This window comes from Odocoileus virginianus, chromosome 13 (genome assembly GCF_023699985.2).
Source record: "Odocoileus virginianus isolate 20LAN1187 ecotype Illinois chromosome 13, Ovbor_1.2, whole genome shotgun sequence".
NCBI classification, from domain to species: domain Eukaryota; kingdom Metazoa; phylum Chordata; class Mammalia; order Artiodactyla; family Cervidae; genus Odocoileus; species Odocoileus virginianus.
In genome coordinates this window covers 1,222,946-1,437,610 of record NC_069686.1, presented here as the reverse complement: position 1 = coordinate 1,437,610, position 214,665 = coordinate 1,222,946, and the positions used below count along the sequence as shown (strand labels likewise).

Below are 214,665 nucleotides of genomic sequence, written 5' to 3'. Positions count from 1 at the left end.
TATGTATGACAATAATAAACATAATTAACAATAAAGTGGCATGTACTGTGTGCTAGGCACTGTTGCAGATTTATTTAATCCTCATAACAACCCCATGAGGTAGCTACTGTCTTCATTTTATATATGAGACAACTGGGCAAGAGAGTCTGGGTGATTTGCAGATTACACAGCCAGTAAATGCAGAACTAGGATTAGAAGTCAGGCCATCAGCTCTGGAGTCTGTTCTCTTAACTGGCAGAAAACAGCTCATATTTTCCCTAGGATACATTGTTGACCCAAAAAGAGGAAAAAAGAAAAATTAAGACCTAAAGGCTTTAATAATAATTAGTCATCCTGATTGCATATGACAGGCCGGGAATTATTTTCTCTTATACACTGGGATCTATTCTGAACATAAAATCGTTCACATCTGGTATTTTCTTGCAACTTGAATTACATTATCCCAATGCTGTCCTGTGTTGTCAAGAGTTATCCCTGCTATGTTTGGTTGTATCAATAGATACCTTATTTGGGCACTCCTTATCTGGGTACTCTTGGCTGCTGAGTCTGAATGCTGCATTAGGTGAAAGGGCAGAACTTAAGGACATTTGGAAGGAATCTGGGGCTTCCCTGGTGGCTCAGTGGCTCCTCATCTCAATGCAAGAGATGCAGGTCCGATCCCTGGGTTGCGAAGATGCCCTGGAGAAGAAAATGGCTACCCACTCCAGTATTGTCTGAAAAACCCCGTGGAGAGAGGACCCTGGTAGGCTCCAGTCCACAGGGTTGCAGAGTTGGACATGACTTAAGAGACTGAACAAAAACAGTAAGAATATGGGTAGTAGAAAGAATGGCACTTAGACCAGTCCTACATATTTGGCAAGTGAAGGTATAGTTCTTCCATGTTCTTTATTACACTGGAGAAGTTATTAGGGGAAAGAGACTTATGCTCTCTGGGGCTTGTCTGGGCTTTTATGCAGATCACATCATATGGTTTGAATGCCACACTCATGGGCGTTCTCAAGAAAACATGGCCTAACCACTGTAACTGCAACATGAATTGAGAGTTTGGAATTATAAGTATGTTCACGTTCTCTGCTATTGCTTAGCTTGCCACTTGGAAACTTTTTATGTCATACTAAATTGGATTTTCACATATCACGTATTTATTGGGTTCTTTCTTTTTAGGCAGTTTACTAGTTGTTAGGGATAAAAGATAAAATATCCATTTTCTATTTTCAAGGAATGGAGTCTAATAATGTGTGTGCATGCTCAGTTGTGTCCGACTCAGTTGTGGACTGTAGCCTGCGAGGCTCCTCTATCCATGGAATTTTCCAGGTGAGAATACTGGAATGGGTTGCCATGTTGTACTCTAGCACATCTTCTGACCCAGGAATTGAACTGGCATCTCCTGCATTGGCAGGCAGATTCTTGACCACTGAGCTACCAGGGAAGCCCCATGAGTCTGATAATAGGCAATTACAATTCAGCATTATGGAAAATGTGCATTAAGAGAGGAGAGTCACTTGGGGAAGGGGACAGCTTGCCACAGATTTATCCACAGTTTAGCAGGGCCATAGTGTGCTTACTGGGTTTCAACATCTGATTCTTTTTTAGGGTTGAAATCAGTTTATCAGGCCTAGAAGTAAGTGGACTCTGGAGTGCTGAGTCACACAATTTGCTAATAAACTTTATGTAAAAACCGTAATACTAACGTGTTAAGAGAAATGATGAAGGGTCTAGGATAGTTGAGCCTGCTGATCCTTACCTTTTCTGTGATCAAATTACAATGAAAGCCAGATCCAAATTATAACCATATTGTTCGGCATGATGGAGTGGAAGCAACAGAAGTGAGTTTCGTGCTTTTAATGGCTAATAGTTCAGGCTTGTTGCACCCCTTTCCACTTGAGTCACATACCTGTCTTATGTTCTTCATAGGTTGAATTGTGCTAAAAAAAAAGTCATTCGCCTTTCTCTTTTTTTAAGTTTCTTTGCTAACAAATATCTTTTTTGATGTGGAACATTCCTTGATCACAGCTTCCCTGGTGGCTCAGACAGGAGACAGTAAGAGACACAGGTTCCATCTCTGGGTTTGGAAGATTCCCTGGAGAAGGGCATGGTTACCCACTCCAGTATTCTTGCCTGGAAAAACCCATGGACAGAGGAGCCTGGTGGGCTGCAGTTTATGAGGTCTGTAGCAGAGTCAGACACAACTGAGCAACTAACACTTTCACTTTACATTCTTTAATTAATGGCAATACCATCCATCAGGCAGGTCTCATCTTTGGAACGTATTTTATTTCATTTGCTGAACCATGATGCTTGTATCACAAATTTACTGTTTAAAAAATCATGTTAAAATGTTAGAAAAATCACCATTTTAACCATTGTTAGGTGTACAGTTCAGTGGCATGAAATACATTCACATTGTTGTGCAACTGTCGCTACCATCCATCTCCAAAACTCTTCCATGTTCCCCAGCTGAAACTACTCATTAAACACTAATCCCTCATTTCCCTTTCTTCCCATCCCCTGGCAACCACCATTCTGTCTGTCTTTAGGACTTTGACTACTCTAGGTACCTCATGTAAGTGGGATCACACAGTACTTGTCCTTTTGTAACTGGCATATTCTACTTAGCATTAATGTCAAGGTTCATCCAGTGTTGTAGCATGTCAGAATTTCCTTTTAAAGCTCAATATTTTACTATGTATATAAACCATATTTTGTTTACGCATTCATCTGTCAAGGGACAGACACTTCAGTTACCTACACCTTGTGACTACTGTGAATAGTGCTCCTATAAACATGAGTTGTACAAGTATCTTTTCACTTCTCTGCTTTCATTTCTTTAGAGTATATACCCTGAAGTGGAATTGCTGGATCAAATGGAAATTGTTGAACTTTTTGAGAAACCAACATACTCAGATGATCTTATTTTTCAAGTGTTTGGAGTCTGTTTTTTGGCAGTAGATGGAGAGGGTGAATCTCTTTGTTGCTCCCCTAAACTCCCTGGGACCATTAAGTGCCATGATAGAAGCACAGGTTTGCTAACTCAAAGGAGGGACACATTTCAAAGCAGGATCCCTGTGTCAGGTTTTCATGTAGTAGTTGGTATACTTGTATTTTCCTGGGCAATAGCCAATGAATCATCTGGCTCTTCTGTTCTCATTTAGAAAACTATAAAATGAACAAAATGATGCATGCTCATCTTCTTTATAATATGGTCAAAATAACACATATTTTGCAAAATCTGTAACTTTTAAAAAAAGTGTCAAAAAATCTGTAACTACCTGATGTGAAGTACCAACTCACTGGAAAAGACCCTGATGCTGGGAAAGATTGAGGGCAAGAGAAGGGAGTGGCAGAGGATGAGATAGTTGGATGTCATCACCAACTCAATGGACATGAGTGTGAGCAAACTCTGGAGATAGTGAAGGACAGGGAAGCCTGGAGTGCTGCAGTTCATGCGGTCACAAAGAGTTGGACAAGACCAAGTGACTGAACAACAACGTAACTGTAAATTCAGAAAATTTATATATTGTCATATTTTAAAGAGTTCATTCTAAGCATTAATGTTGTTCTTTCAATTCTTGAACTTGAGAATTATTTTTATTCATGTAATTATGCAGTTAAAGGTCACAGTAATAAAACTAGCTTACATGCTAACTTGAGATTACATAGATCTTTAGAGCTACAGGTTGAGTCACTTTCATAAGCATTAGTTGTTTTATTAAAGGCTTGAATGAGTCAAAAAATAGAATATACTATTCTGAACATAAAATAAAATCCAAATATATTATTCACTATTTCAAATTATGAAATATTTTAATTATGAAAGTGTAAAAAATAATATAATCAACTTCTGTGAACAGAACACCCAATTTAAGAGCTAAAGTGTCACCCTTCAGTTGAGTTGTGTACTGTATACTCAAATATTCAGTATTCTAAGTTTGATGTTTATAATTCTTAGGTATTCATTCACTTGTAGCTAAACAAAAACTTCATCAAATTATTTTTGGCTGTCCTGGTCTCTGTTGCTGCACAGGCTTTTTTTCTAGCTGTGGTGCACAGACTCCTCATTGTGATGGCTTCTCTTGTTGTGGAGCAAAACTTTAGTTGCTGTGTCGCATATAGGATCTTACCAGACCAAGGATCGAACCTGTGTCTTCTGCATCGGCAGGCGGATTCTTTACCAGTGAGTCACCAGGGGAGCCCTAAACAAAAACTTTTAAACTCCCTGTAACAAACTATCTGCTGAATCATTTTTAACTGGAACTAAAATTATGGAGTAAAATAAAAATCTGAGACATATCACTACTTTTTGACACCAACAACAATGAAGGTGTTTATCTTTGCTCTTCTCTTACATACCTTACTTCTCGGCCCAGTGCTATTCCAAAATTACTTTTTTTTTAAACCTAGACCTGTCTTCCCAGTACTGAACTTGTTTACACTTCCAACATCAATATGTAATATCCATGTAACTGTTTTGGGAATTACACTTTTCTGTCCTGTTAAACTGCATTGGTCTATACTGGGTTGCTGCATTTGTCTTTTGCATGAGGGTATTTTGGAGTCATATTTACTAGTGATACATATTAGTATAGGGCTTCCCTGGTGGTTCAGTGGTAAAGACCTTCCTGCCAATGCAGGAGATGCAGGTTTGATCCCTGAGTCAGGAAGAGTCCCTGGAGGAGGAAATGGGAACCCACTCCAGTATTCTTGCTTGGGAAATTCCATGGACAGAGGGGCCTGTCAGGCTATAGTCCACGGGGCTGCAAAAAGTAGGACATGACTGAGTGTGCACACACATACACACACACACAGATTAATATAGGAGACATAAGAGAAATATATTGCATAAGATTCAGTATTAGCTAGACAAGATGAATCAACAGGTTAAAATCCAACAACATGGGGATCTATAGGAATATAGATAATAAATCCATTGAGTAAGTAAATGAAGGGAAAACCATCACCAAACAGCATTGTATGTTGGGACTGGAGATTTTAGTGACCATAAAGTGAATCAGTGATATGTGGCTCTCAGAACAGCTAAAATAATACGCTTCTTTAAAAATAAAAAGTATCCAGAACAAGAGAAGTAGTACTGTTGGAGTGATATCACATCTGTAGTTACCTTAGTGCGATATATAATAAATTGCAACTTAGAGCAGAATTATCAGGACAGTGGGAAATTTGAAACAGTATTATAATAGAAAATGGTGAGAGCTCTGGTAGTATTTATTCAGTGCTGTTGATAACAGCTTAAAAGTTAAATAGCTGAAAAGTTATGTAAAACAAGCATTAAATTTTGGCTAAATGTAAAACAGGTTATAAATTCCATTACAAAAATGCAAACCTTGTATTTTTCTAAGGACTGAACAGAGGCATAGTGGTCAATGAAAATTGAAGGTAAAGGGTGGGGTTGAATTACATAGCCTCTTATGGCAGAAAGTGAAGAGGAACTAAAAAGCCTCTTGATGAAAGTGGAAGAGAAGTGTGAAAAAGTTGGCTTAAAGCTCAACATCCAGAAAACTAAGATCATGGCATCTGGTCCCATCATTCCATGGGAAATAGATGGGGAAACAGTGTCAGACTTAATTTTTTGGGGCTCCAAAATCACTGCAGATGGTGATTGCAGCCATGAAATTAAAAGACGCTTACTCCTTGGAAGGAAAGTTTTGACCAACCTAGATAGCAAATTGAAAAGCAGAAACATCACTTTGCCAACAAAGGTCCGTCTAGTCAAGGCTATAGTTTTTCCAGTGGTCATGTATGGATGTGAGAGTTGGAACGTGAAGAAAGCTGAGCGCCGAAGAATTGATGCTTTTGAACTGTGGTGTTGGAGAAGACTCGAGAGTCCCCTGGACTGCAAGGAGATCCAACCAGTCCATCCTGAAGCAAATCAGTCCTGAATATTCATTGGAAGGACTGATGCTGAAGCTGAAACTCCAATATTTTGGCCACCTCATGCGAAGAATTGACTTATTGGAAAAGACCCTGTTGCTGGGAGGGATTGGGGGCAGGAGGAGAAGGGGACGACAGATGATGAGATGGTTGGATGATATCACTGACTCGATGGACATGAGTTTGAGTAAACTCCATGAGTCAGTGATGGACAGGGAGGCCTGGAGTGCTGTGATTCATGGGGTCGCAAAGAGTCGGACACGACTGAGCAACTGAACTGAACTGAAGGTCTTTTCCAACTCTTGGCATCATAGTTTTGTAAGGCTAATTCACACAGATATTAGTTAAGGAGACAGCTATGCCCCTCAAGACTTTTCTAGTTTAACAGACAATAGTGACATAAACCTAACAAATACCATTCTATGCTTAGAAACAAAAGTAAAAGGTGGGGCAAGTGAAAAGAATACAGGAGTTAACTTTGGAAGTTCCACTGGGAACTCCCATTGGCCAAAGCTGGAGGACAATTTGAGCAACAAATTAATAGTGTTATAATGGATTATAAACAAAGAATAAAACATCCATGAGCTCATAATATAAATGACTGAATAAATAAATGGGAGAGAAGGGGAAAATCCTCCTTACAAAAGAATTCCAGTAAATACATGTAGAAGGAATGACTGAAATAAAAAACTACCATTGGAACTCCAAAGTAATAACTGATGCAGTAAAGAGTCACCAATGCATGCTAAAATTAGTAGCATTTCTGAACTCAGACCTATTTAGAAATTGGTATTATGTGTCCTGACTTGAAATTAGGAGCAATTATAGCATAGCAATTGATTTTATTCCAAATAATAGTCATTATAGATTTTTAAAAAGTCTTATTTTACACTAAACTATACAAATTTGTGAAATTAGGAACAGTTTTCATATTTACCATTCAACCACTCACCTGTTAAGGCTAAAAAATTATGAGTTATTTTAGTTCCCTTCCCCCTACTTACTTTCAATGTATCAGTGTTTTGTGAATTGTACTTGCTGAGTGTATCCTGTATTTTACCATTTCTCACCACTGCATCAGCTAATTCCCTAGTCTGAGCTACCTCTTGCCTGTAGTAGCTTCCCAGCTGTCCTTCCTGCTTCCCATTCCCTTACATTTTATTGCCAATATTAGCCAGTGACCTTCACACACACACACACACACACCCCGACCACCACAAACCCCCAGGTCCCTTTCCTCTCCTTGCAAAGCTCTCTCACGGCTTTGTGAGGCCTTGGCCGACCCCGACCTACTTTGAGCTCATCTGCTCCCGTTCTTGTCCTTGCTGCTTATCACTCCTTTCCAGGCACAGTGACTCCTTCAAACATACCACCTCCTTCCTGCCCCAGAGCCTTAGTACCTGTCATCACCAGTACTGGAAGGCCTCTTTCCCCAGATCTTTGTATTGCCTGCTCATTTATATCAGGAAAGTCTCTGTCTAAATGTCACATTAGTTAGGGTCTTTAGGGAAGACTTTTCTGAGGCAGGCTTCCCTGCCTTTTACTGGTTTATTCCACGCCCCTCCCCCCACAGCATTTATCACTATGTAAAATAATATGTATTTGTTTACTCATCTGTTCTCCAACTTGAATGTAAGCACATAGGGGAAAGGACCTGGTTTGTCTTGCTATAAACTGTATCCACAATACCTAAAATAATTCCTACAATGGAGTGGGCCTTCAAATATCTATTTAATAAGTATCTTTTAACACACTGAAGGGCTAAAGGAGAGGAAACAACAGAAGGCCTATATTAGAGGCAGATTTCTGTCTCTGAAGTCTGTGGAAAAAAGTTTAAGCCTTTTGAGATAAACTTTAAAATGAAGAAAAATGAAAGAATACTTTTTAGCTGCCTTAATTTTACAAGGGCTTCCCTGGTGGCTCAGATGGTAAAAAATCTGCCTGCAATGTGGGACACCCAGGTTTGATCCCTGGGTTGAGAAGATCCCCTGGAGAAGGGAATGGCTACCCACTCCAGTATTCTTGCCTGGAGAATTCCATGGAAAGAGGAACCTGATGGGCTATAGTCCACAGGGTTGCAAAAAGTCAGAGACCACTGAGCCACTAACACTTTCACTTTCAGTTTTACAAATTCAGTTGCTTAAAACTCAAAAAACTTAAGCATAACCTAGTGACTGAATTTAGAAAGCTTTTGCAATAACCTTACACCAAAGAAAAATTTTATTAAAGTATAGATTACTGGTTATTTAAAAATACAAACATACAAAGGCATTATCATACAACTGATTTCTAAACTCAACACTTTTAAAATACAAAACAAAGATCATTACCCCTAAGAGTCAGTTTGAAACAAACTGACTTTTAAGTTGGTTTTATAATTCTTTTCACTCAATCTTGCTTACAAATGTTACTAGGTTTTTCAGTTTCATTCCATATCAGAACGTTTTTTTGACATGTTTACTTCTCAAAGTAGTATATAGTTATTTCTTGGAATTAATATTAGCAACTATAGAAAGCTTCTCTATGTGACAAAAATTCAATATGGTTGCTGCTTTGGAAATAGTTATTTCCAAATAACTATTTTGAGTTATCTACACTAAGACTCACATATTGAAAGGTAAAATACGAATGGGTAAATGATGGGGATTGAGAGCACAAGGACTAAGAAAAGATGATGTTATCTTTTACTGCAGACCTGCTACAAGAAAACTCCATTATTTACTTTGATACTATTACTAGAGAAGCAGTTTCTGCCAGATCACAGGTTGGCTAGGTAGTTGTCCATTTTAATTTTCTTTACTAAAGAATGGCAGACAGCAACAATTAAATTGCTCCACCAAATAAGCAGAGACTTTTAAGTTACCATATACTTTAATTATGAAAAATAAATTATTTTAATTGGTTTAGCAGCCTTGTATCTGGAAAGGCAGCAAAACCCACTCTGTTCCAAAATTAGAAGGCCAGCTCAGAGGCTGCTTCTAAGGTGCCTGACTATCTTCTATCATCAATCAGTCATGAAAGTGGACTTTCATGAACTCAGTAATAAATGTAAAAATAAACTCATTTATCAAACAATGTTGAGCCTGCAAAAGCAAAAAAGTTCATAAGGTAGGAAATGGTTTGTTTAACACAAAGGATATATATCCTCTTATATAACACAAGAGGAATATGTATGGTAGTAAAAACAATTTATAATAAACTTGTAAAGAGATGATTCTGGTTTACATGTAAGTCGGCTTAAACTGACCATGACTGAATGATTGAAAATTTTCTTCTCTGAACATAATGCCCATTCATTATAAGCTAAGCCAGACTTAGTTTCTTATAAATCTCTATTTCCTTGGATTTATCGACTACACCCTTACTTTACAGCCACTTAACTTATAAGCTGGGCCTGCCCAGCCTGCCCATAAAGCCTCTCTTCAGAAAGATACAAGATGCATTAAACAGAGGCATCTTCCTGTAAGAATCTGTACTTCAAAACAGCCTAGGAAGAACTAGCAACTGGCTTTCCAATGTAGCTACCTCTCATTTCACATTATGCAGTTTACTAACCACTCCTTCCTTACAGAAAACTCAGTAGCTGTAAAACTTTTTGTTCCATTTCAAAACATTTCAATACTTATTAATTCCAAAGATCCGAACACCATGTAGCTGTGGCATTTTGGGAATTAGCACACTCAGGAGAGAAGCTGTGTTTAGGATGAAGTGAGTTGTATCATACTTCGTATAGAAACTTGCCAGAAAATATCTGTAGAAACAAAAGTTAAAAAAAAATATATATATATATATAAATATCTAAAAGTGAAAGTGCTTAGAAATCTTTAAATATTTAAAGGTGGGGAAAAGGCCACTGAAACATAAATATCTAAAAGTAGAGCCATTTTTTTTGAGCACTAGAACAAGAGCAAACATTTTAGTTTGGGGGCCTAAATAAATTTTAATTTGAGACTGAAATATTGGTTGAATAGAGGCATATATACACATTTTGCATTTTTGCAATTGTGTAAAATGTATTTAATGGAAGACAATTACTACTTAGCATCCTTTAAAGCAGAAGGCTTTCAAACTAGGGTTCTTATGCTTCTTGAAACTTCAGGTATAGTTTTGTATTAATGTGTATATATCTAAAGAGAAGATCCAGATTCAAAGCATCCATCATATTCTCAAATGGTTTATTGTGACCCACCAAAAGGTTAAAAGCCACTGCTGTAAAGCTGTGAAAAACAAGGTGTTAGAGCTTTAGTATAATTTGTAATAGCATCTTTGAAAGCAAACAAATACTTGATTGCCCTTTTGATGTTCTTTTTTCCATACTGTAGTTGAACAGGTATATAACCAGTATAATTGGCAGCTTGAAAGACATTACTGTAAGATTCCAGCTATTTTTCTATAACCAAACATCTGTGTGTATATATTCAGGATATCCAATATCTGAGAATTTGTTTTAAGAAGCCTAAGCCACCTTTAAGACCATAAACCATCAATTCAGAATGAAGACACATCAAGAAGCCACCAAGAGTATCCTAATATAAACAGGATGTAAAGACTGTAAAGAATAAAGCATTGTACTGTGCTTTATACAGAAGGCTGACTAGTTATACTCAAGATTTTTAACTATACAGAAGCTAGGCACATATAAGCCCCACATTATTCAAGGGTCAACTGTATTATAATGCAATCTTCAACATGTTATAGATGAGGATACTGAGACTTTCAAGAATATGGCTGAAAGTCAGATAGCTAGAGGGCAGTAGAGCTAAAATACAAATTTAGGGCTCTCTGAATAGCCATTATTCTTGTTACTGCATTAATCTTTGTGAGATCATATATATTTTTCTTTTGATATTATGTCAGGCTAAAATAATTAAAAACTTAAAAAATTTCCTCTTATGTGGAACAAAATCTACATAAGGAAAAAGAAATCTACTACTTTATGATTACTTCATTCTTTTCATTTGAAAATGCCTTCCCTATCTTAAACTTCAATGTAACACCTAACCTACCTTCAGTTTCATTTTAAGGGATTCTAATGCCTCGACTCAATAGACACGAGTTTGAGCAAACTCTGGTGAGGGACAGGGAAGCCTGATATGCTGCAGTCACGGGGTTACGAAGAGTTGGACGCAATTTGGCAACTGACCAACAACACCTCTAAGAAGTCTTTCCAGTTACTGCAGACCACACTGATTCTATAATGGATATGTAATTATATATATATTCTTTATGATTGGGATTGGGCTATATGTGAAATATCTATTGTATGCAAGCAGCTGAGTGTAGAATTCAAAGCAGTCTATGCACTTGTAAATTCTTTGCAGAAATAAACAAAATAATAGAGAAATAATATAAAGTGGCATAAATAAGGGCTATATAACTACTACTATGGAAGTTCAAAGCAGAGTATTTCACTGAAGGTTGGTTGCTAAGGAAAAGACCTCACTGAGATGGTCACAATTTAAATCTTGAAAGAAAAACAAGACATATATTAAGAAAGGAGAAAGCATTTCAGGTGGAAAAAATGACTTGAACTAAGGCATAGAAATAGGATTATACATTAACATATTTAACAAATGCTGCTTAGAAGAGTGTGGCTAGGTCGGAGTTGGGTTAAGGTAAAATATTCACATAAAGGAAAAATAAATTAGGAACCATTTTGTGGAGGATCCTGAATATCAGAAATTAGGAGGAAATCAGATACCAGATATAAGGTTAGATGCTTTACAGATAGATATGATCTCACATATTTTTTACATCATCAGATTGAGTTAGGTACCATTGGCTACAATTTTATTTATGAGCAAACCAAGCAGGCTGATTGACAGCTACATGATTCAACCCAGGTCTGTCCTACAATGAAAGCCTAACTTCTGTTTTCTCTAAACCATACTGTCTCTCCCAAGGAGTTTGAGCATTCAAATGTGGCAGGTAGTCAATGAAATTCATCTGAAATCATCCAAATCTTTGTTGAGAGAGATTAATCTGATAGTGGACAAAAGAACAAGATTATGTGTTTAGTTTTCTTGCAAGCAGCTTAAGAAAATGAACTAGAATATATTTGACTTGTACATTCTAGAATGTCTTGGCATTATGAGGAACATGTAATGTTGTCTCCATATATGTTTAAATGAAGTGAAAACTGGTTTTATAAGTTTGTTAAAAATTTTGCCTGTATTTTATATTCTCTATGAAGTAACAATTTATTGATAGATGTTTTCAACAAAATAATCTGTTTCTATTTCAAATTTAATAAAAGAATGGCTTTATCTTATCCAGACCTCCTCATAACTGAAAATTTCCCCCACTTACAGAATTATTGGAGAAATTGTGAAAAACTTCCGTGAAGATGTAAACTGTACTCCATAGTCCAGTTGTTCCCAATGAGTTAGGAGCCTTGCTTTACCCTGGTCGGGAGTTTCAAAAGGTGTTCCTTTTACTGCATGCAAAAATACATACATCCCCTGAAAAACAAGCAAGGGGGTATAAAGTTAATATCAAATACAAAATGAGTATTTGTCACTAAGCATTTAATATAGTTCCAGACTGTCAGACTGCATAATAAACTTAACAGCTCAAGTTTTAAGATTTCATATTATTGTGAAAGACTATGGCCAGTTTCTTCATAGTAAAACTAAGCTTCTGTGTGCTTATATGGAAATATTATTTGGTGAAAACTACTATAAAGTCAACCAAAAGTAACCTGTTTTCATCTCTTATTAAACTGAAAATAAATGAAAAGTACCATTAGGGTAACCTTGCATCTTTACATTTAGATTTTCTAATACCTTTCCTATTAGGAAATAGGATTACCTTATCTCCAATGTGTAGGAAAGTTTAGAGTGTTATCTTAGTAAGTCTGATGATACTTATATAATGATAAAAACATATAAATTGACAAATATAATAATAAACTATCAGGGAAAATTGTTTTGAAAATATTTAACATTAGTCTTTGTCTCAATAGTTATTTTTCAAGATGGTTTAAACAAAGATGGTTTGATATACTAGGTATAATGTTCAACATAATCTGCTTTTAAAATCACCACTGTAACTCAATAGTGTGTTTTAGAAGGTAGTTTTTAAAAATCAAAGTAAAAAAAATGACTAAAAGCCATTCTGGCCAGTGATATGTTTAAGTATCTAATTTTGTGGTTAATTAGGAAAAAAAAACAATGTATACTAGATTTGGTTTCCTGGAGATATCCACTTAGATTTATAGGTAACAGGATTACCATCTAAGGCACTGGTAACAGAATAAAGCACATATATTATTGTGGAACAGTTTTACCCAATAAAGTCATGATGTGATATCATTTTTTTTTTAACTTCAACTTTTAATAAATATATGGAAAAAATAGAAAACTTAAGTGATTTGAAATTTTACATTATTATTAATAGGTTAAGACAGCCCTTCTTTAAAGCTTAATCTACCTACTTCCTACTTATTCCATTAGGCAGTTTAAAAGTTGTTTACCTGCAATAACACAGAAGCATGGATTCATGTTCAATTGGATGTAAATCTACAAATATTTAATAAGTGGCTAATATGTATAGAACACAGGACCTGTATACATATATGAAACTGAACAAGACATATGCAACCCCTTAAAGTTCAATCTTCTGAGATGGTAAGGAAAAAAAAAGATATGCATAAACAACTACAATGTAGGACAGAAATTTCTGTCAAAGGTATAATGAAATACAGGAAACGCAAAGCAAAAGCCTTGACGGTACCTTGTCAACTACCTTATTCTTGAAGGTTCAGCTCAGTGATAATTCCTTAGTGAAGCCCTTCACATTAGCATTAATTAACCTCTTCCCTATGTGCATATATAGAATTTTATAAAATAGTTTTATTATAGCACAATACATTGTATTGAAGTTATTTATATAATGTTTGTTTTCCCATTAGCCTGAATACCTCAGGAACAGGGACTCATACAAAGCGACTATTAGATATTAAGCCAAGATGACATTAAACCAAGGAATGTTTATTCTGTAAGCACAAGGAAATCATTTTCACATTGGTTTTAAAACAGAGTATGAAACAGAAATTCTATGCTTTCAAATTCTCAGTGGAATATGACCCCCAAAAGTTAAGAATTTCTGCTTTAGACCGTATATGTATTAGAAGTTATTGAAAAGAAAAAATAATTCTGTCATTATGTCCTTCAAACCACACGTACTCACCAGGGTCTAGAAGATAATATTCAAACAGTTTATGTATTCTTTTTAATGAAAAAAAATCTTATCTAGCCATTTATCTTCTACTCCATTATTTTTGCTAAATTTTTCTATAAAATTTTAGTGATGATTTATACCCACATTAAAATAATTAGGGAAATAAGTATGTAGCTCATGATTAGCCCTTAACAAATATTTACTGACTCAAAGTGAAGAGAGTTTTCTTTCATTTTAAAAGCCAGGATAAGAACTTTGTTAAGTATTAAAACTTCTATGAGTGAACTGTAGCTCTAAGTAAAAACAACTGCTGTAGGTTTCTAGTATATAGTTTATAAACAGAGGCCATGTTTTTTCTAACCATGGATAACAATTAGGTCTATTTTTCCATATTAAAAAGCGTGCAGTACATATTTCACACTTTAATTGGTTTAATGTAGGTTAACATCAAAAGAAATTTACATTTGGCATCATGTAATCGCTACATTTATGGCTGGTTAGTCAGGTTTTTAGTATGGAGGACTAAAAGTCACAAGTTTACTTCCCAACATGTTCTCAAGTACTCGTCCTTTGTCCATGGCCATATACTGTGTCTCAATCTCAGTCAACCAACTTGAAAACATGAAGTGAGCAGATGACTTCTAAAGTTCATTTAATACATGTGCCACTGGAGAAGGGAAAATTATGTGAGAACAGACATAATTTATTCAGCAACATTTAAGTAGGTCTTTAAAGATATAGAAGTTAAAAAATAGAAAAGAGATAAATTCCTAATTATAAAAGTATGATAAACACATGAAAAAAGAATGCAGCATGGGAATTTTGTAGCTTCCAAGATTCCTAGATATCATAAAGGTGATACTTGAGAAGTTTGCCTGGACAAGCAGGAATCAACCAGGCAGAGCAGGAAGGAGGGAGGGGTATTAAAATAGTGGAAGAAGAGCCTAACTCAAAGCAGACAGGTGAGAGATGATTTTCATTATTGTGAGATCATAGTTGTGTTTGGAGATGTGTTAAGATTGGGTCTCTTTCTTGCCTCTGTACTATTTTCAACTAGTTTTGTATGTCACAAAAAGAACTTGGCATTTTACTATGAATGCAACAGAATCATTCAGAGACTTAACAGTATGTCTTGAACAAACATGAATTTTAAAAATATCACTCTGATAAACCTGAATGAAGGAAAGTAGAGCAAAGGAGCATCAAGGGAACCAAGTAGGAGTAACCTACCTGAGGGGAAAAAAGGGCATGAATTACAGCAGAGTCAGTAAGGACCAGGCTGAAGACAGCGAAACAGGACGGGCTTTGACCAAAAGGCTGTGAACTATAGAGAGATCAAAGTTACCCTGAGATGAGTGTGACCGTATGTACTAGTTTGCATGGGTAGTCCTGATTCATACTTACATATATTGTTGTTATATAAGTTGTTACACTTATAACAACTTAAGGTTGTTATTACTAGAGCTCTCTTTTACTCTCAAAACTGTCTTGGTTTGGATGATACATTATATTAATCATTTTACCTTTGACATTCAGCTATGTGACTTGGCTTGCTGTACAGATAGTGGTGCCTTTAGATTAGATTAGGAACAAAGTCCAGGAACAGACTGTGGTGGGTGGCAAAGAATATATCAGGAGTGAGTGTAATTTATACTTTGGCTTTAAGGTGCAAGGTGATCTGGCAGTATTAACATGGTCATCATCATTTAACATGTAGAAACTAAAAATACAGATAGATGAAGTAACCTAGGTAGAATATATATCATAAGAAGGGATGAAGAAAATCTTGGTAACAGCAATACTCGAAAGGAAAAGAGAAGCAAGAGGAAGTAGTGAAGGAGGGATCCAAAATACATCCAGGAAAAAGCAGTCCCATGGAAGCCAAAGGAAAATAATTCCAATAAAAGGGGTATGACTAGCATCAAATATTTCAGAGATCACTATTTAAAAATAGTGTTAAACATTCCTTTCAACATCTATCATATAAGATAAACTAACTGGACATTCATTTGTTTCTACCACATCATCTTTGTCCTTCTCCAGTCAACTTCAAGGCTTCTCAGGTGGCTCAGTGGTAAAGAATCTGCCTGCCAATGCAGGAGATGCAGTTTCAATCCCTGCGTCAGGAAGATCCCCTTGATTAGGAAATGGCAACCCACTCCAGTGTTCTTGCCTGGAAAACCCCATGGACAGAGGAGCCTGGTGGGCTACAGACCACCAAGTCACAAGAGCTGGACATGAATAAGCACGAACAGCCAACTTCATATACTTTTCAGAAGATTTAAAATAAATCATACTAATTAAAAAAAATCTATTTCTCCTACATTTTTCTGTTTTAAAGTTCTAAGTTTCTCATTTTGGGTATATTTAAAACAAATACAGAGTTAATCTGGATTCAATTAAAAGTCTCAAATAACTCGATTTCTCCCCTTGCATTCTACTTTAATAGTTTGTTAAAGACAAGAAAAGTCACTATCAGGTTTTTTGTTTTTAAATAGGCAATTTCCAGAGCTGCCTAATATTGTCAGTATTCGGTATAACCTCTGGTACTTTGTAGAGCTATCATATAATACAAAAGAGCAATAGTTAACAGGAAGAAGCTAAGGCACCATAAGTTTTTGAATCATTTCAGACAGATTAAACTCAAAATTTCTATACTGAAACAGAAAAGTATATTTATACAATTTAGAAAGTCTTAACAAGGATTTAAACCGCAGATGTTCATTAGATTCTAGTTAACCAAAAAACATACTTACTTCTGATGCATTCTGGTTAATCAATATATTATAGTAGTCTGAGTTAAAGCATCTTGTAATTTTTGCTAAAATGACCTTTTTTTTTTTTTTTCAGATTCTATAAAACCAACAGGAGGAAAAAAAAAAAAAGGTCTTACTTATAAAAAGGGCCCAATGTTTAAATATAAAGTGATAGAAAAATATCTTATTCCAGATAAGAATTCTTCAAAACTGTCATAGATACAAAAAAATCACTGAACTGTACGCTTTAAATGGGTGCATTTTATATTAACTCATTGTTTAAAAACTGAGTCATGTGTTTTTCTTTTAATATAAAACTTTAAGCTTCTTAAAAAGTTGTTTAAGTACACATAACATAAATGTACCATCTTAACCACTTTTAAGTGTACAGTTCTACAGTATTAAGTACATTCACAATGTTATACAACCATTACAACCATCCATCTCCAGAACTTTTCATCTTACAAACCATTACCCGTTGAACAATAATTTCCCATTTTTTCCTTGCCCAGTCTCTGAAAAATCATTAAACCTTAAGGTTTTAAGTGTTTAGTATAAGGTGAAATTCTTACCAGATTATGTATAACATTTGTTAAGGTCCAAGCAACAGGAACACTGAAGAAGGGAATACTGAGTAAAACAATGTGAAGCAAGCCAACTCCCAATGCATATGTCAGCCACATACCACGGCTGTTCATTACACGGGTATTCGGATTCACCTCACTGTGGGCAACGCCAACATTCATGTTTGCGCTGCAGAAAAGCAATGAAATGAATCAACACTGATGTAACTGGAGACCCAAATAATCCTAATTTTGTCTTGACATGACAAAATAAGTGTGTTACTGGGATTACTTTTTTTCCCCTCATCGTTCTGAAATAGAACAGACCCTCCAAAATATGCTATTTCCACATGCCCAGGAGGTCAACAGTTCTTCACATCCGACTCTAAGGTAAGACACACAAGACTTATTTTTATGCTTCTTGTTGAAAATAAACAGTTAAAATTCCTTTCCTAAAGCTTGTCTTCAAGCATGTTGGTTTTACTAAATGAAACCATGGGCAGGAAAACTCAAACTGAAAGAGAAAACCTACATTTTCTTTTATCATGAGAGCAAAGTGAAAACTCAGGAAGTAAGTTTACCAACAGAATAATATTAAAAAAAAAAAAAAAAAAACAAAAAAACAAAGTTAACCTAAACCAGTCTGTTCTGAGTAGCCAGACTCTTTCCTACACCTAACAATGTATCCATATAGCGGTCAGAGTTCAAATCATTCCTTTAGGAACATTGAAAATCAGAGAAACATAACGAGGTGGAAATTTCACATGGTCAAAGGATAAGGTTTCTCTCTCAATCTTGTTATACAATTAGGTTAAAACAAGGAGTCTTCTGCACATTGTAATTCTGGTCACCGTCCCTAAAATACTGGTTTTTTTCTCTTTCCTTCCTCCCCTCCCCCCTTTCTTTCTTTCTGAGATTGAGGGATGGGGGGGGCGGGGGCAGTGCTACAATGTATTGGGAACAGCTCTGAGTTAAACATATACAAACCCTTTTCATTACAGAGTTAGCACTGAGAGAGGAAATTTCTCCTAACTCCATCCAACAAGTATTTCCAGAGTACAATGGCCCTCTCCCTACAAAAATCTATAGGCTTACGGTGATGAAAGTTGGTTACACTAAAAACATCTAGTCAGTCACAAATTTAAACGTGTAAATATGTCTTCCAGTCTAAATATCCACCGTACATAATATATAATTTTTATATGCTATAAACTGTACTTAGAACATGCCACCACACAAGGTGCTTTCCCCACTTGCGACAGGATTTCTTTTTAAATGCTCGAAAGACTTTAAAATCTACATCTGAGGCGGAAGGCAAAGACTGATCCTACCCCAGGACAGAAAACCTTTCCAGGAGTCCGCCGCGCCACTTCAGGACTGGCAAACAATGACTTCACAGAGCAAAGAACCCTCTTGGCGCTGCCCCCGCGGATGCAGGGAACCCAGCGACCGCCCGCTACACAGCCAAGGGCAGCCTTCCCCAGCGGTCGGAGCTCCCGGGTAGTGGGAGTTCAGCAAAAGCCGCTGTGCTATCGACAAACCGTCCCGACTCCCCACCCCTTTCTTCTCGGAGTTGCACATCCCGTCAGAGCCGGGACGCGACGATGAGGATCTGGGGAGCAAGTCGTGGGGGCCACTTGGCTCGCATCGCCACACAGGGCGCCGCGGATGGAGCCAAAGTCCACCTTTCCCCACAAGCCGAGGGCCTGCCAGCAGCTCCCCACGGCACCAGGGAGCAGCACAGCCCCTGCGGCCGTTCGTGGCCACTCACCCGCCGCCCCACTCCCGGCAGCCGGACAGAAGCAGTACCAGCGCCGCGGAGGCGAAGGCGGCGTCTCCTCAGGCCGGATGCGAGTAGTCAGCCTCAGCGCCGCGCAGCGCGGCGCGGCTGGCGGAAGCTCTCCTTGCGGAAAGCGCTGCCCGGGGATTGGCTGAGGGCGGCGCCAATCCCACGTTCGCCGGACTGGGCGGGACTGAGGGCGGAGCGCTCCGTGTCCGCCCCGCTCCGCGCTCGCTGTGGGTGAGTCGGGAATCAACGAGGCCGGGCCCGGGCTCCCGTCGGGACGCTGGCCGGTCCGCTAGTGGATTGTAATTGCCCACCTCGCGCGAGCAAGCAGGTAGTGTCGTGTGGCCAACGGGCATTCATTGTTATATTGTCGTAGGCTCGGGAGCGTCCTCCTCTGACCTCGTCCTAGTCTGGGCGCGAGTACCGGGGGCCGCCAGGGGCGCCCCTCCCCCTCTCCACTCGCGGAGCGGGAAGCAGACGCCGCGGGGCTAGCGGGCGCGCACACGTGGGTTGCGGCCTCCCACCAGCTGCGGGCGTCCATAGTGCCTGAACTTTCTTGACTAAACGTTGTCCCAACCCATTCCTCAGATCCTTGGTGCAGGTCTTAAAGTTCGCCAGGCAGAATTTTACCTCCTGACAGCCATAATTCAGTCCGTCTTGAGTGGGAGGGTAGGCTTTATAATATTGTATGTTGTAGCATCATGCAAGTGGAGCAAGCAAACTTTTCGGTTGACCGTGATTTTTACTTATGTCATTCTGGGTCTCTCTACACGCTGAACACGGGTACTTGTTTGCTGAGGAAATGTGGGCTCCAAGAATTTATTTATTTATTTTGCCGCTCCCCGTGGGTTGCAGGGAGGCTTGTGGAGACCTTGGTTCCCAACTAAGGATTGAACCCGGGCCTTGGTAGCGAAGTGAAATATTAACCACTGAACCGCCTGGGAATTCCCTTGAGAATTGATCTTATTCAAGATAAGGGAGGGGAAAAATCAGATTATTTGTAGTTATCTTTGAAGTTGAATTTCATTACCTTCGCAATACCCAGAGTTTATTTGTAATGCTGAAATAACTTTCAGTGGGCATTTCAAAATTGGTGTAAGAGAATGCTGACTATATATATGCGTGATTGCTCATTTGTCAAGTCATGTCCAACCCTTTGTGACCCCATGGACTGTAACCTCCCAGGCTCCTCTGTCTGTGGCGTTTTCCAGGCAATACTGGAGGGTTGCCGTTTCCTTTTCCAGAGCATCTTCCCTAGCCAGGAATTGAACCCTCATCTCCTGTGTCTCCTGATTTGGGCGGCAGATTCTTTACCACTGAGCTACCTGGGAAACCCTACATATATATATATATATATAGCATTTCTATTGGCCCTATGAAACCAGTTGTTTTTTTTCATATAATTATTTCATTGTATTCTCCCTAAAGTTTATCTATGACTTCTCTGATCTTTGCTTCTTTTTTAGATACACTGTTATCCTTAATTGATTTCCCTGATTATCAGCCCTCTTTTGGTAATGTTTGATTTACCCCTCAGCAAATATGGAAGACTGATTCCTGACATTCTTAGACATTCTGTGCTGCGTTTCCTAAGCCTGATATCCCTTTTCAAAGATGCCATTTGGTACACATTCAGTAGAGTGCTTGTTCCAAAAGTTATGCTAGGGATATAAGATTAATATACAATCTCTGTTCTCAAAGAGCTTTCAGTCAGGAAGGGACAGAAATACAGTACTTAGAATAATCTGTGATGAGTTTGGGGTTAGAAGTAAGGGAAAAGTGCTCTGGGAGTACAGAGGAAGGAGAGTATAATTTGTTGGGGCAAGGGTTGGAGCTGATAAGAAAGGCTTCCTGGAGGAGGTCCTACTTGAACTAAATCTAGAAGTATGGTTAGAAGTCATTAGTAGAGAAAGGGAACCTTATGTTCCGAGGAAGGAATCAGGACTGCTACATTAAGAGAGACAAATCGTATAATATGACTGGTCTAGTGTGTTATTTGGAGAAGAGTGGGATGAGATTAGAGAGATAGAGGTCCAGTTGTTAAGGAGTTTGGATTTAACCTAATAGTTGGAAATTTTATACAATTTTAAGTAGGATAGCAACGTGATTAAATGTAAACTATATAAAGAACAGTGTAGGTGGTTGAGATCCCAGGAAAATATCAAGTATCTGGTTATTGCAGTGGTTCAGGGGAAAATTGTTAGGGGCTGAGCAGAGGGAGTGCCATAGCTTCAGAGAGGAAAGAACTAGTTTGAGAGATACTTAAATAGTAGGATAGATAGGACTGGGTGGCAAGATGTAGAGAGGAGAATTTCAAGGATGACTCAAGATTTCTAATTTTGCATTGTGAGAATGGATGAACATAGCCTTTGGAGTCAAGCATGCCAAGGTATGCAGGTGTGCCTCTTTCACTTAATAGTTGTGTGATCTTGGAACAAGTTATCAAGCTTTTAAATCTTGTTTGTGATAGAGGAATGACAGTACACATAAGCTTGTGAGAATTAATTTTATATGTATTAATATATAAAGTAACTTATGTAAGCTATTTTTATTATCAAATTAATTCAAGAAGAAAGTTAATTAGAGAAAGATCCGAGATCCACTTGGGTCATGTTAAGTTTAGGGTGCCTCCCTGTCATCTAAATGATGATATTTAGAAAGTAGTTGGAAATTAGGCCCTAGATTCTAGAAAAAAAAGCCTGGTTAGGAAGTACAAGTGATGTGTAGGGGATGATATGGAGGCCAATTAGAATACATAAAGGAAGGGAGGTCACTCTTCCTAATGTTTACCTTTGCATGAGGTAAGTGCTGATAAAATTATTTTTTGTGACCTCCTTTATTAATATGTGAAGTACTCTGATTACTCTTGTGTTGCATCCAGAAATATATAATTCCCTGCATTCAGACATTGTTGAGGTCAGGACACAGGTGTGTTAGGTGAGCCAAGTTCTTTCAGAATGTAGGGTGAACAAAGGGTCATTCCTGGCTCAGTGATCATAAAGGACCAGGTTATAAATGATACTGAAATTGGGTCTAGAATGATAGTTTTGCATTAGGAGAGTGTGGAGGTGCAGATAGGGTGGGATTGCTGGCAAAGCAAGATTAACATTTTTGAGTCCTCTCAGTAAGAACAAAGCTAAGTGGGAGGTTTGAAGGGAGAATAAGAGAAGTTGTCTTTTATAAATACCTACTTTGAGGCATCAGTGATGCTGATTGTAAAAAATGCTTTGTCTTAACTTGAGAGAGATCACTGTAGGGATGTAGATTTAGATGTGATTCTATAGCTGAAGCTTTGGGTTTTAAGGTATATAAGAAGAGTGGAGGGGTTATGGAATGCCCATTTTCTGGGAGGAGACTGAAGAAAATATGAAGAGCTTCAAGAGGTATAGGTGGATGTATAATTCTTGAGAATTAAACAGTATCATCAATGTCACATGCTTCAGGGATGTCAAGGAACATGAGTTCTGAGAAAAGGGTTTGATGACCTAAGAGCTCATTGGTGAACTTGAGAACAGAATCCCAACAGTGGTTGTATACGCTGTTTTGCAAGGGTTTTAGAAGTAAGTCGGTGATAGAGAATTGGTGACAGTGAATATAGGTTACTTATTTAAGTTTGGCTTCATAAAGGAAGAAGATAATCATAGAGGTAACAGGGTTGAGGGAAGAATTTTTGTTGTTGTTGTTTTTTGTTTTTGCTTTCAAGGACAGGATGACTAGAGGCGGGGTGGGACTGAAGAAACTAGGTAAAATTGTTAGCTTAGAAGAAAGAGACATTAGCCTGAGACTGAGGGAGGAAGGGTGTGTAAACATTTTAAGAAGCCAAAGAACACAGTGTGGTGAGAAGTTAAAGTGTGTGAAAATAGAGATCATGCTGTGGTCTTCCTTGACCTCAGTAGATAGAAGAGGAGGAAGGTTGGAGTGAAATTAGGGACTTGGGAGCAGGAAATAGATTTTGGAAGAGAAGTTATAGAGAATGCGACGAAGATGATGAGATGAATAAAAAGATTGTGCAGAAAGGGAAGGTTGAGGTGAGGCTAAGTTAATACCCCAAAACTTGATTAATGTTTTTCTTACATCCTTGAGACTCTCAAAATGAGGAAGCAGACTTCTTAAACCCAAGCCTAATCTGATTTCAAGCTATGGGTTAGCTCCTGTTGGGGGTAGTTAGAAGTCTGCTCTGTGTGAGGTAGGGGGGTGGGGGTGGGGGACTCATTTACTAGTTTGGAGGAATTCAATTTAGTTCAAAGATTCTGGGATCTTTTAGCATGTATATGCTAAGCACTGTAATAAGTTGTATGAAAGTGAAAGTCGCACAGTCGTGTCCTGCTTTTGTGATCCCATGGACTGTAGCCTGCCAACACTTAGTCCATGAAATTCTTCAGGCAACAGTACTGGAATCGGTTGCCATTTCCTTCTCTAGGGGATCTTCCTGACCCAAGGATCGAACTGGGGTCTCCTGCATTGCAGGCAGATTTTTTACCAACTGAGCCACTAGGGAAGCCCAATAAGTTGTATACGTCATTTTATTTACTTTGCGGAGGAGAAGGGGATGACAGAGGACGAGATGGTTGGATGGCATCACCAACTCAATGGACACGAGTTTGAGTAAACTGGGAGTTGGTGATGGACAGGGAGGCCTGGCTCGATGCAGACCATGGGGTTGCAAAGAGTCGGACATGACAGCGACTGAACTGAACTGAACTGACTTCTCACCATAGCCATATGATATCATTTTTATCTCTAGTTTGTAGATTAGGTGATTAAATTTTAGAGTTTAATTTTCTCAACATTTATATAATTATTAGTGTAAAGACTAAGCTAGAACCAAAGCAGTGTGATTTCAGAGCTTGCTCTTGTAACCACTACTGTCTCCAGCACTGTGCAATCGAACAATAGTATCAGCCATATGTGGGCTTCCTGGTAGCTCAACTGGTAAAGAATTAGCCTGCAATGCAGGAGACCCCGGTTTGATTCCTGAGTCAGGAAGATCCCCTGAAGAAGAGACAGGCCACCCATTCCAGTATTCATGGGCTTCCCTGGTGACTCAGATGGTAAGGAGTCCATCTGCAATGTAGGAGACCTGGGTTTGATCCCTCGGTTGGGAAGATCCCCTGGAGGGGAGGGCATGGCAGTCCACTCCAGTATTCTTGCCTGGAGAATCACCATGGTCAGAGGGGCCTGGTGGGCTATAGCCCGTGGGGTTGCATGTATGTATGCACACACACTTAAATTTTATGGTAGTCACGTTAAAAGGGGAAAAAATTAAGGGAAATTAATATTTTATATAATCCAATATATTCAGAATATCATTTAGTTTTAATCAATGTAAAAAATTAATTAAATTTGTTTATGTATTTTACACCAAGTTTAACATCCAGAGTGCATGAGCACATCGCAATTGGAGTAGCCCTGTTTCACGTGTGAGCCGTCACAAGTGGCTGGTGACGACCGTGTGTGTGCTAGTTGCTGACAGTGCCATGGAGTTATGTACCTTTAGACCCGAGGCCAGTCTGAAGCCCAGGGACAGGACAGATGGTGCCTTTTGTTGTGACGGCATTAATTTGTGTGACTGTTGTGGCCCTGGAGCAGCTGACTGTGTCCTGTTCCCTGACTGACTGGGGAGGCCTCCTGGCCAGTGAGAGCCACGAAGAAACACCAAAAGGTGGCTGTTGACAGCTTGTCTCCTAAGACTGGGCTACCCCCAAATTACATATGTAGTGTAATTAGGAGTTAATTGTTAGAAAAGGATTTTCATTGTTTCTGTACATAATGATCATGGTAATGAAAATACTGTATATTTTATATGCCTTTATCATTTACATAACATTTTGTGTGTATTTTCTTGTTTGATTCTCACAACAGACTAGTGAGATATTATCCTCATTTGTAAAAGTAATAAGTTGATTTTACAAAGGGATTTAAGTAATGGCACTCCAGTGGCAGAAAATGAAGAGGAACTAAAGAGCCTCTTGATGAGGGTGAAATAGGGGAATGAAAAAGCTGGGTTAAAACTCAACATTCAAAAAACTAAGACCATGGCATCCGGTCCCATCACTTCATGGCAAATAGAAGGGGAAAATGTGGAAGCAGTGACAGATTTTCTTTTCTTGGGCTCCAAAATCACTGCAGATGGTGACTGCAGCCATGAAATTAAAAGATGCTTGCTTCTTGGAAGGGAAACAATGACAAAACTAGACAGCATATTAAAAATCAGATACATCACTTTGCCAACAAAGGTCCATGTAGTCAAAGCTATGGTTTTTCCAGAAGTCATGTACAGATGTGAGGTTTGGACCGTAAAGAAAGCTGAGCACTGAAGAATTGATGCTTTTGAGCTGTGGTGTTGGAGAAGACTCTTGAGAGTCCCTTGGACTGCAAGGAGATCAAACCAGTCAATCCTAAAGGAAATCAACTCTTTAGAATATTCATTGGAAGGACTGTTGCTGAAGCTCCAATACTTTGGACAGCTGATGCGAAGAGCCTACTCATTGAAAAGACTCTGATGCTGATCAAGATTGAGGGCAAGAGACAAAGAGAGTGGCAGAGAATGAGGTGGTTAGGTGGCATCACTGCCTCAATGGATATGAGTTCCAGCAAACTCTGGGGGATATGGACAGGGAAGCCTGGAGCAGTGCAGTCCATGAAGTCACAGAGAGTTGGAAATGTCTTAGCGACTGAACAACAGCATACAAGTGATAAGTTGATTTTACAGAGGGATTTCAGTAAGCTTCAGTTTATGTGACTAAACATGAACACCCAAACCTGTTTTTTTAGACTCTGGTCTGGCATATTTCTCCATTGTGCTAATCAGCTTTGCCTTGTGCAGAGCAGAATGTAGTTATGAATTGTGAACAGTCAACACCATTCAGAAGTCAGTGTGTTGACTACTTCCCAGAAATGTATCGCTCAACATTCTGTGTAACCTTTGTGGCTGTATTCCATTTCTTGCTCAATTACTTATTCTTAAATTTTATGTCACTCTGCTTGTTTACATCTAAGTTGCCTGAGAAAGAATCCTAAACAGAAACCTTTTTATTTTGTTTGTCTTTGGTATCATTGTTTTGTTTGGACCTAGATTCCATAGGATCATACCATCATGTGTGCATGTAACAAGTCATGGTAAATTAAGGACGTACTTAGGGTTCTTGTATGGGAAAAGAACAGTTTTATTATTCTCATACCCCCCAGTTATAGCCCCCATTTTATTGTCAGATAAAATCATAACTCTTGAGGAACTTGTGTGTTGTCAAGCTACTGCTGCTGCTGCTGCTGCTGCTAAGTCGCTTCAGTCGTGTCCGACTCTGTGCGACCCCATAGACGGCAGCCCACCAGGCTCCTCCATCCCTGGGATTCTCCAGGCAAGAACACTGGAGTGGGTTGCCATTTCCTCCTCCAGTGCAGGAAAGTGAAAAGTGACAGTGAAGTGGCTCAGTCGTGTCTGACTCGTAGCGACCCCATGGACTGCAGCCTACCAGGCTCCTCCCTCCATGGGATTTTCCAGGCAAGAGGACTGGAGTGGGGTGCCATTGCCTTCTCCAGTTGTCAAGCTAGTATTCTTTAATTTATTGAGATCTTTCTGAAGTTAGGCATTAAAGTAGATGCAAACCCCACTCCTTGCAGATTTTGTATACATGACTTCTGTATGAGGTTTTTTGTTTCTTTGCAAAAGTTTCAAGATGGAGGGTTTCATGGCTTAAAACAATTACTGGTAGAGAGATTTGGATGTACAAGTTGGATCGTCATGTAAAGGACCTTGAATGCCAGAACATGGATTTGAGCTTTATCTTATTTTGGCTTTGGGGAGCCACATGATTAGAAAGATGTTTTAGGCTCAGTGTACAGGAATGGCACCCCACTCCAGTGTTCTTGCCTGGAAAATCCCATGGAGGGAGGAGCCTGGTGGGCTGCCGTCTATGGGGTTGCACAGAGTCGGACACGACTGAAGCGACTTAGCAGCAGCAGCGGCAGTAGCAGTGTACAGGATGGTAATCTGATGTGATATGTTGGAGATGTGACTAGTTTAGATTAAGGGTAATTCTGGAGTCTAGATTTCCTAACTCTAAAAGAGCTCGGTAATTAAAAGAAATAATTGTAATTCATTGAAATGTATCGATGATTAATGATGTTCAAGATCTACCTCCATTAAGGCACATGACTGACATTATCTGCTTATCAGTTGGCAGCACCATCTGGTCATTCCTAGCCAGGCAGGTCATATATTACACTTATTACACGATTGTTCTTACCATTCTTCAGTTAGTAACATAGTGTGACTTACCAAATACTTTCTCTGTGCCTTAGTCTTATAATATGCAGATGATAATGGCATTTATTTTAAAGGATATTCATAAGAAATAAGCAATTTAATACTGTATATGCTTAACATTAGAGCCTGACATACAATAAGACTCATAACCAAACTGCTATCAGTTCTGTTAGGAATGTTTAACAGTTTTTATTTTTACATCTTATGCTTTATTTTCTAGCTATTGTGCTGAAAGCTAGAATGAAACAGTTGCCTGCAGCAACAGTTCGCCTACTTTCAAGCTCTCAAATAATCACTTCAGTGGTCAGTGTTGTAAAAGAGCTCATTGAAAACTCCTTGGATGCTGGTGCCACAAGCATAGATGTTAAACTGGTGAGTGTTCTTGAGATGCTACCAACTACCTTTAAAGCAAAAAAAGAGTTGAACAGATGTTTTCTCCTTATAACTATTACCTTTCTTTTCTTTATATACCAGTAAATTATTTTTAGAACATTGAATCCTTTGTCTTATTTAAGTGTAAATCCTTAAAAATGCATTTTAGTTTAAATCAATATACAGTAACACTAAAGAAAGTCGTAAAGGAAAGCTTTTTCTTGAGGACTCTTTCACATAAAAAATGAACTTAATTTGTCCATATTTTCTGCTATTACTTACCCTTGGTTATATGTGCTTATTTGTTTTATATATTCTCTTTTTTTTCTACTTAATCTTCTTTCAGAACTGTGTCCTTTGCTGCTTCATAGTTTTCACAGTTTTAAATTTAAGTGCTACATATTAAATCATTTGAGTTAATATGACTTATGAAACTTGCTATGATTTATTGCAATGAGTCTGAACCCCTACCACCTCTATTATAAATTACTAACTCATGGAGGTAAGGTCTATATTTTTTTCTGTTTTCTATACCTGTTCAGTATATGGCATTTAAATGGTAAATAAATTTGTTTGAGTGAATGTAAGAATGCATTTTTTTGTAATCTCCTGGTCATCAGATATTCATATCATTTCTGGTATTATGGCATTAGCAGAATACTGATATGAATATCTTTGTAGGAAAGAGACCTTCCCTTTTCATATACATGTTCATATATATATGTTATCCCTTTTTATCCTTATAAAAACTATAAATTAACTACCACTACTCATTTTACAAATAATTAAGGTTCTAAGAACTTTCTCAAAGTCATGTAAGTATGGTAGTAAGTAGTGGAGCTGAGATTATATTCCAGATCTTTATGACTCTAAAACCTTTCAAGATTTTTCGTCAATAATAGTGGCTCTCACCACACTTGGGTACATCAGTAATTTTAGTGAGTTTGTTAAAACAGTTATTGGGCCCCAGAATTTCATATTCTAGGTAGGGCCCCAAATTTGTGTTTCTAAGAAGTTTCTGGTTGATGGTGAGAACCACTGTTCTATCCTGTGTTAGACTTGTACTTTGATTTTAAATGATACAGTAAAAGCTTTATAAATATGAAAAAAATTAAAATGAAAGACATTTCCTTTTTCTTAAACATTTTATATAGTTCAGTCTGATAAGAATACAGTTGATAATACTTAAATAGGATTAGATAATTATAACTGACAAATTTAACATAAGAATCTTAAGCAGGCAAACATAAATCTTATTCTGAAAAGTCTTGGAAGAAGAATATAGTTTTTAAAAATAGTTTTACAGAGCCAACAGAAGTTCTCTTTAAAAAGTAAATTAAAGTACACATTTTTATCTGGTTATATATTTACGTCTCTTGACTTTTATCAGTTTCTGGTTTGTAGAATTTTAAAACAACTCTGTTGCTCTATATAATAAGATCTGTTTTATATAGTTTCATATATTAATAACTGTCCTGGGTAGGAATGTTTTCATAATTAGTAAATTAAATGTGTTGACATTATTTCAGACATTTAAACAGATGATTGTATTGTTTTACTCAGGTGCCTTGAGTTTTTACTTGTATTGGCATTTCTATAGTTAATTATTTTTCTATAAAACAAAGTAGACAAGCTGTCTCCAGGATCATAATTTTAGATTAAGGGAGAGATAAGAAACTAAATCTTAGGTGACTCTCCCCAGCACCTTGTATTTCTACTAAAAAGGCATGACACAGTATCATATAATTTTAGGTTACTAAAAAGGTACTGTATTATTTTTAAATAACAATCATTATAATTGTAGGAAGATTTTTTCCCCTTTATAACTTGCATTTATGGCCATACACATAAAACTCTGTGAAGTAAAGCTTATGATAGAAGTTTGCTACCAAATTTAAAATGTGTACTCATAGAAAGTGTGATGACCATAGGAATTTATGCTTTGTATTTGCAATGTATGCATATTTTTAGTATTAAATTGCCCACATTAAGCCATGATTTGTTTTTCCTCCTCCATTTTCAAATTAAAAACTCACTGAAATTGCTAATTAGGTGTATTTTCTCAGCAGTGTGTTAGGTGACTATTTGCAGAAAGAAATTAAGAAAGTTGTAACAGATTTTTATTTATTTATGACTACAATAAGTAGTTCAAGTGAGAAAGTATTAAAAATCAGATTGAATATTGATAATTGCTCAGCTCTTGGTGGGTAGAACCGGGTGTTGTTTTTGATGGTGATGGTATTCTGTTTTATTTGGGAGATTATATATACACAAAGCACCCTTCAGCCTTGTCATGGCGAAGGGGCTTGTGTAACTCAGTGAGGCTGTGAGCCATGCTGTGCAGGAACGCCCAGAACAGATGGATGACAGGCAGAGTACTTCATGCAAAATGCTGAGCTGGATGACTCACAAGCGGGAATCAAGACTTCGGGGAGAAATCAACAACCTCAGATATGTAGATGATACCACTCTAATGCAGAAAGTGAAGAGAAATAGAAGGGCCTCTTGATGAGGGTGAAAGAGCTGGCTTAAAATTCAATATTCAAAAAACTAAGATCTTGGCATCCTGTCCCATCACTTCATGGCAAATAGAAAGGGGAAAAAGTAGAAGCAGTGACAGATTTTCTTTTCTTGGGCTCCAAAATCACTGCGGATGGTAACTGCAGCCATGAAATTAAAAGACACTTGCTCCTTGGAAGAAATGCTGTGACACACCTAGACAACATATTAAAAAGCAGAGACATCACTTTGCCAACAAATGTCCCTATAGTCAAGGCTTTGGTTTTTCCAGTGATCATGTTTGGATGTGAGAGTTGGACCATAAAGAAGGCTGAGTGCTGAATCATTGATGATTTTGAACTGTGGTGTTGGAGAAGACTCTCGAGAGTCCCTGAGACTGCAAGGAAATCAAACCAGTCAATCCTGAAGGAAATCATCCCTGAATATTCATCGGAAGGACTGATGCTGAAGCTCTAGTACTTTGATTACCTGATGGGAAGAACCGTGTCATTGGAAAAGGTCCTGATGCTGGGAAAGACTGAGGGCAGGAGGAGAAGGGGGCAGCAGAGGATGAGATGGTTGGATGGCATCACCAGTTCAGTGGATGTGAATTTGAGCAAACTCCAGGAGATAGAGGACGACAGAGGAGCCTGGTGTGCTGCAGGCCATGGGGTTGCAAAGAGTTAGATACAACTTAGTGATTCAACCACTGCAACAGTATATACAAAGGTCTATATAACTTTGAAGAATATTTCTGGGGAAGTTTAAATCTAAGTACCTATTACATGGAAACAATTCAAGGGAACCTTGAAGATCATACTGATATTATTTTACACTGAGTCTGAGTCCAAGGAAAACAAGGAACTTGCCCACTGTACCATAGCTAGGAATTGGTGGAGTTAAGAATTTAAACTCTTAACTTCTTTAATGTTAAGTTTACATGCTGTGCTGTGCTTAGTTGCTCTGTCGTGTCCAACTCTTTGCAGCCTCATGGGCTGTAGCCCACCAGGCTCCTCTGACCATGGCAATTCTCCTGGAGTGGGTTGCCATGCCCGCCTCCAGGGGATTGTCCCAACCCAGGGATCGACCCCAGGTCTCCCGCATTGCAGTTGGATTCTTTACTGTCTGAGCCACCAGGAAAGCACAGGAATGATGGAGCGAGTAGCCTATCCCTTCTCTGGGGCATCTTCCCGACCCAGGAGTCGAACCACGGTCTCCTGCATTGCAGGCCGATTCTTTACCAGGTGAGCTACAGGGAAGTCCTAAGTTTCCATAAGAGATAGATAAATGACAAAGCTGTTTCATTTGTGTTACCTTCTGTCTCTAAATGTGATAATAGTTTAATGTCTTTGTATACTAAAAGTATTGTTTAACTTTTCATAGGAAAACTATGGATTTGATAAAATTGAGGTGAGAGACAATGGTGAGGGCATCAAGGCCATCGATGCACCTGTAATGGCAGTGAAGTACTACACCTCAAAAATAAGTAGTCACGAAGATCTTGAAAATTTGACAACGTATGGTTTTCGTGGAGAAGCCTTGGGGTCAATTTGTTGTATCGCCGAGGTAAGGTAATTTGTATTGATCATTTTAGCAGTTTCATAATAACATGGTATTAAAATTAAGAGAAAACTCACCCAGAATTTGGCTTTTTTTTTTTAAACTGTGTAAAATACGTGTAACATTTACCATTTTATTGTGTAAAACAGACATGAAATTTACCAGTTTAGTCATTTTTAAGTTTACAATTCTGTGACATTAAATGCATTGGCTTCGTTGTGTAGGTATCACCACTGTCCATAGCCAGGACTTTTTCATCATCCCAGACTAAAGTTGTACCTATTAAACAATCAACCCTTATTCTCCTTTCCTCCATCCACTGGTCACCAATAGTGTACTTTCTGTCTCTATGAGTGACTATTTAGGTGTGTCTTATACTTGGAATCATATAATATTTATCTTTTGTGTCTGGTTTATTTCACTTAACATAATGTCTTTAGGGTTCATACATGTTATAACGTGTATTAGAATTTCATTCTTCTTAAGGGTGAATGATACTCCATTATATGTATAAACCATATTTTATTTATTCATTCATCTGTCAAGAGACATTTGGGTTGTTTCCACTGTTTGACTCTTGTGAAGATTGGTGTACAAATGTCTGAGTCCTTGCTTTCACTTTTTTGGGTATATACCTGGAAGTGGAATCGCTGGTTCAAATGGTTCAGTAATCCCCCTTATCCATGGTTTTGCTTTCTGTGGTTTCAGTTACCACAGTCAACCACTGTTAGAAAATATTAAGTGGAAAAATTCCAGAAATAATTCATGAGTTATGTGCCATTCTGAGTAGCATGATGAAATATTGTGTAGTTCTGCTCTGTTATTCCCAGGATGTGAATTGTCTGTCTTACTTATCCACATTGCATACACTGCCAGCCTTTTAGTCACTTTCTGGCTGGTTGAGTTACCAGATCTGTCAAGGTATCATAGTGTTTGTTTTCAGAGGAGCCCTTATTTTACTTAATAATGGCCCCAAAGTACAAGAGTAATGATGCCAGCAATTCAGATAGTCTCTTACTGTGCCTAATTTATAAATTAAACTTTATCTTAGATATGTGTATTTAGAAAAAAACATAAGTGTATAGAGGGTTTTATACTATCTGCAGTTTCAGGCATCCCCTGGGGATTTTGAAACATGTCTCCTGAGGATAAGGGGGACTACTGTAATTAATTTTTTGAGGGATGGCAAAGAGTGTTTTTCAGTGGTAATATAAGAGGGAAAAAATGGTTTAGTCATCTAATGGCTTGGAAAAGTATTAAAATTAAACAGGTAACTATAAGCATTTCTCAGAGCCTTTACTGTACTAAAGTGCATTATGAATCTCCGAGGTTGGTGGTTTCCAATAGGGACATTTCCTGCTCACTTGGCTATGAAACCCTTTTACTGAGATACCTATCACTGATAATCCTGCTCTGCTGTGGAACACACTCTGGAAATACTACGGTGGTCAACACAGATAATTAGACTGTGCTCTAGAGATATGTAAAGAAGGTAATGGCACCCCACTCTGGTAACTCTTGCCTGGAAATCCCGTGGACGGAGGAGCCTGGTGGGCTGCAGTCCGTGGGGTCCCTAAGGGTTGGACACGACTTCACTTTCACTTCTCACTTTCCTGCACTGGAGAAGGAAATGGCAACCCACTCCAGTGTTCTTGCCTGGAGAATCTCAGGGACAGAGGAGCCTGGTGGGCTGCCGTCTATGGGGTCACACAGAGTCTGACACGACTGAAGCAACGCAGCAGCAGCAACAGCAGCTAGATATGTAGAGAAAGAAATGGCAACCCACTCCAGTATCCTTGCCTGGAGAGTCCCATGGACAGAGGAGCCTGGTGGGCTACAGTCCATGGGGTCACGAGGAGTCAGACACAACTGAGCAAACACTCAGTCACTAGAGATATGCAATGACTTGGGCTAAACCCTAGTTAGAATTTTCCTCTCCTGACTGCTAGATGTTTTCAGTGTCTATAAACCCTTCATTCAGTTGATGTCTGACCCACTGCGTTGCCTAGTATGAATTCTATGTCACTGCCTCTCCCCTAGATCACGCAGCTGGTTTTTGGCAAAGCCCGTCTAGAACCATGATCTCTTCATTTGCATGTATATCAGTTACGTTTGATCACTAGTTCCTTTGTGCTGTACTGTTCTCTTCTGTGTTAGGGTCTGTTTTACAATGTGATTGTGTGCCAGGAGAGTGACACAGTAATTGTGAGGGTCTCTAGCTACCTCCGTTTGCCTGGTGGCTGTGTATCCTTTCATTTGTGCTTACTGCTGTTTGGGTGAGAATGCTCAGGTGCAGAAAATGATGGGACTTATTGTCTCAGAAAAGTGGCAAAGATATGAGATATTGTTGCTGTTTCATTATCTATTTAGTAATCTAGTCTCCCCAACAGTGATCGCTTCTCCAGGCTTCTTGGTCTTCCCTCAGCTCTTCCCTTAGAGTGTCTGTGTAAAGTACGTTTTCTCCATTTTTGGAGGAAAGGTCCCATCTAGGTATTCACTTCCTCTTTGACTTCAGGGCTCTGTAAGCTGATGCCTAAGAAAGAAAGAAAAATTGTGGGTTGTGGAGGAGGGAAAGTTTAAAGGATGAAGTTATGCTATTCTAGCTCGGAGGACCTTGCTTGTTAGAATCCAGATGTTCAGACATCAGTAAAGGAGAAGAGACTTTGTCATTCCTTAAGTGTATACTGTGTAAAAATCTCTGTCCAACATCTCGCACACCCTGTGCTTTCTCCATCTTTCTCAGCACTTGCTTTATTTAGGGTTCACTGAGTCTCCAAAATTTACTGGCCGTTGCCCAATTTTATCCCCGTAGACTATTTTGGAACCTATAGTCCTGGAATCTTGTAGAAAGAGTCTGTTTTTGTTTTGTTTTGTTTTGTTTTAAGTTGGGATGTGATTTGTATCAGAGAGTCTTTGAAGCTCCCAGTACTAAATACTGTTGTTTGAGTTCTCAGGGCTGTTTTAAAAACTGTATTATTTGTTTGAGAGTAAAGTATTTGACTTTTTAACTGTTGTCCAAATTTGGCAAATAGTTGTTAAGCTTTATTTTGACAGGTATTGTTAAATAATATATTGTTCAGCCTTTCTGTATTTTCTATAAGATGTGTATATTAGTCTTTCAGAACCGAAGTTGGTCATTATCAACTTTGTCTGCTAGGTGGCAGTACTATACCTAGTCTTTTAAAATACATTGTACGTAACTCATAATTTATCCAAATCTTCACTGTAGTTATGATTTTAGATGGCAGTTTGGCAGGTCTTTATCCAGTGGTACTCTGCATTGTTTTTTCATTTGATTACTTAAGCCCACTTAATATCCAAATTTATTGTTTGATCTCTTGGTTCATTTTTGAGGTATTTGAATGTCTTGCGTATAAATACTTAAAATAATTTTGTTCATCAAAATTACAAAAGGAGTAAAAGAATTGTCATTATCACAATGATAGAAAACTGTAAGCTTTAAAAAATTATGTTCAATTTACATATCTCAGAGTCCAAAGTTTATCTTATTTTATGGAATATTGTAAGTCTTGTAAGTCTTTGGGGAAATCACACATAGATATGTGTGTGTGTGTGTAAATTTTTATGTGTGTATACTTCAGATCAAGATTTAGACCACTGTCAGCACTCCTGAAGGCCTCTCGCATTCCCGCTTCCAGCTAGTATGCCTCAGAAGGTAGTGGCTCTCCTGATCTGTGTCACAGAGATTAGTCACACCTGTGCTTGATCTGAACGGACTCTTACAGTATATACCCTCTCAAATCATCCCACCCTCACCCTCTCCCACAGAGTCCAAAAGACTGTTCTTTACATCTGTGTCTCTTCTGTCTCACATATAGGGTCATCGTTACCATCTTTCTAAATTCCACATATATGTGTTAGTATACTGTATTGGTGTTTTTCTTTCTGACTAAACTTCACTCTGTATAATAGGCTCTAGTTTCATCCACCTCATTAGAACTGATTCAAATGCATTCTTTTTAATAATGCCAGGTTTTCTTAACCCAACTTCAAAACAGTCTAATAATAAGTCAGCTAAAGTTTCTTTATCTACTGTATGTGAGTGGTTTATTTCAGAGGAACTGGGCACAGTGAAGTAAATGGAATATGAAAATTGTGATCTCTTTAGAGACATAATGTATCCATGGCAAAGCCAAAAATTCATTTATAATTTCACACCTCTCAGTACTGCGTTTTCCACAGTAGCTCATGCTACTTTCTTACTAGCATGATTAGAAAGGTATTAATAAGTTTAAAAGTGTCTCATATTAAAATAATGAATGTACTCAGGTCCATAGTGCTCAATAGAGATTTTATCAAGGAGTAGTCAAGTTGAAATGTATATTGGAGGCTTCTGATTCGTATTTCAGAAACACAGAAAGTAATAGATAGTTCTTAAGGTCAATTATATTTTAAAATTAAAACTTATTATTCAGGAAGACAAATTAATGAGTGCTTTTTTGGGGAAAAATATTACTTTTTAAACAATATTCTTCACCATTCAGAAAGAATTGAAGTTGCAAGTATAGAAGTTACATGTTTATTTTAAAGGCTCCAATTTATTTTGAAAATTTTTGGATAGAGATTGTGATTGCATAATAAAAATTAGTGATTTGATTATTTTATTGGCCAAACAAACTGATGTAGATAAATTTAAAGTCATACAGATGTAAATCATCTCTGACTAGGTAAATTGATAATAAATAATTGAGATATAGTTTTGTCACACAGCCATCGCTCAAAACTCCCAACTGTTGAAATTATCTTGTTAGATTATTTTAAAGTTGGTCATAATTTTAGTTATAAAAAGAAAAATTAAGTAGACTTTCAGCAAAATTGGCTGTCGAAATTTAAAAGACATCTAATTCTGTTTTTTTTAGTTTATGCGTTTTAAAAGAATGAGCAGTTTTCCTAATTTATCAGTTATAAAATGACTTCCAGTCAGTCCAAAAGAGTAAAAAATAAATTTTTATAACAGAGTGATAGTTAAAACTGGAATTACCTGTTTCCATAATCTGATGAATGTGTCAGTGACTGAAACAAAGTGATTCATATGTTTTTTTTTTAATTATATCATTAAGCATACCATCTCTTGAAATGTATTATTGTTGTGGAACAGTAATTTTAGGATATTCGTCAGTCTTCAGTGTTACATTCCTGGTACTTATTACTAAACATACTGACTAGAATGAGCTAGAGATAGTGAAAATCCTATTTTGACATGTCCATAAAAATTTTTAAGAGGACTCTGTATATATTCTTTCTACTACATAATAAAATACACAATAAAATCCTTCTCAGCTGATATTTTATATATATATTATGTTAAAACTATTTTTTTCTCCAAAGAAATGTATAAGAAATTCTTTAAGTGTTTTGAACTAGATTTTAAATGGAAGCTAAGTCACATCTTAATATAGGATATTTTTAATTTGTTTTGTTTTCTGCAAATTAGAACAGACTCTGGACAGGGACTCAGAAACCTAATGATCATTTCCAAGAGTGTGAATAAGAGTTGGCCCAAAGCATAAAACTTTTCTGAGTCTTTTTTTTTTTTAATCTGTAAAGTGGAGATTATGATTTGAGGATCAAATGAAATAATATATATTAAAGTATCTTGAATATGGTCATGTGCCATACAGATGAAATTACTTTTACTTTGGACTTGAATGTGAAAAGTAGTATGTATCTGTATCACACAGGTGATAGAATCGTCAGGCTTGCTCATTCTCTTGTTTGTAATCAGTATTTCAACTTCACTTTCAAAGTTTATGCGAACCCCTCACATTTTGGGAAGTCCTTTATAAAATTTAACAGCCATGCCTAGGTAAATTCCTTCTAATTCTCACCACTGGTGTTTATTCTATAGCTTAAATGTATTTTTTTCCTCTTGTTTTTCCCTTGGAAGAATTAGAAGAGTTGATGACCATCCTCTTGCATAACGCTCATGTTTATTGATTCATTCATCCCAAATTTTTAAAGTGGTTATAATGTGCTGAGTGTTAGGTTGGTCTGTCAAACTCATTATACATTTTGTGATGAGATGATAAGGGATATATAAGTTTGGTTTTGTTTTATGTGCATTCAACCTCTATGGCTTAAATGGGGCAGAAGCAGCAGCTAAGTCATTCTGTTTTGAGGCCAGAAGTTGGGATGCCCGTGTTTGTGGCCCAGCAGAGATGTAGAAGAGTAGAGGGCAGTCTCTAGCTTCAACCTGCTGCCTCCTGCTCCCTGTGACACAGTGCGGGATGCTCCTGTGTCCCCGAGAGCCGTTGTGGTGAGGCTTTAACTAGAATAGGCACAGGATTTTTGAAGCAGTTGGTATATCATGTTTCCTAAATGCAACTTTCCCACTGATAATAAAACTTTGAAAGGAGAAAAGCCAGGGCCAGGATCTCCCTGTTGCTGGTGTCTCACAGTGGAGTATCTGGGGGAAGGCTTTGAAGTCATAACGTACAGCTGTAGGCAGACAGGCAGGGGTACTCACACTGAGGAAGACAAAGACATGTCAGTGATCCGTATGTAGTTCATATTTCAACTGAATCATGAGGACCATTTACCTTAGTTCTCAGATTTATGTTTTTGTGCCAAAGTGTTTGTCTAAAAGTCAGCAGAAACAAAACAAAATCAAAAAACCTCCACAGAACTTTAATTATCATTTAAGAAAAAAAAAATTAAGAAATTTTGTCAGGAGAGGATTTTTTTTTTTTCATGAATTCAAAGATCTATCCTAAGCTTTTAATTTACTTACTTTCTGAAACATTGAGAAAAATAGTACTTATCTAAAGCTTCAATGCTTTTATGCAATTTTAACTTTGTAATCATATTATAATTTCTTGAAACTCATTAACTAGACCAGAGACAGTTTTTAACAGTGATAATTAATATAATCTCTAAGGACTTCTAAAACTTCTTTTAAAATAAGCTTCTCATTTTAAAATTCTTTAAGATAAATTTATTTCTTCTCTTGAGAACACTGCTGGAGTCATTTACTGCCACAGTTCCTCAGTGTCTCTAGTCAGAAGCACCAGAAATAATTTGTAATATTAGAGATGCTTCTGATGGTGGAGTTATTACCAATTCAAATGTGTTAGCTGCTGCACAGCTAACAGCAGCTAACACATTCTGAACCTGTGCCTGGTCCAAAAAAAGGTTTCCTGTCCAGGACACAGGGTCATATGATGAAATGAACTCTTGAAATACAATTCCTTCCTCTGAGGAACACACTGTGTTTTATGAATTTGTGAAACTTTGCTTGTGCATGTTATCCTTCACTGTCTTTTACAGTGAATTACAAAGGATTTCCTCTCTAAATATATTTTCATATAAACAATTTAGTTTTTAAAATTTTAACACTGGAAGATGATATTATGTTCTTTTTTTTTTTAACTTTAATATAAATGTTGCATTATGACCACTAAGGTTCTGTTTTGCTTTTTAGCACTTCAGTTTATTCATCTAGGCTCGAGTGTGTTTACTATTCCCTATTGGTTTAAGGCTAAATCTGTAAAACGCTTTGAAGTAGTTAGAGCAAAAAGCCATGTAACCTTATGAAGTATTAGCATCATCTTCATCTTATCATCACCCTTCTCTTAAGATGATAGTGTAATCATTTATTCAGGACCATCTAGCTAGCCACTGGCAGAGTTAGTACTAGAACTCAGAGTCCCAGGGCTGCCTCTGCTTAGTGACGCCAGCTTACGTCAGGTGGTTAGCTCTTTCGAGAATAGAAATAGAATTCAATTGACCTTGGCATTTTGGAGCAGTGTTTGGTTAAATGTAGAATTATTTTTAGAGGGACAATCATAAAGTGATTAAATTAGAAATAGGAAGGAAAATCTCTAGCAATTTCTGTCCTCTTTTTAACAAACTTTACTAGAGGGAATCACTATTGGACACAATAGAGTTGGGATGTAGCTGGGAAGATTGAGATTGGTTATCAGGAAAAATTTTAAAATACAACTTTTGAACCATGAAGGGTATTACTGGAAATAGAAGAATCACTTAAGAGTATACAGAGGCTCACAGCTTTGCTTCAGGTACAACTTTTATTTGGTAGCAAGATTATTGTCGTTTATCTTATTTATCTGTTTTTAACTGTTGACTGCACCAGGTCCTCCTTGCTGGGAGCGGGCTTTCTCTGGTTGTGACGAGTGGGTCTCCTCTCCGCTGCAGTGCTCAATCTTCTCTTTGTGGTGGCGTCCGTTGTCGCAGAGCACCAGCTCTGGGGTGCACGGGCTTCAGGAGTGCGGCTCGTGGGCTTGAGAGCTCAGGCTCAGGAGTTGTGGTTCACGGTCTTAGTTGCCCCACAGCATGTGGAATCTTCCTGGACCAGGGATCAATCCCCATATCCCCTGCATTGGCAGGTGAATTCCTAACCACTCGACCCCCGGGGAAGTCCTCAAGCACAACTTGTGAGCTAGAGAAGGGGTGTGTGTGTGTGTGTGTGTGTGTGGTGACTGGTATTGCTTTCATGGTACCCACTGTTCCACAGAGCCATCTGGCCTACCATAAATCAGGGCATGGTTAGGACTTGGTGACAGAATCATCAAATGTAGACCCAACTGGACCTAGATGAATTCCAGTAGTGGTGCTGAATCTTTGTGGCTTCTTTCTAAATTATATAGATGTGTTTAAGATAGTCAGCTCTGCTTAGTCCAAGGATGACTGAGAAAGATTGTGCCCAATTTTGGGTTGTCATTGCTCACTTGAAATGTGAGAAGGCTTTTTTTGAATCCACCCTGCTTTTTTGCCAGCATTCCCACTCACCAACTATGGTATTTTCTCATAATGGAATGTTTTACCATTGGTATAGCATGTGCTCTTATAGTAATCTCACAAAGTTGGTAAGTAGAAAGCTGAGGGTGAGGATGGCTCAAAAGAGTTCACACATTCTTAAATTTATGTTTCTATGACTAACATTTTAGGAAATATTTTCATGCTGAATGGAATCCCTTTTTATATGTTTTAATTCTAGTTTTTTAAATAATAAAACATTTCCATTTAAACAGTGAGTTTAAAGCTTGGGTTTAAGAAATATTGCTGATAAGTCAACATATATGTTTGATTTATTGATTTTTATTCTTTTGAACCATTCACTTGAAATACAGAAGTGCAGTTTTATACTCAATATAAAGAAAGGAGTGAATGATCACTTTACAAAAGAATTTTTCACTTTGCCAACAACTTTGTGGGAATTGTCTGTTGAAAAGCAAACTTCCCTAATGCAATTGAAGCATCTGGTTTTACAGATGTTAAGTTGTTTGATACATACAGTACAAATAGCCATTCAAGTATACTGATGTGTGTGTGTGTTTTAAGGTAATATATTTGAAATAAAAATCAGTAATTTGCAACATGAAAAATGTAAGCTAGCGTATTGTTTATTAGTGTATCACTAAGGAATACTTCAAAGAGAAGTGGTTGTAAGAACTTATTAAATCAAACTTTTTTCAGTCGAGAGGATATACATTTATTATTTTAAACCTCATTTTATAATGAGCCCACTGCAGTATATAAAATCATAATTTTAATTGAGTTTTTCTTATTCTAGGTTTCAATTACAACAAAGACAGCTGCTGATAACTTTAGCACCCAGTATGTGTTAGATGGTGGTGGTCACATAATTTCTCAGAAACCTTCACATCTTGGTCAAGGTAAGACAAGCTTTGTAGCATTCTTTACCTTTTTCTCTCTCTCTCTCTCTTTTTTTTTTTAAAGTTGTTTTCTCTTTAAATTCAAAGGTATTGCTTTGGGCTTGATTATGATAAAGTCTGGTTAACTTCCAGTTGAACATTTAGCCTTACTCTAGCAGCTGGCTTTTTAAAATACATAGAGTTGTTCTCAAGAGGAACTGTGTGAAAGACTTTGAGCAGCAACATGAATTAGTTATTCTACAAAAGTTGTAAGAGCAGTTGTTTTACTTGGTCATTAGTGTCTTCTTTATATGAAAGATAATATTTTTTTTGAAATGACTAAAACATTATTGATTTAGTAATGCATGGCAGTAAACATTATTGATTTAGTAATGTATGGCAATTAACCATACTAATCAAGCTATTATTAAATAAATAATTTAAAATATATTTATTTATGGAAAACTTCAAATATACGTACAAATAGAATAAATACCCGTCTCTCGGTTTCAGTAATTATCAACTCATTGCTAATGTTTCACATATTATTTGAAGCAAATAAATACATTATACTTGCTATTTGTAATTTAGTCATTAGTATTTTATACATTTACACAATGTTAGTACATTTTAATTGACATCTTTTTAAGTTCCTCTCCTACTTATTTTGGGCTTCCCTGGTGGTTCACCAGTAAAGAATCCACTTGCCAATGCAGAAGACATGGTTTGATCCCTGGGTTGGGAAGTTCCCCTGGAGGAGGAAATGGCAACCCACTCCAGTGCCTGGGAAATCCCATGGACAGAGGAGCCTGGCAGTCTACAGTCCATGGGTTTGCAAAAGAGTAAGACATGACTTAGGGACTGAACAACTACTTATTTACTTCTAGAGAAAAATATCTCTTCAGGTGTGAGTTTCACATATCTACTTTAATCTTTTGCTATTAAGTTCTGGTAATGGGATGTATAAAGTTGAGAGAATATTAAAGATATGGCCTGTTTAGAGTCATGCGCAAAAGAATTATGAGATCTGAAAAAGGACTTGTGTTGTTGAGTATTTTGTTGTTAGTTGTCCTTGCGATTTGTGTTGTAAATTCATTTTTAATTTTTTGGTCCCACATTGTAATTTATCGAAGCACTATATTTTTTTCTGTGGTTTCTTCCCTCCAATTTTAATGTTAAATTATTGGATTTTTTTCAAATGATTTCTTTATTCATTGAATTTATTTTCTTATATCATAATACTGATACCACATTTTCTCATTCTCTTATAAATCTTCATTTATACTTTTGCTCATTATAAATTAATATTTTTTCATCTACATAAAGGAAAGAGTTAATAGGAGCCCTTAAGAAAACACACTTTTCCCTCTGATTTATTTGGTAAATAAAAATGAGCTCAAGTCTAATAGCAATTTAATTTGAGGTATTATATTGTGCATGCTTTAATTAGAAGTAATAGATTGTGATTCTTTTCTTTTTTATGTACTGAAAATAAAGACAAAGTGAAGGCATTTTTTAATATGGTCCCTATCCAGAAACGCTCTTACCCCAGTTCTTAGGAGTTCAAATGGTTTCCTAAGAAACCATTAGGAGATATTTGAGTGGCTCTCCTGTGGAGTACTTTGAAGTAATCTAGTCACCTTATAAAACTTAAATGTATTTATTTTTATCTTAGTAGTAGCCAGTCTAATGTGGATGACCAGTGCCTCTGCATCACTCATACTTCTCATGCTTTTCTATATTCATTTCCATGGGAACTGTGAAATAACAGTACTTAAATATGGAATCCTTCTGATCTCTGCCCATTTGCTGATTCATTTTTTTTCTTGCTGACCTAAGCCTTCTCTACTTTTAGTGAGACCATGTAGGCATATTAAGAAATTTGTATGATCAGTAAATGAACCTTATTTTCTTAGCATATTCCTGTTAAAAGAAACTACTTACTTAGAAGGTCAGTAATTGTGAAAGTAGTTACTGTCTTTCATAACTCACTTCCCCCCACCAATTGCCTAGATAAACAACAAAAAATCAAACCCGTAGTTTCTTGTTGCTCCAGGTGGGCGTATTATAGAGATCCGCAAGTGCTTTCAAAAGCCTCTTACACTTATATTGCCTTAGTGCTGATAGTTTCTGAGCGATTGAATCACAGACTCACATTTCACCACCAGCTGTCATTCAGCTTCCATTTAAATATTTTCTGTGTAAGATAAAACTAAGTACAACCATCCTAATTAATATCTGTGCATTTAGGGTTCTTGCAGATTAATATCTGCTGTGGTGTGAATGTCCTTGCTTAGCAGTTACTCCTCATATCATCTGATAGGATGGTGATACCTGTAGATAACCTAACTGTAGACGGAGGGACAGCTAACAGCAACATCTTTCTTAGGCATTTTAAAATGCATTACCCCTTTAAAACATATTTTAAAATGTTTAAGTATTGTTTACTAGAGGTCCCAGTTCTGATTTTTCCAGATATAGGTATTTAATTTATGGATTAATTTAATCATTTGTTTGTTTAATGGAATATCATTTTAAATTACCTTTACCTTCCGTTCACTTCTAAGACATTTTACAAATTAACAAGAAATGTAAAAATAAGTTTCTAGCTTTTAAATTATTTTACCAAGAACTCTGACTAAATGACTTGTTTTGATATCTTTTTTTTCTGTCATTGATTCTATTTCCTTTACCCTAGATAATCGGCATTAAGCTTTCTAAATTGATTTACCCTCCTAGACAAATTGTTTTAACACCTCTTAGTAATTCTGCCTTAGGAATTTCTCAGATATCAGAAGTAATATATTTAAAGTACTCTGATCAGGGTGTATCTTTTCCCTACCCTGTTATTAGAGTAGAGCATCATGTTCGTTGTAAATACTTGGTATGTGTGATTGTGTATGTATTGAAAAGTTTTTTTTCTTCTTGAGAATAGAACTTTATTCATTGAATAAGTTAAGAAAATGTTGATATATTCAAGCAACCATACCTCTTTACATTAGGAATATAAATAGCTGCCTTATGGCATAACATAGGGTCATGTAAAAATATAACAGGGAGCACATTACAGGACTGCAGTTTAATTCTGGTGTTTATAGAATGTGCTAAAGTTAGAGAGCTGAGCAGTTCTCTTGTAAAATATGATAGTATACTAGGGCCTCCTCCCTATTGGCCAGTATTGCTTGGTATTTTTTTAAGGATATACATTTCATTTGGAATCAGCAAAGTTTTCCATCATTAAGTTTTATTCAAACATATGTATATAATTCTTGGCTTATTGGTTCAATTTGTTCAGAGAAGATGTTTTTAGCTGGTGAAGCAATAAATTATCAGTTCATGTATGGATTAGGTACAGTGTGGTCTTCAATGCGTAACATATATTTAAAAGCCAACATACATCTTGTTCCTTTCATAAACACATATTTGCTGTACTGATTTCTGCCTACCTTCCTTACCACTATCTGTCCACAGCTGCAGTATATGTCATTATATTTGTCCAGGCTAGTGGAGAACACAGGTGAGTGAAAGGAATTCACAGACTAGTGGAGAATACAGATGAGTGAAGAGGTAATGACAGCTATCTAGAGGACAGTAAGCAAATTTTTCAGAAAACATAATATTTCAGTTTGAAGATGGTCAGTAAAAGAGGAGGGAGTATAACCTTTCAATAAGAGAAGAATGGATATAGAAGACTTCAGGAGACGACTGCTCTCTGTGTGATGACAGGGGAAAACACATGATTTTAAAGTTGTATTTTTTAAAATTCATTGGAAAACTGTCACAAAGAAGTTAAATGAACCAATTTCAAGACACACCTTTGTGCCTTCCTAGATGCACCTAGGCACAAAGAGGTTGGTGGCTGCTGGTGTCCCTGAGAGTGTTAACTGAGCCTGGAGGCATAGGCAGGTGGTGGAGAGCCTGCTAGATGGGATAGTTTATGGCCCTCAGAAAAACCAGCTGAACTTTATTAGTTACACACAAGCTGACATGACAGGTTGGAGGATAGGGTTGATCCTCAGATACTAGTTCACCTGAGAAGCCAAATCGTGTTAGGACTCTTGCTGAGTAAGCAGTGATGAAGAAAGTTAGGACTGAGCTAGAGAGAGAAGTATCTTAAAGTTGATTACAGTGTTTAAATCCCAAAGCCCTGCCATAGGAAGAGACCTGATTCCATCTTCAAGACATTTGAAACCAGAAGTGAAATGGAACTGAAGTGAAGTCACTCAGTCATGTTGTGAGTCCATGGACTGTAGCCCACCAGGCTTCTCCATCCATGGGCTTTTCCAGGCAAGAATACTGGAGTGGGTTGCCATTTCCTTCTCCAGGGGATCTTCCCCATCCAGGGATCGAACCCAGGTCTCCTGCACTGAAGGCAGATGCTTTACCCTCTGAGCCACCAGGGAACTGAAACTAAAGGGCTGCTCAGCTCCAACCCAGATGAACTCCTTTTGAAGAGATCTACTCTTCACTCTAACTGTTAGAGAAAATGAATTACCTTCACTGGGGGAAGTATCTATTTCAGTACCTATTGTTCCTTTATGCATCATGTCTCATAAAAATAAAAATACTGAGAGACATGAAAAAAGGAAAATGGGATTCATAGTCAAGAGAAAAAGTAGTTGATATAAACAAACTTGTATATGTTTGAATTAGGAAACAAGAACTTTCATGTTAAAGGATTTAGAGAAAAAGATAGTCAAAATTGATAAGGTGGAAAATTTCAGCAGAGAAATGGAATTCTAAGGAAGAACCTAATGAAAATTCTAGAACTAAAAAAAAAGTATCATTAAAAATAATACAAGAAGTAAAGCTGAAAAGCCAGTAAGCTAGATTAAACTGGTATACAAAGAATGACAGAGTTCTGTCATAGCAGAGTTCTGTGAAAATGTTTGGAGATGATGGATGCAGGAGATGAAGTTAGAAAATGGTAGCTTGGATATTAGGTTATGAAGGGCCTGTTATGTTATGGTGAGGAGTTTGTACCCCTTCTTGCAACCAATGATGGGCCACTGAAACTTTTTAGGTAGAAGATGGATATCATGCTGTTTACAAAATAAACCAGGAAGACATTATAACTCCTACCATAATTTATGTCTCACTGTAAGAGATGTTATCTTGAACTAAGGTTTGAGGAGAAGGAAAGGACATGACATAAATTTGAGAGATCTTTTGGGCATAGAATGGCTAGGCCTAGGTGACTTAGATAATATTGATAGTAAGAGATAGAGGAAAGAGTCAGTTCAATATAGAGTACCTGTTTTTGGAAACTGATGTCAATGTTATATGGGAAAGGGAGGATAGATGTAGTATCAGACTCCAGGAGAAAGATCTGGGTGTGGTGATTGGAAGTATCTTTGTAGTAATTTTGTATCCAAGTAATAATTTTGAATAAGGACCTATATATAAGTTGAATACTATAGGTCTCAGATATGTATATCTTAATTATAAGATGCACATTTTGACATCTCAGAAAACAGGTTGTGGCTTATTATTAATGGCCTCCCCAATTACTTTGTCAACAAAGGTCCATCTAGTCAAGGCTATGGTTTTTCCAGTGGTCATGTATGGATGTGTGAGTTGGACTGTGAAGAAAACTGAGTGCCGAAGAATTGATGCTTTTGAACTGTGGTGTTGGAGAAGACACTTGAGAGTCCCTTGGACTGCAAGGAGATCCAACCAGTCCATCCTAAAGGAGATCAGTCCTGGGTGTTCATCGGAAGGACTGATGTTGAATCTAAAACTCCAGTACTTTGGCCACCTGATGCGAAGAGCTGATTCATTGGAAAAGACCCTGATGCTGGGAAAGATTGAGGGCAGGAGGAGAAGGGGATGACAGAGGATGAGATGGTTGGATGGCACCACTGACTCAATGGACATGTGTTTGGGTGGACTCTGGGAGTTAGTGATGGCCAGGGAGGCCTGGCGTGCTGCGGTTCATGGGGTCGAAAAGAGTCAGACGACTGAGCGACTGAACTGAACTGAAATCCCTTTTGGATAAGCAGTTGTGTGTATTGATTGCAGGGATAAGCAACAATTTTACATTTTCCTCCAAAACAAGTGTTTTATGAGACCTAAAAAGGGAAAATAGCCACAAGTGAAAAAAGCTATGTTAAATAGAAAGGGATTGCCATCATAGGCCAAGCACTGAAATTCAAGACACCCAAGGAAATTGCCTTATACATGAGGCTCTTTAAAAGAAATTTCAAAAAAAAAAAAAAAAATTTCAGAGCAATGAAAGGCTGGTGTGACTTGTTCTGTGTTGCCTGGGATGGTTATTTGGGCATTGTAGCATAGTTTAATTCGCATATTGTTTCTTTACATTTTAGAGGTTCATAAAAGTGTATTTCTTACAGCTTTGCTGAAAAGAATTATCGGCATATGAGTGGCATTTAAAGCTGTGGGAGTGGAGGAAATATCTAGGGAGAACACAGAGTGAGACGAGAAGGCATAAGAGGTCTTGGAATATGGTGTGAGGTGAATTTTGGTGTGGGTGTGACCTCTCTTTAGCAATGGAGACAGTGCATACCTGTTCTAATTGCTGGGTGTGTGCACTCCTTGTTCTCTGTCAACTTTACCTCAGAATTTAGCAGTGGTATTTTTACTTCCCTAAGGCAGAGAATAGCAGCACCACAGTGTTACTAGTGAGGAATACTCTGGTGTTCCTGGGCTTCTGTTCTGTGTGTGAAAGTGACTTGCATTTAGGCCAAGAAAATACCCTGGAGGGAGGCCAAAAAAGAAAACCCCACTTTAAATTGCTTGTACAGTCATCCCTCAGTATTCACAGAGGATTGGTTACAGGGCACCCTACAGATACCAGAATTCTCAGGTGCTCAAGGCCCTTATGTAAAATGGTGTGGTAGTTGGCATATAACCTACACGCATCCTCCCATACATTTTAAATCATCTCTAAATTATTTATAATACCTAATACAATGTAAAAGCTATATAAATAGTTGCCATTGGTTGCAGCAAATTCAAGTTTCACTTTTTGGAACTTTATGGAATTTTTTTCCCCCAACTATTTCAGCTCGGTAGTTGCTTGAATCTACAGATGTGGAACCCACTGATAAGGGAGACTGACTGTGATATGCTAATGGTGCACCTGATCAAGAGAAAAGAAGCAGAAAAACATCAAGTGCGAGCCAAGTAGAAATACAGCTTTCCTCTGGTCCTATTCCACAAAGATCTTTTTCCCAACCTTGTTTTATTTGTGTGTTTTTTTCTTTTAGTAAATTCCCTTTCAAAAACTGTAAAAATACCATGTGTAATTCTTTAACTGCAGAAACAATTTAAACAAATACAAAGTTTATTCTTATTACCTTGTTTATTTTCTTTCTTCAGTGCATTCATTCATTCATGCATTCTTTTGTTGTTCATTCAGAAATTTTAAATAAAATGCCTACAGGTTATTAGTCAGTGTTTGAATTGCTAGAGAAATAATGACAAACGTGTCAGACCCTAACCCTAACTTGTTCTCATGCTACTTGTATTCTAAAAGAAGAGGCAGACACATGTTTTTTCAAATATTGATAATCTCTAGGAAGAGATAAAACATGATTTAACTTTGGGAGCAGCAACCTTTGATAGGGCATTTAGGAATGGATTCTCTTAAGGGGTGTTACTTAGATTGAGATCTGAAGCTTGATAAAGGAGTTAGCAGTGCAAAGGGAAGGGGAAAGAACACATGTCCAAAAGCCGGGAGGTGGAAAGAAGTCTGATGTGCTGGAGTACTGGAAGGAAGGACATTTGGAGGAAAGGAGATAGCCATAGTGAAAGTTAAATAGGATCATGTAAGCTTTTATCTTTTTTATTCCTAACCCTTTTCTCCAGCTTTTACCCAGTATCACCAAGAATTTTTTCTTTTAAAACATTGAGTTCCAAGCTATGTTAGGATTTCCCCTACGTTGTATCACTTACATTTTAAGAATGTTTATTAGTGTTTATTTAACAGTTATATTTCAAATGCCAGCCACATTGCCATCTTCTGTTTATATTTAGGTCTGAAGATTTTTTGCTCAATTATTTTCTTCTCTTACCATGAATTCTTTGGTTTTGATGTAGTTGTCATTTGGTTAGTGTTCCTCCTCCACTGTTTTCATCAAATATACTTGGGTAATATACTTTCAAATCTCTGCAGGTATAGAACAGTCTATGTTTTGCCCGTATGCATATCATATTTATCTTGCCTGGGTATAAATTTCTTAATTACCCCTCAGTAGTTTGAGATTGTCTGTCTTCTAGTATTATAGATAGCAAGTTTAATGTTAGTCTTTCCGAATAAAGAACTTGTTCTTTCTGAAGTTTTTGTGAAGTTTTTCATTCTCCTTAAAATTTAGGACCTCCAGTGGAATGTGGTGTCTTTTAGTTTTTTTTAATTCCTATTTGTAATGGCTATAAGCTCTTGAAATCTGCACTCAAACCTTTAACTCAAGAAAAATTTTCTTCTATTATTTATTTAAATACATCTGCATTTGTTTCTTTTTTTTTTCCCTGGAATTCCTGATTTTAAGCTAGGCTTTCTAAGTCTTATATTTCCTTCATGATTGCCATTTGTGTTCTTGCCGTTTGTGATGAATGCACATCAAGAGTAGGTCACAGTAGGTCAGTTGCTACACCTTTGCAGCAACTTCAGGTGTTTTGATTCTGATTCACAGTAAGAAATAACATTTTACATAGCAACCTAGGTTATACAAATCCAATCAGAACAAAAAATATACTTATTATATGTGATGCACTTTGTTATCATTTAGTCTGTTTGTATTTTAGTATTTTTTTTCTAATGCTTGTTGCGGTATACTGAATCACTGATTATCAGCCAACGATGGCCCCCCCTTGCCACCCAGGAACATACGACAGTGTCTGGAGGCATTTTTTATCGTCACAACTGGGTTGGCTGCTGGCTGCATCTAGTAGGGAGAGCCAGGGATCCAGGTGCACATCTTGAAATGCACTGGCAGCCCCCACGATAAACATCGGTCGTGCCACGTTTGAGAAGCCGTATCTACATTGATTCTTTGGCTTTTCAGTGCTTTGTGTCTCAGCCCTGCTGTACATTCATTAGAATGACATGAGATTGATTTATTAAGTCTGGATTAGCTGGTAACTGGCCATTGTAGAAGTTGCTTAGTGTTTGAAAAATACTGACTTAAGGTATATGGCCTTGAAAAAGCATCCAGTACTAATTTCATGGGTTTTTTCCTGACAGAAGCTAATTATTAACCTGATATTTAAGCAGTATAATTTTTATACCTCTATTTTAGTTTTTCCTTTTTTTATTGAAATATTGTTGATTTATAAATTAGTTTCAGATGTACAGTGTAGTGATTAAATAATTTTATAGATTATACTTCATTGAGTTATTGTAAAAAATACTGGTTACATTCCCTGTGCTGTACAATATATTCTTGTAGTTTATTTTATACAGAGCAGCTTGTAGCTCATTCCTCTACTCCTGTCTTGCCCCTAGCCCAGTTAGTAATCAATATTTTGTTCTCTACATCTGTGAATCTTTTTTTATCGTATTCATCCATTTGTTGTGTTTTAGACTCAACACATAAGTGAAATCATACAATATTTGTCTTTCTCTGATTTATTTCACTAAACATAGTACCCTCTAGGTCCACACATGTTGTTGGAAATGGCAGAATTTCATTCTTTTTTGTGGCTGAGTAGTATTCTGTTGTATATATACACTGCATCTTTTTTATGGGCTTCCCTTGTGGCTCAGCTGGTAAAGAATCTGCCTGCAATGTGGGAGACCTGGGTTCAATCCCTGGGTTGTGAAGATCCCCTGGAGAAGGGAAATGGCTACCCACTCCAGTATTCTGGCCTAGAGAATTCCATGGACTTTATAGTCCATGGGGTCTCAAAGAGTTGGACACGATTAAGCGACTTTCACTTCACTTCACTTCACGTCTTTTCCATACATACACATGTGGTTGGATGCTTAGGTTGCTTCCATATTTTGTCAGTTGTAAATAACACTGCTGTGATTATTGGAGTGCATGTATCTTTTAGACTTAGTGTTATTTTTTTCCTTCATGTATATACTCAAGAGTGAAATTGCAGGATCATAATGTACTTTTAGGTTTTTGAGGAATGTCTATACTATTTTCCATAGTATATTGTCACAGTATATTTCCATAGTCAGTTGGCTGCACCAGTTGACATTTCTGCCAACAGTATGTTACGTTTCATGTCTCTTCACATCCTTGCCGGTTTGTTACTTGCACTCATATGATAGCCATTCTTAAGTTGATAACTTGTGTTTTGATTTGCATTGCTCTTAATGATTAAGCGCAGTTGAGCATCTTTTCACATGCCTCATAGCCATCTATATATTTTCTTTGGAAAAATGTCTGTTTGGTCTTTGGCTCACTTTTTAACCAGGTGAGTTGTTTTTGATATTCAGTTGTATGAGCTGTTTCTGTATTTTTGATGTTAACCCCTTATTGGTCGTCTTATTTCAAATATTTTCTCCTATTTTTCTCCCATTTTGTTCTATTAATGATTTCCTTTGCCATGCAAAATATTTTAAGTTTATTTAGGTCTCATTTATTTTTGCTTTTATTACCTTTGCCTTAGGAGATAGTCCAAAAAAAATATTGCTATGATTTATCTTACAGTGTTGTGCCCATAATTTCTAGATGTTTTATGGTTTCCAGGCTTATATTTAGATCTTTAATCCATTTCGAGGTTATTTTTGTAAATGGTGTGAGAAAATACTCTTAATTTCATTCTTTTACATGTAGCTGTTCGTTTTCAAAGTACCACTTACTGAAGAGACTGTCCGTTTCTCCATTGTATATTCTTGCCTTCTTTGTCATTAATTGGCCATAACTATCTGAATTTATTTCTAGGCTCTATTCTATTTAACTGATCTATGTGCCTGTTTTTTTGTGCCAGTACTGTACGTACAGTGTGCTTCCCTGATGTCTCAGAGGTAAAGAATCCGCCTGCCAATGCAGGAGATGTGGTTTCAGTCCCTGGGTCAGGAAGATCCCCTGGAGAAGGAAATGGCAACCCACTGCAGTGTTATTGCCTGGGAAATCCCATGGACTGAGGAGCCTGGTGGGCTACAGTCTTACAGGGTTGCAAAAGACTCAGACATGACTTAGTGACTAAACAACAACAATTATACATACTGTTTGGTGTCAGTACCATACATACTGTTACTGAAGATTTGTAGTATAGTCTGAAGTCAGAGAGTATGATACCTCCAGCTTTGTTCTTTTTTCTCAAGATTGCTTTGATCCTTTAGGAGCTTTCGTGGTTTCATATAAATTCTAGGATTATTTGTAGTAGTTCTTTGAAAAATGTCATGGGGTATTTTGACAGAAATGGCATTAAGTGTGTAGATTGCTTTGGGTAGGATGTACATTTTAACAATACTATTTTTTCAACCCATGGATACAATATATCTTTCCATTTCTTTGTACCTTTAATTTCTTTCACTGTTTTATATTAATAGTTTTCAGAATATAGATCTTTCACCTCCTTGGTTAAGTTTATTCCTAGGTATTTTTAAAAATTTAATTTTATTGGAGGATAGTTGCTTTACAGTGTCATGTTGGTTTCTGTCATGCACCAACATGAATCAGCCATGGGTATACATATGTCCCTTACCTCCTGAACTTCCCTCCTACCTGTTACCCTATCTTATCTGTCTAGGTTGTTACAGAGCCCCAGTTGAGCTCCCTGTGTTATATAGCAACTTCCCATTAGCTATCTGTTTTACATATGGTAGTATGTATATTTCAAGGCTACTCTCTCAATTTACCCGACATTTTCCTTCCTCCATTGTGTCCAGAAATCTGTTTCTATGTCTCAGTCTCTATTCCTGCCCTGCACATAGGCTCATCAGTACCATTTTTATAGTTTCCATATATGTGTGTTAATATGCAGTATTTGTTTTTCTCGTTCTGATTTATTTCACTCTGTATAACCTGCTGTAGGTTCATCTGCCTCACTAGAACTGACTCAAATTCGTTCCTTTTTAAGGCTGAATAATATATTCCAGTGTGTATATGCACCACAGCTTATTTATCCATTCATCAAGAGATTTATAGGTTGCTTCTGTGTCCTGGCTATTGTAAATAGTGCTGCAGTATACATTGGGGTACGTGTATCTTTTTCAGTTATGGTTTTCTAAGGGTAAATATGCCCAGTAGTGGGATTGCTGGTCATATGGTAGTTCTATTCCTTATGCCTAGGTATTTTTTTTTTAACCTTTAAATATATGTGTTTTATTGAAGTAGAGTTGACTTAAATGTTTCAGGTGCCCAGCAAGGTGATTTGATTATACAAAAAAGCAACATTATTTTTGAAATTATTTTCTATCATAGGTTATTATAAGATATTGACTATAGTTCCTATGGTATACAGTAAACCTTTGTTATTTGTTGCATATCTACCTATTAATTAGAAATCTAGCATTCTATTCACACTAAGTCAAACAAGTGGAATCAAATGTCATTTTTCTTTTAGTAAGGCAAAAATTTGTCAAGTTTTCTAAAATATATATTATGCATATTTGTATTTATACAAAAGCTTTTCTACTACACTTGATAAGTGCTTGAGAAAGAATAAAAAAAGAGAGAAATTGGAGAAATTTTTCCAATTGGAGAAACTGGAGAACATAAACTAAGTGAAATGGGAGCACTGAATATGAAATAGAAAAAGTGAAAAAACTAGATAAAAGACTATCATAGAATCCAGTTGTTTTTAAGCATGACTGCTCATTAGAAATGTATCTGAAACTCTGGAGAAAATAGCAATACCTGAGCATTTGTATTTTTCAAAAAATTTCAAGATAATTCTGATATGCATCTGGATTTTAAAAAGTGATTGCAGGTTTTTCTATTAGATTCTAGTTTTGGTGATATAGAGTTCTATTATTTTTCTGTTGACCAATCATGATACAATGGTATTAAGTGAATAACAGTTACATAATCACAGTAGTAAAAGATGTTTATCAGCTTTCACAATCAATATCCAGAGAAAAAATAAAAGATAATTGCAATTGCATGCCTTAATGGGAACATGATAAACTTAACAATATAAAATAATTAATTACATACAATTTGGAGGAGTTAAGTAAAGTGATGTGAAAAGTGGAAATCCATACATGCACATGTTTTCATCTACCCAGCCGGTCTATGTCTTTTGGTTTCTGTATATAGTCTATTTCCGTTTAAGGTAATGATTGATATCTATGGTCCTGTTACCCTTTTCTTAATTGTTTTAGGTGTATTTTCTGTAGGGTCTTTCCTTCTCTTGTGCTTCCTGCCTAAAGAAGTTCCTTTAGCATTTGTTGTAGAGCTTGTTTGGTAGTGCTGAATTCTCTTGACTTTTGCTTGTCTGGAAAGCTTTTGATTTTTCCGTCAAATCTGAAGGAGAGTCTTGCTGGTAGAGTATTCTTGGTTATAGGTTCTTCCCTTTCATCACTTTAAATATATCATGCCATTCCCTTCTGGCTTGTAGTTTCTGTTGAGAAATCAACTGATGGCCTGATGGGAGTTCCCTTGTATGTTATTTGTCATTTTTCCCTTGTCACTTTTAATGTTTTATATCTGTCTAATTTCTATCAGTTTGATACTATGTGTCTTGGTGTGTTCCTCCTTTGGTTTATCCTTCCTGGGACTCTGTGTTTCCTGGACTTGGTTGACTAAGTTTTCAGCTATTATCTCTTCAGATGTTTTCTTAGGTCCTTTCTCTCTCTTCTCCTTCTGAGACCCATATAATGTGAATGTTGGTGCATTTTATGTTGTCCCAGAGGTCTCTTAGGCTGTCTTCATTTCTTTTCATTCTTTTTTCTATATTCTGTTCTGTGGCAGTGATTTCCACCATTCTGTCCCCCAGGTCTTTTATGCATTCTTCTGCCTCCATTATTCTGCTATTGATTTCTTTTAGTGTATTATTCATCTCTGTTCTTTAGTTCTTCTAGGTGTTTGGTAACATTTATTGCAACTTCTCAATCTTTGCCTCCATTTTTTTCTTGAGATCTTGGGTCATCTTCACTGTCATTATTCTGAATTCTTTTTCTGGAAGATTGCCTATCTCCACTTCATCTAGTTGTTTTTCTGGGGTTTTATCTTGTCCCTTATCTGTGACATAACTTCCTGCTTTTTCATCGTGATTAACTTTCTGTAATAATGGTTTTTGTGTTAGCCTCTGTGACACTGTGCTTCTTCTTGCTGCTTCTGTCTGCCCTCTGATGGCTAAGGCTAAGAGGCTTTTGTAAGCTTCTTGATGGGAAGCTGGTGATGGGAAAAATTGGGTCTTGCTCTGGTGGGCAGGGCCTTGATCAGTAGAGCTTTAATCCAATTATCTGCAGATGGGTGAAGTTGCACTCCCTCCCTGGCACTTGTTTGGCCTAGTCAACCTAGCCCTGGAGTCTGCAAGCTCTATGGTAGGGTTAATGGCAAACTCCAAAAGGGTTTGTAGCAAGGGGGACTTTCTCGTGCCCCTGTCCCTGTGGTAAGCCCCTGCTGACCCATGCCTCCATAGGAGGCCTCCAACGCCATCAGGTTGTTTTGGTTCAGTTTCCTGTGGGGTTGGTGCTCCTGTCCTCTGGGTATGGTGCATGCAGAATTTTGTTTGTGTCCTCCAAGACTGGAGTCTGTTTCCCCCAGTCCTCTGGAAGTCCTATAATCAAATCCCTTGGCTCTTAAGGTCAGATTCCCTGGGAATTCCCAGTCCCTTTGTCAGATCCCCAGGCTGGGAAGTCTGATGTGGGATCCAGAATGTTCACAACAGTGTGAGCATTTCTTCACTATTATTGTTTTCCAGTCTGTGAGTCACCCACCTGGCTGGTATGGGATTTGATTTTATTGTGATTGCACCCCTCCTACCATCTAGCTGCAGCTTCTTTGTCTTTGGACTTAGGCTGTCTTTTTTTGGTGGGTTCCAGCATCCTCCTGTTGATGGTTGTTCAATAGCTAGTTGAAATTTTGGTGCTCTCACAGGAGGAGATGAGTGCATGTTCTGCTCTGCCATCTTGAATCAGAAGCCAGTCCTTGGTGTTTCTGATGCAATTTTAAATAGGACTGTTTTCTTATTTTCTTTTTTTGATAGTTAATTATTAGTTATTATTATTAGTTGTTTCATTATTACCAACAGATTTCTATATCTTAATCTTGTATCCTTCAAGTTTAATATATTCATCTATTACTCCTGGTTATTTCTTGGTGAAGACGTTAGGGTTTTCTATGTACAATATCAGGTCATCTTATTGTTGTTTGATTGCTGTGGTTAGCACTTCCAATACTATGTTAAATAAAAATGGCAAGATTTGGAATCCTTGTGTAATTCCTTTGAGCATGCTATTAGCTGTGGATTTGTCATCAGTGGTCTTTATTATCTTAATATAAATCCCCTCTATACCAGCTTTCATGAGAGTTTTTATCATGAATGTTGTTCAGTTTTGTCAAAATGCTTTTTCTGTCTGTTGTCATGTGATTTTTATCCTTTTGTTAATGTGGTATATCACATAGATTGATTTACAGGTGTCGAACCATCCTTGCATCCCTGGAATAAATCCCACTTCATCACGGTGTATTATCCTTCTTCATATACTGTTGAATTTGGTTTGCTAGTGTTTTGTTGAGTATTTTTATATCTATATTCATCAGAGATATTAGCTTATAATTTTATTTTTATAGTATCTGGCTAACAGAGGCCTTGTAGAATGAATTTGGGAGTGTTCCCTCTTCTTCAGTATTTTGGAATAGTTTGAGAGGATAGGTATTATTTCTTCTTTATATGTTTGGTAGAATTCGCCTGTGAGGTTCTTTGGTCCTGGAAGTTTTGGGGAGTTTTTTTTTTTATTATAAATTCAGTTTCATTACTAGTGATCAGCCTGTTTAGATTGTCTGTTTTTTCCTGGTTCAGTTTTTGGGAGATTATATGTTTCTAGAAATTTATCCTTGTAGGATGTCTGATTTGTTGGTATATAACTGTTTACAATATTTTCTTATGTGTGGCTTTTTTTTTTTTTTGGTATCTCTATTTTCTTATGTGTGTGTATGTTTTCTCTCTTATTGTTTCTCTTCTTTCATTTTCTAGTTTTATTTATTTGAAATCTCTTTATATTGATGAACCTGGCTGAAGGCTTATCAATTTTGCTATGTTTTTAAGAAAACAATTTTCTGTTTCATTGATCTTTTTATTGTTTTCTTGGGATTCTTTATTTCCTCTCTGAGTGTTGTTATTGCATTCTTTCTGCTGATTTGGGTTTTGCTTGTTCTTCTTTTTTCTAATTCCTTTAGATGGTAGTTTGGATTGTTCATTGGAGATTTTTTTATATCTTGAGATAGGCCTGTATTAGTGTAAACTGCTTTTGCTGTATTGGGTAGATTTGGAGAATTGTTTTTTTATTTTCATTTGCCTCAAGGTGTTTTCTGATTTCTTTTTTAATTTCTTCATTGATCTGTTGGGTTTTTAGTAACATGTGGTTTAGTCTTCATGTGGTTTGCATTTTCCCCATTTTCTTTCTATAATGGATTTCTAGTTTCATACTGTTGTTGTCAGGAAAAATGTTTGATATAATTTCTGTTATCTTAAATTTTTTTCTTATTTCTTTCTCTTAAATCTTTGAGTCATATCAGCTTGCAGTTTTTAAAAAGCTTATCAATATTGGTGAATTTTTGTATAACCATTTTAATATTCAAGATGGGAGAAAAAAGCAACATTTTCAGCATATTATACTTTGTTTCAAAAAAGATAAAACATAACTGAAACACAAAAAAAGATCTGTGCAGTGTATGGGAAAGGTGTTGTGACTGATTAAACATGTCAAAAGTGGTTTGTAAAGTTTTGTGCTGGAGATTTCTCACTTAACAATGTTCCACAGTTGGGTAGGCCAGTTGAGATTGGCAACAATCAAATTGAGACATTAACTGAGAACAGTCGATGTTATTCAATGCAGGAGATAGCCATCATACAAAGAATATCCAAATCAACATTGAATATCATTTGCACCAGCTTGTTATTTTGATGTTTGCATTCCAAAGCAAAAATAAAAAACCTTCTTGACCATATTTCCACATATGAAAATGTTCCGTTTTAAAAACGATTTGTAACAGATGATAAAAAGTGGATGTTGTACAGTAATGTGGAACAGAAGAGACCGTGGGGCAAGTGAAATAAACCACCACCAACCACACCAAAGGCCAGTCTTCAGCCAAAGAATATTTTGTGTATATGGTGTTCAGAATCAGTCAACAGAGAATACATAGTCTTCCATCAGAATAACACAGTTCAGTTCAGTTCAGTTGCTCAGTTGTGTCCGACTCTTTGCTACCCCATGAATTGCAGCACTCCAGGCCTCCCTGTCCATCACCAACTCCTGGAGTGTACTCAAACTCATGTCCATTGAGTCGGTGATGCCATCCAGCCATCTCATCCTCTGTTGTCCCCTTCTCTTCCTGCCTCCAACCCCTCCCAGCATCAGGGTCTTTTCCAGTGAGTCAGCTCTTCACATGAGGTGGCCAAAATGTTGGAGTTTCAGGTTCAGCATCAGTCCTTCCAATGAACACCCAGGACTGATCTCCTTTAGGATGGACTGCTTGGATCTCCTTGCAGTCCAAGGGACTCTCAAGAGTCTTCTCCAACACCACAGTTCAAATGCATCAATTTTTCGGCACTCAGCTTTCTTCACAGTCCAACTCTCACATCCATACATGACTGCTGGAAAAACCATAGCCTTGACCAGATGGACCTTTGTTGGCAAAGTAATGTCTCTGCTTTTCAATATGCTATCTAGGTTGGTCATAACTTTCCTACCAAGGAATAAGCATCTTTTAATTTCATGGCTGCATTCACCATCTGCAGTGATTTTGGAGCCCAAAGAAATAAGTCTGACACTGTTTCCACTGTTTCCCCATCTGTTTCCCATGAGGTGATGGGACCAGATGCCATGATCTTAGTTTTCTGAATGTTAAGCTTTAGGCCAACTTTTTCACTCTCCTCTTTCACTTTCATCAAGAGGCTTTTTAGTTCTTCACTTTCTGCCATAAGGGTGGTGTCATCTGCATATCTGAGGTTATTGATATTTCTCCCAGCAATCTTGATTACAGCTTGTGCTTCCTCCAGCCCAGCGTTTCTCATGATGTACTCTGCATATAAGTTAAATAAGCAGGGTGACAATATACAGCCTTGACATACTCCTTTTCCTATTTGGAACCAGTCTGTTCCATGTCCAGTTCTAACTGTTGCTTCCTGACCTCCATATAGGTTTCTCAAGAGGCAGGACAGGTGGTCTGGTATTCTCATCTCTTTCAGAATTTTCCACAGTTTATTGTGATCCACACAGTCAAAGGCTTTGGCACAGTCAATAAAGCAGAAATAGATGTTTTTCTGGAACTTTCTTGCTTTTTTGATGATCCAGCGGATGTTGGCAATTTGATCTCTTGTTCCTCTGCCTTTTCTAAAACCAGCTTGAACTTTTGGAAGTTCACAGTTCACATATTACTGAAGCCTGGCTTGGAGAATTTTGAGCATTACTTTACTAGTGTGTGAGATGAGTGCAATTTGTGGTACTTTGAGCATTCTTTGGCATTGAATAACCAAGAATAACACAAGATCATGTTTATTTGGTCACCAGGCAAAACTGTTACAGCTTGGCTGGGGAGTTCTGATTCATCTGCCATGTTTAGCAGACACTGCACCTTCAGGTTTCCATTTGTTTTGGTCTTTACAAATTCTCTTATGGAAAAAGTTTCAGTTCACTGGTAGACTGTAAAAGGCACTTGGAACAGTTCTTTGTTCAAAAGATAAGAAGTTTAAGAAAGATGAAATTATGAAGTTGCCTGAAAAATGGCAGAAGGTAGTGGAACAAAACAGTGAATACATTGTTCATTTCTTGGTGAAAATGAAAAATGTGTCTTTTTTTTTTTTTTAACTTAAGAAGAAGGAACTTTTTGGCCAACCCAACTATTTCCTTATTGATTTATTTTCTAGATGATTTGTGTAAGTGGGTTCTTAAAGTCCCCTACAATTATATCATTGTCAATCTGTCCATTTATATATGTTGTGTTTGTGCTTAGTTGGTCAGTCATGTTTGACTCTTTGTAACCACATGGACTGTAGCCTGCCAGGCTCTTCTTCTGTTCATGGGACTTTTAAACAGGAATATTGGAGTGGGTTGCCATTTCCCCCTCCAATTATACATGTTAATGTTTATGTATTTAGGTGTTCCTATATTAGGGGCATATATGTTAATGAGTGTTAAACCCTGTTTTTATATTGATTCCTTTATTATTTGTCTCTTGTTATAGATTTTGTGTTAAAATGTTTTTTGATATGAGTATTATTCCCCCAGCTTTCTTGTCATTATTTGCTTGAAATATCTTTCTCCATACCCTCACTTTAAGCTTATGTGGGTCTTTAGCTCTGAAATGAGTCTCTTTTAAGCAGCATGTTGTTAGATCCTGTTTTTTATTTCAGTCAGCCACCCTATATATTTTTTCTTTTTTTTTTTTTGCTGCACCTAATAACTTGTGGGATCTGTTGTCCAGCCAGGGACTGAACCTGGGCTGTGGCAGTGGAATACTGGAATCCTAACAACTAGGCCACCAGGAAACTTCTAGTGCAGTTTTCAATTTGGTAACCACCATGGGGTTTATATATGTTGACTGGTAGCTATATCTACTAGTTTTAAACTGGTAATCATTTAGGTTCAAACACATTGTAAATGATCTACATTTTTTTACTCCTTTCTCCCACATTTTCTGTTTTTTTATGTCATATTTTACATCTTCATTTTTATCCCATATCCTGTATGTAGTTATAGTTGATTTAAAATTTTTTTGTCTTTCTCAGCATCAGAGTCTTTTCCAGTGAGTTGGCTCTTTGCATCAGTAGGCCAAAGTATTAGAGCTTGATTTTCAGGATCAGTTCCTTCTAATGAATATTCAGGATTGCCTTCCTTTAGGATTGACTAATTTGTTCTCCTTGCTGTCCAAGGGACTCTCAAGAGTCTTCTCCAGCACTACAGTTTGAAAGCATTACTTCTTCAGATCTCAGCATTCTTTTGGTCCAACTCTCACATCCATACATGACAACTAGGAAACCATAGCTTTGATTATGTGGCCCTTTGTCAGCAAAGTGATATCTTTGCTTTTTATTATGCTGCCTAGGTTTGTCATGGCTTTTCTTCCAAGGAGTAAGCATCTTAATTTCATGGCTGCCATCACCTGTCACAGTGATTTAGAAGCCCAGGAAAATAAAAGCCTGTCACTCTATTTTTTTCCCCATTTGCTTGCCATGAGGTGATGGGACTGGATGCCATGATTTTTGCTTTTTGAATGTTGAGTCTTATGCCAGCTTTTTCACTCTCCTTTTTCACCATCATCAGGAGGTTCTTTAGTTCTTCTTCGCTATGTGCCCTTAGGGTGGTATCATCTGCATCCAGGGGATCTTCTCAACCCAGGGATCAAACCCAGGACTCCCGCATTGCAGGTGGATTCTTTACGAGCTGAGCTACAAGGGAAGGACCATGTGCTTATCTGAACTTGTTGATAATTCTCCCGGCAGTGTTGATTCCAGCTTGTGGTTCCTCCAGCCCGGCGTTTCTCACGACGTGCTCTGCATAGAAGTTAAAGAAGCAGGGTGACAATATACAGCCTTGACGTACTCCTTTCTCAATTTGAATCAGTTCGTTTCCCCATGTCTGGTTCTAATTCTTGCTTCTTGACTTACATACAGATTTCTCAGGCGGCAGGTAAGGTGGTCTGGTATTCTCATCTCTTGAAGAATTTTCTACGGTTTGTTGTGATCCACACAGTCAAAGGGTTTAGCATAGTCAATGAAGCAGAAGTAGATGTTTTTCTGGAATTGCTTTGCTTTTTCTGTGATCCACAGGATGTTGGCAATTTGATCTCTAGTACCTCTGCCTTTCCTAAATCCATCTTGAACATCTGGAAGTTCTCAGTTCACATACTGTTGAAGCCTAGTTTGGAGGATTTTGAGCGTTACCTTGCTAGCGTGTGAAATGAGTGCAGTTGTGTTGCTGAGCTTTCCAAATTTGCTGGCATATTGAGTGTAGCACTTTCACAGAAGCATCTTTTAGGATTTGAAAAAGCTCAGCTGTAATTCCATCACCTCCACTAGCTTTGTTCCTAGTAATGCTTCCTAAGGCCCACTTGACTTTGCACTCCAGGATGTCTGACTCTAGCTGAGTGATCACACCATCATGCTTATCTGGGTCTTTAAGAGCTTTTTTTGTACAGTGCTTCTGTGTATTTTTGCCACCTCTTCTTAATATCTTTTGCTTCTGTTAGGTCCATACCGTTTCTGTCCTTTATTGTGCCCATCTTTGCATGAAATGTTTCCTAGGTATCTCTAATTTTCTTGAAGAGATCTCTGCCCATTCTGTTCTTTTCCTCTATTTCTTTGCATTGTTCACTTAAGGCTTTTTTTATGTCTCATTTTGGAACTCTGCATTCAGATAGGTATATCTTTCCTTTTCTCTCTTGCCTTTTGCTTCTCTTCTTTTCTTGGTTGTTTGTAAGGCCTCCTGAGAGTATGATTTTGCCCTTTTGCATCTCTCTTTCTTTGGTATGGTTTTGATAACTGCCTCCTGTACAATATTACAAACCTCTGTTTATAGTTTTTCAGGGACTGTCTATCAGTTGTAATCCCTTCGATCTCTTTGTCAATTCTAAGTCATACCTGAATGGCCTAGTGATTTTGCCTCCTTTCTTCAATTTAAGTCTGAATTTTGCAATAAGGAGTTCTTGATCTGAGCCATAGTCAGCTCCCAGTCTTGTTTTTGCTGACTGTATAGAGCTTCTCCTCCTTTGGCTGCAAAGAATATAATCAACCTAATTTTGATATTGACCATCTGGTGGTTGTCCATGTGTAGAGTCATCTCTTAGGTTGTTGGAAGAGGGTGTTTGCTGGGACCAGTGCATTCTTCTGTCTAAACTCTGTTAACCTTTGCTTCATTTTGTACTCTAAGGCCAAACTTGCCTGTTACTCCAGGTTTCTCTTTAATTCCTCCTTTTTGCATTCCACTCCCTTAATATGAAAAGGGCATCTTTTTTTGTGTGACATCTTTGTTTGGTGTTAGTTATAGAAGGTCTTGTAGGTCTTCATAGAACCATTCAACTTCAGCTTCTTCAGCATTAGTGTTTGGGGCATAGACTTGGATTACTGTGATGTTGAATGGTTTGCCTTGGAAATGAACAGAGATCATTCTCATTTTTGAGGTTGCATGCAAGTGCTGCATTTCAGACTCTTTTGTTGACTGAGGGCTACTCCCATTTCTTCTGAAAGATTTTGCCCACAGTAGTAGATATAACGGTCTTCTAATTAAATTCCCCCATTCCACACTGTAATATTGTAAAGTAATTAGCCTCCAACTAATAAAAATAAATGGAAAAAAAAATTCCCCCATTCCGGTCCATTTTAGTTCACTGATTCCTAAAGTGTCAATGTTCAGTCTTGCCGTCTCCTGTTTGACCACTTCCAGTTTGCCTTGATTCACGGACCCGCTTCCTATGCAGTGTTGTTTTTTACCGCATCGGACTTTGCTTCCATCACCAGTCGCATCCACAACTGGGTGTTGTTTTTACTTTGGCTCAGTCTCTTCATTCTTTCTGTAGTTATTTCTTCATTCTTCTCCAATAACATATTGGGCACCTGCTCACCTGGGGCGTTATCTTTCAGTGTCCTATCTTTTTGCCTTTTCATATTGTTTATGGGGTTCTCAAGACAAGAACTTTGAGGCAGTTTGCCATTGCCTTCTCCTGTGGACCATGTTTTGTGGGAATGCTCCACATAACTTGTCCGTCTTCGGTGCCTATACAGCATGGCTCATAGTTTCTTTAGGCTACACAAAGTTGTGATCCATGTGATCAACTTGGTTAGTTTGCTGTGATTGTGGTTTTCATTCTGTCTACCCTCTTGCATGAGCTTCCTGATGGGAGGAACTGGCCATGGGGAAAACTGGGTCTTGCTCTGGTGGGTAGGACAGTGTTCAGTAAATCTTAAATCCAATTTTCTGCTGATGGGTGGGGTGGTGTTCCCTCCCTGGAGTTTGGCCTGAGGCCAAACCGTTACAAGGGTAATGGTGACCTTCTCCAAAAGGACTTTTGCCTGCGCACTGTGCCTCCCATGACTGCTGTTGTCAGTGTCCCTGATCCTGTGGCAGGCCACTGCTGACCTATGCCTCCCCCAGAGATAATTGTTCTCCAGTTTGTGGATCGGGCTTCCCTGTGGCTCAGGTGGTGTCTGTCTACAGTGCCGGACATCTGAGTTCCATCCCTGGGTAGGGAAGAGCCCCTGGAGCAGGAAATGGCAATCCACTTAAGTGTTCTTGCCTGGAAAAGCCCATGGGCGGAGAAGCCTGCTGGGCTTCTGTCCACAGGGTTGCAGAGAGTTGAACATGACTGAGCAACTTCACTTTCACTTTCACTTTTGTGATTGTCCACCTATTCTATGGTGGGGCTGATGGTGACCTCCTCCAGGAGGACTTACCCCACACATGTCACCTCCCAGGACTGCTGCTGCCAGAGCCCCTGTCCCTGCGGCATACCACTGTTGACTCATGCCTGTGCAGGAGACCCTCATGCACTCACAAGTAGGTCTGTCTCAGTCTTGGGGTTGCTGCTCCTTTCCCTGGGTCCTGGTGCACACGAGGTTTTGTTCGTGCCCTCCAAGAGTCTCTGGCAGCTATGGGGTTTGATTTTAAATGCAGCTGCCTCCCTCACTGTCTCGTTTGCTTCTCCTTTGCTCTCGGATGTAGGGTATCTTTTTTTGGTGGGTTCCAACATTATCCCGTTGATGATTGTTCAGCAGGTAATTGCAATTTTGGTGTTCTTGCAGATGAGTGCACGTCATGTAAGTGGTTGGTCTATAGCCTTTACTATGTATTTGTTTTTGTGGATTTTTTTTTGTTTTGGTTTTGGAGTTTCTTTTCTTTTCTTTTCTTTTTTTTTTTTTGTTAACTGCACCATACAGCTTGTGGGATCTTAGTTCCCCAGCCAGGGATTGAATCCGGGCCCTCGGTGGTGAAAGTGCCAAGTCCTAACCACTAGACTGCCAGGGAATCCCCTATATTTATATAGTAGGATTTTACATTTCCTATAGATTTTTATTTTTCTCGTTGTAACCTTTCCTTTTTCTTAGAAACTGTCTTTTAGCATATCTTTTAGGGTCGTTTTTTTTAGGAGTTTATGATGAACTCTTTCAGCTTTTGCTTGTCTGAGAAGTTCTTTATCTCTCCTTCAATTTTAAATGATAATCTTCCTGAGTAATATATCTAGGTGGTAGGTTTTTTCCTTTCAACACTTAAATATATCATGCCAATCCCTGATTGTTTACAAAGTTTCTACAGAAGAAAAATCTAGTGAGCCTTATGAGGGTTCACTTGCTGCCTTTAGAATTCTCCCTTTATCTTTAACCTTTCCCATTTTAATTATGATATGTCCTGATGTACCTCTGTTTGGGTTCATTTTGTTTGGAACCCTCTATGCTTTCTGTCCTTGGATATCTCTTCTTCAGGTTTGGGAAAATTTCAGCTGTAACTTCTTCAAATATATTTTTGACCCCTTTCTCTCTCCTCCTTCTTGGACCCTGTAAGCAAATGTTAATATGTTTGGTGTTGTCCTAGAGGTCCCTTAAACTCGTCCCATTTTTTAAAATCTGTTTTTCTTTTTGTTCTTCTGATTGGGTGATTTCTATTATTTTGTCTTCCATACCACTTAAAATGTGTTCTTCTGTATCACCAAGTCTGTTATTTCTTTCTGCTGTATTTTTCACTTGTTATTGTATTCAGTTCTGATTTTTTTTTTTTAAGTTCCTTGTTAAAGTTCTCACTGTGTTCATCTGTTCTTTTCCCAAGTCCGATTAGCATTCTAATTAGTAATGCCTTGAATTCTTTATTTAGTAAATTATTTACCTGTGTCATTAGTTGTTTTTTTCCATGGGTTTTGTCTTGTTCTTTCATGTGAAGCAAATTCTTCTGTCTTGTTATTTTGCTTAATTTTCTCTGTCTCTATGAAACTTGGTGAAACAGGTACCTATTGCAGTCTTGTAGGGGTGTCTGTGTTGGGGCATCCCTAGTCAGTACCAGGTGCCTTTGGTAGAAGAGCTGGATTTCATATGAACACGATTACATCTTCCTCCATGGAGTGCTGGCAGCTTTCACCTTACTTGGGTCTAGGGATAGAGACAGATGGGCTAGAACCAGAGTCATATGTGAGCTGGGGCTTCTCCTCTGCCCAGTACCCAGTACCACCCGATTGTGGATGAGATCAGGTTCCATGTTGCTGGAACACAAGGCCTGAGCTGGCTCTGTTTTCTCTGAGTATGTGTGCTCCCCGTCCCAGTATTGGCACACTTGCCCTCGAGGGGGGCTGAAGCAAGAGGGGCACGTGTGGGCACTTGTCATGGCTCGGGGTGCATGCCCTGGTGGTTCTGGCACCATTTTAGAGGACCAGACTGCTGTGAGCACCCACCGTGGTTGCTTTCCCTGTTCAGGGGCTGCATCGGGCCTGAGCCGGCTCCAGCCCCTACAGCTACGCTCTCCACAGCCAGGGCAGCCCTTGCCCTAGTGTGGAGCTCTGCTGTGGAGCAGGCGGGGCCAGGGCAGGTGCTCTGTGTGGCTGGGCGCGCACCACGCATGCCCCATTACCAGTCAGAGCTCCGGCCTGTCCCAGTCCACCGCCTTTGCAAGCGCCAGCAACGATTGCCCCTGACCTGTTTGGACGCTGCCCCAGATCCAAGCCACCCCGGTCCCCTGCAACTGTGCACGTCCGTTGGCTAAGGCAGCCCTTGTTATAGTGTGGAGCTCTGCCACAGGATGAGCCCAAGCCAGAGTGGCCGCTCAGCTCGTCCAAGGTGTGTGCTGGGGTGATCGTGGGAAACGGGCCAGAGACCTGCTTCCTCTGTCCTATTTCAGGAGTAAGCAAGCACATGCTCACTCTTCATGAGCGGAGTCTAGGTTTCTTAGACGCCTGTCAGTCCCACTGGTTTTCAGACCACCTAGAGGGACACCTCCCGGTGTTGGACACCAGGGATAGGGAGCCCAGTAAATGGTTCAAACCGATGATTCCCTAGGAAGGCCCAGAGCCTGTGTACTCTTTCCTCTTCTGTGCCCGCTCTCAGAAGGCGAGGGCAGCTGCACAGACTTACTTCCCTTCTCGTGCTGTTCAGTTTCATGTGCATCTTTCTCACACCTTTGGTTGTGTAAGACTCTTAATGCCAGTTTCCAGTTTGTTTTCAAACTGGAATTTTGAAATTCCACACACAATTGAGAATTGCTCCACATGTAGATGTATTTTTGATGTGTTAGTAGAGGGAGGTGAGCTCTGTATCCTCCCACTCTGCCATCGTGACCCCACCCCTTAAGTTTTTGATTAAGTAAGTTCACAATTTTAAAAAAAAGCTTTCATTTAATTATTCTAGTTTTGCATATTTCAGAAGATGAGATAAACCAGGGAATTAAATATTATTTCAGATAAGAATTTTTTAATTTGAAGTATAGTTGATTTATATTGTATTAGTTTCTGGTGTATAGCAAAGTGATCAAGTCATATACATATATATTCTTTTTCATATCTTTTCCATTATAGGTTATTATAAATAAGATACTGAATATATAGTTCCTTGTGTTGTACAGTAGGACCTTGTTGTTTACCTGTATTATATATAGTAGTTTGTATCTGCTCATCCCAAATTCCTAATTTTCTCTCCATCTTGCCATTTTCCTTTTGATTACCATAAATTTGTTTTCTGTGTCCATGAGTCTATTTCTGTTTTGTTAATAAGTTCATTTGTGTCATTTTTTAAATTCCACATATGAGTAATATCACATTATCTTTCTCTGACTTATTTCACTTGGTAGGATAATCTCTAGGTCTATCCATGTTATTGCAAGTGGCATTATTTTATATTTTCTGGCTCAGTCCAGTGTGTGTGTGTGTGTGTGTGTGTACTACATCTTCTTTTTATTTTGTTTTTTTAAGTTGTATTGATGTATAAGTGTTTCACAGTGTTTTTTTTTTTCTGCTGTGTGACAAAGTGAGTCAGCTATGTGCATGCATACCCCCTCCATCTCGGACTTCCCTTATCACCCGCTTTCTATCTGCTCATGTGTCAGTGGACATTTAGGTAGCTTCCATGTCTTGACTTTTGTGAATAGTGCTGCTTTGAACATTGGGGTACATGTATCTTTTTGAATTAGAGTTTTCTCTGAATATATGCCCAGAAGCAGAGTAGCTAGATCATACAGTAGCTTTTGTTAAGAAACCTCCATATTGTTTTCCATAGTGGCTGTACCAATTACCATTCCCACGAACAGTGTAAGAGGATTGTCTTTTTCTGTACACCCTCTCCAGAATTCATTATTTGTAGTTTTTAATGATGGCCATTCTGTCCAGTGAGAGGTGATAACTCATTGTAATTATGATATACATTTCTCTGATAATTAATGGTGTTGCACATCAGATAAGAATTTTTAATTGAATAATTAAGGTTGTACATATGCTGTGTGGCCTTATATCACCTGTATGTTTTATAGTGCAGAATAAGCATCATTCCCAGGTAGTTAGAATAGCAGATTTCTTAAGATACTACACTGTATCAGTAGTAAGCCCATGTTTTTCTGTAGCGGTAGAAATAAGATTATTCCTGTTTAGATCACATGTGCTAAGTTGCTTCAGTCATATCTGACTCTTTGAAACCCCATGGGTTGTAGCCCGCCAGGCTCCTCTGTCCTTGGAATTCTACAGGCAAGACTATTGGAGTGGGTAAGCCATGCCCTCCTCCCGGGGATCTCCCTGACCCAGGGATCAAACCCACAGCTCTTACGTCTGCTGCATTGTCAGGCAGGTTCTTTACCACTCATGCCACATGAGAAGCCCACATAAGAGAGATCATACTTAATGGGGTCAGACCTGTTACAAATAGGAGAGCCTAGCAAGAGGTCAGAATAGCTTGCACAGTTGAGCCTTCTTTGGGTTCCCAGTCTTTGAAGAGAAATGACCTTCAGTAATAAAAGGAGTTAATTACTGATTGTATGTGGATTTGAAGATCTGTGACATTCCTTCCACATCTAAGTATGCTTTCTTCTTATCTGCCAACAGGTACCACTGTAACTGCTTTACGATTATTTAAGAATCTACCTGTAAGAAAGCAATTTTACTCAACTGCTAAAAAATGTAAAGATGAAATAAAAAAGATCCAAGATCTCCTTATAAGCTACGGTATACTTAAACCTGATGTAAGAATTGTTTTTATACATAACAAGGTAAGTGTTATTGTACTTTCTACAGAATTTTTTGATATATGACAGTAATGGGACAGTGCATTTTATCTAAATCAGATGTGTAAGAGTCTTTCAAAATTTGTCCACATTTGTTTAGTTTTTACTTTATTGTATAAAGAGCATCTTTGTTACCTCACATCTATATGAAATCTGATTGAACCTTTTATTTCTTAATTTCTAAGATTAAGTTATTCCACCAAGAGACTTTTTCATCCAAGAAATGTTTGAGTGCTTCCTAAATATGATGACTGAGACTTGTTCTTTTCCTTTAAGAAGTTCACTGTTTAAAAAAAAACAACAAAGAAGAAGTTCACTGTTTAGTGATATTTTCTACCATTTATTTTAAATGGTTTCTTCTTTGGAAGAGTTTTTTGTTTGCTTTTTAAGGGAAACTCTACTCATTTCTTTCCATTTTTTCAGAGCAGGGCTGATAAGGAATTCCTCTTGTTACTTGATAAATCTTAGGGGAAAGGAAGGTTTACATATCTTCTGAATGTTCTGTTTCATAAAATTCCACATGTGCACCTCAAAATATTTACTGAAAGGAGAGTCGAACCACACTGCAGAAGTTTGTAAACCTGGTGGGGAGTAGAGATGTAACATTTATTGAGGGTGTGCACAAGGCCAGTACCTATGCTAGGCACATGAAGCTTCTGTCACCCACAGCAGCAGCCGAGTGAAGTAGACATTTGTCAGCTTGCAGTGGTCCTTTGCGCTGAACCTAGAGAGGCTGGCTCAGCATTGCACAGCTGGCAAATAGTTGAGATGAGTTTTGAAACGTTACATGCCTACTGAGTGTAGATTCTTCACAGTCTACTGTTCTGTCTTCCTGTTTTAATACTATATCACATTGTGTAGTTCTTTTCTAGGTTTCAGAGCACTTACAATAACCTTGTAGGTTAGACAGCCTTACCTCTCTTTGTATAGGGAACTTGAAGCTCAGAATGATCTAAGGAATTGTTTTCTGTTTTGTTAATGAACTTCCTTCTTAAGCATCACCTAGCGGTTCCCTCATTTCATCTGTTGACTCATGGCTGTGGTGGGTCTTTGCTGTTGCGTGGGCTTCTCTCCAGTTACAGCGAGCAAGGGCTGCTGTCTAGTTACAGCGCATGGGCTTCTCTTTTCAGTGGCTTATCTTGTGGCAGAGCACGGGCTCCAGGGCCTGTGGGCTTCAGTGGTTGTGGCATGTGAGCTCAGTAGTGTTGGCTCCCAAGCTGTAGAGTGCAGGCTCAATAGGTTTGGCACATGGGCTCGCTTGATCTTTGGCATGTGGAATCGTCCTGGATCAGTCATCTAACCTGTGTCTCCTACATTGGCAGGCAGATGAGGGAAGCCCCGTTTTCTCTTTTACAGTGAGTAATTCTGCTGAGATCTGAACCCTTTTTCATCCACTTTTCTTTCCACTCCATGTCTTTTTGCTTGCTATTAAGAAGATCCCATGTTTTTTAATTTAATTATTTTTGGCTGCTCTGGGTCGTCCTTGCTGCAAGCAGGCTTTCTCTAGTTGCAGTACGTGGGCTTCTCATTGCAGTGCCTTCTCTTGTTGTGGCATGTGGGGTCTAGAGTGCGTAAGCTGAGTGGTTGTGACGTGTGGGGTCTGGAGTGCGTGAGCCGAGTGGTTGTGACCTGTGGGGTCTGGAGCGCGTGAGCCGAGTGACTGCGGCGTGTGGGGTCTGGAGCGCGTGAGCCGAGTGGCTGCGGCGTGTGGGGTCTGGAGCGCATGAGCCGAGTGACTGTGGCGTGTGGGGTCTGGAGTGCGTGAGCCGAGTGACTGCGGCGTGTGGGGTCTGGAGTTCTGCAATATGTGCTTAGTTGCCCCGCAGCATGTGGAATCTTTCCAGACCAGGGATCGAACCCAGTCCCCTGCCTTGGCAGGCAGCTTCTTAACCACTGGACCACCAGGGAAGTCCAAGAGGATTCTCTCATTAAACCAAGTTACAGTGGAATATTTATGATCAGAATTTTTAGTCATCTTAAAAAAATAAAAAAGAAAGAAAAGCAGTAAGAATAGTCAGCCACCTGTTACTGCTGGCATAGAGCTCAACCAAATGATACCTTGAAATCTCTTCCAGCTCTATGATGCTAGAATTCCTCAGGATGTTGATGGATGGAGGCTCATCCTGCTAATATAAATAACCCTATGACCTCTTGATCCAAAGAACATTTTGTTATTAAAAGTTGAATGTACCCAAGTTAAGAAAATATCAAAGGCAAAAGAAACAATGATCAGGAGAGGAAAACAGATGGAGAAAGGTAAAACATGAAGACAGGAGCTACATTTTTATAGAAGAATAGTGACTGCAACCAAAGAGAGAAGTTTTGAGGAAGAGAAAGCAGACGGATAAAATAAGATTATTCTCTAATGTAATGGAGATGAGTATTTGAAGTCAAATATATATCTTCTGAACTTTGGATAAGTTTATTATATTATTTTCCCAACCTCTGTAAGATCATCAGTGTGGGCATTTTCTTTTGAAAATGGAAAGTAGTATTTTTCAATACACTGTATTTTATAATTTTTCAAGTACACCATTTCTGAGCTTATATTGAACAAACACAGGTCTCTCAGTGGGCTTTAGTAATTTCAGATGCAGTGCAAATCTTGGAGAGTATTGCACCATTAATGTAAGGCTATCAGAAGTCTTACAGTAAAATTATAAATCAGTTTGTGGACAGGAAGAGACACATGAAAAGCTTAAAGGAGGGTAAAAACCTTCAAGTGGAAAATAGCACATGAAATAGTTTTATAATAATTGTGGATACAGTGTGTTTAGTCCTTGTTTAATCAAAAGTTTCATCAAGCATCTTTTTTTAATGCACATGCTGAGTTAACTGGCTGTGCCTTCCTCCTGGGGAATTTGACATTTCTGAAAGTGCAAGTACTGTAAATAAAATGTCACTGTCCTGGCATCAGTTTTTAGTGTTGAGTGTTTAAATAGAGCTAGATTATGAGATCTGAAGATAGTGCTGTATTTAAAAGTTTCTTACGACTTTAAAATAAATTGTGCCTACTAGTATAGCCCAAATAAAGTCTTGTAGTAAAATTAAGCATTACCTACTATTACACAAGGAAATCATGGACTCAGTTATATTTCTAAGCTTTTTTTCTTATTATAAATTATTTTTTCATTCTTATTTAATATGCTGTTGTGCCTCAAATGTTAAAATATATTAAGTTCCAAAAATAGCATCAACACATTGTCATAAATCTCTTTGAACATTGAGTTCTGCTCTACTCTTATAAACATGCTTATGTTTGTCATACTTTATGTGGTTTTCTGAGAAATTTTTTTTTGCCTTAGCTTAAAATTTAAACATGGCGATATTGGTTTCTTTATTTGAAAATTTTTTCTACATTACAAACAATCATATTGCACATAATATGAGAAGTACTATTGCTATTTTGACATCTTGGATTAGTGTTCCTTCTTTTTATGAAGGTTTATAACCTGCCAAGACATTCTTTGAATACTGATAATGTTGATGTTCTTGCCAGTATGGTTATGTTAGAAAGAGGTATTTTTCTTCTTTCATCACCATGTTCCTTGAAAGCATATTGAATAATGAGACAGCCAAAGGGAAATAATTTACAAGTGGATTCAGTGACTTTATTTAAAGTAGATTTTATTTGGAGAAATGCTAGAGCCATTCCTTAGATAAGCACTACAGTCTTCAGCCTTAGTTTTGTAACTGAATCCTTGTGCAGTCCTGCTATATCTATTTTTTCTTTTATAAAATAGTTATTTCACAAAATTATGAGTTTTTCTCAGTTTGGTAAGATCTGAAACCCACTTAATATTAGCTGTTTCATGTGTTCATGAGTAATTTTTTAGAGCACTAGTTCAAACATAATGGTAAATATGTGATTTCAAATAATGGATACTTTAATACTTCATACTTGTTGGTTTTGGGGAATATTTTCCTTTGACTAAAGTATCATTTGTGTTTTTAACAATTATTTGTTATTTAATTCTGTCTCGATAATTAGAGGCCCATTGGTATTCCAAAAGCTGAATTGGATATTGTGGATATAAGGCCTTACCTGTTACAAGAGGGAAATTAATCAATGGCTTTTTACCTATCTCTCCTTTATATGACATGACTGTTAAGGCTTATTGAGATCAGTTTATTTATTTTTGAAGTCTGGAAGAATGATGACTAAGAATGAGAAAGAAGGGACGCATTTATTGGGTAATAAACTGAAGATAAATAAATGGTAGTTTATAATCTGTATCCCATACATTTGTGGTAGTCCCTTTGTTCATTTTATTCTATTTTGCATCTTTTAGCCTTTTACTCATATTTTTTTAATGTCCCGATTTTGTTTCACCTGTGATGTGAGAAATCAAGGAAAAGTCTTTTGCCCATTACTGGACCAGTGTTAAAGGCCACCTCCCTCTCCCATCCCCTCCAATGTTGTGGAGGCAGTTTTATCAAAGAGAAATTTCAGTTCAAGACTATGGTTTGAATGCTCCTTTCTTCTGAAGAATATATCCCTCCAGTTCCAACCTTGAAAGTTTGGGTGGAATTGTTTTTATTTCTTTTTTAGTTAGTGAAAGTGAATGTTCCTTCAGATATGTTTTAAGATTAACTTGGGGCTAATTATCAAATATGATTGGTTGTTTGTCTTTTGATTTGTTTTTACTTGCAAATTAAGGATAAAATTTTTAATGGTTCTCATGTTTTCTTCTTTGTTATATTAAATTCTTTTACGTTTCACCTAACTTCTGAGAAATACTATATAGAAAAGATGAGAGACATATATAAGTCTAATTTAAATTTAGTTGATTTCTAATTTTGATGTTTGCCGACACTATTTTTAAGACATCTTTAGTCTTCCCCTGTCCCTTAGCAAGACTTATTTATTGGAAATGATTTGCATTCTCTGTCCCTGTCCCAACAGCTTTTTGTGAAAGGGAGGCCAGCATTTTACTTATATCTGTTTTCCTTTTAATTCTCACTTAGTATTATAATATCCTGAATATGGATCATACAAAAGAATGAAATAATGCCATAGAGGTTCTCATACTAAGTGAAGTAAGCCAGAAGGAGAAAGACAAATACTGTATGATGCAGCTTATATGCGGCATATAAAATATGACACAGACGAACTTCTCTATGAAACAGAAACAGACTCACAGATAGAGAAAACAAATTTGTGGTTGCCAAGTGGGAGTGGGGTGTGGGGGAGGGATAGATTGGCAGTTTGGTAATCATGTTTGTTTTCTGTTTTCTGTGGGATCTATTTATGTTTTGTATATAAGTTCATTTGTATTTTTTTTTTTAGATTTCACATATAAACAATGTCACGTAATATTTGTCTTTCTCTGACTCACTTAACTTCACTTAGTATGATAATCTCTAAGTCCTCCATGTTTCTGCAAATGCCTTACTCCTTTTCATGTCTGAGTAATATTCCAGTTTTGTATCTTTGTGGTATATATATACACACACACAAATGGGACCTAACAAAGCTTTTGCACAACAAAGGAAACCATAAACAAAAAAGACAACCTACAGAATGGGAGAAAATATTTACAAATGATGTGACTAGTAAGGGATTAATCTCCTAAATTTACAGAGAACTCATATACTCATTATCAAACAAAAAAAAAAACAAAACAGAACAAACTACCCAAACAAAAAATGAGCAGAAGATCTAAGACATTTCTCCAAAGAGGACATACAGAGATGACCAAAAGGCACATGAGAAAATGTTTCACATTGCCAATTATTAGAGAAATGCAAATCAAAATGACTAGTACCACTTTAAATTCATGATCATTAATCTTAGTACTGCCTGATAGTCATACTGTGTTTCTGTAGTCTGTTTTCTCTCCTGGTCTCCTATATCCACAGTACTTTAAACCAACTTTAATGTATAAGCAAATCACCTGGGCATCTTGCTAACAGACCAGATTCTGATTTAGTAGTTCAGCGAGGACCTGAGATTCTACATTTCCAACCAGTCTCCAGGTGGTACAGTTGCTGCTGGTCCATGATCCATATGTTGAGTTGCAAAAATCCCAAAGAGCTGTTTCATCTCTCTTCTCAGTCAAGTCTTTCTTCCCTGTCTTCACTCTTACTTGATCTTACATCCTATTTTACTGAGAAAATTGAGAGAACTTTTTATAAACTACCCACTTGTCTGCAGTTCTGCCCATAACATTCAACCTTCCCTTCTATTATTATAGATGCATGCCTCATGTTTTCAGGCAAGGCCAATTCCTTCACTTTGGCAAAGTTTCTTAAAATAGGTGTCCGTACTCACTGTCTCAAATTAACTTTTTTCCCATTCTCTCTTGAACCCACTCCAGTCAGACTTGCTCTTTCTACCACTCCACCAGAACTACTTTTACCAAGGTCACCACTGACTTTCAGATTTCCGAATCCAGTGGTCATTTCTCAGATTTTATCTTAACATTTACCACAGTTGACCTCCTCATCCTTGAAACACTTTTTCACTTGGTTTCCAGGTCAACACACATCCTTGGTTTTTCCCCTCATCTTTCTACCATTTGTTATCAGTCTTCTAGTTCCACTTCATATCCTAACTTGTAAACATTTAGTGTCCTGTGGCTCAATTGTGGAATTTATGTATATAATTCTTTCTCACATATATATACACACACATATATATATATATATATTTACATACACATATGTATGTATTCAATTTCTTGATGTGCATCTCATGTTTCTGGATGTCATTTATACCCTGATGATTCCTCAGTTTTTAATCTCCATTTTGTAACTATCCTGAACTCCAAACTCATAGATCTAGCTGCCTCCCCAAATTTCCCTTTGTTTAGTAATAAGCTCCTCACATTTAACATGACAAACAGCAAAGCTCCCTTCCTTGTCTCTCAGGATTGCTCTTTACATATCCTTCCCTATCAGTATATGAAAACTCTGTTTTTTCTCTTGGCAAACCAAAACCCTTAGGGTTATCCTTAACTACCGATTCTCTCACACTTTAATCTGATAAAAGAGTAAATTCTGTTGGTATACATTCAAAATATATCTAAAATCTAATCTTTTCACCATGCGTGTGACTACCACTGTGATCCAAGCCACCGTGATCTCTCACCTGGATTTTTGTAATAATATTCTAATTGGTTCTCCCCTCTTCCTACCTTGCTGTCTTTATTCTGAGCCTAACAGCTAGAGTGATTCTGTAAAAGAAACCCTGTGGACTATAGCATGCCAGATTTCTCTTTCCATAGGGTTTGCCAGGCAATTATACTGGAATGGGTTGCCATTTCCTTCTCCAGGAATCGAACCTGTGTGTCCTGCATTGTGGTCAGATTCTTTACCACTGAGCCACCTGGAAGTTTAAGTCAAGCTTTTTGGTAAAGAGCCACAGTATAAATATTTGGGGTTTTCTAACTCAGTTAGGGAACAGTTTCCCTCACAACTGTTCAGCTCTGCTGTTGTAGCATGAAAGTAAAGTTATTAAAACTTTACTTTAAAAAGCAGGTGGTAGGTTGGATTCGGTCCTTAGGCTATAGTTTGCTGACCCATTATAGGTGATCTGACCCACTGTTATGTCTGATCTCATTTATTTATTTTCTTGGCTTCAGCTAACTGGCCTGCTTGTTTTTTTTCTTGAACCTGCCAGTCTTACTTCCAACTCGGGACCCTTTTATTTGTTGTTCATTTGCCTCAAACATTCTTCTGTATATCTGGCTCAATCCTCATCTTTTAATTCTTTACTTAAAACTTCCTCAGTGAAGTTTTCTTTAGTCACCCTAAAATTATAACTGTTTCCCCCACCCCACACATGTTTCTCCTGCTTTATTTTTCTTCTTAAAACTTCTATCTAATATGCTGTATATTGTACCTACCTTAATCTAGTGTCTTCCTTTCCTCCTCTAGATATAATTTCCATGAGGGGAGAGACTTTTTTACTTTTCTCACTGATGTGTCCCTAGTGCTGACAGTAGTACTTCATGTGGGTACTCAAAAAGTATATGTTAAATTAACGAGTGTGATCAAGGGTTGAGAGCATGCAGGACAGGAGCATTCCATCCCATTGGTGACACCAGCCCATACTGGATTGTTAACTTAGATATTAAAGCACCAAAGATAGAGGGGTAGATGATATCAATAAGAGTTAAGAGTAACTGGAGCAGAGAAGTGCAGAACATCAAGCACCAGCTTTTACTCAGACCTTTCCCTTTCTCTCTGGAGGCCTGCTTGAAAGTCACAGAAGAGGGAGGTCTAACTTTAGCCACTTGGCAGGTGGGTGTTAATTGATTCCGTGGAGTAGGAACAATCTGTCAAAGTGGGTCTCACCTAGGACTCCACAAATGGGTGGGTCATGGGCTGATTTTATTATTACAGTATAGTTGGCTAATATGGGTAAATGGATCAAGATCATTCTAGGTATAGGAATAGTATGAATTATGAATATAAAAGATGTAGGTAGGAAAGTATTTAGAGGCAGTGAGTAAGTCAAGGTATGTGAGTAGGTATTTCATATAAAGGAATACAGGAAGATTAATCCTGAAAGACAATTTAGTCTAGATTATAAAGGGTCTTTAATGCTAGGCTGTTTTTTTGTTTGTTTGTTTTTTGTAATAGAAAATTGGGAGTAGGGAAGTGACTTGATTAAGTTGTTACCTGTGACTGTTAGCTTGGTAGTAATGTGCTGGGAGGAGTTATAGGAAGCTATAAGCAGAGACCTTAGTTAGGAAGCTATACAAAAATCCAGACACTATGTGGCTGAATTAGGATAAACAGATTGGGCATGGAAAACAAAGAGGGCAATCACTACTGTAAGGAAGAATCCATGAGACTGCACATAAACAATGAAGAACAAAAAAGATTTGAGGATACCTGATCTATTTAATGTAAGTCACTCAGTCATGTCCAACTCTCTGCGACCCTGTGGACTGTAGCCCGCCAGGCTCCTCTGTCCATGGGATTCTCCAGGCAAGAATACTGGAGTGGGTTGCCATTTCCTTCTCCAGGGGATCTTCCCAACCCGGGGATTGAACCTGGGTCTCCCGCATTGCAGGCAGACGCTTTATCATCTGAGCCACCAGGTAAGCCCCGATTTATTTAACTTATATGCCTAGGAAAATGATAATATTACATCCCTGTTTTATTCCTGAATGGGTGCATCTGTCTTTCTTCCCCAATATGTAGCACCTTCATGAATTCCCTGGTGGCTCAGAAGGTAAAGAATCTGCCTGCAATACAAGAGACCTGGGTGTGATCCCTGGGTTAGGAAGATACCCTGGAGAAGGGAATGGCTACCCACTCCAGTATGCTTAGCTAGAGACTTCCATAGACAGAGGAGCCTGGTGGGCTACGGTCCATGTGGTTGTAAAGAGTTGGACCTGACTGAGTGACAATGCATTCATGAATTACTCTGGCATAATTTTGATTTCTCTCCAGAAAGAACCTAATAGAATCAAGCAAAACTTTGGAAGTGAAGTTATTTGTTAGCTCATCAACAAAGTTTTTGTTGACTAGTCTGTTAAGAAAGAAAAGCTGATCAACTCCAGACTGGATATTATTTGTTAGCTTTAAAACTTGTTGCTTGTTTTTTAAATAAAAGGACAGAATTAGAAAAATAAAGAACCATAAGGTAATTGTTGGGATGTTTGCCTGAACAGGATGTATGGGAAAATAAATGCCATCAACTAAGCACCAGGGAACCAGCTGATTGTAGGAGTGTTGGCAGCTCAGAATCTGTGGGTTTGCTCTTCTTTTTTCTTTTTTTCAGTATTATTGTATTAAGAACACTTAACATGAGATCTACACACTTAACAAATTTTTAAGTGTACAATATAGTATTGTTGAGTAGAGGTATGAGTAGAGTATAGCAGGTCTCTGGAACTTAAGAACCCTAACTGACACTTTATGCCTAGTTGTTAGTAACTTCCAATTTTTTTCCTACCCCTAGTCCTTGTTAACCACCATTTGATTCTTTGATGCTATGAATTTGTCCATTTTAGATGCGTCATATATATGGAATCATGCAGTATTTGTCTTTCTGTGACTAGTTTATTTCACTTGACATAATGGTCCTCATGATTCATCCATGTTGTCACATGTTGTAGAATATCCTTCTTTTTTGAGGCTGAATAGTATTTCATAGTATGTGTATAATACATTTTCTTTATCCATTCATCCATCAGTGAACACTTAGGGGCTTTCCACATCTTGGCCATTGTAAATAGTGCTGCAGTGAACATGGGAATGCTAATATCTCTTTGAGAGTTTGCCTTCAAATCTTTTGGAAAATACCCAGATATTGGATATCTAGGTCATATGATATTTCTATTTTTAATATTTGGGAGTATCTCCATACTGTTTACCATATCTGACTTCGCTATCAGCTGCACTATCTCTGTACTGTTTTCCATATCTGACTTCCATATCAGCTGCACCATTTTGCATCTCCACAAACAGTATACAGGGCTTCCAGTTTCTCCACCAATATTCTTACCAATATTTGTTGTCTTTGTTTTTTTTTTTTTTGGTAATAGCTATCCTGACAGGTGTGAGGTGATACCTCTTTGTGCTTTTTGATTTGCATTTCACTGATGATCAGTGATATTGAGCATTTTTCATATACCTGTCGACCATTTGTATTTCTTCTTTGAAGAAATGTCTACTTAAATCCTTAGCCTGTTTTTTTGTTGGATTATTAGATTTTTTTTGTTTTTGAGTTGTAGGAATACCTTGTATATTTTGGAAATTAATCATCAGGTGTATAGTTTGTAAATATTTTCTCCTATTTCATGAGTTGCCTTTTCACTTTGGTGATTGCTTCCTTTGTTGTGCAGGAGCTTCTTTATTTTATGTAATCCCACGACTATTTTTGCTTTTTGTTGCTTGTGCTTTTGGTGTAATATCCATGAAATCATTGTCAGGATGAGTGTCATAAAGCATTTCTTTTGTGTTCTTTTCTATTTTTACAGTTTCAGGTGTTTGTTTATGTCTTTAATCTGTTTTGAGTTGATTTTTATGTGTGCTGTGATATAAGGGCCGAACTTGCATGAGGATATCCAGTTTTCTCAACACTGTTTATTGAAGCAGCTCTCCTTTCCTCACTGTATTTTTGATGCTTATCAGACATCAGTTGACCTTATATGCATGGATGTTTTACCAGGCTCTCTGTTTTTTCTGTTGGTATTTATGTCTGTGTGTATGCTGCCATACTGCTTTGATTATTGTAGGTTTTTAATATATTTCAGCCTCAGGACCTGTGATACCTCTTAGCTTTGTTCTTCTTTCTCAGGAATCATTTGGCTATTCATGCTCTTTTATAGTTTCATATGAGTTTTAGAATTGTGTTTTTCTACTTCTGTAAAAAACACTGTTGGGTTTTTTTTTAAAAATCAGGGATTGCATTAAATCTGTAGATCACTTTGAGTAATATAGAAATTTTAACAATGTTAAGTTTTCAAATACATGAGCACAGAATGCCTTTCCATTTGCATCATCATATGGGTCTTTCATCTCATTAATTGAGCCTTTCTTGTAGGTTATCCAGTTTGTTGTCATATAATTGTTAATACTGTCTCATGATTATTTTTATTTCTGTGACATTAGTTGCAATATCTCTTTAGTTTTGTTTATTTCTTTTTATGTTGCTTTTTTCTATTTTATATCTTGTTTATTTTCCACACTAATGTTTATTTTTTTTCTTCTCCTATCTTTAGGCTTAATTTGTTTTCATCTTTCTAGTTCTTTGAGGTATATAGTTAGGGTGTTTATATGACATCTTTCTTTTTTAAAGTAAGTGTTTTTCTGCAATCTTCCCTCTTAGTACTGCTTTTGCTGCCCCTTTAACTTTTGGTATGTTGTATTTTCATTTTACCTTGTCTCAAGATAGTTTATAACTTCCTTTTTTATTTTTCTTTAACCCAGTGGTTGTTCAAGAGTATGTTGTTTAATTTCCACATATTGTGAATGTGTTTCTTTTTCTGTTGATTTTTAGTTTCATTGCATTGTTATCAGAAAACGTACTTGGTATGTTTCAACTTTTAAAAATTTTTAAGACTTGTTTTGTGACCTAACATATGATCTGTGCTGGAGAAAAATCCTCTTGAGCTTGGGAAGAATGTATTCTGCTGCTGTTGGTTTGAATGTTCTCCATATATCTGTTAGGTCCATTTGATCTGTATTGTTGTTCAAATCCTTTGTTTCCTTACTGATTTTCTGTCTGAATTTTCTGTTATTGGTCTTGATCTGAAAAAAGAAAAACTAGAGAAGCATATAGAGGATAGAGTTGCATTGCAGAAGAGATGATTTGGGTCACTTCCTTTAGAACACATTAGGGAGAAGAAAGAGTCGGTTTGGAGAGAAAAAGTCTCTTGAAAAAACAAAATGTAATAGGAAGGTGTTCTATTCAGTGCAAATAAAGAGGAAAAGCTGAAATCAAATATTGTATAAAGCAGTACCAGCTTGACTCGCAAATAATCTTTTCTGTATGGTTGAATATGGGAGGATGTAATGATTGCCTCAGAGATCCAATATTACAGCTGATCAGATGGGACTTACTGTAGTGGTCCAGTGGCTAGGACTCTGTGCTCCCAATGCAGTGGACCTGGGTTTTATCCCTGGTTGGGGAACTAGATCTCACATGCATAACTAAGACCCAACAGCCAAATAAATATGTATATATTTAAAAGAGCTGATCAGAAAGACTGATCTGAAAGATTTTTGCAAACAGTATTAAGAATATAAGTAATCTGAAAGCAATTATTAAACTCTGATTGGACTAAAAAAGGATTTTCAGAATAGGTGGTTTTACAGCTGGTTCTTGAGAAAGACTCAGTGGGCAAAAGCATTCAGAGCATGTGCAAGGTCAAGGAGTCATGAGAGATCAGAGAAAGCTGGTATAAGTAAGTAAGAGATGAGGCTGGAAAGGTTGAGTCTGAATTCTGAAGAATCTTGTGGACTTTACATGAGAATATGAACCTCTTGCCAGGTGGTGAATGGAAACAAAATAAGGACATGTGGGGGCTTCCTGGAGGTTCAGTGGTTACTACTTCGCCTTCCAGTGCAGGGGCTATGGATTCAGTCCCCGTTCAGGTGGCTGAGACACCGAAACATGAATACAAACAATATTGTAACAAATTCAACAAATACTTAAAAATGGTCCACATAAAAAAATTTTTTTTAAACTTTAATGACATTTAGTAGGAGACTAACAGAAAATGATAATTCTTATGGCATTTGGAGAATGGACCAAATTATGTTTTGTAGTTATATAACAGAAGAAGGCGGTTCAGTAGTCCAGGTGGTTGCACAGAGTATGTATAAGAGGATATGGGCAAGAAAAACATTTCTACATTCTGATGTAGATAAGATTTGATTAGCAATTGGAAATAATATTTCTTGCTTTAAAGACTACAAAGAGTATCTGCAATCTCCCTTTAAAAGTTATGCAAAAATTAACTTAACGTTTTCAAGTTTTTGCTTAAATTTTTGACCTTTTTTTTTTACCTGAGTCAGAAAGTATGAAATAGGTAGAATGAAAAAATATGCATACTGTATTCCAAAACATGAATATAAAATAGACAATAAGCAGAGTTAAGTAGGGCATTAGATATTTTACTTCTTTTTCTTAAAGGGGGAGGGAGTGGTCTTTATTTTTTTTCTTTTTGGTTGTACCATGGGTTTGTGGGATCTTAGTTCCCTGATCAGGTTGAACTTGGGCCCCCTCATTGAAAACCCCAAGTCCTAACCACTGGACTGCCAGGGAATTCCTGCATAAGAGGCTTTAAATTTTGAATGTTCTGAATAAATTTTACCAATTTTGAACTCTGGGCTACTTAGTAAGAATCAAATTATATTAATGCTTATTATGTTAATAGAATGTGATATTCTTTTAACAATAGTATTGGCATTATGATGGAATAATGTTAATTTTACACCAAACTCAAAACATTCAGCAATAAAGTTTCTATAAGCTTCAATAGCTAATGTTGTTATATTGCCAATGTAAAAAGACTCTTTTCTTACATTGTGTTTTTGCCCCTGTTCTTTTTTGAACCATTTAGTGCAAATACATGTCCAAGAGTAGGTAGCAATGTATGCAGATCCAATTACATTAACTAGTAAGACCATGGAAGTAGTTAATACTTCTGACTTTTAGAAGATTGAAGCATGAACTTCTTAGTACATCTTATGCTTCACCAATATATATATACTTTGATTTCATATTTTAGGAGTCACTTTTGCTCAGGCAGTCTTATTAGCATTACAGGTTTTGGTTAATTGTGCTTATCTTTGTGTAACCTGCTTTTTTCCATTATCACAAATTGCTTTTACAGTTGAGCTTTACTAATTAAATACTGAATAGTCTCATCTAGCTTCAGATAGTGTAGAAGTAGAAACAGCAGTAAGTTGTATTTGGGCAACTTCAATCAATTACATGGTATGCATGTAATAATATATTTTTATTGAGGTGATTTTGCTCTGTCATCATACTGACTAGAGTCAGTTTCTTACTTGGCACATTCAGATGCTCCAACTTTGTGTGACCTAGATAGAAAACATATGGGGGTATGTGTGTGTATTTTTAGCACATGTTAAGCTATCAGCCTAATGGCAGAATATATGAAAAACTTCAGGAAATGAACAGATTTATATTTTAGAAAATAATACAGGATTCGTGAAATGGTGGGGAAAGCAAACTATAAAAACTATTTGCTGTAAAAAAATGTAGCATTTTAAAATTCTGTTATTTTCTATATCCTTAGCTTTTAATCACTACCTTTAATTGTTTAGTTCTTTAATAATAGGTCCCATTTTTTAAATGAATCTTAATTGCCTAAGTAATAGTGAAAGTTTAATTTATTGGCAGACTTCTTTATTGTTAGCCTAACTATAAATAGTTAGAAAATGCTTCTTAATCAGCCTGCTTCATCTGATGCAGTAATTGCCCAGTGTGAAATAATGCTCTGGAACTACTAGCAATATTTACTTAAATTTTTTTTTTTCAAAACATTGAGTGGTTCTCATGTTTCATAGCTTGTTTAGAACCCATTTCCTCAAGTGATCATTTTACAATTCTGTATACTAACTTCTTAGTTGGTCAGGCAGTAAGTTGTGCGTTAGCATCTTTGCATTAATCAGTAGCTAAGATTTAAATCTGAGGCGTCACTAATACAAACCAAAATACATAATATGTTTCCATTAGAAATATCACAGCTTTTATAGCTGTATTAAGTGCAGGAATTTGAAAGCATTAGTTTTCTTGAAATATTTTCATATCTACTCATTTTAAATACATTCTGTATGTATGTATGAATCACAGAGCTAGCATAGCTTTAAAGAGAGAAATTTTCTGTGAAAAAGTTTTTATTGCTCAACTGCTCTTTGTTAAAAATAACTTTGATATAGAAAGTGTGAAGAAGATGACATTTAATTTCTACGCAGTTGCAGATTACAGAATCTTAACCTACTTTCCCTTCTTTTAAGCATTGTTCCTTAAATCAGCAGCTCCTGGCTGGCTTAAAATAATAGCCATAATAGCAAAAGCCAACACCTCTTTGTTTTTTTTACACCGACACACACATAAACACACACACAAACACAAAGATGTGTGGAGCAAATGAAAAGATTACAGTCTGGCAGTTTCTCACAAAATAAACAGAGTTGCCACTTTACCTAGCTATTTCAGTCCTAGCTATATACACAAGAAAAATGTATGTGACACAAAAACATGTACACGAATGTTTATAGCAGCATCTTTCGTAATAGTCAAAAAGTGGGAGTAACCCACATGCCCATAGTAAGAGGCAATAATATTTCAAATGTGTGTCCATATAGGGGAATATTATTTAGCCATTATAAAGGAATGAAATCCTGATAAATGTCCAGGACCAGCCAGCTTCACAGGTGAATTTTAACAAACATTTAAAGGAGAATTAACACTTATCCTTCTCAAACTATCCCCAATAATGGAAGAAGGAATGCTTGCAAACTCATTCTACAAGACCAGCCTCACCCTAATACCAAAACCAGCCAAAAGCACTAGAAAAAGAAGAAAATTACAGGTCAGTATCACTGATGAACATAGATCCAAAAATCCTCGATGAAATATTAGCAAGCCAAATTTAGCAATATGTTAAATGGATCATACACCATGATCAGATGTAATTTATCTCAGAAGTGCAAGAATGATTCAGTATCCATGCTTCAATCAGTGTGATATACCACATTAACAAATTGAAGGATAAAATTATATGATCATCTCAACTCAACAGGTGCAAAAAAAGCTATTCACAAAATTCAACATTCAAGTATGATAAAAAAAAAACTCTCAACAAAGTAGGTACAGAAAGAATGTACCTCACCTTGATAAAGGCCATTTATAACAATCTCACAGCTAGTATCATACTCAAGGTGAAAGTCTGACAGATTTTCCTCTAAGATCAGGAACAGGACAAGACTACCCACTCTTACCACTTTTATTCAACATAGGATTGTAAGGCTTAGCCACAGCAGTTAGATAAGAAAAAGAATCCAAATTGGAAAGAAGTAAAACTTTCACTCTTTGTGTATGATATGATACTATATATAGAAAATCCTAAAGATGCCCCCAGGAAACTACTAAAACTAATAAATAAATTCAATGAAATTGTAAGTTGCAAAATTCACTTTCATAAATTTGTTGCATATCTATACATTCACAGTGAACTATCAGAAAGGGAAATTATAAAGCTACCCCATTTACAATTGCATCAAAAAGAATAGAATGCCCAGAAAGAAATCTAACCAAGGAGGTAATAAAAACCTGTACTCAGAAAACTACAAGATACTGATGATAGAAATTGAACACTGCACAAACAAATGGAAAGATAAAACATGCTCATGGATTGGAAGAATCAATATTTTTAAATGACCAGACTTCCCAAAGCAGTTTATGAATCAGTGCAATCCCTATCAAAATACCAATGGCATTTTTCACAGAACTAGAAGAAATAATTCTAAAATCTGTGTGGAAACACAGAAGACAAAATAACCAAAACAGTCTTAACCAAAACAGCTTAAGAAGAACAAAGCTGCAGTTATCATGCTCCTTGATTTTATGCTATACTACAGAGCTGCAGTAATCAAAACAATATGATGTTGGCATGAAACCAGACACAGAGATCAATAGATCTTGGTAGAGAATCAGTCCAGAAATGAACCCACAAGTATATGGCCAATTGATCTATAACAAAGGAAATAATATACAGGGGAAAGATAATCTCTTTAGTATATGATATTGGAAAAACTGGACAGCTACTTGCAAAAGAATCAACTGGACTACTTTTTCACACAATTTACAGAAATAAACTCAAAATGAATAAGACTTACATGTAAGATTTGAAACCATAAAACTCCTTGAAGAAAACATAGGCAGCACACTCATTGGTCTGAGCAATATTTTTTGGATTTATCTCCTCACGCAAGAAAACAAAAGCAAAAGTAAAGTAATGGGACTACACTAAAAAGCTTTGCACAGCGAGGGAAGCTATCCACAAAATGAAAAGGCTTCCTATCAAATGGAAAAAGGTATTTGTCAACAGTATATCCAATAAGGTACTTAATATCCAAAATATACAAAGAACTCAGTATCAGAAACAAATAACCTGATTTAAAAATGGCAGAGGGCCTGAGTAGATGTTTTTCCAAAGAAGACATATAGATGAGCTAACAGACACCTGAAAAGATGCTGAAAATCACCATTAATCAGGGAAATGCAAACCAAAACCACAATGAGATATCACCTCACATCCGTCAGAAAGACTATTATCAAAAAGCAACAAATAACAGTGCTGGGGAGGGTGTGGAGAAAAGGGAAGGTTCACGCACTGCCGTTGGTGCAGCCACTACGGAACACAGCATGAAACTTTCTCAAAAAATTAAAAGTACAACTATCACTTCACCTATTCCACTTCTAAGTATTTTTCCAAAGAAAAACACTAACTTGACAAAATATATGGGGCTTCCCTGGTGACTCAGAGGTTAAAGTGTCTGCCTACAATGCGGGAGACCCGGGTTCGATCCCTGGGTCGGGAAGATCCCCTGGAGAAGGAAATGGTAACCCACTCCAGTATTCTTGCCTGGAGAATCCCATGGACGAAGGAGCCTGGTAGGCTCGACAAAATATATGCACCCCTTTGTTCATTGGAGCACTATTTACAATAATCAAGATATGGAAGGGCCCTAAATGTCCATTGACAGATAAATGGATAAAGAAGATGTAGTATATATACATGTTGGAGTACTACTCAGCCATAAGAAAAGAATGAAACCTTACCATTTGCAACTATATAGATGGATATAGAGGGTTTTATGCTAAGAGAAATAAAAGTGCAAAAAAGAAACTATGATTTCACTTAAATGCAGAGCCTATAAAACAAAAGACCACACATAATAAGCCAGAAGACTCACAGAGAACCAATAGGTGATTACCAGAGGGGAGGTGGTGGTGGGATGAAAATAAAAGGGCCTGCTTCCTCGTTTTGGCGCACGGGCTTCTCATCGTGGCGGCTTCTCTTGTTGCAGAGTGCGGGCTCCAGGGCACGGGCTTCGTTCATCGTGGCACATGGGCTCCTTAGTCCTAGTGCATGGCTTTGTTGCTCTGCGGCCTGTGGGATATTCGTGAATCAGGGATCAACCTGTGTTTCCCGCATTGACAGGCAGATTCTTTATCACTGAGCTACCAGGGAAGCCCTACTTCTTCCTAAAAAAACTCCCTTGGTCAGTGCACCATATTGTCCTGTGACCCTCCTTGCCTCTGTGGTCAATGCTTTCTAGTCTCCTCCTCTTCCCCCGCCTGACTCTTGAATGTTGGTGTTTTCTCCTAAGCCCTTCACACATTTTCTTTAGGATTTAAGACTCCTAAGTGAATATTTGTTGAAAGAATGTGTCTATATATTGATGGTTTCTCAAGAGAATTGACTATAACTGAACCTCATTAACTGAAAACATTTCAGTATGTTACGACATGCACATCACAGCCACACTTTTGTGCTGTCTCTCTAGGCCATGATTCTCTTAAGCTATCCTACTACATGCTTGTAGTGAAAAAAATACAAGTCCATTATTCAGCCTTTCTGTCTGTGAGGTTTAGTTAGCTTTTTTAAAGTTCTCTGTATATAGATGGTAATTTTGAAAAGCATGCATTACCCTACATTCTTATACCAGGTTAACTGTTTAATATTAAATTTTATAGCATTGATGTCCGTCCTCAATAAAACAGTAATGTTTACTTGAAGTAGCAATTTAATTTAAATACACTCTGCAATATATATTCTGAAGTTTAGGATTAGAAGGGGGGAGAAAATTAATATTTAATGAAATTGTTTTATGCCAGGCTCTGGCCTGTGTGTTCACCTACATCATATATTTTCATCTTCCAACACTCTAGAAGATAAGTATTCTTAGTCATCTCGTAGAGAAAACAAAATTGAGGTTAAGGTAAGTTAAAATAGATTCTATACTGCAGGATATACAGCTACTGAAACTTGGAACCAGACTTCTCTCAAACTTTATAGCCTATAGATACCTTATAAATGATGCAGAAAATATAAACTAGGGCTGAATGCTAAATACAGAAATAAATTGTGTAAGTACTTGAGTTTACTAAGTCCAAGTTGTGCTAAAAGTTGTCTGTGTCATTTTGTCCCTAGGCAATTATTTGGCAGAAAACTAGAGTATCAGATCATAAAATGGCTCTCATGTCTGTTCTGGGGACTGCTGTTATGGGCAATATGGAATCCTTTCAGTACCACTGTGAAGAATCTCAGGTATACAACAAAGATGTTCTTTAATTTACCACTGAAGCTGTTTAATTATTTCCTTTTTGTCGGGTTGAGGTAGCAAGAAATGTCTCTTTAGAAATTTTAATGACAAAGGATGTATAAGCTCATATTAAATCTCTTTTCCCTGCCCTACTTCCTGTTTTTATCTCTTCTGTTTATTGTTTTTAATTTTAAGTATCATGGTTACATTAATTGTTTAAGTGATTTTCAATTTAGAATCTTCATCTCTTTGCTTTCCTCAATGAAAGGAGTTGAGCCCTCTTACCTTTGTTTTCCCTTTCCTACCTTGTATTCCAACTTTATTTTCTTTATCTGTCAGCTCTAGAAAGTCTTCTTGAGGCCCTGTAATACTGGATGAGGTTATTAACACTCCCAGTCTTTCTTGTTCTTCTCTTCAGTCATGCCAGCCCCACTTCTGTGTTATCTAGCTTCATAACCTGTTTCTTATGTAACCATCTTTCATTTGAAGATTCATTTTAAAAGTTGAAAACTTATATGAAGTATACATTATTATGACTTCTTTTCTTTTCTATAATTTGTTGCAGTCTCTAGGCTACTAGTTCCCCTCCTATTCTCTTTTACAATATTGAGTTCTTAATAATTATCATTTTATTAGTGTCTTAGATGGAGCTTATGCTCAATTAATGTATTAAGAATTCTCTCTGCCTAAGGAAAGTAGCCATGATCTAACTTGGGTTCTGTTTTTCAGAGCACCCTTAATAGTTGTTTAATAGTTTAGACACTAGTGCCACTTTGGACTGGTCCTCTTGGCTGACTTGGGACAGTAAGGGTACTGTCTAAATTTTGCTGGGCTCTCTGTGGTTCCCTAGGACTTTGTTGCCCATGCTGGTAACCCAGGAAGCTGTGACAGGAGATTCAGATGTGCTGTGTTGTGCTTTAGAGAGTCTACCTGTCACAGTTTGGTCTGAAGACTAGCAGCATCAGCATTGCTTGGAAACTTGTTTGACAGATTGAGTAGGGGACAGAGGTCTTTACTTTGGTAAAGGAGTACAAGAGACAGCAGCATGGAAGTGAGCTGGGATATTTTATCAAGTTTTGAATGTGGTAAGGTTAAGAAAATTTGTGTGAGCATTTGGAGAGGAAAGAAATAAAGGCTGTACATCTGTATCTTAGCATCACTGGTGTATGTTGTATAGATGGGAATGAAATTACCCAGATGGAATAGAGAGCAAGAAAAAGGGGTCTGATGATGAGACTGAGGGAGACTATCACCCTTATAGGCTGTAAGCAAAGGGAGAGGAAGTCCCAATAAAGAGGAAGTTTCAGAGAGGAAGCGGAAAATCCAAAAGAGAAGGCTGAAACGGTGTCATGCTTCCAAAGGAAAGAGTTCCCATTGGTGTCAGGGTCTGCAGAGAGTCAAGTAGTTCTACTAAGTGTCTGTTGGAGTTGGTCATTGAGGTAGAAGCTAGAGCATAGAAGGCTGGAGATGAAGGGAGGGAGAGAAGGGTTCATAGTTGAAGAACAATCAGGGGAGTATTATTTGTTTATATTTTGCCTTTGATTTTTGTTTTGCTTTTTACTTGAGTAATACTTGGGTATAGAATCTTATAAGGCCTATCTAATTTTTTATTTTGTTGCACTGATTTGGTCTGTTACAGAGATTTTTCTCCCCACAAGCTAGCCTGATTTTCACTTTTTGTAATATTTTATAAGACTTTGCCATTTGATTTTAGTTTTCCATATAACTTACTGTGTGTTAATTCTTAAGGTTATCTATCTTAAGCCATTTTTAAAGCTCAGTATTTGGAAGTAATACTGTTTATTCAGTGGCCAACAAGATGGTGTGAAGAAAAAACACTAGCAATATTACTGATGTTTTCTTAATTTTAATCCTTATTCTTACCTATTCTGGTTTTTTTTTGTTCTCCCATCAACAAGCCCACTAAGTCTTTCAGAGGCTGAACAGCCTTCCCTGATGCTCAGCAGGTGCTTTAAGAAGGCTCTCATATTACTTGGTAAATTATGCAACCATTTATAAGGGTTGTGAAGTTTTATAGTTAATTAATTAAGTAGTTTCATTTTGTAATGGATTATCTAGCTCTATGTATTAACTTTTTTTTAATTGGCACAGTTTGGCACTGTGACAATAACGCACTTAGTGTTCTAAAGTTGGTAATGCATCCATCTCCTTAAACACTTATTTCCAAGGACAGGGGTAGCCACAGACATAGGCGGCAGCCTACAGCCTGTGTGGGTAAGGAGCCTCATGGCTTCTGCTTAACTAAAAATAGCAAAGCCCCTGACACTCTTGCTTTTTTAAACCTAAGCAGAAAATTTCTCATTATTACTGTTTCTTAACAGGTTAATAAAACATCTGATTCAATTGTTTCAGATAAGAGATGATTATAGGCCTGCATTTTGAATAATTTGACCAAGGTCATACTAGTAGTGCAGCCGGAGTTTAATCAATGTCAATCTGGCTCTATCCTGTATTCCTAACAGTTCTATTATCTCGAAAAGTAGGAGCATTTTCCTTGCTTTCTGTTCCCTAAATCTCTTTCCCTTCTCACTGGTATTTTTTCTAGGATCCTTCTTTATTTCACCCGTCCTTTTCATACATTTGTGAAATAGTTCTCTAAACAAAAATGAAGATAATGTACAACATTGTGATGTGTCAAAGAGTAAGAGATCTTTTTTCCCCTCAGTAATGAAAACCTAGTCAGATTGACTTCCTGGCATACTCAAAATAAAGATAGAAACAGCTACTTCTTTACAGAAAATGGTGGCTGAAAAGAAAAGGATAAACAGCCAGAGGAAAGTTACAATGTAAGGGAAGAAATTTTTTTGAAAATAGTAGGAGATAGGGTTGAGCAGAGAGCAGCAGTATTTATACTGTATGTCCTGTGACAATAAGATGTGTAGTCATGGAACTTTAATGAATGCCAGTTTTCCCTTAAAATTGAAAGAAGGGATAGTTAGAGGCTGAGAACACCAATTTAACATGCTTCAGTAATTTAAGTTTAATGCTCATGACATTGTTATCAAGTAGTATATGGCTCTTTAGACCTTAAAATGAAAATCCACTTGTTAATTTTGGTTATACCTTTAAATGTGTATACCAGATCCATGGAATCATGTTTACTGTTGACATTGCATATAAGTTCTATAATTATTTATTACAATTATAGATTTTCCTAAGTGGATTTCTTCCAAAGCATGATGCAGACCACTCTTGCACAAGTCTTTCAACCCCAGAAAGGAGTTTCATCTTTATAAACAGTCGACCAGTACACCAAAAAGATATATTGAAGGTAATCTTTTTAAGAAAAAAGTAATTTGTCAGCTTCTTATAAGGGCTACTTGTAAGAATTTGTTCTAAAATAAGGAAAAGAAAAAATAGATATAATATGGGGCTTCCCTAGTGGCTCAGATGATTAAGAATCTGCCTGCAATGTAGGAGACCTGGGTTCAGTCCCTGGGTTAGAAAGATCCCCTGTAGTAGGGAATGGTTACCCACTCCAGTATTCTTGCCTGCAGAATCCCAAGGATAGAGGAGCCTGGCAGGCTACAAAGAGTCAGACAAAACTGAACAACTAACACTTCACTTTCACTTTTCACCTTACATATGACTCTTCACAACAATTCTGTGGTGAATTATCATCCTTATTTATAGTGAAGAAGGTCTTCTCTTGTGGCTCAGCTGGTAAAGAATCCTCCTGCAGTGCGGGAGACCTGTGTGTGATCCCTGGGTTGGGAAGGTCTCCGGGAGAAGGGAAAGGCCACCCACTCCAGTATTCTGGCCTAGAGAATTCCATGGACTGTATAGTCCTAGGGGTTGCAAAGAGTCAGACATGACTGAGCGACTTTCACTTTCACTTTCATAGTGAAGAAACTGAATTGTTAGTAAGACTACCTTAGACCACAAAGCCAGGAAGTAACAGAATTTGAATTTGAACCCAGGACTTTGAAAACATCCACCACACTGTGATCTTTTCCATGAAGTCAGTTGCATTGGATGCATGCTTGCACTTCATGTTAAGTAAATTCAAGGCCTCTAAATGAGCATTACTATTTAAATACTACTTTTCCTAATAAACAGTTACATCCACTCAGTTTCTCAGTTGAATATGCGTCTTCTGGTGGTATTTTAAGGATAATATTACTTAAATCATGCTATCTTTATTTATAAATACTTTAAAGAATAATAATACTTTAGTATATTTCTGTCATTTTTTTGTCTTCATTACATGTATTTCTAGCTAATCCGACATTATTACAATCTGAAATGTCTAAAGGAATCTACTCGTTTGTATCCCATTTTCTTTCTGAAAATTGACGTTCCAACAGCTGATGTAGATGTGAATTTAACGCCTGATAAAAGTCAAGTATTGTTACAGAATAAGGTAACCTTTTCCAGATAATTTTTTGTATTAAATTATTTATAAACTTATGCAGTCCTAGCCATTTTCATGTGAAAAAGATTTACTTTTCTGTATAGATTTTTTAATATTATTTCCATAATTTCCCCTAATACTTGTTAATTTGTATTTTTAGGAATCTGTTTTAACCGCTCTTGAAAATCTGATGATGACTCGTTATGGATCACTACCTAGTACAAATTCTTATGAAAGTAATAAAGCAGATGTTTCCTCAGCTGACATGGTTGTTAGTAAAACAACAGAAACAGATGTGCTTCTTACTGAGATGGAAACATCTGGAAATAATTATCCAAATGTTGATACTTCAGCCATTCCTTTCCAAAATGATGTGCGTAATGATAAATTTGGGGAAAACACTAATTATTGTTTAAATCATCAGGTACATATTGGTGACCATTATGATGATCATCTTAATAGTGAAAATTCTAGCATTGATAAGAATGATGGAAATACATTTAAAGAAATCCCAAAGAATAATTCATCATGTGAGGACACCCAAGTGGAGTATAGTCAAACTTGGTCTGTGGATTCTGTTGAGCAAGCCCAATCAGCAAATGGCAGTGAAGGCCATAGAGATGAGAGTGGGAAAAAGGAAGAAGCAGCAGTTCCTGAGAAGTCTGTGGAAATTTGTGTAGATGACTGGAGTAAGGGAAATATGCTTAATTCTAGAGGAGAAAACATTGAACCTGTGAAAATTTTAGTGCCTCAAAAAAGTTTAGTGAGTAATGTAAGTAGTAATAATAGTAATACAAGTCCTGAACAAAAGAATCTCTCTGAAAGTTCCTGTAACAAAAAATCAAATGTGGTAGATAACAAATCTGGACAGCTTACAGCTTATGATTTAATTAGCAATCGAGTAATCAAGAAGCCCATGTCAGCAAGCGCCCTTTTTGTTCAAGATTGTCGTGCCCAGATTCTCACAGACAATCCCAAGACCAGCTTGGAAGATGCAGCAGTGCAAAGTGAAGAACTGTGGAAGACATTGAGTGAAGAGGAAAAACTGAAGTAAGTTTCCAGAGCTCTCATGTGACCTGAATGCTAGGATATTTCCAATTTCCATTCTATATGACTCACTGGGTTGAAAAAGCTTCTTTTTCTTCTTATTTATGGAAAAGCAGAATGGAAAATACCTTTTGGCTTGTCCTAGAGTACCTTTTTGGCATCACTTTTTTGGGGGTTAATTTAGAAATTTTTACGTTTTTGTTTTTTTCTTTTTGCTTGTTTTTTATTTTGGTACAAAAAAGCTACTTTCTGGTTTAAGTTTGTAATTAAAAGTTTTACATTCTTAAGACTACCATTTTCTTCTATTTCTTTTTTATACTAATCTTTCTGTTACAGGACTTTTTAAAACTTTTCTATTAGAACTATTAGAACAGGGTTTCTTTTTTAAGATCTTGAATATTCCCTTTTTAAATTGCTCTTTAAAACATGTAACAATACAAAAAGTATAACATTGTTGCAGATTTAATTTAGTGATCTTAATACTCTTCCTATTCAGTATAACTCAAAAGACTTTCTTCTAAAATCTTTTATTTATTGCCAACTTATAAACTATGGTGGGTTTGGAGGGGTAGGTAAATAGGTGGTTTGATCTCTTATTAAAAAGCTACATATTTTTTGCCATTTTTAGATCAAATGATCTGAATAAATTTAAAAAAATATGGTTGTTTCTAGTTGACCAAAGGCACTTGCTATAATCACAGGATGTCGTGTTTTGAGTGATTTAGCTCACCAGAAAATGAAAGAGTTCAATTATAGTTCCAGTCATATATTATTACCTAAGGCATCTCAATACTGTGTCAGACATCTGGGAAAACTTTTAAATGTAACTGGTCATCCAGAGTTTATATTTGGTGATAAACTACATGGATACTTGACCAATTGTTTTTCTTTTTTTATTAGCTTATTCAGTCTTATAAAAATACTATCAATATTAAAGTAATAAAGATCACTATTAACACCAATAGGCAAAACCAAGTTAACTTCTACCTTTTTATTTTTTTTAGTGGGTATGGTGGTTGTGTTTTTTCTCTTTAATATATATATATATATATATATATAAAAGACATATTTTAATATGTATCTATAAAAGATAGACATATTCTTTTAGTTAGTTTATTTAAGCTTTTATTTTGCATGAAGATATAGTTAGTGAACAGTGCTTTGATAGTTTCAGGTGAACCACAAAGCAGTCCAGCCATATATACAGATGTATCCCTTCTCTCCCAGCCTCCCCTCCCATCCAGGCTGCCACATAACATTGAGTAGAGTTTCATGTGCTATACAGTAGGTCCTTACTGGTTAAGATACTCTTTATTTTAAGTAGAGCCGTAATACAATTGTCATCACTTTCTAAAACATGAATTTCTTAATCTTCAGTGTTCAAATTTGATTATTTCCTAAGTGTCAAATTTTAAAAGTTAAGTCAAGATGCCAATGAAAGTCACACATTATTATTATTATTATTATTATTATTAGTTTTACCTAAATGACACATTCAATTTAAAGATGAGAGCATTTAAGTTTTAATACAGCAAGCCCATGAAAATTAAATTGCATTGATTAGACAAAAAAAAGCATAGGTGTTCCCAGTTCTAATGGAAGTAGGTACAGTGCAGCAACTCAAGGTAGCTATTCCCTTTCAGCCTCAAAACAGTAGTTATTACCCTGGTTTCAGCATTGTTTCTCCTTGCAGACCCCAAGGTGTTAAGATTTAAGGGTTATGGTTAATAGACCTCATCTAAAAATGATCAGGCAGTATTCTGGAATTCAAAGTTTTCTCTTATTGCCATAAGGTAAACAGAAAAGCATTGTTGAAGACCTCTGAAGCTACACCTGGGTTCAAACCTCAGTTCCTCTCTTTTCTAGCATTATGTAAAAATGTGTGCACAGTAACTTTGGGTTGTTGTGAGAATTAAATAAGATTTATTATGTGTTATAAATGACTAGCATATAATAAATAATGTTCATGATGTTAGAGTTTTTAATCTGTGAAAGGAAATTCCTCTCTTGTGATTGACATTATTTTTCATTTGCTTATTCAAGATTAAATTTAATTTGGAGGTCAGAAATAGCAACCTTGTGGAGAAAATTTAGGTTTCTTGGGATCAGAGAGCTTAGTACATGTCACAGAAAGCTCTATTAGAATCTTCCAGAGCCAGAGTCTGACAATCATGGCAGACCAGGTTGAAAATCATGATTAGTGAAAAGGTAGAGCAGAGATGTTTAACACTCAGGAATTGCATTAACTACCATTTCTCTTCTCGTCTTTACCTTAGAATTCTTTTCCATGGTCTTAAGTTCTACAAGGAGTGCTAAGGAATCTGAGAGCAGTCTCCTACAGATAATCAGTCCTTCCGTCTATTCTTTTTCTTTTCTTTTTTCTCTTGTTTCCATTTTTTTTCCCCATCCTTTTTCCTCCCTTTTTTCTTTCTTCCTTCTCTTCCTTTCCTCTCCTGTCTTTTCTTTCCTTATTTCTTTCAATTAGGAAATACTTAGGCTTCCCTGGCTCAGACAGTAAAGCATCTGTCTACAATGCAGGAGACCCTGGTTCAATCCTTGGATTGGGAAGATCCCCTGGAGAAGGAAATGGCAACCCACTCCAGGTCTCTCGCCTGGAAAATCCCATGGATGGAGGAGTGTGGTAGGCTCCATGGGTTGCAGAGTCGGACTGAGCAACTTCACTTTCACTTTCAGGAAATACTGAGAACATTCTGTGTACAAGGCCCGTGTACTCTAGCTAATCATTTCAGATACAGTGATAAATGATAAATAAAACATACTTTCACTAATCAAAGTGCAATCTTAAAGAAGCAAGAGTTATGAAAACACTTAGCAGTTAGACTTAATCATACCTATAGGACAGGAGATATTTCCTGAATAGAAATTGATCAGGATGGTGTAGAGGATTTTCTGTGTAGAACAGCTCGAAGGAAGACAGTGTTGAGGAATGGAAAGATGCCCTTTATGACAGGAATGTATTATGAGGGAGTGTGGTAAAGGGCTTCCCTGGTGGCCCAGCCAGTAAAGAATCCGTCTGCAATGCAGGAGACCTGGGTTCAATCCCTGGGTTGGGAAGATCCTCTGGAGAAGGGAATGGTTACCAAAAACAAAGATCCTGGGATCCAGTCAGGTCAGATCATGGAAGATTTGAAGAGTTTTGAATAATACCTAGGATCAGGATTTTCTACCAACAGCTTAGGATAGACTTACACTAGAAGGTTCCTACATTTTAAATTTTTTCCTTTCTAGATTCCTCTCCCCACCCCACCCCACCTTGCTTTCCTCTCTTTTCCTCTAGTGGATTAGAAACCACTTTGTCCTCCTACTAGTATCTCAGTCAGTTGACTTGAACTTTTGTTTGTAGTAGCCATGAATATATTTCTACTTAGAATAACTAAGAATAATATTGTAATTGGGATAATATTGAAAATGGTAAATAAACTTTGTAATTACATGTAATCTTGAGACAGAGACACTTGAGTTGATTAGTGATAAATCAGAATTAGTATTTTTCATTTAAGTTATTACTAAATCCCTTAATGACATAAAGTCAAAGATAACAGCTGTTTTTACTTAATATTTACTTAATATTCCTTTGGACATAACTTTTTATATTTCCCAAGGGACTAATTAAATTGACTTCTTGAATAAATCAAAAGATTAGTATCATGTGTGAAAATTTGCACATTATAATTAATTACAAATGGTAACCTTCATTTTGAACTCACTCCACTGTAGGAGAAAAATTTGAATTTGAATCTCCAGGGGCTAAAAATACATATTTATAGTACTAATTGAAGGTAAACTATATTGAAAACTTTGTGCATTGTAACTTAGAATTTCAGATTCTAAGTGGAAATGGAAGAAAATAACATTAATAATTATGAACATGGCCTGCCTAGTCAGCAACTATAAGAAGCATTTTTCATTTACCTAGTTTATAGTGAAATAAAGTCTTTTTTTTTACATTCTTATCCAGCTAATATTTCTTTATTCAGCAAATACATACTGAGTACAAACTACACAGTGTGCATGTCTCTTGTGTCTTAGTCTCACTTTCTACATTTAATACCATTCTCCCAATAGTATTGTTTTTATTTTCTAATACATACCTATTCAAATTTCTTCTTTAAAACGTATGTATGTTACCTACAATAGAACTCAACCAGTTTCTTAAAAGAGTTTCTAAAGATCAGAATTACGTTCTCTAGTCTGCATTTAAAAATGCATTTAAAAACCTTTCTAGCAAGGTTGCTTAAATAATTACCAGTCTTTAATCAACTGTGTGCCCCATTCATTATAAGATAGGTGTTTCTTGATAGAAAATAATGATGCCATGTATTTATTATCATTTACTAGGTTCCAGGAACTATTCTAAGTACCTAAAACATCTTAACCCATTTTATTCCTCACATCAAAGCTATGAAGTATTTAAGATGTATATTATCTAGACATTACGGATGAGCCTACTGAAACACAGGAAAGTTAATTCATTGTGTTCAGCTGCTAAATGGCAAAGACAAGCCAGGCAGTCTGTCTCTGAGGTCTATGCTCTTAGCCAGTACAATTTGCTGAATACAAATAGCGGTTTTTAGTTCTAGATTTGTATTAGAATCAGCCATGGAGCTCTCTAAAAACACTACTGCCCAAACTCAGCCTGTGTATGGAGAATTGGAAACTCTGAGAGTGAGACCAGTAGAAAAGGGATAATATAACTATACAAGACTGTTTTTGGCCCTAGAAGTTCATTTTATCCCTGTTATTATTAATCAGAATAGAAAAGATCATTTAACTTTTTAACCCAGTATAATTTTAAAAGGTCCATTATCTTGGATCTTTGCATTCAGTTTATTTGAACTTTTTTTTTTTAAATTGCTGACTCTAAAATGAGAAATAGTAACTGAAAAAATTAACATTTAGCTATAAAACTAAATTATAAATTCAATCATAGAATTTTTATTTCGAGCGTTACTATTAGACTGACCTTAATTTTATTAGTATATAATTACTAGGGCTTCCATAGTGGCTCAGTGGTAAAGAATCCTCCTGCACAATGCAGGAGAAGTGGCTTTGATTCCTGGGTCGGGAAGAGCCCCAGGAGAAGGAAATGGCAACCCACTCCACTATTCTTGCCTGGGAAATCCTATGTTCAGAGGAGCCTGGCGGGCTAGTCCATGGGCTTACAAGAGTAGGACAGGACTTAGTGACTAAACAACAATATGATTACCAAATGTATGTAAGTTTTGTTGTGCTCAGAGCATCGTTTCTTCTATGTTGATGTTACACCACATATTTAAGGAATTCTTCAGGTCTAAAATTGACTCCTTATTTTATTTAATTTTTTTTTTTTTTTTTTTCCTTTTTAGTTTCCTGTACCTTAAATGATTTTTAAAACTGGGTAAAATTTAGCTGCTGTGAAGTGCATAGATCTGAATTGTATGTAGATAGTTCAGTGCGTTTTCACGTGCGCACACCGATGAAACCACCACCACAAACAAAATACAGAGCATCTTCAGCCCAGAAGGTTCATTAATGTCACCTATAAGCCAGTCATCACTTGCAGCCACTATTTTGATTTCTGTCACATTAGTTTCGTTTTGCCAGTACTTGAACTTCTTATATATAAAATCATAATGATATGTACTTCTTTGTGTCCAGCTTCCCCCAACAAAATGTTTTTGAGGTTTTCATTCATGTTTGTTGAATGTATCCATATACTTTATTCTTTTTAATTGATGAATAGTACTCAGTTGTGTAAGTATACCACAATTTGTTTTCTCAGTCTCCAGCTGATTAAAATTATGTTCTTTCCAGATTCTGGATATTATTAATTAAGCTGTGTTGTTTAGTTTCTGAATATTTGGAGTTTTTCTAAATATCGTATTGCTGTGCTGTGTGTGATGAGTAGCTTAGTCATGTCTTACTCTTTGTGACCTCTTAGACTGTAGCCCACCAGGCTTCTCCATCTGTGGGATTTTCCAGGCAAGAATACTGGAGTGAGTTGCCATTTCCTACCTCAGAGGATCTTCCCGACCCAGGAAACAAACCCGCATCTTTTTTGTCTCCTGCGTTGGCAGGCAGATTTGTTACCACTGTGCCACCTGGGAAGTCCACTAATTTATTAATTTTATCATGGACAGGTAAAATGCTGTTAGATTTAAATCTTTTGAAATTTGAGAATCAAGCCCAGCAGCATATCTTGAAGAATGGACATCTAAAAAGAATCTGAATTCTATAGTTGGATGTAGTGTGCTAAAGTGACAAATTAAGTCAAGATAGTTGGTACTAAAATGTTCTTAAGGCTTTACTTATTTTTGTATTTTGGTCTAACTGTCATTTCCTAAGGGAGGGGCACTAAAGTCCCCAACTGTGATTCTGGATGCGTCTCTACTTTTAGATCTGTAAGTTTTTGCTTCTCATAATTTGAAACTGTTTTCTTAGATCCATGCATATTTGTGATTGGTTTACCTTCCTAATGAACCCTTTTGTGATTATAGCATGTTCTTCTTTAATCTGTGGTATTACTTCTTGTTTTGAAATTGATTTCTGTTATATTACTATAGCTGCTCTTTTTTTATGCTTACAATTTGCATGGTTTATCTTTTCCATTCCTTTACTTTCTTTTTTTATTTATTTTTATTAGTTGGAGGCTAATTACTTTACAGTATTGTAGTGGTTTTTGCCGTACACTGACATGAATCAGGCATGGATTTACATGTGTTCCCCATCCCGATCCCCCATCCTGCCTCCCTCCCCATCCGATCCCTCTGGGTCTTCCCAGTGCACCAGCCCTGAGCACTTGTCTCATATATTCAGCCTGGGCTGTTGATCTGTTTCACCCTTGATAGTATACTTGTTTCAATGCTATTCTCTCAGAACATCCCACCCTCGCCTTCTCCCACAGAGTCCCAACATTCCTTTACTTTCAAACTATCTGTCCAACCCAGCTCCTTTCACATTGCTACTTCTGCCCTGTATCTTGGAGTATATGAGATCCTGTATGTGCCATTTTAGAGTGGAATTTCCTTCAGCCCTCTGACTCTCTTGAAAGTAAGCCGCACTAACCTTCAGAGCCATACACTCTGGGCCCCTCTTCTTGTGCAGGCCCCTGAGCAAGGGATCCCTGTGTGGGGCTTGGAGCCTGTGCTTCTAATGTGATGAATATTATCCTCCTGTTGGTGGGTCAGAGCTTCTCTGGTGGCTCAGTGGTAAAGAATCCACCCACCAAAGCAGGAGACGCAGGTTCAATCCCCGGGTGGGGAAGATCCCTTTGAGGAGGGAATGGCAATCCACTCCAATATTCGTGCCTGGAAAATCCCATAGACAGAAGATCATGGTCCATGGGGTGGCAGAGTCGGACATGACTTAGTGACTGAGCACACACGCATTCCAGGGTTATGGGTCTTGATTATACCATGACTGTTCCTCCCACACATGCCATTGTGGTTACTTCTTTCTGTCTTTAGTTGTAGAAATTCTCTGCTGGTCTTTAGTTGTCTTTAGTTCATTCTAATTGATAATTACTGTGTGTGTGTGTGTATTAGTCACTCAGTCATGTCTTACTCTTTACAACCCCGTGGACTATACTTGTAATTTTGTTGTGCCTATGGCAGGCGATCTTCTGGAGGAGGGCAGATACTCCAGTATTCTTGCCTGGAGAATCGCACGGACAGAGGAGCCTGGTGGGCTGCAGTCCATAGGGTGGCAGACAGTCAGACGTGACTAAAGTGACTGAGCACACATGTATGGGAGGAGATGAGCTCAGGATCTTCCTACTCTACTTTGTTGGCCACACCTTTGCACCTCTGAATTTTGCTTTTCAAATTCTGTCTGCTGGTCTCTGACTTCCAAATGCAATAGTCTGTGTAATGTAATAATTGATATGGTTTTGTTTTGGTCTACCAGTTTTCCTGTTCTTTCTCAGTTTTGTTTCTCAGTTCCTCCTTGTTTGGGGAGAGAGACGCCTCTTTAGGGCTGCATGAATATAATTTCATATTTAATTTTGAATTCCTTTATTGGCTTTGCCAGATTTTTTGCTTTGGGGAATATATTATACATCCTTAATTTACCATAATATACCTGAGGCAAGGCATAGCTTTGACTATACCTTTGTCAGCAATCTGATATCACTTCTTTTTATACACTGAGTAGGTTTGTCATAGCTTTTCTTCCAAGGGGCAATTGTCTGAATTTCATAGCTGCAGTCACTGTCTGCAGTGATTTCGGAGCCCAAGAGAATAAAATCTGCCACTGTTTCCACTTTTTCACCATCTGTTTGCCATGAAGTGATGGGACAGGATGCCATGATCTTCGTTTTTTGAACATTGAGTTTTTGAGCTTTTTCACTGTCCTCTGTCACCCTCATCAAGAGGCTTGTTAGTTCCTCTTCACTTTCTGCCATATGGGAGGTGTCATCTGCATATCTGAGGTTATTGATGTTTCTTCTGGCAGTCTTGATTCCAGCTTGTGATTCATCCAGCCCAGCATTTCACATGATGTACTCTGCATAGAACTCAAATAAAAAGGGTGACAATATACAGCCTTGATGTACTTGTTTCCGAATTTGGAACCAGTCCATTATTCCATATCCAGTTGTAAATGTTGCTTCTTGACCTGCATATAAGTTTCTCAGGCAGGTAAGGTGGGCAGGTATTCCCATCTTTTCAAGAATTTTCCACAGTTTGTTGTGATCCACACAGTCAAAGACTTCAGCATAATCAATGAAGCAGAAGTAGGTGTTTTTCTGGAATTCCCTTGCTTTCTCTGTAATCCAGTGGATGTCGGCAGTTTGATCTCTGGTTCCTCTGCCTTTTCTAAATCCAGCTTGTACATCTGGAAGTCCTTGGTTCATGTACTGTTGAAGCCTAGCTTGAAAGATTTTGAGCATTACTTTGCTGACATGTGAAATGAGCCTTGTACAGTAGTTTGAACACTCTTTGGCATTGCCTTTTTCTTTGGGATTGGAATGAAAACCGACCTTTTCCAATCTTGTGGCCATTGCTGAGTTTTCCAAATTTGCTGGTATATTGAGCAGCATTTTCACAGCATCATCTTTTAGGATTTGAAATAGCTCAGCTGAAATTCCATCATCTCTACTAGCTTTGTTTGTAGTGATGCTTCCTAAGGCCCACCCACTTGATTTCACACTCGAGGATGTCTAGCTCTAGATGAGTGATCACATCATCATGGTTATTTGGGTCATGAAGATCTTTTTTGTATATTTCTGTGTATTCTTGCCACCTCTTCTTAATATCTTCTGCTGCTTTTAGGTCCATACAATTTTTGTCCTTTATTGTACCCATCTTTGTCATGAAATGTTCCCTTGGTATCTCTAATTTTCTTGAAGAGATCTGTGGTATTTCCCATTCTGTTGTTTTCTTCTATTTCTTTGCATTGTTCATTTAAGAAATCTTTTTTTTTTTATCTCTCCTTGCTATTCTCTGGAACTCTGCATTCATCTGGGTATATCTTTCCCTTTCTCTTTGCCTTTCACTTCTTTTCTCAGCTGTTTTAAGGACTCCTCAAACAACCACTTTCCTTTTTTGCAGTTCTCTTTCTTTGGTATGGTTTTAGTTACTGCCTTCTCTACAATGTTATGAACCTCCATCCACAGTTCTTCAGGCTTTCTGTCAGATCTAATTCCTTGAGTAATCTTATTTGTCACTTCCACTGTATAATCGTAAGGGATTTGATTTAGGTCATCCCTGAATGGTCTAGTGGTTTTACCTACTTTCTTCAACTTAAGTCTGCATTTTGCAATAAGGAGGTTGTGATCTGAGCCACAGTCAGCTTCTAGTCTTGATTTTGCTAGCTGTATGAGCTTCTCCATCTTTGTTGCAAAGAAAATAATCAGTCTTTTTTCAGTATTGACTGTCTGGTGATGTCCATGTGTAGAGTTGTCTCTTGTGTTGTTGGAAGAGGGTGTTTGCTATGACCAGTGTGTTCTCTTGGCAAACCTCTGTTAGCCTTTGCCTTGCTTCATTTTGTACTCCAAGGCCAAACTTGCCTATTACTCCAGGTATCTCTTGATTTCCTACTTTTGCATTCTAGTTCCCTGTTGTGAAAAGGACATTTTTTTGGTGTTCTAGAGGGTCTTGTAGGTCTTCGTATAACTGTTCAACTTCAGCTTCTTTGGCATTAGTGGTTGGGGCATAGACTTGGAGTATTGTGTTGCTGAATTGTGTGCTTTGGAAATGAACTAAGTTCATTCTGTCATTTTTGACATTGCACTCAAATACTAGGGCATTTCAAGCTCTTTTGTTGACTATGACGGCTACTCCATTTCTTCTCAGGGATTCTTGGCCACAGTAGTAGATAAAATGGTTATCTGAATTAAATTCACCTATTCCTGTCCATTTTTGTTCACTGATTCCTAATATGTTGAGGTTTACTCTTGCCATCTCCTGCTTGTGAAAGTTGCTCAGTCATGTCCGACTCTTTGTGACCCCATGGACTGTACACTCAGTGAAATCCTCCAGGCCAGAATACTGGAGTGGCTAGCATTTCTCTTATCCAGGGGATCTTCCCAACCCAGGGATGGAACTCAGGTCTCCTGCATTGTGGCCAGATTCTTTACCAGCTGATCTACCAGGGAAGCCCTGGTTGACCATGTGCAATTTACCCTGATTCATTGACCTAACATTCTAAAAACCTATGCAATCTTTATAGCATCAGAGTTTACTTTCACCAACAGACACATCTATAGTGGAGCATCATTTCCACTTTGGTCCAGCCTCTTTATTCTTTCTGGAACTATTTCTCCCCTCTTGTGCAGTAGCATATTAGACACCTACTGACCTGGAGGGCTCATCATCCGGTGTTACGTCTTTTTTGCCTTTTCATACTGTTCATGGAGTTCTCCGGGCAAGAATACTGGTTTGCAATTCCCTTCTCCAGTGAACCATGTTTGTCAAAACTCTCTACCATGACTCGACTGTCAAAAATCTATTAAATATTTGTTTGAAATTCAAACATCTATGTCATCTTGTAGAGAAGGCAATGGCAACCCACTCCAGTACTCTTGCCTGGAAAATCCCATGGATGGAGGAGCCTGAAGTCCATGGGGTTGCTAAGAGTGGGGCACGACTGAGCCACTTCACTTTCACTTTTCACTTTCATGCATTGGAGAAGGAAATGGCAACCCACTCCAGTATTTTTGCATGGAGTCCCAGGGATGATGGAGCCTAGTAGGCTGCCGTCTGTGGGGTCGCACAGAGTTGGACACGACTAAAGCGACTTAGCAGCAGCAGCATGTCATCTTGAAGATGATTTCTACTGTTCATTTTTTTCTCTTTCCCATAACTCACATTGTCCTGTTTTATTGCTTGAGTGTTATGTTTTGCTTGTATAATGGACATTTTTGAGGATACGTTGCAGAAACCCTGGGTTCTGTTGTGTTCTGTTATCTTCTGAAAAATACTGGGTTTTGTTCTGTCACACAGTTAAGTGTGACAGGTCACCTGGAGCTTGGGGAGGCTTTGTTTTATACTTCCTTTAGGCAAAGACTTTAAATTTTACTGTTAGTCTTAGGGCAACTTCCTTAGTTCTAGAATATAGTTGTGTGATTTTTCCCTAAGAAGTAGCCCTTCTCCAATTTTAATTGAAAGCACAAACTGTTCCCCAAGTCATCTAATTATGTGAAACTTAAACTCCAAACTCTTCTTTCTTTTGCAGCAGGCAGCTATTGAAATCTCTGTTTAGTTCATTTAGGGTCTAGTGCTTACTTTCCTCTAGATTCTCACACATAGGATTTTCTGAGATTTTCTTCCTCAATTTCAAGTTGTTTTCAAAGCAGGGGGTTCTATGCTCTGATAACTCAGTCTATTATGAGTTCAGCTTTCTGACTGAGGTCTTGTTATTCTTCCATAATGCTGGGGACTGCATCTGGTTAAAAGTGGTATAAATGTGGATCTCTGCAAGGGTTGAATCCATTCCAAATTCTCTTGCTTTTCAGTACTCTTCAGTGCCCGTATTAAATACTTGATTTCTTTGTTTTGTTCACAGCTTATCATGATTATATATGGGTGGGTTAGTGCAATATGAGCCCCTTTGCATTACTGTGCCTGGAATGCCACCTCTTTATTTTTTATAACATTTACTTCAGATGGTTAATATATTTCTCATTATGACTTTATTAGATCATTTTTATATCTATTCATAGATATGAAGAGAAAGCTACTAAAGACTTGGAAAGATACAATAAGCAAATCAAGAGAGCCATGGAACAGGAGTCACAAGTATTAAAAGATGGCAAAAAAAAGATGAAACACACCAGTGTTTGGCATTTGGCACAGAAGCACAAGTCGAATACTTCACTATCCAATCAGCCAAAACTTGATGAGCTCTTTCAGGCCCAAATTGAAAAAAAAAAGAACCAAAACATTAAAATAGTTCAGATCTCCTTCTCTATGGAAAACTTAAAAAAGAATTTTGATACACAGAAGAAATTTGACTCAGAAGAAAAGGACGAATTTTGCTTGATCCATAATCTCAAGTTTCCTGACGCATGGCTAATTACATCCAAAACAGAGATAATGTTGTTAAATCCATACAGAGTGGAAGAAGCTCTGCTATTTAAAAGACTTCTTGAGAATCACAAACTTCCTGCAGAGCCACTGGAAAAACCAATTATATTAACAGAGAGGTATGGTGAAGTAATTTTTTTTTTACTCTTAAATTTAAAACATTTACTAATTGAAATTGAAGGTGAAAGGTTGGATTCCCTAGTATGGAAAAGTGATATTTATTTAAAGAAACTGTATAATTTGATTTCTAATATTTAGTAGAATTAATTGCTTTTAAATAATTTTAGACTATTCTAGATAGTTTATTTCTGCACTTAATAAATAGTAAGCTCAGTCCCCCACCACCCGTACATTAGTAACTTCCCCAGGGTAATTCTGACATGGGATTGCCACGGCACTTCTTCATTGTGTAGTCTGTTTTAACATTTCAAACATATACCAACATAGAGTTATACAGTAATTGCCTTTATCAATAGTTACCAGGATTTTCCCACATTTCCTCTGTCTGTCCTTGACATTTATATATGCACATGTATGTTTTTCCTTTTGTTAAAGAATTTAGAATGATTCCCACCTAAAAGAGTTTTCAGTGTATCGCTAAAGTGGCCATTTTCTTACTTAGCTACAATGCCTTTTTTCATACCCTGTTGCTGCTGCTGCTAAGTTGCTTCAGTCGTGTCTGACTGTGTGTGACCCCATAGACGGCAGCCCACCAGGCTCCCCCATCCCTGGGGTTCTCCAGGCAAGAACACTGGAGTGGGTCGCCATTTCCTTCTCCAGTGCATAAAGTGAAAAGTGAAAGTGAAGTCGCTCAGTCGTGTCCGACTCTTTGCAACCCTGTGGACTGCAGCCCACCAGGCTCCTCCGTCCATGGGATTTTCCAGGCAGGAATACTGGAGTGGGTCGCCATTTCATACCCTACACAATACTAATTCATTGGAATTGTTTCTCATTGTCTCAAAATGTGTTTTTGTATTTTTTATATTAATTTACATCTAACCCAGGTCCAGCCATTACATTTTGTTATGTATTTTAAATCTTTTCTAATATCATACCATTAACTCATTCTGGATACTTAAGTCACTTACTTGTTAGAATATCCCATCTCTATTGGTCTGTCTTGTTTCCTTGTGGTGATGTTTAACTTGTTTTTCCCTCTCCCATTTTTAAATGGATATTAGTTCAGGAGGATTGAATAGATTTAGATTATACTTTCTGGTAAGACTGCTTAATAGGTGATGCTTTGTGCTTCATATTCCGTCACATCAAAAGGCACTCATCACTGGGTTCAGGGAAGCCTGGTGTGCTGTAGTCCGTGGGGTCGCAGAGTTGGAAACAGCTGAGCGACTGAACTGAAATGAGCTACTGACAACCTGACATTCCACCTTCAAGTTCCCGGTTAACTTTTCCATAATGGTTTTAACCACTGATGATTATTGCCTGCACTAATATTATTATAGATTATAAAATGGGGTATTTCCTATTCATATCCTACATGAGCAAATTGTTTTTTCTTAAAACAAATAGCTATTAACTAAAATACTAACATTTCACTTTTTTATACTTAAGGTTTCTTTTTTTAGCCTTATATAGGTAGAAGAAGTTATGATAAAGGAGGTAACCTAAAATTTAAAAGATGTGAGTTTGTTTTGTAGGACAAAGTTCTGTATCAGAACGTACAGAAATAAATCAAAACTCATTTTAAAAATGTGTTCAAACCCTTGTGTTACTACAGACACTTCCTCCAGAAAGAAAAACAGGGCTAGAAACAGAAAAATATTTGATAAAGCTGTCTTTGAGTATAAAATTTCAAATACATTCTAGCTCTTTTTAAGGGAAAAGAGAGAAAAGTACTGTCAAATTTTTTAACTGTTTTAATTAAACCTAAGGGTGTATTAATTTTTTAAAATTCTTCCTTTGACAAATTCCTGAGCCAGTTTAAAGAGAATACTGCAGTAGTAATCACAGTGACTAAAGTCCAGTGTCTTTCACAGTATTCTCTTTAATCTGGCTTAGGAAATTGTGAAAGGAAGAATTTAAAAGAATTAATACACCCTTACGTTTAATTAAAACAGTTACAAAATTTGACAGTACTTTTCTCTCTCTTCCCTTAAGAGCTAGAGTGTATTTGAAATTTTATACTTGATTGCTTTTCTAAATGATGTTTGTAAATTTTTATTTATATCAAAAATCTTTTTGTGCTTGTATGAATTACAGGTTTTTAAAAATATTTTTCTTTATGATTTCTGTTATACATTAAAACTATTAAAATACAGTATATAGATTAAAAATTACATTAAAATTATTATTTGGGTCCATACAACCTGAGAATAGTCTTTCATATTTGAATAGCAGAAAAACTTCATCCAAAATTGTTTTCCCCTTTCTTCTGAAATGTAACATCCCCATCATAATAAGTTTTTAAAAACTAAGTCATAAATAGGATAATTATGTGTTGGACTATTTTTGCATCAGATTTCTAATGCAGGTTGTATCGTTTATCTCTCAACAGAATAATTTAGAGATCTATAAAATACAAAGTGAGAGCTCAATAATAATCACAAAAATGGCTAATATTTATTGCACTCTTACTGTATGATAGGAACTTCCCTAAGCTTTTTGCTTTCGTGATCTCACCTTCACAGTAGCCTAATGAGAGGTATCCACATTTTAATGAGGAAACAAGTACAGAAGCGTCAAGTACCTCACCAAGGTTCATAAGTCAGTATGTAAGTGGCGTGTGTGAGACTCCAGTCTTGACACAACTGTGGGTCCTGCACCACTGCTTTCTGTACTGTGTCATCCCCACCGCCACTGCACCACTGCCGGCTCTCAGATTGGTCTTCTGAACACTGGGCTGCGTCAGACACAGCACCTCTGCTGTATGGCCAGAGTTCTCCTCTCTGCGGTATCTGCTCTCCTCAGCCTCTCAGAGGTGATAAGCAAAGACATTATCTATTCATTGACTTTTTCGAGGAGTTCAGGATTTTAATGAACAAGTAGCAGCTTATCATCCTGCACCAGATAGAATGTGGAACAGTGCCTTACACACCTACCATATGGTGGGTGTCAACAGACGTTATTGTGTATAACATGTTATGAAGCACCCTGAGCAGGCCTGAAACCAATATGAAAGGTTAATTTCTGCCCTAGATAATCTTTCACCACCTCAAAATTTTGTTTAATGCTTTTACCACTCAGAACCATGTCATAGGCCACCTTTGGCAAACATATCATGCCTATAGTATACAGGAGGAATCTCTCCAAAGTCCTGAATTATTAAATTTTTAAGTTCCTGGGAGAAAAGGTTACATGCTTATCATCTTCTTATTGAAGAAGACTAACGACAGAATATTATGCAAGGTGGACTGCATCAATAACTTGACAGTATATTGTGTCTGTGTAAATTAAGGTGTAAAGTGACATTATTTATAAATAAAGTTTTCATTTGTATTATATCAAAAGCACTTTTTAAATTTCACATTTAGTTTGTAAAGTTGCAGAAGATAGAAACTGGCTTTTGTGTCTCTTCTTCCTTTCTGTACTCTGTATGTGGTAGGTCTATGAAGTATTGAAGTAAAGTTGCTCAGTCATGTCTGACTCTGCGACCCCATGGACTGTAGCCTACCAGGCTTCTCCCACGGGATTTCCCAGGCAAGAGTACTGGAGTGGATTGCCATTTCCTTCTCCAGAGGATCTTCCCCACCCAGGAATTGAGCCCAGGTCTCCTGCACTGTAGGCAGAAGTCCTCTATGAAGTATTAAGCAAATGTAAAAGCAGTGAAGTTCCTTACCGGGCTTCTTACACCGTTGTATTTTGGTTACTGATAATAACACTTTTTAAAGGACTTTCAGATTAACTTTTTTCCATAAATTCTCTTATGTCACTTAAAATATTTAAGAAGTTAAAGGGCCATAATTTCTTTTTCAGTCTTTTTAATGGATCCCATTATTTAGAGATTTTACAGAAAATGACAGCAGATGACCAGAGATACAGTGGATCAATTTACCTGTCCGATCCTCGTCTTACAGCAAATGGTTTCAAGATAAAATTGACACCAGGTATGATACTGTGGTTTAATATTTCCCGAGTCAGAAAAATAAATCTTGTTCCAAAAGTTACTTTTGGGTTTCATAGTTTACAGATATGATGGCATGGTTTTGTCTTACCAAAAGTATAATGTCAGCTGTATAAAAACAGTGTATTTCCAAAAGGTCACTTCTGCCTGAAACAAGCAAGTTTGGCATATCTTTCAGTCCATTGCTTTATGTTTAGCATTTTCATAACTAACTAGCAACTATAATTTTTGCCATTCTTTTTCACAACATGCATACTGCCTGCTGTGTCTAACTAAATTATTAAATACTCCTTAGCTGATGAAGCAGAAATAAACATGTAGAATACTGGAATCAGCTAACAAAATTGGACATCTCTTTTTCTTTTCTAAAATGATTTACTTGTTTTCCCAATGAGGTGTCTAACATCAGCAGTATTACTGTTTGGAGAGTGAATGATTTGCTTCCATGGCTTTGCTATCAGTTCCGTTCAGTCACTGAGTCGTTGTCTGACTCTTTGCAGCCCCATGGACTGCAGTATGCCAGGGTTCCCTGTCCATCACCAACTCCTGGAGTTTACTCAAGCCCATGTCCATCAAGTCGGTGATGCCATCCAACCATCTCATCCTCTGTGGTCCCCTTCTCTTCCTGCCTTCAGTCTTTCCCAGCATCAGGGTCTTTTTCAGTGAGTCAGTTCTTCACATCAGGTGGCCAAAGTATTGGAGCTTCAGCTTCAGCATCAGTCCTTCCAGTAAATATTCAGTGTTGATTTCCTTTAGGATTGACTGATTTGATCTCCTTGCAGCCCAAGAGACTCTTCAAGAGTCTTCTCCAACACCACATTTCAAAAGCATCAATTCTGTGATGCTCAGCTTTCTTTATGGTTCCAGGCTTTGCTGTAAAGCCTGTTATAACACTGTTTGTTTACTGGAAATTCACCAGGTGAGGAGAAAAAGGAAAATTCATCTGGCTAGGAGACTTCAGTTTTCCTGGCTGGCCTCTTCTCTGTTCTTTCATAATTTCCATACGTAACTGCCTCTGCCCTATCTACCCCTGCTTCCCAGGTGGCGCTAGTGGTAAGGAGCCCATCTGCAAACGCAGGCCAGTCTTGTCCTGTTACTTTGCCTTCTGTCTGGTATCAAGAGGCACAAAGGTTCCAGGAAGAGTGATTCCACTGTCCCCTGGCCCACTCGCCCCCTAAACTTCCCATGCTCAAAGTGTAATTATTATGTGCATGGCACTAGTCTGTAAGTATTACATGTATTAATTCACTTGATCTTTCTAAGGGCCTATGGTTCAGTTACTGTGCACATTTTTTACAGTTAGAAACATCAAGGCAGGAGAAATTTAGTTTGCTTAAGTATACAGAATTAATGATAGAACCAGAATATGAACCCAAGCAATCTGCCTTTAGGGAGGTGGGAGGGGGGTTCAGGATGGGGAACACATGTAAATCCATGGCTGATTCATGTCAATGTATGGCAAAAATCACTGCAATATTGTAAAGTAATTAGCCTCCAACTAATAAAAATGGGAAAAGAACAACCTAGCTCTTAATTTATGTTGATTTCCTATTAAAATTGATATATTTTCTTCATGAAGATCAGTTAGCATAGTACATGCCAGTGGTATGTGTTTAAATTTTCTCTTCCCTTCCCATTCTTCAGTGCCTCCTTTCTGATTTGAACTGACTTACACTCATTTTTGGGGGAAACAGTGGAAACAGTGTCAGACTTTGTTTTGTTGGGCTCCAAAATCACTGCAGATGGTGATTGCAGCCATGAAATTAAAAGACGCTTACTCCTTGGAAGGGAAGTTATGACCAACCTAGACAGCATATTAAAAAGCAGAGACATTACTTTGCCAACAAGGTCCATCTAGTCAAGGCTATGGTTTTTCCAGTGGTCATGTATGGATGTGAGAGTTGGACTGTGAGGAAAGCTGAGTGCCAAAAAATTGATGCTTTTGAACTGTGATATTGGGGAAGACTCTTGAGAGTCCCTTGGACTGCGGGGAGATCAAACCAGTCCATCCTAAAGGAGATCAGTCCTGGGTGTTGATTGGAAGGACTGATGCTGAAGCTGAAACTCCAATACTTTGGCCACCTCATGCAAAGAGTTGACTCATTGGAAAAGACCCTGATGCTGGGAGGGATTGGGGGCAGGAGGAGAAGGGGGCGACAGAGGATGAGATGGCTGGATGGCATCACCGACTCAATGGACATGAGTTTGAGTAAACTCCGGGAGTTGGTGATGGACAGGGGCATGCTGCGATTCATGGGGTCGCAAAGAGTCGGACACGACTGAGTGACTGAACTGAACTGACGACTCATTTTTTAGGTCCTCCTAGAAATCTTTTTTCCTCAGGGCTTCTGACATTTAAAAATTTATTTGAAGTATGAATCAAGGAGTTTATGTACGTCTGTAGCAAAGTATTTTTTTCTTAGTCTATTTTCCTAAATAACTTGTGGCAAATACTTTTTTTTTTTTCATGAAAAATGTTATCACAGCAATTTTTGTTTAAGTTGGGATAATTAACCTGTCTCTTTCAGGTACATGTTTGTTTTTGAGTTACCCAATAAGTTTCTATTTCAGGGATGCATTCAGCTCTTAACTTGTAGATAGTGTTTTTAAGTCATATAAATGTGGGGTACTTTGCATAGCACCAGAGATATAAAAATGAATAAGCTAGTCATCTGCAAGCTGACTTGATTTGGGTGGAATTTACTCAGATTATCATCAGCATTGTTTCTCTTCTCTGTAACAGATCAAGGTAAAAATATTCATGTTTCCTTTCTTCATTTTTTTTTTAGCTGTTTTCTTCTTCATTATTTTTTGTCATTTTTTTTAAAGACTATTTCTCATCTTTTAGTGAGTTTTACTATATTGGACTAACTTTTGATCAGCAGTTTGCCAGTTGCTGGAAAACATCTTTACATAAAAGCACTTGAAAGAGAGGAAGAATACATAAGGCTTGAAGGAAGAAGATTCTTAATGTGACCTTAAAGAAATTTGACTGTTAATGAGAATAGCTTTTGTTCTATATCAGTAAGAAGTACCCATTTTGGGAACTGCAAGCTTGTCAGACCAGACCTTATTAAAGTATTTTCAGAAAATTGGGAAGCATTTCACAAAATTTTATGAAAACTTCTTGAACATGATTCTAAATGTCTCTTTAAGTTTTCCTTATCTATATTCTGCAAACACAGAGATTAACATATTGTTCAATTTCCTCATTTGTTCCCATATACTTTATACCCGGGCTTCTCTGGTGACTTAAGATGGTAAAAGAATCCACGTGCAATGCAGGAGACCTGGGTTCAATCCCTGGGTTGGGAAGATCCCCTGGAGGAGGGCATGGGAACCCACTCTAGTATTCTTGCCTGGAGAATCCCCATGGACAGAAGAGCCTGGTAGGTTACAGTCCATGGGGTTGTAAAAAGTCAGACACAACTGAGCAGCTAAGCACATAGCAATTTTTACCCATATCCACAAAATTTTCCTGCATTCATGTATTAAGTATTAGCTGTTTCAGTCTAATCATACTGCAAATAATATAGAACTGGCAATAATGAAAAGTCTCTTGACTGATAAACTTTACTATCTGTATATATATAAAAAGATGTTTACTGGAATATTCTGCTACTTCCTCTTTGCCTATCTAATCCCTGTTTCAAGTCCCATTTAAGTTCAGTTGGTTGCTCAGACTCTCATTTTGTCTCCCTTTACTGAACTCTGTATTTTATCCCTGAACACTTGATTATGTATCTTCTTGTATTGTTCTCCAGTTGTTTCCTCAGAGGAACATTAGGATGCGTACTCTGTTTATTATACCACCAGTGCACCTGCCATTCAGGTCAAGGAACTAGTCTGTAAATGGCAGGTTAGGAATGGGTTCATTGACATCTCAGGACCTGAAACTCTTCAAGCTACATCACTCCTCTTTTAAAATTTTCCCTTTGATAAGCTTATCCAACATCGGACTATCTCTTTTTCTTTACCTATAGGGAACATCTTGTGGTCTGCAATTTTAAGAATACTGTTTCATGGATAGAGCCAAAAAACCCAAATCTTTGCTATTTTCTAAAAATCAAAATGTGTTCTAAAGCTGAATTTGATGCTTGGGAATGCATGTTGTTAATGTTATTTTACCCCATTATAGATCCACTGATGTTGCTAATTTTTAATCACTAAATTAGTTAAAGATTCAAATAATATGTCAGATTTAAACATTATTCTAAAAACTAAATGTTAGTATTTCATTTCTTCAGACTGCTAATATATTAATAAGTTACTATAGTGGTAATCATTCTGTAACTTATATGTATATTTATCAACACTTCCTGCACCTTAAACTTACACAATGTTATGTGTCAAACACATCTAAATAAAGCTGGAAAAAAATAACTATTTTTATAATAACTTGTAAGATAAACTAATCTTCAAAATAATTCAGGCTTTTAGATACTAAACCAGTAGGACAGAATTTGAATATCAACAGTTGTTAAAACATTTAAGCCAGTTTTATTTTAATAAATATCATGGGACTCCATTTTCTCTCCAAAGTAAGAAATGTTCTAAACAAATGTAGGGAACAGAACAATAATATCTGAGATTAAATGATATAAAGTACATGTGGTTTCTTTGAGCACTTATGACTTAATATGAATGTGAAATCCTATCGGAAATTATTATTTGTTCTTCAACTAGGAAACAAAACTTTTTCTGACAATATTAGATTCTAATGAATGTTCACCAAATATTTTAACAGTGATTTTGTTTTTCTTAGACATTTTCTGGAATACAGTTTAAACAAAATTTAACTATATGTGGTTTTATTTTTTATTTTTTTCTTTTAGGAGTTTCCATTGCTGAAAACTACTTGGAAATAGAAGGAATGGCTAATTGCCTTCCATTCTATGGAGTGATGGATTTAAAAGAAATCCTTAATGCTATATTAAACAAAAATGCAAAGGAAGTTTATGAATGTAGACCTCGCAAAGTGATAAGTTATTTAGAGGTATGTATTATTAGCTTATGTAGATTGGCTAGATTTTAAGATACTTAACTCTTTCTTAATAGTAAATGATTTCAAAATCCTATAAGGTTTGTTATCTGTTTACAAGAGGAAAAGCTGCTTAAATGTCACCTGGAGGAAACTTTCCCTAACCATACTCTCTTTATCACATTACTCAGTTTAATTTTGTGCAATTATTTGCTGAAATTTTGTCTTTTTTAAAAATATTTATTTTTAATTGGAGGATAATTGCTTTACAATGTTGTGTTGGTTTCTGCCATACATCAACATGAATGAGTCATAGGTATACATATACTCCCTCCCTCATGAGCCTCCCTCCCACTTCCCACCCCATTCCACTCCTCTAGCTTGTTTAGGTTATCTTTTTATCTTTCTGCTTCTCTGCACTAGAATGTCAGTTTCAGAAGAGCAAAGTGTTAGTTGCCCAGTCGTGCCCGATTCTTTGCCACCCCATGGACTGCAGCCCCCCATGCTCTTCTGTCCATGGAATTTTCCAAGCAAGGATACTGGAGTGGGTTGCCATTTCCTTCTCCAGGGGATCTTGCCAACCCAGGGGTCGAACCCGGGTCTGCTGCACTGCAGGCAGATTCTTTACTGATTGAGCTACAAGGGAAGACCAGAAGAGCAAAGATGTTGCTTTTCTTGTTCTCTGCTGTATTTATAGAACCTACAACAGTGACTAGCACATAATTGTTGTGTTGAGTGAGTGAATAATTAAAGAATATAATCAATTTTCTGCCTTCCTATTTGCCAGTAAAAACCTGTTTTCTGCTTCAGGTATATGACAGTAAAACGTACGGCTTTCTCTCCACAGGGAGAAGCAGTACGTCTGTCTAGACAATTACCCATGTACTTATCAAAAGAGGACATCCAAGATATTATCTACAGAATGAAGCACCAGTTTAGAAATGAAATTAAAGGGTGTGTTCATGGTCGCCCATTTTTTCATCATTTAACCCATCTTCCAGAAGCTACATAATTATGTTTAAGAAAATTTGTTACTATTGAAGTCAATATGATCATAAAATAATGAATCAGGTTTAAACTATCTGTGTACTATCATGTGTTAAATGGTTGTTTTGTAAATAAGGAATCACTGGCCTGTTTGTATATTGAAAAAATTTTTTTAACTGTGAAAATTAATAAACTAATATAGACTATTAATTTATTTTATTCTCAAGAACCAACCTTCATAATAACTATTGGTTATAAACTCTAAATTGAAAAATACTTAACTGTTCTTGGGTGGTTGGTTGACTCAGCCCAGTGAGTCAGCTGTTCTCATCAGATGATTCCAGTACTTTGGTCATCTGATTCAAAGGGCTGACTCATTGAAAAAGTCCCTGATGCTGGGAAGGACTGAGGGCAGGAGAAGAGGGCATCAGAGGAGGAGATGCCTGGATGCTGTCACCGATGCAGGGGACATGGATTGGGCAAACTTCCGGAGATGGTGGGGACAGGGAGGCCTGGTGTGCTACAGTCCAAAGAGTCGTGACTGGATGACTGAACGACAACAACATGGACTAAATTGTATCCTCCACATTTTTCAGGTGAAGCCCTGACCCCAAGTGAGATGGCATTTGCAGATGAACCTTTTAAAGAGGCAGTTAGGTGTAGTGAGGGTGGGGCTGGGGCACTCCTGGTGGGATTAGCGCCCTTATAAGAAGAGATACCACAGAGTTTGCTCATTCTCTGTTATCCTTTCACCAACAATCCCAACTCGTATTCCAGCTGCTGGACAGAGAGAAAAAGTGGCCCTCTCTAACCCAGGAGTAGAGCTCTTACCAGAAACCAATCATGTCAGCACCTTGACTTAGACTTCTAGCCTCTAGAACTATAGGAAAATGCCTGTTGTGCTTTTTAAGTCCAGTCTGTAGTATTTGCTGTGGCAGCCTGAACTAATACACGGGGTTCCATGCTCTGCAGGGAAAATAAAACGTTCACCTGGAGTATCTGACAGAAGGTATCAATCTTGTGTAAAGGAATGGGGTAGGGGAAAAGTAAGGAAATAACAATGTAGAGAAACAAGATAAAACATAACTTCAAATCCTGTTATTTACCTCTATTTGGGGGTAACAGTTGAGAAGTTGCTGTTTCTTATATGGAAATTGTTGGGCTGTGGGATCAAAATTTCTCAGAACATGGGAAGATACAGATCTTTAACAAAATTTAGATTTGAGTATTCATAATGCATGTGTTCTTTGAAAACCAGATCCCACAGTTCAGTTGAGTCACTCAGTCGTGTCCAACTCTATGACCGCGTGGACTGTAGCACACCAGGCCTCCCTGTCTATCACCAACTCCAGGAGTTTACTCAGACTCATGTCCATTGAGTCCGTGATGCCTCCAACCACCTCATCCTTTGTCGTCCCCTTCTCCTCCTGCCTTCAAACTTTCCCAGCATCAGGGTCTTTTCAAATGAGTCAGCTCTTCACATCAGGTGGCCAAAGTATTGGAGTTTCAGCTTCAGCATCAGCCCTTCCAATGAATACCCAGGACTGATCTCCTTTAGGATGGACTGGTTGGATCTCCTTGCAGTCCAAGGGACTCTAAAAGAGTCTTCTCCACCACCACAGTTCAAAAGAATCAATTCTTTGGTGCTTAGCTTTCTTTATAGTCCAACTCTCACATCCATACATGACTACTGGAAAAACCATAACCTTGACAAGATGGACCTTTGTTGACAAGGTAATGTCTCTGCTTTTTAATATGCTCTCTAGGTTGGTCATAACTTTCCTTCCAAGGAGTCTTTTCATTTCATTGCTGCAATCACCATCTGCAGTGATTTTGGAGCCCAGAAAAAATAAAGTCAGCCACTGTTTCCCCATCTATTTCCCATGAAGTGATGGGACTGGATGCCATGATCTTAGTTTTCTGAATGTTGAGCTTTAAGCCAACTTTTTCACTCTCTTTCACTTTCATCAAGAGGCTCTTTAGTTCTTCTTTGCTTTCTGCCATAAGGGTGGTGTTATCTGCATATCTGAGGTTACTGATATTTCTCCCAGCAGTCTTGATTCTAGCTTGTGCTTCACACAGTCCAGCTTTTCTCATGATGTACTCTACATATAAATTAAATAAGCAGGGTGACAATATACAGCCTTGACATACTCCTTTTCCTATTTGGAACCAGTCTGTTGTTCCAGGTCCAGTTCTAACTTGCTTCCTGACCTGCATACAGATTTCTCAAGAGGCAGGTCAGGTGGTCTGGTATTCCCATCTCTTGGACAATTTTCCACAGTTTATTGTGATCCACACAGGCTTTGGCATATTCAGTAAAGCAGAAATAGATGTTTTTCTGGAACTCTCTTGCTTTTTCGACGATCCAGCAGATGTTGGCAATTTGATCTCGGATTCCTCTGCCTTTTCTAAATCCAGCTTGAACATCTGGAAGTTCATGGTTCACGTACTGTTGAAGCCTGGCTTAGAGTTTTGAGCATTACTTTACTAGTGTGTGAGAGAAGTGCAGTTGTGCGGTAGTTTGAGCATTCTTTTGCATTGCCTTTCTTTGGGATTGGAATGAAAACTGACCTTTTCCAGTCCTATGGCCACTGCTGAGTTTTCCAAATTTGTTGGTATATTGAGTACAGCACTTTAACAGCATCATCTTTTAGGATTTGAAACAGCTCAACTGGAATTCCATCATCTCCACTGTCTTTGTTTGTAGTGATGCTTCCTAAGGCCCACCTGACTTCGCATTCCAGGATGTCTGGCTCTAGGTGAGTGATCGCACCATCATGATTATCTGGGTCGTGAAGATCTTTTTGTCTAGTTCTTCTGTGTATTCTTGCCACCTCTTCTTAATATCTTCTGCTTCTGTTAGGTCCATACCATTTCTGCCCTTTATTGAGCCCATCTTTGCATGAAATGTTCCCTTGATATCTCCAATTTTCTTCAAGAGATCTCTAGTCTTTCCCATTCTATTGTTTTCCTCTATTTCTTTGCATTGATCACTGAGGAAGGCTTTCTTATCTCTTCCTGCTATTCTTTGGAACTCTGCATTCTTTGCTTTTTGCTTCTCCTCACAGCTATTTGTAAAGCCTCCTCAGAGACCCATTTTGCTTTCTTGCATTTCTTTTTTTGCGGATCATCTTTATCCCTGACTCCTGTACAATGTCACAAACCTCCGTTCATAGTTCATCAGACACTATCAGATCTAATCCCTTGAATCTATTTCTTACTCCCACTGTATAATCGTAAGGGATTTGATTTCGGTCATACCTGAATGGTCTAGTGGTTTTGCCTACTTTCTTCAATTGAAGTCTGAATTTGGCAATAAGGAGTTCATGATCTGAGCCACAGTCAGCTCCCAGTCTTGTTTTTGCTGACTGTATAGAGCTTCTCCATCTTTGGCTGCAAAGAATATAACCAGTCTGAGTTTGGTATTGACCATCTGGGGATGTCCATGTGCAGAGTCTTCTCTTGTGTTGTTGGAAGAGGGTGTTTGCTATGACCAGTGTGTTCTCTTGGCAAAACTCTGTTAGCCTTTGCCCTGCATAATTCTGTACTCCAAGGACAAATTTGCCTGTTACTCTCTGTGTTTCTTGACTTCCTACTTTTGCATTCCAGTCCCCTGTAATGAAAAGGACATCTTTTTTGGGTGTTCGTTCTAGAAGGTCTTGTAGGTTTTCATAGAACCATTCAACTTCAGCTTCTTCAGCATTACTGGTCGGGACACAGACTTGGATTACTGTGATACTGAATGGTTTGCCTTGGAAATGAACAGAGATCACTTTGAATAAGGAATACAGAAATATTAGCTGAAATCATCCTGACTTCTTGTGTAGACAAGAAAGACAATGACTCTCCATTCTTCCAGTAATCTGTTATCACCACAAACTAGCCAAATGTGAGAGACATCTCTCTAATTCCATGATGGCCTCATCCCAGAGAATCTAAACTGAAGACCCTCACAAGGCAATGAAGGCCTCAATAACTGTCAAGTGAACTGTCTCTGTTACCGCAGAGCCTATATCTCATTTATCTGGATCAATTGTACTGTCTGAATTCTCAAGCAGCCTGCTCTACCTGCTTTTAACTTGGCTAAAGTATTCTCTGAATCTTAATGTGTGCTTCCCTGCTTAAAAACTGTATTAGCTTCCCACATCCTTGGGATAAAATCTACCAAATTCTTAGAGGCCCAGGAGGTCCTTTAGGATGAAGGTATGGCCTATCATTCTTATCCAATCTCCATTTCTCAAGAACCAGCAATGGAGGATTTCTTGCACTAAGCAATGCATTGGCACATACTATTCCTCCTGCTTGAAATACATTTTTTTTTCTCCTGGATAATTCTTAACCACTTGCTAGTTTCTTACACAGGTTTCTCCAAGGGAGTAGGTGCCCCTCTACTTTTCCATAGCACATACTATGTGTGTTCTCAGTCATGTCTGACTCCTTGGGGCCCCATGGACTGTAGCCCACCAGGCGTCTCTGTCCATGAGATTCTCCAGGCAAGAATATTAGAGTGAGATGCAATTTCCTTCTCCAGAGAATCTTCCTGACCCAGGGATCGAACACCCATCTCTTAAGTCTCCTGCACTGGCAGGTGGCTTCTTTACCACTGCACCACCTGGGTAGTACATGCTACATAACCCCGTAACAATTATATTACACTGCAATAATATTTCTCAACTGGAGGGCAAGGAATGTCTATTTTCTGTATTCTGTGTTCAGCACTGAGTGTGACACTGAGTAATGTCACTGAATAAACAAAGAGACAAATATATAACAAAAGGAGAGATGAGAGAGAGTGATTCTGAGTCCAATTTCAGTGGAAGAAATCTACTCCCCACTCCCCCACTGATTATAGTTTAAAAGATTTTATGGAAAAAAACGGACCTCTTCAAAAGCAGTTAAATATCGTCAATAGTAATACTGGCCATATTAACTGAAAACTAACTGAAAAATCCCATGTCCTGCTAATGAATATTCATAACAAATGGGGGAAAAATTACACTGTGTTGGAAATAACTGTGTACTTCGGGGTCAAGTTCAGCATCTTCATTGCAGAGATGAAAAAGTATGGGCTAAAAGAAATGGACCTGAGATGGTTAGGGGAACTTTGATAAAGGATATGGCTGTGGCTCTCCTAATGTGGCTCAAAGTTGATAACCACTGAAACAGAACTTTTAAAACTAGAAAAAGGAATTTTACATTAATTTACAGTGGCTTAAGGAGGAGTAAAAAGTGTGATTAAAAATATAAGCAAGCAGGGAAAATTTCAAGGCAAAAGTGGAGAAAGCTCAGTACTGTGTTGTTAGTATCACAAGAAACAATGAAGATTTTGATGATTAAAAATGTTAAAGGTGATATCAACCAAAAGATAGAGAATATATTAACAGGTCACTCTTAATTATTCATGTCCGTGAAGAGAAATAATTGATATCTTGAGTCACCTCTTTGGTTTTGCAGTAAAATGTATGATTTTTCCCTCTCAGTACTTCTTTTTTTGTTTATGGTAATATCAACATTTGAGGTAAAACTAGTAAAGTACTAGAACAGTTGTGGCCACTCAGGCAACTCAAGAGTTAATTATTCTGGGTTCTGTTTTCTCACCTGTAAAACTGGTTGGATTATCACCATCTCAAAGATTTCTTTTTAGCAACTATGAATCCATAAACACTGGTTTGCCAAAATTAATCTAGAATTTCAAGAATATGTCTAGTTCATCTAAATACCTTAACACTGTTACTGGTATTTTAATCTGCTCAGCAACTTCAGTTAGTGAGTCAGACTTCGTCTCCAACTTCAATAAATATATTTACATTCTTAGTTAAGAAATACAGGCTGCAGTGGAACAGATGGCAGGCAATTCCTGCAATCTGAAGCGATTAAATCTGGCTGCTGCTGCTGCTGCGGCTAAGTCACTTCAGTCATGTCCAACTCTGTGCGACCCCATAGACGGCAGCCCAAGGCTCCCCCATCCCTAGGATTCTCCAGGCAAGAACACTGGAGTGGGCTGCCATTTCCTTCTCCAGTTCATAAAAGTGAAAAGTGAAAGTTAAGTCGCTCAGTCGTGTCCGACTCCTAGCGACCCCATGGACTGCAGCCTACCAGGCTCCTCCGTCCATGGGATTTTCCAGGCAAGAGTACTGGAGTGGGGTGCCATTGTCTTCTCCAATAAAATCTGGCTAAGATCATTGAATTCAGGTCTAACATTTTCTAGTAGGTTTAAAATTTGAAATCTTATATACATCGCTGGATCACACATGACTACCCACAAGGAGAAAGATCTATCTAAAGCGGTCTTCAAGCTTCATCTCCGTGTGACTTCCATGTCACCCCAGTGCTAAAGCCCAGATGGGGATTCCAAGCAAGACCCTTGGGCCTCGAGACCCCTTAGGAGTCCTCCCTCTTCCTTGCCAAGCTGTAACCTACTGAGAAAAACGGGCAATTGGGAGTGAGTCTTTCCTTTCCCTCCTGATCTCCTCGCCTCTCCCTTAATCTCCAGCTTCCCAAACTGCAGCGGCCATTTCCTCCATCCTGGGAGCCAGGGCTTCGCCGTGGCCACCGCCAGCTCCAGCCATTCTGTCCCGAGGTTGGCAGCTGCGCGGGGTGCGGCTTCCAGGGCCTGTGGGGGATGGGGAGGGTGCGCGTGGGGCGGGGCTTCCACGCCCTCCTCAGGAGCTGGGAGGCGGGGCCTCAGCAGAAAAACCCTCCCACAGCCATCCTGCCCTTTAGATTTCACAAACTGCCTCTCAGTTAATCTAGCACTCCTTAGAGTGGCGACGGAGGCTGTTTTGCAATTACTTCTTTTTGCAAATACTTTCTTGTTTAGTCACTAAGTCGTGTCCCACTCTTTGTGACCCCATGGACTGTAGCTCACCAGGCTCTTCAGTCCATGAACTCCAGGCAAGAATAACGGAGTAGGTAGCCGTTCCGTTCAGCAGATCTTCCCAACCCAGGGGTTGAACCCAGGTGCCCTGCATGCCAGGTGGATTGTATACCATCTGAGCCACCAGGGGAGCCCCTCTCAAATACTTACCTTGGCCTTTATGAGTAGGAGCTGTTTCTCACGTCAAGCAGTATGAAATGGTAAAGAACATAAGCTCCAAGATTGGAGTCTCAACTATATAAATCCGATGAGAAGATTAATGACATCATATAAGGTAAGCACCTAAAGTATATAGCAAATTGGTGGTAAACACTTGTCCTAACTACTAACTTAATCCGATATAAAGGACTGGAAAGAAAACGCAAAATGAATTTATTCTTTTAAGAAGCCGTTGCAGGACCTCTTTGGCTTTTCAGGTAGCACAGTGGTGAAGAATCCCGCTGCCAATGCAGGAGGCGCAAGAGATGCAAATTCAATCCCTAGGTAGGGAAGATGCCCTAGAGTAGGAAATGGCAACCCACTCCAGAATTCCTGCCTGAAAAATTCCATGGACAGAGGGAGCCAAGTGGGCTCCAGTCCATGGGGTCACAAAGAGTCAGACACAACAGCAATTGAGCACGTAGGGCCTTTTACAATAGACTGTAAGCTGGAAAATGACTTCAAAATTTACCTTAGGTCTGGAACAAATGTATCATGAAAATTTTGTCATTCTCTATATCTGTATGAACTTCTCTTTCCTCAATTACCCAGTAAATTAAGAAGGATTACTCCCAGAAAGGTCTCCCAGAGAGGGACCCCAAATTTTTAAAGGAAATAATGAGAAAGACTCCAGTATTTGAGTTGTTGGAAACAAGACAGTGCTAGGAAAGAAGTCCCGGGTACAGGTAGAATTTCAGGTATCACAATTTGTATCTCCTAACACAAACATCTTAATTTTAAAATTAATGAAACTTGAAAATTTCTGTAATTTTCCTTGAAAATACAGGGTATGTATGGAGACACCGTATGCAGTATAACATTTTACATAACAAATACAATCACTGAAAATCATAAACATAACCCCATGAACAGTATGAAAAGGCAAAAATAGGACACTGAAAGATGAACTCCCCAGGTCGGTAGGTGCCCAATATGCTACTGGAGAACAGTGGAGAAATAACTCCAGAAAGGATGAAGAGATGGAGCCAAAGCGAAAACAACACCCAGTTGTGGATGTGACTTGTGAAGGAAGCAAGGTCCACTGCTGTAAAGAGCAATATTGCATAGGAACCTGAAATGTTAGGTCCATGAATCAAGGCAAATTGGAAGTTGTCAAACAGGAGATGTCAAGACTGAACATTGACATTTTAGGAATCAGTGAACTAAAATGGACTGGAATGGGTGAATTTAAGTCAGGTGACCATTATATCTACTACTGTGGTCAAGAATCCCTTAGAAGAAATGGAGTAGCCATCATAGTCAACAAGAGAGTCTGAAATGCAGTACTTGGATGCAATCTCAAAAACAACAGAATGATTTCTGTTCATTTACAGGGCAAACCATTCAGTATCACGATAATCCAAATCTATGCCCCGACAAGCTATGCTGAAGAAGCTGAAGTTGAACAGTTCTTTGAAGACCTACACGACCTTCTAGAATGAACACCCAAAAAAGATGTCCTTTTCATTACAGGGGACTGGAATGTAGGAAGTCAAGAAACACCGAGAGTAACAGGCAGATTTGTCCTTGGAGTACAGAATGAAGCAGGGCAAAGGGTAATAGAGTTTTGCCAAGAGAACACAGTGGTCATAGCAAACACCCTCTTCCAACAACACAAGAGAAGACTCTGCACATGGACATCCCCAGATGGTCAATACCAAACTCAGATTGATTATATTCTTTGCAGCCAAAGATGGGAAAGCTCTATACAGTCAGCAAAAACAAGACTGGGAGCTGACTGTGGCTCAGATCATGAACTCCTTATTGCCAAATTCAGACTTCAATTGAAGAAAGTAGGCAAAACCACTAGACCATTCAGGTATGACCGAAATCAAATCCCTTACGATTATACAGTGGGGGTAAGAAATAGATTCAAGGGATTAGATCTGATAGATAGAGAGCCTGATGAACTATGGATGGAGGTTCGTGACACTGTACAGGAGACAGGGATAAAGACTATCCCCAAGAAAAAGAAATGCAAGAAAGCAAAATGGGTCTCTGAGGAGGCTTTACAAATAGCTGTGAGGAGGAGCAAAAAGGAAAGATATACCCATTTGAATGCAGAGTTCCAAAGAATCACAAGGAGAGATAACAAAGCCTCCCTCAGTGATCAATGCAAAGAAATAGAGGAAAACAATAGAATGGGAAAGACTAGAGATCTCTTCAAGAAAATTAGAGACATCAAGGGAACATTTCATGCAAAGATGGGCTCAATAAAGGGAAGAAATTGTATGGACCTAACAGAAGCGGAAGATATTAAGAAGAGGCGGCAAGAATACACAGAAGAATAGTTGAAAACTTCCCTAAAATGAGGAAGGAAATAGCCACCCAAGTCCAAAAAACCCAGAGAGTCCCAAACAGGATAAACCCAAGGCGAAACACCCCAAGACACATAATAATCAAATTAACAAAGATCAAACACAAAGAACAAATATTAAAAGCAGTAAGGGAGAAACAACAAATAACATGCAAAGGGATTCCCATAAGGATAACAGTTGATCTATCAATAGAAACCCTCCAGGCCAGAAGGGAATGGCAGGACATACTTAAAGTAATGAAAGAGAATAACCTACAACCCAGATTACTGTACCCAGCAAGGATCTCATTCAGATATGAAGGAGAATTCAAAAGCCTTACAGACAAGCAAAAGCTGAGAGAATTCAGCACCACCAAACCAGCTCTTCAACAAATGCTAAAGGATCTTCTCTAGACAGGAAACACAGAAAGGTTGTATAAACGTGCACCCAAAACAACAAAGTAAATGGCAACGGGACAATACCTATCAATAATTACCTTAAATGTAAATGGGTTGAATGCCCCAACCAAAAGACAAAGACTGGCTGAATGGATACAAAGACAAGACCCCATATAAGCTGTCTACAAGAGACCCACCTCAAAACAAGAGACAGATATACACTAAAAGTGAAGGGCTGAAAAAAAAATATTTCATGCAAATGAAGAACAAAAGAAAGCAGGAGTCACAATAGAGTCGCAATACTCATATCAGATAAAATAGACTTTCAAATAAAGGCTGTGAAAAGAGACAAAGAAGGACACTACATAATGATCAAAGGATCAATCCAAGAAGAAGATATAATAATTATAAATATATATGCATCCAACATAGGAGCACCGCAATATGTAAGGCAAATGCTAACGAGTATGAAAGAGGAAATTAATAGTAACACAATAATAGTAGGAGACTTTAATACCCCACTCACAACTATGGATAGATCAATTAAACAGAAAATTAACAAGGAAACACAAACCTTAAATGACAAAATGGACCAGCTAGACCTAATTGATATCTATAGGACATTTCACCCCCAAACAATCAACTTCACCTTTTTCTCAAGTGCACACGGAACCTTCTCCAGAATAGATCACATCCTGGGCCAAAAACCTAGTCTTGGGAAATTAAAAAAAAATTGAAATCATTCCAGTCATCTTTTCTGACCACAGTGCAGTAAGATTAGATCTCAATTACAGGGAAAAAAATCATTAAAAATTCAAACATATGGAGGCTAAATGACACGCTTCTTAATAACCAAGAAATCATAGAAGAAATCAAACAAGAAATCAAAATATGCATAGAAATGAATGGAAATGAAAACACAGCAACCCAAAACCTATGGGACACTAAAAGCAGTGCTAAGGGGAAGGTTCATAGCATTACAGGCTTACCTCAAGAAACAAGAAAAACGTCAAATAAATAACCTAGCTCTACACCTAAGGCAACTAGAGAAGGAAGAAATGAAGAACCCCAGGGTTAGTAGAAGGAAAGAAATCTTAAAAATTAGGGCAGAAATAAATGCAAAAGAAACTAAACAGACCATAGCAAAAATCAACAAAGCTAAAAGGTGGTTCTTTGAAAAAATAAAACTGACAAACCATTAGCAAGACTCATTAAGAAACAAAGGGAGAAGAACCAAATTAACAAAATTAGAAATGAAAATGGAGAGATTACAACAGACAACACTGAAATACAAAGGATCATAAGAGACTACTACCAGCAGCTCTATGCCAATAAAATGGACAACTTGGAAGAAATGGACAAATTCTTAGAAAAATATAACTTTCCAAAACTGAACCAGGAAGAAATAGAAGATCTTAACAGACCCATCACAAGCAAGGAAATCGAAACTGTAATCAGAAATCTTCCAGCAAACAAAAGCCCAGGACCAGATGGCTTCACAGCTGAATTCTACCAAAAATTTAGAGAAGAGCTAACACCTATCTTACTCAAATTCTTCAGAAAATTGCAGACGAAGGTAAACTTCCAAACTCATTCTATGAGACCAGCATCACCCTAATTCCAAAACCAGACAAAGATGCCACAAAAAAAAAAGAAAACTACAGGCCAATATCATTGATGAACATAGATGCAAAAATCCTTAACAAAATTCTAGCAAACAGAATCCAACAACATATTAAAAAAAAATCACACTCCATGACCAAGTGGGCTTTATCCCAGGAATGCAAGGATTCTTTAATATCCGCAAATCAATCAATGTAATACACCACATTAACAAATTGAAAGATAAAAACCATATGATTATCTCAGTAGATGCAGAAAAAGCCTTTGACAAAATTCAACACCCATTTATGATTAAAACTCTCCAGAAAGCAGGAATAGAAGGAACATACCTCAACATAATAAAAGCTATATATGACAAACCCACAGCAAGCATTACCCTCAATGGTGAAAAGTTGAAAACATTTCCCCTAAAATCAGGAACAAGACAAGGGTGCCCACTCTCACCACTATTATTCAACAAAGTTTTGGAAGTTTTGGCCACAACAATCAGAGCAGAAAAAGAACTAAAAGGAATCCAGATAGGAAAAGAAGAAGTAAAACTCTCACTGTTTGCAGATGACATGATCCTCTACATAGAAAACCCTAAAGACACTACCAGAAAATTACTAGAGCTAATCAACGAATATAGTAAAGTTGCAGGATATAAAATTAACACACAGAAATCCCTTGCATTCCTATACACTAACAATGAGAAAACAGAAAGAGAAATTAAGGAAACAATACCATTCACCATTGCAACAAAAAGAATAAAACACTTAGGAGTATATCTACCTAAAGAAACAAAAGACCTATACATAGAAAACTATAAAACACTGATGAAAGAAATCAAAGAGGACACAAACAGATGGAGAAATATACCGTGTTCGTGGATTGGAAGAATCAATATTGTGAAAATGAGTATACTCCCCAGAGCAATCTATAGATTCAATGCAATCCTTATTAAGCTACCAACGGTATTTTTCACAGAACTAGAACAAGTAATTTCACAATTTCTATGAAAGACAAAAAACCTCAAATAGCCAAAGTAATCTTGAGAAAGAAGAATGGAACTAAAGGAATCAACCTGCCTGACTTCAGGCTCTACTACAAAGCCACAGTCATCAAGACAGTATGGTACTGGCACAAAGACAGAAATATAGATCAATGGAACAGAATAGAAAGCTCAGAGATAAATCCATGAACCTATGGTCACCTTATCTTTGACCAAGGAGGCAAGGATATACAATGGAAAAAAGACAACCTCTTTAACAAGTTGTGCTGGGAAAACTGGTCAACCACTTGTAAAAGAATGAAACTAGAACACTTTCTAACACCATACACAAAAATAAACTCAAAATGGATTAAAGATCTAAATGTAAGGCCAGAAACTATAAAATTCCTAGAGGAGAACATAGGCAAAACACTCTCTGACATAAACCACAACAGGATCCTCTATGACCCACCTCCCAGAATATTGGAAATAAAAGCAAAAATAAACAAATGGGACCTAATGAAACTTAAAAGCTTTTGCACAACAAAGGAAACTATAAGCAAGGTGAAAAGACAGCCCTCAGATTGGGAGAAAATAATAGCAAACGAAGCAACAGACAAAGGATTAGTCTCAAAAATATACAAGCAGTTCCTGCAGCTCAATTCCAGAAAAATAAATGACCCAATCAAACAATGGGCCAAAGATCTAAACAGACATTTCTCCAAAGAAGACATACAGATGGCTAACAAGCACATGAAAAGATGCTCAACATCACTCATTATCAGAGAAAGGCAAATCAAAACCACAATGAGGTACCATTACACGCCAGTCAGGATGGCTGCTATCCAAAAGTCTACAAGCAATAAATGCTGGAGAGGGTGTGGAGAAAAGGGAACCCTCTTACACTGTTGGTGGGAATGCTACTAGTACAGCCGCTATGGAAGACAGTGTGGAGATTTCTTAAAAAGCTGGAAATAGAACTGCCATATGACCCAGCAATCCCACTTCTGGACATAAACACCGAGGAAACCAGATCTGAAAGAGACACATGCACCCCAATGTTCATCACAGCACTGTTTATAATAGCCAGTACATGGAAGCAACCTTGATGCCCATCAGCAGACGAATGGATAAGGAATCTGTGGTACATATACACCATGGAATATTACTCAGGCATTAAAAAGAATTCATTTGAATCAGTTCTAATGAGATGGATGAAAATGGAGCCCATTATACACAGTGAAGTAAGCCAGAAAGATAAAGAACATTACAGCATACTAACACATATATATGGGATTTAGAAAGATGGTAATGATAACCTTATATGCAAAGCAGAAAACGGGACACAGATGTACAGATCAGACTTTTGGACTCTGTGGGAGAAGACGAGGGTAGGATGTTTCGAGAGAACAGCATCGAAACATGTATATTATCTAGGGTGAAACAGATTGCCAGCCCAGGTTGGATGCATGAGACAAGTGCTCGGGCCTGGTGCACTGGGAAGACCTAGAGGGAGGGGGTAGAGAGGGAGGGGGGAGGGGGGATCGGGGTGGGGAATACGTGTAAAACCATGGCTGATTCATGTCAATGTATGGCAAAACCCACTACAATATTGTAAAATAATTAGCCTCCAACTAATAAAAAAAAAAAAATACACAGAAGAACTAGAGAAAAAGATCTTCATGACCCAGGTAATCATGATGGGTGATATCTGGAATGGGTGAATTTAAGTCAGGTGACCATTATATCTACTACTGTGGGCAAGAATCCCTTGGTGTGATCACTCACCTAGAGCCAGACATCCTGGAATGTGAAGTCAGGTGGGCCTTAGGAAGTATCACTATGAACAAAGCTAGTGGAGGTGATGGAATTCCAGTTGAGCTGTTTCAAATCCTAAAAGATGATGCTGTGAAAGTGCTGCACTCAATATGCCAACAAATCTGGAAAACTCAGCAGTGGCCATAGGACTGGAAAAGGTCAGTTTTCATTCCAATCCCAAAGAAAGGCAATGCCAAAGAATACTCAAACTACTGCACAATTGCACTCATCTCACACACTAGTAAAGTAATGCTCAAAACTCTCTAAGCCAGGCTTCGACAATACATGAACTGTGAACTTCCAGATGTTCAAGCTGGATTTAGAAAAGGCAAAGGAATCCAAGGTCAAATTGCCAACATCTACTGGATCATCAAAAATCAAGAGTTCCAAAAAACATCTATTTCTGCTTTATTGAGTATGCCAAGGCCTGTGTGGATCACAATAAACTGTGTAAAATTCACCAAGACATGGGAATACTAGACCACCTTGCCTGTCTCTTGAGAAATCTTTATGCAGGTCAGGAAGCAAGTTAGAACTGGACATGGAACAACAGACTGGTTCCAAATAGGAAAAGGAGTATGTCAAGGCTGTATATTGTCACCCTGCTTATTTAACTTATATGTGGAGTATATCATGAGAAACGCTGGAGTGTATGAAGCACAAGCTGGAATCAAGACTGCTGGGAGAAATATCAATAATCTCAGATATGCAGATGACACCACACTTATGACAGAAAGCGAAGAAGAACTAAAGAGCCTCTTGATGAAAGTGAAAGAGGAGAGTGAAAAAGTTGGCTTAAAAAACAACATTCAGAAAACTAAGGTCATGCCATCTGGTCCCATCACTTCATGGGAAATAGATGGGGAACCAGTGGAAACAGTGGCTGACTTTATTTTTCTGGGCTCCAAAATCACTGCAGATGGTGATTGCAGCCATGAAATGAAAAGACTCCTTGGAAGGAAAGCTATGACCAACCTAGAAAGCATATTAAAAAGCAGAGACATTACTTTGTCAACAAAGGTCCGTCTTGTCAAAGCTGTGGTTTTTCTAGTAGTCATGTATTGATGTGAGAGTTGGACTGTAAAGAAAGCTCAGCACCAAAGAATTGATTCTTTTGAACTGTGGTGTTGGAGAAGACTCTTGAGAGTCCCTTGGACTGCAAGGAGATCCAAACAGTCCATCCTAAAGGAAATCAGTCCTGGGTGTTCATTGGAAGGACTGATGTTGAAGTTGAAACTCCAATACTTTGGCCACCTAATGTGAATAGCCAACTCATTGGGAAAGATCCTCATTCTGGAAAAGATTGAAGGCAGAAGGAAAAAGGGGACAACAGAGGATGAGATGATTGGATGGCATCACCGACTCAATGGACTTGAGTTTAAGTAGACTCCAAGAGTTGGTGATGGACAGGGAGACCTGGTGTGCTGCGGTCCCTCAGGTTGCAAAGAGTTGGATGTGACTGAGCAACTGAACTGAACTATTCAAAGTGTTGAGTGTCTTTTTTAAAAATTGTTAAATCTGGTGCTTAAATTTAATGTAGGCTTGTATCTGATGCCATTTGGAAACAACCTAAAGTGTTAGCTATTCCTAAAATAGTTTTATCTATAAAGGACTTAAATATAATTTTCTAGATAACATGTACATCCAGATACTTAACAGATAAAGTAATGACTGGCAAATTTTCAAATTATCTTGAACTTATTTGAATGTTTAACTTACTGGATTTTTATGAAGTTTCTCATAGGCGTTTTAATTGTTTTGCTATTTAGATCATAGAAATGAATGATGAATTAAGAAAAAACTGGCAAGAAATGGACTTGAATGGACTGAACGTATTTTTGGAAGGAAATGGTTTATTTTCCAAAGTTAATTTTATTTCCTTTAAAAGGACAGTTTTTCCCCTAAATGTGCTTTCATTTTATCTATGACAAGACAATGATGTTAATCTGCCTAAAAACATATTTTAAATATTTTGCTAATAATAATAGTGAAAATTTTTTCCATGTGTGTTTACGTCTTAATAACTATATGCATATAACATATTTACTACCTATTTCAAAGTTTTTTGCACTCTTTTTGGTCTTTTGTTCTTAGCTTCCCTAGTCATATAAAAAAGCTAATAAATCAAACTTTTCCCTCCACACATAGTGATGATCCTTGATGTCCCAGATAAAAACAAGATTAAAGCACAAACCTCCACACATGAGGTTTCCAACTTTTCAAAGGTTTTATAGGAACAATCAAGTTTTAACTATTTTTCCCATTTAAAACTCAAATGAAATATACTGTCCTTCTCTGCCCGCAGAGTTGAAGAAGAATACTTCATTTTTTCTAGGTTTCTTCAATCGACAAGTTTGAGGCTACTCTGTGTATTCTAGTAGGTCAGTTGTCGTTATCTGTGGGTTATACATCTGCACATTCAACTGACAATGCATCAGAAATATTCAGGAGCAAAACTTGAATCTACCATATACCAACAATTTACCATACACCAGCTTCCCTGATGGTTCAGGTGGTAAAATATCTGCCTGCAGTGCAGGAGATGTAGGGGACATGCAGTCAGTTCCTGGGTTGGGAAGATCCCCTGGAGAAGAGAATGGCTACCCACTCCAGTATTCTTGCCTGGGGAATTCCATGGACAGAGGAACCTGGTGGGTTATAGTCTGTGTGGTCGCAAAGAATCAGACATTACTGAGCAACTATTTACATAGTATTTACATTATATTTACAACTAAGTACAAAGTATTTACATGGTAGTATATTTTGTAAGTAATCTAGAGATGAGTTAAAATATACAGAAAGGTCTGTATAGGTTATATGCAAACACCATGCCATTTTATGTGAAAGACTTGAGTGTCTTCTTAGATTTTGGGATTTGTGGGGAATCCTGGAACCAATCATTCATGAATATCAAGTGATGGCTATATATGAGCATGGCCTAAGTCAGCACTTCTCAAATTTTAATGTGCATATGAATCTCCTAGGCATCTTGTTAAAATACATGTCTGATTTAGTAGGTCTGGAAAGGGTCTAATGTTCTGCATTTCTGACAAGTTTCCCAGGTGCTGCTGGTTCAGGAACTATATTTGAGTTAACAAGAGTGCACGTAATTTTTGGCCAAATGCTAGACTCTTGAAATAGACTGCACATAAAATGTTAATCCAAATATGCTGAAAGTCAGTCAGAATTATGAATGTGTTTATGGCTCTCTACTTTTGTTAGGAAGTCAAATTTAGGTTTTCTGTGACATCATTCTTTATAAAGAAGTAGAATATATATACAAGTTGACCATTGGTATCCATGGGGGTTGGGGTCTGAGGGGATTATCTTAATCCATGAATGCTCAGGTCCCATAGTGGGCGCTCTGTTTCCACAGATGTGGAACCTGCTAATATTAACATCTGGCTGTATGCTTATTGAAAAAAGTCATGAATAAGTGTATTTGCATAATTCAAAGCTGTGTTGTTCAAGGGTCAATTGTATTCTCAAAATATTATTGAGGTGGGTGGGTGTTAGTCACTCAGTTGTGTCCAACTCTTTGTGAACCCATGGACTGTAACCAGGCTCTTCTGTCTGTGGAATTTTCTAGGGAAGAACACTGGAGTAGGTTGCCATTCCCTTCTCTAGGAGATCTTCCTGACCCAGGGATTGAACCCGGGTCTCCTGCCTTGCGGGTAGATTCTTTACTGTCTGACCCACCAGGGAAGCACTACTGAGGTAGCTGACTCGAAAATAACCACCATCAGCTTTCCCTCCTTATACACACAAGCCATCTCCCCATTAAGAGGTGGGATCTACTCCTCCATTCCCCTGAATCTGGGCTAGCTTTTTATTTCTTTTACCATTAATTAGATTATAACAGCAGTGAGGCTACATGCCTCCCAAAGCGAAGTCAGATGCCTTGCCGCTTTCCTTATGGCTCTCTTGAAACTTCTGGGAAGTCAGTCACCTCATAAGAAGTCAGCCTACCTTGAGTCTGCCATTATGTGAAAAAGTACGATCTTGCCAGGTGAAGAGGCCATGTTGAAGATGAGATGCTTGACTAATTGATTCCCAGTTGTTCAGTCATCCTAGCTCAGGTGCCAGATTTTGAGTGGAGACTCCTTTCGTTGATTATGATTTCAGCTTCCATCTGATTATTTGAGGTACCCAAGGGAGGACTGCCCAGCTGAGCTCATCAGCTCCCCAAAGAGTGAAAGATAAACTGTTAAACCACTAAGTTTTGAGGCGGTGCAAGTGGTAAAGAATCCATCGGCCAATGCAAGAGACGAGACACAAGAGATGTGGGTTTGATCCCAGGGTTGGGAAGATCCCCTGGAGGAGTAAATGGCAACCTACTCCACTATTCTTACCTGGAGAATTCCATGGACAGAGAAGCCTGGTAGGCTACAATCCGTGGGGTTGCAAAAGAGTTGGACACACTACACATGCACATATAATGCATGCAGAGATAGATAAACAGAATATTTACCTTATGCCAGCTTGAGGAGTTTTATAACTGAAATGTCATGTTGATCTTGTAGAAAATGAGAGGTTTCAAATGCATCTGAAATTTTCATGCAAATGATACTGTAGTCTAGGTTTTTTTTTATTATAAACATACTCATGTAATATCTAGGTCTTATTTTCATTAAAATGTTCTAGTATTAAATAACATATCTGAGTCATATTTTATGATCATGCCTTCGAGATTGGGGATAATACTAATTTGGAAATCTGATTTTCAGCTCTTCCACATAATCACTAGAATTTTCCATTCTTGCCAGTAAATGCTGTCACCTATCCATGGGATCAAACTATGAGTGAGAAATTGATTAATATTCTTTATTGAATATTAACTTTTATTTTTGATTCATGCCATGATTTGTCTAGATATTGCTCTTCACATTAGTTTCTTAAGGGGGCTTTATTGTTTTGTAAAGAATGATTTTATAGACATTCAAAAACAGGAGAAGGGGATGACAGAGGATGAGATGATTGGATGGCATCACCGACTCAATGGACATGGGTTTCAGTGAACTCTGGGAGTTGGTGATGGACAGGGAGGCCTGGCATGCTGCGGTTCATAGGGTTGCAAAGAGTCGGACACGACTGAGCAACTGAACTGAAAAACTTATTTATTCACTCAGTTTTTTCAAACAGCTATCAGAAATATCCCTGGGGGATTCAGTACACAGAGGGATTCAAAGTTAAATAAAACTCAGTCTCCATCTTAGGAAGATTCAGTTGAGTACAGTTGCTCAGCCATGTCTGACTCTTTGCGATCCCATGGAATGCAGCACACCAGGCCTGCCTGTCCATCACCAACTCCTGGAGTTCACCCAAACCCATGTCCATTGAGTCAGTGATGCCATCCAGCCATCTCATCCTCTGTCGTCCCCTTCTCCTCCCACCTTCAATCTTTCACAGCATCGGGGTCTTTTCCAATGAGTCTGTTCTTCACATCAGGTGGACAAAGTATTGGAGTTTCAGCTTCAAATCAGTTCCTCCAATGAACACCCAGGACTGATTTCCTTTAGGATGGACAGTTTGGATCTCCTTGCAGTCCAAGGGACTCTAAAGAGTCTTCTCCAACACCACAGTTCAAAAGCATCAATTCTTTAGCACTAAGCTTTCTTTATAGTCCAACTCTCACATCCAGGAACATTGTAGTGTAGTAAAAGAAAATAGTTCACAAATATCTGTTAGAATTTATGCTAAGTGAAAGTAATAAAAATACAGAGGAGGTTCAGAATACAGAAAAATCACAACAGCAAGGGTAATCAGCTTCATGAAAAAAATTGCAGTTGAGCTGGGATGTGAGAATGGGGAAGTGTTTGCATTTTTTTTCTTGTTTCCTATGTTAAATGAAATATTTTCACAATCACAGGTTATATTATGAATCTTTTTAGATTTATTTAAACTTAACAAAAAAGTTCACATGTATCTTCAAACCCCAGCTCCTTTCATCTAGCAACCACCATTGGCTCTATTTATCCATGGGCTTGTTTTTTGATTTAAGATTCTACATATAAGAAACAACATACATTATTTGTCTTTCACTGTCTGACTTGTTTCATTTAACATAATGTTTTCCACATCTGTCCGTGTTGTCCCAAATAGCAAGATTTCATTCTTCTATATGGTTAAGTATTTATATATACCACATCTTCTTTATCCATTCATCCATCAGTGGGTACCTAGATTGTTTCCATATCTTGGCTATTGTAAATAATGCTGCAGTGAGCATAGAATTAGGATACATATATCTTTTCAAATTACTGTTTTTTAAGTTTCTTCATGTAAATACCCAGATGTAGAATTGCTGAATCATATTGTAATTCTAATTTTAATTTTTTGAGAGGGCGTCATAAAGTTTTCTATGGCAGTTGCATCAGTTAACATTCTCATCAACAGTGCACAAGGGTTCCCTTTTCTCCACATTCTCACCAACACTGGCTATTTCTTGAATCTTTGGTAATAGCCATTTAAACAGGAGTGAGGTAACTTCTCGTTTTGATTTGCATTTGCGTAATGATAAACAGGGCTTTCTAGGTGGTGCTCGTGGTAAAGAACCCTCCTGCTAATCCAGGAGACTTAAGAGACACGAGTTCAATCTGTGGGTTAGGAAGATCCCCCAGAGGAGGGCATGGCAACCCACTCCTGTATTCTTGCCTGGAGAATCCCATGGACAGAGGAGTCTGGCAGGCTATATAGTCCATGGGACTGCAAAGAGTTGGACATGACTGAAGCGACCTAGCATGCATGCACCATGATTAATAACATAGACATCTTTTCATGACGGCCATCATGTACCCGGTGGCCATCTCCATCTTCCTTGGAAAACATCCATTCAGATCTTTTGCCCATTTTTAAAATCAATGTTTTCCATTTGTTTTAGCTATTGAGTTGTCTGAGTTTTCATATATTTTGGCTATTACCCTCTTATCAGGTATATGATTTGCAGTAATTTTCTCCCATTCAGTGGGGAGAAATTTTGTTGTTAGTTTTCTTTGCTGTGCAGAAAGCTTTTTAGTTTTATATAGTTCCACTTGTTTGCATATGCTGTTGTTGATTTTATATTTGGTATCAGATTCAAAAAATTATTGCTAAGGCCTGTGTCAAGGAGCTTATTGCCTGTTTTCTTCTAGGAATTGTATGGTTTCAGATTTTTTTAATTTTTTAATTGAAGGATAATTGTTTTACATAATTTTGTGGTCTTCTGTCATACATCACAAGAATCAACCATAGGTACACCCATGTCCTCCCTCCCTATCCCACCCTTCATCCTGTCTCAGAGCCCCTGTTTGAGTTTCCTGAGTCATAAGGCAAATTCCCATTGACTATCTATTTTACATATGGTATTATAAATTTCTATGTTACTCTCTCCAAACATCTCCCCTTCTCCCTCCTCTCCTCCCACAGTGTCCATAGGTCTGTTCTCTATGTCTGTTTCTCCATTGCGCCCTGAAAATAAATTTATCAGTGCCATCTCCTCAGATTCCATATATATGTGTCAGTATATGACATTTATATTTCTCTTTCTGACTTACTTCACTCTGTATAATAGGCTCTAGTTTCATCCACCTCATTAGAAAAGATTCAAATGCACTCCTTTTTATGGTTGAGTAGTATTTCAAATCCAGAAAGATGATGCTGTGAAAGTGCTGCACTCAATATGCCAGCAAATTTGGAAAACTCAGCAGTGGCCACAGGACTGGAAAAGGTCAGTTTTCATTCCAATCCCTAAGAAAGGCAATCCCAAAGAATGCTCAAACTACCACACAATTGCACTCATCTCACACGCTAGTAAAGTAATGCTCAAAATTCTCCAAGTCAGGCTTCAGCAATACGTGAACCGAGAACTTCCAGATGTTCAAGCTGGTTTTAGAAAAGGCAGAGGAACCAGAGATCAAATTGCCGATATCTGCTGGATCATCGAAAAAGCAAGACAGTTCCAGAAAAACATCTATTTCTTCTTTATTGACTATGCCAAAGCCTTTGACTGTGTGGATTACAATGAACTGTGGAAAATTCTGAAAGAGATGGGACCACCTGACCTGCCTCTTGAGAAACCTGTATGCAGGTCAGCAAGCAAGAGTTAGAACTGGACATGGAACAACAGACTGGTTCCAAATAGGAAAAGGAGTACGTCAAGGCTGTATATTGTCACCTTGCTTATTTAACTTATATGCAGAGTACATCATGAGAAACGCTGGGCTGGAGGAAGCACAAGCTGTAATCAAGATTGCTGGGAGAAATATCAATAACCTCAGATATGCAGATGTCACCACCCTTATGGCAGAGAGTGAAGAGGAACTAAAAAGCCTCTTGATGAAAGTGAAAGGGGAGAGTGAAATAGTTGGCTTAAAGCTTAACATTCAGAAAACTAAGATCATGGCATCTGGTCCCATCACCTCATGGGAAATAGATGGGGAGACAGTGGAAACAGTGTCAGACTTTATTTCTTTGGGCTCCAAAATCACTGTGGATGGTGACTGCAGCCATGAAATTAAAAGATGCTTACTCCTTGGAAGGAAAGTTTTGACCAAACTAGATAGCATATTAAAAAGCAGAGATATTACTTTGCCAACAAAGGTCCATCTGGTCAAGGTTATGGTTTTTCCAGTGGTCATGCATGGATGTGAGAGTTGGACTGTGAAGAAAGCTGAGCACCGAAAAATTGATGCTCTTGAACTATGGTGTTGGCGAAGACTTGAGAGTCCCTTGGACTGCAAGAACCAACCAGTCCATCCTAAAGGAGATCAGTCCTGGGTGTTCATTGGAAGGACTGATGCTGAAGCTGAAACTCCAATACTTTGGCCACCTCATGTGAAGAGTTGACTCATTAGAAAAGACCGTGATGCTGGGAGGGATTGGGGGCAGGAGGAGAAGGGGACGACAGAGGATGAGATGGCTGGATGGCATCACCGACTCGATGGACATGAGTTTGAGTAAACTCCGGGAGTTTGTGATTGACAGGGAGGCCTGGCGTGCTGCGATTCATGGGGTCGCAAAGAGTCGGACATGACTGAGCGACTGAACTGAACTGAACTGAGTTTTCCATTGTGTACATGTACAACAGCTTCTTTATCCATTCGTCTGTTGATGGACATGTAGGTTGCTTCCCTGTTCTAGCTGTCGTAAATAGTGCTGCAGTGAACACTGGGTTACATGTGACCTTTTCAGTTTTGATTTCCTCAGGTCATACAGCCAGGAGTAGGATTGCTGGGTCACATGGTGATTTTATTCCTAGCTTTTTAAGGAATCTCCATACTGTCTTCCATAGTAGCTTTATCAGTTTACATTCCCACCAGCAATGTAAGAGTGTTCTTTTTCTCCCCACCCTCCCCAGCATTTATTGTTTGTAGACTTTTTTTGTGTGTAGACTTTTTGAAGATGGCCATTCTGACTGGTGTGAGGTAGTATCTCATTCTAGTTTTAATTTGCATTTCTTTAATAATAAGTAATGTTGAGCATCTTTTCATGTGCTTGTTAGCTATCTGTATGTCTTCTTTGGAGAAATGTCTTTTCAGGTACTTTCCCCACTTTTTGATTGGGTTGTTTGCTTTTCTGATATTGAGTTGTATGAGCTGCTTGTATATTTTGGAAATTAATTATTTACCAGTTGTTTCCTTTGTTATTATTTTCTCCCATCCTGAGGGTTGTCTTTTCACCTTGTTTGTAGTTTCCTTTGCTGTTGCAAAAGCTTTTAAGTTCAGTTAGGTCTCACTTGTTTATTTTTGGTTTTATTTCCATTACTCTAGGAGGTGAGTCATAGAAAATCTTGCTTTATGTCATCAAGTGTTCTGCCTATGTTCTCCTCTAAGAGTTTAATAGTTTCTGGTCTTACACTTAGGTCTTGAATCCATTTTGAGTTTATCTTTGTGTGTGGCATTAGGTAGTGATCTAATTTCATTCTTATGCATGTAGCTGTCCACTTTTCCCTGCATCACTTATTGAAGAGGCTGTCTTTGCCCCATTGTGTATTCTTGCCTCCTTTGTCAAAAATAAGGTACCCATAGGTACGTGGGTTTATCTCTGGGTTCTCTATCTTGTTCTTTTTGTCTATATTTCTGTTTTTCTGCCAGTACCATACTGTCTTGATGACTGTAGTTTTGTAGTATAGTCTGAAGTCAGGAAGGTTGATTCCTCCAGCTCCCTTCTTCTTTCTCAAGACTGCTTTGGCTATTCAGGGTCTTTTGTGTTTCCGTATGAATTGTGAAATTTTTTGTTCTAGTTCTGTGAAAAATGCCCTTGGTAATTTGAAAGAGATCACACTGAATCTGTAGATTGCATTTGGCAGTATAGTCATTTTCACAATACTGATTCTTCCTACCCAGGGATATGGAGTATCTCTCCCTCTGTTTATGTCATCTTTGATTTCTTTCATTAGTGTCTTATAATTTTCTGTGAACAGTTCTTTTGTCTCCCTAGGTAAGTTTATTCCTAAATATTTAATTCTTTTTGTTGCAGTGGTGAATGAGATTGATTCCTTAATTTCTGTTTCTGGTTTTTCATTGTTAGTATATAGAAATGAAAGTGATTTCAGTGTATTAATTTTGTATCCTGCAACTTTGCTAAATTCACTGATTAGCTCTAGTAATTTTCATTTCTAATTTTGTTGATGTGATTTTTCTCCCTTTTTTTCTTAATGAGTCTGGCTAGTGATTTGTCAATTTTGTTTATCTTCTCAAAGAACCAGCTTTTACTTTTATTAATCTTTGCTATTGTTTCCTTCACTTCTTTTTCAGTTATTTCTGCTCTGGTCTTTATAATCGCCTTCCTTCTGATGACTTTGGGGTCTTTTTGTTCTTCCTTTTCCAGCTGCTTTAGATGTAGAGTTAGGCTGTCTATTTGATGCTTTTCTTGTTTCTTGAAGTATGATTGTATTGCTATAAACCTCCCTCTTTGAACTGATTTTACTAAATCCCATAGGTTTTGGGTCATTGTGTTTTCATTGTCATTTGTTTATATGAATCTTTTTATTTCCTTTAGTGTTTCTTCAGTAATCTCTTTGTTATTTAGTAATGTACTGTTTAATCTCCATGAGTTTGTGTTTTTTGCTGTTTTTTTCCTGTAGTTGATATCTAGTCTCAAAGTGCTGTGGTCAGAGAAGATACTTGATACAATTTCAATTTTCTTAAATTTATTGATGCTTAATTTGTGGCCCAAGATGTGGTCTATCCTGGAGAATGTTCTATGTGCACTTCTGCATTTGAATGGAAAATCCTGAAGATATCCATTAGGTCCATTTGGTCTAATGTTTCATTTAAGGTTTGTGTTTCCTTATTGATTCTCTGTTTTGATGATATGTCCACTGGTGTAAGTGGGATGTGAAAAGTCTCCTACTATTATTGTGTTGCTATTGATTTCTCCTCTTATGCCTGTTAGTGTTTGCCTTATGTATTGAGGTGGTCCTATGTTGGGTGCAAAGACATTTACAATTGTTATGTCTTCCTCTTGAATTGATCCCTTGATCATTATGTAGTGACCTTCTTTGTCTCTTGTAATATTCTTTATTTTAAAGTCTATTTTGTCTGAAATAAGGAGCGTCACTTCAGTTTTCTTTCAGTTTTGATTCGCAGGGAGTATCTTTTTCCATCCTTTTACTTTCAGTTGTATGTGTCGCTAGGTCTGAAGTGGTTCTCCTGTAGGCAGCACATATATGGGTTTTGTTTTTGTATCCATTCAGTCAGTCTGCATCTTTTGGTTGGTGCATTTAATCCATTTACATTTAAGGTAATTATTGATATATATGTTCCTATTGGCATTTTCTTGATTGTTTTGGGTTTATTTTTGTAGGTCTTTCCTTTCTCTTGTGTTTACTCTCTATGTAAGTCCCTTTAGTTTTGTTGCAAGGCTGGTTTGGTGGTGCTGAATTCTCTTAACCTCTGATCTTCTGTAAAGCTTTTGATTTCTCCATCAATTTTGAACGAGATCTTTGCTGGGTGTAGTAATCTTGGTTGTAGGTTTTTCTCTTTTAATACTCTAAATATGTCCTGCCATTTGCTTCTGGCCTACAGTTTCTGCTGAAAGATCTGCTGTTAATCATATGGGTTTTCCCTTGTACATTACTTGTTGCTTTTCCCTTGCTGCTTTTAATAATCTTTTTTGTGCTTAATCTCTGTTAACTTGATTAATATGAGTCTTGATGTGTTTCTCCTTGAGTTTAACCTCTAAGGGGCTCTGCACTTCTTGGATTTGATTGACTATTTTCTTTCCCATGTTGGGAAATTTTCAATTATAATTTCTTCTTCAAAAATTTTCTCAGTGCCTTTTTCTTTTTCTTCTTTCACTGGGACCCCTATAACTTGAATGCTGGTGCATTTAATATTGTCCCAGAGATCTCTGAGGCTATCCTCAATTCTTTTCATTCCTTTCCCCTTATTCTGCCCTTCAGCAGTTTTTTCCACCATTTTATCCTCCAGTTCACTTATCTGTTCCTCTGCCTCAGTTATTCTGCTATTAGTTCCTTTTAGAGTATTTTTAATTTCAATAATTGTTTTAATCATCTCTGTTTGCTTATTCTTTATTTCTTCTATGTTCTTGGTGATTGTATTAACAGTGTCAAATGCTTCTTGCATTTTCTCCATTCTATTTTCAAGTCTTTGGAGCATCTTTACTATCATTATTCTGAATTCTCTTTCAGGAGATTACTTATTTCCTCTTTGTTTATTTGGTCTTCTGAGTTTCTACCTTGCTCTTTCATTTGTGTTGTATTTCTTCTCTGTTTTTTCTTTCTTTCTTTCTTTTTCTAATTTGCTCTACTTGAGGTCTCCTTTCCCCAGGCTTTACAGTTGTATTAGTTCTTCTTTTTGGTTTTTGCCCTTGGAGGGAAAGGTTGGCTTGGTGGTTTGTGTTGATTTCTTATTAGTGGTGACCTGTGTCTGTGTTCTAGTGGGGACAGATCAAGCAGTTAATTACAGAAATACTGGGACATATACACACACACTTCCTCCACACATAGTTATAACCAAAGTGTTCTAAAGAAAAGAGTACAGGAGATTGACTTGGTAAGCAAGGGAAACCAGAAGTTATATAAACCAAATAAAAGCAGAGTTAGCTAATGCTCAATCTGGAAATCTCACCATGAGCAGAGGCCCAACTGGGGAATATAGCATAGAGAGCTCAAAAATTTAACTTACTTGGTGAAAGAAGAAAGAATGAAGGAAAAAGGGGAGAATAAAAAAAGAGGGAGAAAAGGGAGAAGGGAAGAAAAAGAGAAGAGGAGGAGGTGGAAAAGAGGATCAAAAAAGAGAGAGAGAGAAAAGAAAAAATAGAAAAGCAAAGATGAACAAAGGTCTGTCTAGTCAAAGCTCTGATTTTTCCAGTACTCATGTATGGATGTTAGAGTTGGACTATAAAGAAAGCTGAGCACCAAAGAATTGATGCTTTTGAACTGTGATGTTGGAGAAGACTCTTGAGAGTCCCTTGGGCAGCAAGGAGATCCAACCAGTCCATCCTAAAGGAAATCAGTCCTGAATATTCAAGTCCTGAATCAGTCCTGAATATTGGAAGAACTAATGCTAAATCTGAAGATCCGATACTTTGGCCACCTGATGCGGAGGACTGATTCATTGGAAAAGACCCTGATGCTGGGAAAGATTGAAGGCGGGGGGAGAAGGGGGATGACAGAGGATGAGATGGTTGAATGGCATCACCGACTCAATGGACATGAGTTTGAGTAAGCTCCGGGAGTTGGTGATGGACAGGGAAGCCTGGTGTGCTGCAGTCCACGGGGTTGAAAAGAGTCGGACATGACTGAGAGACTGAACTGGACTGAACTGAAAGATTAATAGACATATGTGGAAGAGATTTATATATATTCAGGAATAGCTACAGCCAGTAAAGAACTATAGGAAAAGAAGTTGAATATATCAAAAACTCATCAAGGAAAAAGAAAAAAAATCTTAAAATGAATTTTTTTTCTTTTTTTCTTTTTTTGACAAGAAACACAAAGAGGAAAACTCCTCAGCACCTCAGAAGGCTAATGTGGAGGTACAAATATGTAGAGGGAATAAACCATGTGATTTATAAGAAAAAAGATTTAAGTGATTTTTTTAAACAAGGAAAACAAAGAGCAAAACTCCACAGCACCACAAAAGGCTAATGTGAAGGTGGAAATATCTTGGGGAATAAACTGACTTATAAAAAGAAAGAATCTTAAAATGAGCTTTTTTATTTTTATAACAGGAAAAACAAAGATAACAACTCCACAGCACCACTAAAGGCTGATGTGAAGGTGGAGATATGTTGTGGGAATAAACAGTGTGATTTATAAGAAAAAAAAAATTAAAAAGAAAAAGATTTTTTAAAGACTCTCAAGGTCGTAGTTCTTGGTTGTGGAGTCTACCCCTGTGGATGGGGTTGCGTTAGTGTCCTATGATGTTTTCCTGGTTGGGGGAACTTGTGCCTGTGTTTTGGTTGATGGAGCTGGTTCTCCTCTCTCTGAAGGGCAGTGTAGTGTCCAGTAGTAGGTTTTGGGGTGTCTTTAGGTTCGGTATGCCTTTGGGCAGTGATATGGCTTTGGCAGTGTTAAGCGCGTCTATTTCCGCAGCTGCTTCAAAGTGACCCTCTCAGCATATCTGCAGTGCTGCCAGCCCCCTATTGTCCCTGGGATCATTGCCGGTGCTTTTGTTTTCCTGTCCCGCCCTGCGCTTCTGGCGGAAGCTTGCTAGGTAGGGGTTTGTGTGGATCTTTTCTTGTGCCATCTGCGTCACGGAGACTTGTGTGGGCTTCCCTTGCCCCCTGAGCTCACCCTCTGAGTCGCAGGCTTGCGTGCACTTGCTTTGGCTCTCCGGGGGCTTGTGTGCACTGGTATCAGCTTCCTGGGGGCGCACTCTGCATCCCGGGGCTTGTGTGGACTTGTTTCGGCTCCTCTTGCCTCCTTCAGCATGGTCGCCGGGTTTATATGCACTTGTTTTGTCTTACCACCTGCCCTCTGGGGGTTATGTGTTCTCTGGGCTGTGCCAGGAGGTTTGCGTACACTGCCCAATTCTGTATGCCTCCCCTCTATCAACACCCCGTCCCTGCCCTTTGCACTGTGGGGGTTTTGTGCACCAGCTGTGTTTGTATGCCACACCACACTTGGCTAGGTTTCAGATCTTATGTTCAAATTTTTAATCCATTTTGAGTTAATTTTTGTGTATGGTTTAAGTTAGTGATCCACTATCATTCTTTTACATAGGACTGTCCATTTTTTCCAATACCATTTATTCAACAGATTGTTCTTTCCCCATTGCATATTTTTGGCTTCTTCATCATGAATTAATAGGTTATATATATATATGAACTATATATATAGCTTTATTTCCAGGACTGTTCTGTTTCATTGATCTATGTATCTGTTTTCACAGCAGCACCATACAGTTTTAATTACTAGTCTTTGTAATACAGTTTGAAATCAGGTAGCAAGATGCTTTCAGCTGTTTTTTCTTTTCTGAAGGTTGCTTTGGTTATTCAGGGTCTTTTCTAGTCCCATAAAAAAAATTTAGAATTCTTTATGCTATTTTTGTGAAAAATAAATTTAATTTTGATAGGGATTGCATTGACTTTTTTATATTGCTTTGTATAATATGGACATTTTAACAGTTAATTCTTCCAAAGCTTGAGCATGGAATATCTTTCTATTCATTTGTATTGTCTTCAATTTCTTTCATTAATGTCCTGTAGTTTTTTTATACCAGGCCTTTTACAAACCCACAGCAAATATTATCCTCAATAGCGAAAAATTGAAAGCATTTCCCCTAAAATCAGGAACAAGACAAGGGTGCCCACTCTCACCACTACTATTCAACATAGTTTTGGAACTTTTGGCCACAGCAATCAGAGCAAAAAAAAAAATAAAAGGAATCCAGATTGGAAAAGGAGAAGTAAAACTCTCACTGTTTGCAGATGACACGATCCTCTACATAGAAAACCCTAAAGACTACCAGAAAATTACTAGAGCTAATCAACGAATATAGTAAAGTTGCAGGATATAAAATTAACACACAGACATCCCTTGCATTCCCATACACTAACAATGAGAAAACAGAAAGAGAAATTAAGGAAACAATTCCATTCACCATTGCAGCAAAAAGAATAAAGTGCTTAGGAGTATATCTACCTAAAGAAACAAAAGACCTATATATAGAAAACTATAAAACACCGATGTAAGAAATCAAAGAGGACACAAATAGATGGGGAAATATACCATGTTCATGAATTGGAAGAATCGATATAGTGAAAATGAGTATACTACCCAAAACAATCTATAGGTTCAAAGCAATCCCTGTCAAGCTACCAACGGTATTTTTCACAGAACTAGCACAAATAATTTCACAATTTGTATGGAAATACACAAAAACCTCGAATAGCCAAAGCAATATTGAGAAAGAAGAATGGAACTAAAGGAATCAACCTACCTGACTTGAGGCTATACTACAAAGCCACAGTCATCAAGACAGTACGGTACTGGCACAAAGACAGAAATATAGATCAATGGAACAAAATAGAAAGCCCAGAGATAAATCCACGAACCTATGGACACCTTATCTTTCACAAAGGAGGCAAGAATATACAATAGAGAAAAGACAATCTCTTTAACAAGTTGTGCTGGGAAAACTGGTCAACCACTTGTAAAAGAATGAAACTAGAACACTTTCTAACACCATACACAAAAATAAACTCAAAATGGATTAAAGATCTAAATGTAAGACCAGAAACTATAAAATTCCTAGAGGAGAACATAGGCAAAACACTCTCCCGACATAAATCACAGCAGGATCCTCTATGACCCACCTCCCAGAATATTGGAAATAAAAGCAAAAATAAACAAATGGGACCTAATGAAACTTAAAAGCTTTTGCACAACAAAGGAAACTATAAGCAAGGTGAAAAGACAGTCTTCAGAATGGGAGAAAATAATAGCAAATGAAGCAACAGACAAAGGATTAATCTCAAAAATATACAAGCAACTCCTGCAGCTCAATTCCAGAAAAATAAATGACCCAATCAAACAATGGGCCAAAGATCTAAACAGACATTTCTCCAAAGAAGACATACAGATGGCTAACAAGCACATGAAAAGATGCTCAACATCACTCATTATCAGAGATATGCAAATCAAAACCACAATGAGGTACCATCTCACACCGGTCAGAATGGCTGCTATCCAAAAATCTACAAACAATAAATGCTAGAAAGGGTGTAGTGAAAAGGGAACCCTCTTACACTATTGGTAGGTATGCAAACTAGTAGAGCCACTATGGAGAACAGTGTTGAGAATCCTTAAAAAACTGGAAATAGAACTGCCATATGACCCAAGCAGATGATGTGGTACTATATATAAAAGCAGTATACACATATACTGTATGCTGGGCATACACACCGAGGAAACCAGATCTGAAAGAGACACATGTACCCCAATGTTCATCACAGCACTGTTTATAATAGCCAGGACATGAAAGCAACCTAGATGTCCATCAGCAGACAAATGGATAAGAAAGCTATGGTACACATACACAATGGAATATTACTCAGCCATTACAAAGAATACATTTGAATCAGTTCTGATGAGGTAGATGAAACTGGAGCCTATTAAACAGAGTGAAGTAAGTCAGAAAGAAAAACACCAATACAGTATACTAAGGCATATATATGGAATTTAGAAAGATGGTACCTATAACCCTATATGCGAGACAGCAAAAGAGACACAGATGTATAGAACAGTCTTTTTGACTCTGTGGGAGAAGTCAAGGGTGGGATGATCTGAGAGAATAGCATTGAAACATGTATATTATCATATGTGAAACAGATTGCCAGTCCAGGTTTGATGCATGAGACAGGGTGCTCGGGGCTGGTGCACTGGGATGACCCTGAGGGATGGGATGGGGAGGGAGGTTGGAGGGGGGTTCAGGATGGGGAATACATGTAAACCCATGGCTGATTCATGTCAATATATGGCAAAAACCACTACAGTATTGTAAAGTAATTAGCCTCCAATTAAAATAAAGAAATAAACAAAGAATTTTAAAAAGAAAAAAATAACATATGGGTCTTTTGCCGCCTTGGCTAAATTTATTCCTGGCACTTCTGACGTGATTACAAATGGGATTGTTTTCCTAATTTCTCTTTCTGATAGTTTATTGTTAGTGTAAGGAAACAAAACAGATTTTTGAATACTGCACCTTTGTTGAATTCATTTATTAGTTCTAATGGTTTATTGATAGTCTTTAAGGTTTTTTATATAGAGTATCATATCATCTGCAAACAGTGACAGTATTACTTTTTCCTTTCCAGTTTGAATTCCTTTTATTTATCTTCTCTTACTACTGTGCCTAGGACTTCCAATACTGTATTGAATAAAAGTAGGCATCCTTGTTTTGTTCTTCATCTTAGAGAAAAGCCTTCAGCTTCTATCTATTAGCTTGTTAGCTGGAGTTTGGCACGTATGGATTTTGGGTTTTGTTATGTTGAGGTGAAAGTGAAAGAGAGTGTTAGTAACTCAGTCATGTCTGACTCTTTTTGATCCCATGGACTGTGGCCTGCCAGGACCCCTGTCCATGGAATTCTCTTGACAAGAAAACTGATAGTTAGCCATTTCCTTCTCCAGGGGATTTTTCCTAGCCCAAGGGTCAAACCCAGGTTTCCTGCATTGCAGGTGGCTTCTTTACCATCTGAGCAACCAGAGAAACCTGTTAATTTGAGATATGTTCTCTCTATTCCCACATTTTGAGTTTTTTTTATTTTTTATTTTTTTATCATTAGTCAGTTCAGTTCAGTTGCTCAGTCATGTCCGACTCTTTGTGACCCCATGAACCACAACACGCTAGGCCTCCCTGTCCATCACCAACTTCCACAGTTTACCCAAACTCATGTCCATGAGTTGGTGATGCCATCTAATCATCTCATCTTCTATCATCCTCTTCTCCTCCTGCCCTCAATCTTTCCCAGCATCAGGTTCTTTTCCAATGAGTCAGTTCTCCGCATCAGGTGGCCAAAGTATTGGATCTTCAGCTTCAGCATCAGTCCTTCCAGTGAACACCCAGGACTGATCTCCTTTAGGATGGACTGGTTGGATCTCCTTCTAGTCCAAGGGATTCTCAAGAGTCTTCTCCAACACCACAGTTCAAAAGCATCAATTCTTCATCCCTCAGCTTTCTTTATGGTTCAACTCTCACATGCATACATGACCACTGAAAAAACCATAGCCTTGACCAGATGGACATTTGTTGACAAAGTAATTTCTCTGCTTTTTAATATGCTGTCTAGGTTGGTCATAACTTTCCTTCCAAGGAGTAAGTGCCTTTCAATTTCATGGCTACAATCACCATCTGCAGTGATTTTGGAGCCCAGAAAAATAAAGTCAGCCACTGTTTCCACTGTTTCCCCATCTATTTGCCATGAAGTGATGGGACCAGATGCCACGATCTTAGTTTTCTGAATGTTGAGCTTTAAGCCAACTTTTTATCATAAAGGATGTTAAATACCGTCAAAAGCTTTTTCTGCATCAATTGAGATGATCATTTGATTTTTATCCTTTGTCTTATTGATATAGTGTATAATATTGATGGACTTGTGGATTTTGAACCTTCCTTGCATTCCTTGAATAAATTCCACTTGATCATGGTATATGATTGTTTTACTACATTGTTGAATTTGGCCTATAATTTGCTATTTTTGTAAGGTCTATTTCTGGTTTGGGTATGAAGGTAATGTTGGCTTTGTAGAATGAATTTTGAAGTGTTCCAAATTAACTTTTCTTTAAATGTTTGACAGAATTTATTTGCGAAGCTGTCTGGCCCTGGACTTTTTTATTTGTTGGAATTTTTGATAACTGATTAAGTTTCATTACTGGTAATCAGTCTGTTCAAGTATTTTATTTCTTCCTGATTCAGTCTTGGGAGAGCATATCCTTTTAGGAATGTATCCATTTCTTCTAAGTTGTCCAATTTCTTGCCTTGTAATTAATTCATAGTAGTCTCATAATTCTTTGTATCTCTCTGGTATCAATAATAACATCTCTTCTATTTCTGATTTTATTTCAGCACTTTTTTTCTTGGCAAGTCTAGAGAAAGTTTTGCTAGATTTTTAGTTTTTCAAAAAATTAGCTCTTAGTTTCCATGATTTTTTTTCATTGTATTTTTAGTGTCTATTTCATTAATTTCTTTGCTAATCTTTGTTATTTTCTTCCTTTTACTAACTTTGAACTTCATTTGTTCTTTTTCTAAGTATTTGAGACATTAAGTTAGGTTGTTTATTTGAGACTTTTCCAGTTTCTTGAGGTAGGCATTTATCACTGTGAACTTCCCTCTTAAAACTGCTTTTGTTGCATCCCACAAAATTCAGTATGTTATGTTTCCATTTATATTTGCATTGAGATGTTTTTTAATTTCTCTCTTGATTTTTTTCATTGACCCATTGGTTATTGGTTACTCAGTAGAATATGTTTAATCTCCACATGTTTGTGAATTTCCAGTTTTCTTTGTGCCATTAATTTTTCACTTCAGGATGTTGTGATTGGAAAACTAGCTTGGTATGATTTCAGTCCTCTTAAATTTATTAAGACATGTTTTCTGACCTAACATATGATCTGTCTTGTGCTCTTGAGAAGAATGTGTATTCTGCTGCTTTCAGATGAAATACTTTGTAAATATTTATTAATGCCCGGTCTAACATGTTGCTTAAGATCAATGTTTTCTTTTTAATCTTCTGTCTGGATGATCTATCCATTGGTGTAAGTGGGCTGTTTTAAGTCCCCTACTCTTGTTGTATGACTGTCAGTTTCTCCTGTTACATCTTTTAATATATGCTTTATTTATTTGATTAGGTGCCACTACGTTGAATGCATAATTATTTGCAAATTTTATATCCTCCTGTTGGATCACTCCCTTTATCATTATGTAATGCTCTTCTTTGTCTTTTATTACAGTCTTTGTTTTTTTTTATTAGTTGGAGGCTAATTACTTTACAATATTGTAGTGGGTTTTGCCATACATTGACATGAATCAGCCATGGATTTACATGTGTTCCCCATCCTGATCCCCCCTCCCACCTCCCTCTCCATCCCTTTCCTCTGGGTCTTCCCAGTGCACCAGCCCTGAGCACTTGTCTCATGCATCCAACCTGGGCTGGTGATCTGTTTCACCCTTGATAGTATACTTGTTTCAGTGCTGTTCTCTCAGAACATCCCACCCTTGCCTTCTCCCACAGAGTCCAAAAGTCTGTTCTATACACCTGTGTCTCTTTTTCTGTCCTGCATATAGGGTTATCATTACCATCTTTCTAAATTCCATATATATGCATTAGTATACTGTATTGGTCTTTATCTTTATGGCTTACTTCACTCTGTATAATGGGCTCCAGTTTCATCCATCTCATTAGAACTGATTCAATGTATTCTTTTTAATGGCTGAATAATATTCCATTGTGTGTATGTACCATAGCTTTCTTATCCATTCATCTGCTGATGGGCATCTAGGTTGCTTCCATGTCCTGGCTATTATAAACAGTGCTGCGATGAACATTCGGGTGCACGTGTCTCTTTCAGATCTGGTTTCCTCGGTGTGTATGGCCAGGAGTGGGATTGCTGGGTCATATGGCAATTCTATTTCCAGTTTTTTAAGGAATCGCCACACTGTTCTCCATAGTGGCTCTACTAGTTTGCATTCCCAGCGACAGTGTAAGAGGGTTCCCTTTTCTCCACACCCTCTCCAGCATTTATTGCTTGTAGACCAGTCTTTGTTTTAAAGTCTGTTTTAACTGATTTAAGTGCCATTACTCCAGCTTTCTTTTGGTTTCCATTTGCATGGAATATCTTCTTTCCATCCATTCCTTTTTGGTCTGCCTGTGTGCTTATATCTGAAGTGTGCAACTTGTAGACAGCATATAAGTAAGTGGGTCTTGTTTTTTATTCACTCATCCTCTTCATGTCTTTTAATTGGAGAATTTAGTCCATTTATATTCAGAGTAATTATTGTGCTTATTGCCATTTTTTAAAAATTGTTTTCTAACTGTTGTAGTTTCTCTCTGTTACCTTCTTCTTCCCTTACTTCTCCTTTGTAGTTTGATGACTTTTTTTTAGTGATATGCTTATATTCCTTTCTCTCTCTCTCTCGTGTGTGTGTGTGTGTGTGTGTGTGTGTGTGTGTGTGTGCGTGTGCACATTTACTATAGGTTTTTGCTTTGTGGTTACCATAATGCTTGCATACAACAACTTATATCTATAACAGTCAGTTTTAAGTTGATAGCAACTGAAATGTGTTCCCATTCTAAAGCTCCACATTTTTACTGTTCCTCCACCTCCATGTTTTATGTTTTAAAAGTCACATTTTATATCTTTCTATCTTGTATATCCCTTAACTAATTATTGTAATCATGGTTTTACTACTTTTGTCTTTTAAAGTTCATAAGCTTTATAAGTACTTAATTTACTCTCCTTCCTGTATATTTATTTTTCAATGAGTTTTGTTCCTTAATATATGTTCTTGTTACTAATTAGCACCCTTTATTTCTACTTAAACTCCCTTTTAACATTTCTTATAAGGCTAGTTTAGTGGTGATGACTCAGCTGGAATTCCATCCATTTGAAATAACTCAGCTGGCTTGAAACACAACCTTCAAAAAATGAAAATAATGGCATCCAGTCCCATCACTTCATGCAATTAGATGGGGAAACAATGGAAACACTGACGGACTTTATTTTCTTGGGCTCAAAAATCACTGCAGATGGAGACTGAAACCATGAAATTCAAAGATGCTGCTCCTTGGAAGAAAAGTTATGTCACACCTAGACAGTATATTAAAAAAACAGATACATTACCGACAAAGGTCTGTATAGTCAGAGCTATGGTTTTTCAGTAGTCGTTTGTTGATGTGAGAGTTGGACTGTAAAGAAGGTTGAGCACAAAAGAATTGATGCTTTTGAAATGTGGTCTTGGAGAAGACACTTGACAGTCTCTTGGACAGCAAGGAGATCAAACCAGTCCATCCTAAAGGATATCAGTCCTGAATATTCATTGGAAGAACTGATGCTGAAGCTGAAGCTCCAGTACTTTGGCCACCTGATGGGAAAAGCTGACTCATTTAAAAAGACCCTGATGCTTGGAAACATTGAAGGCAGGAGGAGAAGGGGACGACAGAGGATGAGATGGTTGAATGGCATCAACAGCTAGATGGACATGAGTTTGAGCAAGTTCCAGGAGTTGGAAATGGACAGGGAAGCCTGGTGTGCTACAGTCCATGTGGTCTCAGAGAGTCAGATATGACTGAGCAACTGAACTGAGTGGTGATGAATTTATTTAGCTTTGGTTCACAGGAAAACTCTCTTTCTCCTTAAATTCTGAATAGTAACTTTACCATGTACAGTTTTCTTGGTTGGAATTTTTTTCTTTCTGTGCTTTGAATATATCAATATTATGCTATCCCTCTGAACCACAGTCTTCATGCTAAAAAATTTGCTAATAATCTTATGAGGGTTCCCTTGTATCTAGCAAGTTGTTTTTCTCTTGCTTCTTTTAATGTTTTCTCCTTGTCTTTGATTTTTGATATTTCAATTATGTGTCTTTGTGTAGGTCTCTTTGGTTCCCTTGACTGGCCAGTTCTAGATGCTAGTAATATGGGAAGATACTGAACTCATCTCCTCCCACAGGGTCACTGAAGCCACAACTACATATGGGACAATTTCCTCTTTAAAAACTTAAAAAAAAAAAAAAAACAACTATCCTCTTTAAAAACCTAATGACTGAATGGCAACTCTGCATCAGGCAGATAAAAAGAAAATCTTATCAAAATGGGTTGGATAGGCTGGGGGCACAATCTTACCATCAACCTTACCCCCAGTGAGCAACCTACAACTGAAGAGAACTCAAACCCAGAGCTTCTCCTGAGGAGTAAAGGGTTCGACCCCAAATTTAGTTCCCCATTTTTAAAGACATGCACTTGAGAGATGATCCCCCACATCTAAAGTCTCTAAAAGAGGAAAGAAAAGGTGACTTGAACACCATTTATTTCCAAAGAGGATTTGTAGTGGATTATAGTTAAAAGAACAAATAAATGAGAACAAAACCATTAATATAGAAGATGTTCAGATTAAATAGTAAGAGAAAGAGAAAGTGAAAGAACACAGAAAAATGCAATGAAATTAACTGAGTAGAGAGCTACAGCCAGAGACAAAAGGAAGAAAGGAAGAATCTCTAGAGCTGGGGGAAATTATGTTGGATCATCGCAAAAGCTCTTCCCTTGTTTCCGCCTCACTCATACTTTATGAGACCCTACACTAATAATTATTCCCACTGTCGGGACATCCTTCAAGGGGCCAACATCTCCTTTCCCCCCCCAAAGCAATGATACAACTCCTACATCTTACTGTGTATGTTTATTCTACACTTGGTATTCAGTTCACTTAAGTTTAGTTGCTCAGTCGTGTGCTTTTCAATATGCTGTCTAGGTTGTTCATAACTTTCCTTCCAAGGAGTAAGTGTCTTTCAATTTCATGGCTGCTATCACCATCTGCAGTGATTTTGGAGCCCAGAAAAAAAAAGTCAGCCACGGTTTCCACTGTTGTCCCATCTATTTGCCATGAAGTGATGGGACCGGATGCCATGATCTTAGTTTTATGAATGTTGAGGTTTAAGCCAACTTTTTCACTCTCCTCTTTCACGTCCATCAGGAGGCTCTTTAGTTATTCTTCACTTTCTGTCATAAGGGTGGTGTCATCTGCATATCTGAGGTTATTATATTTCTCCCGGCAATCTTGACTCCAGCTTGTGCTTCCTCCAGCCCAGTGTTTCTCATGATATACTCTGCATATAAGTTAAATAAGCAGGGTGACAATATACAGCCTTGACATACTCCTTTTCCTATTTGGAACCAGTCTGTTGTTCCATGTCCAGTTCTAGCTGTTGCTTCCTGACCTGCATATAGGTTTCTCAAGAGGCAGGTCAGGTGGTCTGGTATTCCCATCTCTTTCAGAATTTTCCACAGTTTATTGTGATCCACACAGTCAAAGGCTTTGACATAGTCAATAAAGCAGAAATAGATGTTTTTCTGGAACTCTCTTGCTTTTTTGATGATCCAGAAGATGTTGGCAATTTAATCTCTGGTTCCTCTGCCTTTTCTAAAACAGCTTGAACATCTGGAAGTTCCGGTTCACATATTGCTGAAGCTTGGCTTGGAGAATTTTTTTTTCCATTTATTTTTATTAGTTGGAGGCTAATTACTTTACAATATTGTAGTGGGTTTTGCCATACATTGACATGAATCAGCCATGGATTTACATGTGTTCCCCATCCTGATCTCCCCTCCCACCTCCCTCTCCATCCCTTTCCTCTGGGTCTTCCCAGTGCACCAGCCCTGAGCACTTGTCTCATGCATCCAACCTGGGCTGGTGATCTGTTTCACCCTTGATAGTATACTTGTTTCAGTGCTGTTCTCTCTGAATATCCCACCTTTGCCTTCTCCCACAGAGTCTAAAAGTTTGTTCTGTACATCTGTGTCTCTTTTTCTGTTTTGCATATAGGGTTATTATTACCATCTTTCTAAATTCCATATATATGCATTAGTATACTAATGTATACTTTATCTTTCTGGCTTACTTCATTCTGTATAATGGGCTCCAGTTTCATCCATCTCATTAGAACTGATTCAAATAAATTCTTTTTAATGGCTGAGTAATATTCCATTTTGTGTATGTACCATAGCTTCCTTATCCATTCGTCTGCTGATGGGCATCAAGGTTGCTTCCATGTCCTGGCAATTATAAACAGTGCTGCAATGAACATTCGGGTGCATGTGTCTCTTTCAGATCTGGTTTCCTCAGTGTGTATGCCCAGAAGTGGGATTGCTGGGTCATATGGCAGTTCTATTTCCAGTTTTTTAAGGAATCGCCACACTGTTCTCCATAGTGGCTCTACTAGTTTGCATTTGCACCAACAGTGTAAGAGGGTTCCCATTTCTCCACACCCTCTCCAGCATTTATTGCTTGTAGATTTTTGGATAGCAGCCATCCTGACTGGCCTGTTATGGTATCTCATTGTGGTTTTGATTTGCCTTTCTCTGATAATGAGTGATGTTGAGCATCTTTTCATGTGCTTGTTAGCCATCTGTATGTCTTCTTTGGAGAAATGTCTGTTTAGATCTTTGGCCCATTGTTTGATTGGGTCATTTATTTTTCTGGAATTGAGCTGCAGGAACTGCTTGTATATTTTTGTGATTAATACTTTGTCTGTTGCTTCATTTGCTATTATTTTCTCCCAATCTGAGGGCTGTCTTTTCACCTTGCTTATAGTTTCCTTTGTTGTGCAAAAGCTTTTAAGTTTCATTAGGTCCCATTTGTTTATTTTTGCTTTTATTCCATTACTCTGGGAGGTGGGTCATAGAGAATCCTGCTGTGATTTATGTCAGAGAGTATTTTGCCTATGTTCTCCTCTAGGAATTTTATAGTTTCTGGTCTTACATTTAGATCTTTAATCCATTTTGAGTTTATTTTTGTGTATGGTGTTAGAAAGTGTTCTAGTTTCATTCTTTTACAAGTGGTTGACCAGTTTTCCCAGCACAACTTGTTAAAGAGATTGTCTTTTTTCCATTGTATATTCTTGCCTCCTTTGTGAAAGATAAGGTGTCCATAGGTTCGTGGATTTATCTCTGGGCTTTCTATTCTGTTCCATTGATCTATATTTCTGTCTTTGTGCCAGTACCATACTGTCTTGATGACTGTGGTTTTGTAATATAGTCTGAAGTCAGGCAGGTCGATTCCTTCAGTTCCATTTTTCTTTCTCAAGACTACTTTGGCTATTCGAGGTTTTTTGTCTTTCCATACAAATTGTGAAATTATTTGTTCTAGTTCTGTGAAAAATACCATTGGTAGCTTGATAGGGATTGCATTGAATCTATAGATTGCTTTGGGTAGAATAGCCATTTTGACAACATTGATTCTTCCAATCCATGAACACGGTATGTTTCTCCATCTGTTTGTGTCCTCTTTGATTTCTTTCATCAGTGTTTTATAGTTTTCTATGTATAGGTCTTTTGTTTCTTTAGGTAGATATACTCCTAAGTATTTTATTCTCTTTGTTGCAATGGTGAATGGTATTGTTTCCTTAATTTCTCTGTTTTCTCATTGTTAGTGTATAGGAATGCAAGGGATTTCTGTGTGTTAATTTTATATCCTGCAACCTTACTATATTCGTTGATTAGCTCTTATAATTTTCTGGTGGAGTCTTTAGGGTTTTCTATGTAGAGGATCATGTCATCTGCAAACAGTGAGAGTTTCACTTCTTCTTTTCCTATCTGGATTCCTTTTACTTCTTTTTCTGCTCTGACTGCTGTGGCCAAAACTTCCAAAACTATGTTGAATAATAGTGGTGAGAGTGGGCACCCTTGTCTTGTTCCTGATTTTAGGGGAAATGCTTTCAATTTTTCACCATTGAAGATAATGCTTGCTGTGGATTTGTCATATATAGCTTTTATTATGTTGAGGTGTGTTCCTTCTATTCCTGCTTTCTGGAGAGTTATCATAAGTGGATGTTGAATTTTGTCAAAGGCTTTTTCTGCATCTACTGAGATAATCATATGATTTTTATCTTTCAATTTGTTAATGTGGTGTATTGCATTGATAGATTTGCGGGTATTAAAGAATCCTTGCATTCCTGGGATAAAGCCCACTTGGTCATGATGTATGATCTTTTTACTATGTTGTTGGATTCTGTTTGCTAGAATTTTGTTAAGGATTTTTGCATCTATGCTCATTAGTGATATTGGCCTGTAGTTTTCCTTTTTTGTGGCATCTTTGTCTGGTTTTGGAATTAGGGTGATGGTGGCCTCATAGAATGAGTTTGGAAGTTTACCTTCTTCTGCAATTTTCTGGAAGAGTTTGAGTAAGATAGGTGTTAGCTCTTCTCTAAATTTTTGGTAGAAATCAGCTGTGAAGCCATCTTGTCCTGGGCTTTTGTTTGCTGGAAGATTTCTGATTACAGTTTTGATTTCCTTGCTTGTGATGGGTCTGTTAGGATCTTCTATTTCTTCCTGGTTCCGTTTTGGAAAGTTACACTTTTCTAAGAATTTGTCCACTTCCAAGTTGTCCATTTTATTGGCATAGAGCTGCTGGTAGTAGTCTCTTATGATCCTTTGTATTTCAGTGTTGTCTGTTGTGATCTCTCCATTTTCATTTCTAATTTTGTTAATTTGGTTCTTCTCCCTTTGTTTCTTGATGAGTCTTGCTAACAGTTTGTCAATTTTGTTTATTTTTTTCAAAAAACCACCTTTTAGCTTTGTTGATTTTTGCTATGGTCTCTTTTGTTTCTTTTGCATTTATTTCTGCCCTAATTTTTAAGGTTTCTTTCCTTCTACTAACCCTGGGGTTCTTCATTTCTTCCTTCTCTAGTTGCTTTAGGTGTAGAGTTAGGTTATTTATTTGATGTTTTTCTTGTCTCTCTGTAATGCTATGAACCTTCCCCTTAGCATTGCTTTTACAGTGTCCCATAGGTTTTTGGGTTGTTGTGTTTTCATTTTCATTTGTTTCTATGCATATTTTGATTTCTTTTTTGATTTCTTCTATGATTTGTTGGTTATTCAGAAGCGTGTTATTAAGCCTCCATATGTTTGAATTTTTAATAATTTTTTTCCTGTAATTGAGATCTAATCTTACTGCATTGTGGTCAGAAAAGATGACTGGAATGATTTCAATTTTTTTTAATTTCCCAAGGCTAGGTTTTTGGCCCAGGATGTGATCTATTCTGGAGAAGATTCCGTGTGCACTTGAGAAAAAGGTGAAATTAATTGTTTTGGGGTGAAATATCCTATAGATATCAATTAGGTCTAGCTGGTCCATTATTTCATTTAAAGTTTGTGTTCCCTTGTTAATTTTCTGTTTACTTGATCTATCCATAGGTATGAGTGGCGTATTAAAGTCTCCCACTATTATTGTGTTACTGTTAATTTCCCCTTTCATACTCGTTAGCATTTGCTTTACATATTGTGGTGCTCCTATGTTGGGTGCATATATATTTGTAATTGTTATATCTTCTTCTTGGTTTGACCCTTTGATAATTATGTAATGTCCTTCTTTGTCTCTTTTCACAACCTTTATTTTAAAGTCTATTTTATCTGATGTGAGTATTGCGACTCCTGCTTTCTTTTGATCTCCCTTTGTATGAAATATTTTTTTCCAGCCCTTCACTTTCAGTCTGTATGTGTCCCTTGTTTTGAGGTGGGTCTCTTGTAGACAGCATCTATAGGGGTCTTGTTTTTGTATCCACTCAGCCAGTCTTCGTCTTTTGGTTGGGGCATTCAACCCATTTACATTTAAGGTGATTATTGATAAGTATGCTCCCGTTACCATTTACTTTGTTGTTTTGGGTTCGCATTTATACACCCTTTCTGTGTTTCCTTTAGCACTTTAGAAGCACTTTAGCACCTTTAGAAGGTCCTTTAGCATTTGTTGGAGAGCTGGTTCGGTGGTGCTGAATTCTCTCAGCTTTTGCTTGTCTGTAAACCTTTTGAGTTCTCCTTCATATCTGAATGAGATCCTTACTGGGTACAGTAATCTGGGTTGTATGTTATTCTCTTTCATTACTTTAAGTATGTCCTGCCATTCTCTTCTGGCCTGAAGGGTTTCTATTGGTAGTTCAGCTGTTATCCTTATGGGAATCCCTTTGTGTGTTATTTGTTGTTTCTCCCTTGCTGCTTTTAATATTTGTTCTTTGTGTTTGATCTTTGTTAATTTGATTAATATGTGTCTTGGGGTGTTTCACCTTGGATTTATCCTCTTTGGGACTTTCTGGGTTTCTTGGACCTGTGTAACTATTTCCTTCCCCATTTTAGGGAAGTTTTCAGCTATTATCTCCTCGAGTATTTTCTCATGGCCTTTCTGTCTTCTTCTTCTGGGACTCCTATGATTCGAATGTTGGGGTATTTCACATTGTCCCAGAGGTCCCTGAGGTTGTCCTCATTTCTTTTGATTCCTTTTTCTTTTTTCCTCTCTGCTTCATTTATTTCCACCATTTTATCTCCTACCTCACTTATCCTATCTTCTGTCTCTGTTATTCTATGTTGGTTTCCTCCAGAGTGTTTTTAATCTCATTTCTTGCATTATTCATTTTTCCTTGACTCTTTTTTATTTCTTCTAGGTCCTTATTAAACATTTCTTGCATCTTCTCAATCTTTGTCTCCAGGCTATTTACCTGTAACTCCATTTTGTTTTCAAGATTTTGGATCATTTTTATTATCATTATTCTAAATTCTTTTCCAGGTAGATTCCCTATCTCCTCCTCTTTTGTTTGACTTGGTGGGCATTTTTCATGCTCCTTTACCTGTTGGGTATTTCTCTGCCTTTTCATCTTGTTTAGATTGCTGTGTCTGGAGTGGGCTTTCTGTAATCTTGTGGTCTGAGGTTCCTTTTTATTGTGGAGGTTTCACCCAGTGGGTGAGGTTGGACGGTTGGCTTGTCAAGGTTTCCTGGTTAGGGAAGCTTGCGTCGGTGTTCTCGTTCGTGGAACTGGATTTCTTCTCTCTGGAGTGCAATGGAGTGTCTAGTAATGAGTTTTGAGATGGGTGTATGTGTTAGGTGTGACTTTGGGCAGCCTGTATGTTGACACTCAGGGCTATGTTCCTGCGTTGCTGGAGAATTTGCATGGTATGTCTTGTTCTGGAACTTATTGGCTCTTGGATGGTGGTTGGTTTCAGTGTAGGTATGGAGGTTTTTGGATGATCTCATATTACTTAATGTTCCCTGTAGTCAGGAATTTTCTGGTGTTCTCAGATTTTGGGCTTAAGTCTCCTGCCTCTGGATTTCAGTCTTATTCTTTCAGTAGCCTCAAGATTTCTCCAACTGTACAGCACTGATAATAAAACTTCTAGGTTAATGGTGAAAAGATTCTCCACAGTGAGGCACACCCAGAGAGGTTCACAGAGTTACATGAAGAAGAAGAGAGGGAGGAGGGAGATAGAGATGAGCAGGAGGAGAAAAGGGGGGACTCAAGAGGACAGAGACAGATCTAGGCTGTACTCTGCTCCCTAAGTGTTCTCGGCAGCCCAGAACACCCACAGAGATTCACAGAATTGGACTGAGAAGAGAAGGGGGAGGGAGGAAATAGAGGTGATCTGGGGGAGAAAATGGAGATTCAAAAGTGGGAAAGAGTAATCAACACACTCCTGAGTAAAAATGGGTACTGAAGTTTGGATTCTTAAATGTCCAAAATTGATATCAAATACTGAAAAACAAAAATCTAGAGTAGAGGTTAGACTCTTAAAAATACAATATTAAAAACAAAAGCAAAAACACACAAAATTTTAGAAATATACATGAAGTTCGGTTTAAAAATAGGGCCTCTTCTTTTTTATTTGCAAGGTTATAGTGAAATGAAAATGAAAATTAAGGAGTAATAGAGGAGTAATAGAGGAGTAATAGAGGACTTTAAAAGAAAATAAGAGAAAAAAATAAGAAAAAAATTTTTAATTAAAAAAATAGTAAAAATATATGAAATTGGAAATGAAAGTTAAGGAGTAATGGAAGACTAATAGGAATTTTAAAAGAAAATAAAAGAGAAAAAAACAAAAAAAAGAAAAGAAAAAATTTTTAATTAGAAAAAAAGTAAAAATACATCTAGGAATTTCTCTGGAGCTGTTGTGGTCAGTGTGGGTTCAGTTCAGTTTCAGATAGCTCCTCTTTCCAGCTTACACTTCTCGATATCTATAGGCCCCTTCTGGTGTAGTCGGTGTTACCTACAGGTATTTTAATCTGTTACACTGGTCACTTCTGAAGTGGTTCCCTTTGTTTATTTGGCTTCTGTTTGCTGGTCTCTTCAGTGTCCAATTTCCGCCCTGACACAGGCGGGCGGAGGTGGTCTCTTGTTCAGGTTCGCTTGTTCAGTTGTGCTGTGGGGAGGGAGGTGCGCTGCAGACAAATGTCACTGTCGTGTGTGGGGAGCACTCGCAGTGTTCCAGCCACACTGGGTTTGCGCCCGCTAACGGGTGTGTGCTTTCCCCGTCTACACTGCTCAGGCTCCCGGCTGCTCTATATGGAGCAGGCCCTGCGTCTCGTGTGGTTCCAGTTTTCGGGTACTCCACAAAAGTGCGGACTCGGTTTGGGCCTGCGTTTTGTGCCTTCCCCGGCCCGAGCAGCTTAGGCAGCCAGGAGCTTGAGGGTTGCACTCTCCCCAGGTGTGGTGCGCCTTATCCCCTCTGCGGTCACAGCCTCAGTTTCTGAGCACTGGTCCGGTGCGCCTTGTGACTGTTCTGGGAGCTGATCTCTGGCTGCAACCCTCCCGGCGGATGTCAACCATTCAGAATCTCAGGAAGTCTTTGGTAGAAACTGGGAGCCTGTTTGCAGTTTGGTAGGGGGTGCCGTCTCTGGGGCTGAGTTTGCCCCTTTCCCCTCCCCACTGCCTCCTGCCTCCGGCAGGGGATGGACCGGTCCACCACCAGCTAGCTCTTCTCTGGGATTGCACAGTTCTTCCTTTGTTCGGCGAATGGGCCCACAGTGTATTCAGGCCAGTTAATTTTCTCTCTCTCTCTTGCTATCCCACAGTTTAAGTTGCTATCTCACGTTAGTTCCCTCCGATTGCCCTCAGGGCATTCAGGCCTGGTCCTTACCCTAAACAATGCTGCCCGCTCCTCTCCATTCCGTCCCCACTTGCTGGTGGCAGATGCGGGCATCTGGGGTACTTTTCTGCTGGGAATTGCTTTTAGGTATGTAATCTGTGGGTTTTATTTCTTTTTCCTCCCAGTTAGGTTGCCCTCCGAGATTTGAAAACTTCCCAAAGGCCCACCAGTGGGAGGGTTTCCTGGTGATTGGAAACTTCCTCTATTACGACTCCCTTCCTGGGACGGGTCTCCGTCCTTAGCTCTTTTGTCTCTCTTTTGGTCTTTTATATTTTGTCCTACCTCCTTTCAAAGCGATGCGCTGCTTTTCTGGGCACCTGATGTCCTCTGCTAGGGATCAGAAGTTGTTTTCTGAAGTTTGCTCAGCGTTCAAATGTTCTTTGGATGAATTTGTAGGGGAGAAAGTGGTCTCCCCATCCTATTCCTCCGCCATCTTAGCTCCTCCCCAACAAAATGCTTTAAGTGTCTGAGAGTGTTGACGAATTTGAAAGTTATATGCTTCCCAGAGATTTTACCATACCCTCTTTAGAACTCAGAATTGAATGAAGTAAAAAGAGAATAGAGACTAAAGCTCCTTGATGGTTCAGGATAATAATAAAGTAGCTAATATTCTTTTAAAACTTGTTATACTCTAGTTTGTACACTTATACATATTTACTACAAATATATGTATATAAATCAACTCACTTAGAGAAGATGTTTCCTGAATTGTAAGTGTAGCTTATTGTTGTTGTTCAGTCACCATGCTGTGTCCAATTCTCTGTGACCCCATGGACTGCAGTGTACCAGGCCCCCCTGTCCCTCACTATCTGTCAGAGTTTGCCCTGGTTTGTGTCCATTGAGTCAGTGATGCCTTCCAACCCTCTCATGCTCTGTTGCTCTCTTCTTTTGCCTTCAACCTTTCCAAGCATCAGAGTCTTTTTCAGTGAGTCGGATATTTGCATCAGGTGGCCAAATATTGAACTTCTGCTTCAGCATCAATCCTTCCAATGAGTATTCAGGGTTGATTTTCTTTATGAGCTGTGCCATGCAGGGCCACCCAAGACAAATAGGTCATACTGGAGACTTCTCACAAAATGTGTCCCACTGGAGGAGGGACTGGCAAACCATTCCAGTATTCTTGCTGTGAGAATCCCATGAACTGTATAAAAAGTACAGTGTATAAGTAACTTGAAGTTAAAATGAGGACTTCTTTTAAAGAAGGCATCTCTGCAAACATGATTTCCCATCTGCTGCTGCTGCTGCTGCTGCTGCTGCTAAGTCTCTTCAGTCGTGTCCGACTCTGTGCGACCCCATAGACGGCAGCCCACCAGGCTCCACCATCCCTGGGATTCTCCAGGCAAGAACACTGGAGTGGGTTGCCATTTCCTTCTCCAATGCATGAAAGTGAAAAGTGAAAGTGAAGTCACTCAGTCGTGTCTGACTCTTCGCGACTCCATGGACTACAGCCCACCAGGCTCCTCCGTCCTTGGGATTTTCCAGGCAAGAGCACTGGAGTGGGGTGCCATTGCCTTCTCCGATTTCCCATCTATGTCCATCTTATCTCTCACACATTGTATTCTTGTGTACAAACTCAGTCTCTTCAGTCGTGTCTGACATTGTGTGACCCCATAGACTGGAGCCCTCCAGGCTCTCCTGTCCATGGGAACTCTCCTGCAAGAACATTGCAGTGGGTTGCCATTTCCTCTAGGCATCTTCCTGACCCCAGGATCAAACCTGCGTCTCTTAGGTCTCTTGCATTGGTATGCAGGTCCTTCACCGTTAGCATCACCTAGGCTCTACATCCATCTTTTCTCTCACACATTGTATGGGGTTGGCCAGAAAGTTCATTTGTATTTTTCCATGAACTGTTACAGAAAAACCCAAACGAACTCTTTGGCCAACCCAATATATTTGTTGGTCAGTTGCTTGGTCATGTCCGACTCTTTGCAACCCTATGGACGGCAACACGCCAGGCTTCCCTGTCCTTCACTGTCTCCTGGAATTTTCTCACATTCGGGTGCATTGAAATGATGATGCCATCCAACCCTGTCATCTTCTGTTACCCCCTTCTCCTCCCTACCCTCAATCTTTCCCAACATCAGGGTCTTTTCCAGTGAATCAGTTCTTCACATCAGGTGGCCATAGTACTGGAGATTCATCTTCAACATCACTCCTTCCAATGAATATTCAGGACTGATTTCCTTTAAGATTGACTGGTTTGATCTCCTTGCTGTCCAAGGGACTTTCAAGGGTCTTCTCCAGCACCACAGTTTGAAAGCATCAGTTCGTTAGCACTTGGTCTTCTTTATGGTCTAGCTCTCACATCGTACATGACTACTGGAAAAAACATAGCTTTGACTATACAGGCCTTTGCCAGAAAAGTGATGTCTCTGCTTTTTAATACTCTGTCTAGGTTGGCCATAGCTTTTTATCCAAGGAGCAAGTGTCTTTTTTCATGGCTGCAGTCACCATCCACAATGATTTTGGAGCCCAAGAATATAAAGTCTGTCACTGTTTCCACTTTTTCCCCATAATTTGCCATGAAGTGATGGGACTGGATGCCATGATCTTAGTTTTGGAATGTTGAGTTTTAAACCAGCATTTTCACTCTCCTCTTTCACTCCATCAAAAGACTCTTTAGTTACTCTTCTCTTTCTGCCATTAGAGTGGTATCATCTGCATACCTGAGGTTGTTGATATTTCTCTCGCAATCTTGATTCCAGCTTGTGCGTCATCCAGCCCAGTATTTTGCATGATATACTCCGCATAGAAGTTAAATAAGCAAGGTGACAATATACAGCCTTGACATACTCCTTTCCCAATTTTGAACCATTCCGCGGTTCCATGTGTAGTTCTAACTGTTGCTTCTTGAACTACATATGGGTTTCTCAGGAGTCAGGTGAGGTGGTGAGGTATTCCCATCTCTTTCAGAATTTTCCACCATTTGTTGTGATCCACACAGTCAAAAGGCTTTAGCATAGTCAGTGAAACAGGAATGGATGTCTTCTTGATGTTTTCTTTTCCTTGCTTTCCCTGTGATCTAATGGACATTGGCAATTTGATCTCTATTTCCTCTGCCTTTTCTAAATCCAATATGTACATCTAGAAATTCTCAGTTCATGTGCTGTTAAAGCCTAGCTTGAAGGATTTTGAGCATTACCTTCCTAGCATGTGAAATGAGTGCAGTTGAGTTGCTGAGTTTTCCTAATTTGCTGGCATATTGAGTGCAGAAGTTTAAGAGTATCATCTTTCAGGATTTGAAATAGCTCAGCTGGAATTCCATCACCTCCACTAGTTTTGTCATCATAATGCTTCCTAGGGCCCACTAGGCTTCACATTCCAGTATATCTGGCTCTAGGTGAGTGACCACACCATCATGGTTATCCAGGTCATTAAAACCTTTTTGTGCAGTTCTTCTGTGTATCCTTGCCACCTCTTCTTAATCTCTCCTACTTCTGTTAGGTCCATATTATTTGTGTCCTTTATGGTGCCCATCTTTTCATGAAACATTTCCTTGATATCTCTAGTGTTCTTGAAGAGGTCTCTAGTCTTTTCCATTCTGTTATTTTCTTCTATTTCTTTGCATTGCTCACTTAAGAAGCCATCTTAGCTCTCCTTGCTGTTCTTTGGAACTCTGCATTCAGATGGGTGTATCTATCCTTTTCTCCTTTGTCTCTTGTTTCTCTTCTTTTCTCACCTATTTGTAAGACCTCCTCTGGCAACCATTTTGCTTTTTTGCATTTCTTTTTCCCTGAACAATGTCACGAACCTCCGTCCATAGTTTATTAGGCACTCTGTCTATCAGATCTAATCCCTTGAATCTATTTCTTACTTCCACTGTATAATCATAAGGGATTTGATTTAGGTCATACCTGAATGGTACAGTGGTTCGGCCTACTTTCTTCAACTGAAGTCTGAATTTGGCAATAAGGAGTTCTTGATCTGAGCCACAGTCAGCTCCCAGTCTTGTTTTTCTGACTGTATAGAGCTTCTACATCTTTGGCTGCAAAGAATATAATCAGTATGATTTCATTGTTGACCATCATGTGTTGATGTCCAGTTGTCTCTTATGTTGTTGGAAGAGTGAGTTTGCCGTTACTAGTTCGTTCTCTTGGCAGAACTCTGTTAGCCTTTGCCCTGCTTTATCTTGTACTTTATGGCTAAATTTGCCTATTACTCCAGATATCTCTTGCCTTTCTAATTTTGCATTATAGTCTCCTTTGATAAAAAGGACATCTTTTTTTGGTGTTAATTCTAAATGGCCTTGTCAGTCTTTTTAGACCTGTTCAACTTCTTTGGCATTAGTGGTTGGGGCATAGACTTGGATAGCTGTGATGTCGAATGGTTTGCCTTGGAAATGAACTGAGATCATTTTGTCATTTTGAGATTGCTCCCAAGTACTGGGATTTGGAAACCAACCCTGATAGTCATTGGAAAGGCTGATGCTGAAGCTCCAATACTTTGGTCACTTGATGCAAAGGGCTGACTCACTGAAAAGACCCTGGTGCTGGGAAGAACTGAGGGCAAGAGGAGAAGGGACTACAGAAGATGAGATGGTTGGATGGCATCATCGACTCAATGGATGTGAGTTTGAGCAAACTCCAGAAGATAGTGGAGGACAGAGAAGCCTGGCATGCAAAAAAAAAAAAAAAAAACAACCATGGACTTTGCAAAGTCCATGTTGCAGAGTTGGACCTGAGTGAGCAACTGAACAATTCAACTGTGTTTTGGATTCTTTTTTTGACTATGATGGCTACTCTATTTCTTCTAAGGAATTCTTTCCCACAAAAGTACATATATGGTCATCTGAATTAAATTTTGCCCTTTCCCATTCATTTGACTTCACTGATTGCTAAATGTCAGTGTTCACTCTTGTCATCTCCATTTGACCATATCCAGTATCCTTGATTCATGGACCTAATGTTCCAGGTTCCTATGCAGTATTTACAGTATTGGACTTTACTTTCATCACCAGACACATCTACAACTCAGTGTCATTTCCACTTTGTCTTAGCCTCTTCATTCTTTCTGGAGCTATTTCTCCACTCTTCCCCAGTATAGATTTCATTTTATATATTACATATTTTATCTTTCTTGTGCCCACATGCTTACTTCACTATCTTTCAGTCTTTTGTGTATGCTTTTAGTTCACACATGCATCTGTATACACATCATATCTATTACACAATTAGTTCAGTCTCCCCAGTCATGGATATAGGACTTAACACCTCCCTGATGATCTCATCAGTTCTAATTCATAAAATCTCCTGCATCTCTAGTCATCTCAGCCTCCCAAGGCCACTGCTCTAGTTCAGGCTCTAATCACTGTTGGTCTCAACCATTTGAAATAACCTCTAGTCTCTTTTTCTCCTAGCCAGGAATCTAAAGTAGTAATCTGAAGTTATTAGCATATGAACTTCTGGTCCATATTTCATGTTTCTACTGAAGAATCATTCCCAAATAGAAATCTAATCAAATCACTCTCTTGATTATAATCATTTATAAGTCAAATTTCTTAGCATGATTGATTTACTAAATATGTCTTAGTCTTCCCTGTCTTCTGTCTCATCAGCCTCATTTCCAATCCTTTTTTCTCTGATACCCTGAACAACTGAAATGCTAAATTGATTAAAGTTTTCCAAAATAAACCCATTTTTTCTTGCTTCTCTATCGATTCCTCTCTTCAGAGTATGTCTCCAATTTCTTGCTACATAATGCCTGCTCCACCCCCACCTCAGTCCAAGGCCACCCATCAAACTCCTACTTGTCATGATCTTTCAAGACCCCGTGCTGTGCTGTGCTTACTCGCTCAGTTGTGTCTGACTCGTTGTGACACCATGGACTGTAGCCTGCCTGGCTCACCTGTCCATAAGGATTCTCCACACTCAGAATTAGTATTTATTCTTGAGAATTAATTTTGATCTCCCTGAGCACTCACTCATTAATATATTTTCATAGCAACTTGCATATATTTTACCATCCATCCATATACTACCTCATTTATTTTTCATGTTATGTATTTTTCGCATATAAACCCTCTCTCTGAATACATATCTTTCCTTCTTTTCCCCATTACCATGCTTTTTTCTACTATATAAAAACATATAAATAGGTTTCTAAATAATCAATACTATAAAATATATAATTTTATAGTGTATAATATATTAATTAAGTCTATGTGTCTGTGTTCTCTCTGCTAGATTTTAAAACCCAAACAGGTAAGGCCACCTTTTGATTTTATCTTTGTATGTTTTACAACATCCTGGTATATTGAAGTCACTAAGTGAAATTTTACTTATTCATTTGACCAGTATTTGGTGAGGGCTTTTCTATACCAGAAGCATTCTAGATTCTGACACAATAGTAGAGAACAGAGCATGCCAAAGCCCTGACCTTATAGACCTTATTATATTCTCTGCTTAATGACTCTATAATTAATGTAAATTTGTTAAACCCACTCTTCAGATATAGAAAATATCCATTCGTGAAGCAGAGTTTACTCTTTCTTATATGTGTGAGATAATTTATGTATGTTACTGTAGATAGTAATCTGAAGTTATTCTAAATGTTAATCTGAATTAATGCTATTATAGTCCTCTTTTTTTAATACAGTGTAAGAACACCTCAACAAGTCTCCCCCAGGAGTATCTCATCAATGACAGATGAAGAGGTTAGGATTAAATTAACTATGAAATTTGTCAACTTTTTGGGTGTAAATGACAAAAAAGTATTTATTAATAATTCACTATATAATAGTTTTATAAGAATTTAAGTTACTATCCTGCCTTGTTTCTTAGAATCCCAAGTACTTTCCTTATTGTCATGTGTTTATATATTTCTACATATTATTTTATGTTTCACAGAATTAGAACAGCCTTATACCATATGTAAAGTTAAAGGAAGGATTATTTACTACTGTTTGGTGGCACTGTTTGGTGGCACCTTATGGAGGTTGCTAGTTCCCCTGAACTTCTTATTTGCTAATGAACTATTTCTAACATGTAAAAAATAGATTTTTTTGTGTTCACTAGATAGGTTTAATAAAGTTAGCCATATTTTCCTCAGTATTTTCTACCTGGTAGCTTATTAGAACTGCAGAATCTCGGTACCTCCCCTATCACCTCAGTCCTAATGAATCAGATTCTGCATTTTAACAAAATTCCCAAATTATTTGAAACATTGCTGTAAATCTTTTTATAAAGGAGGATATGTTTCCAGCTAAACTCCTCCTCTCCTACCATATTCACCTCTCTCTCACACAAAAAGTTAATAACGATCCTCTGCGTTCTTCCTGTCCATATTTTTGTACTTTTGTTACATAGGTTTGTATCCCTAATTATACACATGTGAACACAAATAGTTTCCTGCAGCTTTTTTCGCTGAACAGTATTTTTGAGGCTTATCCATGTTTTGCTACTTTGGAAATTCTTACCTGCCCCAGTATTACCAAGATTTTCTCTCATGTTTTCTTTTAAAAGTTTTACAACTTAGCTTGTCGTATTTGTCAGAGGCAACAGGGAATTAAGATGATTATATTCAAACTTCTGCAATAGGGACAATGTTCATCAGTAAGGACCATTTCAGAGTAAATGAAGGGGACTTGGGGTTGTACCAAGAAAGGAAGAAAAGGAACTTATAATCATTGAGGAAGAGTAGATGTGGGCCATATCAAGAATATATGAGGGCAGGGTGGCCTTTTGTAGTTAGTCAGTTCTGGAAACACAAAAAAGATAAAAGGATTTCTCAGCTATCACTTCATTTAGGGAACCCAAGCCTCAGATAAAGGTCAACATTGTCACACTTAAGGATTGAATTCATCTAGAGTTTATTTTGTGTATATTCATATAGTTCTCATTATCATATGAATTATCATTTTTCTTTTATCCTAGTGATATTTATTGTTACAGAGGTCCTTCTTTTTCTCCATTGATTTCTGGATTTCCTATTCTGTTTCATGAGTCTGTTTGTCTCAGAGTTAATGTGTAGTTTTTAATTGTTACAGTTTTATAAAATACGTCCGTTCTAATTTTGAAAGATAGTTTTGTTTATTTATTTGTATTTTTGACTATGCTGGCTCTTCACCCCCGCACGGGCCTTCCTCCGGTTTCAGAGTGGCAGCCACTGGCCAGCTGCTGTGGGCCTCTCACTGTGGTGGGCAGAGCACAGGCTCTGGGGGCACAGACTTCAACAATCACAACATGTGCGCTCATCATTGCAGTTCTCAGGCTCTGAAGAACAGGCTCAATAACTGCGATGCTCTGGCTTAGGAGCTCTGCAGTATGCTGGATCCTCACAGACCAGGGATTGAACCCGTGTACCCCGCATTGACAGGCTGATTCTTCACCACTGAGCCACAGGGAAGCCTCTGTGCTAAATGTGTTTGAAAGGAGTGTCCAGTTGTTGGTGCAGAGTTATAAAATAGCAGCTCATCACTAAGTCATCAAGTTATTCTTTTCACTGAGGTAATTGGTGACTGTATTATCACAAATGGGATAATAAATGAGTTTTCCATCCTCCACCCTTTTTTGATCCATAGTCCTTTCAAAGATATTTGACCATGGATTCAAACTTGTTTCTATAATAGTTTTAAATTCCTATTTACGATCCAAATTATGTGTCTTTTCCTGTTTGGCTATTGCGCTGTTTCATTCCTATTATCTGGGAGTCTACTGTCTCTTTTTTCATGTATTATCCCTTTAGTTATTACCTTCCTTCTCTCTTCTTTATTTCTTGTTGTCTTAAAAACATGTTTCCTTCTCTTTTTGGCTCCTACTTACTTTTTGAGATTATTTTATAACTTGTGTCACTGTTATTGTTTATTTCAGAAGAGATAGGAAAGTTTTTTTAAAAGAAGAAAGAGCTATCTAAATTCCCACCCAGACTCAATTTGTATTCTTTTGGATTTTTTTTCTGTGCCTATGCACAGTATTCATGAAATTAGGATAATATTAAGTATGTTTGTCTGTATCTTGCTTTTCTTATCAATCATCTTGAGCACATTTTCATGTCAGTATATAAAGATTTAAATCAGCATTTTAGTCATAACATAGTATATTCTAACACATATTGATTTGATAGAACTTGCTGAAACAGTATTCAGTTGTTGCATTTTAGTTTGCTTCCAATTTTTTATCGCCGTTATATATGCCCACAGACATATTTTTACAAAAATGTATGCCTATTTATTTGGTTAGGGTAAATTCATAAGATGTGAGATTTTTTAATCTAAGAATATGACTTTAAAAAAATAATACTTTATGCATCACATATTTATTCCCCTGAAACACGTTGTCCATTAAGTCTCACATCAGCAATAATATTGAGTGTAGATTTTACTATATTTCTCCTAAAACTTGCTATCTTTGCTCATTAGGCAAGTGAAATACTTCCTATTATTTTAATGTGCATTTCACTGATTACTATTAAATATAAAAATATTTTCTTTTGTTAATTGATCATTCCATTTTTTCTCTGGTAGTGCCCTCTTCTTTACCATTTTTTTCTATTTAGAATGCCAGTATTTTTATTATTTGTAAGAACATCTATATTGGAGAGAATATACTTTGTTACATATAGTAAAGCCAATATTATTGGTTTGTTATGTGTATTAATATTTAATTCGGTTCATTCATTCAGTCGTGTCCAACTCTTTGTGACCCTATGAACCACAGCATGCCAGGCCTCCCTGTCCATCACCAACTCCCAGAATCTACTCAAACTCATGTCCATCGAGTCGGTGATGCCATCCAATCATCTCATCCTCTGTTGTCCTCTTCTCCTCCCACCTTCAGTCTTTCCCACCATCAAGGTCTTTTCAAGTGAATCAGTTCTTCCCATCAGATGGCCAAAGTATTGGAGCTTCAGCATCAGTCGTTCCAAGGAATATTCAGGGCTAGTTTCCTTTAGGATTTACTGCTTGGATCTCCTTGCAGTTCAAGGGACTCTCAAGAGTCTTCTCCAACACTGCATTTCAAAAGCATCAATTCTTCGGCCCTCAGCTTTTTTTATACTCTAACTCTCACATCCATACATAACTACTGGAAAATCCACAGCTTTGACTAGACAGAGCTTTGTCAATGAAGTAATGTCTCTGCTTTTTAATATGCTGTCTAGATTGGTCATAGCTTTTCTTCCAAGGAGCAAGTGTCTTTTAATTTCATGGCTGCAGTAACTATCTGCAGTGATTTTGGAGCCAAAGAAAATAAAATATGACACTGTTTCCCTGTCTATTTGCCATGAACTGATAGGACAAGATGCCATGACCTTAGTTTTCTGAATGTTGTGTTTTAAGCCAACTTTTTCACTCTACTCTTTCACTTCCATCAAGAGACTCTTTAGTTCTTCACTTTTGGCCATAAGGGTGGTGTCACCATTGTATCTGAGGTTATTGATATTTCTCCCGGCAATCTTGATTCCAGCTTGTGCTTCCTCCAGCCCAGCATTTGGCATGATGCACTCTGCATATAAGTTAAATAAGCAGGGTGACAATATACAGCCTTGATGTACTCCTTTCCCAATTTGGAACCAGCCTGTTGTTCCATGTCCAGTTCTAGCTGTTGCTTCTGCATACAAATTTCTCAGGAGGTAGGTCAGGTGGTCTTGTATTTGCATCTCTTGAAGAACATTCCACAGTTTGTTGTGATCCACACAGTCAAAGGCTTTGGCATAGTCAATAAAGTAAAAGTAGATGCTTTTCTGGAACCCTTGCTTTTTCTATGATCCAACGGATGTTGGCAATTTGTTCTCTGGTTCCTCTGCCTTTTCTAAATCCAGTTTGAACATCTGAAAATTCATGGATCATGTACTGTTGACGCCTGGCTTAGGGAATTTTGAGCATTACTTTGTTAGCGTGTGAGATGAGTACAATTGTACGATAGTTTGAACATTCTTTTGCCTTTCTTTGGGATTGGAATGAAAACTGACCTTTTCCAGTCCTGTGGCCACTGCTGAGTTTTCCAAATTTGCTGCCATATTGAGTGCAGCATATTGTAAATTAAATTAATTAAATTTAGTTAATTTAATTAATTAAATTTAGTTAATTAAATTAATATTCAATTTGGTGATGGCAAATTTTGCTATGTAGATGTTTTTTGATTTTATGTAACCAAATATATTATGAGTTTCTCTTAGGGTTTTGTTCTCACTATTTTTAATTCAAAATTATATAAATATAATTATAGTACTTTTAAATTTAATAACCATCTTAATTCATATAGAAATTAATTTTGTATAAAAGTGACATGAGTCTCTACCTTTTTTCCTAAAATGTTAGCCAGCTACTTAATAAATAAATAATGTAAATGAACATTCACCTGAAATGCTGTGTTTATCATATACTAAATTATTATATGCAGTTATTATGTACATACAAGTATGTTAGCTCTGTACCCTTAACTGTTACTTTACCTGTGTACTTTTCTTTCCTCTTCTGTAAACGGAGATAGTACTTATAAATTTAGTAAGTGAACTAAATATGTGTCATTAGTAAAATACAAATATTTTAAATTTATTTCATTTCTATTTATTCAGTTATTTATTTCATTTATTTATTTATTTTACTTCAATATTTATTTCATTTATATTTAAAATATATTTCATTTAACATAGTGATTGACTCATAGTATATGCCAAATAAATGAGTTATTATTTATTTTTGTTATTAACATTGTTGAGTCTACTTTGTTATCAGAACCATACTTTTGTAATGATTGCTATGTAATAAATTTCAATATCTGGTAGGGCAAAATTTCCAACTTTAACTTTGATTCTTTGAAACTTAGGAGATTGTTTTCATCTTTATCTGTTAAAATTTCATCTATCTTTATTAACTGATTATTCTCTACAAGATATATAAACATCAGATGCTCTAAATACTGTTCTTAATTATCTTTTTATTTCCTGAGAGAAATTACTGGGTATCTTAGTTTTCCTAGAAAAATTACTAGGTATGTTGTCTTCTATAGTTATTTTTTATTTCCAATGCTGCAGTCTTAAATTCATAAAATATTTTATTCATATATTTTCAGAGGTTTAATATGAGAATTAAGTTTGGTGCAATTACAAATGTAGAATTCAGAAAATCACAAGGAAATTCTTGGTAATTCCTGTTTTCTAATTTTAAAGTGTTTTTTTTTAATGCAAAATATATTCTACACTAGTTGCATAATTAGAGGTTTCTCACAGAGCTTTTCTTTATTTTTTCTTTAAAGCTTTAGATTCAATACATCAACTGGTATGTATTATAATTATTAAAAGTATCACATGAATGCTTATAAATATGCAGTTAAAGTAAACATGTGTAGGACATTAACATTATCAGTAATAGGTCTCAGAATTACCTTTTTTGGGTCAGCTATGAAAAATTCATACTTCAGTGTCCCTCTTTTGCTTTCTTTTTATTATTTTCATGAGTCAAAAATTTTTGAGTTTTTAAACTCTGGTTACAGTAGAGAAGACTAGTAATAGGAAGATTATTACTTTTTACTGCTCACTTTTGCAGCATATATGTTCTTTCCCTTTCATTGTTCAAATGCATCAAATAAAGATGATTCTTTATTAATGATCTCTTAAAGAGCTAATGGGGGAAAACTAAAAAGATAGAAACCAGCCCCTGGAAGATGAGGAAGGAAGGAAATGCTATGGATTTAACAGGATAGTGAAGATTTTTAAAATAGGGTTCTTCAAGATCTTAGTATAAGAAAAATTCAAAGCACAAACTATGGAGGAAACATTTGTAAATGGAAAATCAGGGAGTAAAAATTGAGCAAGATAGCTGTATACCTTATATAACTATATATTCTATTCTACTTAATAGTTTTCCTTGAAAGGTATAAAAACTTTAAGTACTGAATGTTATTAGGTTTAATTTTAATTATGGTAGATTATAGATTGATAAAACTAATGCAAAATAGTATGAATAATTTGGAGAATATTGGGATTGCATGTATTTAACTTATGCTAAAAAACACATGTTAAAATAAATTCCTTACCACTATGCTTAGATAGCTGAATTATTGCTAAACTACTGCACAATAATTTACATTTATAATGATGATTGCTAGAGCAAGGCAAGATCTTGAGGAAATTTTTTAATCATTTAAAGAAGATTAAATTTTTTTTTTATTATAGTTTGGGTTAAATATATCTTATTCATTGTATTTTAGTTCTTTAAATATTGACAGCCAACATTATCATCACTGTTAGAATCAGTAATAATTTGAATGTCTTTTATATGTAAACATTAAGTTAAATGACATTGTTACAGTGTTCAAAAAGGGGATGGTTTTATAAAGATACTTCAGATGATAAGGAAGCAACTGATTATGTGTATGACTTATAGAAAGTAAATCAGATTTTATAGCTATTCTCCCCCCCACCCTCTTATTTCCCTTTATTTTTATTAGTTGGAGGCTAATTACTTTACAATATTGTAGTGGTTTTTGCCATACATTGACATGAATCAGCCATGGGTTTACATGTGTTCCCCATCCTAAACCCCCATCCCACCTCCCTCCCCATCCCATCCCTCTGGGTCATCCCAGTGTACCAGCCTTGAGCACTTGTCTCATGCACCAAACCTGGACTGGCGATCTGTTTCACCCTTGATAATATACATGTTTCAATGCTATTCTCTCAGATCATCCCACCCTCCCCTCCTCCCATAGAGTCTAAAAGTCTGTTCTATACATCTGCATCTCTTTTTCTGTCTTGCATATAGGATTATCATTACCATGTTTCTAAATTCCATATATATGCCTTAGCATACTGTATTGGTGTTTTTCTTTCTGACTTACTTCACTCTGTATAATGGGCTCCAGTTTCATCCATCTCATTAGAACTGATTCAAATGTATTCTTTTTAATGGCTGAGTAATATTCCATTCTGTATATGTGCCACAGCTTTCTTATCCATTCATCTGCCAATGGACATCTAGGTTGCTTCCATGTCCTGGCTATTATAAACAGTGCTGCGATGAACATTGCAGTACAGGTGTCTCTTTCAGATCTGGTTTCCTCGGCATGTATGGCCAGGAGTGGGGTTGCTGGGTCTTATGGCAGTTCTAGTTCCAGTTTTTTAAGGAATCTCCACACTGTTCTCCATAGTGGCTCTACTAGTTTGCATTCCCACCAACAGTGTAAGAGGGTTCCCTTTTCTCCACACCCTCTCCAGCGTTTATTGCTTGTAGACTTTTGGATAGCAGCCATTCTGACTGACCTGTTATGGTACCTCATTGTGGTTTTGATTTGCATTATCTGATAATGAGTGATGTTGAGCATCTTTTCATGTGTTTGTTAGCCATCTGTATGTCTTCTTTGGAGAAATGTCTGTTTAGATCTTTGGCCCATTTTTTGATTGGGTCGTTTATTTTTCTGGAATTGAGCTGCATGAGCTGCTTGTATATTTTTGCGATTAATCCTTTGTCTGTTGCTTCATTTGCTATTATTTTCTCCCAATCTGAGAGCTGTCTTTTCACCTTGTGTATACTTTCCTTTGTTGTGCAAAAGCCTTTAAGTTTCACTAGGTCCCATTTGTTTATTTTTGCTTTTATTCTCAATATTCTGGGAGGTGGGTCATAGAGGATCCTGCTGTGATTTATGTCAGAGAGTGTTTTGCCTATGTTCTCCTCTAGGAGTTCTATAGTTTCTGGTCTTACATTTAGATCTTTAATCCATTTTGAGTTTATTTTTGTGTATGGTATTAGAAAGTATTCTAGTTTTATTCTTTTACAAGTGGTTGACCAGTTTTCCCAGCACCACTTGTTAAAGAGGTTGTCTTTTTTCCATTGTATATCCTTACCTCCTTTGTCGTAGATAAGGTGTCCATAGGTACGTGAATTTATCTGGGCTTTCTATTTTGATCCGTTGATCTATTTTTCTGTCTTTTTGCCAGTACCATACTGTCTTGATGACTGTGGCTTTGTAGTAGAGCCTGAAGTCAGGCAGGTTGATTCCTCCAGTTCCACTCTTCTTTCTCAGGATTGCTTTGGCTATTCGAGGTTTTTTATATTTCCATAGAAATTGTGAAATTATTTGTTCTAATTCTGTGAAAAATACCGTTGGTAGTTTGATAGGGAGTGCATTGAATCTATAGATTGCTTTGGGTAGTATACTCATTTTCACAATATTGATTCTTCCAATCCATGAACACGGTGTATTTCTCCATCTATTTGTGTCCTCTTTGATTTCTTTCATCAATGTTTTATAGTTTTCTATGTATAGGTCTTTTGTTTCTTTAGGTAGATATACTCCTAAGTATTTTATTCTTTTTGTTGCAATGGTGAATGGTATTGTTTCCTTAATTTCTCTTTCTGTTTTCTCATTGTTAGTGTATAGGAATGCAAGAGATTTCTGTGTGTTAATTTTATATCCTGCAATTTACTATATTCATTGATTAGCTCTAGTAATTTTCTGGTAGAGTCTTTAGGGTTTTCTATGTAGAGGATCATGTCATCTGCAAACAGGGAGAGTTTTACTTCCTTTTTTCCTATCTGGATTTCTTTTATTTTTTTCTCTGCTCTGATTGCTGTGGTCAAGACTTCCAAAACTATGTCGAATAGTAGTGGTGAGAGTGGGCACCTTTGTCTTGTTCCTGACTTTAGGGGAAATGCTTTCAATTTTTTACCATTGAGGGTAATGTTTGCTATGGGTTTGTCATATATGGCTTTTATTATGTTGAGGTATATTCCTTCTGTTCCTGCTTTCTGGAGAGTTTTTTTTTTTTTATCATAAATGGATGTTGAATTTTGTTGAAGGCTTTTTCTGCATCTATTGAGATAATCATATGGTTTTTATCTTTCAATTTGTTAATGTAGTGTATTACATTGATTAATTTGTGGGTGTTAAAGAATCTTTGCATTCCTGGGATAAAGTCCACTTGGTCATGATGTATGATCTTTTTAATATGTTGTTGGATTCTGTTTGCTAGAATTTTGTTGAGAATTTTTGCATCTATGTTCATCAGTGATATTGGCCTGTAGTTTTCTTTTTTGTGTGTGTGGCATCTTTGTCTGGTTTTGGAATTAGGGTGATGGTGGCCTCATAGAATGAGTTTGGAAGTTTACCTTCGTCTGCAATTTTCTGAAGAGTTTGAGTAAGATGGGTGTTAGCTCTTCTCTAAATTTTTGGTAGAATTCAGCTGTGAAGCCATCTAGTCCTGGGCTTTTGTTTGCTGGAAGATTTCTGATTACAGTTTCGATTTCCTTGCTTGTGATGGTCTGTTAAGATCTTCTATTTTTCTTGGTTCAGTTTTGGAAAATTATACTTTTCTAAGAATTTGTCCATTTCTTCTAAGTTGTCCATTTTATTGGCATAGAGCTGCTGGTAGTAGTCTCTTATGATCCTTTGTATTTCAGTGTTGTCTGTTGTGATCTCTCCATTTTCATTTCTAATTTTGTTATTTTGATTCTTCTCCCTTTGTTTCTTGATAAGTCTGGCTAACAGTTTGTCAGTTTTATTTATCTTTTCAAAACACCATCTTTTAGCTTTGTTGATTTTTGCTACGGTCTCTGTTGTTTCTTTTGCATTTATTTCTGCCCTAATTTGTAAGATTTTTTTCCTTCTACTAACCCTTGGGTTCTTCACTTCTTCCTACTCTATTTGTTTTAGGTGTAGAGCTAGGTTATTTATTTGACTTTTTTCTTGTTTCTTGAGGTAAGCCTGTATTGCTATGAACCTTCCCCTTAGCACTGCTTTTACAGTGTCCCATAGATTTTGGGTTGTTCTGTTTTCATTTTCATTCATTTCTATGCATATTTTTATTTCTTTTTTTATTTCTTTTATGATTTGTTGGTTATTAAGAAGCATGTTATTTAGCCTCCATATGTTTGAATTTTTAATAGTTTTTTTTCCTGTAATTGAGATCTAATCTTAATTAGATTAGATTGTGGTCAGAAAAGATGACTGGAATGATTTTTTTTTTTTTTAATATACCAAGGCTAGATTTATGGCCAGGATGTGATCTATTCTGGAGAAGGTTCCGTGTGCACTTGACAGAAAGGTGAAATTAATTGTTTTGGGGTGAAATGTCCTATAGTTATTGATTAGGTCTAGCTGGTCCATTGTTTCATTTTAAGTTTGTGTTTCCTTGTTAATTTTCTGTTTAGTTGATCTACCCATAGGTGTGAGTGGGGTATTAAAGTCTCCCACTATTATTGTGTTATTGTTAATTTCCCCTTTCATACTCGTTAGCATTTGCCTTACATATTGCGGTGCTCCTATGTTGGATGCATATATATTTATAATTGTTATATCTTCTTCTTGGTTTGACCCTTTGATCATTATGTAGTGTCCTTCTTTGTCTCTTTTCACAACCTTTATTTTAAAGTCTATTTTATCTGATATGAGTATTGCGACTCCTGCTTTCTTTTGATCTCCCTTTTTATGAGATTATTTTCCAGCCCTTCACTTTCAGTCTGTATGTGTCCCTTGGTTTGAGGTGGGTCTCTTGTGGACAGCATATATATGGGTCTTGCTTTTGTATCCATTCAGCCAGTCTTTGTCTTTTGGTTGGGGCATTCAACGCATTTACATTTAAGGTGATTATTGATAAGTATGCTCCCGTTGCCATTTACTTTGTTGTTTTGGATTCGTGTTTATACAACCTTTCTGTGTTTCCTGTCTAGAGAAGATCCTTTAGCATTTGTTGGAGAGCTGGTTCGGTGGTGCTGAATTCTCTCAGCTTTTGCTTATCAGTAAAGCTTTTGAATTCTCCTTCATATATGAATGAGATCCTTTGTGGGTACAGTAATCTGGGTTGTATGTTATTCTCTTTCATTACTTTAAGTATGTCCTGCCATTCCCTTCTGACCTGAAGAGTTTCTATTGATAGATCAGCTGTTATCTTTATGGGAATCCCTTTGTGTGTTATTTGTTGTTTCTCCCTTGCTGCTTTTAATATTTGTTCTTTGTGTTTGATCTTTGTTCATTTGATTACTATGTGTCTTTGGGTGTTTCACCTTGGATTTATCCTCTTTGGGACTCTCTGGGTTTCTCGGACTTGTGTGACTATTTCCTTCCCCATTTTGCGGGAGTTTTCAGCTATTATCTCCTCAAGTATTTTCTCATGGCCTTACTTTTTGTCTTCTTCTTCTGGGACTCCTATGATTCGAATGTTGGGGCATTTCACATTGTTCCAGAGGTCGCTGAGGTTTTCCTCATTTCTTTTGATTCTTTTTTCTTTTTTCCTCCCTGCTTCATTTATTTCCACCATTTTATCTTCTAACTCACTTATCCTATCTTCTGCCTCCGTTATTCTACTGTTGGTTCCCTCCAGAGTGTTTTAAATCTCATTTCTTGCATTATTCATTTTTAATTGACTCTTTTTTATTTCGTCTATGTCCTTGTTAAACATTTCTTGCATCTTCTCAACCTTCGTCTCTAGGCTATTTATCTGTAACTCCATTTTGTTTTCAAGATTTTGGATCATTTTTATTATCATTATTCTAAATTCTTTTCCAGGTAGATTCCCTATCTCCTCTTCTTTTGTTTGACTTGGTGGGCATTTTTCATGTTCCTTTACCTGTTGGGTTTTTCTCTTCCTTTTCATCTTATTTAGATTGCTGTGTGGGGGGTGGGGGGCTTTCTGTATTCTTGTGGTCTGTGGTTCCCTTTAATTTTGGAGGTTTCTCCCAGTGGGTGGGGTTGGACAATTGGCTTGTAAAGGTTTCCTGGTTAGGGAAGCTTGTGTCGATGTTCTGGTGGGTGGAGCTGGATTTCTTCTCTCTGGAGTGCAATGGAGTGTCCAGTAGTGAGTTTTGCAATGGGTCTATGTGTTAGGTGTGACTTTGGGCAGCCTGTATGTTGACGCTCATGGCTATGTTCCTGGGTTGCTGGAGAATTTGCCTGGTATGTCTTGCTCTGGAACTTATTGGCTCTTGGATGGTGGTTGGTTTCAGTGTAGGTATGGAGGCTGTTGGATGATCTCTTATTAATTAACGTTCCCTGTAGTCAGGAGTTCTCTGGTGTTCTCAGATTTTGAGCTTAAGCCTCCTGCCTCTGGATTTCAGTCTTATTCTTCCAGTAGCCTCAAGAATTTTCCATCCATACAGCACTGATAATAAACTTCTAGAGTAGTGGTGAAAAAATTCTCCACAGTGAGGGACACCCAGAAAGGTTCACAGAGTTACATGAAGAAGAGCAGAGGGAGTAAGAAGATAGAGGTGAGCAGGAGGAGAAAGGGGGGGGACTCAAGAGGAGAGAGACAAATCTAGGCTGTACTCTGTTCCCTAAGTGTTCTCCATAGCCCAGAACACCCACAGAGATTCACAGAATTGGACTGAGAAGAGAAGGGGGAGGGAGGAAATAGAGGTGATCTGGGGGAGAAAAAGGCGAGTCAAAAGGGGGAAAGAGTAATCAAACCAGTAATCACACTCCAGAGTGAAAATGGGTACTGAAGATTGGACTTTTAAATGTCCAAAATTGATATCAAATACTGAAAAACAAAGATTAAAACTCTAGAGTAGAGGTTAGACTCTTAAAAATACAATATAAAAAAAAACACAAAAATTTTAAGAAATTATATGAAGTTTGCTTTAAAAACAGGGTCTTTTTTTTTTTTTCAAGGTTATAGTGGGTTATAAAAATGAAAATTAAGGAGTAATAGAGGACTTTGTAAAAAAGAAAAAATTTTTAATTAAAAAAATAATAATAGTAAAAATATATCTAGGAATTTCTCTGGAGCTGTTGCAAGCAGTGTGGGTTCAGTTCAGTTTCAGATAGTTCCTCATTCCAGCTTACACTTCTCAATATCTATAGGCCCCTTCCAGTGTAGTCGGTGTTAACTACAGGGATTTTAATCTGTTGCACTGGTCACTTCTGAAGCGGTTCCCTTTTTTTGGCTTCTGTTTGCCGGTCTCTTCAGTGTCTAGTTTCCACCCTGACACAAGCAGGCGGAGGTGGTCTCTTGTTTAGGTTCACTTGTTCAGTCGTGCTGCGGGGAGGGAGGGGCGCTGCGGACAAATATCACTGGCGTGTGTGGGGAGCACTGGCAATGTTCCAGCCACACTGGGTTTGCCCCACTCACAGCGTGTGTGCTTTCCCCGTCTACACTGCTCAGGCTCCAGGTTGCCCTACAGGGAGCCGGCCGTGAGTTGCATGCACTTCCGAGGCCTAAGCTGCTCAGGTTCAGGTTCTCGGGTACTCCACAAATGCGCAGACTCGGTTGGGCCTGCATTTTGTACCTTCCCGGGTCATAGCAGCTCAGGCAACCAGGAGCTTGATGAGCGCAGTCTCCCCAGGTGCAGCACGACTTCTCCCCTCCCTGTCCCAGCCTCAGTTTCTGGGCGCATCTGGTCTGGTGTGCCTGTGTCTCTTCTGGGGAGCTGATCTCTGGCTGCAACCCTCCTGGCGGGTGTCAACCATCCAGAATCTCAGGAAGTCTTTGGTTAGAAACTGGGAGCCTGTTTGCGGTTTCGTAGGGGATGCCCTCTCTGGGGCCGAGTTTGCCTCTTTCTGGCTCTGGCTGGCGCCCGCCTCCCCCCTACCTCCTGCCTCTGGCGGAGGATGGGCCAGTCCGCAGCCGGCCAGCTCTTCTGTGGTATTGCTCTGTTCTTTGTTCTGCGAACCGGCCGGCTGTGCCTGAGGTTAGGGCTTTTCACAGGTTAATTCTCTCTCCCTCTTGAGATCCCACAGTTTAAGTTGCTATCTCACGTTAGCTCCCTCCCATTGCCCTCAGGGCATTCAGGCCCGGTCCTTACCCTAAGCAATGCCACCCTCTCCTCTCTGTTCAGCCCCCACTTGCTGGTGGCGGATGCGGGCGTCTGGGGTACTTTTCTGCTGGGAGTTGCTTTTAGGCTTGTAATCTGTAGGTTTTATTTATTTTTCCTCCCAGTTAGGTTGCCCTCCGAGATTCAAAAACTTCCCCCAGACCAGCCAGAGAGAGGGTTTTCCTGGTGTTTGGAAATTTCCTCTATTAAGACTCCCTTTCCAGGACGGATCTCTGTCCCTAACTCTTTTGTCTCTTTTTTTTTTATCTTTTATATTTTGTCCTACCTCTTTTCAAAGACAATGGGCTGCTTTTCTGGGTGCCTGATGTCCTCTACTAGTGACCAGAAGTTGTTTTGTGGAGTTTGCTCAGTATTCAAATGTTCTTTCGATAAATTTGTGGGGGAGAAAGTGGTCTCCCCATCCTATTCCTCCACCATCTTAACTCCTCCCTCCTATAGTTATTCTTAATGTAAAAATTTTAACTTAGAATATTAAGTGATAGTGATTGTTTAGATTATTCAAAATTTGCTTTCTTTGTTTTATGTACAACTTTTGATAACACTTCTATAGCTTAAAATGTGTTTTAACTACTCATATTGGTTGAATTGTGATTTGTATCTGCATTAGGAAATACAATAAGCAAATCAGTAACTGTGTCTCTTTATATTTATGAATAGTACTTGAGGGCTTACAGATTAGTATCACATGCGTTTTTATGTAATCCTTGCAGAAATGCTATAGATCATTACTCTGTTTTTCACATGAAACACAACATATTAAGTGACTAAACCAAGGTTTGTCTCTGTAGATCTATGTACGGTTCACTCCTCTTCTAACCATGCTAGCATTCTCTGTGTGTGTGTGTGTGTGTATTAGTTGCTTAGTTGTGTCCGACTCTTGGTGACCCCATGGACTGTAGCTTGCCAAGCTCCTCTGTCCATGGAATTCTTCAGGCAAGAATACTAGAGTGGGTTGCCACTCCCTTCTCCAGGGGATCTTACTGACTCAGGGGTTGAACCCCTAGGTCTCCTGCATTACAGACAGATTCTTTACCATCTGAGTCACTGGGGAAGCCAATTCTACATAGTCGCTTACAAAATTATGGTCCCATTTATACTTTGTTATACAGACAAATTATTTGTTTCTTTTAGTCATCTCTAAATGTATTAAAGTAGTTAACACAGCATGGGAAAAGATGACCTAACTGGATTCTTTAGTGGGAAATGTAAACACAGTTTCCTAGTGAGTCATTTTGGCCATGTTAAAGACAAAACCTGTTCTTTAAAGTCACTTTTGGGATAAGATATTTGAAAAGAAGGAATGGTTTTGGAAATCTGTGTGTGACTGTAGTGAATTTCTGTCCTTAATCCTCACATGTACTGTAAGAAAACCTACCTTAGAGAAAATATGGCAAAGAAAGATGATTTTCTGTACTACAGAGAACACTGGATCTAGAGTGAAAAGGCCTATGTTCAAACAATGACCCTGGTACTTACTAGTTCAGTGACTGTATGAAAGTCATTTATCACCTTTGATTCTTTTCCAGCTTTCTCACTTGAAAAATGGGGAAAAGAATACTGTTATCATCTGACAGAATTATTTGAAGGAACAAAAGCATATGTATCAAAACACTATATAATTATTTTAATTTATTTCTACTAAAATAATGTATATTTATATATCGCTGTTACTTTTTTTATCCAAAGGAGAAGGATGGGGCTAAAGAGGCCCTTCTGACTCTAAAACTCTATCATCAATAAGTAAGATTTACAAATAAATATTTAAATTCAGGACTGAAGTTTCCATCTAAAAGAAAACTTGATATAGTCTTTGATAAGAATAAGATACATTGTGTACTGCAACTATTTCATAATTTATTTGTTCTCTAAATCTAGATTTTTAGTCTTGAAAGTAGAGACAACTGCAGTTGTGTTTCCTAGGAAATCAGTGCTTTAGTTGGCAATACACAGTATGCTTAGTCATGTCCAACTTAATCTTGTCCAACTCTTAGTCATGTCCAACTCTTCACAACCACACGGACTGTAGCCCACCAGGCTCCTCTGTCCATGGAATTTTCCAGACATGAATACTGGGGTGGGTTGCCATTTCCTGCTGCAGAGGCTCTTCCCAACCCACGGATTGAACCCAAGTCTCTTGAATATCCTGCACTGGCAGGAGGGTTCTTTACCACTAGTGCCACTTGGGAAGCCCTAACACACAGTATACCACGTTTCCATTCCTATGAAGCTGCTTAGAGAAGTAATTTGAAATTGTTTACTCTTTTAAAAATGTGAAAATAAGAAAGTTTACCTCAGTCCAGGGCTGGCTGAATAAAGGATATAGCTAGAAGTGGCTAGCTTAGATGTGACTAGAGTCACAATTCCCCTGCCTGCCACACACACCAAAATCTAACCTCATCCTTTTGGGGGGGGCGGGGGTGGAATCTGTAGCAAATAAGGTAGTTTTAGATTCCTGTCATGAAAGGAAATTTTTATCCTTTGTCTTCAAAATCTGTAGTCGACAGGATTACGTTGACTCTTTGGCCAAAGGGAATCTTTGGCTAAAATAAGTTTAGATATTTATTCTGTTAAAAGTGCTTCCTGTTCCCAGTCTATTGTTTTGTGCTTAGTCGCTCAGTTATGTCCAACTCTTTGCAAACCCATACACTGTAGCCCACCAGTCTCCTCTATCCATGAATTCTCCAGGCAAGAATACTGGAGTGCATAGTCATTCCCTTCTCCAAGGGATCTTTCCAACCTAAGGATCAAAGCCACATCTCTTGAATGTCTTGCATTGGCAGGTGAATTCTTACTTTCTGAGCCACCAGAGAAGCCCATTCTCAATCTATAGTCCATTGATGATTTCCTGTTAAATTGAGTCAGAACAACATGGATTTCTAAGCCCTCAGCAGCAGTGGGAAACTGCTTTAATCAATTTCATATAACATCTTCTTAAATAAAAGAGGACTTGAGGATTCCTCTTTAACATTTACATTCAGCTTTAGGAATATAGATTTTTGCAGCAAAGATTGAAAATTTATTTCCAGCATTAGGGAGGACTTTAGGCAGGCAGCTGTCCCAAGGAAGGAAGTTAACAATTTGGTTTACCTTTTGCATTAATTTTAGAGTCATTTTTCTCCAGTTTGAGCTGGATTGCAGACAAGAGTGAGCAGAGTAAAAGAGTAGATAACATTTTCCACTCATTTAAAATCAGGTCTTCGTGTGATGTTACCAGAAAGGGACCCCTTCCAGGGCCTGAGAGCAGACTCTGGTCTAACACTCAGAAGTGAATTGTTGACTTGGCCAAGGAGATACCTGTACTGACAAAACAAAAGACTTTATTGGAAAGGGGTGCCTGGGCTGAGAGCCGTGGGGTAGAGGAACCAAGAAGAACTACTCTGCCAGATGGCTTGCAGCCTCAGGTTTCATAGTAATTGGGTTAGCTTTCCAGGTTGTCTGGCCAATCATCTTGCTAGTGCCCATATTTGATCTGATTCAAAGCTCTTCCTGGGGTGCACACACCTTTCAGTCAAGATGGTTACCAACATGAGGGTTTTGGGGAGGCTGGCAAGACATACTGTCCTTCCTCCTTTTGGCCCCTCCAGAGTTATTTCAGTTGGCAGTAGGTAGCTTGTCAGTTCTGTGTTCCTTATCAGGACCTCCTATTGTGAGATAATTCATGCAAGCATTTATTGTCCTGCCTCGCGAGGATGGGCATTTTCAGTCAGTGGTTCCCTAACAGTGAGATTTTGCATTTTACTTGAAATATAAGGAGAGAGGCCCTTGACAGCTAGTAAAAAGATATTAAAAATAAGGAAGAAATTAAGACCCTATTAGATGCTGCCTGGGAACCAGAAAGGGTTGCAGTCATACACTGCTGAAGACATCAGAAAGAGTATACCCCCCAGGCTCAGGGAACAGACTGGCAGATAAGACCACTAAACAAGCAGCCAAGGGCTTGGGGGTGACAAGTGAAGCCCCTATTAAAGCTCTCATATTGGCGGAGCTGCCTGAGCTAACACTAGACTCTCCAAAGTACACTGAAGCCCAAAACCAACTAGCCAAAGCAAAAGGGGCCATCAAGACTGAAAAGGGATGGTGGGGACTGCCAAGTGGCAAATTATTGGTACCGGAGGAGCTGGCACCCACCCTGGTAAGCCAAACACACCAAGAGACCCATTTAGGCCATGATAAACTGGAAGAGCTAATTCGAAAATATTTCTTGGTTCCCCGCCTCTCTTCCCTATGCAGGACAGAATCTCAGAACTGCACTGCCTGCTCACAGGCCAATGCTGCCTCTCGGCACAGAAACCTCCAGGGACTCAGGTAAAGGCACGTTGCCCTTTGAATACCTGGAGGTGGACTTCACTGAAATGAAACCTCACCGACACTACCATTACCTGCTGGTCATAGTATGTACATTCTTGGGATGGGTAGAAGCTTTTCCTACCCGGACTGAAAGAGCATCAAAAGTAGCCTGGTGCCTGCTTAGGGAGATAGTCCCCAGATTTGGATTTCCTACCAGCATTGGAGCGGACAATGGCCCAGCTGTCGTAGCTGATTTAGTATAACAAGTAAGCAAAACTTTAAACATCAAATGGAAATTACACATAGCATATAGGCCCCCAGAGTTCTGGGATGGTGGAAGGAACCAACCGGACATGTAAAGAGACTCTCCAAGTGGATCTTAGAGACTGACTGCTCCTGGGTGGACTTGCTTCCGACGGCGCTGCTCAGACTCAGGATGACCCCACGGTCCCATGGCTCTTCTCTGTAAAATTGTGTATGGGAGGCCCCCTCCCATCATAAAACAGGCGTCAACAAATTTGCCTCAGGTAAGGGGGGATAGGATTTCACAGCAGATGGAACTGGGTAAGGTAATAAATCAGGTAACTAAGTTTGTACAAGAAAGGGTGCCATTCCCCCTTGGGGAATAGATTCATGAATTTGTTCCCCGGGGATCAGGTGTGGTCAAGGACTGGAAACACGACTCCTTGGTCCCACAGTGAAAGGGTCCATGCACTGTTGTTCTAACCAGCCTGACTGCAGTTGAAGTTGCAGGTGCCACTCCCTGGACCCATCACAGGAGGGTGAAGAGGGCATACCACGCAGACCTGGAGGACGCCGAGGGGACCACACAAAGGACCCCATTGATTGGTTTTCCCCAGGACACCAAGATCATCTTAAAGAAGGAAAAGAGATGGAGCTCTACAATCAACTGCTGCTACAAGGACTTGCTGGTATCATCTTGAGACTAACCATGGCTTCAGTACAAAGAGGGACCTGTGCTATAATTAAAATTGAATATTGTGTATATATTCCTGATTATCTGGCTATATATCAACCACCCTAGATGACATGAGAGCTCAGGTAAAAGTTATGTCTGATGATAATCTTCCTTTTTGACCTTCAGTCCTATCTTGAGTGAAGGCTGATTGGTGGAAAACTATGTTTACCGTTGTTATAGTTGCCTTGATAGTTCTGCTTTGTGGACCTTTTATTTTACAATGTTTTATGAACTTTGTAACCCAAAGGTTGATGTCGTTCTCCCAAATTGGAGATCGGAGAGTCAGGGTGCAATATATCCCTGTGAATGATGCTCATACTATGAGTTAAGAGCATCAAGAGTGGGGAATGATGGAGGAAACAGACAGAACAGGTTCCATCTTGAAAGCAGGACTCCATCTTGTGCCGGACTGTGGACTTTGAGCTATATGCCCAGTATCTATGGAAACGACATACCAACTGGAAAACCAGGCCCCCTGGAAGGAAGAGCCCCAGGGCTTGTATCTAGACTCTCTGTTGCCTAAAAGAATACCCTAATTATCTGTGTAACTGAATAGAATCATACATTCTATTATGCTTATTGGGGTATGACCACAGGCCTATTGATAATTGTCTACTGTTAACTACCTAACCTTAAGGCATATGAATCACAGGTTAACTTTGATTGTATTTTCCTTTTCCTTTGTTCAGACTAGTTTCAGGGAATTTGGGTATGTGGGTTTGGGCATGTACACTTAGGGTATATAGGGTTTTCAGAAAAATTGGTCAGGGTCCTTGGCTAAGAGGAGACTCTGCCTTGGGCCTGCCGGTGTAATAAACTGCACTCCACTATCTGCATTGTCCTTCTGAGTGAGTTTGTTTCCCAGAACACATAGCTACAGCATCTTCACTTTAAAAGTGAGGAAATTGATGTTTAAGAGAAAAACTAGTCCAAGAAATAGCTGGTTAGTGCCATATCAGGCATGTGAACCTATATCTTTCAATTCTCTGTATTCCTTATGAAGGGCCTTTCTAGGTTCTGCCTTTTTCCTTCTGCCTTTCTAGGTTCTTTGGCTGTCCTTCTAATCAGATTGACAAGAGACAGGTTAACAAGAGAAAAACAAAATTACATATGTGCAGGATCATCATAAAGATATAAAGACTCAGCCAAATATGAAAATGCTGCCAGGACTTCCCTGCTGGCACAGTGGTTAAGAGTCCACCTGCCAATTCAGGGGACACAGGTTCCACCCCTGGTCCAGGAGGATTCCACACGCCCCAGAGCATCAGAGCCCCTGCACCACGGCTGCTGAGCTTCCACTTTAGAGCCCATGAGCTGCAACTACTGAAGCCCGTGTACCTAGAGCCCATGATCTGCAATGAAAAGCCTGCACCCCGCATCGAAGAGGAGTCCCAGCTTGCAGCAGCTAGAGAAAGCCTGCACAAAGCATCAAAGACCCAGCGCAGCCAAAAATAAATAAAATTATAAAAAATAAAAATGCAGCCAAACATCCTGAGAGAGATGGAAAGGGGTAGGGGCCTGGGGATGCAAAGCAAGAAATGCCCCATTACAGGAAGCAGAGAAAACAAAAGTTGTGCTGTTATGCTCATAAGGGTCTTAGGTAAAAAGTGCCTCTGGTAATCGCTCCTTTCCTGGTATCGATCCCATTTCCAGTGTAAATTTAGGCGGTGAGGGGGAAGAAAAGAGCTTTTCTTGAATCTGCTGGGATTTTGATTGCCTTTAGCTCAAAATAATGTGTGAAAGTGTTTTCTTCTGGGGGATCACAGATTCTGCTCCCCTTTAGTTTTTCAAAATATGAAAGTATTTTTTAAATTACAAAATTAATTCCAGTTCACTGAAGAAAATTTGAAGGCAGATACAGAAGAAAATAAAATATCCATAATCTTACCACATAGAAAAATATTTTATATATTTCTTCCAGTATATTTGATATATATATATTTTATAGTTGAGAACATTTGGTATATATAGTCTTATTCTGCTTTTTGAACTTTCCATTATACAAACTTTATTCCATGTTTTATAATTTTGAGTGTTATTTTTAATAGCTGCATAGTATTTTAGTATATGGACTTCCCTCATAGTTCAGTTGGTAAAGAATCCGCCTGCAATGCAGGAAACCCTGGTTCAATTCCTAGGATGTAGAAGGGATAGGCTACCCACTCCAGTATTCTTGGGCTTTCCTTGTGGCTCAGCTGGTAAAGAATCCAGCTGCAATGCGGGAGACCTGGGTTCGATCCCTGGTTGGGAAGATCCTCTGGAGAAGAGAAAGGCTACCCACTTCAGTATTATGGCCTGGAGAATTCCAAGGACTGCATAGTCCATGGGGTCACAAAGAGTCAGACACAACTGAGCAACTTTCACTTTCCTTCACTTTTCATTCTAGCATATAGATAGCTATACTATCATTTTTTTTAAACATTCATTTTTTAATACTTAGGATATAGCTTCTCCGGTATTTTAATTTAAAATTTCTTGACATAACACTTAAATTTGCAAACAAAGAACCAAGAAAATATTTGTCAGATATATAATTACTACTTTGTATGAGAATTTTAAACTTTGAAAATATTTTGATATAAGCATAACACTTAACTATACATATCTGTTAATCCCAATCATGTTTATTTTACATACACTAAAATGCATAGGCAAATACTAGAGGGAATTACACTAAAGTCTTAAATAAGGTGCTATTATCTCTCACCCAAACTATTTAAAGAGCTTCCTAACTGACCTTTTAATTTCACTCTTCCTTCCTTATCGTCAATTCTCCATGTAACAGCCAAAGCTGCTTTACCTACAGAAACCATTTAAAATCATTTCTCTGCACAGAAATTCTAGTGCCTTTGTCATAGTGAAATCTCGAGTCCTTACCGTGGCCTGCAAAGTCTTATTTATGCCTCCCAGCTGCAACTTCCATTTTCTCTCTGATTTTAATATCCTGCGTCGGGTTCCCTGTTTCACTTCTGTAGCTACACTGGGCCCTTGGATGCTCCTTCAAAGTGTCAAACATGCTCTTTCCTCAGGGTCTTTCTAGTTACTTTTCATTCAAAAACACTCTAAATATCAGCACTGTCTGTTGACTGACTTCCTTGATGTTCCTGCTTGAGTGTCATTTTATCAAAAAAGAATTCCCTAGTCACTCTATAAAAAATAGCATTGTTCTCTTCCCATGACTTTGTGCTACTTATCCTACTTTGTCTTTTTACCAGTGACCTAGTCAGTGTTTAATCATTTCTCACTACTCTGGAATCTAATCTTCATGAAAACAAGATTTTAATCATTACAGAATCACAGACTCTGAAACAGAGCAAGGTTTATAAAGGGCATTCAGTAATTATTTATTGAATGAATGAATGTTTTCTGAGTAGTAGAATTTTAGGTGGTTTTAATTTTCTCCCAAATGCTTTTCTATACTTTATAACTTTTTTTTTTGCTATGTTGGGGACAAAACTATTACTTGTATAGCATAACAGCTTTAATAAGTAGCAGTTTTATTCAGAACTACTTTTTTCATGCTAAGAGTAAATAAAAATACAATTTCTATACTTTTTTTTCAAGATTTTTACATCTGTTATTCATTCATCCCCCAAATCTGCCCAGTTATCTAAATTGCCTTTCAGTGTATTTACACACATCTTGCAGCCTATTGTTTCTATTTTCTTAAAGTCACCTAACTAGAGGCTTCCCTAATTAAAGAATCTGCCTGCAATGCAGGAGACTGGGGTTTGATCTCTGGGTCAGGAAGATCCCCTGGAGAGGAAAATGGCAACCCAATTCAGTATCCTTGCCTGGGAAAATCCATGGATAGAGGAGCCTGGCACACTATAGTCCAAGGGGTCACAAAGAGTCGGATGTGACTGAGCGATTAACACTTTCACTTTAACCTAACTAGAGACTTGGGCCTGCTCTAATTTTGAATATCATCAGTGCCTCGGTGCATCAGCTTATATCCAGAGGTCTACCATCATCTGAGGATTCCTTTTACATCTCTCTTGAATTGATTTCCACTTCCTGGATCCCATGTCTTACTCTTCCTTATTTTGCTGTTTTTGTTCAGTCACTCAGTCATGTCCAACTCTTTGCAACCACATGAACTGCAGCACGCCAATCTTTCCTTTCCTTCACTATTTCCCAGAGTTTGATCACACTCAAGTTCGTTGAGTCAGTGATGCCATCCAACCATCTCATCTTCTGTCACCCCCTTCTCCTCCTGCCCTCCTCTTTCCCAGCATCAGGGTCTTTTCCAATCAGTCAGCTCTTCACATCAGGTGGCCAAAGTATTAGAGCTTCAGCTTCAGCATCAGTCTTTCCAATGAATGTTCAGTGTTGATTTCCTTTAGGATTTACTGTTTTGATCTCCTTGCAGTCCAAGGGACTCTCAAGAGTCTTCTCCATCATTGCAGTTTAAAAGCATCATTTCTTCAGCACTCAGCACTCTTTATGGGCCAACACTCATATCTGTACATGACTGCTTGAAAAACCATAGCTTTGCCTATACAGACCTTTGTCGGCAAAGTGATGTCTCTGCTTTTTAATACACTACTTAGGTTGGTTTGTTTTACTACCTTATTTTAGGGGCATGCCTCCTCTAGTAGTTTTTTTGAAGAATAGTGCCTGAGAATTGAATTTTTTGAGACTTGGCATATCAAAATCACTTACATAAGATAGAGAACTCTAGTATAAAATAAGATTTCTCACAAAACTTTAAAGGCTTTACTTGGTTTTGGTCTCGGCTTCCAGTAGTGCTATCTGAAGCCATTAGTTATTACTAGTACTGGATGAAATTTAAGCATTGACTCGCATGTTTTGCTTGTTTTTAAATATTCCTGAAAAACAGCATTCTGAGAACATTTAATAAGGTTTTCATCTGGTTTTACTATTGGTTTGTTACAGTTTGGGAGTTTCATTTGTTTTTGCTTCAGTTTTCAGTCTCAGAGTTTACTTGTATTTAGTTTCATTTTAAGCTATGTAAAACATTTGTAAAATGTTCAAACTAAACACCTAAATGAAAAAGTATTTCTCCCCTCCACCATCCCATTCTGTTCCTATTTCTTACAAACAACCATTTTCACTAGTTTTGGTTTTCTCATTACTTCCTTTTGCAAAAATATACACAGACGTACTTTCAGGAGTCCCTGGTGCCTCAGTGGTACAGAATTTGCCTGCCAGTGCAGGAGATGGGGGTTCAATTCCTGATCCAGGAAAATCCCACATACCATGGAGCAGCTAAGTCCCTACACCACAACTATTTGAGCCTGTGCTCTAGAGCCCAAAAGCTGCACCTCCTGGGCCAACATGCCATAACTACTGAAGCCCGTGAACCCTAGAATCCATGTTCCACAACAAGAGAAGCCAAGGCAATAAGAAACTGCACACCACAACTAGAAAGTAGTCTCCACTCCCCACGACCAGAGAAAAGCCTGTTCAGCAACGAAGACTCAGCACAGCCATAAATAAATAAATAAACTATCCTTATGAGAAATAAAGATCATCTGAATTAAATTCATCTATTCCAGTCCATTTTAGTTCACTGATTCCTAAAACATCAATGTCCACTCTTGCCATCTCCTGTTTGACCACTTCCAAATTACCTTGATTCATGGACCTAACATTCTGGTTCCTATGCAATACCACCAGAGGGTGATACTGAAATCAGATTGATTATATTCTTTGCAGCTGAAGATGGAGAAGCTCTCTACAGTCAGCAAAAACAAGACTGGGAGGTGACTGTGGCTCAGATCATGAATTTCTTACTGCCATTTCAGACTGAAATTGAAGAAAGTGGGAAAAACTACTAGACCAGTTAGGTATGACTTAAATCAAATCCCTTATTATTATAGAGTGGAAGTAACAGATAGATTCAAGGAGTTAGATCCTGAAGAACTATGGATGGAGGTTCGTAACATTGTACAGGAGACAGGAATTAAGACCATCCCCAAGAAAAAGAAATGAAAAAAAGACAAAATTGCTGTCTGAGGAGGCCTTGCAAATAGCTGAGAAAAGAAGAGAAGCAGAAGGCAAAGGAGAAAAGGAAACATACCCATTTGAGTGCGGAGTTCCAAAGAATAGCAAAGAGAGAGAAGAAAGCCTTTCTCAGTGATCAATGCGAAGAGATAGAGGAAAACAAGAGAATGGGAAAGACTAGAGATCTCTTCAAGATAATTAGAGATACCAAGGGAACATTTCATGCAAAGATGGGCTCAAAAAGATGGGCAGAAATGGTATGGACCTAACAGAAGCAGAAGATATTAAGAAGAGGTGGCAAAAGTACACAGAAGAACTATACAAAAAAGATCTTCATGACCCAGATAATCACGATGGTGTGATCACTCACCTAGAGCCAGACATCCTGGAGTGTGAAGTCAAGTGGGCCTTAAGAAGCATCACTATGAATGAAGCTAGTGAAGGTGATGGAATTCCAGCTGAGCTGTTTCAAATCCTAAAAGATGATGCTGTGAACGTGCTATACTCAATATGCCAGCAAATTTTGGAAAACTCAGCAGTGGCCATAGGGCTGGAAAGGGTAAGTTTTCATTCCAATCCCAAAGAAAGGCAATGCCAAAAAATGCTCAAACTACCCCACAATTGCATTCATCTCACACACTAGCAAAGTAATGCTCAAAATTCTCCAAGCCAGGCTTCAAGAGTACATGAAGTGTGAACTTCCAGATGTTCAAGCTGGATTTAGAAAAGGCAGAGGAACCAGAGATCAAATTGCCAACATCTGTTGGATCATAGAAAAAGCAAGAGAATTCCAAAAAAAAATATGTTTTATTGACTACACCAAAGCCTTTGACAGTGTGGATCACAATAAACTGTGGAAAATTCTCCAAGAGATGGGAATACCAGACCACCTGACCTGCCTCCTGAGAAATCTGTATGAAGGTCAAGAAGCAACAGTTAGAACTGAACATGGAACAACAGACTATTCCAAATTGGGAAAGGAGTACATCAAGGCTGTATATTGTCACCCTGCTTGTTTAACCTATATGCAGAGTACATCGTGCAAAATGCTGGGCTGGATGAAGCACAAGCTGGAATCAAGATTGCTGGGAGAAATATCAGTAACCTCAGATACACAGATGACACTGAAAGGTTGTTGCCAAACGATTAGACGCGGGATTCTTGGCCTCCGGAGGAGACGAATTCAATCCGGGGCCAGAGACGAGGCTGGATCGCTCAGAGCTTTTGTGTAATAAAGTTTTATTAAAGTATAAAGGAGATAGGGAAAGCTTCTGACATAGGCATCAGAAGGGGGCAAAAGAATACCCCCCTTCTAGTCTTTAGCTGTCTGTTATATAGTCACTCACAGTCTGTTAACGAAAAGGATGTCATAAAATTTAGGATAACACCAGATAATTCATCTCTGGCCATAAAACGATTGACTTGAATCTTGTAGAAGGGCAGAATACCAACAAATAATTTCATTTACATAGATTAGGGGAACAATACCTGAGTAAGTAAATTGGGCCATTTGGCGGAACCAACTTGAAGATAGAGTCTGGGGTTCATTAACATAGCTTAAGACAACATTTCCATACGAAAAAGAAACGTATTGGTCAACTCAAGGTTTGAGAGTAGTTAGCTTCAGGTGAGACCAGGTGTCATGGCAACACAGCACTTTAAGTGAAACCTCTTTTAAATTTGTATAGAGAAGGAAAGACATATCGCTGGTTTGTTTCTTCCAGCCGCTTAAGAGAGATAAAAATGTCTGGCACCTGCAGCTTCTTTTTTCCATTTGGAGACCCCCTGGCCTTCCTGCCTGTTACCCTCTCAACACCACCCTTATGGCCAAAAGCAAAGAAGAACTAAAGAGCCTCTTGATGAAAGTGAAAGAGGAGAGTGAAAAAGTTGGCTTAAAGCTCAACATTCATAAACTAAGGTCATGGTATCTGGTCCTATCAGTTCGTGGCAAATAAGATGGGGAAACAGTGACAGATTTTATTTTCTTGAGCTCCAAAAATCACTGCAGATAGTTACTGCAGCCATGAAGTTAAAAGATTCTTGCTCCTTGGAAGAAAAGCTATAACCAATCTAGACAGCATATTAAAAAACAGAGACATTACTTCATTGACAAAGGTCTGTCTAGTCAAAGCTGTGGTTTTCCCAGTAGTTGTGTATGGATGTGAGGGTTGGAGTATAAGGAAAGCTGAGCACTGAAGAACAGATGCTTTTGAACTGTGGTGTTGGAGAAGACTTCTTGAGAGTCCCTAAGACTGCAAGGAGATCCAACCAGTCTCAATCCTAAAGGAAATCAGTTCTGAATATCCATTGGAGGGACTGATGCTGAAGCTGAAACTCCAATACTTTGGCCACCTGATGATAAGAACTGATTCATTTGAAAAGACCCTGATGCCGGGAAAGATCAAAGGCAGCCGGAGAAGGGGACAACAGAGGATGAAATGGTTGAATGGCATCACCAACTCAGTGGACGTGAGTTTGAGTAAACTCCGGGAGTTGGTGATGGACAGAGAAGCCTGGCATGCTGCAGTCCATGGGGTTGCAAAGTTGGACATGACTGAGCAACAGAACTGATAAAAAAATAATAAAGAGAAAGCTTAAAAAGAAGACATACTCACATACATACCTGTATATATATAGCTTCTCCCTATTTTCTTATTTATAATTTTCCTAATTCATTGTTCTACACCTTGCTCTTTTTCATATAGCAATTCATCTGGAAGATTGCTCTGAATCAATACACATGTAGGAAGAGCAAATAACGCCATGATAGGAGGCAAAAGCAGGAAGACCAGGCCCTCACCCTGGCAACTAAGGCGACTATCAGGTCACCAAGACACAACCAGTCAGAGACTATCAGGCCACCCAGATACAGCCAATCAGAACTTGTTTACAGAAAGATCCCGCGCGCGCGAATGTCTGACCAATGAAAAGACCCCCGCGAACATGTAACCAATCCGCTTCGCTAAATGACCCCTGCTTATGTTTGAAATTGGATGTTCTATAAATATGGGTAGAAAACCGGGCTCGGGGCTCTCAGCCTGTGCGCCACTGCGTTGGACACAGCGGGGGCCCTAGCTCGAGCTAGCAATAAACTCCCTTCTTGCGTTTTGCATTGTCTCTTGGTAGCTTTCTCTCTTCCCGCTCGGGGATTCGGACATCGGGCATAACATTTGGGGGCTCGTCCGGGATCCCTTGGCGAGGAGAGAAACCTCCCGAGACAGAAGGAAGAATCCGAACGGTACCGGTACCCAGTCAGGTCAGGGAAATCCAGTGTAAAACCGGGGCCTGCTAGGAGAGCAGGGAGGTAACTGGTACAGGGAAATCCAGTGTAAAACCGGGGCCTGCTAGGAGAGCAGGGAGGTAACTGGTACAGGGAAATCCAGTGTAAAACCGGGGCCTGCTAGGAGAGCAGGGAGGTAACTGGTGCAGGGAACGTTCCTGCCGGTGTGAGACCAAGGCCAGCGAAAACGCTGGAGGGCGACCGGCTCTGCGGAGAAAGGGGTCTTTCGTCCCCTGATCCCGCGGCAGTTGACCAGTGGACACTGTTTGGTAAGTTGAGTCTGTTACGGGGGAGTGCACCCCCCCCAGAGACCTAGCACTTGGTTGTCGGCCGACAATTGTCTGTCCGTGTGTTTGTCTACGCCGTTCCGTGTTTGTGTGAGTGCCGGCATTGTCTCGCTTCTTGTCTTCTTTTGGTGTGTCATTTGCTATTTCGTTTTGTCTGATCTGATCTCAATTTCCTAATCTCTTTGGGAGCTTCAGTGAACGGGCGAACGATTGTGGGGGCAATTGATGAGTCCTGGCCAGGGCTACACTCTGGTGGACTCTGAAGGCCCAACAAAAGTGAGCCTAAGTAACTAGAGCCCGACCGGGTGAAGCTCCCCCTTAATACCTCAAACTGAGAACGTGGCCTGAAATTCTTGGTGTGGGCACGGGTCAGGCACTTAAGAGCCGCTAGGGCACCTGCCACTTGAAGACTCCCGTGAAAGGATAAGGGGGTCACGGAACGGGCCAGAAACCCCTAGGGTGCCCGCCCCCAGCAAGAAAACTTCCGTGCAACGACACAGGCACATAAACAGTTCCAAAAGCATACCATAAGCCCAACCTCTTGGCCGCCACCACTCCTGATAGGATTTTTGGTGGTTGTTCTCATTGACTTCTCTCTCCCTCTTCTTCCATACCTCTTGTTCCTTAACTATGGGTCAGGGAGAATCTACTCCACTCTCTCTCATGACTGATCATTTTCCGGATGTGAGAGCCAGGGCTCATAACTTGTCTCTGTCAGTCAAAAAAAGTAAATTAATAACTTTGTGTTCTGTAGAATGGCCTACCCTCCAGGTTGGATGGACCCCGGAGGGTACGTTTCAGCCCTCCATAATACAGGCGGTGAAAGAAAAGATAATGGCGCCAGACCCCAGGGGCCATCCAGGCCAGGTCCCTTATATCGTGGTCTGGCAAGATCTGGTAGAAAACCCACCTAACTGGTTAAAACCTTTCGTCCACAGAACTTCTAATCCACAGGTCCTGGTGATGGAACTCACTTCGGAAGAAACTAAGAAGAAAGAGAGATCAAAACCGGTCTTTCAGGATGCCTCTTGCCCAAACCTAATAGACTTGGAAACAGAAGCAAGACCCCCCCCTTACGTACCCCCCTTAGAACCCCCGGGTGGAGGGGAGGGATCAGGAAGGGCGGCAAGGGGCGACCACGAGGGAGGACCAGCGCTGGGGACCCGGGGAAGGACTAGGGGAGATAGGGGTATGCAAGACCCTGGGGACCCAGAGTTACCGTCATCCACTGTTCAGGCACTCCCCGTCCGGGTGGGACCAGCGAACCCGAGCGGAGAACGGACCTATCAGTACTGGCCCTTCTCCACGAGTGACCTATACAATTGGAAAACACAGAACCCCCCTTTTTCGGAGAAGCCCCAAGGCCTCATTGACCTCTTAGACTCTATTCTGTTTACTCATAACCCCACCTGGGATGATGGCCAACAGTTGTTACAGGTACTCTTCACCACGGAGGAACAGGAGCGAATCCTGGCAGAGGCGCGAAAACGAGTCCCCGGGGTCGACGGGAGACCTACTGCTCAGCCTCATCTCGTGGACGAGGGGTTTCCCTTGCTGCGACCTAACTGGGATTTTGAGCAGGCGGAAGGTAGGGAGCGTCTCCGAGTGTACCGCCAGACTCTGATGGCTGGCCTGAGGGCTGCAGCAAGGAAGCCAACCAATTTGGCAAAGGTAAATCTGGTGAGGCAAGAGCCCACTGAAAGTCCGGCAGCCTTCTTAGAGAGGCTAATGGAAGCTTTTAGACAATACACACCCATAAACCCCCAGGCTGACGAATCGCGCGCCGCCGTGATACTAGCATTTGTAAACCAGGCAGCTCCAGACATCAGAAGGAAATTGCAGAAAATAGAGGGGCTAGGGGAACAGACAATACAGGACTTATTGAAAGCAGCTGAGAAAGTGTTCAATAACAGAGAGACTGCAGAGGAAAGGGAAGAACGGATTAGACGGGAGGAGAGAAAACTAGCAGAAAGGATCAGGAAAGAAGATAGGGAGTATAGAACGAGGGAGAACCAGAAGAACCAGAAGGAGCTAGCCAAGATTCTTTTTGCGGGGATGAGAACCGGATCAGGAGCGAGGGAGCTTCGGGGCCGACAAGCGGGAAAAAAAAGAGAAGCTAGAAAGACAGACCTTAAAGAAAGATCAATGTGCTTACTGCAAGGAACTGGGGCACTGGAAAACCGAGTGCTCTAAGAGAGACTCAAGGAAAGGAATGGCCCAGAGGGAGAAAGTCTCCCCCGAGAATCGGGCCTTATACATTGGAGAAGACAGTGACTAGGGGAGTCGAGGCTCGGCACCCCTCCCCGAGTCCTGGGTAACCATAAATGTGGAGGGGAAACCCGTTGGCTTCATGGTAGATACTGGCGCCCAACACTCTGTTTTGAATAAAAGGATGGGACCAATGTCTAAGAAAACCAGCATAGTACAAGGAGCCACGGGGACAAAAAGATATTGTTGGACCACAGAACGAAAAGTAAATCTGGGGACCCATCAGGTGTCCCATTCGTTTTTGGTGATACCAGAATGCCCAGCCCCTCTACTTGGAAGAGACTTGTTGACTAAAGTTAATGCTCAGATCCATTTTGACCCTGGGGGAATCTCAGTCACAGATGGGCTGGGACAGCCGATACATGTCTTATCCCTAGCCTTAAGGGATGAATACAGACTTTTTGTGCATAAGCCCTCAGAGGTCATAGCACCAGAAGTACAACCGTGGGTCCATAAATACCCCTTGGCCTGGGCAGAAACGGCAGGAATGGGACTGGCCAAACAGAGACATCCGATCGTCATCGAGCTCAAGTCAGAGGCAGTTCCTGTGAGGGTGAAACAGTACCCTATGAGCCAGGAGGCTCGGCGGGGGATCACTCCCCACATTCGACGGCTCATGGATGCCGGAATTCTCAGGCGGTGCCAATCCCCTTGGAACACCCCCTTACTGCCGGTGAAGAAGCCAGGGGGGACAGATTACAGACCTGTCCAGGACCTGCGAGAAGTCAACAAGCGGGTGAGTGACATCCACCCCACTGTCCCTAACCCATATACCCTCCTGAGCAGTCTGCTGCCTGAGTACACTTGGTACACTGTGCTGGACTTGAAAGATGCCTTTTTCAGCCTACCCCTGGCGGCCCAGAGCCAGGAGATATTTGCCTTTGAGTGGACCGAGGGGGAGGGCCAACCGGTAGTACAGTTAACTTGGACTCGCCTCCCACAGGGGTTCAAGAACTCCCCTACCTTGTTTAATGAGGCTCTGAGTGAGGACCTCTATGAATATCGGACTCGCCACCCAGAGGTCATTCTGCTACAATATGTAGATGACCTTATGTTGGCTGGAACCATGGAGGAGGCATGCAGCCGTGCCACCGGGGACCTCTTACAAACCCTAGGCACCTTGGGGTATCGCGCTAGCGCAAAGAAGGCACAAATAGCCCGGCAAGAGGTCACCTATTTGGGGTATAAGATCAGGCAGGGGCAACGATGGCTAACCCAGGCCATGAAGGAAACAATACTACAGATACCAGAGCCCAAGACCCCCCGCCAGGTGAGGGAGTTTCTGGGGACTGTTGGATATTGTAGACTGTGGATCATGGGGTTTGCAGAGAAGGCTCGGCCGTTATATGAAGGGAGCAGAGAGACTCCAAACTGGACCTGGACTGAGCCCATGAAACAGGCTTTCCAAACACTCAGACGAGCCCTACTAGAAGCCCCAGCTCTTGCCCTGCCTAACCCAGACAAGCCATTCCAACTGTTTATAGACGAGAAGCAAGGAATAGGAAAGGGGGTCTTGACGCAGCAATGGGGACCATGGAAACGGCCAGTAGCATACCTGTCGAAGCGATTAGATCCAGTGGCCGCTGGGTGGCCCCCTTGCCTTCGTATCATTGCAGCCACTGCCCTCCTCGTCCGCGACGCCGACAAGTTGACGTATGGGCAGCAACTCTCGGTCTTCACCCCCCACGCCATCGAAGGGGTTTTGAAGCAGCCGCCGGGTAAGTGGATCTCCAACGCCCGCTTGACACATTACCAGGCCCTGCTGCTCGATGCCCCACGGGTGCGTTTTCAGACCCCTTGCTTCCTGAATCCAGCCACGCTCCTACCTAACCCAGAGAAAGGCCACCCTCTCCATGAGTGTAGTGAGATACTGGCTGAGGCCCTGGCGGCACGAAAAGACTTAACTGATGTGCCACTAAGCAACAGTGAGCTGGTATGGTTCACCGATGGGAGCAGTTATGTCAAAGACGGGCAAAGAAAATCGGGGGCCGCCATAGTTGATGAGTCTGGGCAGACGATATGGGCTGAAACACTCCCCCCAAATACTTCTGCACAGAAAGCCGAATTGCTTGCCCTAATACAAGCTCTAGAGCGAGCGAAAGGGAAAAGAGTCACCATTTTCACGGACAGTCGATACGCCTTCAGCACTGTCCACATCCAGGGCCCCATATATCAAGAAAGGGGATTTCGGACAGCTGAGGGAAAAGAAGTCAAGAATTTGCCTGAGATTCGCAGGCTCCTAAAAGCTGTCCAATTGCCCCGAGCAGTAGCTATAGTGCATGTTCCCGGGCACCAAAAAGGGGAAGACCCAAAGGCAAGAGGTAATCGGGCGGCTGATGCGGCCGCTCGGAGGGCAGCCAGCCAAGACTACGCCGCCCCCATATTGACTGTGGAACTTCCCCCTCCCGGTATGGGGGCCTTGCCACCAATTCCCGAGTACTCCCACCCTGATCTCGACTGGATCACTAAGGACACCACCCTCCAGAAGGATGAGAAAGATGGATGGTATCGGGACCAAGACAGCAACCTGATATTGCCTGCCACCCTGGGTCGTCATTTGTGTGAACACCTACACGCAACCACACATTTGGGAGAGAAAAAGACTTTGACACTTCTCCAGACGGCCCGCCTGAGGTTCCCCCGACAAAAGGCAACTGTACGAGAGATAATTCAAGCCTGTAAAGCGTGCCAGTTAATGAGAACAAAGAAGAAGCAACACTCAGGAGTGAGGTTGACGGGATTGGACCCTGGGTTCACTGCAACCACGTGCGGCAAGCCACGCCAGAGGAACGAAATAAGGCACAGACAGAATGGAAGGCGAATGTTCATCCGTCGGATCCTTTGAAATTGAAGCTCACCCGCCGGGAAGCCTCCTAGTCCTCTTGCTGATGGCAGCCATCGTCAATCCAGGGATGACTTCTCATGGCCACATGGACGATCCCCATCATCCTGTCAATATGACTTGGGTGGTCTACAATCCAGAAACCGGAAAACTGATCAACTCAAGCTCGAATGTGGCCCCTCGGGGAACGTGGTGGCCCGTTTTGACTTTCGACTTATGCGTCCTGGCAGCTGACAGCAATGGCTTTGGTCCTCACCAGCTAAGTGACTTCTTTGCCCATGGCACTTTTGGCTTGTTCACTCATGGATGAAATAAGGTACCTGTGTATGTTTGCCCGGGGGATGGTAGAGATCGGAGCCAAATTAATAAATGTGGGGGAGTTGATTCTTTTTATTGCGCCGCCTGGGGATGTGAAACCACCGGGACCGTAGACTGGCTCCGAGGGGATTCTAATAGGGACCTTATTAGCGTAAAGTCAGATCCCAACCACCGTAACTGGCAGACAATGCCCAAACCAGGACAATGTTTCCCATTACAGATTGAGTTCACAGATGAAGGAAAAAGATTTACCAGATGGGATTTTGGCCGTGGCTGGGGCCTCCGTCTTTACAAGAACGGATATGACACTGGAGTTCGGTTTGAGCTTAAATTAAAACTAGGACCACTCTATTTGGCCCCCAAAGTAGCTCTGGGACCAAACCAGGTGATAGCTCCAAAACCTCCGTCCTCGCGCAGGCCCAGCCCAGAGGCCAGAAGGACCTCAGAGCCTGGCCCCTCTAAACCTGGTTCGCAGGGAACACCCACAACTGTTAGTCCGCCCCCCCAGATCCTCTATGGGCTTTAGTAAATGCAGCCTTTGCAACTTTAAATAATACTGACCCTAATGCAACCCAATCCTGCTGGCTGTGTTATGATCCTCGCCCCCCTTACTATGAGGCCATAGGCCTCAACGTCTCCTATGACTTATCTTCAGGCCAGAACCCACCCCAATGTCGGTGGGAGGAACGTAAGGTTGGTCTCACGATGAAGGAGGTATGGGGACAAGGACTTTGCCTGGGCACAGTACCACGGGACAAGACTTCCCTTTGTGCTCAGACTGAAGGTAATCTAAGCCTTCAAGGAAAGGACTGGATTGTGCCAGGGGTCGGGGGATGGTGGATTTGTTCACATACGGGGTTGACCCCATGTTTGAATGTGAAGGTTTTTAACCAGAGTCAAGAATTTTGTGTCCTGGTTGCTATAATGCCAAAGATTCTATACCATTCTGAAGAGGTTATGTACTCACATTGGGACCGAGGAGTACGTAGAAAAAAGAGAGAGCCACTTAGTGTAATCACCATGGCTGCTTTATTCAGCCTCGGGTTGACAGGAGCAGGAACAAGAATAGCTTCACTGTCTCTACAAACCAAGGAGCTGTCCTCTCTCCGAACAGCCATAGATGAGGACCTGACTCGTATAGAAGAATCAATCAGCCACCTAGAAAAGTCTCTAACCTCCTTGTCTGAAGTAGTATTGCAAAATAGGAGGGGATTAGACTTAGTCTTTCTCCAGCAAGGTGGGGTCTGCGCAGCTCTTGGAGAAGAATGCTGTTTCTATGCAGACCATACAGGTGTGGTGAGAGATTCAATGGCGAAAGTGAGAGAGGGACTAGCGCAACGCAAAAGGGAACGGGAAGCCCAACGGGGATGGTGGGAATGGTTTAGATCCTGGTCACCCTGGCTAACCACTCTGGTCTCAACCCTCCTGGGCCCACTTTTACTGTTAATACTAATACTTACAATTGGGCCTTGCATTTTAAATAGACTAATCACCTTTATCAGGACACAGCTAAATACTATCCAGATTATGGTGCTAAGACAACAATACCGGCCGATAGGTCGAAATAAAGAAGAGGAAGATTCCTCCCCATAATCAAAAGACAGGGGGGAATGTAGGAAGAGCAAATAACGCCATGATAGGAGGCAAAAGCAGGAAGACCAGGCCCTCACCCTGGCAACTAAGGCGACTATCAGGTCACCAAGACACAACCAGTCAGAGACTATCAGGCCACCCAGATACAGCCAATCAGAACTTGTTTACAGAAAGATCCCGCGCGCGCGAATGTCTGACCAATGAAAAGACCCCCGCGAACATGTAACCAATCCGCTTCGCTAAATGACCCCTGCTTATGTTTGAAATTGGATGTTCTATAAATATGGGTAGAAAACCGGGCTCGGGGCTCTCAGCCTGTGCGCCACTGCGTTGGACACAGCGGGGGCCCTAGCTCGAGCTAGCAATAAACTCCCTTCTTGCGTTTTGCATTGTCTCTTGGTAGCTTTCTCTCTTCCCGCTCGGGGATTCGGACATCGGGCATAACAACACATAGAGCTTCCTCATTTCTTTTATGGCCGTGTCATATGTATATTTTACAGTATGTTCAGCTAGTGCTCCAATATGTTCATTTTGTTGTTCTGGTCTTTGGTACAAGTAATGACACAATGAATAACCGTGTGCATATTTTTTTAACTAGTAGAGATGTATTTTCAGGATAGATTCTGGATACAAGACCTCTAGGTCAAAGGGTAAAAGCATTTAAAATTTTGTTAGATACACCCACATTTTCAGGGATTTTACCACTGATCCTGTCTTTTTCTCAATGGGCAATGTTAGTTCTCGTGAAGGTTTCATATCCTCTGTTCCCTACAAGTTGTTGTTTCCGCTTTTCCCATCAGTCTTTTATATTAGTGAGCTTTCTCACATGTGTGATCTTAGCTGCCTTCTTATATTAAAAGTAAGTAAAGTCACTCAGTCATGTCCGACTCTTTGTGACCCCATGGACTGTAGCCTACCAGGCTCCTCTGTCCATGGGATTTTCCAGGCAAGAGTATTGGAGTGGGTTGCCATTTCCTTCTCCAGGGGATCTCCCCGACCCAGGGATCAAACCCGGGTCTCCAGCATTGCAGACAGACGCTTTACCGTCTGAGCCACCAGAAAGCCCAATAGTAAGAGTAAGTGGCATTAAATAGCTCGCTGAGTGGGGCTTGTTTATTGAAGGCTTCCTGAAAAAGTTATGTCTGTCTGACTGCTGCTTTGGAGAAACCAGAATTATCTTCAGGCCTTTTCTTTGGGCTGGTCATATTCCTAAGGGAGGAATATTTTAATCTCATTCCTGGAGGGTGAGCCGGTTTATTAGCATTTTAGAAACCCAAAGGCTAGGAGATCTTATTGTTCAATATAGGTGATAGTACTTTGGTGAGGGGATTGGGGAGAGAATATTTAAAAGAGAGTCCATACTACTTTATACTAGATCATCATCCTTTTTTTTTGTAGAAGATTGAAATCAGGCGGCAGCATGGCTTCTTTCTACCTCTAGCCCTTTAGCATTATGGGGTACATAGCTTTATTCATCTCCTTGACAATATGATATTATTTGCTAGTGGATTAATTTATATAGTTGCATGTATTGTTGTTACTGTATTATTGTTGGACACACTGCCGTTAACTTATTTTGTGCTTTTTGTTTATCAGACTAATGTGTTTTATGTCTGTCTTTCCTCCTATTAATACCTTTCTGTTGGAAATAATTAAATTAATTTCCCTTTTCAATCTCCCCTGGTTTGGAAGTAGTAGTTTATATTCCTGATTTTTGTTTGGTGGTAATTGTTTGTTTTTAATGGTTATGTTTAAATGTTTAAAATAAATTCTTGAATATGCATTTTTTTAGGAACGGTAATAATCATCTTTTTTCTCCCTGATTAAGACAAATCTAATTTAATCCACAGAATGTCCAAAGCATTTCCTACTACAGTTACTGAAAATTTATTTCAGTATTTTATTTATTTATTTTTCATTATTTAGAGAATACTTTATTAGTTTCTGTAATCAAACCCATGTAGATAAGACCTTACATATTTAATATAGTGTGTTACCCCTGTACAAATAGAAAAAATTATGTTTAACGTTTCTAAACCAATATAGCTGTTAATTTCTATACAATGCCAACCCAACACAGTACAACTGGGATACTTTTTCCAAAGTTGACAGCACAGCTAAAGTTTCCAAAAATTCAAATTATATATATATGTATATATAGAGAGATTTATTATTTCAGTATTTTAACCCACAACTTAATGTCATGTTAGTTGTCAAATTAACCAACATTTTGTCAGTTTACATTTTTGTTTCTAACAACTTCTTTTTTTCTTCTCTTTGAATTTTTGTTTCCTCAATCCTGTTTTTTTCCCTTAGAGTTTGATTATCTAGATTTGAACTTTAATCTGGAAAAACAAATAAACAACAATAGCAGGTATAGGAGAAGTGGTGGGGCCAGGTAATAATAATTATATACTTTCAGTACATGAAGCAGTGTGTTAGTAACATGAGATTAAGCAGGTATCAAAAATGTAAATAGGGGACTCATATCTAACCTGTGAGAATGTAAAAAGCAAGTGCTGTAAATCATTGGAGAAGTGTAATGATTATTACAGTATAATTATTCAGAACCATATTCATGCATTACCTTATCAATTTGTACAAAAAACTTAGAATAATCTCTTATACTGTGTTTCAAACTAAGTTTTAAAATACACCTCTCTGAGGCAGTTTCTTGATTTGTATAGTGACTGTGTACCATGCTTTTCCTACAACAATCATGATTTATAACCTGTCCTCCCAGCATGATTGTTATAATGTTCACTGCCTTTATTCTCAGAAAGGTAGCAGTTTTGTCAGTAAATCATATGGTTACCTCATTTAGAAAATTTAGAAAATTCCAGTTTGTAGGGATGATTTAAAGATCACAAATAATCCACGTGCAGAGTTATAGATAGTTCATGCTCAATAATGGTAGGTATCATAAGGAATAGCTTAGATTATGTCTGTCAATATTGATTTTTTTCTCCCAAGCCTTTTAAAAGATGAATCCATGTCCTGATGGTGTTTTAACATCATTTGATTTCTAAATTATCTTTATTTTATTGATTCAAGAATTTATCATTTGAAATGGATAGGGCAGTTGTTTATTTGAATTATGATACTTTGTCAAATAAATATGCAAATGAAATGTATTTCAGTTACTTTAGAACAAACATTAAAAGCACTCTTTGCATATAAGCCATGTTAATTAATAACATCTACTTTTTATATAAGAAGTCTCTGAAAATAAGAGAATGTTTTTTAGTAACTAATTTAACGAGGTTAACGATAACATTTGCAGCCTTAATCAGCATTGGGTGCAGTGTATTTCTTACAGTTGTTAACATTTTGGCTTTATAGTATGACAAAAGTCTTGATCCACAGTAATATACTTACTTGAGTATTCTCCTGAAAGTGGCCCCGGGCAAGTCAATTTGAATTTAAACCAACAACTTCATGCCAAATTATACTTTTCTAATCAACTATACTGTCATAAGAATTTGAAATGTTTGCAGAGATGATAAAAAAAAAAAAAAGCATATCCCCAGGTCTGTATTTATTTTTTTCAATCTGATTTCCACTCTCATCTTTCTCTACCCTCCTCTTTAACACCCCAGATAACACATTGATGATCTTCCAGTCTGTAATATATGACATTTGAATTTAAATTTTTCCTTGTTTTTCTAAAACCTGATAAAACTACAGTTGTAGAACACTGTGAAAATTCCTTTTCATTGTCAATAGCTGATATTTAGATCTATTTTGACAACAAAATTTGAATTCTTTAAAATTCACTTATTTACTACATAAAATAGAAATTTCTTTGGGTTAATATGCATTAGTAATACATTATCATATTTATGATTATCTTGCTTTATTGTAAAAATTGAAGCATGACCAGGTTTTCTTAACTGTTAATCACTATTTAAAACTGGAATCAGAAATGAATTGTAAATACAGTGGCAATAAAACTTATTTATTTAAGTTCTCAGTGAAAATAAGGGCACAACTTTTATTTTTGGATGTAAGACAGGGTGATACATAGCATATGTAACTTCTTAAAAGATTTATAAGCACTATTTTGTGATATGTTCTTTTCACTAGAAATTGGATGTTATCTGATGTAAGCATACTTCCATATCTATTTCCTTTTTAAGCACTATTAGCATCTCAAGTAAAGGAGAGGTAACATTCATTCCATGAATTTAAGTTAAACTTCTAATATACCTTTTCTAAATAAAATTCCCTATGTAATACTGTGTACGGATTTACATATTGATGAAACCTTTTATTTGAATCATGAAAGTGGAAAATGTATGGGAAGAAGAACTCTTGAGGAAATATTATGTAAGGTGGAAGGAAAGCACACCACTTAGATTTTTAAATTAATCCACAGCTGAATAACCACATTGTGTTTGTAGGAAGTAACAGTCAATACTTGGCAATTTTTGAAGTTTTACAGGACAGCTGAGCTTTGTTAGTCTTAACACATCATTTTATTAAAACCCATTTGTACATATGGTTATAATTATATATTGTTGCTAGTTTTGGAGGAAATATATCTGTTTTTGAGATTGAGTAGAAGATACCTACAATAAGATTATTGAATTATGAAAAATACTTAAAGAATTTATTGATCTTTTAACATCAAGACACAGCTGTAATGGTTTCTTATTTATTAGATGAATTGCAGTGGTTGCTTAAGTAAAACTCTATGCAAACATCTCATGATTCTGACCATACTCATACATACAAGAAAGAGTCCAGTAGAAATATGTAGAAATTTGACTAAATCTAGTTTAATTTAGAAATCTGACTATTTATACAATGTGGTTTTTTAAAATTTATTTTATTTTAGTCATTAGAAATAACCATTCTCTAATTTCTTTAAAGGCTGGTTCATTAAAGGCATTAAACTGTCATTCCTGCTGTCTATAATCAACTGATAAGTCATTTTGCCCTTCTTGGTTGTCTTTTTGTCTTATTTTTCTTTGAATTGAATTAATTGCTTTAGAGCATTGAGTTTTTGGTTTGTTTTTTGTTTTGTTTTCTTCATATTGTTTGCACTTGGGGTTTATTGAACTTGTTGTATCTATTGATTTAAAGTTTTTACTGAATTTGGAAAAATTTTAGTCATTATTTCTTTAAATTATTTTTGTCCATTTTTCTCCCTTTCAACGAATCCAGTTACATGTATTTTCACAGAAGTTATCCCACAGCTCACTCATGTTCTGTTTATTCTTTTTATTTTTTAAAAAAATTTATTGGACTGTGGATTTTCCAGATGGTGCTAGTAATAAAGAGCCTGCCTGCCAATGCAGGAGATGTTAAGAGATACAGGTTCAATCCCTGGGTCGAGAAGATCCCCTAGAGGAGGGCATGGCAACCCAACTCCAGTGTTCTTGCTTGGAGAATCCCATGGACAGAGGAGCCTGGCAGGCTACAGTCCATAGGATCACAAGAATGGAATTGACTGAAGCAGCTTAGCACATACACAGGCACATGTTGGAGTATAGTTGATTTATAATGTGTTAGTTTCTGCTACACAGTAGAGTGAATGAGTTATATATATATATACATAACCACTGCTTTTTAGATCCTTTTCCCATATAGGTCAGGCTTCCCTGATAGCTCAGTTGGCAGAGTCTGCCTGCAATGCAGGAGACCCTGGTTCTGGAAGATCCACTGGAGAAGGGATAGGCTACCCACTCCAGTATTCTGGCCTGGAAAAGTCCATGGGGTCCCAAAGAGTTGGATGCAACTGAGCGACTTTCACTTTCACTTTTTCACTTCCCATATAGGTCATTACAGAATATTGGGTAGTGTTCCCTGTGCTATACAGCAGGCCCTTATTATTTACCTCTTTTATGTATAATAGTATGTATATGTCAATCCCAATCTCCCAATTTATCCGTCCCCTTTTCCACCCTCACCATAAGCATAAGATTCTTTTTTTACATCTGTAACTCTGTTTTGTGAATAAGTTCATTTGTACCATTTTTTTAAGTTTCCACATTTAAGTGATATCATATGATATTTGACTTACTCTGTATGATAATCTCTTGGTCCATCCATGTTGCTCCAAATGGCATTATTTTATTCATTTCCGTGGCTGAATAATATTCTGTTGTATATATGTACCACATCTTTATTCATTCCTCTATTGATATGCATCTAGGTTGCTTCCATGTTCTGGCTATTGTAAGTAGTATTGCAGTGACCATTGGGGTGCATGTATCTTTTTGAATTATGTTATTCTCCAGGTATATGCCCAGGAGTGGAATTGCTGGATCATGTAGTAGCTCTACTTTTAGTTTTTTAAGGAACCTACATACTGTTCTCCATAGTAGCTGTACCAATTTACGTTCCCACCAACGATACAAGAGGGTTCCCTTTTCTCCAGCCTTCTCCAGCGTTTATTGTTTGTAGATCTTTAGATGTCGGCCATTCTGACCAGTGTGAAGGAAATGTCTTGTTGTAGTTTTTTTTTTTAATTATTTATTTATTTTGTTTTTACGTTAGTTTTGGTTGCACCGAGACGCTGCTGCTGCATGCAGGCTTTCTCTAGTTGTGGCAGAGAGGCATCTTTTCATTGCGGTGCACAGGCTTCTCCTTGCAATGACTTCTCTTGCTGCGGAGTTCAGTCTCAGTAGCTGCAGTGTGCAGGCTCTAGAGACTGTAGGCTCGGTAGTTGTGGTTTGTGGGCTCTAGAGCACGGGCTCGGTAGTTGTGGTACACCAGCTTAGTTGCTCCTTGGCTTGTGGAATCTTCCCAGACCAAGGATCAAACCCCGAGACCCCCTCATTGGCAGGCAGATTCATATCCACTGTACCACCAGGGAAGTCCTTCACTGTAGTCCTTCATTTGCATTTCTCTAATAATTAGTGATGTTAGGCATCTTTTCGTGTGCTGTGTAGCCATCTAAAAATGTATGTCTTCTTTGGAGAAATGTCTGTTTAGATCTTCGGCTCATTTTTTGATTGGGCTGTTTGTTTTTTTGATACAGAGCTGCATGGGCTGTTTCCACTGCTTCATTTGCAAATATTTTCTCTCTTTCTGTGGGTCATCTCGTTATGAAGACTAAGGACCTTATGAAGTCTATATAAATAACACACGAATTTCTGTATCATGATTTGGATTATTGACCATATACTTTGATTTATTTCACAAATCAGAACATCTCATGGTGTCTTTCTAAGGTAACATGTGATCATTTTACCACATCATAGGCAGAGTTTAGCTTTATTAGATTCCACAATAAAACTAATGTTTTTCTTCATTCTTTTGTTGCAAAAAATTGCTTCCTATTTTTTTCAGAAGTTAAACAGCAAATTAATAGTGTTTTCATTGATCATAATTTGTTTCCAGAAGGACCAGAAAAACTGTTATGACCAAATGACTTGGCTAAGTTTACTTTACTGCGAAGCTGTAGAGTGTTTCATTTGAATTTAAAATTATACAAGCCTAAGCCAACAAAGAAAAGGAACTATTGGAGAAGAGTTTAATGCATTGTAAAATCTTAAATATAATGTATATATTTTGTAGGTTTTTCCTCAGATGTATATCTCAAAATATAGACATATTCTCAAGGACTTTTTAAACATACATGTTAGTGAACTTCTTTTTCTAAAGCTAATTTGACAAATGTCTTTGTTTTAGGAAAGAAAAGAAAGCTACTGGAACGCTTTGGACTGCTTTGACATTCTTCCTTAACTTTTCCTCTCCGAGTTTTGTATATTAAATATAATAGCCAAATTAAAATATTTCAGTGTTATTTCTTTCTAATCACCAGTATGTTAATCATTGACACTGATTTTATAATTAAAATTTCACTGTTATAAAATTTAGAAATTAGTTATCAAAGCTATTT

General features: G+C 38.3%; 2 protein-coding genes and 1 long non-coding RNA gene across 8 annotated transcripts; 2 read left to right on the top strand and 1 right to left on the bottom strand.

Moving 5' to 3' along the window:
- Positions 1 to 8,091: 8,091 nt before the first annotated feature.
- ORMDL1 (ORMDL sphingolipid biosynthesis regulator 1) lies at positions 8,092 to 19,288 on the bottom strand. 4 transcript variants are annotated; one of them, XM_020896264.2, is made up of 4 exons: positions 19,199 to 19,288; positions 17,399 to 17,579; positions 12,199 to 12,350; positions 8,092 to 9,640 (listed from the first exon to the last, which is right to left on the bottom strand). In XM_020896264.2, exons 2-4 carry the CDS (start codon positions 17,570 to 17,572, stop codon positions 9,505 to 9,507), a joined length of 462 nt encoding a protein of 153 aa, XP_020751923.1. In that variant the 5' UTR covers positions 17,573 to 17,579; positions 19,199 to 19,288; the 3' UTR covers positions 8,092 to 9,504. The 4 variants fall into 4 exon arrangements, with proteins under 4 accessions (XP_020751923.1, XP_020751922.1, XP_020751924.1 ...); XM_020896263.2 differs by having other exon boundaries at positions 19,161 to 19,271; XM_020896265.2 differs by lacking the exon at positions 19,199 to 19,288 and adding an exon at positions 18,721 to 18,820.
- An 87-nt stretch (positions 19,289 to 19,375) lies between these two features.
- On the top strand, positions 19,376 to 117,753 carry PMS1 (PMS1 homolog 1, mismatch repair system component). Of its 3 annotated transcripts, XM_020896259.2 has the most exons (13): positions 19,377 to 19,506; positions 27,662 to 27,813; positions 31,696 to 31,878; positions 41,426 to 41,528; positions 69,599 to 69,762; positions 89,436 to 89,552; positions 92,717 to 92,839; positions 93,788 to 93,931; positions 94,083 to 94,972; positions 107,130 to 107,612; positions 111,424 to 111,554; positions 116,407 to 116,567; positions 117,400 to 117,753. In XM_020896259.2, the coding sequence occupies exons 2-13, from the start codon at positions 27,682 to 27,684 to the stop codon at positions 117,562 to 117,564; spliced, it is 2,796 nt and encodes a 931-aa protein (XP_020751918.2). In that variant the 5' UTR covers positions 19,377 to 19,506; positions 27,662 to 27,681; the 3' UTR covers positions 117,565 to 117,753. The 3 variants fall into 3 exon arrangements, with proteins under 3 accessions (XP_070331978.1, XP_070331977.1, XP_020751918.2); XM_070475877.1 differs by lacking the exons at positions 111,424 to 111,554; positions 117,400 to 117,753 and having other exon boundaries at positions 19,376 to 19,506; positions 116,407 to 116,515; XM_070475876.1 differs by lacking the exons at positions 116,407 to 116,567; positions 117,400 to 117,753 and having other exon boundaries at positions 19,376 to 19,506; positions 111,450 to 111,553.
- Positions 117,754 to 198,971: 81,218 nt separating this feature from the next.
- Positions 198,972 to 207,197, top strand: LOC139038021 (uncharacterized). The gene is made up of 2 exons (XR_011490920.1): positions 198,972 to 199,774; positions 204,791 to 207,197. It is a non-coding gene; the product is annotated as an uncharacterized lncRNA (long non-coding RNA).
- Positions 207,198 to 214,665: the final 7,468 nt, after the last annotated feature.

Bases quoted from the DNA above. Each gene is read 5' to 3' on its own strand.
- ORMDL1 (XM_020896264.2), bottom strand. From the start codon at position 17,572: ATGAATGTTGGCGTTGCCCACAGTGAGGTGAATCCGAATACCCGTGTA. The intron at 12,351-17,398 runs GTAAGAATTTCA...CTTGTTTTTCAG, and splicing joins CAAATGTTATACATAATCTG to GGGATGTATGTATTTTTGCA. The intron at 9,641-12,198 runs GTAAGTGGGGGA...TTGTTTCTACAG, and splicing joins ACAATTTCTCCAATAATTCT to ATATTTTCTGGCAAGTTTCT.
- PMS1 (XM_020896259.2), top strand. From the start codon at position 27,682: ATGAAACAGTTGCCTGCAGCAACAGTTCGCCTACTTTCAAGCTCTCAA. The intron at 27,814-31,695 runs GTGAGTGTTCTT...AACTTTTCATAG, and splicing joins CAAGCATAGATGTTAAACTG to GAAAACTATGGATTTGATAA. The intron at 41,529-69,598 runs GTAAGACAAGCT...ATCTGCCAACAG, and splicing joins ACCTTCACATCTTGGTCAAG to GTACCACTGTAACTGCTTTA.